The sequence below is a fragment of the Euleptes europaea genome, chromosome 1 (genome assembly GCF_029931775.1).
Source record: "Euleptes europaea isolate rEulEur1 chromosome 1, rEulEur1.hap1, whole genome shotgun sequence".
NCBI classification, from domain to species: Eukaryota; Metazoa; Chordata; class Lepidosauria; order Squamata; family Sphaerodactylidae; genus Euleptes; species Euleptes europaea.
The window spans coordinates 30920905-31201370 of record NC_079312.1 but is presented as its reverse complement, the minus strand read 5'-3'; the positions used below and the strand labels follow the sequence as shown (position 1 = coordinate 31201370).

The 280466-nt window shown below is 46.3% G+C and overlaps 8 protein-coding genes and 1 non-coding gene across 14 annotated transcripts; 3 read left to right on the top strand and 6 right to left on the bottom strand.

Annotated features, from left to right (window-relative positions):
* The first annotated feature begins 7944 nt into the window (after window positions 1-7944).
* On the top strand, window positions 7945-15385 carry WDR6 (WD repeat domain 6). Its single transcript, XM_056864147.1, has 6 exons — window positions 7945-8044; window positions 10028-12479; window positions 12997-13092; window positions 13836-13952; window positions 14120-14238; window positions 14931-15385. Exons 1-6 carry the CDS (start codon window positions 7978-7980, stop codon window positions 15383-15385), a joined length of 3306 nt encoding a protein of 1101 aa, XP_056720125.1. The 5' UTR covers window positions 7945-7977.
* An 8073-nt stretch (window positions 15386-23458) lies between these two features.
* On the bottom strand, window positions 23459-39803 carry DALRD3 (DALR anticodon binding domain containing 3). The gene is made up of 13 exons (XM_056863047.1): window positions 39579-39803; window positions 35609-35907; window positions 32307-32584; window positions 31665-31723; window positions 31254-31376; window positions 30362-30435; window positions 29753-29811; window positions 29360-29442; window positions 27952-28075; window positions 26585-26643; window positions 25959-26072; window positions 24946-25014; window positions 23459-23578 (listed from the first exon to the last, which is right to left on the bottom strand). The coding sequence occupies exons 1-13, from the start codon at window positions 39765-39767 to the stop codon at window positions 23459-23461; spliced, it is 1650 nt and encodes a 549-aa protein (XP_056719025.1). The 5' UTR covers window positions 39768-39803.
* Window positions 39804-80841: 41038 nt separating this feature from the next.
* NDUFAF3 (NADH:ubiquinone oxidoreductase complex assembly factor 3) lies at window positions 80842-86120 on the top strand. Its single transcript, XM_056858802.1, has 4 exons — window positions 80842-81033; window positions 82597-82663; window positions 84418-84518; window positions 86000-86120. The coding sequence occupies exons 1-4, from the start codon at window positions 80884-80886 to the stop codon at window positions 86108-86110; spliced, it is 429 nt and encodes a 142-aa protein (XP_056714780.1). The 5' UTR covers window positions 80842-80883; the 3' UTR covers window positions 86111-86120.
* Window positions 86121-89092: 2972 nt separating this feature from the next.
* On the bottom strand, window positions 89093-118401 carry IMPDH2 (inosine monophosphate dehydrogenase 2). Of its 3 annotated transcripts, none has more exons than XR_008933715.1 (15): window positions 118304-118401; window positions 109779-109827; window positions 109348-109449; window positions 106673-106747; window positions 105554-105760; window positions 103556-103643; window positions 101602-101801; window positions 100502-100592; window positions 99105-99200; window positions 98563-98634; window positions 93999-94142; window positions 92819-92963; window positions 92327-92470; window positions 91174-91300; window positions 89093-89218 (listed from the first exon to the last, which is right to left on the bottom strand). XR_008933715.1 is itself a non-coding variant. In XM_056858780.1 (15 exons), exons 1-15 carry the CDS (start codon window positions 118399-118401, stop codon window positions 89197-89199), a joined length of 1617 nt encoding a protein of 538 aa, XP_056714758.1. In that variant the 3' UTR covers window positions 89093-89196. The 3 variants fall into 3 exon arrangements, 2 of the variants coding, with proteins under 2 accessions (XP_056714758.1, XP_056714769.1); XM_056858780.1 differs by having other exon boundaries at window positions 91174-91257; XM_056858791.1 differs by lacking the exon at window positions 98563-98634 and having other exon boundaries at window positions 91174-91257.
* On the top strand, window positions 109922-109993 carry TRNAT-GGU (transfer RNA threonine (anticodon GGU)). Its single transcript has one exon. It is a non-coding gene; the product is annotated as a tRNA-Thr (tRNA).
* A 5427-nt stretch (window positions 118402-123828) lies between the features above and the next one.
* QRICH1 (glutamine rich 1) lies at window positions 123829-154527 on the bottom strand. Of its 3 annotated transcripts, none has more exons than XM_056855877.1 (10): window positions 154489-154527; window positions 145969-146301; window positions 139896-140915; window positions 133868-134045; window positions 133274-133428; window positions 132142-132256; window positions 131254-131362; window positions 130045-130196; window positions 128118-128208; window positions 123829-124276 (listed from the first exon to the last, which is right to left on the bottom strand). In XM_056855877.1, exons 2-10 carry the CDS (start codon window positions 146278-146280, stop codon window positions 124084-124086), a joined length of 2325 nt encoding a protein of 774 aa, XP_056711855.1. In that variant the 5' UTR covers window positions 146281-146301; window positions 154489-154527; the 3' UTR covers window positions 123829-124083. The 3 variants fall into 3 exon arrangements, with proteins under 3 accessions (XP_056711855.1, XP_056711837.1, XP_056711845.1); XM_056855859.1 differs by having other exon boundaries at window positions 154405-154506; XM_056855867.1 differs by lacking the exon at window positions 154489-154527 and adding an exon at window positions 154052-154110.
* An 11686-nt stretch (window positions 154528-166213) lies between these two features.
* On the bottom strand, window positions 166214-201093 carry QARS1 (glutaminyl-tRNA synthetase 1). Its single transcript, XM_056853627.1, has 24 exons — window positions 200971-201093; window positions 197771-197918; window positions 196920-197029; window positions 195330-195405; window positions 193194-193258; window positions 190838-190891; window positions 187772-187832; window positions 185433-185504; window positions 183865-183950; window positions 182304-182390; window positions 180579-180678; window positions 180176-180254; window positions 179591-179699; window positions 178500-178630; window positions 176618-176710; window positions 176092-176229; window positions 175877-175964; window positions 174677-174823; window positions 174476-174580; window positions 172818-172910; window positions 168429-168556; window positions 167295-167361; window positions 166764-166889; window positions 166214-166282 (listed from the first exon to the last, which is right to left on the bottom strand). Exons 1-24 carry the CDS (start codon window positions 201091-201093, stop codon window positions 166232-166234), a joined length of 2337 nt encoding a protein of 778 aa, XP_056709605.1. The 3' UTR covers window positions 166214-166231.
* A 23543-nt stretch (window positions 201094-224636) lies between these two features.
* Window positions 224637-235510, bottom strand: LOC130474945 (epidermal differentiation-specific protein-like). The gene is made up of 3 exons (XM_056846639.1): window positions 235481-235510; window positions 225015-225737; window positions 224637-224915 (listed from the first exon to the last, which is right to left on the bottom strand). The coding sequence occupies exons 1-3, from the start codon at window positions 235508-235510 to the stop codon at window positions 224637-224639; spliced, it is 1032 nt and encodes a 343-aa protein (XP_056702617.1).
* Window positions 235511-241335: 5825 nt separating this feature from the next.
* Window positions 241336-254063, bottom strand: LOC130487571 (serine/threonine-protein kinase pim-3-like). 2 transcript variants are annotated; one of them, XM_056861041.1, is made up of 6 exons: window positions 253979-254063; window positions 247984-248084; window positions 245225-245275; window positions 244468-244834; window positions 242598-242774; window positions 241336-241499 (listed from the first exon to the last, which is right to left on the bottom strand). In XM_056861041.1, the coding sequence occupies exons 1-6, from the start codon at window positions 254061-254063 to the stop codon at window positions 241336-241338; spliced, it is 945 nt and encodes a 314-aa protein (XP_056717019.1). The 2 variants fall into 2 exon arrangements, with proteins under 2 accessions (XP_056717019.1, XP_056717025.1); XM_056861047.1 differs by lacking the exon at window positions 253979-254063 and adding an exon at window positions 248533-248614.
* Between the last annotated feature and the right edge of the window lie 26403 nt (window positions 254064-280466).

Sequence of the window (280466 nt, the reverse complement as noted above, 5' to 3'; positions counted from 1 at the left end):
AGTGGACAGGAATCTAGTTAACATGTAGTTTATCAGGAAGCAGATTTGTTTTGACACCAGAGTCATCTGTTTTTTAAATGGTGGGTGTTTAGTCTTGTTGAGCAAATGGAAGGTTTCCCTCTGCTCTTTTTCCACGTGATATATTTCCCCTTGACCCCCTGAAGCTTCTGACTTGGGCCATTTATGCATGGGAGGTTTTGCCTTGGATTTGCCACTCTCTAAATGCACATTTTCCCCATCCAAATTCTCAAAACTCAAAAATAAGCCCCCATGCAGAGTTTTGAGAATTCGAATGGGGAAAATGTGCATCTAGAGAGCAGCAAATCCAAGGCAAAACCTCCCATGCATAAATGGCCTTAGAGGAAGCAGCTTTATGTTGGCATTTTTTGTGGTGGGCATTTGTTGTTCCCGCCAGGGGCAGCCGTTGTGTCCACAGCTCTCCCAGAGGATGCTGAGTGGTAAGAGGTTTCCTGGCCACAGGGAGTTGTGGTGGGACTCTTAAAGGAAGAAAGAGGCTGTTAGTGTGAAATGTTGATTGTCATGTATTGAGTCAGTTTGTCTTAGCTGTTGAACTCCCATTCCAAGGAATGACTATTGACCATGTGTCCCTGGTATGGGGTTCTTGACTAATTGCCTTAGCAGTGGCCTGTACAATTTGTGACTCACCAAAGCAAACACAGTCTGGCAGCCATATAGTGTGATACGGCAAGAGCTATACACACACACACCCTGCATAGGGCTGCCACCCTCCAGGTGGAGTCTGGAGGTCTCCTGAAATTACAACTGATCTCCAGACTGCAGAGATTGGTTCTCCTGGAGAAAATGGTTGCTTTGGAGGGTGGACTTTGTGGCATTATATCCTGCTGAGGTCCCTCTCCTCCCCAAACACCCTCCCCAGGATCCACCCCCCCCCAATCTCCAGGAATTTCCCAAACCAGAGTTGGAAAAACAAAGGTACATCAAGACCCTCACAAATTGCATGCAGCTTGGTGAGTCACAAGAAGTTCAGGCCTGCCTTAGTGTTAGCAGTGTGCTTTATAATAAGGGTCCAAAAAGTTTGCAAGGCTTCTTGGCACTGCACATCTCTCCCAGATGAGGAGACCTCTGGCACCTTCTTTTAAACAAGTCACGCCAGCCTGAACAATTTCAGTGCAACTTATTTTCGTCTATACATGCTTAAGATTGCAGCCTTACTGCAGCCTTGCTGCATTTTGTTTCCATCTGGGGAAAAAAACCCTCCAGTACACCCTCTTCTAATAGGATATTGTAGAAGTCAGCGGTCTGTTCCTTGAATCTTTTTTGCTCTTTCAGGTGTGCCCTTGATTCAGGAAATGCCACTACTTCATAGTGCTGCTTAGTAACAGGAATCTAGAGTTGGCCTAAAGCTCATGTCCCATTTTGTATATCTCCAGTGCAAGGAGGTGTAATCCCTGATAGAACCCCTATTGGACTATCCATTCTGAAGTAGGACCTTGCAGTCTTGTTTTTGGGCGTTTGTTTGTCTGTGTTCTGGAGGGGTTGCTCTTCCCTACCTCTGTGGTATTTCTACTAGCAAAGTCTAGTATCGAAGAATGTAGGATTTCTGTTTGGTTTCCAGAAGTCATCGGTTGGGGCTGTCTATCCACCGGGAAAATATAATGTCACTTTATTGATTAAGATCATGATCCATAAAAGCAAGTACCTCTCATCCAGAAACTGGAGAGTGCTCCAGGTAATTGCATGGCCAGTGGCTGCATGGTGTTTGGCTCCCAAAAATGCTTATGGGAGAGAAGGCAGCAGTGTGCTCTGTGGATCATGTTCTTAATTGGCCCTCAAAGGCCTACTGCGTCTATTCAAGCTTGAACCTCTTGTGAATTTGGGCTAGTTTGAGTGACTTGATGTTGCCAGTTGTATGTAAAGGTAACTGGCCAGAGTTGGATTTTGTATTTCTGCGTGTTCCCTACACTGGTGTGATTTCCAATTATTTATTTTTCTTATTTAATATTTATTTAATTTATTGTGTCCCATGCATAGATATCAGGTTGTCTGTCCTGCAAATAAAGGTTTTGAAACTATTCTGTTCTCCATTGGATTTCATTGAGTTGCCTGTTCCTCAAGCATGAGACCTATGGTTTCTCACTTCTATTGGGAGTATCATTTATTTGTAGCTGTTGCTGTTCTCTACTGGAGTAACAAAAAAAAATTAAGTGCTTGACTTGCAGATGAGTATTGCCGGTAACACCCTAGTTTTGCACACATCCTATTTCCTTTTGGGGTTTAAGTAATAAAAACAGAGATGAGATTTGAGTCATGTTTATTTGATATTTGGTGCTATTACTCCTAACCCACTAAAACTGAAAACGTGACAAAATTGCATTTAGTTTCCCACACACACACACACACACACACACACACAAATAGGATGTAAATTTAATTTAGCCTATGGTCTAACTTTTCAAGCACATACTCAGTTTGTAGGCCTTGAATCAGTTTATGCAATTTGGAGCTAAAACCACTAAGCTAAAGCGGGGCTATAAATATTACATATACTACAGAAATTTACAGATTAAGAAATCCTGCCTACTCTGCCTCTGTAAATTGAGTACTATACCTTTGTTTGGATTCCACAAATCCGTTTTTTGATACAACTTCACATAACAAGGAATTTGCATGCCTTCTTAAACATACAAAAAACTCCCAGTTATCACCAATTTAATAAATAACTATCAAGATTTCATAGCCTCAAATTTGCTTTTGAGGCCTGCCACCCAATTCTCTGTAGTTCCCTTCACAATCCCTGCTACTTCTAACTTTTCATAAGGTGCTGTAATAACTAAATCAAAATACTACACTATACAACATGAATACAGGACTCATTCCAATACCCTCTGGTATGGTGTGCTTGAATTTGCTTCAATGTGAGCCTTTCCAGGAGTGTAACAAGCAGTGTTTATAGGGATCCTGTAGTCTAAAGACATATTTATCGTTGCCTGAGATGGCAAACATAAAATGTAAATATTTTCAATGCTTCACAGTTTGGGGAACTTAATTGTTATACTGTCAGCCTTCGTGAGCCCAATTAGTAACTATAGGCTCTTGTATATTGGTGAGATGGACTGGAAACATGAAAAGATAAGGGTGCCCTGTGCAAGCACCAGGTCATTCCTGACCCATGGGGTGACATCACATCCCGACGTTTCCTAGGCAGACTGTGTTTACCCCAGCAAGCTGGGTAATCATTTTTCCAACCTCGGAAGGATGGAAGGCTGAGTCAACCTTGAGCCGGCTACTTGACACCAACTTCAGTTGGGATTGAACTCAGGCCGTGAGCAGAGCTTGGACTGCAGTACTGCAGCTTACCACTCTGTGCCACAGGGCTCCTGGAAACATGAACTGAGGCAATATTTGAAAATCAGGCAAGGTGTTAGTTGGTTTCCAGTTCCCTGTTTCCAGTTGTTGGTTCTTTATTCTACAATCCAGTCAGTAACACTGATAGTTAAACTATAGCCTATAGCTACTAATTTGGCTCAGTAACACTGATAGCTAAATATCTCTGCACCCCATAATACCCACCATAACCCATACATCCCCAGGCTCCAGTGACTCAGCACCTGCAAGATGCCACACAGTGGTCACAGCCTGTGTTTTTTGTGCAAGGGGCTCCCTAGTGTTGTGCCCCCAGGAATCCCTTAGGTTTGCTTTACTGACAACTGTAGAGGAAGTAGGTCACAGTCCCAAAATAAGCTTTGGACCACCTCAGTTCACACATCTCCAGACTCCCCAGCTCTTGCTGAAGGTGCCTGGCACCTTGTAGGATATTAATTACCAAGATCTTAGCCCTGAGCGGTGGCTCAGTGGCAGAGCATCTGCTTGGCATGCAGAAGGTCTTAGGTTCAATCCCCGGCATCTCCAGTTAAAGGGACTAGGCAAGTAGATGAGACTCTGGAGAGCTACTGCTGGTCTGAGTAAACACTGACTGATGGACCAAGGGTCTGATTCAGTAGAAGGCAGCCTCGTGTGTGTTCATGTGTTTATACTGGAATTGAGATACAGACCAACACTTGAAAGAAATGAAGAGGAATATGCTTTTTAAACAAGAAATGTGTGAATTAACAGAAAGAGAACCAAGTTAAATCAGGTAAATAAAAATAGAGGTGCTACAGAAAGGAAATAAATGTATATGTGAAGTACAAACACAGTTTAAACCCTTTCTCTAACAAACTACCTGCTACTAAGGGAGAAAATAAAAGAGGGAATCGAAGCCATGTGAGCCTGCTTCCTGAAGATGATGGGGCAGCTCTGGGGAAAGCAATTGACCAGACTGGAGAAGTACAGCAGAACCGGGTAGAAAAGTAGAGATGCCAACCATACAGTTGGGATAAGAGGCTGGGATCCAAAACTCGCTACAAATCGGATGGACTGAGGAATAACTTTTTATACATTTTTTTGCGAAGATTGAGGAGGGATAAGGGTGTTGGCACTGGAATGGGGGAGTGATTAACAGTGCATTCCTAAGGAGAGTTACTCCAGTCTAAGACCATTCATTTCAATGGGCTTAGACTGGAGTAACTCCTTAAAAATGCACTGTAAAAAGTCCAACTCTCTGGAGATGAGCTAATTTGAAAAGGTTTTTTTGTGTGTGTCTATTATAGAGGGGGAGTTTTCTTCTTTTGCATTAAAGGTAAAAAGTATCAAGAAGTGTTCCTTTAGGGAGACTGAGGGATTAGATAGGCAAGTACTGATGGCTGAGTATTTTACTTGGTGGAGTAGGGGGAGAAATCTTCCTGTCCAGCCCTATATAAGAAGGAAATAGCTCGTCGTCTTGATTATCTGGGTCGTTCTTTAAATCCAAATTACCAGGCAGGGGACCCCTTAGGTCCTTGCAACTACAACCGAAACATACTGAACTAGAACTAAGCAAGGCCTTTCGAACACAGGCCTTCAGGGGAGAAATAGAAACTAGTTTGCAAGGGCTCACTTAAAGGCCATATACATACACGTACATCACAGTGCCTAGTTAGTTTCTATCCCACCCTTCTTCCAAGCAGCTGAGAATGACTGGCCCACGGTCAGCCAGGGTCTCCCTGGCCACCACAATGTACCGCTTTCTCCTAATATGATTGCTTGGTGCATCAAGATTGGGAGGGGTCTGGAGACCAAGTCTTATGAGGAAAGGTTGAAGTAGCTGGGTATTGTCGAAGGCTTTCACGGTCAGAGTTCATTGGTTCTTGTAGGTTATCCGGGCTGTGTAACCGTGGTCTTGGTATTTTCTTTCCTGACGTTTCGCCAGCAGCTGCGGCCGGCATCTTCAGAGGAGGAACACTGAAGGACAGTGTTAAAGTGTGTAGGAAGAGTAATATATAGTCAGAAAGGGGTTGGGTTTGAGCTGAATCATTGTCCTGCAATGGAGACACTGTCCTTCAGTGTTACTCCTCTGAAGATGCCTGCCATAGCTGGCTATGTTTAGCCTAAAGAGAAGACTGAGAGGGGATATGATAACCATGTTCAAGTACTTGAAGGGCTGTCACTTGGAGGAGGGTGCCGAGTTGTTTTCTGTTGCCCCAGAAGGTTGGACCAGAACCAACGGGTTGAAATTAAATCAAACGTTAGGAATAATTTTCTAACAGTTAGAGCGGTTCCTCAGTGGAACAGGCTTCCTCGGGAGGTGGTGAGCTCTCCTTCCCTGGAGGTTTTTAAGAAGAGGTTAGATGGCCATCTGTCAGGCAGCAATGCTGATTCTGTGACCTTAAGCAGATGATGACAGGGAGGGCATCTTGGCCATCTTCTGGGTATGGAATAGGGGGTTACTGGGAGTGTGTGGGAGGGAGGTAGTCGTGAAATCCTTGCATTGTGCAGGGGGCTGGACTAGATGACCCTGGAGGTCCCTTCCGATGCTACGATTCTCTAAACTGGTGAGCCGCCGAAAAGAAGGCGGCCTGTGCATCACGGCGACGCAAAAGGCGTCGCTGTGCCTTTAAAAGAGCGGCTTCCTCGCCGAGACTCCCCGGGCTGCAAATAAGCCCGCCCCTAGCAACCGCGGGCCAACGGCTGCGTGGGTGGTGGGAGGGCGGGCGCTCACGTGTCTCGCGGAGCTCCCTGATTGGTCGGTGGGCGGGTCGGCGCGCGTGGGTGAGGTAGGCTGCTTGTTCTCATCGCGGCTAAAGCGAAGCCGCCCTTTGGCTCGCGGCGCCCCCCCCTCCCCTCCCCCCCCCGGCGTTTCCAGCCCCGGAGTCTTTTCCCGCCAACAGCGGCCTGTCCTCGGTCTGACCCGCCCGCTTCCAGGGCTGCAATTGAGCCCCTCTGCAGCACTCGCCTCTATGTTATACTGCTCCAAAAGCAAGCAAGGAGGTCTCCTCTCCCGCCCCTGTCGCAGGGACCCCTTTGCCGTCCATGCACACAAGGAATACTGAATGAATGAATGCACACAAGGAATACTCCTTCGTATACTGAATGAACTGTGCACGGAAGGACTAAGAGCTTGGAAAACTCTCATATGAAATGGAATTATACCGGATTTCCATTGCACCACGTCTTGCCTCCGTTGCCTGATTGTTGCAATTTATATGTATGGGCTAGCAACGAACTGAGCAATTTTGCCTATACTTACCATTGCGTAACGCTTTTTGCACCGTAAAACTGGGTCTCTATTAAACCTCCAGGTACTAGCAGGAGATCTCCTGCTATTACAACCGATTTCCAGCCAACAGAAATCAGTTCCCCTGGAGAAAATGGCTGCTTTGGCCATTGGACTCTAGGGCATTGAAGCCCCTCCCCAAACTCCGCCCTCCTCAGGCTCCACCCCAAAAATCTCCCGCCAGAGGCGAAGGGGAACCTGGCAACCCTACCCATCATGCTAAAAGGTGGAGTGTTAAGTGGAGTGTTAAGTTCTTGTCATGCTAAAATGTGGAGTGTTAAGTTCTTGTCCTCTGTGCACATACCCCTCTGCAATAGGCCTAGTAAAGTAACGGTGCTATGTAAGTAGTCGTAATATAGGATAACATTAGCTCTGAGTCAAGAAATCTTACACTGGAATAAATTGCTACTCTCCAGTAACAGAGGACTTCAAGTTTAAGTCCTAATTTAGGACAGTATTGGGGTTAGTGGTAGGGCTCATGTTTTGTTCCAGTCTAGGGTTGCCAACCTCTAGGTGGTGACCAGAGATCTATTACAACTGATCTCCAGGGGACAGAAAACAGTTCCCCTGGAGAAAATGGCCACTTTGGCAATTGGACTCTATGGCATTGAAGTCCCTCCCCTCTCCAAGCCTTGCCCTCCTCAGGCTCCACCCCCCTCCTAAATCTCCAGGTATTTCCCAACCCAGAGCTGACAACCCTTTTCCAGTCCCAGATGTCTCCAGTTAAAGGTCAGTCGGTTCTGGGAAGGACCTTTCATTGCTAACCTGGGGATCCCCTGTCAGCCACAGCTGGATGGATCAATGGTCTGACTGAGGGAATACTGTCTTATTCCTTCACGCACTTTTTACTCTGCTAGTTTACATAGCAAATTATTTGAAACAACAAATGCCACTGCTTACGTTCATGCCCATCAGTCATGCACCATGTGAGATGGGACAGTGTTACCTCCACCACCTCGGGGACCCCTTCCCTCCCAGTTCATACATTAATCAATTGTGTAATTCACACACACAGAGACCAGTCCCTTGATCATTTTGATGAGGTATGCTTTGATTCACGAAAGCTTCTACCCTGAAAATTGTGTTCATCTTTAAAGTTGCTACTGGACTCAAATTTTGTTCTATTAGTACAGACCATCATGGCTACTCGCCTGAAATGTAATCGTTTTGGTTGCCCTTTTCTGCACCTTTTCAAACTCAAAATACAGCTGTGACATAGATTTGTACAAGATCATTATGACACTCACTGTTTTGAGTGGATGCACCTCCGGAGCATATCTTACAGTTTCACTTCTTTCTGAACAGATGTCGTCTTCACCTTAGAGGAAGAATCGGCAAGGGACCTCGCCTCTCATCCTGCAACAATGGAAACGGAATTGCTGTTGGCTCCTATCACTGCTCTAGAGATTGTAGAAGATCATCTGGTAGCAGGTGGGTGTCTTGTGCGCTAGTGTGGCTCTATAGCTTCTAAAGGACGATGGCTCAGAATCTCCCCAGAGATTTTTGCCAGTGAATGTTGAAAACGATATGCCAGTTATCAAACCCTGACCCTGAAGTATTGGATATGGCCAAGCAATTGGGGTTAATGTATTTATTCACTTGTATTTATTCAGATATTTCTGTACTGCTTTTCTTTGCTTCAGAGCCTCCATTTCTGCCCTGCTGAATAGCCTGGCACAACAGAAACGGTGGCAAAGAAAGCTGGCTTAGCACAGCAGGACCGCGGTGCCATTCTAAGCGGAGTTTACTCCCTTCTAAGCTCATATACTTATGCACTCGGAAGGGTGTAAAACTGCTTGGGATGGCACTTAAGGCAGGGAAAGAGCAAACTGGAGAATCCCATCAGACCTATTTATTTATTTAACACATTTTTATGCTGCCTTTCCATCCAATCAGGGTCCATAAGGCAGCAAGCATAAAAAATAAACATTTAAACAATTTAAAATACAGTTTAAATTATAAAATAATTCCATTAAAACACAAAAACAAACACGTCTAGGAGTGCCAGTATTGGGAATATGCCGGATGAAACAAAAAAGTCTTCACCTGCTGACAAAAGACACTAATAGAGGAGACAGGTGAATCTCTCTTGGGAGAGAGTGCCAAAGTTTTGGTGCCATGACCGAGAACTAGTTGGGTTGCCACCCATCTAGTTTCAGATGTCAGGGGCAACCGACGCAGGGTCCTCCAAAGGTGACAAGAGTGTACAAGCAGGTTCATATAGGAGGTGGTCCTTAAGTTATGTTGGTTCCAGGCCATACAGGGTTTTAAAGATCTGGTTGCTCTAGGACTAACCAGATTGTGTGTTTGGAAAGTGCCGTCAAGTCGCAGCCGACTTATGGCAACCCCTTATGGGGTTTTCAAAGCAAGAGACATTTAGAGGTGTTTTGCACAGCAACCCTGATATTCCTTGGTGATCTCCCATCCAAATACTAACCAGGGCTGACCCTGCTTAGCTTCTGAGATCTGAAGAGGCTGCCTTCCCACCCACTGACCAGATTATCACTGGGGAAATCATAGAGATGGTTGGAATTAGAGAATTAATTGGAAGACTGTTCTGGTTTCAGTCAGGAGCAGTTATGGGTGCATTCCTGGGAGACAGTTGCCAAGGGCCTATGGTATGACATGTGAAGCTGCCTTATAATGAGAGAGGCGCTGTTGGTTCATCTAACCCAGAATGGTCCACTCTGAGTGGCAGAAGCTCTCCAAGTTCTGACATGCCAATGATTGAATCTGGGGCCTTGCAACGCCATCGTAGCTTGGCCACTGAGCTATGAGTCCTCCTTGTGAACTCCCTGCCCTGATCCATACAATTGCACGAAGCTGCCTTTATAAGCATCTAGCCCAGCACTGCTCACTCAGGCTTCTGTCTGCTCTCCTAGGTTTCTGGCAGAAAGGCTAGAAGGTGTGCATCAGAAGTACCATCAGAGAGGTATAGTGGTTAGGAGCAGTGGACCCTAATCTAGAGAACCGGGTTTGTTTCCCCACTCCTCCACATGAAGCCTGCTGGGTGACCTTGGGCTAGTCACAGTCCTCTCCAACTCTCTCAGCCCCACCTGCCTCACAAGGAGTCTGTTGTGGGGAGGGGAAGGGAAGGAGTTTGTAAGCCAGTTTGAGTCTCCCTTAACTGGTAGAGGAAAGCATGGTATGAAAACCAACTCTTCTTCCAGGCTGATCCTGCATTAAGCAGGGGGTTGGATTAGATGGCCTGTATGGCCCCTTCCAACTCTGTGATTCTGTGATTCTTCAGCGCCACCTCGGGCCTTTGTACTGGGAACAGACATCACACAAGGAGACCCTGGGCTGGGCTGGAGATTGGCTATGATATTTGTTATGGTGGGCACTATTGAAATCAGAGTGTGGCACTCTGAGCTCATTTCGGCGTGGTAATTTTGACCTCTTGTGCTCTTCCAGGTGAAGGACCCAACATAGCCATCTACACTTTGGAGCCTGGCGCCATCCGGTCTCCAAGATGCTGCAAACAGGTCCTTCAGAACTATAACATCCACGGTATCCAAGCGCAGCAGAAGCTGGCTCCGGGAGTAGATGATGCCACCACCCTGGCTGTCTTCGGGGGCAAAGGCCTTGTAATCATGAAGTTCAGCCTCCAGAATAGCACAATAAAATTAGCTGAGCTCTTTCCTTTTTGTGAGCTGCATGATTGGATCTGGGACCTGCAATGGTTGGAAGGTAGCCCTGAGACCCCCAGCTGTGCAGCTCTGGCTCTGGGCCATAACTCTGTGGCTCTGTATGACTGTGTCAGCCAACGGATACTCCGAGAAGTGCACTGCCAAGAGAAATGCATCCTCTACTCTGCCCGTTTGGTCGGGAGCAGGTGGGACAGTGTGGTGATGGTGGCCGGCACCGTCTTCAATCAGCTGGTGATCTGGTGTGCGGCTGACCCGGTGGATGACACAGGGAGGGTAAGGCCCCGCAGCAGGATCAGCGGGCACCACGGCGTCATCTTCAGCATCTGCTACTCGGAATGCAAAAGCATCTTGGCCTCAGCTTCAGACGATAGGAGCCTGCGGCTGTGGGGCGTCGGCAACCTCCGATCCCCTCCAGATCATGTCCCGTGCCTGCTGGTATGCTATGGGCACCAGTCCAGGGTGTGGTCGGTCCGGCTGCTGAATGACTATATCATCAGCATAGGAGAAGACTCGGCTTGTCTCGTGTGGAACTACCAGGGCGAGATTGTCCAGAGCTTCAAAGGACACAGAGGCCGAGGCCTGCGCGCAGTGGCCATGGATGAGGCATGGGGCTGTGTCTTCACAGGCGGGGCTGATTCTGGCATTCGGTGCTGGCACTTCAAAGGGCCAAGGACTGGTGGGAGCAGCCTCTCGCAACTCAATTTCCTGTCACCTGAAAGAAAAGGATCACCCAGAGCAGTAAAACTGGTGGACACCGGCCGTCTCCTCGTAATGACCGATGCTGGGGCCATATACTCTTACGACTTGACCTCTAAAGCCTGGGCGTTGATCCTGGAGGATTCTGCCTATCGGTCCTATAGCCTCCTGGAGGTGTCTGAGGTTGCCGGGGGAGATATTCTGTGTGCCATGGGCAGTATTTCAGGGCAGGTCAAAATATTCCCTCTCCGCAACCCTGCGCAAGGCAAGGACCTAAATCTGTTTGAGGGGAAAGTGCACAGCCTGAGCTGGTCCTCGCGCCCTGGCCAGGATCTCAGCACTTGCAATCTCTTTGCGTCTGGCTTGGCTGGCGTTCTGCTGTGGCTGGAGGTCTCTTGCCCTCCACTGGATGCCGTGACTGTGGCGGTAAAGCAGTGCTTCCTCCTGCCACCTTGCAAGCGGCGATGGCACATGTGCACCGCTTTCCTTCCCTGTGGAGATTTTCTGCTGTGTGGTGACCGCCGGGGCTCTCTCATGCTGTTCGCTTGCAGGACCCCTTTGGACTTGGAACAAGAGAAAGCATGTGGGAGAAGAGATGTAGGTGACTCAGATTCAGCGACGGTCTGTAACGGGCTAGGGCTGGACTTTCCCATTAGAGGAGAGGGGCCACTTGCCGAAGGCCCTGTTTCTCTGATCTTTGGCCTTCACGGGAAGACCGGCGTGACCTCTGTAGCCTGCCACAGCGGCTTCATCTACAGCACAGGCCGCGACGGCTGCTACCGGCAACTCCAGGTTCTGGGCCATCAGCTCCACGTGCTGAGGAAGCAGAAGCCGTGCAAAGGCCTGGAGTGGCTGGAAGGGCTGCGTTTCAGCTCCGATGGCAGCATGTGGGTCCTTGGCTTCCACGCTGCCCACTTTGTTCTCTGGCATACCAACAGCAACGAGACGCTGATGAGCATCCCCTGCGGGGGAGGCCACCGCTCCTGGAGCTACATCCGCTGCCGCTCTGCCGAGACCTTTGCATACGTCAAATCTGGGGACGTGGTGGTCTACCAAAGCAGAGATGTGCCCAGTGGGCGGCGGGTCCTCAAAGAATCCCTGCACGGGCGAGAGCTCACCTGCGTGTGCCACGTTGGAACTTTGGAAACATCCCAGCAGGAGCCGGTGAGCATCTTTGCCACCGGCAGTGAGGACAACATGGTGAATATTCTAGCTTTCGGAGCACAGTTTCGCACGCTGACCCAGCTCACGGTGATCGGGGACCATATCGCGAGTGTGAGGGCTCTGGCCGTGGCGGAGGGCAGCGCCGTTCAGCAGGAGACAGGGAGCATCTCCTCCGTCCTTTTTTCGGCAGGGAGCCGGGCCCAGATTGAGTGTTACCGTTTGCAGTTCAGCCCTGACCCTGATTCCAGCAGCGGTGTGTTGTGCCAGCTGGTCCACGTGGCATCCCATCGGTTGGACGAGCAGTGGGATCGCATGAAGAATAGGCACAAGTTGATCAAGATGGACCCAGAGACCAGGTAGCAGTAATGGCCTGTATCTGTAGACCATTATCTTGGGTTGAAAAAACATACAACTAGTCCCGGAAGGCCATAAACAGAATACACATGAACACACAAGAAGCTGCCTTCTACTGAATCAGACCCTTGGTCCATCAAAGTCAGTATTGTCTACTCAGACCGGCAGCAGCTCTCCAGGGTCTCAGGCAGAGATCTTTCACATCACCTCCTTGCCTAGTCCTTTTAACTGGAGATGCCGAGGATTGAGCCTAGGACCTTCTGCATGCCAAGCAGAGGCTCTACCACTGAGCCATGGCCCCTCCCCAATGCAGAACCTTCTCTGATATCAGGGCTGAGCTACCCCCCCCCCGATGTGTGCACACACAGACACACGTTTTGTTTGTTTGTTCATAGTGAGATTTATATCCTGCCTTATCCCAGCCAAAGCCAGGCTCAGAGCTGGTTACAAGCATAAAACACATATACATTGTATAAATACATTAAAATACTCTCTCTCCCCCCCCCCTTCCCTCTCCAGGTACATGTCTGTTGCAGTGTTGGCAGGTCCTGAGGATGCAGAGCTGCCTGGTCCTTTACTCTTTCTAGCTGCTGCCTGCAGTGATGGATCTGTCCGGTAAGAAGGGGCACTGAGCTCTACCTCTTAGGGCCCCAGAAGGGTTGCCATAGACTTTCCCTACCTGCCAGAATAAAATCCAGAGAGGACAGATGATGGGAGGAAAAGAAGCAGGAGAATCATAGAGTTGGAAGGGGCCATACAGGCCATCTAGTCCAACCCCCCGCTTAATGTAGGATCAGCCTAGAGCATCCCTGACAAGTGCTTGTCCAGCCTCTGCTTAAAGACTGCCAGTGAGGGGGAGCCCACCCACCCCATGGCAGCTGATTCCATTGCTGAACTACTCTTACTATAAAAAATGCTTTTCCTAATATCCTGCCTGTACCTTTCTGCCCGTAATTTAAACCCATTATTGTGAGTCCTATCCTCTACTGCCAACAGGAATAGCTCCCTGCTCTAAGTGGCAGCCCTTCAAATACTTAAAGAGAGCAATCATCTCCCCCCCTCAACCTCCTCTTCTCCAGACTAAACAGATACTGTCCAGAGCGACCAGATGCTGTCTGTGGGGTAGCTGCTTCTATTTTCCCATATTGGAGAAGGGAACCTGAGCAGCAGAGACCCAGCATGTAACTTCAGCCAGTACACTTCTGTGCATCTGAGGAAGTGAGCTCTGGGACTCATGAATGCTTTTTGCCGAAATAAATTTTGTTAGTCTTTAAGGTTAGACTTTAAGGTGCTTTAAGCCATTCTGTGCCCTTGGTATCAACTATCTCCTGTTCTTGTTTGCATGTCTGTCTGTGTAGACTCTTCTTGCTGCTTGAACATGCCCATAAATTGTGGCTTGTGGCCGAGTCCTTTCACCATCAGCGGTGTGTCCTGAAAGTCCAAGTGTTTACATGCAACACAGCTGACAGAGGAAGGTGAGGATGGAGCAGCTGCATTCTCCCGGGGGCGCTTCTCATCTCATTCGTCTCTCGTGACCAGTATACTCTTGGGCCTGCATAAATGAAACCCCGAAGTTTGGGATGGGCCTGTCTGACCTTAGTTCCCTAGAAAGCTAAACTTTGCAATGCATTTTATTTTGCAGAAGACACTTCTTGGTCAGCGCTGCCACTGACGGGGGCATTGCATTTTGGGATATCACAGCTACCATCGATGGTGCCACGGAAGCTGTAAAGGCAGAAGTCAGAGAGATGAAACTTCTGGGTAGGTGATTGTATTGACCGTCCTGTTTGTGAACACTTGTGGTTTATGATGAGGACATGTGATGCTGCCCTTATACTGAATCAGAACCTCAGCACATCAAGGTCATTATTGCCTGCTCTGACTGGCAGCTGCTCTCCAGGTTCTCAGGTGGAGGTCTTTCGCATCACCTGATCCCTGATCCTTATAAGGGGGGATGATGGGCCTTGAACCTGGCACCTTCTGCATGCTAAGCAGATGCTCTGCCACTGAGTCATGGATCCAGAAGAAGAAGAAGAAGAAACGTTGGTTTTTATACCCTGCTTTTCCTAATGAAAGGAGTCTCAAAACAACTTAGAATCTCCTTCCCTTCCTCTCCCCACAACAGACACCTTGTGAGGTAGGTGGGACAGAGAGTTCAGAGAGAACCATGACTAGCCCAAAGTCACTGAGCAGCCTGCAGGTGAAGGAGTGGGGAATCTAATCAGGTTCTCCTGATTAGAGTCCGCCGCTCATGTGGAGGAACGGGAAATCAAACCCGGTTCTCCAGATTAGAGTCCACCGCTCTCAACCAAGACACCACGCCGACTCTCACCCCTTCCCGTACATGCTTGCCGTACATGCCCTCTTGCAGGGGCATCATGAGAACTCTGGCCAGCATTGTGTTCCCCTGCAGCCTTGTACTGTATTGTGACAGAACCTCTGTGTTTTTCCAGCTCTGGGGACTCTGGTCTTTACCATCCAGGCTCACAGCTGTGGTGTGAATAGTCTCCACGTCCAGGAAACAGTGAGCAGCCGTTTCCTCGTGGCCAGCGGCAGCGATGACGGTTCCATCCACGTCTGCGTTATCGAAGTGAATGCCGAAAGCTTGGTCTACCAGGGAACCGTGGGTGGGGATGGCGTCCGTGTCCTCAGAAAGTTCTCGAGGCTCTGTGCTCACGCGGCTCACGTGACGGGAGTCCGACTGCTACACCCTGACTACCTCCTTTCTGTTTCTGTGGACCAGCGCCTGACCCTGTGGCGCCTCGGTGAGGACAGCCTGTCTTTTGTGCGCAGCAAGTTTTGCCACGTAGCTGATGTGGCCGCTCTAGAGTGTTGGAACAGTGGGCGACACAGCTGGCACAGCGTGGTATGTGGGCAGGGCCTGGAGGTTCTCCGGTGCGAGGTGTGAACAAAAGCCTGTTGGGAATGATGTCAGGTGCATAAATAAAGCTTTTGTATTGGGGGGGGGGAAACATGAAGTGAGCACATAATTGCCTTCTTCTGGGGTAGACTGGTCAAATTTCTGGAAAATGAAGACCACATAAGCATTTTAGGAAATCAGTAGAAGAGTTGGTTTTTATATGCCGAGTTTCTCTACCACTTAAGGCAGAATCAAACCGGCTTACAATCACCTTCCCTTCCCCTCCCCACAACAGGCACCCTGTGAGGTAGGTGGGGCTGAGAGAGTGTGACTAGCCCAAGGTCACCCAGCTGGCTTCGTGTGGAGGAGTGGGGAAACCAACCCGGTTCACCAGATTAGCCTCCGCCATTCATGTGGCGGAGTGGGGAATCAAACCCGGTTCTCTAGATTAGAGTCCACCGCTCTTAATCACTACACCACGCTGGCTCTCAGTAACAACCAATATTTTTCTTGATGAAAGGAAGTGTGCTAAGTGCAGACATCTAGGTTTCTGAATTTTAAGCCCTGTGGTCTAGTCATTGTGGTGGTCATTTTTCAAAAACTGCTATGGAAGGTGACGCTGCTTGGGAGGGACTGGAGCAATCAGCTGCTCCTTAATTTTAAAAAGCCTGCAGATTTAGGTTGCCTAATTATGCCTAATTCCACTGTCTTGGAAACAATCTGCTCCATGACTCAATGTTCTGTATAACTGGGATCTTTGTACAGGAGAACATTATTGATCCTTTCGGTTCATCTCACGGGGATGGATAGAAATGGTGGAAATTCTCCTCCACTACAGCAACAATGTCCAGGATAATGAGACTTTTATGTCCACTCACTTGCTTTCTTGATACTTTTCTGCATGCCTTGCTGCATTAAGGTTTGGTATGCCTATGCATTTTCTGAAACGGTTTCACAAGTTGAAGTCCTACACTCACAGAAACTATGTGGTGATCAAGATGAGAGTGTGTGTGTCCCCCCCAATGTATTTCACAATATAGAAGCCTAAAGCAGTTACCCTGCAAGTGCTGGATTTGAGGAATTGCTGTGAGCAAAACCCACAGAATTATAGGCCCTCCTCCAAGTGCGAAGAAATTTCCTGCTCAGCAAGCTTCTTCCCACCTACCCTCAATAATTCAGCACTTGAGCCCTGGACAGGCTGGAGTTACTGGCTCCCCTGCAGCCCCATGCATATTTGATGGCCCCAAATGCAGTAACGGGGAGGTCACAGCATGGCCCTTTTGTGTCAAGGTTCAGTGCGCAGGTGCATCAGTCATGCACTGCCGATGCCCGATGGCCTGTTATGTCCTTTGGCTCCCGAGTGAGCTGCTGAACTCACCGTGAACCACAGCAAAGTTGTTCTGAGTTGAATGGATCATGGGATACACCTGGTGGCACTTACAACAGAAGGATGACGAGCGAGTAGCCGGGTTTGGGCACTCCTCCGATAGGCACTCACCTTCAGCCTGGCCTGTTCTGCAACTATGCTCAGGAGCTGCTAAGCGCCTCTCGGATGCCACAGACGAACTTGGGGGGTGCCGCAACCGGATCAGCTCAAAGATGCCATTCCAGCCACATGGCACCCCCAAAAGCCAGGCAGAGACAAACGGTCCCAGGAGGGGCCCAGCAAAAGGAATCCCTGGAAGCAACCGGCCTGCTTCCTTCAGCGGCTGGCGTCCTGGTCCGAGGCTCAGCCCTGCCCACAGCAAGCGTCACCACTCACCCGGGCTGTGCCATGAGGATGAGCGTGACCCCTACCTTCAGGAAGAGCCGGCCCCACGCAAAGAACAAGGAAGATCCTACCAGAGGCTGGCTGGAGAAGGTATGGAGACCAGTAATGTACAAGACACAGCATAGGGGGAGATGTTCATGGGCAATTCTAGAGCAGTGGTTGGAAATCAGGTGTTGGAATGGCTGGAATTTTAGGATGGCGCTGGTGGCAAGTTCCTCAACAAGGTTGTCCTTTATCAAGCCTGTGACTTCCTTGCCCCTGCTCTGTTCAGGTTCTGAGGCTGGGCATGGAACCTCCTCAAGGCTTTAAGCAAGGGGAATGGCAAGGTCGGCCCCATAGCTAGCCCTGCACAGGGCAAGGGAAGGTGCCCAGATACCTCCCCAGCTGGCTCACTGCTGCAGTGTTGCTCATTAGCTTCCAGGAGAGTGGGGGAGACACACCAGAAGACCCTTGAGGACAAGACCAGAAGACCCTTGAGGACTGGCTGGATTGCACGAGAGAATCCCCAGTTCCACTTAGCAATGTTGCTGAAGGATATGGGTGGAACTGGGTTAAGCCATATACGATTCCCCCAAAGCAAAGTCAGTAGGGTTGCCAGGTCCCTCTTCGCCACTGGCGGGAGGTTTTCGGGGCAGAGCCTGAGGAGGAAGGGGTTTGGGGAGGGACTTCAGTGCCATAGAGTCCAACTGCCAAAGTGGCCGTTTTCTCCAGGTGAACTGATCTCTGTCGGCTGGAGATCAGTTGTAAGAGTGGGAGATCTCCAGCTAATACCCTAATAACCCTTAAAGTAATGCATTTTACCTAACATTCTGTGCTGTACCAATGTGTACCACCAATGGGCTAGAATAGGCTACCAGAGTTTGGAGACGGTGGTTCTTATATATTACTTTGTTTCCTTCCTGCCCTAACATACTGAAAAGTGATAAGTGTGCACGTCATGCCTTCCATGTACACATATCACACACACCCATTTACCGCAGGCTATTTTTACATTTCCTACTTTTGTTGAACTCCCCTCCCTCAAACCCATCTACATTTCCCCCATATCCAGGTAGGAGCTGCAGTCAAGGACCAGGACAAAACTGTCACCAAGACTCCTTTGACCCCAAGGCAGAACAGGATGGCTCTCCCTCAGCTTCCCAAAGGAGGAGGCAAAGGCACCGGTGAGCAGAGCCACAGCAAACTCTTTCCTTGCTGGTATTTGGGAGCTGCTAGTGCAGGGGAAATGTTGAATTGACAATAAAAAAAGGCTGGGGGTGGTGTGGACTTTGCTCCCATCGGAGCCAGCAGCGAATCCGTCTTTCCCATGTAACTCCCAAATACAGCCAGAGTTGGGCTGTGGTTAGACTATCAGAGGAGGGTCTTGGAGATCCATGCATAAGTGTCGTTCCCCCCCCCTCACCCGCTGCCCAAAAACCTACTGAGTAACTTTAGACCAGAAGAAGAAGAGTTGGTTTTTATATGCTGACTTTCTCTACCACTTAAGGAAGGATCAAACCGGCTTACAATCCCCTTCCCTTCCCCTCCCCACAACAGACAACCTGTGAGGTAGGTGGGGCTGAGAGTGTGACTAGCCCAAGGTCACCCATCTGGCTTCGTGTGTAGGAGTGGGGAAACCAACCCGGTTCACCAGATTAGCCTCCGCCGCTCATGTGGAGGAGTGGGGAATCAAACCCGGTTCTCCAGATCAGAGTCCACCGCTCCAAACCACTGCTCTTAACCACTACATGACGCTGACTATCTCAGCCTAACCTACTTCACAGGGTGGTTGTGAAGATCAAAAGGAGGCGGGAGAACGATATATGCTTCCCTGAGCTCCTCAGAAGAAGGGCAAGATAAAAATGTATGTATGTACGTATAGGTTTTTACCCTGCCCTCAATCCCCGGCCAAAGCCGGGCTCAGGGTGGCACAGGGCATAAAAGTTAATACATTAAATACAATAGAATACAGTAAAATCATATTAATAAAAAAAAGTTAAACATTTTAATAGCCCCATGAATGTCTAGCAAAATCAGCATAAGGTGAAATGAAAGTGGCTCTCAATTTGAGCATGGGGCAGTCAGAGCCCTGCGAGGTAATCAGAGCCTTCTAGTACATAGGGTTGCTAGATCCCTCTTCGCCACTGGCAGGAGGTTTTTGGGGCAGAGCCTGAGGAGGGCAGGGTTTGGGGAGGGACTTCAATGCCATAGAGTCCAATTGCCATAGCAGCCCTTTTCTCCAGGGGAACCGATCTCTATCAGCTGGAGATCAGTTGTAATAGCAGGAGATCTCCAGCCACCACCTGGAGGTTGGCAACCCTACCCATGCATGGTAGGTAACAAAGTAGATGGGGAGGTAGGGAGGCCAGCACTGATGGAAAACCGTAGCTGTCCTCAACTACAGGCCTGGTGGAGTAACTCTTATTTTACAGGCCCTGTACCACACAAATCGGAAGAGTTCTAGCCTCCAGCTCCTGCCAGCGCCATTCGTTCCCGTCCTTTGGCTGGCCTTGCTAACACTTGCTCTGCTCCCTTTTCTCCTCCAGAGAAGCCAGTCCAGAAGACACCAACGTATCTCCCTGCCTGTCTCTCCCAAGCCACAGGGGCACTGCCTCCAAGCAATGACCTCCTGGCCCCGTGGACTGGGGCCTCCCAGTCCGAGGCCTCCTTCCAAACCCTCTTTGCACCTGTGGTGTCCATCTTGCATAGCGTCCCTTGCTCAGCGGGAGGCCCTCCTGCCTTCTGTGGCTTTTTCCCAGACCTTGGAGGGAAGGGCCCGGCTGAGGAAGGGGAGCAGAGGCAGAGAGCCAAGCCGCACCAAGGCAGCAGGTCTAAGCAGAAGGGGTGGAGCAGGGGCTCGCCCAGGCGCTCCAGGAGCAAGTTGCAAGGGACGAGGCTGCCGGCGGTGCCCAGCATCACCGCCCTCGACTTCAGCCGCAACTTCACCTTCTCCTTCTTCGAGTTGCCACCCTACCAGGGCCACCAGCACAGGGTGCAGCGCCAGCAGCTCCTCAGCCTCTTCATGAAAGAGCTGCAATAAGAGCACTTTTGGCAACAGCCATGGAAAGAGGAGCGGCGACCCCAGGGCTGCCTTTGGAGCGGCTCGCGGGCAGCGCAGGAGGCCAAGCTGAACTTGTCCACAAGCTCCAGAGAATGCTCTTCCATGCTATGGAAACACCGCACACCGCCACATGGGCACAGCAGCGTAGAAAGAACAGACAGGGCGCGGATTTATTATATGCACATGGACTTATATACACATCCATCACCTCCGTTACTCCCTCCTCTAGAACCAAATTACATGAAATCCTGGGAAATCTCAGAACTGAAATAGAAGAAGAAGAACCAATGAACTCTGACCGTGAAAGCCTTCGACAATATTTAGAAGAAGAAGAGTTGGTTTTTATATGCCGACTTTCTCTACCACTTAAGGGAGACTCAAACTGGCTTAAAATCACCTTCCCTTCCCCTCCCCCAACAGACACCCTGTGAGGTAGGTGGGGGCTGAGGGAGCTCTAAGAGAGCTGTGACTAGCCCAAGGTCACCCAGCTGGCTTTGTGTGGAGGAGTGGGGATACCAACCCCTGTTCACCAGATTAGTGTCCGCCGCTCATGTGGAGGAGTGGGGAATCAAACCCGGTTCTCCAGTTCAGAGTCCACCGCTCCAAACCACAGCTCTTAACCACTATACCATGCTGGTAAGTTGCAGCCACCAACATTGGATCAAGGCAGAAGAGGGGTGGGGGTTAGGCCTCCCTCTTGCCAACCACCACCAATACCAGTTTGTTAGCACTACCTTTTTAACAGTTGACGACCAGGAGGGAAGGGCCCTGCTTTAAGCAGAAAAAACTGCACACATTTGTGTGTGTGTGTGTGTGTGTGGTAAAATCCTTTGTCCCCATCACCATGGCCCCCAATCCAAATAAGTGGGGGCAGTTGCAATATACTTTTAAAAACAGCTGGTTGGTAAATCGTTAACCACTCCTACCTTTTGAGTAAGCTCTACAAAAATGTAAAAGACACTTGTGGGGGCTGAGGCGAGTCACCAAAATGTTTTCAACCTATTTGTTCGGGGCTTGTCTTAACAGCCAAGACTTTTGGAGAACAGTCATATATGCTATTGAATCAATTAGACTTTATACCGTATTCACTCAAAAGGACGATGACACTGAATGTAAGATGTCCCTATTAAACATGTCATGCACAAAATACATTATTTGACATAACTGTAACTTGTACACAAATGTAAGACAACCCCCTTACCTTTTTTTGGGGGGGGGGGGAGATGGCCTACCTGTGGAAAAAACCCTACTCCAATAACAGTGCAATCCTAGCCCAATTTAAACCCTTCTAAACCCATTTGACTTCAGTGGATTTAGGAGGCTGTACCACTGCTTACGATTGTACTGTAAGTGTACTAGGAGGCTTTTTGAATACCTCTTTAAACAAGAAACCTCACCAATTGGTCTGCATTTTGCTAATGACCACAAAGATTCAGCTTGCTTCCCGGTGGGGTTCTTCAGCTCTTCTTCATACAACAGACCACCTTAGTGCAGAAATTTCTAAAGACACCAACTAGTGCAAGTTAAGGTGGGCAGGACCAGACATTCCCCCTCTCTCAATGTTCTTAAATCTTGATTTAACCTTAGTATGTGGTGTTTGATTCATTTACCGTGATATATACCGTAAGTATATTTTTTTGTTATTAGTAAGCAAGAGGTTTATGTATTACAAAGTCTTTTACTATGTAACGATTTATACTTTTGATCGTGTGCACTTCTAATTTCACTATAAAAAATAAAAACCCACCAGGCGGTTCCTGTCGTGGAGTTTGGTTCTTAGCAGCAGCTCAGGTAGGATGAGAACCGTCTGGCAAAGCAGCAATTAGTGCCTTGTTTAGCCACACTGGTGACTTGGCCTTAGCCCCTTCTCCTCCCCATCCCTTACTATAGCCTACAAACAACCTGCCTTCTCACACGAAGGCAGTGCTTGTGGAATATGATTAACCAAAATGATTAGGGGACTAGAGCAACTGTCCTATGGGGAGTGGTTTGGACGCTTAGGGCTGTTTAGTTTGGAAAGAAGGCGGCTAAGGGGAGACATGATAGAGGTCTATAAAATTATGCGTGGTTTGGAGAGAGTGGACAGGGAGAAGTTTTTCTCCCTCTCCCATAATGCTAGAACACAGGGTCATCTGCTAAAGCTGGAGGGTGAGAGATTCAAAACAGATAAAAGGAAGTATTTTTTCACACAACGCATAGTTAAATTGTGGAACTCCCTGCCCCAGGATGTGGTGATAGCTGCCAGCTTGGAGGGCTTTAAGAGGGGAGTGGACATGTTCATGGAGGAGAGGGGTATTCATGGCTGTTAGTTGGAATGGATGCTGGTCATGCTGCATACCTGTTCTCTCTAGTATCAGAGCAGCATGCCTATTATTTTGGGTGCAGTGGAACACGGGCAGGATGGTGCTGCTGCAGTCGTCTTGTTTGTGGCTTCCTAGAGGCACCTGGTTGGCCACTGGTGAACAGACTGCTGGACTTGATGGGCCTTGGTCTGATCCAGCAGGGCCTTTCTTTTGTTCTTATGAATAGTCACCGCCGCTCCAACCCACCAGGCACTGCCTTTAGGAAAACTGAAGGCAAGAATTGCATTTTATTTGCAATCTCTTACCTCCACAGCTGATACCAACATTCTTTGAAAAGAGACAATTAACAGGACTGCAAGGGGGTTCAAGCTATTTAAGAACATAATTTAATTTTTTAAAAAATATGGTAGGTAGGTAGGTAAAAATTATTCTGTGAGGCCAAAGGCCATAACAATATATAACAAAAACAACAAAGGCCATAACAATATATATCAAAAACAACTGTAAACTGGGTTTACAACAGTAAACCCATCTTTACATCCATCAGCTGAGGACTCTTAGCTTGCTTGAACATGACCTCCAGGCCATTTTTTCCTACTCCGTGAGGGATCAGAGCCAAGTGATTCCTTGAGTAGGGCACTCACCCCCTCTTTTTCTGTTTCCAGGTGGTTTAGCCCTTTATGTTTCCAGCTAGCAGGTGGCAACATATTGGCACCGAAACGAATTTCAGCAGCTCTCCCTCAACTTCAGAAATATGCGAGGAGTCATTGCGCTTGTTCGAGATCTTTCCGTCAACAGTGGGGAGGGGAAAACGCTTTGAATCCAAACTGTAAGGCTGCATTTCTACCAGCTGGCCTTCAAATAGAACAATACGCTCCCCCCGCTCCCCCCATACACACACACACACACCCCGACCATGTGAATGTAATCCTCCAATTCCTTTTCACAATGGAGCTGCTGCACGCAGGGGGCCTGTGAGGACCTCAGCAGATATGAATCCAGCTTGCTCAGATCTGGTTAAGAGGAGGTAGGTGGAGGGTCATCAGGGCACTGTGGAACACTTCTCTGACTGCTCTCATAAGCTGCAACCGGGAAAACATCTGGATGAACAAGTGGGGACGTGGCTCCTGGTGGAAGAAAAAAAAAACTAGCAGATGTGGCTTTGTGGATGGCAGGGAATGTTAGTAAATATTTACTCCATTTATAGTACTCCTTTCTTCCTGAAATTCTTCCAAGTTTCCCCTTTCTCATCTTCCCATGGAGCCCCTCCCCACCCCCCCACCCCACACTTTTCTGCCCCACAGAGGACATGGAATAGTTTCAGTGTTGGGAAAAACTTACTAATGGTTCTGTGCTATGAAGGATTTCCCAAAATTGGACAGGTGCAATCGCATCAAATCTTTGGACTATGAAATGGGTGTTTTATGCTTTCACCTCACAAAAAGGGGCGGCTCTTGGTGGCCCAGGCTAGCCTGATCTCATCCGATCTTGGAAGTTAAGCAGGATCGACCCTGGCTTAGTACCTGGGATGGGAGACCAGCAAGGAAGTCCAGGGTTGCCACGCAGAGGCAAGCAATTGGCAAACCACCCCTGAACATCTCTTGCCTTGAAAACTCCACGAGCCATCCCCAGAGGTCTGCTGCAACTTTCCACCACCATGAGTTGACCCCTATGGAATCTGGCTCAGGAGGAAGAACCTTTTACTTTTGTCAAGTATTTGGAAATATTAATCTCGTTAAAAAGAAGTTTCCATCTCTCTCAAATGCAGATAGCAACTCTAGAAGAAGCAGGACTGGAAGCTGAAGCCAGGGAAGCAATCTGCCCACCCCCATCCACATTTACATACCAATTGCCTAATATAAGGTAGAGTTTCCACCTATACTGTATATGGTTCATCTTTTAGCACAGGGGTGGGGAACCTTTTTCCGCCATGGCCATTTGGATATTTATAACATCATTCATGGGCCATACAAAATTATCAACTAAAAAATTAGTTTCTTGGGCGGTCCTAGCAGCTCCATAGCTAACGACTCTTCTGCAAGGGGAGAAAATGTTCCTTTTCTCGGCAAAGCAAACTCACATCTGCCTTGAATAGAGGCTATTGCTGTTCGCAGGAGGGGGCGGATCACCAGTCTTAGATCCTTCTGAGCTAGAGATCTGCCAGGACCCATGAAGGGCCAGACCAAATGATTTCGTGGGCCTTAAACGGCCCCCGGGCCTGACGTTCCCCACCCACCCCTTTAGCATGAAGAATTAATAGATCACTGAAGCCAGCATCCAGCCTCTACCTGCCCCAAAGGAGTGGCCTAATACCAAATCCAGTGTATTTCAGAACCAGTCTTCAGCCTATTACAGGTTTCTCTGACTCACAAGAAGTCCACCTTCTTGAATCTATACATGTGGTGAGCTAAACCGACGCAGAGTGGACTCAAAATTCTTTTGAATTCCTTGCAAGGCCTTGTGTATCCCTGCTTACTGAGCCCAGGACACTTACCCCCAGTATGTGCACCCGGTTGTAGTATGAGCTGAAATCCATGCTCAGTTGGATCAGGAACTTGCAAACCTAAAACACAGAGCCAAGCAAATTTATGTTCGCTGAATACAAACTCTTTGAAAGAGGAGACGGTGCAGTAAATAACAAACAAACACAGCATAGTTCCCTGCGGGAACCTGCATTCCACAACCCACGTATTTCTAAAGACATTCTACCGATTTCAGGTGAACTTGTGCTTAGGACTGTAAAGGTTTATGCCAGGGGGGCCCTGAGAGAGTCTTGCCCATTTAACCAGTATCACACAAGTCAGAGGGGGATGGTGCAGAAGAGCTTCCCCTACTCAGAGCTTGAACTCCACAAATTCAGGGGCAAGAATGTTAATTTAATTGCTGATGAACTGCTTAATTCTAGTAGCTCTGCAGGATTCTTCTACTGCCCCTGGAGGCGTATCAGAGTGGAATGGTTCCACAGAAAAATTTACTCTGAACTAACGAAATGTTAATATCTAGAATCTTGTCTTCAGAAAAAAAAAAGGAAAAAAAACCCACCCAAATTGTGAGGCTAGGCTGTGCAATAGCTGATCCGAGGTGGCATTTTTTGCATGCAGCTAGATTCAGAACAAAATCTGAGTCCAAGTAGCACCTTAGAGATCAACAAAATTTCCCAGAGTATAAGCTTATTCCCTGGGTAATTTCCTTGGTCTTTAAAGCACTACCGGACTCAAGTCGTGTTCTATTACACAGGCTACCGCCCTGAAACTGTCCATTAGATTCAGGTTCACTGTGAATGTTTGAAGAGTCTGAGCTCCAGCTCTGAACAGAATGGTCAGTCCTCATGAGATTATGGGGGCCCCTTCTGCAATATACCTCCCCGTTTTCCAAAGCACAGCACTTTTCATGCCCAGCCCAATTTTCTAGGAATGAGCTCTGCAAAGGAGACAGATGCCCACACAAACATAAACTTGAAAGCTACACCGTCTCATCCACCCTCCAAGGCCTGGAAAGTCAGCTCACCGCCTCAGTGCTGGCTGTGATCCTGATCCCACTGCTGGAGATGGGGAGTTGTATCACTTGGCTCAAGACCTCCTGGAAGGGCAGGATGCTGTTGAACAACAAGAGCCATTCACCCTGTGGGGGGGAGAGGAAGGGGAGAATAAGCAGAAGCCCCTGTGTAAGTCCAAGGAGACCAATCTTTGTCCCACCTGCCCCCCAACATGAAATAACAGAACGTAAGAAAAGCCCTGCTGGATCAGACCAAGGCCCATCAGGTTCAGCAGTCCGTTCACAAAGTGGCCAACCAGGTGCCTCTAGGAAGCCCACAGCACCTGCTATACCTGGGACCTTCCACATGCAAAGCAGATGTTCTAATACCGAGCCACGGTTCCTTCTCTGATGATCTGGATTGCATGGACTCATTTGTGCAACTCTAGTGTCTGATACCTGTCCTTCAGCAAGGAACTGGGTGAAATAACCCTCTAGCCCTTCTTACACATTTTATCCCATGTTGGAATGCCCAGAACTCAACCCAATTGCCAAATTGTACTTTCACTTCTGACACATCTGATAACCCCAGCTGGTCCTCCACAGGTGTAGCCCTCCAAAGTCTAGGTTTTGTACTCCTTTTCCTCTTGGTTGCTCACCTCTTCTCTGAGGGAGGAGTAGTCCAGCTCCGAAGGAAGGGGAAAAGCTGGGTACACACCTGAAATTGAAGGGGAGAGGTTTTCCATATTAAACGAATCAGCCAAACCAGGAACATTTCATGTAATGATCCCACAAGTCATCCAAAAGTAGGTACACCAGGGGAAGGTTTTCTGCACCAAATCTGGTCTTTAAAGCAAACTAAACAAATTAATGTGTCACTGGCAACCAAGATCAATTTAATTCATGCCATAGTATTCCTTATTACTATGTATGGGTATGAAAGCTGATAGGAAGAAAGTCGCTTCCTTTGAAATGTGGTGTTGGAGGACAGTGCTACGGATACCATGGACTGCCAAGAAAAAAAATATCAGTGGGTCAAATGAAGCCTGAACTGACCCTAGAAGCTAAAATAACTAAACTGAGGATATTGCACTTTGGTCACATTATGAGAAGACAAGAGTCACTGGAAAAGACAATCATGCTAGGAAAAGTTGAAGGCAGCAGGAAAAGAGGAAGACCCAACATGAAATGGATTGACTCAATAAAGAAAGCCACCACCCTCAATTTGCAAGACCTGAGCAAGGCTGTTAAGGATAGGACATTTTGGAGGACATTGATTCATAGGGTCGCCATGAGTCAGAAGCTACTTGTCGGCACTTCACACACACACAAGCACATTAAACCTAAATGCTGAATAGCCCAAGCTTGTCAGAGGGTGGAAGCTAAGCAAGACCAGCCATGGTTAGAATTTGAATGGGAGACCACTAAGGATGACCAGGGTTGCAGAGGCAGGCAGCAGCAAACCATCTCCACTCATCTCTTAACTTGAAAATCCCATGACAGGTCACCATACGTCAGCTGCGACTTGGCAATACTTTTTTATTATTATTATTTCTAAATGTTCACATTTTTTCATAAATGTACTGGAAGTGCGAAGGTTGGAGTTTTGCAGTATTCAGGGTTCTTAAGCAAAAAATGGGATGGGGGAAAGCCAGGGAAGCCTGATATTTTTCAAGGGAGCCGAGAGCCACAGAGAAGGACATTCTGTATGAAGGGACATCCAATCGAATCATCATCCAAACCCTTGATTGGTTTCTGAGCTTCTTGCAAAAGCCTGCTCTATCTGCCATGAGGGATACAGAAAAGAAAAGGCCAGAATGCTCAGGAATCTGCGTCTGGCAAGAGGTCTGGATCCAACATCTCTTGGAACACCATTACCAAGCCATGTCTCTTCACCTCTTGGATGAGACAGCCTGGCTGCAGCTCTGCTCCCAGCCTCACTGGGGCACAGTCCAGTCTCTAAGCAGCACAGTGAGTCAGGGCCAATGGAGCGGGTCTGGCCAGGCAGCACGGAAAGGGCTCTCACCTCGCTCCGCTTCCCGCCGGTACATTTCAAACAGTGTGGCCAGACGAGCACAATTGTACATGACGAAGGCGCCGCTCTTGGTCCCTTTGGTGGAGATGCTGGCCTCCTCCAAATCCAAGAGAATCTGAGGGTGTGGAACGAACTCTTGTCAGGGCAGGAGCAGGCAGGAAAAGTCAGGCCCGGCCTTCTTCCCAAGGTGGGCCCAGGCCCCTTTTTGCTTACTTTCTCCTGCACATTGCCCAGAGGTTCCTCTCTGAGGAATGAAATTGAGGAAAGCACCAGGCCGGACTGCCCAGAAACTATGGCCTTCTTGAGACCAACACAAACTTCTGGAAGAGGAGCTCTGACCATCAACTTACACAAATCTACCCATTCATTGCCAGCTGCTCTCTCTTTAAAAACGTTAGAGGGGCCATGCTGGATGAGACCAAGGCCCATCAAGTCCAGCAGACTGCTCAGACAGTGTCCAACCAGGTGCCTCTAGGAAGCCCACAACCAAGACAGCTGCAGCAGCATCCTGCCTGCATTCCACAGCACCTAATATAATAGGCCTGCTCCTCTGATCCTGGAGAGAATAGGTATATGCATCATGACTAGTATCCATTTTAACTAGTAGCCATGAATAGCCCTCTCCTCCATGAACATGTCCACTACCCTCTTAAAGCCTTCCAAGTTGACAACCATCACCACATCCTGGGGGCAGGGAGTTCCACAATGTAACTCTTTGCAGTCCAGACACCTGCAGCGACGTGGCCCACTTCACCCTTCCTAGACCATTCGGTGTTTTTACATTTCTGAGCCTGACAGGGGCCCTGGCTGTTTATCTTGGGTTGGTGTGATTTGATTTTGAGAATCTGTATGAGATGTCTTTTGAACTATGCCTATTAAAGGTTAATGAATGAACATTTCTCAGAATCCATCGATCCCTCTTCAACCTCAGGATGCCGGTATCTGTCCACACCTGTACGCCCACCAGCCCCGATGAGGCTTTGCCTTGTATGCAGGCTGACGTGGCCAGCTACCATGACTTAGATCATGCTTCATGTTAACTCCGGATCTCACTTTATTTATCATTCACGTTTCAGTCTCCTCTGGTTAAGGAGTAGCTGAAGCCGTGCATATGACCACCCCATAATCTACGTATCCTGCAATCCAACTCCCTCCCCAAATTCCACCATCAGAAGATATCTGCATAACATATACTCTGGCACCCTCCCCTCGTGGTGAATATGTTAGCGCGAGCAGTGTGGTCCAGTACAAGCATAAAGCCGCCTCAATCCGAGAAAGATGGCTGACATTTTGAATTGTACTCTACTCAGGTGATGTCACCTGTGACCTCCATAAGGAGAATGTCTCCTCCTTAGCAACGGCCAATGAGATGCAACCTCAGAAGGAGCCCTCTGTTTACCTTGTTCCAATGAGCTGTGCTCAGCATCTCAAATCGGATGGCGGCTGATGTCAAGACACCAATGGTTTCTGTCCAGGCCTCATCTGCAGGAAGAACCCAGAAGGAAAGACCCACATAAATTTTTAACAAGGAGTTCAATGAAGCCAGCGCTAAGAACCTTGTACTCTTCAGTGAAGGGGCCATGATGGTCTGGGAAATACCTGTCCCACCGTGCCAAACAGGAAGACTCAAAGGAGGCTCAAAAGGCCACCTTCTAAGCCCAAACACAGATTTTGTTCTCCTATCACCAAAACAGGTTGGCAGACAGGAACAGCCCACTGCTGAAGCATCTATACCACCTACAAAAATTCTACAAAAAGGAGCCAAATTATAAACCAGAGGAAGAGACATTACCCTGGGAGAGGTCTCCGTACTTCAGCACAGAAGCCTCGTACATCTGAGAGTGCCTCAGCCTGGCAAGAGAAACAAAAGCATTAATAAAAAGAAAGGGAGGCTGAAGCCGCTTAGAAGAGAGAGCAAGCCAACTTGTGTGTGTTCTGCACAATACTGGTGCTAACGAGAGCACTAGGAGCAGAAGGGGGAGATGGGACCCCCATCCACAACCTAGGAAAAAAAACAACACTGCCTGCTCACTGCAGCTAAGCCCACCTTTCCATTTCTCAGGGCATTCTCAGTTAAGCGAATCCTGGGACCCAGATCCCTGGAGCCCCACTGCACACAAAGGGGGACGGAAGCACTGCTGTTTTCACCCAAGCCAGGACCGAGTTCCTGCACAGCATCTCAACCAGGCGGCACTGCCTATCAAGTGGCCGGTTAGGGCAGCCATAGGAAATCCCTTCCATTGCAGTCAGATGACCTGCGGCCCCCGAGAGGAAGTGCAGGCAAGAGCGGACTATCGTCAACTGGCCCAGAATCTTGCAGGAGAATCAAAAAGGGTCCCTTCTTATCATCGTTTTAACAGTGCACAGCGATCTTCCGCAAGGAGGAAGAGCAGCCACTCACTGGAAGTACTGAAGAACGCTCACAGGAGAGGCAGCAGCAGCAGGGACTTTCACTGGCCCACAGACAAGGTGTTTCTATGGAACAAAGTAGACAGGAGGTCAAGTCAGCTGAAGCCGCTGTCTAAATGGCTATCTGCTTGGAAGGAATGAAAAATTACCGGCTACAAGCCGGCCTGTTTAGACTTTTGTCCATGAAAACAATTATAACCCCCCTTTACATGTATTTTACAGAATCATGATGCAGATTTGTCTTTTCGACTAATGCCGATCCTTCTGTGAAAGAGGGCATGGAGGGTAAATGGGTGGGGAGAAAGAAGTGATAAGGGAGCAGCCTGACATATGTGGAATAGGAACTGTACAGGGAGGAACAGAATCAGGATACTGAAGTCCCCTCATCCCTAACTACAATTAAAGTTCATTCTCGTCAGCCCCTAGATGGAATTTGCTAAGTCTTCATTGGGCAACCTCCTCGTTTTTACACTTTTTCTTCACAGCTGTGAAAACCAGAAACTAATTTTTAGTTCTCAGGGTACCGTATCCTGCACAAGGCTATTCTTTTCTGTGCTTTTTGGGGTACATTCAATACATGGTTGTGTGACTCCAGCAAAAAGCTCTCCAACTCTGGTCTTTCTCAATTACAAACACTGAGTTTTCTTTGCACCAAGGGCTTTAGGGATGCATGCTACTTCCCTTACCCTTCTGCTTGCAACATCTAGTAGGGCTTGCAGACAAGTGTGGGCAAAAGCAGCCAACAGAATGCAAGGGAAGATTAGGACTGATTACAGGAGGAAGGAAATTTGTCCCTTCGGTCCTGAAGGCAACCCACCACAACAGGAAAAGCTTTACACACACCCAGCGTTTACATCACCCCAGTCTGAAGGGCAGCTCCTTACCTGGAGGGCAGGAGGGGCTTGTGGAGCTACCAGCCTCCACAGCAGGTCCACCTTCTGCTGCTGGAATGCCTCCTCATGGCTCACCACATGCACAACGCCGTAGCAGCTCCCTGGAGCAAGCGCCTGCAGGACAGCAGCAGATCGCATTCGACCCAGGCCAAGGGGAGAATCCACTGCAGCCCCATAAGAACATGCAGCCCCATAAGCCCCATGCTGGACCCAGACCAAGGCCCATCAAGTCCAGCAGTCTGTTCACACAGTGGCCAACCAGGTGCCTCTAGGAAGCCCACAAGCAAGACGGCTGCAGCACCACCGTCCTGCCTGTGTTTCACGGCACCTAATATAATAGGCATACTCCTCTAATCCTGGAGAGATCAGAGAGAGCCCCAAGGCGGCCAACTCTCGACTCACCGCGCACTGAGAGGTCACGCTTTGCAGCTCAGCCACGTGGAGCAGCTTCTCCTCCGTCACTGCAATGGAGGAAGAGAATATGTCAAGGAAGTTCGTGGTGTATGCTTCTGAAGCGGCAAGGCTCTTTCTTCCCCAGGGGCTCCCCTTGCCAAGATTTGAAGCAGCCAACTGGAGCTGAGACTCAAAACAGGTCCAGCCAGAAGCACGCACTCCTTGGCGAGTCATTTGATCCCAACCCTTTTTTCCATATCTATAAAAAGTGAGTGTTCATGGTGAGTCATTTGATCCCAACACTTTTTTCCATATCTATAAAAAGTGAGTGTTCGTGGTGACCTACTTTGCGAGACCATAAGGAGAGATTAGGGTTGCCCAACCTCTAGGTAGTGGCTGGAGATCTCCCACTATTACAACTGATCTCCAGGGGATAGAAATCAGTTCCCCTGGAGAAAACTGCAGCTTTTGGCAATTAAACTCTATGGCATTGAAGTCCTTCCCCTCTCCAAACCCTGCCTTCCTCAGGCTCCGCTCCCCAAAATCTCCAGGTATTTCCCAACCCGAAGCTGGCAACCCTAGGACAGATACAGAAATATCACAGTTGGCGTTAGTGGGTAAAACAAGAGATGGTTCTTAAGGGATACCTACCGAGGAATACATCCAGGTTCGGGTCATATCCTTCCAGGCTCTCCTGCTGCTGCTGCTGGTTCCCCAAGAACCCTCTCAAGTGCAGTTTGCACACGACTCCCTCCTGGTCCGTCTCGGCAAACGTGGCATGAGGGCACTGGCGAAGGGCATCCTTCATGGCGAGAACATCCTCAGAGGTGGGGGACATTTCCAAACCCGAGGGCCACTCAATCTGCAGCTGGCGCAGGAACCTCTGGGTTTCCTCGTCAGCCAAAAAGGGGGCCAGACGTACATCCACCCTACAGGCACACAATCGTGCAGCGTTAGTGACTAATTCAAGGATCAGCGTGACTCTGTTAATTAATGGCACAGGTCTGGATGGCCCACAGTTCAATGGCAGAGCCTATACTTTGCAGGCATCAGGTCCCAACCGTTCAACCACAGGTGCCTCTAGTTAAAAGGATCTCAGGAAGCAGGATTGAGGGCAAGGGCTGCGGCGAAGTGGCAGACCATCTGCTTGGCACACAGAAGGTCCCAGGTTCAATCCCCGGCATATCCAGTTAAAGGGACCAGGTAGGTAGGCGATGTGAAAGACCCCTGCCTGAGACCCTGGAGAGCCGCTGCCGGTCTGAGTAGACAATACTGACATTGATGGACCAAGGGTCTGATTCCGTAGAAGGCAGCTTCATGAGTGTTCATGAGACTTGATCTACGCACGCAGCAACAAAATGCTAAGGGCTGGCAGAATGGACCGTACCACTTCAGACTGCAGTTGAGGGCTTGCATTTTTCAAAGTTCCCTTACATTAATCATTCCTTGAATCTAGCCAACTAGAAAAATGCGCAAAAGGAGAACTTTTCTCCCTGGTTTACTACTTTTTTTAAAATTTGCAAAGCATTTTTATGTGGAGACACGTAGATGGAGAAGAAGATGGGACTCCCTCCACGACGGCCCATCCTTTCACCTCAGAATTCTGCCACCTCATTTGGCTACATATGTAAAACAAGCTTGAGTGCAACAGGTCTAGACAGCCACTGACAACTGCACTAGGGTGCTAGATTAATAGTAGAAGAGTTTTTATACCCTGCTTTTCTCTACCTTAAGGATTCTCAAAGCAGCTTACAATCAACATTCCCCCCCATACACACACACACCTCGTGAGATAGGTGGGGCTGAGAGTTTGGAGAGAACTGTGACTGGCTCAAGGTCACCCAGCAGGCTTCCTGTGGAAGAGCGGGGAATCGAACCCGGTTCTCCAGATTAGAGTCAGCCACTTTTAGCCACTACACCACACTGGTGTAGTATCGGGTCTAGTATTGGGTCTGGCTCCATTCAAAGCAGCTGCATGTATGTATATGCAGACCTAGGATCACACCACAGCTTCACCAGGACAGGCCTCCATGTCTCTACCAAATTTTTTTAGTACATCATTTGAAATCTTCCTTTGGTAATAAAATTAGGAATTTAGTACCATGTGAAGAATTCAGTATCCTGAAATTCTATGCTTTCTGTGTCTTTAAAAAAAGCAAATTTCTAGTCCTTAAGGTTACACTGGCAGGATTAATAGTGCAGAGATCAATGCCAGTTAAAATCGCAAAAGTAGGGGGCAAAGAGGGAAATTGACAAGTCGGAATTCCATCAGATAATGGGCTTTGAAGGGGAAAATAGGGCTATAGTTTCTATAAATTCTGTCCTGAATTAAATATATTACCTGAACATTATGGAGTTACACTTATGCCTTAGATTCTTTACCCTACCTTCAAGTCAGACTGACCCCATGCCTTTCTCACTATTTCTTATCTCCTGTAAGAGACAGTCAGTCTGCATTCCTTTTCCTTGTTTGGTATGCACGCCCCTTCCCCTACATTTTGTTCTTTTTTGTCTAAAGGTTTCAGCTCTTATGTGCTGAACACGTTTCACTTAAAGTTACGCATAACAGTATTCACAGAATGTACTTAAGAGAAAACTGTACAGATAAGCAAGCTCAGGGAGCCAACTAGCAGGATACACTGATCGGCTGCTGTAAACGGCTGTAATTTGATGAGACTTTACTGTATGAATTCTATTTGTTATATGGGAATGGACTTGATGATGTAAAATTGCCTATCTATGCTTGGTTCAAACAAAGAACGGCATTAGCATCTTGGACTCTTAACAGATACTCTCCTTGATCATGATCAATCTTAGACAATAAAGAGCATGCTTCTACTCTTTAGTCTGTTTGGTCATTTCGGCTGAACCCTAAATTGAGTTTCCCCATCAGTATTCAGTGCTTTTCATGGCTTGCTGTTCCCCTCGACTAGCAGAAACAGAATACGCTTTATGCGAAAGGAAGACATGACTGTGCACTTGCTGAATATGAGTGACTTGGCCAAGGGTGCAGAATTTAGGTCTAGGGAACACATCCAACATCGAAGTGGGTGCTCCGAAGAAGTCCTGCTGCCTAATCACTGGACAGCCAAGCCCCCAGCCCCTGTGCTTTTTGCAAAGACCCTGCCCTCACAGTCCCAACTGCTCCTCTGCAACCATAATGGCCAGGATAATTTGCTTTCCTAAGAACAAGCAAGAGTGTGGCAGAAGCCACTAGAAGCAGTGAGAATATGCCTTACCAGTGTGAGAGCCAGTGTGGTGTAGTGGTTAAGAGCGGTGGTTTGGAGAGGTGAACTCTAATCTAGAGAACCTGGTTTGATTCTCCACTCCTCCAGATGAGCAGCGAATGCTAATCTGGCAAACTGGGTTGATATCCCCACTTCTACACCTTGGGCTAGTCACAGCTCTCTTAGAGCTCTCTCAGCCCCACCTACCTCACAGGGTGTCTGTTGTGGGGAGAGGAAGGGAAGGTGACTGTAAGCCAGTTTAATTCTTCCTTAACTGGTAGAGAAAGTCAGCATATAAAAGCCAAACTTCTTCTACCATACCCACAATACATGAACAGCCTTGAGCAAGGAGAGGTTAGGTCAAGTGTTTTAAACAGATAACAAAGCCACGTGGCACAGAGTGGTAAGCTGCAGTACTGCAGTCAAAGTTCTGCTCACAACCTGAGTTTGATCCCAACAGAAGTCGGTTTCAGGTAGCCGGCTCAAGGGTGACTGAACCTTCCATCTTTCCGAGGTCATTAAAATTAGTATCCAGCTTACTGGGGGTAAAGTGTAGACGACTGGGGAAAGCAATGGCAAACCTCCCCATAAACATAGTCTGCCTAGTAAATGGTGTGATGTGACATCACACCATGGGTCAGTAATGACCCGACGCTTGCACAGGGGACTACCATTACCTTTATGCACATTTCATGTTTCATGATAAGAGCAGCTCCACCAACTAACCCTTGAGCTTGGAGGATGCCGGACAGGTGGTCGGTGACCAGGATGGCTCTCAGATGACTCAGGCTGAACGAGTTCAGGCCCTTGCACCCGTGCAGGGGCACGCAGTTGAGCACAATGCTGTGCCCGGGGGTTATTGGCAGAGGTTTGGCATATAAAGGGATGGCTTTCAGGATCTCCGCAAAGACAGCAGGTCTGTCCAGCTGCACTGTCAATCCCGTCGAGCCTTTTTGGCAGCTCTGGATGGGTGGCACACCTGAACATTTTAGCAATGACACACTCCCGGCGATACCATCAAGAACCTGGTACAGAACAAGACAGAAATGAACAATCAGTTCTGGCTGGCTGAAAGCTGATCTCTATGTAAGTGCCAATAAAGGGCTAAGCTACATAATACATTTGCTTACAAGTTGTCTCAGGTTCACTGCTGTGATCAAAGTCGCATAGCTCCAAAATGTCTCTTTAAAAGCCTCAGAAAGCTGATTTTGGTGAAGATGGGTGGCATGGATTGAAGAAGGTGCTCCTTCTCCCCCCACCCCCACAACCTTTTCTCAGAGCCTAAAGAACCCCTAATGGGCACTTATTCACATAATTTTGTAGCTGCATGTGCAGTAGTCTGATCAAAGTTACACATATTAACATGTGTTGCAATAATGTCAATAAAAAATACTCTTCTCTCCCCACTGGTGGTGGAAAGTCCTGTCAAGTCGCAGCCGACTTACAGCAACCCCTCAGGGTTTTCAAGGCAAGAGACAGTCAGAGGTGTTTTGCCATTGCCTGGCTCTTCCTAGCAAACCTGGTATTCCTTGGTGGTCTCCCATCCAAGTACTAACCATGGTCGACCCTGCTTAGCTTCCAAGATTTGATGAGATCGGGCTAGCCTGGACCACCCAGGCCAGGGCTCTCTCCCTGCTCCTAGTGCTAAATTAACAAAGCAAAGCTAGGAAGACTATATTGGTTTAGAATATGTGCATGTCACTGTTTTGCAGGCCTGCTCAAAGCAGCTCACCAAGTAAAAACAAATACAAGCATTTTTCTTACCTGGTATGTACATTATTTATTAATGCATTTTTATTGCACCCTTCCTCCAAGGAGCTCAGGGTAGCATGCAGAAAGGTCTCTTCTCTGCCGTTTTATCCTCACAAGAACCCTGTGAGGTAGGTTATGCTGAAAGAGTGACTGGCCCACGGTCATCGAGGGAGCTTCACAATGGAATGGGGATTTGATACTCTTATAACTACTGCTCCACATTGGCATTGTATAAACATGTCATATATGATACGTCTTTCATTTCCTAGCACTTTTACCCATTTGGAAAATAAACATCCCACTTTTCTATTTAAAATACCAAAGGCAGCTTTGGGTGCCATCCCTTGTATTTTGTACCCGTGTGCATCACTGCCAGCATCTGCCAGCTGCCACTTCGTGCATCTGACATGATGCTCAACCCCATCAATACATTTAAGGTACCACACAGAACACTTGTTGTTTTGATACACAAAACACTACCTCAAGCCTCTAGAAACTATTCCAGAGCAGCAGCCATGTTAGTCTGCTGCAGCAAGAACAAACAGCAATCCAGTGACACTTTAAAGACTAATTCAAGCATAATACTTTGCAGACTAGAACCCTTTAGATCAGAGGTTCCCAAACTGTGCCCCATGGAGCACTTGGTACTCCGCGAAACATCTCCAAGTGCTCCATGAAGAGATTACAAAGAAAAATACTACTGTCATTCTGTCTGCAGTAGTAGAAAAGAGCAAGAGTCCAGTAGCACCTTAAAGACTAACAAAAATATTTTCTGGCAGGGTATGAGCTTTCGTGAGCCACAGCTCACTTCTTCAGATACTGTAATTCTGAATAGTATCTAGGTGCTAGGTGAAAATTAGTGCTCTGTGACGAATTCCTCTCCTGAAAAGTGGTCCATGACTCAAAACGTTTGGGAACCTCTGCTCTAGATTGCTTCTGAAGAAATGCTAGTTTGGAGTCCTGTAGCACCTTAGAGACCAACCAGATTTTCAGGGTATAAGAGTCAAAGATTTTTGTCAGATACGGAAGAAGCAGGCTGTAGTCCACAGGAGTTTATGTTCGAAGAAAAACTGGTGACCCTATAGGGGGCTATAAACTCTTGTTTATAGTTCCTTTGAAAACTGCCAGTAGAAAGGCCATCGAAGACAGAGAACATCACCAGCTGGCTGCTTGGGGTTGCAGATATGATAGTACAGCTTCCCCCAACACTCAGCTGACTCTCGCATAACTATTAATAGCTCCAGATGGTTAGCCAGTGTATTACCCTGTTGCAACTAAATAAACAGGGAGCCAAATGAAACCTTGAAGACTAACAACAGCTACAGCATAAGCTTTCATAAATCAGTTCCCTTCACCACATGCACAACTAAATTCTACGAGTCTAGATCAAATCAAGCCTGAACCCTCCCTAGAAGCTAAAATGACCAAACTGAGGCTTTTGTATGTTGGCCGCATTATGAGAAGGCAAGACTCACTGGCAAAGACAATAACGCTAGGAAAAGCAAGTGTACTACGGTATTATGTGCCATCTATGGTTTTGTCAGAAATTGTTTGGTATGTTTTTTATTGTTTAATTGTTTTATTGATATATTTACATTGAATGTTGATTTTATGGGGTTTTTTATCAGCTCTGAGCCTGGTCTTGGCCGGGGAGGGCAGGCTATACATTAAAATAAATAAATGAATAAAATAAAAACTGAAGGCAACAGGAAAAGAGGAATACAGAACATGAGACAGGGCACTCAGTTTGCAAGACCTGAGCAAGAATATTGTCGAAGGCTTTCACGGTCAGAGTTCATTGGTTCTTGTAGGTTATCCGGGCTGTGTAACCGTGGTCTTGGAATTTTCTTTCCTGACGTTTCGCCAGCAACTGTGGCAGGCATCTTCAGAGTAGTAACACTGAAGGACAGTGTCTCTCAGTGAGAGACACTGTCCTTCAGTGTTACTCCTCTGAAGATGCCGGCCACAGTTGCTGGCGAAACGTCAGGAAAGAAAATTCCAAGACCACGGTTACACAGCCCGGATAACCTACAAGAACCACTGAGCAAGAATGTTAACAATATGACATTTTGGAGGTCATTAATTCATGTGTGTAAAGTGCCGTCAAGTCACAGCCGACATATGGCAACCCCTTATGGGGTTTTCAAGGCAAGACTAACAGAGGTGGTTTGCCAGTGCCTTCCTCTGCACAGCAACCCTGGTATTCCTTGGTGGTCTCCCATCCAAATACTAACCAGGGCTGACCCAGCCTAGCTTCTGAGATCTGACGAGATCAGGCTAGCCTGGGCCATCCAGGTGAGGGCACATTAATTCATAGGGTCATCCTAAATCAGAAGCAACTTCACACATGTGATGTGAACAACACACATGGCCCTCAATTGGGGAGGGACCGTGGCTCAGTGGGAGAGCATCTGCTTGGCATGCAGAAGGTCCCAGGTTCAATCCCTGGCATCTCCAGTTAAAAGGATCGGGTAGTAGGTGATGTGAAAGACCCTTTTCTGTCTGAGACCCTGGAGAGCAGCTGCTGGTCTGAGTAGACAGTACTGACTTGATGGACCAAGGGTCTGATTCAGGATAAGGCAGTTTCACGTGTTCATGAGTTTTATTTAAGACTTAGTTAAGTTTTCCAGAAGGCCCGAGCATTTTAAATTTTCGTTTTTAATGTTTTAATACATTTTATTTTATGTGTTCTATCTGTGTCGTAAGCCACCTTGAGCTCTGCAAGGAAGAGTTGGTCTGAGTAGACAGTACTGATGGTGGACTGTACCGATGGTGGACAGTACTTTGATGGACTGATGGTCTGATTCAGTGTAAGGCAGCCTCATGGGTTCAAATGACACACAGTCATTCAAATCCTGCGCCCTAAAAGAGCCAGCAATACATAGGCACGCGCGCCCCGCCTCTTACGGCCACGCCCCCTTCCCCAATCCGGTCGCGCGCCTACCTGTCCATCCGCGAACACCGCCCGCAGGGCAGCCTGGGGGGCCAGGAAGTCGCGGCTACGCAAGTTCCGGCTGCTGCTCTCCTTGAACCACACTGCGCCGCGGGCCCCGTCCCCGACCTTTCCTGCCAGGACACCGTTGAGAGCGCTCAGGGTCTTCGACACCGACAGCCGGCCGTCGGCCGTCTCCATGGCGACGGCGCTGGACCCGCACACTCCGGAACTCTCTGCCGAGAGTGGGAAGGAGACGTCATTTCCGCTTAGAATCTCGCTGGATGTGACGTTCGGAATCGTAGAGGCTTCTTGCCTCTGTGCCGCCGAACCGCTGGCGGCCATCTTGGGAGTGGCCCATTTGCCTTGTGAGGCGAGGCTTCGCAACGGCAAACCGTTGCTGTGATGTCTCTTGCCTTGGAACACCCTCTCGCCATAAGCTGGCTGCGAGTCGAGGGCCCCTGGCACAGCTGAGAGTGCAAATCAGTAGCACGCCTACTCGGTTTTGGTTCATGATGCAATAGAGGCGAATGATAATGAAAATTGGCTTTCCGCGTTTAAGAGCATAAGCCCTGCTGGGTCAGGCCAAGGCCCATCAAATCCAGCAGTCTGTTCCCACAGTGGCCAACCAGGGGCCTCCAGGAAGCCCACAACACAAGACGTCTGCAGCAGCACCATCCTGCCTGTGTCCCACCGCACCTAAGGCATGCTCCTCTGATCCTGGGGAGGTATTTCTGGATGCAAATAGCTGTGATGGTCCCCGCAAAATACAAAAGCCAAGGAATACATTTTATCACGATTCACAACAACGCACAATTACACAAAACACTGTGCAAGCATTTCAGCATTTTTCCTCAGCCGGAGGGGAGGGATGTCTTTTTGTCTATATCTGAACAAATATGATTCGATATTAGCAGCGCTTTGTTCCAATCTGCCTGGCGTTACACAAAAGGAGACCAATGGCCCTGAGATCATGGTCTTTCTTCTCTCTGACCCTTGTTTTTTAAGATCCATTCTGGTGAAGCGTTCCAGAGAACTTGAAAGTCTCCTTGCTGTATTGTGTTACTTTGGTTAGTCTTAATAACAGGTATTATATAGTTTTTAAAGTTTAAATTGTTTGAGGGGTATTTTTAAACATTATTTTCCATTTTAAAATAGATTTCCCCCTAGGCATTTATTTTCTGGTTTCCTGCATCATTTATGCATTAATATCCTAGTTCACAGTTCTGCGTTGGGAAATACCTGGAGGATGGAGCCTGAAGAGGGTGGGGTTTAAGGGGATTTCAGTGCAGTATAATACCATAGACTACACCTTCCAAAGAGGCCATTTTTTCCAGGTAAACTGATCTCTGTCGCCTGTAGTTCACTTGTAATCCTAGGCGATCTCTAGTTACCACCTGGAGGTTGGCAACGCTAATCCTACACAGACTTATTCCAACCTAAACCCACTGGTTTAAACGAGCTTGGACTGGAGTAATTTTGTATAGGAGTGTACTGTTAATATTTCAATTTTACAATTCTACTCAGAAATATGTCCTATGGATTTCAGTGGGATTAACTCCAAAGTACACATATTGTGGTCTTAACTACCCTAAGAGCAGTACAATAATTTCAAAGAATTCACCAAAAGCTTTGTTGTTGATTTGCGTTTTCTTTTACAACACAGGTTGGCGTTTTCTTTTACAAAAAAACTTTAAAATGAACCAGAAATGAAATGCCCCCAAACAAGGCTTGTTGCCCAGGGCAAAGGAAATGCAAACAAAACACAGGCAAGGGCTGCGGCTCAGTGGAAGAGCATCTGCTTGGCATGCAGAAGGTCCCAGGTTCAATCCCCAGCATCTCCATTTAAAAGGACTAGGCAGGTAGGTGATGTGAAAGACCCCTGATTCAGTAGAAGGCAGCTTCATGTGTTCAAAATCTTGTGTGGCCATTTTGTTGTATGGGCAGTGTTTTCTGTAGACTCTAGATCACAGAACAAGTTTGGTGCTCCTGACGTCTAATGCCAGTGGGTTAGGCAACAAGCTGTTTCTGGAAAGACTGAGATTCTTACTTTTAATAGCCTCGTATCTTAGACCAGTGGCGTCCAGATGTTTCACTAACTGATTCACCAAGAGTATTCTGTCTTGGCTTGCCATCTAACTGCCTGGCCCAGTAGTCAGTCACTTCCTTATCACTTAGCAAATCATCTGCGTTGTTTCCTGCTAAACTCCTGAAGATCTACCCACAAGAAACGTAGAGTTAGTATTTGGTAGTCTCAGGGTTGTAGTTGGAACAGGAATTAGTATCTGGGAAGAACAGAGTACCACACCAATGAGAGGTCTTCTGGCACAGCAGCAACACAGCACTGATGTTGCTGCTTCCTGAGTGTGCAGTTGTGAAAACAGGCAGCTCAGCCCAGAGTCATGGGACAGCTGTGGATGAAACTGATGCATAACTGCTCCAGCTGGGGGGGGGAATGTGTTGTGAGGGCAAAGTAGCCCTCAAATTCTATATTGTCATCAATATACAGCTAAAAAACATAAGCAGCATTATGGTTTTTAGCCAAAAGTAGTAACTGGGGAGTTAGGAGCCCTGTGGTGCAGAGTGGTAAGCTGCAGTAGAGCAGTCCAAGCTCTGCTCATGACCTGAGTTCAATCCTGACGGAAGTCGGTTTCAGGTAGCCGGATCAAGGGTGACTCAGCCTTCCGTCCTTCTGAGGTCGGTAAAATGAGGACTCAGCTTGCCTGTAAACAAAGTCTGCCTAGTAAACGTCGGGATGTGACGTCACCCCATGGGTCAGGAATGACCTGGTGCTTGCACAGGGGACCTTTACTTTTAGTAACTGAGGAAAGGGCACAGACCCCCTGGCCCGACTCTTCAGTGGAGGTTGTACAGTATCAGCTTAACTATTTCAATATCCAAAGTTTTCACTTTGCTGCAGAGCTGTCCAGCAAGGATGGTTCCAAGGGTAGCAGGAGTTCCTCCAAAGTATTTCCAGCTACTCTGTTGCTTGCCCAGCTATCCATCATACCTCAATAAGGTCCTATAGCACATGCAGGCAACCTATGGATCTTTCAAAAAGGAAATGAAAATTTTAAGGTATATTGGAGGAGGATTTGGAATGCTAAAATATCCAGTAAGTGAAGGGAATGGCAGCCAAAGATTTATCTGGGACCGAAGGGCTTCTTAGAGATGTTTTGTCTAAAGGGAAATGATAGAGGTTGATAGTAATATAAGAGTGAACCATTTGCAGATTTATCCTACGAGAGCCAGCTTGGTTTAGTGGTTAAGAGCGGTGGACTCTAATATGGAGAACTGGATTTGATTCCCCACCCCTCCACATAAAGCCTACTGGGTGACCTAGGGCTAGTCACAGTTCTCTTTGAGCTCTCTCAGTCCCACCTACCTCAAGGTGCCTGTTGTTGGGGGGGGGTGATTGTAAGCCGCTTTGAAACTACTTATGGTAGAGAAAAAGCAAGTATTAAAAAAAAATCTTCAGTGTGCTACCACAAGTGCACAGGGTGTCTCTTATCAGACTTTGTGTGTGCCACTTCCTCATAAAGTTTCAGTTACGCAAATGGGGTTTCTTATAGTGGCTCTTTGCTGATTTCTTGCTCAGCGTTGATGTAGTTTGGCTCTTTAATTGTTCTACAGCATGGATTAAGTTTACAAAGCTTGAATATAGTTAAAAGAAATTTACAGTTCAATCCTAAATAGAGTCACACCCATATGACTCCACTGGAAGCCTTAGTAGTATGTTATCATTTAAGATTGCACTGTTAATTCCTTGATGCCAAACTGAAGTCACAGCTGCCTCAAACCCTCCACCAGGCCTGGTCAACCTTCTTTCTGCTTCAGCCTGACCAGGAACAGGGCTAGGCAAATCAATCCTTGTGCACTATGAGCCAGCGTGGTGTAGTGGTTAAGAGCACTGGCTTGGAACGGTGGATTCTGATCTGGAGAACCGGGTTTGATTCCCCACTCCTCCACATGAGTGGCGGGTGCTAATCTGGTGAACCGGAATTGTTTCCCCACTCCTACACAGGAAGCCAGCTTGGTGACCTTGGGCTAGTCACAGCTCTCTCAGCCCCACCTACCTCACAGGGTGTTTGTTGTGGGGAAGGGGTGATTGTAAGCTGATTTGATTCTTAAGTGGGAGAGAAAGTCAGCATATAAAAACCAACTCTTCAACCAACTTTTTAAATATAATGTGTGACTGATGTGCTGCAAGTGGATGAGTAGTCTCATAACTTTACATTACTTGTGGGGGGGGGGACTATGAGACAAATGACCAATTATGGACTAGGTGGTCAGGGCTATTGAAAGAAAAAAATGGTGGTAAGATGAGATTTTTAAAAAATTACCGTAAATAAAGTCCATGTGCGGACAGCATCAAGCCTCAGCTGTTTATATGATAATTGCATTGGAGCACAGTACAGAGTTGTGGCTACAGATATAGCTGAGTCATCATGGTGGAATAATTACTGCCACAAATCATAGCCAAGAACCATGACCCGCAGAGCAGCTCTGCGCTTCTGAACCCAGCATCCTTTTCTGAAGACAGCACCAACTTGTGCTGGGTTTCAGGAGAACATAACAAATCAAGGAATTATAATGGAGTCAGGCTGGGCACACTCTTGTATGCTCGCGCATGCCCAATAGCTTTAAATGGCAGACAAGTCTTGGGGAACCTCCTAACTGCAAAGGCATTTAGTACTACCCGTTTATTGAGAACATTCAGCTCTTGTTGCTGGGTTTCTGTTTTGAAGATAATGTATTTTTATAGCATTCAGTGTGCAACATGTTATAACTGGGCAAACAGGACCCTTTTGTCTAGAAAGCACAATCAGTTGCTTTTGTGTTGTGATTGCCATGTAGTTCAGGATAACACCAGTCACTGGTATCATTTAGTTACTGTCCTTGCACACAATTCCTTGTCATTCCCCCACGCCAACATCAGTTTGTAAACTCCTATATCACAGCTCAACAAATCCCAGGCACCATGGTGCCTCAAAATTTCATTGTGGCACCTAGAATGTTCAGCAATATTTTTCAGTAAGTGCTTATTGGTAATTCTCAGCAGCTTATTTAGATGAAGGATAGAGGTTAGCTTTTCTGTTGTGATAATGACCAGGATCACCCCATACTTATCTATATGCTACAACACTTGGAATAGCTTTTAAAAAACCTGTGAAGAGTTTAGAATTAGGCTTTGTGGTAGCAATAATTAGAGAGTATGGTCATTAAAATATAAACTTCTAAAGGCTGGAAAATAAGCCTGGCTCCTAAAATGTTGCGGGGTGGCTCATGAGTTTGTCAAGGAAATTTGTTAAAGACTGTTCTACATTGTTTAAATAAACTTTGATTTTTTTTTTTAAGTTAATCGCTTCAGTGATTATGCACATCTTCACTCTAAATCCCACCCCAGTGCTGGACCACACAGCAAGCAAGCAAGAAAAGCACCGTGAGCTTTCCCTACTAGACAGACCATCTTCCTGTCTATTACATCTCACCATCATAAATCAATCGGCAACATTCCTTTAGCCTTCAAATTTTTACTTTATGTATCACTTGCACACTCAAGAGTAACGTCATGAAATGGACAATTAAGCCGAATGTTAGAAAAATAATTTTCCACATGTTCACTCTGTATATGCTCCCAGCACTATGTGACACACAAATTTTTCTAATCTGGATTCAGAAAGGGAGTACAAAATGTGGTTGGAACAGTGTGTTTGTGTGGTGCATGCTGTACCAAATATTGTCAAGTGGATGCTAGCTGCAGATGTGACAGGGATGATTTGGAACATGATAGTCCACATGCTGATTAAAGCAAAATCTTCTTTCTCAGTCATAGTATATCAGCCACACTGGGAAAGGAAGATTAGATTAAGAAAACTAGTTTGATCTGAACAGCTATCTTCCTTGGTTCTTGTAGGCTATCCGGGCTGTGTGACCGTGGTCTTGGTGTCTTGCTATCTTCCTGTTTTTTGTTTTTCTTTTCTCTCACTGGGCTGGAGCAGGGTGTATCATGTGTGTATGGAATCACCTTGTTTTTGTTACCTTGCATGCAACATGAATTTTCACAAATAGTCACGGATAAGTGAGAACCAGCAAGGACTTGCAGGAGACATCTCATATCCCTCCCCCCCACTATTTCCTCTTTCTCTTCCCTGAAAGCCCCTATAGCCTCTCCCCTACTCCTGCTTCCTTCTCTGCTTCCCACCCAACACCCACCTTACATTTATCTGCCCCTTTGTCTGGAGCTTTCCCTGTCCCCATCCCCACCCCCAGCAGACTCTACCTTGGAAAACTGTGGCCCAGTTGTATGGTGCCGGCCACTGGGAACCCTGCAGTAATTGTGGGGGGGGGGCACTTCACTTTCCCTTCTATCCTCTTCCTGTACTGTTTCCTCTTTCCCTCCTCCTGGCAACCCACATATAGTCTCCCCTTCCACTCCCTTCATTTTCTCCTTCTCAGCCATTCACCAACCTACTTTTTGTCAGCCTTCCCATCTTCAACTATAGTTCTTATTTATTTACTTCATTTATACCACACCTTTCTCCACAGTGGGGAACAAAGCAGCTTATGTTATTCTCTCCTCCTCCTTTTTAGCCTCACAACAACTCTGTGAGGTAGGTCAGGCTGAAAGTATGTGACTGGCACCAAATCACCAAGTGGGCTTCCACGGCAAGATTGGGATTCAAACCCGAGTCTCCCAACCTTACTCTGCTACACCACACTGGCTCTCAAAGGGGGGCTGCTTTTGAAGTGTAGCAAGCAGCCAGGCGTTGGCAAGTCAAGCAAATCAGGTGGTATCAAGTCACCCAGAGGTTACAGCCAGGCCTAGGGTTGCCAACGTCCAGGTGGGACGTGGGATCTCACAGAATTACAATTGAACTTCAGATGACAGCTATCTGTCCCCCTGGAGAAAATGGCTGCTTTGGAGGGTGGACTGTACGGCATTATATCTGGCTGAGGCCTCTTCCCTCCCCAAACCCTGCCCTCCTCAGACTGCACCACAAAATCTCCAGGAATATCCCAAGCTGAAACTGGCAACCATAGCCAGGCCTGACCCCAATGAGTTCTTATTAAAAGGCCAAAACAACCCTGGAAAGGGCCCTGCCTCCTCCCCCAGCCTTTTACTGAGGAAAATCAAGCCCAGAATGCTTTGGTTGTTGCCTAACAATGTCCACTGTGAGGCTTCCATTTCTTAAAGCTACAGGTGTTCCTTTTATCATTTTGGGTTCTTTAGTCCTCCAATTTTATATTATTTTTAGATTTCAGATTTTTCTGCAAGCATGGAGCATTTTTCAACTTTGTAGAAAGACATGTCTTGCCCGTTCACAGCTCCAGTCACTGGATTTAAGTTCCCTCAGATTTGGCCGACTTCACTATTACAATGTAGATGTGCCTTGGAAGCTCATTTATTTCCGTGGCCTTACAGATGAGAGTGAATAACTGACATTTACAATTAACAAGGAAAACATTACCACCACCACCCAAAAAAACCCTGCAAAAGAGTTAGAGTCCTTTGTCCACATTCTGGATTGGGACAAGATGGCCACGATCCATAGGAGCATAAGTGGATCCCTGGGAGCCTCAGAAGCTATGCTGGGAGCAAGTAGAAAGGTCTGGGAGCCAGTCTACATTACAGATCTTTAGACTCAATTCCCTATTTTATATGGTATACTCCATAAAATGCCAGTGTCTGGCAGATCCTTAGAAAGGTTTCTGACCAATCCCCATGGACAGGATTATGTAGCATAGATAACAGAGAAGGGCATGGCCTTGCGTCCCCCATGGCCGCGTGTATTCCATAATTTCCTATAAATATACAAAGCGACAGAATTCAGCATCTTGAGAAAGGAATCTTCTAGCTTAGGAGACTGCCCAAAACCAGAGTCACAGGACTCTCAGCAATTTCAGTCCCTAATTTCTCCTCTTCATACTCAACAGAAACAGAAAACATTATTCCAACTCAGGTAAATTGTGCCTACTTTGCATAGTGTAAACAAAGCAAAACTTTTAGCTTTTCTGCAGAATTTGATTTTTTATTTTTATATAGCTCAAGAGTACACACAAACAGCATCTTCAGTTTGTTTCCCATTCTCATTTCACCCTGCTTCCCACTTCTGCCAGCAGACACAAACCAGAGCCAAAAGAGCAGCACTCTTCACCACCCACAGCCAAAAGGTGATCTGAGTATTCCTGCTCACGCCAGACCAACTACTGACTGTCAGCAGTGGCAAGAGAAGATTCCCTATGGTGGCTTCAGTATTCCCATGGAAATGAGGTATTCAGGTCCAAACTGGGAAGGGTGGCTGGAAAAACTGCTTCAGGCTTGGCTTCTAGGATACAGGAAGGGGCTGTGCCTCAGTGGTAGAACATCTGCTTGGCATGCAGAAGGTCCCAGGTTCAATCCCCAGCACCTCCAGTTAAAAGGCTCCAGGCGAACCAAACCAGCCCTGAGAGGTTGAGCAGAAATGACAAGCCCTACGGGGCGTTGGGGAGCCGTTGCGCTGTGAAATTGCTGATGAAGCCCCTAGAGGCGAAAACGCGTAAAACAATCCGGAAGGCGTTCCTTGTTTTCCTTTCTGGCTGAGAAGACTACAGAAAAAAACGAACTCTATTTTGTCCTTAGCCTTGTTGGCTTAATGAAAGAAACATACATGTAATTTTTGTAAATTGTTGAATATTATTGTAACATATTTGTGATAAGCTTTTAAAGCTCATTGAGACATATTTTGTATGTTTATATTTTCAGGTTCCTCGTCTTATCACTGTCTGGGTGGTGTTCACTTTATCACTTTGTTTTTGTTTAGTATTTAGATAATATAACTTTTGCAATTTGAATATATAGAGCTGTGTGCTGTTTTTTTCTGACAAGTACCTGGAGGTTGGCAACCCTAACCAAGGATCTTATAAGGCCATGCCATGTGTTCATAATCCTGGGACAGTGGTATGGACAAAGTTTACAGAATTCCTATCTTTTTTTTAGTCCAAGTGCTTCATCTTGCATTACATTTTAAAAAGAAACATCTATAGCCTCCGAGATGTAGACTGGGATCTATACCCTAACATACCACTCAGCAAAGTATGACCCCTTCCTTCAGCTTAAAGAGCCTTCCTCTGGTGAAAGAGCCACTGAGTTTGAGGAAGGCGTTGAAATTTGCTGAGTGGGCGGGGGGGGGGGTAGTTAGGACCCTTATCACAGCTGATATTACAAGAGAACGTTCTAGGACTAACTGAAATTCCCCCAAACTGAGAGTTTCAATCAGGAGCAAAAACAAAGCTCTGTCCCAACAGGAGGCCTGCAAAATATATGAAGCTGCTTTATGCCAAGTCAAACTATTGGTGCCTCTAGGCCAGTACTGACTGTTCTCCATTGACAATGGCTCTCTAGGAAAAAGGCATGTAGAATAGCCACTGATGGACCTATCAGCCACGATGGCTAAATGGGATTATCTGGATAGGCTTTGGTCACTGTGCTCTGCTTGTAGGCCTTCTGGGAGGCAGCTGGCTGGGCACTGTAGGAAACAGGACACTGGCCTAGATAGACGATCAATTTGATGCTGTTATTTCATTCTTATCCCACTCTTCCTCCATGGGGCTCAGAGCAGCAAAACCCCCCCCCCATTTTACACAGTAGGGTAGGTCAGGCTGAGGCCCAGGTCACTCAGTGCCTATGTGAATTTGAACCCAGGTCTCCCTGTCTTAAAGGTAAAGGTCTCCTGTGCAAGCACCGGGTCATTCCTGACCCATGGGGTGACGTCACATCCCAACGTTTACTAGGCAGACTTTATGGGGTGGTTTGCCAGTGCCTTTCCCAGTCGTCTTCCCTTTACCCCCAGAGAGCTGGGTACTAATTTTACCGACCTTGGAAGGATGGAAGGCTGAGTCAACCTTGAGCCGGCTACCTGAAACCGACTTCCGTCGGGATCGAACTCAGGTCGTGAGTAAAGCTTGGGACTGCAGTACTGCAGCTTACCACCCTGCACCACGGGGCTCCTCTCTCTGTCTTAGCCTGACCCTTTAACCATTATACCACACTGACACAACGGTAAAGCTTTTGTATCAGCCCTTTGCATCTTCTGCTAAAAAGTATCTCAGGTAAGCCAAGCAGGGAAAGGTCTTTGCCTGGAACCAGAGAGAGCGCCTTTCAGTCAGAGTGATTAGGCTACGGTCTACATTGGCCTAAAGCCCCTTCGTACCATTTGCAGGCTTCTGTTTGTGACCCAGACAACAAGGAGCCTTTTCCCCAGCTAGATACCATCTGGCATTTCTTCATCAATTATAAAAAATATAATGTGGCCCGAGAAAAATGGATTACTAAATAGATTCAGAAATGGAGGCTTATTGAAAAAACAAGAACTTGTAGTTACACATTTAGTAGACACTGACCCAAACGTGACTTTGGCAGTTGGAAAATTGATGTCTATGGAATTAAATGATATTCCTAAATTTTAAACTGTACAATTTTGTATTGTACAATCTAAAAATTTTAATGATGTTTTATTAAAACTGTAAATGTAATTCATATATTTGAGCTTGTATATTTAATTATTATGTTATTTAATAGTGTACCTTTCCCCTATGCTCACAACTGATTGGTCCATGAGCATTAAATAAACGAACTTGGAGCATCTTTCCCACTTCTTGTTTTCGCATCCCCTTTATCTGTAAGAAAACACTGGATTTCCCCAGCTCCAGCCTCTTCAGAAAGTATTTTACTTTTTTAATGCATATTTTCCTTCACTAAACAATAATTCCGGTCACAAAATAATTGCCATTTTTGCCTGCAAACCAATCACAGTAAGAAAGAACTGGATACATTTATTGTACGTTATAAGTGTTTTATTGATGGCTATTTTATGTATTTTAATTTCAGGTCTTTATTGTCCTACCACGTTAAGTCATGTAATTTGCAATTTTCTTCCCAGTCCAAGTGTTAACTTCTCCCATATATATTTCAACTTCTTCCATAGATTTCTACTTCATGTTACGCAGTGGCAACTTTTATACAGAATGATTCTAGGAAAACTTACTGAGGGCAAGTCTAGCGTGGACAAAATTCGCCCCGGCTGCCTCTATTTCTGGTTTATTTCCCAGGAACCCTTGAGGCTTGGTTATCCCTCCTCAAGAGTTTCATAACAGAACTATTCTGCAGTACGGCAGGCCATGAAATGAGAGAATGAGGTAAAGTTAGGAACAGGCTCTTCATACAGCATGCAACTTTTCTCCATTATTAACTACGGAAACAGGCTATTCGTCATCCAAAAACTGCAAAGCAGCTGTATTTCATGGGCCCCTCAGGATCCACGAAAGAGCTTGGGACAGACACGACATCCCCGTGGCTGTCTGGCTGCTCGCTCAGCGGGAGTGATCGTGTCATTCCAAAGCAATTTCTTTTTATTTCTTTTTAATCCCCCCCAGGCGCATAGGATGGATGTTTTGAGGCCTAGGTGCATCTGCACATGCTTACCTTTTCATGCTCACCTGCCTTGTTTTTGTGACCTTAAGCTTCTAGCAGTTTTAGGAAAGATGTGCATGCCTATGTTTACTGCCAAAGGCATCTTCTGCAGTGTAGCATGATCAAGTCCTGGAGGTTTTTAAGAAGAGGTTAGATGGCCATCTGTCAGCAATGCTGATTCTGTGACCTTAGGCAGATGATGAGAGGGAGGGCATCTTGGCCATCTTCTGGTCACTAGGGGTGTGGAGGGGGGAGGTAGTTGTGAATTTCCTGCATTGTGCAGGGGGTTGGCCTTGATGGCCCTGGTGGTCCCTTCCAACTCTATGATTCTAAGTCCATGACCCTAAGGGGAAAGAGCAAATGCTTTGCATTCATGAGGTTCAGGTTCATCACCAGTTTATGGAGTTGTCACAATACGGTTGCCAGCTCCGGGCTGAAAAATACCTGGAGATTTTGGGGGTGGAGTCTGAGGAGGGCAGGGTTTGGAGAGGGGAGGGACTTCATTGCCATATAGTCCAATTACCAAAGCGGCCATTCTTTCCAGGGGAACTGATCTTTGTCTCCAGGAGATCAGTTGTAATAGCAGGAGGTGTCCAGCCACCACCTGGAGGTTGGCAACTCTATGTTACAGAGGACTAGGAAGGACCACTGATTGAGAGCCCCAGAAGAGCTATTCACAGTACTGGGTTAAATATATTAACAGTCAGCAACTATAAGGCAGTTCGTTGAATCTCTGTGCACTCTTAGAGGCAGCTTTAGAAGTAAAATATACTGGAAAAGGGAGTTCATGGCCTATAATCTCATCACTGATCAGAAGTAGTACTGGTCTAGTCACAGCTCCCCCTAAAAACAATACACCTAGAATGTAGCCTGTACACAGACTGCAAGGTAACCTCTCAGAAAGTAGCTGATTCTATAAGGCAATGACTCAACAGACTAGGGTTACCAGGCCCCTCTTCGCCACCAGCAGGAGGTTTTTGGGGCAGAGCCTGAGGAGGGTGGGGTTTGGGGAGGAGAGAGACTTCACTGTCATAGAGTCCAATGGCCAAAGCAGCCATTTTCTCCAGGTGAACCGATCTTTATCGGCAGATCAGTTGTAATAGCAGATCTCCAGCTAGTACCTGGAGGTTGGCAACCCTGCAAAAGGGTCTGATCCACATTCCAGTCATTCTCATTTCTTGACTGGGAGGGACTTTGAGTTGAAGACAGCAACAAACTTCCCTATTGGTTATTACAGATAGAGGCTAGCTCAACAGGGATGGGGAGAGACTTGGAAAAGTTTTCAAAGCCACTCACAGAAACAGAAAAAAAGATCAATATCACAAAAAACCTGAACTCTGGTGTTCAGCAGAAGAGCAACATTGGCTGTTATTGTCAATGTGCGCAGAGTGGCGTCTGTATGAAATCATCAGCATTGGAAAGTGAAAATTAGTTCTATTTTAGCTTAACTTTAGCCACACACAACACACACATTGTGGGCATGAGCTGGGGAGCTGCTATTGGTCCGAATCCCCTAGCAGATGACACGTGAAGTTGCCTTATACCGAGTCAGACCACAGATCCAGCAAAGTCAGTATTGTCTATGCCTGGCGGCAGTTCTGCAGGTTCTCAGGCAGAAATCTTCCCCATCTCCTAGCATCTGAACCTTTTAACTGGAGAAGCCGGGGATTGAACCAGGGACCCTCTGCATGCAAAGCCACTAAGCCACAGGTTTACCTAGGGTTGCCAGGTCCCTCTTCGCCACTGGCAGGATGTTTTTGGGGCAGAGCCTGAGGAGGGCGGGGTTTGGGGAGGGACTTCAATGCCATAGAGTCCAATTGCCAAAGCGGCCATTTTCTCCAGGTGAACTGATCTCTTTCGGCTGGAGATCAGTTGTAATAGCAGATCTCCAGCTAGTACTTGGACATACAGGACATTGTTTTGTATGTATTAGAATATAATTCTGTATATAGTTGTATTATTGTAGCACTTAACACGTTTGCACATTGTTATACATTCTTGGTTCTGTGCTAATTTCCAAACCTTTAGGTATGAGTACAGAGGTATTTATTTCCAGTACCTGGAGGTTGGCAAGCCTAGATTTAGCCCATCTACTCTGCACCTCTGCCCACCACCTGACATCTTCGCTGTGAGTAGGCAGCTATGCAAAACAGTGGTCCTGTAGAGGTGGCAAGTAGTACATTTCTCCTTCTTTAGGTCTCTCTCTCCTGTGTCATTTTATGGACACACAGGCACGTCTTGAGGGCGCAGCCCCTTCCTGGCACTTGGTCTGCTCAAGCTGAACTACCGCCTCTACCATACCTCTGCCACCCTCAGTAGAGGAGGAAACTCATGCGCGCCTGACACGATTGGATTCTTGCGGCCCGGCTTGCAGACGGTCTTATCCGCTTTGTGGCCGGCAGCTGCTGCAAGCCCCAGCTCTGGCGGTTTCTCCTCAGGAAATCAGCCTCTATCTTTAGAGAGCAGGAGGAACATGAAGAAACCAGAGAAGACATCCCACTGAACGGCCAACATGTCACACAGTTCCAGTGGTGCCCACAGGATGCTTCCTCTGGTATATCGTGTCCCACCCATTCCCTCTAAGGGCCAAACATATAGTATTAGGAGAGCACTCCCCTTTATGGGTACATTTTTAAAAATCTGGTAACGACCTTACTGGACCAGACCAAAGGTCTCTGTAGTAAAGGACTGTCTCCAAAACAGGCCAGATAGCTACCAAGAAGAAATTAACCATAAGAACATGATGGAGATATCCAAGAGGGAATGAAACACTGAAGAAAAGGAACTTCCCTGTTTATTCGAAAAAGAAAAAAAGGAGAAGGAGAACAAGAGTTGGCTTTTATATGCTGACTTTCTCTAACTTTTAAGGAGAATCAAACCGACCCACAATCTCCTTCCCTTCCTCCCCCACAACAGACTCTTTGTGAGGTAGGTGAGGCTGAGAGAGTTCAGAGAAAACTGTGACTAGCCCAAGGTCACTCAGCTGGCTTCATGTGTGGGAGTGGGGAAACCAACTCAGTTCACCAGATTAGAGTCCGCCGCTCATGTGGAGGAGTGGGGAATCAAACTCGGTTCTCCAGATTAGAATCCGCTGTCCTTAACCACTACACCACACTGGCTCTCTATTGTTCTAGTGAACAATAATTGATAAACGTAACTATTACAAGTTTGACAAACTCTCTGAAAACCCCATATATGTTGGAGGAAATCACAACACCCCTCAGCAATTAATTGCATCCACTGACTGTACATTACACAAAGAAAATTATGTGAACAGCCAGTGTGGTGTAGTGGTTAGAATATTAGATGAGGATCTGGGAGAACCAGGGTTAGACCCTTACTCTGCCATGTAAGCTTGCTAGGTAACCTTGGGCAAGTCACTTTCTTTCAGCCTAACCTGTAGAAGAAGAAGAGTTGGTTTTTATATGCTGACTTTCTCTACCACTTAAGAAAGAATCAAACCGGTTTACAATCACCTTCCCTTCCCCTCCCCACAACATGCACCCTGTGAGGTAGGTGGGGCTGAGAAAGCTCTAACAGAGCTGTGACTAGCCCAAGGTCACCCAGCTGGCATCATGTGTAGGAGTGGGGAAGCCAACCCAGTTCACCAGATTAGCGTCCGCCATTCATGTGGAGGAGTGGGGAAATCAAACCTGGTTCTCCAGATTAGAGTCCGCCGCTCCAAACCACCGCTCTTAACCACAGCACCACACTGGCTGTCTCACAGGGTTATTGAGAAGATAAAAAAATGAAGACAGGGAGAATGATGTAAGCTGCTTTGGGTCTCCACTGGGGAGAAAAGTGGGATATAAACAACGAATTGAATAAAGCAGCAAGGAGCCCTCATTTTCAGGACATTTCTTCTATTACTACCTGGCTGATTTCCAGAATATTTTTATTTGCTACCTGGCGATTATGTTTATTTAATTCCTTCGTTTATACCCCATTTTCCTCCTCAATGGAAACCTAAAGTGACTTACACTGTCCTTTTCTCCTCCATTTTATCCTCAAAACAGCCCTATAAGGTAGGTTAAGCTGAGAGTGTATGACCGGCCCAAGGTCACTTAGCAAGCTTCCATGATCCTCATCTTGTCACTCTAACCACTATACCACACTGGCTCAGCCGCAATGGCTAGCAGCTTTAGGAAATCCCTCCCTCCATCATGATCCTTTGGCAGAATAGTTGTCTAGTGTAGCATATGAAGAATAGAAGAAGAGTTGGTTTTTATGTGCTGACTTTCTCTACCACTTAAGGGAGACTCAAACTGGCTTACAATCACCTTCCCTTTCCCTCCCCACAACAGACACCCTGTGAGGTAAGTGAGGCTGAGAGAGCTGTGACTTGCCCAAGGTCACCTAGCTGGCTTTGTGTGTAGGAGTGGGGAAACAAATCCAGTTCTCCAGATTAGCCTCCGTCGCTCATGGGGAGGAGTGGGGAATCAAACCCGGTTTTCCAGATCAGAGTCCACTGCTCCAAACCACCGCTGTTAACCACTACACCACGCTGGCTCTTGGTTGCCATTTTTTAAAAGAGCAAGTTTCTAGGTCTCATAGAGCAGACTATCATGTTGATACCTTCTACCAAAATCTATTCCCCTAGCTCCCCAACTCCCTCCCTGTGCCTTAAGCCAGAGAAGAGCAGCGGACAACATCCAGGAGAGCAGTGCAGGAGAGCAGGAAACGAAATCCAAGCGCAGCTGGAATGCTCATTAAAGAACAGCTGCTTTTGGGATTCCGTTGCCTGCTATCTCGCCATCACAGAAGCGGGTCCGAAGCCAAGGTGGGGACAAAGCCTAACTACAGAGGTGGGTTTCGTCCTTGGAGAGAGCAAGTTGTGCATCGTTAACATGATGTGTGACAGTGAGGAACTTGCCAGCATGAGTGTGTGAGGTCAGTCCCAAAACGGTGAGACCTTCGCACAGCAGAGTAGAGTAAGGATGCTCAGGCCCTGTAGAAAGAGAAAGCCCAGCCACAGTTAATAAATCCTTCTGCAGATCCCTCCTCAGCAGAGAACAACCTCCCAGCAAAAGGCACATTTCCCCCTAGAAGCTCCAAGGTGTTCGAGTTGCTGAATTGACACCCTGCATTACCTGCAAAGATGTACTTATTTGGACAGAATGTAAAGCACTGAACAGGCTGATAAGTGAGACCGGGGACATTTTTTAAATGATGCTCAGGTAGGCATGTGTAGCAGCCACTCACCTGGAAGCTGTGTTTATTCCTCCCAGGCAATTCATGCAGCACATCTCCCGGGAAGGAGCAAGAGATAACAGAGGTGTGGGGGGGGGGGGAGCAGCCCCAAGTAACACTTCTTGTTGACCCCCCCTTCAAACCCACACCTCTGTCTGGTGCCCTTCATTTATGCCGGTGTTTTGTGCTATAGCTTTAGATTATGTTTTAGATTGTGTTGCTTTTACTATTAAATGTGGTAATGAATCATGCTGAAAGTCAATTTGGGCTAGAAAGGCAGGATAAAATATTTTAATAAATCACATATCCTGGTGCTTGGGTTGTAATGGCTCAACTGGGGCTCCCCTCACCCACTTGCCAACATCCCCTTTTCCTCCCCATACCCACTCCTACCCAAGAGCTGGAGCAGCCGATGCCTCCTCAGGTATCAAAAGACAACCTGGAAAACTGCGTGCCCAACGGGGCTTCCCAAGCTGAGTTGCTGTGCTGCCTTTTAAGATGCCCAAGGAAAGGAGCATTAGCTGCTGGGGTGGGAGGAGGCAGAAGTTTGCGACAAGTGGCAAGATAGTTGTGGGGGCTGCCACCCCCATCCCCCAAATCCACTACTTGACAACAACACCTCACTTTGCCTCATTATAGAGCTGGCCTTGTGGTTTGGCACTTCGCTTACTAGCATCACACTTACTTTGCAAGTCTACTTCAGCTGTAAAGGATTAGCAGCATCCTCGTGAACCGAAAAGCTTCTGACTGGAAAGGCAAGAAGAAATCCCCTCAATCTACAAAGGCTGCTGATGGCAGCCAGTGTGGTGTAGTGGTTAAGAGTGGTGGTTTGGAGCAGTGGGCTCTGATCTAGAGTACCTGGTTCAATTCCCCGCTCCTCCACATGAGTGGTGGACTCTAATCTGGTGAACTGGGTTGGTTCCCCCACTCCTACACACGAAGCCAGCTGGGTGACCTTGGGCTAGTAACAGTTCTATTAAGAGCTCTCTGAGCCCCACCTACCTCACAGGGTGTCTGTCGTGGGGAGAGGAAGGGAAGGTAAGCCGGTTTGATTTTGCCTTAAGTGGTAGAGAAAGTCGGCATATGAAATCCAACTCTTCTTCTTCTTCCATACGGACAAATGGAAGACAGCCTTTTGTGAACACAAGCTACATTCCAATTGCTATAGGTTCCCCCTTTGAATTACAGAAGCGGGAAATGTTTAAAGGTCAACTTGTGACAACAGATTGGCTGGCAACTCTCTGCCCGATAAACATGGAACGGTTTGCTCCACTGCCACCAGTCATGGGCAGCTGTCCCCCGCACCTCCTTTCACGGTCCTTGGAGCTCCCAGGAGACAAGGAGCGGAGAGGGTCTTAATCTTCCTGTTGCCTGTTGCCACCCAACTCCTCCCAACTATTATGCCCATGGGGCGCAGCCAGGCTGAAACCTCAGCCAACCAGGAGGTGGATCCGACAGGGTCAAATTTCAAATCTTTTATTGCGATTCAACTTCCTCGTAACCCTTTCCTTTGCAGAGCAGATGTAGGCATTGTATTAATCAGAGAACAGGGAGAAGAAAGAAACACCACAGGGTGAGACTCACAGGGGCAGGTGTTGGGGGGGGGGATCTCCTTTAGGAGCAGTTTTTTATGAGGATTTTAAAAAACCTAATCTGTTCTTGAAAGAGAAGGGCAGGTAACAGTTTAAAAAAGACACACCCATACACTACGTATGTATAAAACAGCAAAATAAGATCAGTCATTAAAATAACACCACAATATTTTCCCCTTAAACTGCTATACAACAGACCTAGCCTAGAATCATAGAGTTGGAAGGGACCACCAGGGTCATCAAGTCCAACCCCCTGCACAATGCAGCAAATTCACAAATACCCCCCCACACCCCTAGTGACCAGAAGATGGCCAAGATGCCCCCCTCTCATCATCTGCCTGTTCTACCTATGGATGCAGTTGCTTATACAAAAAATGAGTACTAACCTTTGTTCGTACTAAACTGAAGCTATCGTATTTTGGTCACATTATGAGAAGGCAAGTCACTAGAGAAGACAGTCATGCTAGGAAAAGTGGAGGGCAGCAGGAAAAGAGGAAGACCCAACAAGAGATGGATTGACGCAATCAAGGAAGCCACAGCCCTCGATTTGCAAGACCTGAGCAAGGCTGTCAAAGATAGGACATTTTGGAGGACTTTGATTCATAGGGTCGCCATGAGTGGGAAGCGACTTGACGGCACTTAACACACACAACCTTTGTCAGGTTGTATCCCTCCAAGAGTTATTCCCCTCAAGAGTGGTTTCCTTTCTCTGCTCTTTATACCCTAGCAAACATTTGAAAGCAGAGCTGCACCTAAGGATGAATTTCCCAAATGTGGGTCGGGTAGTTTATGATAAGCCTTCCTTCCCCTAACACCTTTTGCTACCCTGCTGGGGGAAAGCACATAAACAACATTCAGAGAGGGGGCTGAGGAGAAACATTAACAGAATCCCACTTTCCTATCATTGCCTGCAGTGCTTCTTGCCCCCATATTAACAGTAAGCGGCAAACATGGCCACAGTGTCTTCCTGAGGTAAAGCAACAAATATTTATAATTTCCATATACAGTAACTGCTTTCTGACTAGAACGGAGGCTAGGCTCACCATCCATTCTTACTCCTTCCGAAGAGATAAATAAGTCTGAATGGGCCAGGGGCCAAAGGGCAACCCCAAATATTCATTTAAATAGCCATTGGTCAGAAGGAAATTGTTCCTCCCTGTTGGATGAGCTAAGAACATAAGAAACGCCATGCTGGATCAGACCAAGGTCCATCACATCCACCAGTCTGTTCACACAATGTACAACCAGGCCCTTCAATTTTTACTATATGCCACCTTGAGCCAAGAGGGAAAGAGAGGTATAGATATTTTAATAAGTATAAGTCACAATGCTCCGCTAAGAACGGAAGTCAAAACTGACAGAATTCCCCTTTTGGCCCACCTGGCAGGGTCATAGAATTAGTCCAACCCCCAGCCTAGAGCATCCCTGACAAGTTTGTCCAGCCTCTGGTCAAGAATTTATACCTAGCGATCCTGTGCTCCCAGTCCTGGGCTCTGCCTGCCCACTTCCTTTTTTGCTCATGGGGTGTTCCTTTCTGTAATTCCTTGTCTCTCCTGCCCCTTTTAGTCAAGACATCTTCCCCAAGCCTACCACTCCCTTCAGCTTTATGCTGCTGCTCTGTACCTTTCCTTCAGCGGCTTTCCTGGCCCCAACTTTCTTATCACCCAGGATCTCTTTCCCAGTCCCCACAAAGCAACTCTTTTCCTTTGGGTCGATGTGTGGTTTTGAATACTAGCCAGTGTGGGCACCTTTCTCTTGTTCCAGCAGCTTTGTTGCTAGAGAATCTAGAACTTTCATGCATAGTCCAGTCTAGCTCAGGCAGTGTCAAAGGTCTCACTGTCACAAGCCCCATACAATATTGACAAGCTTACGGGCCTTAGCAGTGGCTTTCATGTTGACAGGAGGGCCACAAATACTTATTGCTTTTTTTTAAGGCAATGCAGTCATGGTAAGTGTCCCCATTTACCCCAACACTACCCAGGTCACAGGGAAATTCCCTATAGTGCCAAGACCTGGAGACTTACCAGGCTCACAATCAAAGGTGCTTTCACACATGCTGAATAATGCACTTTCAAACCTCTTTCAATGTACTTTGAAGCTGGATTTTTCAGTGTGAAACAGCAAAATCTGCTTGCAAACAATCGTTAAAATGTATTGAAAGTGCATTATTCAGCATGTGTGAAAGAGCTATTGGGCCAAAAACAGGGTAGAAGACAACAGAGTACAGCTTCATTACCAAGTAAAGATTTAGAAGCACTATGTGGATCCTGTAGCAATGTTGGCGAATCCCTATCAGGAAAGGTTTAGAGACTGTCCCATAGCCTGTCCATTCTTTTTTTTTTGGGGGGGGGGAGGAACTGAAGAGGTTATCATACCCCTGGGGTACACAACATACAGCCTATGGGCCACACATAACCTGGCAGATTAATGTCGTAGGGGGGCAAAAGAAATCAGATCAAGAAGAAAAAGTAGTTGGTTTTTATATGCTGACTTTCTCTACCACTTAAGGGAGAATCAAACCGACTTACTATCACCTTCCCTTCCCCTTCCCACAACAGACCCCCAGTGAGGTAGGTGGGGTTGAGAGAGCTCTTAATAGAACTGTGACTAGCCCAAGATCACCCAGCTGGCTTCATGTGTAGGAATGGGGAAACAAATCCAGTTCACCAGATTAGCCTCCGCTGCTCATGTGTAAGAGTGGGGAATCAAACTTGGTTCTCCAGATCAGAGTCCACCACTCCACTCTCATCTGAGGGTTCTTATCCCTCCCCTTCCAGCAAGCCTCTTGCGGCATCTCTTACTCTGCTCAGCATGTATCCCTGCTATGTGCTCTAAGGTACCCCCCACTCCCGTTGGCAAAATCTGAAGCAGGAAGCTTTCAGCTTGGGCAGCCATCCCTCTTGCATACCAAGGTTGCCTGTGTTCATGGAAATACACAGGTCAGTCCCTTGTACAGCAGCTGCACACTGATGCTCAGCCAAGTTGCATGATATGCACCACAGATATGTGCACTTGATGGGTTGGTGCCTCTGCAGCTTTAGGAGAGACGTTATCAGTCACACCTCACCCTTTCTAAGAGGCATGTGTACTATGCTTCCTACTGTGTGGGAACTGTGGCTTGTGTTGAGTGCAGAGGTAGCTAATAACATAGAGGTTTCAAACTTATGTTCACTTACTTGGGAGTAATTACCACTGAGCTCCATGACACTTATTTCCCAAAAATGCACACAGGATTGACCTGTAAACTGTGGAAGAGTCAAAGAACAAAAGACAGTCCCTAAGCCCCCACCCACCCAAAACTGACCACCCACACAGAATTTCCCTTTCAGAAGGAGCTCCTACACAATTTCTATAAACCCTCACAAGATCAAAAAACAACTTGGGGGATTTTGCACGAATTTTTAAAAATAGAGAGAGAAGAGAGGAAGTATGTCTATTTCCTCTTTTTAAAAGAAGATTTCATGCCAGATCTCTGAAGTGCTTTGTGAGAGAAATAACTATGCCCATCCCTATCTGGATCATGACCAGAAAGTCCAATTTGTAGCCCCTGCACATAAACCCACAGCTCCACCATCATTTTGATGCATTTGTATAATTTTGACATGCATGAATCTCACACTTTGCCTGTGAATTCTGACTCAAGGGGTCAAATTCAGCCCATAAACTGAAGCTTGCATCAAAACTTGATGGCTTTACTCTAGGTCTTAAATGGCAACTAGACACACAGAAATATGAAGAGTTGGCCGCCCTGAGGTTGGTAGATGTTCACAGATGTCCAGCATCATCAAGAATAAATGTTTCTAGGATCAGAACGGCCTGCTGAAGGGAGAGGAACATGGGAAAGATCCAAAATCTTTGTATTCCGCCCCCACCCCATTCTATAAGTGTCCACTTGGAAGCTGGACCCAATGTGTTCAACCTCTAGAAGAGTATGTCACATTTTGCAGCCTTAACAGATAAAGCTAAACTTCCCAATTTTGTCTTTTGCGCCTTAACCAGCAGGTGTTCAGCAAGTTAAGTTAAATACGAGAACACAGCCTCTTATGGAGAAAACCACAAAAGGTTGATCTGTCTGATTGCTATATGGCTTATAAAAACAAAGCCTCCACCCACAAAAGTGGGACATTTTCATGTCTGAAAGGGGAACAAAGTATAGAAGGGATGTGCAGAAGGGGGGGAAACCTCTTCAGAAGGGTTTGCCCCTTCAGCTCCAGCAGAAACTCCCAGAGCGATCCAGCTAATAATTCCACAAGTGGGAGCATGTAACAATATTTCCTTGCCTCATTAATCCTCCAATGAAGAAAGCTGTCAGGAAGAAAGTAGAATCCTTTGAAATGTGGTGTTGGAAGAGAGTGTTATGGATACTGTGGACCGCCCCCCCAAAAAACACAAATCAGTGGGTTCTAGATCAAATCAAGTCTGAACTGTCCCTAGAAGCTAAAATGACTAAACTGAGGCTGTTGTAACTTTGGTCACATTATGAGACGACAAGAGTCACTGGAAAAGACAGTCATGCTAGGAAAAGTGGAAGGCAGCAGGAAAAGAGGAAGACCCAACAAGAGATGGATTGACTCTATAAAGGAAGCCACGGCCCTCAGTTTGCAAGACCTGAGCATGGCTGTTAACAATAGGTCGTTTTGGAGGACATTGATGCATAGGGTCGCCATGAGTCGGAAGAGACTTGACGGCACTTAACATACACATTAATCTTCTCTCCAAATCTACTGCTATTGTTATACCCATTTTACAGTCCCCCTCCCAGAAGTCCACCAAAGAGGGAAGATTTCGTTTCAAGCAGAGGACCAGATCTTACTTTTTGTTCTCTCTCCCCCCTAACCTCAGGCAGGAATGAAAAAGGAAGTGTTTTTTGGTATGGAGAAGCGAAAACTGGAGGGCGGCCACACCGACTTCCATGTTTGTTCTTTGCAAATACCAAAAGCCTTGAGGCCGCTTCGCCTGTCCTAGACACTTTACTAGATGGAGGACGCTTTACTAGGCAGATCGAGGTGCTTGTAGAAAAGCTGCACCTGTCGCATTTTTGGAGGACACTTTACTAGGCAGATCAAGGTGTTTGTAGAAAAGCTGCACCTGTCGCATTTTTGGAGGACACTTTACTAGGCAGATCAAGGTGTTTGTAGAAAAGCTGCACCTGTCGCATTTTTGCCTATCAGCGTCAAAAGCGTAAGCGATCTGGTCGAAAGAGAGGGAGTCCTTTCGCAAGAGGCGCGGTACATACCACTTGGCTTCCCTGCGGTCCACCGAGTTCGCTTCTTCCCTCCACAAGCGGCCTCCAGCGCCCCCAGCCGCTCCCCTGTATCCCCCCCCCCAATATCAGCCCCCTTTCCATTGATGACCTGCTTGCGTTCTGGTTTGCTAGACTGCCGCTACTCCAAGGGGCGCTCCCTGGGCGCTCCCCCCCGGCGGCTCAGTCGACCCAGAAGCGGCAGCGACGCGCCCTGCCAGTTCCCAGCCCTCGCCAGCCTGCGCCCCCCTGCCAGCCCTCCCGTGCCGCTTTATCCTGAGAGGGCCAGTGCATTTCCCCCTTCCTTCCCCTGCGGGGAAGACCCCCTCGGCCAATCAAGGCCTGGGGCAGGCTGGAATTCCCCCCCCTCCTCCTCCTCCTCCTCCTCCTCCGCTTTCCACCCCCAAACTTCTCCTTTTCTCAGCAGCGGCTGCTGCTCTTTGCCGCCCAGCCAGTTTCGCTTTTGCTATGGGCGAAAACGCACGGGCGCTGGAGCCTCCTTTCTTCCCTGTTCCAGCCAGGATTCAGCCAGGATCGAACGCACGAACGTTCGAAGAACGTTCAGCCAGGATCGAACGCACGAACGTTCTTCCCAGCCAGGATTCAGCCAGGATCGAACGCAAGAACGTTCGAAGAACGTTCGAAGAACGTTCGTGCGTTCGATCCTGGCTGAATCCTGGCTGGAACAGGGAAGAACGTTCGTGCGTTCGATCCTGGCTGAATCCTGTCTGGAACCGGGAAAAAGGAGGCTCAAGCGACCGTGCGTTTTCGCCCTATGACTGCGGCCGGAGCTAGGCCCGCCTGAGAAAGGCCCTTGATGCACGGGAGGTCTTGCCTCCTTGGGTTTGCCACTCTGTAGATGCGCATTTTCCCCACCTGACTTCTCAAAACTCGGCATGGGAGGGCTTTTTTTTTTTTAGTTTGGAGAACTCGGGTGGCGAAAATGTGCATCTACGGAGCGGCAAATCCTTTGTTTATATATATAATTTTTATTTTTCTTCATTTAATATATCCATAAAAACAATATAGTAATAATAATAATAAAAGAGAAAACAAATAGTATTCTAAATATTGTCGAAGGCTTTCATGGTCAGAGTTCATTGGTTCTTGTCGGTTATCCGGGCTGTGTGACCGGGGTCTTGGTATTTTCTTTCCTGACGTTTTGCCAGCAGCTGTGGCAGGCATCTTCAGAGTCACTGTCCTTCAGTGTTACTCCTCTGAAGATGCCTGCCACAGCTGCTGGCGAAACGTCAGGAAAGAAAATACCAAGACCACGGTCACACAGCCCGGATAACCTACAAGAACCAAATAGTATTCTAATTTAACAATCAAATGACTTACCCCTCTCCCTCTTCCGTCTGAAATTAAACTGTATAATCTTTTGCTAATGGGACTAATCCCAATATTATTTTAGTTAATCTGTTCTTGTCGTTTCCAACATGATGAAATCAATACCTAATATAAAAATTAATACAAAGTATGAATAAGGGATTAGATCAATGAGTATCCTTTAAATGGTCCCATTAAAAATAATTTTCACAGTACATTCTCCAAGCCTCCCGCTCCCCCAAAAATTGTTCATTATCATTCTGATTTATCAAAGCTGTAAGCTTCGCCATCTCAGTCAATTCCAGCATACGGAGCGGCAAATCCAAGACGAAACCTCCCGTGCATAAATGGCCAACGTCAGTTTGCAAACCCGCCCAGATCTGGGACTTTTCTTTGCCCGGTGCAGCGCACCGGCTGCAGCAGGTTGGGCCCAGGTGCTGGGATTTGTGTTCTCACTCTACTCAACAAGTATTTGGGGCCTTATGAGAGGGAGGGCTCCTTGGCCATCTTCTAGGCATGAAGTAGGGGTCACTGGGGTGTGTGGGGAGGGAGGGAGTTATGAATTTCCTGCATTGTGCAGGCAGTTGGACTAGATGACCCTATGATTCTATGACCAGACCCCGGAGGCAAGACGGATTAGACTGAAGGGGAGGGCAGCGAGCCAGGCAGAGGAAGTCTTTGCAGCTGCTCACTGGTTTTGTGCCTACAGCCTCATACAGTAAAGTCCAATCAGTCACTGGCTATTATTGGCAAGAGGAGTACTATCAGTTTGGTGTTGGTATACAGCGCTCTCACTCTCTCCCCTTTCCATCAAAGTCCAGGAAGTGGGTGAAAACAGCGTTGTAACTTACCACAACATATAAAGAAGAAGAGTTGGTTTTTATACCCTGCTTTTCTCTACCCTTAAGGAGTCTCAAAGCAGCTTACGATCTCCTTCCTTTCCTCTCCCTACAACAGACACCTTGTGAGGGAGGTGCGGCTGAGAGAGTTCGGAGAGAACTGCTACTGGCCCAAGGTCACCCAGCAGGCATCATGTGGAGGAGTGGGGAAACAAACCTGGTTCTCCAGATTAGGCTCTGCTGCTCTTAACCACTACACCACGCTGGCTCTCCACTTTTTCAAATACATGGTCTTCTGGTGTATTTCTAGGTTCAGTTCAAGATGCAGTGTCTGACTTTTAAGGCCCTGAACAGTTTGGGTCAAAACTCTACCAGCATCAACCTGCTTGAGATTGATGGATGGACTCTTCCCAAGGGAACCTAGGTTATTCAAGGTTAGCTTGGTGGGGACCTGTAGGAGGGTGTTGTCAGCAGTTAAATAAGGTTAAGGTCCCCTGTGCAAGCACCGGGTCATTCTTGACCCATGGGCTGATGTCACATCCCGACGTTTACTAGGCAGACTTTTGTTTACTGGGTGGTTTGCAAGTACCTTCCCCAGTCACGTTCCCTTTACCCCCAGCAAGCTGGGTGCTCATTTTACCGACCTCGGAAGGATGGAAGGCTGAGTCAACCTGGAGCCGGCTACCTGAAACCAACTTCCGTTGGGATCGAACGCAGGTCTTGAGCAGAGCTTGGATTGCAGTACTGCAGCTTACCACTCTGCGCCACAGGGCTCATTTGTCAGCAGTTACCCCTAGTTTATTGCCGGTTTGACAACAACATCTCTTCAGGCCTTCCAGAGAAGACCAAAGACATTTGTATTCTGAGAGCAACTTTTGAATTATGCTTCATGGTTAATTCTTGCTCTTCAATTCTTAGTACATTTGGCTGTTGCTTTTAGCATTTGAGTTGGTTTTGTGTTTTAAAGATATTTTATTGTGGCAGTATTGCTTTTCTGTATTGTTGACTGCTCTGGTCGTCCATAGTGGGCAGAGAGGTAGTTTTATAAATTAACCAAATAAATAAAGCGCTGCCCTGAAGTAACATCTGTGCAAACCAATCAGTAGCCTATCACCGTACAGGTGTGGTTTGTATCCTATCTTTCATAATACATGTAGAATTTGCCTAGACCTTTGTTATTTGACTCTGTCCAGTGTGCTCCGGAAGGATTATTGGGTGCCCTAACTTTAGATGACCTCTTCCCACATCTGTCCATGATGGAGTGTTGGCCTCATGTGGGAGAGGGCTGTGTTGTAAGGGCTCTGCTTTGGGAGGTGCTATCTGTAGTGTGGGGGTGGTTGTGAGGATAAAATTAAGACAAAAAAATCTATTAGATACCTAAGCTCCGTGGAGGAAGGGTGAGATAAAAACATAATAGCAATGCAGTGATACAGGATAGATTTTCATTAAGATGCTAGCATTATTTCCTGCACACCACACTATGCCCCTACCCATAAGATCGTGTGCCTAAATTCATTACATTGACACAAGCACAGGGGGTGCAGGAAGTCAGAATCTTAAATATACTATTGCAAGACTACCCATACCAGCATAAGGATACTTAGGCAGAAATCCTAAGAACTCTATCCTGGGGATAAGCTCCACCTGTTTAGTATTTGGTTGGGCAAACTCCAAGGAATACCAGGGTTGTGACGCTGAGTCTGTCCAACCCTATGATTAATATTTGAAGAGTGCTGTGTTAAGATTTTTAGACTGTTGACTCCAGCACACGGAGGCCACTTTCAGATGCAAAAACCTTTGACCGAGCACCAACAGTTTGAGACCAAAATTGAGATCAAGTCAGGCTGCTGCTTTAGGCCCAATGGGACAACAGTCTCTGCCCCATTTTAGGTCAGAGTGCCTTCTGGCTGCCTTGGCTTTGGCCCAGATCCTAGTTTTCCAGTTCCCTGTCCCCCTGTTTGCATCGCATTGCTATATGATCCACGTTTCAAACAATGGCCTCTTATTCCGCAAGCCCCTGTGCGAATGGATGCCCCTTGTTTCAGACATCACAGCTGCAAAGAATCAGAGTGGGCACAAACCTTACTGTACGCTGCGTCCCCCAATGGTAAACAAATCCCCACCATAAAACAAATCCCCACCCCACCCCACACACATGCTGAATGCCACACAATAAATGCCAAAGAAAATAGCAGGGAGGAGGGGAGCTTTTCTTAATTGCAGCTCTCGGCTTTAGGTGAGGAGGGTTCAGCCACAGAGGTGTACACGAGAAAGAGACAAGGCGGTGACCGAGAGGCGCCAAAGCGGCTTCAAGCACACCGTGCGTCCCAGATGGCTTCAAACGATGCCAAGTGGGGGAACAGAAGGGCTCTACCTGCCCCCCTGCCCCATTAACGCAGCGGACGAGGAGGGAACCCTAGCCCCTCACGGAGCAGCTTAGCAGGTTTGGGTTTCAGGCGGTGGCTCTGATCCAGCATGCAGGTGTGCTGGCCGCCTCCCCCACCTGAGGGTCCCTGCAGCCAACGGGCAAAAATTGTGTGTAGCACTGCGTTGTTTCTCAAGTTGTACCCTTTACACAACGCTCTGAGAGGGACTAAGGGCCCTGATTCTTGCCAGGACGCCCTAAAAATCGCCTGTATGTGTGTGTGTGTTTTAGGAAAATCAGTTGCCTACTGGAAGGTAAAGTCTTCCAAGTTCCTTTGTTTGCTTCAGAGGCAGATAAAATGAACAAAGATTTTATGGGTCTAAATTGATGTGTTTTTAAAAAACTTTTGGGGGGGCTGTTTATTTATCTTAACTTTTATTTGTATCTTAATATTGCCATAAGGTTGACATCTCTTTCAAGTGATTTTGGCCATGGCGTCATCCCCCCAAAGTTCTGTTATAACAGCCCTTATTACCTTTATAAAAATAGATAAAGGTAAAGGTGCAAGCGCCCTGACCTGGATGGCCCAGGCTAGCCTGATCTCGTCAGATCTCAGAAGCTAAGCAGGGTCAGCCCTGGTTAGTATTTGGATGGGAGACCACCAAGGAATACCAGGGTTGCCGTGCAGAGGAAGGCACTGGCAAACCACCTCTGTTAGTCTCTTGCCATGAAAACCCCAAAAGGGGTCACCATAAGTTGGCTGCGAATTGACGGCACTTTACACACACACGAAGGTGCACGCACCGGGTCATTACGGACCCATGGGGTGACGTCACAGCCCGACGTTTCCTAGGCAGACTATGTTTTACAGGGTGGTTTGCCATTCCCTTCCCCAGTCCCCCAGTCGTCTACACTTTACCGACCTCGGAAAGATGGAAGGCTGAGTCGACCTTGAGCCAGCTACCTGAAACGAACTTCCGTTGGGAGCGAACTCAGGTCGTGAGCAGAGCTTTTGACTGCAGTACTGCAGCTTACTACTCTGCACCACGGGGCTCTTATATTTATAAAAATACCTCCTGAGAAAAATACCTCCTAATTCTGTTTTAGACAGTCTTGCAGAATGACAGAAATGTGGGAGCCTCCCGACCTCAGGCAGGACGTTCCACAAGGCGAGGGCCTCAACAGAGCATGTACATGTGCCGAGGGGCTGTTGATTTCGCCCCATAAGGCCCTGCTCGGATGAGCAAACCTGTCATGGTGGAGCACGGAAAGAGAGGCGATCCAGTAGATAAGAGGTCCCGAGGCCATGAATAACAGGCATTTTACTGTCAGAAGCTGGCAGATCAATCCTTTCCCCTTCTGCGTGTGCAAAACAGGAACTGCACACCTACTACCATCTTGCACAGATATAATACAGCCAGTTTCTTCACTGTACTTCAACAGCCAACCACAAGCTGTAGTTTACCCACATATGCATATGCTCCCATCTAGCTGCATGGCACAAAGCCAAATATATGTAGAGAAATAGACAAAAACGGCTTTATGTCCCAAGACCTATATGCCTTGCCTCTCCTGATACAAGCTTTCTTTGGTACCCTTTGTGTTCTCCAGGGTAGGCCCTGCTCTGAGACCTTTCACTGTGCGACATTTTGAAAATCAATCACAAAAAGCCAAGCTTTTACTGTTATGGCCCTGCGGCTTTGGCACCATTTGCCTAGGAGAGGTCCTGAGTTGCTGTTCCTTCATTCAAAAGGGGTGTAAAACCTGTTTAATCTGGAAGGCATTTGGCAGATCAGATTCATGCTGTTTGCTACTCTTGTTTTAATAGCTAAATTTTTAAATTATTGTTTTGATGGGGGTTTATGTAAGCTGTCCTGAGCTGTGGAAAGTGCTGTACAAATAATCTAAATAGATAAATAAAATTACAATGGTGTTGGTGTGCCCAGATTTACTGACATAGATAACCATCTTCAAGTACTTGAAGGGCTGTCATATAGAGGATGGTGCTGAGTTGTTTTCTGTTGCCCTGGAAGGTCGGACCAGAACCAACAGGTTGAAATTAGATCAAAAGAGTTTCTGTCTACACATTAGGAAGGACTTTCTAACAGAGCAGTTCCTCAGTGAAACAGGCTTCCTCGGGAGGTGGTGAGCTCTCCTCCCCTGGAGGTTTTTAAGCAGAGGCTAGATGGCCATCTGTCAGCAATGCTGATTATATGAACTTAGGCAGATGATGAGAGGGAGGGCATCTTGGCCATCTTCTGGGCATGGAGTATGGGTGACTGGTGTGTGTAGGGGAGGTAGTTGTGAATTTCCTGCATTGTGCAGGTGGTTGGACTAGATGACCCTGGTGTTCCCTTCCAACTCTATGATTCTAGGACACCCTATCTATCAATCATCTCTTGATTGGAACAAGATGTGCTGTTGATATGGTGCATGGTACACAAAGAAGACATGAGTGTTTAAAGCACACCACTGACCTGAGCATAGCCTTCTGGTCTGGCAACTTCCCCGCTGCCCCCGGATTTTCCAAAAGAGTTATACCAAACTCAAGAGACAACACCAGGTAAACACATGCTATAGCAGGAGATACGCAGCTCACATATCAAGCTATGTGGCTCGAAGCCACATCACTTTGCTGAACCATTTATAGGACTTTTGAATGTACAAAGAGTGTTGATGAAGATCACTGATGATGAGGCACAAAACACTGAGACCACACTCCCAAGCCGGAGATCACAAGCAGCTGTGAGGAAAATGACCTTCCTGGTCTCAAGATGATGTCAAATACATTTACAAAGCATATTAATTGGTACCGCCCCCGATTAATTTGCTCTAGGCAGCAGAACGCAGTGGTGAGGGGCGGTGACTCAACGGTAGAGCATCTGCTTTGCATGCAAAATGTTCCAGGTTCAACCCCTGGCATTTCCAGTTAAAAGAACCAAGCAGAAGGTAGCATGAAAGACCTCTGCCTGAGGGCCACACTAGACGTGATGGCATCCTAGTGGCTGCCATGAGGAAACTACCATTTTAAAATGCCTCTCCCAGCGGGCTCAGACACTCTTGGACGCAAACACAGATACACAGAGAGAGGCCCTGCGGCTGTTTTGGCACTTGAAATGCGTATATGGGGCGGCGGCGGGGGGGGGGGGCTCATGGTATTTTCAAATGACTAAAATGGCGGCAATATTCTCATGGCAGCTTTAACGATGCTGTCACCAGTTTGGCCCTGAGAGTCTGGAGAGCTGCTGCCAGTCTGAGTAGCTGATACTGACCTCAATAGACCAATGGTCAAGAGTCTAAGGCAGCTCCTGTCAACTGGAGGGATGGGGTCCCAGTTTCCTCTGCATCACATGAAAACAATACTAATCTTGCTCACTCCACACAGAGTCATTATGATGTAGCGGTTAGTATCAAACAAGGAAGGATCTGGAAGTGTGTGTGTGTGTCGAGTGCCGTCAAGTCGCTTCCGACTCATGGCGACCCTATGAATCAATGTCCTCCAAAACATCCTATCCTTAACAGCCTTGCTCAGATCTTGCAAATTGAGGACCATGGCTTCCTTTATAGAGTCATGCTTCTCACATTCCATGTCCCTGTTATAGGCATTGAACAGCTTCGGACTTTCCTTTTGCATCCATTCACGTCAACCACTGAATGTCCTTTCAGCTTTAGTCCAATCCCGTCATTAAGAACAGCCGCTACTCGTACTTGTCCTCTGCTCTTCCCAGTAGCTAATTGAGTGCCATCTGACCTGGGGGTCTCATCTTGCAGCACTAAATCTTTTTTTCATTTTGGATTGTCTCACTACAGGGTTTTCAAGGTTGGTCAGACAGGAGTTTAAATCCCCAGGTTGCCATGAAGTTCACCGAGTGACCTTGAGCGGGTCACACTTTCAGTCTAGTGAGTCTTGACCTTGGGCAGGTCTTGATCTTGATCTGACAGTCTAACCTGCCTCAGAGAGTTGTTTTGAGTGTAAAAGGGGGAAGGAAGAACCACATATGCTGCCCGGAGCTTGTGAGAGGGAAAGCTTGATTAAAATGTACTAGATAGTTAGTACATCTGATATTTTTAGTATTACACATGCACTTTGGGCTAATGGCTACAAGTACACACATACACACACAGAGCTTGCTTTACCCTGACGTTAACAAAGACTTAAGCTTGTGGCTTCACAAAGGTGAGGCTGCCCATCTGCCACTAGACAGGGTGGGGCCTGTCAGCGTCTCACCCTGCTTCCAATTAACACACAGGTGGTGTGTGTGGAAATACCCCAAATGTCCCCAAGGACCGGTGTTTTCCAGACATTTTGGCTCATGTTTGGGGTAGGGGGACAGGTGTCAGTTGGTATGAGGGGAGGTGCCTGTTATCAGCATGGGAGGGGGGAGCCTGAAACCTAACACTGTGCTCTGGCGGAGACAAGAACGAGCGCTGTCCCCAAGAACTGATTCCTCCTTAATGTATGTTGTCTCGATCCTTTTCTCTCCTCAGTTCAGGACACACACACACACACACAGCCAGGCTCCCTGTCTTATTGAATACTGCGGGGATGTTAATAGGCTCATATGATGATGAATATTAGGGAATATTAGGCAACTTCGAGACCTGTGGTCCAAATCCAAACAGCAAAGGCTGCCCATGTGGTCCCAAGTTAGTCCTTAGTGGCTCAGTGGTAGAGCATCTGCTTGGCATGCAGAAGGTCCCCGGTTCAATCCCTGGCATCTCCAGTTAAAGGGACTAGGCAAGCAGATGTTGTTTAAGACCTCTGCCTGAGACCCCCGAGAGCCGCTGCTGGTCTTAGACAATACTGACTTAGATGGACCAAGGGTCTGATTCAGTGTAAGGCAGCTTCATGTGTTCAAAACCTATCCCACCCCCAACAAACTATTATGAATTTCGGGTAACTTTCTCCAAAGCTGAGACAGGGCAGATTGCTTTTAAAAGCTGCAGATCTCAAATGGTGGGCCTGCTTTAGATCCACGCTTACCTCTTTTTGGATAGGTGTTCAGACTTCCAAATTCAGAAGCAACCATTTCTTCCTGTTTTTCCAGAAAAAAGCCAGCTGTGTATTGTGCTGATTGGCTGGCCCTTTTGGCAGTCACAAAACCACTCTTGTTCGAAGCCGAGTTTCAAGTTAAAAAGAACCAAAATGATTGGCTTTGAAAATAATACTAATGAAGGTATCTAATAAAAATGTCAGGAGATAAACGTACTGGGAGCCTAAAAAAGCAAATAGGAGAAGTAGCCAGGTCATCCTGTACGGTGCCTCATATTCCCACCTTTTCACAGGTGCTACGTTTATCTGTTTATTTTGAAATCGATTCCATTTTATATTCTTATAGCAAATATACTTTAATCATTTGTAATAACGTTTCTTTTATGTTTAAGAAAGCAGACTGTGCCTGAAATCTCACCGACACGCTAAGGCATGCCAAAGGCGTACTCAAAAGGGGAACTAAGGTAGTTGGAAGCTACCTTATGCCTGTCAAAGACATGCCTGTCAAATTTTACACATTTGCTTTGGAAAAGACTAATAATAAAACCGGTGTAAGTACTGCCAACATAATGTATTTATTTAATTCATTCATACCCCGCCTTTCTCCCCAATAGGTATCCAAAAACAGCTTGCATTGTTCTCCTTCCCTCCATTTTATCCTCACAACAACCCTGTGAGACAGGTGAGGCTGAGAGAGTGTGACTGGCTCAAGGTTATTTCTCCTTTTAACTGTGAACTAGTTGTACATTATGTAAACAGGAGCCCTGCTGACTATTGAGAATTCTGAAAACTACCCTAGAAACCTCAAAGTGTGAGTTAGACTTCAGAGTGCTTGTGAAAATTTGTTAGGGTTAACCCCTAGCAAAATAGTGGCACATTCATGGCTATCCATCTTAATGCCTTGGAATGGGAAACAGGATGATTTAGTTCAAAGAAGAATCAACTGGAACGACCAGCCTCCTCCATGTAGACAAGCTTGAGAAAAGGGTAAACTTTCATAATACTAGAACGGGGGTCATCTGCTGAAGCTGGAGGGTGAGAGATTAAAAACTGATAAAAGCATTTCTTCACACAACGCATAGTTAAACTGTGGAACTCCCTGCCCCAGGATGTGGTGATGTCTGTCAACTTGGAAGGCTTTAAGAGGGTAGTGGACATGTTCATGGAGGAGAGGGGTATCCATGGCTACTAGTCAAAATGGATACTAGTCATGATGCACATCTATTCTCTCCAGGATCAGAGGAACATGCCTAATACATTAAGTGCTGTGGAACACAGGCAGGATGGTGCTGCTGCAGCCGTCTTGTTTGGGGGCTTCCTAGAGGCACCTGGTTGGCCGCTGTGTGAACAGACTGCTGGATTTGATGGGCCTTGGTCTGATCCAGCATGGCTTTTCTTATGTTCACCATCATGGGATGGACAACTTGAACTCCCGGCCTAAAGCATCTCTGAGAGACATTCGAGAACCTCAAAAGAAGGATATTGCATCATTGACCAGGCCAGCACCCAGCTACAACCTAAAGCCCCTGTTCCATTCAAGAGAATGAAGCAACAGGTCAGAGGGAGGCAACCCCTGGCCTACACGTGAGGACAGCAACCTACCAGACCATACTGCTTCACAGCTGGGGCCAAGAAACCAAGGCACTGGCACAACTGCTGGCCCCCCAGGGAAGGAGAAGTCAACAGGCTTGGCTTACGCCTTCAATCACCTGAGTCCCGCACAGCACTAGCCAAATCCAGGGTGAATCCCTGACACGGCTTGGTGGCATCATTGCAGTTGACTTGCTCCAAGAGTGCTTATTTATTTGTTTGTGATGCATCCCGCCGTCAATCCCCAGCCAAGGCCGGGCTCAGGGCGGGTAACAACAAATCAACATGTAAGTAAAAACTCAGGGAGATTTTTTCCCCCAGAGGGGTAGGGCCTAGTGTTTAAAAGATCAAAAGCAGTACTTTGAGACTTGATCCCAGAATAGGGTTGCCAACCTCCAGGTGGTGGCTGGAGATCTCCCGCTGTTACAACTGATCTCTAGGCGACAGAGATCAGTTCGCCTGGAGAAAATGGCTGCTTTGGAAGGTGGACTCTATGGCATTATACCCCACTGAAATCCCTTCCCCTCCCCAAACCCTGCCCTCTCCAGGCTCCTCCCCCCAAATCTCCAAGTATTTCTCAACCTGGAGCTGGCAACCCTATCCCAGAAACAAATGCTTGAAATGCAGCCCATGGAAACCGCTGTACAAATTTGCAACATATTAGTAAAAGGAGGCTGTTCGCGACTGCAGCGATTTCCAATGAAACCCCCTCTCGAGGAGAGCTGGGACAATACGGTAAAAGCAACCGGTTTATAAGACTTTCAGCGCAATCCTGTGGAGTCCCCTGTCAATTTTAGCGGCCTCCATGCAGCATAGATTCAACCAGACACCCACACACTTTTTGTATGGGGGAACTGAGCCACATTTTAAGATTAAAAAAATAGGGAAGTCCAAGAGGATTGGGAACTTATGTGAAATGCATTGGATGCAGTGTTAACTAAAGAAACAGAAAGGGGAGGGAACCTCAACAGTGAAGAGTATAAGGATTTTTATTTGCTGTCCAAGTGACTAAGCTTCATATTAGGGGAAAATGGGCATGCAACCTGGACACAATACACTGGGCAACTAGCAGACGAGACACTCCACATTTGATGCACATTAAGCAGGCAAATGCTAATTGAGTCAAATAATACAGCTTCCCTTTTTTCCTCAACCCGACCATCCCTATGTAATAAAAAAGGAAGTATTGGCCCCCACCCCTCCTGTTTCTACCACTTTCCTCATGTTCTCCATGCTCTTTCTATTCCTTCTTCTGCCTCTGCTGTACTGAGGCCTCGCTGCTTCTATTTGTTCTATTTGTTTCTTCCTCCTCTCTGTCTACTGCCAAAGATTGATTCTCTCTTTTCAAATGCCTTGCTGGGGTCCTGCGTCTTTTTCCCTGGTAGGGAGCTCACATGCATTTAAAAACATCACAGACACACCCACTATTAGGACCATCCACAATATCAGCATGTGAGCTTTTTAAGACACTTCAGTTAAGACAAAAGAGGAAGATGTTGGATCAGGGCACAGCAGGAAAGGCCCCCTCTACAATTGTAGTCATAAAATAAAATATGGGAAACCAAGTCCTATGAGGAAAGGTTGAAGGAGTGGGTATGTTTAGCCTGAAGAGAAGACTGAGAAGTGATGTGATAACCATGTACAAGTACTTGAGGGGCTGTCATATAGAGGATGGTGCCCAGTTGTTTTCTGTTGCCCAAGGCCGGACCAGAACCAACGGGTTGAAATTAAATCAAGAGTTTCCGTCTGGACATTAGGAAGAATTTTCTAACAGTTAGAGCGGTTCCTCAGTGGAACAGGCTTCCTCGGGAGGTGGTAAGCTCTCCTTCCCTGAAGGTTTTAAAGAAGATATTAGATGGCCATTGTCAGGCAGCAATGCTGATTCTGTGACGTTAGGCAGATGATGAGAGGGAGGCATCTTGGCCATCTTCTGGTCTCTGGGTGTGTGTGGGGGGGAGGTAGTTGTGAATTTCCTGCATTGTGTAGGGGGTTGGATTTGATGACCCTGGTGGTCCCTTCCAACTATGATTCTATAATATATGTTCTCCTGCCAAAGGGTGTGGCCCTTCCCAGCATGCCCCAATACAACTTTTCTCCCCCCTCTTTTTCACCAGCCAGAAAGCTCGCAACTTGTGTTGTGTTTTGGTTTGTCCTAGTAAAAAAACAAATCACACAAATGTTGCTTTTCATCAGCAACACTTGTCTGTAGATTAATAGAGCTACTTGCAGTGTTATGCTTTTTAAAACTATGCTGACACAAAGGAAAGCAACAGCTGATTTATTTTTGTTTTATTTTTTTTATTTTTATATAATGGGGTACAGAAAGAAGAAAAAGGGGAGAAAGGGGAAATGGAAAGATATGTCCATATCTGTGTCCGAGCTACAACACATACACATTTCTTCATCAATTATGCTAAGACTACAGGTTTCTAATACTGAGCATTGATTTAACAATCTTCATATTTACATACTAAAAAACTTTTTGGAGCACGCGAGCAACGATCATATAATCGCTGCTTCAATATAATACACATTTCTTTGTCAATTGAACTAAAATTACAGGTTTCTATTGCTAATTACTAATTTACCAATCTTCATATTTAGGCACCAAAGAACCAAAAAAAAAATGGGGCACATAAATAATGATCATATAATGGCTGCCATTTTGTCTTCAAACCAACAGCTGGTTTATTATTCCCCTCCCCAGTATAGTAACGTGGGAAACAGAGCACTTTGCTCCATTGCCTTCCGTGCAGCTATTTAAATCACGGTAGCCCTGGCATGAACAAAAGGCGAGCATCCAAAACTTGACTAGACGGAAGCAAAGGATTACTCCATCGAAGAATAACGCTGCCTCCCCAAGGTTGCAAGTAAAGGCGTTTTTCTCCCCCAGTCTTGGGTCTTTTATGCACGGCTACCCGAAACCCAACCAGAACCTTCGCGAACAGGCGGCGTTGTGGTGTCTTGGGAAGTTTTGCCGCTCTCTAGACGCGCATTTCCCCCGTCCGAATTCTCAAAATTCAACAATAAGCCCCCCATGCAAAGTTTTGAGAATTCGGATGGGGGAAAAATGCGCATCTAGAGAGGCAAAACCTCCCATGCACACGTTCCCGGCTCCCCCACTGGCAATTTCCACTGAGGCTCCAACCGGATTTCCCTGCCTAGCTCAAGAAAACGTAGGGTGATGGGTCACTGTTTAAGGTGGGTGGAGGGGTGAGAGGGTATCTCTTTGCTTTTTATATTTGTAACTATGAATGTATTAATTAACATATATAGATACTTTTGTATTTTTCTAATGTTAATTTTCTTTATTATTATTATTATATTATTTTTAATTGTCTTTGTTTTTTTGTTTTATGTGTTATGTAATAAAAATTAATAAAAAATTTTTAAAAAAGAAAACTTAGGCCAACTAAAAGCCACTCCGCGCAGCTGCCAGTTCCGAGTGCCTGCTGCTCTCTCTCACAACCTCCAGGCTCCAGCTCTACCACCAGTAAGTAAGAAACGCAGCAAGCCATGACTTTTTTCATTATTATTATTATTATTATTCGTCTTTGTTTTTTTTGTTTTATGTGTTATGTAATAAAAATTAATAAAAATTTTAAAAAAGAAAAAGAAAACTTAGGCCAACTAAAAGCCACTCCGCGCAGCTGCCAGTTCCAAGTGCCTGCTGCTCTCTCTCACAACCTCCAGGCTCCAGCTCTACCACCAGTAAGCAAGAAACGCAGCAAGCCACGACTTTTTTCATTATTATTATTATTAATTATTATTATTATTATTCGTCTTTGTTTTTTTGTTTTATGTGTTAATGTAATAAAAATTAATAAAAATTTTAAAAAAGAAAACTTAGGCCAACTAAAAGCCACTCCGCGCAGCTGCCAGTTCCAAGTGCCTGCTGCTCTCTCTCACAACCTCCAGTCTCCAGCTCTACCACCAGTAAGCAAGAAACGAAGCAAGCCACGACTTTTTTTCATTATTATTTATTATTATTATTATTCGTCTTTGTTTTTTTGTTTTATGTGTTAATGTAATAAAAATTAATAAAAATTTTAAAAAAGAAAACTTAGGCCAACTAAAAGCCACTCCGCGCGGCTGCCAGTTCCGAGTGCCTGCTGCTCTCTCTCGCAGCCGCATTCACAACCTCCAGGCTCCAGCTCTACCACCAGTAAGCAAGACACGCAGCAAGCCACGACTTTCCCACAATCCCGCCCAAGCGCTGCGCGCGCCCGCCGAGACCATTCAAACAGCCGCCAATCAAGAGCGCCAAAAAAAAAAAAACACCCACCCACCCAAGAAGCCAGTTAGCCAATCGTCTACCAGAGCCGTCTAGCCTCCCGCCTTCCTTCTCGTAGGAAGAAATGGATCCTGGGAGATGTAGTCTTGTGCTTTCACGGGGTTACACTGCCTCCATCTAGCGGTAGCCGTCGAAAGAAACCGGAAAGCGGGCCGGGAAGAGGCGTGATCGACCGGAAGGGCAGCGGGGTGAGAAGGGCGGCGCGCGGTTGCTGCTGGTTGGGATCCCGTCCCTTTGGTCGTCTCCACATGGCTGGGGCGTTGAGGCTGGTTAGCCCGCTTCTGGGCTGGAGGTTTGCTGCTGCAGCGAGGCCTCTTTACTCCAGCGGGTAGGTACAAAGCCCGGAGGGCTCTGTCTCCAATGGGGAGACCTTGGAGTAGGTGGTAGGAGAGAGCAAAGAGGATCATGGTATTTAAAAAGCGTCCATTGTTGTGTGTGTGTGCGCTAAGTGCCGTCAAGTCGCTCCGACTCATGGCGACCCTATGAATGAAAGTCCTCCAAAATGTCATAAGAACATAAGAAAGGCCCTGCTGGATCAGGCCAAGGCCCATCAAGTCCAGCAGTCTGTTCACACAGTGGCCAACCAGGTGCCTCTAGGAAGGCCACAAACAAGACGACTGCAGCAGCACCATCCTGCCTGTGTTCCACCACACCCAAAATAATAGGCATGCTCCTCTGATACTAGAGAGAATAGGTATCCATGCTAACTAACAGCTATGAATAGCTCTCTCCTCCATGAACAGGCCCACTCCCCTCTTAAAGCCTTCCAAGTTGGCAGCCATCACCACATCCTGGGGCAGGGAGTTCCACAATTTAACTATGCGTTGTGTGAAGAAAGACTTCCATTTATCTGTTTTGAATCTGTCACCCTCCAGCTTTAGCAGATGACCCCATGTTCTAGTATTATGGGAGAGGCCTGTCCACTCTCTCCAAACCATGCATAATTTTATGTCCTATCTTTGACAACCTTGCTCAGGTCTTGCAAACTGAGGGCCGTGGCTTCCTTTACAGAGTCAATCCATCTCTTGTTGGGTCTTCCTTTTTTCCTGCTGCCCTCGACCTTTCCTAGCATGATTGTCTTTTCCAGTGACTCTTGTCTTCTCATAATGTGACCAAAATACAATAACTTCAGTTTAGTCATTTTAGCTTTGTCCATTGAGCTTACCGTAGTCCATTGTTGTTCTCTTCTTTTCCCACTGTGGAGGGAGATGACAGTAGATTTGTTTAGGGCTGGCACACCCCTCCACCCACCTCCAGTCAGGGCTTCTGCCCCTTAAATAGCTTCATGTCAGACTGAAGTTCAATGGCCCAGATTCATCTCATCGCTGCATCTTTATTTCATTAATCGATTTTTAAAAACCCCAACCTTGTTTCCAGGCAACTCAGAAGTCATGATTCTGTTCTCCTCCCATTCGTCCTCACAACAACCCTGTGAGGTAGGCAGAGCTGAACGAGAATGGCTCATCCGAGGTTGCATGATAGGGATTTGAATATTTATTTATTTCTGTTTGATTTGATTTTTGCCCCACCCTTTCCTGACAAAAGTCAGGCTCAGGCCAGCTAACAACAAGCCATATTCGTCTCCCCGGACTTAGTCTAAGAGAAGTTACTAGAACAAATCAGTGCTCAGAAACTGATTTCTGAAGCCATCTTTAGATGCAAGACTCTGCTCCTGACCAAGATGTTATGTGTGTGTGGTGGTGTGGGGGAGGAATCCCACCCTGGAACATGTGCTATAATGATGAAAAGTGCCCCCTGAGTATGTGCAGAGTGTATTTCAATAGCACTGAGCATCCAGAGTCATTTCCTACACATCTGAGGTTAGGAGGCCAGGTTTTCAGATCAAAAGATTCAATGCCTGGCAGGCATGAGCCCCACACCATTTAATCCTGGAGCAATTTCAAATACTGGGTTGCTTTAGTATGGTTACTTGGTGAGAAACATGCACATGTTTGGGGGTAATCTTTTAATGTATTGCTTTTTATTTATGACATTGGAATGTGGAATGGCATAGTATAGCCTTCAGATTTCACATCTATTTCTGCTTCCTGTTTATCATTAATTATTATTATAATTAAGGCCCGTACCCTCCAGAGCCACTGTTAATTGCCGCCTGCTAAAGATCAGTTGACATGGATTTGTTAACACTGCTTAATCCCCTTGTTGCATGCTGAAAAGGAAAAAGCTGAGGTATTGGGTATTAACCCCGCCACACCATTTCCTTTTTTATATCTACTTTACAGTTGAAGAGGGAATCCTTTTATTTTTATTGGTATTTTCAATTACATCATCCTACCAAATTCCTGATATTAAGGCAAAGTGGTGGTGGGTGATCTTATGGTAACTACAATCTTATCTGCGGTATCTTCTCCCCACTCCTGTTGACAGGCAGCCTCAGCGGGGTCACCGCCTCACGCCTTCTGACGATGAGATGTACCAGAAGACGACCATCCATCGCTTGGAAAGAGAATCCCAAGATATCATGTTTATTGAAGGATACACTGGCTGGGGCTTCACCATCAATGGAGACAAGGTGGTAGGGCCTTGCGCTGTCTTGCCACGAGCCATCCTCCAGTGGAACGTGAGTATATAGAGTTCTGGCCCCTTGAGTGATCTTGCACTTAGGATCCTGAGTCCAAAGCTTGGCTTGTACATGAAGTGGCAGAGGCCATTTATGCTTGGTAATTAGCAGCGCTTTCCAGGCTGAAGTGCCCTGCAGCTTTTTTTTTAGTTTTTCATGCTGAACCATCATTCAGGAAGTGACTGCGAAGCTGGTGCATACCTGCTTCGCATTTCTTAAGAGCCCCTTTTAACGCGGCCTTTTGTGTTTGCTTCGCCCCCACTGCGAAGAATCCCCTCAAGGAAGCATGCAAAATTCACAGCCGTGCATTAGCTATGCAAACGGAGGTTGCTAATGGAAGGAACAAAGGAGCAGGCAAGTGGGGGGTGGAATTTCTCCTTTTGCGTCAGGATCGTGAATAAGCATTTTAAAGGTCACATTTAAAAAAACAGCTTTGAGTGAGCATAAAAATTGACCCTGTATAAAAGGCCAGAATGTTCTAGGGTGGATCGTGCCGCTTCAGACTGCAGGTGGATGATCATATTTTGGAATGCTCACCCGTGTTAAGAACTCCATGAAAACCGGAAAAACAGTACAATAAAAAAGAGGGGGGACTTTGATCTTAGCTGTGCTGGTTTTGCATTTGAATAGACTTCTTAATGTGAGGGGAACAGTCAAAGCCCGGATCTGCCACTGGTTGTCCAAAACAGTGCTGTTCATTCTTCTCCCATTGCCCTGCATATGAGAACCAGCCCCGAAGTTGGTGTGCTCTGTATCCTGCCCTAGTCTTGACTGGAGAAGTGGCAGGCACTTTGCTGGTAAATGTCCTCCCTTTCTGTGTCCCAAGTCATGGTTTGCTATGCAGGTGGCTAAGGCTGAGGGAAAGAAGCAAGGCCTTGTGAGATGCGGCAAGGAGATGGCAGCAGATATGTCTACAGCCTGTTTTCTTGAAAAAGTACACCTTTTGAGCTGGGCTGTTGCCACGGGTGACAGAGATAGAGGAGGGTAGCCATTGCCTGGCTTTAAACGAGGCTCCGGCCTGTTTATTAGCTGTGGCTGAGAAAGTGGCTGCCTAAACAGTGGCCGTTAGCACTTAGTAATTTTTATTTATTTGTTTTGGGAACTTAGAAGCAGATGAGTTGCCTGCTGCTTTTATCTGAAGAAGTGAGCTGTGTCTCACGAAAGCTCGTACCCTGCCAGAAATTATGTTAGTGCTTAAGGTGCTACTGGACTCTTGCTCTTTTCTACTGCTACAGACTAACATGGCTACCCATCGTGCTGCTTTTAGACGCGTTCATTGTAAAAATGTGCTCCAAAGCATGCAGATTTTTAAAACATCTAATAGCAGCATAAGATAATATAAAAAGCATTCTTCAAACAGCACTCTCAAGCTTTATGCTGCCGTAGAATTGTTCCCTGCAGTTGTTTGGTTATTGACTGGACAGGTATTGGCTGGGGGTGCTTTAGGCAATAGGCTGTCTTGTCTCAAGGCCAAGGGGTAGGACTACGTGAATCATTGAGCTTTTCACAGCCCTCCCTTTGGTTTTTTGTGGTCCCCTGAACAGCCTCCTCCATTTTTTCTAGGTTGGCACACACCAAGACATCACAGCAGAGAGTCTTGCGCTGTTCCGCCTGCTGGAACCCAGGATAGGTAAAGTGTGCATATCCCAGATGGACTTCCTTCCATTATGGCACACCCCATTATGGGTATGGCATGAAAGCTTCCTTTGCTGCATGTGCTAGGAATAGATGAGGTATTCCAGTATCTGACCAGGTCTAATCCAAGTATTGATCTAGATGTTGCCTAAAAATTAATGCTGTTGAAAATGTGTGCATGGAAGCTTTCATTAAAAAAAAAAGTCCTCCCCCTCCGCACCTTCTTTGCTGTGGCCTGTTCGTGTGAATCTGGTGTTGGTGATCGCATTCTGCACTGCTGGGCATCCTTTGTTTTTCTTTACTTCACAAGATAGTTAAGGCAGAAGGCAATGTTCATTCTTTGGATGTTGTCACGTAGCTTGATCTTAATGGCTACGTGGCATCCTCGTGTGTCTTGTGGATAAAGAAAAACATGGTGCCCAGCAGGGAATATGATGGCTGCTGAAAAGTGGGTTTAACACTTCATCTGAGTTTATGCACCCCCTCCAAAGTACAGCTTGTGAAACAGGTAGCAAAGTTGGCACTTCAGCTTCACTAACCCCTTCTGGCCCAGTGCTGTCACAGGATGATCTATGACTTAGTGGAGAAACATGTGGTTCACCACTATCTCCTTGTAATACAGTGGTCTTCCATGATTTTCCACTACAGGAGGGAAGAGATTGACAGTGCAATCTTAACTCCGCTTTCCTGAAAATAAACCCCATTGAACAGACCTAAGTAGTATTCTGAGTAGACCTGCTTAGGATTTCTCTCTTAGATTGGAAATGTTGTGGGCACACGAGCTGAAGCCCAGATCCCTGACGACTGCACCCCTCTGGCTTTCAGTGCTATCCAGTACTTTACATGTTTTCCTTTTTTTATGAACACTGAGATTTACAGGATGAATTCCACCCCCAGTACCATCCTTGCAAATAAATCTACGAAAGGGTATTAACCAACAAACACATTTATCTGCCTGCCTGCACATACCCAGACTAGTTACGTGTTGCCTTAAAAAAACAAAAAACCCTTTCATGAATTCTTTGGCTGGTTACAAGTTCAATCCAGGTTCAATCCCGGGCATCTCCAGTTAAAGGGACTAGGCAAGTAGATGATGTGAAAGACCTCTGCCTGAGACCCTGGAGAGCCGCTGCCGGTCTGAGTAGACAATACTGACTTTGATGGACCCAGGGTCTGATTCAGTATAAGGCAGCTTTATGTGTTTATGTATGCATATGTGGTTGCCTGGAGGCATTTTTTACTCATCACAAATGATTGTGGATGGTGTAAATAGCTTGGCCATCGTTGTGTGGAGTGACCGTGGAAAATACATAACTTTGGCAGTAGGGTGAGTCGGACATGAGATGGCGGACAGGATTCATAACCAACTGGTCAGAGTCAGATCAGGGTAGGGCTTTGGCTCAGTGGCAGAGCATCTGCTTGGCATGCAGAAGGTCCCAGGTTCAATCCCTGGAATCTCCAGTTAAAGGGACTAGGCAGGTAGGTGATGTGGAATACCCCTGCCTGGGACCCTGGAGTGCTGCTGCCGGTCTGAGTAGACAATACTGACTTTGATGGACCCGAGGGTCTGATTCAGTGTAAGGCAGCTTCATGTGTTCATGTGAGCCACACCAGTGTTTGTAATGTTGCCGAGGCCATTGGCCAAGAACTTCAGTCTTTAAAGGGTTCACCTGGTACAGAGCATGTTGACCACGGAGGTTAAGCGGGAGTGATGTATTCTGATCGGCTTCCTTTCTCGGCCACCCGCAGAAATTGTGGTGCTGGGGACAGGAGATAAGGTGGAGCGGCTGGATCCTGCCGTCCTGAGGTTGATGCGGCAATGCGGGATTGCTGTAGAAGTCCAGGACACGGTAAGGGGTGTGGGGAACTGCGACATGGGGTGGGCTCTACCCTCTGTTGTAGGACTGAGTGCGCTGGGGTTTCACAAGGACTGTTTGAAGCCTCTTTATACAGAAGCTGTGATGGAAACCAACGTGGTATAGGCCAGTCTCGTCAGATCTTAGAAGCTAAGCGGGGTCGGTACTTGGATGGGAGACCATCAGTGAAGGCTCTGCAGAGGAAGGCAATGGCAAGCCACTCTGCTTCTTTTTGTTTATATAGATATAATTTTTATTCATTTTTTTTGAGGGGGGACAGAAAAAGAAAGTGGAAAGACAGATAGGGAAATTTTACAGTTCATTTTTTGTCTGTGCCCAGCTTAATCCTTCTACATAGCCTTACCCGAGTATATCTCTACAAATAGATACCAAATGTAACAAATGATTCAAGCCCCTTAATACTTCGTTTCTGTTATACTTCCATCAAAATCTGCTAAAAAAACTATTATAACTAATCTTCAGCTAGTAACTAATAATTGATTCTATACTTCCGTTATAAAAAAATTAACTATTTATCAGAGATATGTTCTCAAAAATATAGTAATCAAATCTGTTTGATATTGTTCAACCCTCTCGTTGACAAAGCCACCTCTGCTTTTCACTTGCCTTGAAAGCCCCTTGCTGGGGTCGCCGTATGTTGGCTGTAACTTGAAGGCACTTTACACACCTACACATATAGAAGCTGTGGGATCTCATTAAGACTTCAGTTGCATGTTAGGCTTAAGGTTTCTAGCCCTCATGGTTGTGAGAAGAAGAGTTGGTTTTTATACCCCGATTTTCTCTACCTTTGTGGAATCTCAAATCGGCTTACAATCCCCTTCCCTTCCCCACAACAGACACCTTGTGAGGTAGGTGGGGCTGAGAGAGCTCGGAGAGAACTGTGATTAGCCCAAGGTCACCCAGCAGGCTTCATGTGGAGGAGTGGGGGAACCAACCCGGTTCACCAGATTAAAATCCACCACTTTTAACCACTACACCACACTGGGAGAAAATGTGTGTGTGTGTGGGGGGGGGGACAGCTTTTGGCGATGTCTGCTAACAACATGCGCACTGAAACACATGCAGCACTTACAGTATTTGGGCCAGGTACAATTCCAGAGGAACTTGGCTGAATCCTCTTTCCCACATTTGGATTTCTGGCTGTCAGAAGTCTGGTTTGGGTTTTTTCTTCAAGGAGCACATAAAAGAAGGTGTGTGTGGGGGGTGTTAAGCGTGTATTGGTGCCCTGGCAGCAGGAATAATCAGCTTTTCCAAAGCTGTCAGTAAGCTTTTCACTCCACCGCAGTTGTTTTGGAAACAGAAAGGTGAAGCGAAATAAATTCATGCTTCAAGTTTGCATACTGGAGTCCTTCAGCAGCACTTGCTCAGATGTGCTCACTCTCTGCTACCATTGTGGCTTGCCTTGGCCCAGCTTTCTTCCCGGGCCTCATTCATTTGCTTGCTTCCTTTCACAGCCCAACGCCTGCGCAACCTTCAACTTCTTGACAAGCGAGCGGCGGGTGGCAGCTGCCGGCCTGATCCCACCTCCCGGTATCAGACGGCCCAGTGATGTGGTGGCTGGCTGAGACTCTTTGGAGAGGACCGTGGGGAAGAAGAGACTCTGGCAGGACAGAGGAAAGGGGTTCCTTACCCTTCTGGTTTTCTGCCTTCTCTGTGTTAGGCAGGAGGGAAACTGGAGAGGGCAGGTGATTCCAGGCAGGAACAGGAAGTAAGAATTTGATCCTGCCTACCCTGACCACAGGAAAGGAATTACCCATCTCTACAGATGCTCTCCCATTCAGTGAGAACTTTGCCACACATTTCTCCAGCCTTGAGTGGTGTGTAACATTAGTATTGGAGCATGAAGTATATAGGCCATAGTGAAGAAGATGCTGAATAAACTTGAAGCCACATAACGAATCCTTCCAATTTTATTTTTTTGCTTCCATTTTTATAAAAGCCAGGAGCCAATTGTCAAACCACTTGTAAAAAGCTTCATCTGTTATCTTTCCTGGAGGTTGAAAAATTCGCTGAGAGAGAAGAAACCAGCAACTTAAATTAGACTGCTTCTTTCTGGATCTGATCAACCCAATAACTGTTTGCTTTATGAAACACTTGGCTTGGATACCTCCTAGAATTTCTGCAGGCACAAAGAGGGGAGTGTTTTTTTTGCAGATTCTGCCCCTCCCCCCAGTTATTCTTGAAACAGCATTTCAGGAGGGGTTTTAGGGAATTGGTGAAAATCCCCTCTTTGTCCCTCTGGAAATTTTAGCTTGAATCCAAGCTTTTATCCTCATCTAGGGAAAAGTCACATTTCTATTCCACCTCCTCCAAGGATGTGTATCCTAGGCACAGAGCAGGGGTTACTGGGGGAGCAGGGGAGAGGTAGTTGTGAATTTCCTGTGTTGTGCAGGGGGTTGGACTAGATGACCCTTGAGGTACCTTCCAGCTCTATATTTCCATAGCCCATAAGTAGTTACATTGACTTCTAGCTCAACTGATTTCTAATATTCCCTATAGTGAAAATGTGGTGGATAGGTTTTGCTTGCACTGAGGGAAATTTCACATAACAACAAACACTGGAGCCTCACCATGCCAGACGTTTAGAAGTGTATTAGGGAAATCCTTGCATTTCCAAACATCTGTGCCATGCATTCTATATAGGTATTTAAAAAAATGTCTTCTCTTAAAAACACACACAAAGCAACCTCATCTAATGGCTGAATCAGAAAGGCACTTAAGAAAACAAAATTGAGCAGGAAGGTACTGGGAATCATCTCTACAAACCCTTGTTTCTCCAATAGTAGACCTGTACCCTTTTGGGAGCACCTCTGCTCACTTGCCTTCGCTTGAATTTGCTTCATGGGTGTTCTTGACAGTCACGAGAAAGATGCACCAGGAAGGTTTCGGGTTTGCTAAATGAGGAGAATGTTCCCTTATATGGTGCGCATATATAACTCTAGCTGGCAGCTGTTTTTGTGTGAAGTAAATTTATTTTTAAACAGGTTAATGGGATGGACATCTGCTGTTCTCTGGCTTTTGACGGTCTCTCACCTTTTGAGAAAGAAAAGGGACTTCTGAGGTACTCTTATTTGTACTGTTGTTCAGAATTACGAGTATTCTGAGAGTTCGGAGTCCAAGTCTCTTCTTTAAGACTGGTGATTTTCTTTTCTCCCAAGGAGCTAAGGTCAAAAGTGCTAGCTTGTCATAGACACCAGCAACATAACATAAGAGCGCTAGAACAAAAACTGTACATTTGGAGGAAAAGAGCTGAACAGAAAAGAGAGCCACAGATAGATAAGGATAAAAAATTAAAGGATTTTAGCTAAACTCTTTTAAACTTAATGTAACCCTTTTACTCTGGCAGATATGTCCTCACATTTTGGTAATTAAATAATCTAAACGTGCCTACCTTGGTCTCACATTTTATTAATGTGAGAATAAGTGTTTGTGACTAAACATAGTTCTACTGGATTTTAGAAGTACTACAATAAGAGCACGAGGAGTATGTTCACCTCTATACCTAGGTCTAAACTTGCCGCAATCCCTCCCAATGTATTTTGATTTTCTGACAATCCTGTGATACAGATGATTGTGTTGGCTAGACTGAATGCCATTTCATCAGGGGAGTTAATGGGTTGTTTAATTAGGGTACCGCATTGTGAGAGAGTATGTCAAAGTGGTTCTGGCCAGATAGACACTCTTCAGCATTCCTTATTTAGCTGCGACCTGCTCAACGAAGCTAGAGACAGATGGAATCTGTCTGAATTCGATAATTTGAGGGTTCTTTTAGCAGGGGTGGATTTTAATACTACATTGGCAGTTGCCAAGTTTCCCCCCCAGTCAATCAGGATTTTAAAAATACTAAATTTCTTATGGGTTATCTAGATAGTTCTTATTCTTTTCAGGGCTGTTCAGGGCTGAATTGGCCATATGAACAGTTATCATTAAAGTAAACTAAACAGTTCTCCTTCTAGCTGTGAGGTTTAATAGATACACTTAATATAACTAGGCCCCACAGAAGAGCTATATAGGGTTGGTATGTAGGATCATTGTTTACAAACTACTGGGGGGAGGAATATATACAAGTGTATAAGAGGGTAAGCTTACAAATTAATAGGTGGATAATTCATAGAATCATAAGAGTTGGAAGGGACCACCAGGACTATCCAGTCCAATCCCCCACACCCCAAGTGACCCATACTTCATGCCCAGAAGATGGCCAAGGTGCCCTCCCTCTCATGATCTGCCTAAGGTCATAATTGTATGCACCCAGGAAGAGGCTTCTTAGCATGTGGTTGGAGAGCACGTGTTCTTAGCCAGTCAGCTCTTGGAAGCTGCTATGAGCAAAGACAGACCAAATCCCTGTGCGTTTCATCAGGAAGAAGGCAGGAAATGCTCCCTCTCCTCTGTTTTATTGTAAAAACACATGTCAACATCCACACAGGGCCCTTCTCAAGAGCCTCATTCATGTGACAGCACTTCCTCTGGAATAGGCCAATCCATTCTCTTCAGCCTTGGTCAAAGTAGCTGATGAACCGAAAAGGGGGAGCCGCAAGCAGCCGCAGCCCCTCTAGCAAAATGGCACTTCCATGAAGGGAGAAGTTCATGAGAAAGGCAGCACAGGCACCCACAGGGCAAAAAGGCCGTGGAAAGGCGAAGGGGACCTTCATCAGAAAAGGCGCTTTTCATATCTAGGCAAAGAAAGGAATGTCAAGTTATGAGGTAATTTGGGGGGCTGGGAGAAGCAGAAGTATAACTTGCGGCTAAATGTTGGCAGCTTACACCCTCCCACCACCAACAGAAAACCATGGGCAAAGCAGCATCCTTCAACAGAAGGGTACATCGCCTCAGAAGCACCACAGAAAAATATGGTAAAACAACTTTTTTTAGTGTGTGTGTAGGAAAAGGTTAACCCATGTTGAGAGAGTAACCAACAGCGTTAGACAAGGGTGGCGTCTATCGTTCCCACCCCCACGCCACTGCCTCAGCAGCCATTTTAAAGTAGGGAAACCTGCAAGCAGCTAGTTTATTTACATAAAAGCACAAGAAACTGTCCCCAAATTGGTTCTTGTAGGTTATCCGGGCTGTGTAACCATGGTCTTGGTATTTTCTTTCCTGACGTTTCGCCAGCAGCTGTGGCAGGCATCTTCAGAGGAGTAACCCTGAAGGACAGTGTCTCTCAGTGTCAAGTGTGTAGGAAGAGTAATATATAGTCAGAAAGGGGTTGGGTTTGAGCTGAATCATTGTCCTGCAAAAAGTATCAAAGGTAATGTGCTAATCATTGTCCTGTAAGTATCAAGATAATGTGCTAATGAGGGTGCGGTATGTTAATATGGAACCATTGTATCCTGAAGTGATCTGTTAATGTGTGAAATCCAAAGCTAATCTGCATGGCTATTGTGGACTGTAGTCTTTGTTAGTCTGGAGGCTTTCAGGACAGGAAGCCAAGCCTTATTCATTCTTAAACTCTCTCCTTTTCTGTTAAAGTTGTGCTGATGAGAGAGTTTAAGAATGAATAAGGCTTGACTTCCTGTCCTGAAAGCCTCCAGACTAACAAAGACTACAGTCCACAATAGCCATGCAGATTAGCTTTGGATTTCACACATTAACAGATCACTTCAGGATACAATGGTTCCATATTAACATACTGCACCCTCATTAGCACATTATCTTGATACTTACAGGACAATGATTAGCACATTACCTTTGATACTTTTTGCAGGACAATGATTCAGCTCAAACCCAACCCCTTTCTGACTATATATTACTGTTCCTACACACTTGACACTTAGAGACACTGTCCTTCAGGGTTACTCCTCTGAAGATGCCTGCCACAGCTGCTGGCGAAATGTCAGGAAAGAAAATACCAAGACCATGGTTACACAGCCCGGATAACCTACAAGAACCAATGAACTCTGACCGTGAAAGCCTTCGACAATATTTTGTCCCCAAATTGTTAAGCAGTGCAACTCAATCCTGTGCATGCTTGCTCAGAAGCAATCCCACAGAGTTCAAGTCTGTGTCAAGTCCCAGCTGCGCCTTGAAGACTTTTGTGACTGCGGGCTCGATTATAGTTTCATCTCACTTAAATCACATCCTGGCCCTCTTCCCCTGACACAGCGGTACTGAGGGATGAGCAGCAAGCCAAGTCTTGGAAAACACTCAGAACAGTTCAAAGGTACCACAGAAATTACTCTGGGGAAAAATAGCTAAACACACAATAAGGATACAGCACAGAAGAGCAGAGTGTGCTACCTCTGTTCTCTCCACTTGGACCTCCAAGTAGCTTCAAGGTACCCTTTCAGCCACTTGAGTGCAGAGGAGAATATAGCCTGGTGCAATTCTTCCCTGCTTCAGAAAGTAGTAACAAGGACAAAAAGTGGAAGAACTCGGCCCGGCTGCACTTGCTCGTAATATCTGGAGCCGCTCTGAAGCTCCTTCCTGAACCTGAGAGATAAGCCTGTGTCAGCCTCGTTCATACTGACCACACTTGTTGGTCCTGCACCGCAACACACTTGCAGGCAGGAGAGCCACAGGCCACTCTACAAGCCAGCACGCTGGTGACATGACGAGGGCAACGTGTCGAGTTTTCCTGCCTGCTGGGAGGGACTATGCAGCTGTGGCAAACGCTGCCCACAGGACTTACGAGTGGAGACCGTGAACCCCTCCTTCCATTTGGGCAGACGTTGTTCTCTTTTCAAATTTCAGCTCTCCTGAATACATCATGGCCCTGGTGATGAAAGACAGGAACAGACTGAGACAACATTTTCGACCTACTACAGAGAGTGTCAGATTTGGATTACTCTGGACAGGAATTTCAGCATTCCAGAAAATTCCAGGCAGGCAACTTTTGCAGTAAGGAAATAGTATTGTAAGCTGTATGGCTGAAATTGCCCTGACCTGGATGGTCCAGGCTAGCCTGATCTCATCAGATCTCAGACGCTAAGGATGATCGGCCCTGGTTAGTATTTGGATGGGAGACCACCAAGGAATATCAGGGTTGCTATGAAGAAGAAGGCAATGGCAAACCACCTATGTAGGTCTCTTGCCTTGAAAACCCTACCGGATCACAGGAGAATATAGCCTGGTGCAATTCTCTCTGCTGTGACATCAGCTGTGTCTTGAGGGCACTTTACACAAACACGACTGAAGTTAATTGATGTTTTCTATTTATACAGAATATAGCATTATTTGTGTGTGTATAGAGAGAAGTCTGTATCAGACCCATCAATAATGTGCTCCCAGTTTGCCACACACGGACCAATCATGGCGGTTGGTAGGAGTGGTGAAAGTTATTCTGGATAAAAGTCTTAGTGGCCTGAATGCAGCTCTCAGGCCTTATGATATTTAACCTTGCCCCGGAGTACCCCGTAGTGATAACTTGCCAATTTGGGGTAGCCCAACCAATCTCCTTTGGGCTGAAACTGGAAGTAAGGTCTCAGCCAGTATATTTACAAGTGCCATTATTCCATTATGCTTGCATGGCTAATGCACATAGAAGTCCTAATACTTATTTAGACTAAATCCTGCTTATTTCCGCAATGGGGACCCAAAGCAATTTCCAACATCGTTCTTCCCTCCACCATTTTATGCTCACAACTACTATCCTGTGCGGTAAGTTAGGCTGAGAGTAAACAGCGAAAGATCAGCTGGTGAGTTTCTAGGGCAGAGTGGGGACTGGAATTTGCCCCCCCCCCCAATCCTAGTCTGACACTGTAAACACTACACCACTCTCAATATGATCCTAAGGTACTCTGGGGAAAGGAAGAAGAAGAGAACAAACCTATCAATTTTCTCACCTAACTTGGGTGACGCTCTTGGCACCGATATCTTGGCAGGCATGCTGGATGCCAGCAATCAGGTATGGCACGAACTTGTGGATGGAGCCCTTGTCCTGCACGGCACCAGAAACCCCCTGTGCCACTTTAATCTTATCTGTCTCGCTGGATAAATCACAGAGGAAAACAAAGTCTCATAAGAATTTGCACCAACAGGCTTCACTCTGCCCGACAACGGTTCTCAAAATGTTAACAGACAAATCCATAGATTAAAAGAGGGGTTTAAGATTTTCCTCCCTCCCAAGCTAGGCCGTCATACACCTGCCCAAATACTGGGGTCTTTTCCCACTGCTTCCACAATTTATTTAAAAGAAGGCTGTGACAAAAGCCCTAGCTGCTTGACATGTCAGGGTTATAGAGGCTGCTCCCTCAATCTTCACACGTTTATCTCGCGTGTACAAATCCAGCTTTGCATTCTCCAGCGGCTCTTATACAAAGCCGAACCCTTCTCACCTGAAGTATCGGTTCTGACTACCGAGGTTCTTGTCCATGGCATCAAGCGATCCCATGCCCCGGTATTTCTTCAGTCGGATCCCATCAGAGAAGAAATACTCCCCTGGGGCCTCTGTGGTGGCAGCCAGAAGGGAGCCCATCATCACTGCACCCAAACAAAGACAACCATGTGAGGTGTTGTGGGAAGGAAAGAGAAGACAGAATGGGGGGCTTGGCAGATAGTCAGAGCTAGGCTAAGGGCCCTGAGGGAGCAGAGGCTGTTTTTACTGCTGATTTTGAATCAAGTAGACTTGTCCTGTGTCCTTGAAGATGGCAGCAGTACAGCCAAAGGGCCACATAAGTCATCACATGATTAACAGTTCGTTGTTCTTAAATATGTTTAGGAAGAGACATTCTGAGGTGTTCTGGTAGCAGTTTCTCTACAGAGAAACAGAAATTTGCAAAACAGTAGAAGTTCTCTTCTCCCACAACATCTGTAGGCATTTGTGCAAAAGCTACACGGCAGCTACTTCCCTCAGCTTCAAAATCAGAAAGCCGGTTGTATCAAGAGCAAGACTAATGCTGATTTCCCTCTCAACTTTGTGGGGAGGAATTCCAAGATCAGAAGAACTTAGGACATTGTAAATGCTGAGGAGAACAAGTGTGGAAGTATTCATTCACCCTTATTTATAGATATGTTTCTAAAATCTTGTCTGTATAAGTCAGATTCCGCAGATCCACATACAGGGATGCAAACGCCAGGGTTTCCCACAGCAGATGTTCTCTTGGTGAAGAAGAAGAGTTGGATTTTATATGCTGACTTTCTCTACCTTTTAAGGAGAATCAAACCAGCTTACAATCTCCTTCCCTTCCTCTCCTCACCACAGACACCTTGTGAGGTAGGTGGGGCTGAGAGAGTTCGGAGAGAACTGTGACTAGCCCAAGGTCACCCAGATGGCTTCACGTGTAGGAGTGGGGAAACCAACCCAGTTCACCAGATTAGAGTCCACAACTACAGCATGCTGGATTGTTCCAGTTTCTTTAGTGAGCCACTGCCTCCTGCAGGACAGGATGTTCCCTAGCACTGAAAGGGCACAGCACCTTTGGAAGCAGAGCCCCCTCCCCAAAAGCTGGAAGTTCTCTCTAGGGGTTATCATTTGCCTGAGAGCAAAGAACAAGTCATTTGAAATTAGCATCTCACCTGTGGAAGCGCCAAGCGCCAGGGCCTTGGCGATGTGGCCGACATTCTGGATGCCGCCGTCTGCAATCACCGGCACGCCAAACCTCCGGGCGTACTCAGACACTTTGTACACTGCTGTGGCCTGAGGCCTCCCACACGCCAAGACTAAACACCCCAGAGACAAAGATAGAGAGAAGGAACAAAAGCGGTCAGTGTTGGCCCCACTGGTTCAAAGTGGGCCTCATAAAAGATTCCTTCCCCACCTCTAAACTCGTAAGACCAGAAGGTGTAAGGCCTTTTTTTTTAGCTACTCTCTTAAGCAGAAGAAACCCACAGTGCATCTGGCAGGCACATGAGGTGCTCCAGTGACTCCGGGTGGCTTCTCACATGGCTCAGAAGGCCCACACAACCGACAACACCCATGCAAACTACTTGTTGATCAATCTTAGGGGCTACTGACCTGGACTGCATGCGGCATCTAGCCAGCCAGAATTCTCTCTAGAGAAACTTCGAGCGTAACATTTGTGCATGGCATGAGGACACAAAAACCTGAATGGGAGTTCTCATCAAGCCACCAAACCTCCTGACACACAGGATGACTTAAATATAAGGCAATTTTAACCACCACACCCTCAACGGAATCCCATTTCCAGTTGAAGACGGGACAGGAAACAGGCACAGGATGTGAAGAAATGCAAAAGAAAGGACCCTTCAAGCTCATGGTCATGTGTCAACAAGGACTGTTTTGTGCCAATAATTTGTCCTGGGGTTGCTCGTGGTTTCCATCCATGTACTAATTTGATGTGCAGGCTAGAATTGAGGCACGCGGCACAGCCAAGATCATGCACAAACTCTGCAAAGTGTGCCCCTCAAATGGGATACTCTCCCCCCACCACCACCCCCTTTCACAATTCACTTAAGGCCTTTGCTCCATCACGGTTAGTACAGTGTACCAGATGAGACCATGACCATGCAAGATTAGTCACTCAGAGAGTGCAAGCTTCCTGTTGAATGCAGGTTTCAGACTCGCTATCCACACTGCCAAAGCTAACTCAGTGCTTCATCAGGAAACAGGAGCCCAAGAAACAGTTTTCGTACCAGCTCAGCTGTGATTTTTGCTCTCCTTCCCACTCCTAGGGCATAAGCAGCCCATGGTGCAGAAGTGTTTGGCTTATTCTAGGAAAAGTTATGTTCCAGTGTCACTGAAATCAACTGCATTGAACTGGAACTCGGCCAGCCAATAAATGGGCCTCCAGTGAGAAGGTAAAAACCAGGTTAGCGCTAAAGAGATGGTCTCGCTTTTGCAGAGGCAACGTCAAGGCTGCCAAACATTACGAACAGATTTTCCACAGTAAGAGCCCAGAGAGCCAAACACACACACACACACACCCAGAGGTCCTGAACTTGGAACCAGTTATGTGGGTGACCATGATGCAAAACACACAACTATATTTTGGAGACCAGCCCTTCATGAATCAGCGTGTTGATTCCTGGGAGGAAGAGACAGTCCTACTATCCCAAGTCCCCAACGCTGAGCCTCACACAAAGAGGATTTGGCTCCCAAAGCAGGGTTTGAATCTCCACTGTGGTAATTCGGTACAGCACTGCTTTCGATTTCCAGAGTAATAAGAGATACAAAACAGGTAAAATCCAGTCTCTTCCTGGGCCAACTTATCCTCCTCATCATCATCTCAAAGCCTGTACTCCTCCTTTAAGAGAGATGCCTGGGAACACATTCAAGGAATCTTAATAAATATACAAGACTATGGACGAGTGAGAGGTTGCTGGGGCATAACACCACTGCTGGTGACTAGGCTGAACCACTAGCCACAATAAGAGCTTCTCACTAACTATACTGGCTGGCCATGGTTCTCCAGGGTCTCAGGAAGAAATGCCCACTCCCCAGCACAGCTTCCCACTATCCTTTAACTGGAAATGCCAGGACACCCCCCATTAAAACACATGCTCTACTTGTGAGGGTCTTGGTGGTGGTGGTGGAAAGTGCCGTCAAGTCTCAGCCGACTTATGGCGACTCTGAGTTTTCAAGGCAAGAGACTTTCAGTGGTGGTTTGCCATCGCCTACATCTGTGTGGGCTGAGAGAGAACTGTGACTGGCCCTCACCCAGCAGGCTTTATGTGGAGCGAGGAATCAAACTGATTCCTCCAGATTAGAGTCCGCTGCTCTTAACTACTACACCACGCTGGTTCCAGGTGAGCGTCTTGTCCTACACATATTTAGGGATTACGCCATCAGATGAATCTGCAAACTTTTAGGTTTCACACAGCTTTTGCTCTGGCAGCACAGAAGGTTAGCCAGTGCTCAGGTTGGTTATTAATATACTGTAAATATTTTTTTTATTGGTTTCAGATAAGCACTGGCCTAAATCACTAAGCAGTGGGGTTTGAGATGCATTTGGAATTTCGTTAAATCAGACCTAGCTTTTCCTTACCCATCCAGTTTATTCATGGTGTAGTGGATGACTCTAATCTGGAAAACTGGGTTTGATTCCTCGCTCCTCCACGTGAGCAGCGGACTCTAATCTGGAGAACTGGGTTTACTTCCCCATTCCTCCACATGAAGCGTGCTGGGAGACCTTGGGCTAGTCACAGTTCTCCCAAAACTATCTCAGCCCCACAAGGTGTGGGTAGAGGCAGGGAAGGCAATTGTAAGCTGGTTTGGTCCTCCTTAGAAGGCAGAGAAAGTCGGCATATAAAAACCAACTCTTCTTCTTTGTATCCCTTGAGAATATGCAGTATTTATTATTAAGGGATGTTCCCTTTTTAAAAGAGGTACAGCATAGTGGGAATGGAATCGAGGCTTTGAAGGACAAGCACAATGGAAGGAAGGGAGGAAGTTCCTATCAAAGACTTCTTTTCATTTGGGTTATTTCCCAAATATTAGCAGATTCTTTGACGATAGCCATCTGGTGCTGGAAAATCCCCAGTGGATTTCGAAAGAGCAACGTGGGTTTGATGGGGGCTAATGGGGAGCCCTTATCAAGAATGTAAGCAGCCACTATAGTGAAGATCAGTGTCACAAAGTGTGTGTCTTCCTCAATGGGGTGTTCCAGCTGGGCTAATATAACACCATGGATAAGGCAAAGACAAGAGTTGCCAGGCTGACCTTAGAGAGCAAGACATACGGAGTAGGTAAGATTATTTTTAAGTATATAGACGAATCAGTTTCATCCTGTAGTGACTGCAAATCTCTAGAAAGAACGTCAAAAAGACAGGCCAGGAAATAAAGCCTACACTCTTGTTGACAACAGTGTGTGAGATTCAAAGCTAGGACACACGTGCATGGAAAAGAATCGATTATGCAGCTGGGAAGCTCTGCTTGCTTGTCTGAATCCGGGAAAATAAGCCAAAACAGAGACCTTGAATTACAGGAATAGCACAAACTGTATTCTGTTCCTTGAAAAGCAAAATACTTTCTCACCAGACTGCTCTCAGGGGGGGGGGGACCCCATAGTTTTACCTTAAAAAGCAAACTTCATAACAAATCTTGCTCTATAAGTGAGAATTAGCCAAGGGGGCCAATCATCCGGAAACAGCAAGGAAGGTTTTCGTAGGCTAGTGACTTGCTATCCGTGTTTCTTACTGGGCACAAATGGGAGAGCAGTGATCCTCATGAGAAAAAGTGGGCTATCACTTCCTTCAGAAAACCTGTTTTCAAAAAGGAACATCATCAACTATCTTCCATATGCCATAAGGGCAGAACCAGCTGAAGCTCCCTTCCCTTGTGTAGTGTGGCGATTTCAGCAGGGTATTTATGCCCCTAACAGGGGAAAAAATAGCGTTGGAGGATGGTGATGTTCAAATATTTAAAAGGATGTCTAAACAGAAATGGATAACCTAATTTACTCAAGATGAGGGTTTTATTACATGACACTTGATATAGGTTTAGAAGAAAATCTTCCTACCACTAGAACTTCAGGAGTGAAACAAGGCCCTTACATAAGGATGAAACCGTTTCCCTGCAGCTTTATAAGGAGAAATAGCCAGGCAGGATCAGACTATTCTGCATGGAGCTGGACTGCCTAGTAAGAAACATGCAAGAAATCCCTTCCAGTGCTAGAAATGTGTGCCTGATGAAGAGAGCTTGCAGTCTTCCAACTAACAGGTCAACCCAATTAAGGCCCCCCCTCTCAAAGGCAGCACTTTACCTATTTTGTATATCGAATTAGAATGTAACTTCATCTGGCATTAAGTGATTCTGATTCACAGCTCCCTTCTCAAATGTAAGTAAATTGTGGTGATTTTGCCCATAGGAAGGAAAAGTAAATGGGCAAAACAAGCTTAAAAAAAAAATTCAAGTTGCAGATTTAAGGAAGGAAGGGAAAAAGCTTCAACTGGTACCAAAAAGGACCAAATTAGCACCCTGCTTTAGGAAAGACACAGAATCAGAAAGCTTCTCAGTTTTTAACAACCAGTATCCAAAGCCACAAAACCCCAAGTGCGTCTTAACAACTAGATTACTCTCCAAACAAGCCGGGGCGGAGGGGAGGGAGGAGCAATGGGCAGCCAATCAGAGCCTTGCTCCAAGACAGAATTAAGGGGAGGGGAAGGGGTGGCAATGACTTACTATAGGTGCCAGTGACTGTGGAAGGGCATTTGGGGCTGTGGGACTTTAGGTCTGGAGGGATCTTTGGAGCAGCTAAACAAGACAAAAACATACAGTTTAGAGGTAAGAGGGCAAGACCCAGAGGGCACCCCGGACGGTGACGCAATGCCAGCATGCAGCTTGGCACCGTGCAGCCGGGTTGTGCTCCACTCACTGCAAAAGGGGCCGCGCCGGATGACCCTTCTCTCCAAGGGCAAGCGACCCTGGGCTGGCAGCCCAACGTCTCTCTCTCCTCCCTGTTCCAATGTTGACTCAACACATAACCAAGCCAGCACCTGCTTGGAACCTAGTGCCACTGCTGCCCTGATCACTCGAGGGCCGCAGCTCTTCAACTGTTATATAATCGGCATGACAAAAAAAGTCTAAATGCCCATCCCAGTGACTCAGCAGGCTGGGATCTAGACCCCCTCCCGCTACAAGCTCAGGACCAGAACTCTCTCTTCAGGCTAAAGGTCAGGTTCAGCAAAACGGGCTTGTGAACAACACACCATGTTTTCCTCTACCTTCTTGAGTGATGCAGATGGACCCGCTGCCCATGCCAACTCTCAAGGCATCCACCCCGGCGTCGATCAGGTTCTTCGCCTGAGCTGCTGTCACCACTAGGGAAAGAAAGGGGGAGAGACATATTTTTAACAGGGGGCAGGAAGTGGGCCTCCATTCAGCGTGGCCCCATCACAGGACTCTAAACTTGCAACTAGAAGAAGAGTTGGTTTTTATATGCCGACTTTCTCTACCACTTAAGGAAGAATCAAACTGGCTTACAATCACCTTCCCTTCCCCTCCCCACAACAGACACCCTATGAGGTAGGTGGGGCTGAGAGAGCTCTTAATAGAACTGTAACTAGCCTGAGGTCACCCATCTGGCTTCATGTGTAGGAGCGGGGGAACAAATCCAGTTCACCAGATTAGCCTCTGCCGCTCATGTGGAGGAATGGGGAATCGAACCCGGTTCTCTAGATCAGAGTCCACTGCTCCAAACCACCACTCTTAACCACTACACCATGCTTGCTCAACCCTTCCAAAGGACGGGAACGACGGTGACTAAAGTCCAGCTGTCAGACAGCAAAGTGAGGGGCTGCTGTTGGAAACTCGGGTTCCAATTTCAGCTCTGGTAGACTCTTGGTGGGTGACCTTGGCCAAGTCACTTTCAGGCTTATTTCAACACAACAACAACAACAAAAACCCCTACACCAATCTAACAAATAAGATGAGGACAGAAAGCATTCCCCGTTACCAAAATTGCTTTAACATCACCAAAAGAACAATCACAACTAGTTAGGACACATGTCGCTTGTCTGGCCTCTGCGAAGTCCTTTGTCACAAAAAGTATCTGGTAAAATTGCAACACTGACTTCCTGTTTTCTATCTGTGCCACACTAGTCTGCTAAGGGGTATGTGTGTGTGTGCCAATTGTTATTTTGGAATCTCTTCAGGCCCTAAGATTCTGTGAATAAACTGTGCTTTTCAAAAATAGATAAAAACTGTTAATGGGTCTTGTCAACGTAAAAGGGGGGAAAACCCTTAATTATCATGGTTTATATCCTTCAGATGATAACTGCTTTCCCAGAACTGATAACCCCAAAAGGTTTCCTTCTTTAGACCTTATACCCGACAAGAGCCCCTTAAATACTCAATGGAACACTGTGCTCTACAGAAGACATTCAGGACAGATTATCACAACACTGACAACAGAACTTTTGAGGTCCCACTATTAAACTGAGCTCCGGGTAGCCTATACATGAGTCTTGCAGTAAACTGGTCATGGGGCTTCACCAGCTAACACACTTCAACCTCATAAGGTACTGAATAAAACGCCACACTGAAAGCATATCAAATCTCTACAACCCAAGGAACAGAATCCCATTTAAATCGTTAGGTTAGTAATAAACATTGTCTTTACCATTGCCTCCAATGACCTGAAGCTCAGGGTATTTCTCTTTGATATATTTGATCATGTTGATTTGGAAAATGGAGTTCCCTTGGGAGGAATCCTAAAAGAGTGAAAGAGTCCAAATCCATGTTAAAAATGGTAAAAGGTTAAGGTCTCCTGTGCAAGCACCAGGTCATTACTGACCCATGGGGTGACGTCACATCCCGATGTTTCCTAGGCAGACTGTGTTTACGGGGTGGTTTGCCAGTGCCTTCCCCAGTAATCTTCCCTTTACCCCCAGCAAGCTGGGTACTCATTTTACCGACCTCGGAAGGATGGAAGGCTGAGTCAACCTTGAGCCGGCTACCTGAAACCAACTTCCGTCGGGATCGAACTCAGGTCGTGAGCAGAGCTTGGACTGCAGTAATCCAGCTTTACCACTCTGCGCCACGGGGCTCATAAATCCATGTTACTAGACAGTTTTTTTTTCTTTTCTTCCATCACAGCAAAAGACCCATCAGTTAAACTTCTTTATCCAAGAGACAGCACATCTTCAACAAACACTTCATGAACTTTTCTCTGTTGGCACCAACTAATAATTAATTTGAACAAAACTACATAAAATGCGCTCTCTAAATTAATCCCCCTAAATTAATTCTGTTTCTGTAACCTGAATAGGACCAGCCTAACAAAGAGGTCTGGAAGCCTGGCCTTCAATAGATTTTTCAACATATTATACAAGAGGCCTACAGCTTTATGTACATCTGAGTTTTTATCCCTTCTACCATGAGTGTGCTGCCTTCACACTGAATTCATGGGGCTCATTTAGTTTAATGCTATCCTGTTCGTTGTACTAGTGCAAATAAAGCTTGAAACTTTGCACTATTTAAACATTTTTACATTGCCATCCAACCCAAGTACCTTACTATCATAAAAGTTGCATAGAAGCAAAGCAGACTCTGCAAGAAAAATCAATAGCATTCAACAATTCTACAGAACAAGAAGGTTTGAAAGTCAATTTCTATAGCTATCGAAGTAGCAACAAATGTAGGAGATGCAAACTCCAGGTTCAAGCTAGCTAGGTAGTTCTCCCCAAAGCACTCTACTGCACACCCATCCCCGATACTCACCAACACAACAACATCCACACCAGCTTGCCCAAGGAGGTCGAGACGGTATTTATCATCTTCGTGGGTCCCAATGGCAGCCCCACAGAGCAGCTGCTTCTTGGCATCTTTGGATGCCAGGGGATAGTCCCGGTTTTTCTTCAGATCCGTGCGAGCAATTATAGCCACCAACTCATCCCGTTCATTAACAATGGGCAACTTGCCTAGTAATAAACAGAGGCGTGCTGAGAGTTATAGCCAACTCACAACAGTGTGTGTTCCCCTCTCATTTTACAGATAGGGGGACTGAAACACACCGTGACTTGACCAAATGCAAGTCCAAGGCTATGTAAATAGATCACAATTGTCAGTAGCAGTAGAAAAGAGCAAGAGTCCAGTAGCACCTTAAAGAGTAACAAAATTTCTGGCAGGGTATGAGCTTTCCTGAGCCACAGCTCACTTCTTCATACAGATGATGATGAAGTAGGTGGGGTTGAGAGAGTGTGACTAGCCCAAGGTCACCCAGTTGGCTTCGTGTGTAGGAGTGGGGAAACCAACCCAGTTCACCAGATTAGCGTCCACTGCTCATGTGGAGGAGTGGGGGAATCAAACCCGGTTCTCCAGATCAGAGTCCACCACTCCAAACCACCACTCTTAACCACTACACCACGCTGGCTCTCATGTGAGTCCATCTATCCTTAAGTAGAGAAGAGTGAATTCACATAGTTTGTGGCTATGTAAGGATTGGAGCCCAGAAGCCCAAGTCTAAAGTTCAGAACACAGGACTACAATATCATTCAGATTTCTTTTACCCTAGAACACTGGTTCCCAACCAGGGGTCCGTGGGAACTAAATTAAGGTCCGTGAAACAAAGTTATAAACCCATAATAAATTAATATTTTCAATTAAAAGTTCTCTATTATAAAATATATATTCAAATAATTCTAAGTTTAATGTTTAACTAACAGTTATGATTAAAGTTTATTTTCAAATTCTCAGAATTTTTATTTTGAACCTTGGGGTCCCTGCACCGAACAAAAAAGTCCTAGTGGTCCCTGGTCAAAAAAAGGTTGGGAACCACTGCCCTAGAGGGACAATAATTTGTACTCATACGCATTATTTTTTTTAAAAAAAGCTTCAAACCAACAAAACTGGAAGTTGCCGACAAGGCAGCCCCTTTACACTCAAGTTCTCAGAATCCGTGGCCCCAAGGACAGGGAGTGTCGTCACAACCAGTACATCAAGAAAGGAACTCTGTGCCTATGTGCTACACTAAGTTACGGATAGGGGCACAGTATGCCAAGTCAGAATACTACACAGCTATTCTCACCTACACATAGGAGGGGAACTGGGGGAAATATGGCTGCCGGCTGTTTTAAGATCTCAGCCAAGCTTTTGTTTCGCTCTGGTCGCAGGTACTTAAAAAGCCAAGGGGTCACCAAAAGCAGGAGCCCTTTGGCAAGATTCAAAGGGCTCTTGGCTCGCAGCCTGTTACCCTGACGGGCCACCCCAGTGGATCTCAGAACCAGCCTTTAAGTGTGCCAGCGTGGTGCAGTGGTTAAGAGTGGCGGACTCTGATCTGGAGAACCGGGTTTGATTCCCCCACTCCTCCGCATGATCGGCGGACTCTAATCTGGAAAACCGGGTTTGATTCCCCACTCCTCCACATGCAGCCTGCTGGGTGACCTTGTGCTAGTCACAGTTCTCTCAGAGCTCTCTCAGCCCCACCTACCTCATAAGGTACCTGTTGTGGGGGGGGGAGAGGGTAAGCCACTTTGAGACTCCTTTCAGAGAAAAGCGGTGTATAAAAGCCAACTCTTCTTCTTTTGTGTGTATGTGGGGGGTTTCCCTGTGTGTTTAATTATATGGTATACATTTTTTCCAAATTAACTGTTTAAATTGCGTTGATATTTTTGCAAGCCACGTTGGGATCCCATGGAGGAGAAAAGGAGGGCAAGAAATGCCCCATAAGAGATACCTTTTTTACTCCTCTGCAGAATTTCATTGGCTTCTTTTAACGTAACCCCTGCAGGTGCTACAACAAGGTCTTCTCGCTTGGTCATGATCTAGGAAGAAGAATGAAAATGTTAAAAGTATGGGATTGTTTCCACTTGGGCCAAATCAAGCAGTAATGTCCAAGAGACAGAGAAATTCTGAACAGGTGTGTCCGATTGCGAAAACAGCTGCAAGGGACTCTCTTAGCTAGCACCACTGAATTTCATCTATCATTCGGGCAATGTTGAAGGTGTCTCAATCAGAAGAGCTACCAGAATCCAAAATCCCTTTGGGGGGGCACCATCATGGCCTCCAAGTGTCACAAGCAATGCAACTTGAATAAACAGTCTGCTGTACTGTTTCAGTCTGCAGGTGAGGAGCTCCCATGATGAAGTAGTCCTTCACTAAGAAAGACCCCTGCACACAGAAAACTAGCATATCAGGGAGCAAGCTAGGCCAGAATGGTCCCTGACAACTGGGAACAAGCCATGGCTCATTGGTAGAGCACCTGCTTGGCATGCAGAAGGTGCCAGGTTTGACTTCCACATGCAACAGAATAAACAATCTGGGGATAGTAACAATAGGAGGGAAACAAAGATGGTGAGGGGTCTGGAGACCAAGTCCTATGAGGAAAGGTTGAAGGAGCTGGGTATGTTTATCCTAAAGAGGAGAAGACTGAGAGGTGATATGATAACCATCTTCAATTACTTGAAGGGCTGTCATATAGAAGAGGGTGCCGAGTTGTTTTCTGTTGCCCCAGAAGGTTGGACCAGAACCAACGGGTTGAAATTAAATCAAAACAGTTTCCGTCTAGACATTAGGAAGAATTTTCTAACAGAGCGGTTACACAGTGGAACAGGCTTCCTCAGGAGGTGGTAAGTGCTCCTTCCCTAGAGGTTTTTATGCAGAGGCTAGATGGCCATCTGTCAGCAATTCTGATTCTACGACCTTAGGCAGATCATGAGAGGGAGGGCACCTTGGCCATCTTCTGGGTATGGAGTAGGGGTCACTGGGTGTGTGTGGGGGAGGTAGTTTGGAATTTCCTGCAATGTGCAGGGGGTTGACTATATGACCCTAGTGGTCCCTTCCAACTCTATGATTCTATGTTTCAGTACGATCTGGATTCAGATGAGGATTAACGAAGTGTTAAGCACCGAGACAGAGAATCCAGCCTCGCTTAGTCTCATCTAAATACTTTTGCAAGTATCTCTCTCTCACACACACACTCCTCCTCAGGGGTGGGGAATTAGAGATGATTTAAGACCACACTTGGGATGTGCACCTCATGCCAGGTTTTGCCAGCCCAGCTTAAAAATAGCCCAGGAGAGCCGAGCAGGCGCTCCGACACTGCAGAATGCTGCAGCAATGAAACCTGACGCCCAGATACAGAGGCAACATTAAGGCCAACCTCAGGTGGCTTCGGATAGCCAATCTCTTCCTATTGCACTAAGAGGAGAAAGCCAAGAGCTGTGCTCCAGCACTGCAAGATGTCACGTGCTCATTTTTTCAGCCAACACACAAAAAATACTGCAGAGACCTTCTTCCAACTGTTCCAGCACAAGCTCTGGATTTCCCCCGCTTTGCCCATCTGAAAAGTTAGGACCTCCACTGACCTCAAATCAAATTTATTAATACAGTCAACTGACCAATCACATGCCAACACATCAAAAGTTCCAGACTCAATAGTTTTGCACCGCAGAATCACAGACTGTCCATACAAATAAAGGTGTAAGATCAATAAAAAACCCTGATTAAAATTACCACCTTAAAATTGATAAAATTGCAAAAAATTCTAACCATCATTCTCTAATAAAGTTCTGCGTATTTTAATAGAAACAGTGCAGAACTTGGTAGTTTGGAGCGTAAGCTGAGGGTCTTCTCCTAATAGGAGCTTCTTTGCCAAAAGCTCAACTGACTCATCAGGGAATTTACCAAGCAGGGGGAAAATAAGCTTTGATCTAACTTTGTGGCCTCCACTGACCTCGCTGAGAGGCAAGTCGTGCTCTTCTTCCTTCAGGAAGTCGATGTCTCGGGATGAGATGATCCCCACGAGCCGGCTGCCCATCTTCCCGTTGTCCGTGATGGGGATGCCGCAGAACCCGTGTCTGGCTTTCGCTTCGAAAACATCTCGGACCCGATCTTTGGGGCTCAGCACTACTGGGTCTGTGATAAATCCCTGTTCATATTTCTGGACCAAAGCACATTCAGGAAAGAAGAACAGAAAGAGTTGTTTGGAAAACCAGAAAAAAGGGGGTAGGAGTGGGCAGATGGCCAAGAAGCACTTCTCCCAAGCTATGGAGCCTCCAGAACTGCAGCAGTGTAAGACTGGGGCTTTCAAACATGGTTAAGAACTTAGCCACAAAGCAGCGTCCTGGACTCCAAATTTCAGTGCACAGTACAGTGGCAAGGAAAAGAGAGGAAGCCAAAGCTGCACAGCTTGTCAGCTAGTAGAGGCAGAAGAACCCTGCCTGAATGTACTGTAGCTACGGATATTAGCCACCAAGACAGAACCATCTCAACACATCCTAACAAAAATAGCTTTAGGGATTCTAAGCAGAAAACCCCCAGTCTTCATACCCTGGTTAGCATTAGCCATGGTTAAGGTGTAACTATTAACCATAATTAGGGCTGGGGGGGAGAAGACTCCTGCATGGGAGGGTCTTGGGATGAAGTAGGATGCAATCTCACAGTCTGCCTCTAATCTTTTACTTATGGTTAACGGACAGACGACTGTTATGTCTATTCAAGCCCCACACCGGGTTGGATCCGGTGCAAACTTCTGCCTTGTGTTATAGGTCTTGTTCAAGCAGAAGTGCAAGAAAAGGACCTTGGCAGCTACTTGACCCAAGTCAAACTTATTGCATCCTCCCTTGCATTTCCACAAGATCTTGCACATCCAATTTCTGAGCACTATAATACATAGGGAGCAAAGTGTTAGGTGTCGCACAAGATCTTGTGCGAGTGGAACTGCGCGAACACCATTTCTGTTTCGCTTGTGCATTGCTGGATCCAAGCCACTGTTTATACTTATGACTTTGCCACCCTGACCCTTCTCCCTAACAATACTTGCTAAGACATTACTCAAAATGTTGACCCGTACCTTGACTTTTCGTACTTCGTTGGCCTGGAATTCTGGGGTGCAGTTATGGTGGATGAATCCAATCCCACCTGTGAGCTGACAATATACAATAGGAAAATATGAACTGTTAAACTTCTTTTCTGCTATCATCCAAGGAACAAAGAGAGGACCGGCAGGAGCAGAGGCTCACAAGCTGGAGCAGTTTTTCGTACGAAATGGATCCACCTTAAGGAAGGACACAGCTAAGGGTGGATAGGGTAGGACTGAAAAGGTCCACTGACTAGTAAAGACGGAACAAAAGCAGTGTTGGAAGAGGCTAGAATTACTTCAGCTAACATTCCTCTATTAGCTAATAGCGCTAAGCTTTGTACAGAACACGTGAACAAGGCAACACAGCGACAGCATGGACCAATACCTCTGAAGAATATGCGAAGGATCAGCTTTTAGCTGCTGTTTGCTCCAACTGGAATCCCTCAGCATAGGCAGTTTATGAAGAAATCAGGGAAGAAAATCGCATTTCTTTATAAGTCCGCAGTGTACACCAAGACACTCCATCACATTAGAAGACCTCTCATTCTAAATGACATTTCAAATTCTCCACTCTGACATACAGTTCCCATGAGTCCAGCTCCCAGCCGAACCTACTTCCTGGGGTGGTTCTGAGGTTAAAATGCAGAAACGAACGAACGCCTTTACTGGCATTGGAGTAAAACATTCAAAACAATTACAGTAAAACCATAATATACAGGTACATCTAACCCCCATCGGTTCTGCAATAAAATCAATTTAAAAGGCTAAATGGATTACTTGATTTCGCAGTCCTAAGCTGGCCTTATTTAATACATAGGTGTTCACGTACTTTGATTGCAGACTGTAAGAACCTTGCCACCAATTCAATTTTTTTGGGGGTTCTGTACGGTTATAAGACGAGACACTTTGATTTTGGCGAGTAACCATTCCCTGTCCGCAAAAATTGGGTCTATGAATTGGGATCGACCCCTAGCATACACTGAACAGTTAAGTAGGACATAGAGGACTGATTCTATTACGCCCTCCCCGCAAGGACAGACCCTGTCCGAATATGGGACATTCGTTCGTTCGTTCAAATGCAGAAGGATGAAACCACTCATGGTGCATCAAGGTCCTCATAAAAAAGACAGGCTAAAAATGTACTAGATCACCAGACACTGAATGAACAGAGCAAAACAGTCTGGGAAGGGGAGGTCCATATGAGGCCCAGGGAGCGTGACAGAAGGAATAGCAACAGGAGTGGGAAGCAAAAAGGGAGGCTGACAGAAGGGAAACCGGCACAGTGAGTGGGAAGCGTGACAAAGAGGACAGTATGCGAGGAGATCCAGTCAGGAGCAGCAAGCCAAACAACTTTAAATAGGGCCAGAAGCTTATTTCTTCAAGCAAGAAGTCTGAACGACGAAATGGATTCCAGATTCATCTAGTCCTACCAACTAGCAGAGTATCCTGCCCAGGTTTCAACAAACCATAACTGTCTTAATCCAGATCTCCTGTGAGGCCACCAGGACAGGAGATTCTATATTATCATTGATAAGAATAGAATGAGACAGAGACCCCCTATCCAAGCATACACACACAGAAGAGCCCATGGAGTTTCCTACATTCCTTTCCATTACTGCAGCCCCGGCCGACCCCTGAAAAAGCTATTCCCAGTGTCTCACAACCCATGGGGAGGAACAGCCCTAATGTTGGGTGGGGGAGCAAGGAGGAAGAGGAAGAAGAGTTGGTTTTTATATGCCGACTTTCTCTACCACATGAAGAATCAAACAGGCTTACAATCACCTTCCCTTCTCCACAACAGACACCTTGTGAGGTAGGTGGGGCTGAGAGAACTCTAGGAGAGCTGTGACTAGCCCAAGGTCACCCAGCTGGTTTCATGTGGAGGAGTGGGGAAACCAACCCAGTTCACCAGATTAGCGTCAGCCGCTCATGTGGAGGAGTGGGGAATCAAACCCGGTTCTCCAGATTAGAGTCCACCGCTCCTAACCAATGCTCTTAACCCCTACACCACGCTGTAAGGACAAGGGAATGAAAACACCACTTTCCCTCCGTGCAGATGCACTGGAGGGGCTGCAAATCTCATCCCCTTGCCCCTCCTCACTCCAGCCCCTCCCCAATTTATGCAACTATTTCTCTGCACAGGTCCCACAGCTCTAGGAGTTATCTTTGTATGGGTCAGAAGGGACTGCAAGGACAAAGAAGAATGCAGGAAAATTCCACATTCTATGCCCAGATGGGCTGGGGACTGACCAGCAGAGCTTTACTCTGCTGACACGGCACTGAATTGAAAGGGTTATTAATGCAATCATGATGTAGTGATTAAAAGCGGTGGACTCTAATCTGGAGAACCAGGTTTGATTCCCCGCTCCTCCACATGCAGCCTGCTGGGTGACCTTGGGCTAGTCACAGTTCTCTCAGCTTCACCTACCTCACAAGGTGCCTGTTGTGGGGGAGGGGGAAGGAATTTGTAAGCCAGTTTGAGACTCCTTTTGGCAGAGAAAAGCACAGTATAAAAACCTACTCTTCTTCTTGTAAACATGATTCAACTACGAAAAATGAGATGGCCCTGATTTCTGCAGGTACATAGCTAGGATGCAAAGATGGTTCCCAACCCTCCAATGGGATGAATCCCCAGCACCACCCCGCTTCTGGGCCAGATCACTTACCGCCATCGCAATGGCCATGCTAGCCTCTGTTACGGTGTCCATAGGGGAGGATACCAATGGAGTCTTCAAAGTTATCTTCTTGGTCAGGGCAGAAGTCAGGTCCTTAAAACAAACACAGAGTTTGAGCTGCAGCAGCATTTCACCTCATTTATTTCCAAGAATACTGCCATTGTATTCCCATGATCTTAGCAACCATGGGATTCAGATTTTAGTTTTTCACCACGAAAGCCGAGATTCTTAGAATTCCAGGGCTTCTCAGCTGTGCACAAGAGCCTCATAGAGGTGAGTTGGAACTATAAAACACTGAAAGTTGCTCAGTGAGTACTATAAAGAGGGGCAAGCAGAAAGGAATCTTCTTGCAGGGAAGGAAGTGTGTTTTTTGCCATGAGGTTATTTCTTTTACATATTATAAAAATTAGCCTCATACTCACCACTTGGTCTGCAGTGAAGTCTATGTAGCCAGGGAGTATAAGGAAGTCACTGAACAAAGGAGAAAGGAGAAAGAATGTGTCACTGCACATTTAAATACCGAGCTTTGCAAGCTAAAAATACTACATCGCGCATCTTATGGATCGGGGCTGTGGCTCAGTGGTAGGGCATCTGCTTGGTATGCAGAAGGTCCCAGGTTCGATCCCTGGCGTCTCCAGTTAAAGGGCCTAGGCAGGTAGGTGATGTGAAAGACCTCTGCCTGAGACCCTGGAGCGCCACTGCAGGTCTGAGTAGACAATACTGACTTTGATGAACCAAGGGTCTGATTGAGTATAAGGCAGTTTCATGTGTTCATGTGTGTTCATGTGATCCTCACAGCACTCTTGCAAGATAAGTCAATATTATTTCCATGTGAGCCTAAGAACTGACAGAGAGTCTGTACGGTATAGTGGTCAGACTGTTGGCCTAGGATCTGGGAGACCCAGGTTCAAATCCCCAAACAGAAACTTGCTGGGTAACTTTGGGGCAGTCGATTTCTCTCTAACCTACCTGAGGATTGTTGTTGCAAGGATAAAATGGAGAAGGGGAGAATGTTGCAAGATGCTTTGGGTCCCCGATGAGCAGAAAAGCAAGTTGCAAATAAATAAATAGGCAAGCCCAGTGGCACAGAGTTGCAAGCTGCAGAACTGCAGTCCAAAGCTCTGCTCACGACCTGAGTCTGATCCAGACAGAGGTCAGTTTCAGGTAGCCAGCTGAAGGTTGACTCAGCCTTCCCTCCTTCCGAGGTCAGTAAAATGAGTACCCACCTTTTGGGGGGTAAAGTGTAAACGACACGGGAAGGCAATGCCAAACCACCTGGTAAACATAGCCTGCCTAGTAAACGTTGTGATGTGACACCATGGGTCAGTAATGACCCAATGCTTGCACAGGAGACTACCTTCACCTTTAAATAAATGAATGGTATCTGCTGAAGGGCTGAGACATCTGAAAGACAAACCTTCTGGATTAATCTAATTACTGGCTCCATCAGCTCTCATCCAAACAGTGTTCAATCTGGAAACATGTCCTTAATACCAGAGAAAAAGCCATAATTCCTACATTCCCTCTATGAAATATTCAGGAGCTGGTATGCAAAGACAGCGTAACCAGAGAACATAAATTTGCAGGCATCATAAAAAAAGCAATAGAAGATTGAAAGTATACCCAATACCTAGGCTCCACATGTATGCCCCAGAATTCAAAAATTAGATGAGATACTTTGCAGGGCACCTAATCCAGCCCTGATGCAGGGCTTAGCAACAAATTAGGTTTTCCCTGAGGGTTGCTCTGGGGTTCAGTGGAGAGGTGCGCTCTGAATTTCCACGCTTCTAAGGTGTGGATATGAGCCCCGTGGCGCAGAGTGTTAAGCTGCAGTACTGCAGTCCAATCTCTGTTCATGACCTGAGTTCGATCCCGACAGAAGTTGGTTTCAGGTAGCTGGCTCAAGGTTGACTCAGCCGTCCATCCTTCCGAGGTCGGTCAAATGAGTACCCAGCTTGCTGGGGGTAAAGGGAAGATGACTGGGGAAGGCACTGGCAAACCACCCCGTAAACAAAGTCTGCCTAGGAAACGTTGGGATGTGATGTCACCCCATGGGTCAGGAATGACCCGGTGCTTGCACAGGGGACTACCTTTACCTTTTTAAGGTGCGCATAGGCCCAAATTGGATCAGGACCATGGCATGCAGAGAAAGGGGGCTTACACGCACATCTGCCCCCACACTATTTTCTCAACCTGAAACAGCCCAGGGAATGCTACTTGCCCATTGTGGAAACGTAACATGTAGCTCTTCAGTATGTATACAACCCGCACCAGAGCAAACAGCACCCCCTTGGAGCTGTTTCAGATTGGAAAAATGGCATGGGGCAGGGGAGGTCTTTCCATGGCACTGACACAGACTGGGCTCTTGACCCCTTATGGGGTTTTCATGGCAAGAGACTAATAGACGTGGTTTGCCAGTGCCTGCCTCTGCACAGCAACCCTGGTATTCCTTGGTGGTCTCCCATCCAAATGCTAACCAGGGCTGACCCTGCTTAGCTTCTGAGACCTGGCGAGTTCAGACTATACCATGCCGCCTTCCCTTCATAGGCCCTAGTTCAGTTGGTTTTTATTTGTTTGTTTTTAAAAAGGATCAGTCAAATTCATGGAGAAGACCATCAATTACTATTCACTGCAATGACTAAGCAGCACTCCCATGTTCAGAGGCAGCAACCCTCTGAATCCCAGTGCTGAAACGCAACAACAGCAGGTGTGATTGTAGACTTTCTGGCCACTGTGTGAAAGAGGATACAGGTCTGATACAGGACAGTCGCTCTTACGTCCCTTTAAAAGCATCTCAGGTAACAGGGCTGGAGAAATCTCTGCCCTGGGTTCTTAGGAAAGTCAGAGTAGACATTAGCAGGCTTGACAGACCTAAGGACAAGAACGAAATCTGTGTAACACCTTTTATTGTGTGTGTGTGTTAAGTGCCGTCAAGTCGCTTCCGACTCACGGCGACCCTATGAATCAATGTCCTGCAAAATGTCATATCTTTGACAGCCTTGCTCAGGTCTTGCAACACCTTTTATTAGGACCAACCAAATGGACACAAACCACAGACTCAGTAAAAGGCAACTTCATTTACAAGCATGTATAAATTTTAAAACCAGGCACCTCTGATTTTTGATTGAACATTGAACACCACCCAGTCTCTAAACCATATACCTGTCCAGTTTTTTTTGTTTTTGGAAAACCTCCCAGGAAGGGCAGTTGTCAATTTGTTCCATAGGAAGTGTTCATTGATGTTTAACCAAAACCCTGTGCTTACTTTGGATACCTTCCAGAATAACCAGCCACGACCTTCCCTTCTCAACCAGTTATTCCTTACTCTACAGCTATTAGCCATGTTAGATAAACGGAGAGAAGATCCACAAATATCAGGCACTTTGGGATGAATCATGTTGGAAACAGAATGTTCAACAAGAGGGACCCCTTGGTGCGAGCACAACAGCAAAGCTCTTATGTTCCTTCCTGAGGCAAGCGTCACGTTATCAAACACCGTGTTTTAATTTACTTTTATCTTTAGGTGTGTGTTTCAAAATACCATGACCCTATCTGGAACATCAAAATAGGATAGGTTAAAAATTAAACAGCTTCCGGCAGCTCAATCCAACATGTGTGTTTGTTAATTGCCATCAAGTCGCTTCCGACTCATGGCGACCCTATGAATCAGTCCTCCAAAATGTCCTATCTTTAACAGTCTTGCTCATGTCTTGCAAATTGAGGGCTGTGGCTTCCTTTATAGAGTCAATACAACTCTTGTTAGCTTCTAAGATGTGTTGTGCCCTAGCACCAGCATTCAGGCTTGATTTGATCTATAATCCACTGATTTGTTTTTTTGGCAGTCCACGGTATCCGTAACACTCTCCTCCAACACCACATGTCAAAGGAATATACTTTCTTCCTATTAGCTTTCTTCAATGTCCAGCTTTCACACCCATACATAGTAATAGGGAATACGATGGCATGAATTAACTTGATCTTGGTTGCCAATGACACATCCTTACACTTAAGAATCTTTTCTAGCTCCTTCATGACTGCCCTTCCCAGTCTCAATCTGCTTCTGATTTCTTGGCTGCAGTCTCAAAAAGTCCTCTCAAAAAGTGAACTTGAGGTACACATTTTTAAAGAGATTGCTGAAACATAGGAAGAGTCCATTCTTTTTCCAACATCGGCCAACTAGATGACACTGGAAAACCTCTCAGCATATAAACAGCCCCTCCCACCCCCACACAGCAAGAATGTAAGATGAGCCCTGCTAGAGCAAACCAGTGGTTCATCTAGTTCAGAATCCTATTTCACAAAGCTGCCAACTAGTTTCCCTGGAAGGCCAACAAAACAGGGCATAGAGGCCAAGGTTTCCCCCCGGGTATTGTGTCCTAGCACCGGTATTCAGAGTTTTACTGCTGCTAAATATGGAGGTTTACTTTAGTCAACATGGCTAGTAGCCAATGATGGCCCTGTCTTCCAAGAATCCGTCCCAGTTTCTGGCTCTACATGGACTTGCCTTAGAAGAAAACCCAGAAACTTCTATTCATTCAGAACATGGCTGCTAGAATTCTCACTCACGCCTGCTGCAGGCATCATGTAACATTAATCTTGTCCTGATTAGGTGTTTAGGTGGCCATATTGTTTCCAGACCCAGGTCAGAGCACTGGTAACTAACTTTTACAGAGCAATCCTATGCAATTTACTCCAGCCTAAGCCCACTGAAATGAATCGGCTCAGACTAGAGCAACTCTCCTTAGGATTGCACTGTTAAAGTCTTAACAAACTTAGAGCCAGGGTCCTTGAAGGACCTCCTCCACTCAGGTAAATGTATTTGTGGTTCGGGTTGCCCTTCTCCAAATGCCAGCTGTATATGAGACTGGACTTTTTTAGCATTGGCCCCCAAACTGTGGTATTCTCTATCCCTTCAGGCCCCCTCTCTCCAGACCAGTAAAGACTTTGTGTGTGTGTTTATGCCAGAAAGTTCTTAGTATTTTTTCTCCTCAGAGATCGATGTTTAAGTCTGCACTACTGGCAGTACTCACCACTGATTTTACCACTGTGGATTGTTATTGGCACTTCTTATTGGTTTTAAGGGTTTTTTAATTATAAATTATTGCTGTTTCAGCAGTGTCTTAAGGTGGCTGCTTTTTTAGTTCATTATTTATTAACATTATGGTTTAAAAGCCTTATTGTTTGTTTTTGCTGGTATTCAGAGCTATGATGATTCTGAACATAATTTTTTCACTTTACTAATAATCTTCAAGACTTTTTTTACCATCCGTCTGATTTAATCCCAATTCCCTAACTCCTGCTGAAGCATTTGAAAACTCAGTTCACCTCCCACACTTTCTCCTTGCAAAAGAAAAAAAATACTGTTTACTTTGTCCTCATAACCTGTATTTGTAGATCTCTTCTAAAAAATTGCTTATTTATAAAGAAAGGCAACCCCCCCCAAAAAAAAGTTCACAAGCATGTTTGAAATCCCTGAAAGGCAGAATCCAGCTTTTAGGAGGCCACTCTTGACTAGACTGAAGAAACAACATTTCACACATCTGGAGCCTCAGAATCTTCTCCTGTCACAACAGTATTATAAAAATGGCCTTGTTAGTTATTAGGTAGTGACCTGGCTCAAATGTTAATACACTCTGGCTACATTCAGATACCCCATCAAGCCGACTTTAAGCCAGTTTGCTGCTAAACCTGCACTCGCATCTTGCCCTCCCCCCCTTGCACAGGACAAGTAAAATTAACTAGTTTTTCCAACATACAAATGCAGGTACATGGGTTAATCTCTACAAACCAGAAATCTAAACCAGGATTTCATTCAGGTTTAAAATTCCAATTTATAGAGAACAAACTAACTCCAGCTAACCTGCGTGCCTGCATTCTATATCATGGGCAACCAGAATTACTTATAAGCCAGGATTTTTTTCATCGCACCCCTCACGAGAAGGAATGACTGAGGATCACAGTAAATAGCAGGGCTCTTGCACACTTCAAGCTAAAGCCTGCTTGACTTGACATCTGAACTTAGCCTTCAAAATCAACCCCGTGGGCAAAATTCATGATGAGATATGATGCTGTCAGGGGAGAGTTTGCTGTTGTAAGTGCCAAACACTCCTTTTCTTCCAATTTATATTTTATTGCACGCATCGCTAAGTAGAAGGCAAAGTTCCTTCTCAAGGAAGTTATTTCTCAGCAGCAAAGTTTGTTTCCAACAGCTTATTTATAAGCAGCTTCCCTCTCAGGAGGGGGGTGGGTGTTGATAAAGAAAGAGTCAGCTCTCTGGTGTAAAAACTATTTCCAGAGCATGGCTCAAACTGCACATCGCCAGCATGCCTCCTGGAGGAGGAGCTTATGAAGTGTATACAAATGAATTTCACAACGCTCCTCTCCCCTCTTGAGATCATTTGCGATTACATGAATCTCCATTTGCAGACAGAGTGGCGGGGGGGGGGGTGAATCAGACATAAGGCAGACATAGCTAACCCCTATCTAAAGACGTGATGTATTCTAACAAGAACAGCATGAATCACAGAGAAGTACATACTCTACCGCTTACAGGTTCTTATGCGAAACTACATGCCCTTTTGCAAAAAAAAAAAGAAAGAAAGAAAACTATGCCTGAACATGCTCAAACTGGCCACGTGGAGTGACAGGTGGCTTCAGCGTACCCTGGGTCTGGTCTTCGTACAGATCAGTGTAATCAAAAAGATTATGTCAAATGGAGTCCTGCCTCTACAGTTGTCATCACTAGCAGAGATAATCTGGATGACCCAAAAGGGAGTTTGTGAAATGATCTCAGCTTGACAGATCAAAACTTAAGACAAAGGCCCTAAAAAGCTCTGCCAGGTTGGTTACGGGCTCTTGGGGGAGATTGCTTATCAGCGTGGCGTAGTGGATAAGAGTGGTGGACTGTAATCTGGAGAATTGGGTTTGATTCCCCACTCCTCCACATTAGCAGTGGACTCTAATCTGGCGAACTGGGTTGGTTTCCTCACCCCTACACATGAAGCCTTCTGAGGGCTAGTCACAGTTCTCTCCGAACTCTCTCAGCCCCACCTACCTCACAAAGTGTCTGCTGTGGGGAGAGGAAGGGGAGGTGATTGTAAGCTGGTTTGAGACTCCTTCAAAGGTAGAGAAAACCAGGGTATAAAAACCAACTCTTCTTCCTCAAGTACCCAAGGAGAGATTATACAGAGAGAAAAGACAAAGCTCTGTAGAGCAGAAAGGGTTCTGATTAAGGGAATCATTTGGATCAGGACGATACGTAGCCCATAGAGCACCATGATACAGTAGTCCAAGAGATTTATCACCCCATAGCCTTCCGGGAGAGCTTCAGTTCACCCAGTGAAGTAAAGGGGATGTGCACTTCAGTATGGGGAAAGGGCTACTCTACAGAGTTTTACAAAAACTCTTCAAGGGGGGGAGAGGGGGAAAAGCACCTGTTCCAATGTTGGAACAGGTATATGTTTGGCAAAGGTAAGACCTTCCTGCACTTTAAGTTAAGGAGTCAGCTCAACAAGGCCTCCTCCTAAGATTTTGGGTGAGGAGCCTAGCCTCTGTGCAGAATGGATGGCATTTTTACTCATTGTCGTAAAGGCTGGGTTCACACTCGCCAACAGAAAGAGGTGGGAAATAAGTTTCAAAATGTTTCTAAAGATGATGGCTTCCCTGTATTTAGAAAGTTTCTCAGCAGGGAGTGGGCTAGGTAAGAATGGTTCTCCCTTATATATCACCTTTTAATTTGAGTTTTCAATTACAGTGTCTCTGACACATGGTCTCAAGAGGTATAGTCAATTTTCTCCTCCATGGCATTCTGTCACCTCATTGTGCAACGTGTGTAGACCAGACTACCCTCATAACCTCACAGTACGAATCGACGTCACTTTACCGGACCTGGGATGAATCCCTGTATTGGGGAGCCTCCATACATGCAGCAGAAAGAGCCCGGAGAACGGACAGCACCACTTCAAACAGCAGGTGGGGCACACCATTTTGGAACACCCCAGATACATAAAAGTGTCCTACTAATAAAAAAACTACCATGGGGGGGGGTTTCGCCCAGTTTTTGGGCTGCTAGAGCAGTTTTTAAAGTCTACTTCAGGGGTGTCCAATCTTTTGGCTTCCCTGGGCCACACTGAAAGAAGAATCGTCTTGGGCCGCACATAAAATACACTAACGACAGCTGATTCACAATGTTTTAAGTAAGTTTACGATTTTGTGTTTGGCCGCATTCATAGCCGTCCTGGGCCGCAGTTTGGACAAGCCTGGCTCTACTTGCAGCCTGGGGTGGTTCAGCTCATTCCACCTTAATTGTCCTACCCCATCCTTCTGAAGGAAATGGGAGTTTTTCTTCAGAATGATCCTGAGTCTGATTAAGGACTAAACAAAGTGAGTTTATTCAGAAACCACAAACTTGGTAAACGGCTGAGAGACAGGCTTATTTCTAACGAGGGCCCATAACTAACAGGGCCACATGCGGCCTGTTGCTCCTCTCTTTCATTGCAACTAGAAGGAAGAGGAGGGAGAAGGATCACAACCTTTCTATCTTTCTCACACTTTCTATCTATCTCACACTTTCTATCCATCTCACACAACTCTCACACTGGCTGCCCCCTGCTGCTCTTCCTTTCTTTAATCAATCTTTGTGCACTAGACATTGTATTTCCAACACCTTCTGCTGCATGCGCAAAGCAAACCTAACCTTGACACCTTTAGGCTGATAGTAATAAAATTACAAAGATTTTTTTTTTTAATTATATGGGTGTTTCTGAAGAAGACAAGCGGGAATACGAACATACACACGACGTGGGGTGGTTTTTTTTTTTAAAGGTACAGCACCTATACAATGTCCTGCTAACGGTCCGTTGCTGCCCTCCCAATCCGGCACCGCGCGGACGAGGAGGAGGAGGGGCAGCCAAACCGCCGCCCGAACTACCCGCGCCGGTCTCCTTACTTGTAGGTGAGCCCGTCTCCGCAGTTGAGCATCTGCTGCGCCGTCAGCCCGTCGTCTGGCACGTAGCCGGTGCCGCCACTGATCAGGTAATCGGCCATGGCGGCGGAGCGCCCGAACCTCGCCCGGCCCCCGCAGCAGGAGAGAAAAGAGCGCGCGCGACGCTCCCTCTCGCCGCGTGACCCTCTCGCGCTCTCTTTCGCGCGCGCGCGCGCTCGCCGCAGCACGCCGGGCTGCCTCAGCCGGCTGGCGCGCGGGGGAGGAGAGAAAAGAGGAAGCGCGCCAAGCGAGCGCTCCGGGAGGAGCCAGGGGGCGGGACCGCCGGACGAAGCCCCGCCTCCTGCCTTGGCTAGGCAGCGCCCTCCCGACCTCGCGTCTTCATGAAAACGGTGGGGAAACCCTCTGCCACGGATAGGTTGGACTTCCGGTTTAAAAACCGGAAATCCGCCATGATTCGCCTAGGCCAGGGCGCTTCTGAGCGGAGTCGCGCTGCCCGCGCTCTGCAGTTGAGGACTTCGATACTGAGGAACTCTGATACTGAGCATGCGCACGAGCCGCAGGCTAGGCTTCTCTGTGTGTGTGTGTGTTCAGGGCCGTCAAGTCGCTTCCGATTCATGGCGACCCTATGAATGAAGGTCCTCCAAAATGTCCTGTCTTTGACACTGAGAGACCCTGTCCTTCAGTGTTACTCCTCTGAAGATGCCGGCCACAGCTGCTGGCGAAACGTCAGGAAAGAAAATACCAAGACCACGGTTACACAGCCCGGATAACCTACAAGAACCATTGAACTCTGGCCGTGAAAGCCTTCGAGAATATTTTGACAGCCTTGTTCAGGTCTTGCAAATTGAAGGCTGTGGCTTCCTTTATTGAGTCCATCCATCTCTTGTTGGGTCTTCCTCTTTTCCTGCTGCCTCTACCCCCGCCCCCAACCCTGTAAAAGACAGTCATGCTAGGAAAAGTTGGAGGCAGCAGGAAAAGAGGAAGACCCAACAAGAGATGGATTGACTCAATAAAGGAAGCCACGGCCTTCAATTTGCAGGATCTGAACAAGGCTGTCAAAGATAGGACGTTTTTGGAGGACATTCATTTATAGGGTCGCCATGAGCCGGAAGCGACTTGACGGCACTTAACACACACACACTCAAAACCCTAGAACTGCCTGGCGGGATGAGACTGAAGAGGCTTTGCCGAAAAACTAGATTTAGATGTAGATTTGAAGGGGAGGCGGCTTGGCGCAGATGTCCCGGGAAGCACGCTCCTCTTCAAGCTGATGGGGAAAGCTGCCCTGGAGCGGGAAATGCACCACGTTTCCTGCGACAGAATTGCCAGGGAGGGATGGTTTATGGGCGTTGGGCATTGCTGGATGTTCCCTCTTCCCTACCCCGCCCCTGGAGTTTTGAGACTGGGTCATAGTTTAGGATAGTTCAGGCTAGCCTGATCTCGTCACATCCCAGAAGCTGAACAAGGTCGACTTTGCAAGTACTTTGATGGGAGACCGCCAAGGAATTCCAGGGTTGTTGTAAAGGTTGTTGACAAACTACCTCTGACGTCTCTTGCCTTGAAAACCGCACCAGGGGTCGCCATAAGTTAGATGTGACTTGGGGGGGGGGGGTTAGGACTGGTGGTGGAAAGTGACATTAAGTTAAAACCGATTTATGGCGACCCTGTAAGGTTTTAGACACGAGACATTCAGAAGTGGTTTGCCACTGCATGCCTGTGTTAGCAACCCTGGACTTCCTTGGTGGTCTCCCAACCAAGTACTAACCAGGGCCAGCCTTGCTTAGCTTCTGAGATCTGACAAGATCAGGCTAGCCTGGGTCAGGTCAGAGCAACTTAGGACTATGGAGGGAGAAAACATGCTTAGCATACACATTCCTCAGTGCAGTTGTAGCATGAAGGATAAGGCCCTGTTTAAATCACTTCATATTTTAGATACTTGCAGCAGACCATTTCGTACAGTGATATTTTGTTTTTTCAGACATTTCTATGTCATAAAATTTATGTAGGAAAACCTTGTGAATTATAGTTTTAGAGGGTAGCCATTTTGTTCTGCAGTAAAAGCATTTCCCCTCTGCTCAAGCTGATCACAATATGGATGGTACCTTTGCATCCTTTACAATATCCCTCCCACCTTCTGACTAGATTTAAAAGGACTCAAATCTCCATTTCTACTTGTGTCTGACGAAGGGAGTTTGACTCTCAAAAGCTTATACCCTGAAACTCTTGTTGGTCTCTAAGGTGGTACAGGACTCAAATCTACCTGTGAATTGTAGTTCAGCAATTCATGGAAAAAAGGCAATGTTAATATTTAAGTACAAACTTCAGCAGTATTCAGATCTAGGATCTGACCTACTTATAAAGGAGGTAAGAACAGATGAGGAAAGGCCTAATTGGATATCTTATGGCAGGTTACTGTTCCATGTTAAGAAAAAGTATTTCCTGTGATGCATTACATGTGAAAGAGGAACCTTCATTTGTTTTTATTAAAATATCCCATTTTGTACAGCCACACTGGCAAATGTGCAAGTTATACCAGATGAGGGGTCCCCTACGTGGTGCCTGCCAAGTAGTTTTAGGAAGTGGGTAGGGCAAAGTGGGGCTTTTGCCCAGCAAGGCTTTTGACTGGCTACTGGAGGTTTGATTGGCTGTGCAGATGTTTTAAAATGTTGGACTGTGTGATTGACTGTAAGCAGTAACAGCCATTTTACTGCACGCTCCCCCTCCTGCAGCAGCCGTTTTATGCCTACACCCACCATGCTGTCTCAATTCCATAAGTGCCCTCAGGCTCTAAAAGGTTGGAGGCTCCTGCCCTAGACCCAGCATTATTCCTGGAACAGTTGCAAAAAAAAAAAAAAACTTTCTTCCATCTTCATTTAGCCCAGGAGGTGGCTCCCTTACTCTGGCTTGGACAATCTGGCCACCTGAACCCATGCCACAGTAACCTCAAGGCTGGACTATTGTAATACACTGTACAGGTATCTGACTTTAAAGGTGCAACCTTTTTTCTATCAGAGCTAGGGGGAGCATGTGTATCACACCAATACTGCAGTTTCTCCATTGAATACTGGTAACTACAAATCCATCCATGGCCTTGGACTCATGTACCTGCTGGACTGCCTCTCCCACTGTGATCCACCACGAGCTTCGCTCACTTAATGAAAGCCTTCCAAGACTGCCATTCTCCAAATGGGTAAAATCAGCAATAGCCCATGAGTGCATCCTCTTGTGGCACCCATCTTGTAGAACAGCCTGAGGAGATCATTAAGGCCCCCCACACACTATCATTTTGCAGAACATGCAAAGCAGAAGTGTTCAGAAAGGCAATTTTACAAAGGGACAGAACAGCAGTAGAGCTCAGGAGAACGCTTTCATAAGGAATAGGATGGCAGTCTATTGCAACATTTATTGCATGTATCACCTCACTTTTAATGCAGGCATCTTCCTTTGTAATCCACTCTGCATTACATCATTCTGTAGACATTTTTTGTTTGCATTGTTTACTGGACGTCTTGTGCTGTCTCATTGTATTGTTTTTTATATTTTGTAGTTCACCTTGAGTCTCATCAAGAAAGGTGGGCTATAAATTAATAAATACTTCCCCTTTGTTATTTCAGGGGCTAGAGTTGGCACGAATACATAGCAGCAGCATGAGGGTAATTATCTATTATTTGACTACCCCCCACATACAATATATTTCCAAGAAAAAATATTTTCATTGTGTCTGAGGCAGGAGAGCAAATACCATTAGTATTCTCTTGCTGCCTCATAGGTCTGTTCCACTGTCTAACACATTCTTTAGCTTAAGAAGAGTGTTGTTGTTTTTTTGAACTGGCTGTTCTTTCTGGATCTTATAGGCATTCTTTTCTCATGAAAAGCTCCTCTTCTCAAATATAGCAGGTAGTTTGCAGGTTACAAATGTCCTTGAGAGATGTGACTGCCCTCTACTGCAACCTAACTGTAACTGCAGCCTTCATATACAGTTTGGAAAAGCAGCATAAGCAGCAGGTATGAAATGGCAGAGACCTTTTACCCAAGTCAGCTCCCCCAAATCAAACTTCACCATCTTCAACCACAGTACTGATTTTTAAAGCACTATTTAGGTTAGGGCAATTTATATTAGGGTCTCATCCTAATAATTGGTCAAAAAATTGATACAAAACCAAACCTTCCAGCAGAATGGCGTTTTCAGATACTGAGATACCAGTTCCAAAAGCATGGTGATGATTCAGTTTGAGACAGCGGACACTATTACTGGACTGATTCCAAGAGTCTGGTGATCAGAACAGGAGGCAGTAAGTGAGGAGTGAAGACAGGATCAGTAGTTCAATCATTATAGCAGTGAAAGCAACAAGAAAAGTTCTTGCCCTAAGGGCTCTATGCAGGTGGAGAACAGGTTAGGGAACAGGCCAGCAGATGACTCTCACAAGCAAGCTGTCCCTGTAAGTGAGCTTGGCATGATGTGCACCTGTCTCCAACTCACTCTGACAACTTGAGATTAAAACCAGGTTATCCACAGTCATGCATAATGCCAAATCTTGGCAGGTGAAGCCAGGAATGGGCCATGCTCACTTGTACATCTGCACCAGAACGGATAAGATGAAGTGACTGTTGACTTAAAAGCTGCTACTCTGGAAAAAATTTATTGGTCTCCTGCTGGACTTGAATTTTGTTCTACTATTACAGACTAACACGGCTACTTACCTGAAACTCTCTGCACCACAGGCTTTCAAGAGGTTAGGTGCCTAAGGAAAATAAGGTTTTCCCCTTTCCTCAGTACTTATTATCACCATTCTTTGCTCATTTATTCGAAAATAGCGGAGAGCATATCGGGTATGAGAGTCCCAGACAGACAGATATAACCCAACAATAACATTTCCTGCATGAGCCTCACTGAAATGAAAAGAGCACATTTTTGACCATAGGTGCCCTAGTCAAATGGGCTTGTGACCAATGAGCTTCAATAATCACTGTGAGCTTCAATGTGACCAATGAGCTTCAATAATCACTGTGACGCCCTCCATATTTTATCAACAGCCCTTCTATCTCACATATTCCCCCCCAATAAAGACACATTCAAATAGTATGTTGAAAAGACGTGCTCGTCATTCTTAATAAACAACTAGCGTAAGAATACATAAGAGAAACAGGGTGGTATCTTTATATGATACACAAGTGTATGTTACAAGAATTCCATCAGGCACAGAAGCCTCAAAGTTTTAAGGCCTCAACATCAGGCCAAAAAAGTGTGGTAGTTTGTACTTAACATCTAAAAATGTCACTTAAGGTCTTAATAGAAACTGATTTTTTTCTTCTTCTTATAAATCATAATTGCAGTCCACTCTCCTCTCCCCTCCGGGACGTGTCAGTGTCTGAGCGCAAGGAAACTGCAACCTGCCCCTTTGTAGGTTAGGCAGATATTTACCGTTTCCTGTTCTTTCCAGGTGCATGAGCTCCAAGACAAAACTGCCCAGCCAGGCCAAGTCTCTCAGTTAGGTTCCTCCCCTCTCATTTCATAAGATCCCCCAAAACTCAACCTACGGCAACTTACAGCTCCCAGAGAAAGAACGCAGCCTCAGTTTGTCCAAAAGGCTTATGCAGTTGGGTCAGATACACGATGGGGGAGGGTTTCTCTGTTTAAACAGAAGAAGCCTAAAAGGGCTTCATAACTACACCAATTAAAAAAAAAACTTAGGCATCTCCTTTAGTGTAAAAGGCTGTACAGTTTATCCTGGCCTCGTCGCCCCCCCACCCGCCCCTCCCTCTTTCTGAACTGGCAAGGATGCTTAGTGCATGGTGCTGACATTTGCCACAGCGATAGCTTCCTGAATCTCTCGTATCACCAGAATCCGGGTAAGCATCTGCTCCATTTGCTCTCTGCTGATTGGCTGGACAGAATACCAGATAGGGCTGTTGGGAGCCACCACCGGCTCAGGGGTCAAATAGAATGTGTCGTTCCGGCCTTTCACACTCTGGGGGCTGTGGAGGAGAAACACAAAGGAGGTAAAGAAGTTAATCTGATCACTGCTTCAAGGCTTTTCTTATTTCTATTCCCTCTTTCTCCCAAATCATTAACACAAAACATTAAAATTCCAATAATTCCCCTACTAAAATATTTAAATAAAACAGAACAACCCACACTTCAGCATGATAACCCTGTAACTCAATGCTTTATACACCCAGCATTAAATTTTCCACTGGCTATCCAAGCCCCTAAGAAAAGGTCTGCAGAAACAATTTACACAGAGAATGATTAAAATGTGGAATTTGCTTCCGAAGGTTGGAGTGATGGCCACAGGCATAGACAGCTTTAAACACGAATTAGACAGATTAATGGAGGAGAGGTCTATCAGTGAATACAGGCCATGGTGACTGAAGGGAGCCTCCACTTTCAGAGGCAGTCAACCTCTGAATCCCAGTGCCAGGAGTCAACGTAAGGGGAAGGCCTCTATGCCCTGTTGTTGGCCCTCCAGAGAAACTGGTTGGCCACTGTGTGAAACAGGATGCTGGACTATATGGACCACTGGTCTGATCCAGCAGGCTTTCCTTATGTTCTTAATACGGCATTACACAGTTTCTTTTAAATTAATAAAAGTAGAAGCCCCTCTCACCATCTCCTTGCAGGCTACTCCACAACATAGGCTGCTATGGAAAATGCTCAGCAGTAGGTGACTTAACCTAACTACATGACAGAACAAAGCTGCCATAAGGGATTATATTAGGAGAAGTGGTCATGCAGGTAGGACGGTCCTGGGCCACAAAGGGCTTTAAAAGGTAATAACCAGCACTTTAGATTGAATCTAGCCACCAGTGAGCATTTTAAAGATAGGTGATACCATGTACACAACACTTGGCTCCAGTTAATAGTCGGGCCAGTGCATTTTGAACTAGCAGAAATTCCCAATTGTCTTCAGTGCCGACCCAAGTGCATTACACTAGTCCAGCCTTGGGTTTACTGTAGCATTGATCAGTGTAGCCAGGTTAGCATAGTCGGGTCAGCAGAGTCCAAATACTCCCTCCTTCTTTTTTCCAGTTCATAGGATTCAGTTCAAGATGATAAAAAAGCATTTTTGCTGTATGATTCACATGCTTCTCCAGCAGGTGTATATTGCAAAAGTCATAATTATACAAATGTGCAACAAGCATGTTTGAATTTTTGACTTAACATATGGAACATAGTTAGAGCTGCAATATTATTAACAGAGGGGATGCTCCAGGGTAAGAAGAAGAAGCCATGCAGTGCACAGAAGCTGTCTCCTGAACAATGAAGCTTCCCGCAGATGTTGCCTATACATCTTCCAAAGCATCTCAAACATTAATGCTTACACAAAAAGTCTGTTTGAATCTTAAAGAACTCGTTATGAACACCAAATCATCGAGAACTGAATACTAAATTCAATAAGTTTTAATATAAATAACAAAAATGCTGAATTTGCTTTTCCATCTTGTAAAGGTTTCATTTGCCTTTCAACCACAAATGCTGTGAATTTCGCATGGCACCTCCGACTCTGAGCCCATCACAGATATGTTCAGCTTTCACTGAGCAACTCACGCAGCTGCCTGTTGGTCAGAAGCTGATTCACAGCTGATTGGGAGGGATCAACTGGTAGTTGGCTATTGATCTCCCCACGACCTCCTGTCCTCTGTCCTTGTTGTGATAGGACACAGCAAAGCTTTGGGGTGGGGGAATCAGATGCTAACTCACACCTGATGGGGCATCAGCTGGGGAAAGGTTTTTGATCAACCCTCTCCTCCCCAGATAAATCACTACACAGTTAAGCTGAAGATCAGAAGCTGACTGTGGCAAAACAAAGAGGAAAAATCTTTTATCTTCTGTCTCCTCCAAGTTGGTGGTTGGGAACAGAAGAAAAGCTTCAGATCTTCCAATTGCAAAAGGCAGATAAGACAAAATGTTTCCTTTCCTTTTCATCACAGACCAAGACAAGAAGCAATTCATTTCTTTTCTCCCACTCCAGACTGAGACCTTGGGCTGGGAGAAGGGGAATCATTTGGGGTTCTAATCACCCCACCCCCAAAGTTGCTGCATATTAACAAATCTGAGAGGTGAAGCTTCCAGGGTGGGAATTAAGAATGTGACCTGCAGCTGATCAGCTGGGAGTCAGTTACTGATCCCCCCTCAAAAAAAATCCCTCATTGTTGGGTACTGAGAAGAATTTCCCCACCAGATCAGAAGCTGACTCCCTGCTGATCCCGCATCACCTGGAAGTCAGCTTCTGATAGCAGCAAATCGCCTGTTCCTGAAAACAGATGGCAAACAGCCATCGACTGATGGACTGATTGCCGCTAGCAAACAGTCTTTGAGCTTAACTGGCAGGTGTTTGTTTGAACATCCCTGCTTCTGTCTGTGCAAGCAGTCCAAACAACATTTAGGTATTAGCCACTCATGCAGCTAAAACAAAGTGTGAGCCGGTCACCAACAGCTCCTGTCACTGCACCCACACTTTTTTGCAATCATCACAAAATTTTACTTGCACATTATATCTGGCCTCGTTCATCCCGTTTGTGACACCTTGTAAAGATGTTAAATGGCAAAGTAAGATACAAAGTGGCATCACTAGAGAGAGTGTGATGGGGGGGGGGGGGAGAAACCAAAACAATGGGAGGCTTCTTGTACAAATGGATTTAATTACTGTCATGCCTCCATCAGATGTGCTACTTGACACACCTGCAGGCTGAAAGCACTGGAGAAAGAATACCGTATATACTCGCGTATAAGCCGAGTTTTTCAGCCCAAAAAAAGGGCTGAAAAAGCCGAACTCGGCTTATACGCGGGTCAATACGGTAGAGGGGGGAGGAGGAAGGAGGGAGGAGGGAGGGGGGAACTTACCTCCATCACCGCCGCCGCCGGGCCCAGCCGCCTTCCTCTGGCCGGGAGGGGCCTTCCTGTGCAGGCAGGAGGCCCCCGCCGGCCGCGCCGCCGCAGCCGCGCGCCTGGCCGCCTTTCTCTGGCCGGGAGGGGCCTGCCTGTGCAGGCAGGAGGCCCCCGCCGGCCGCGCCGCCGCGGCAGCGCGCCTGGCCGCCTTTCTCTGGCCGGGAGGGGCCTGCCTGCGCAGGCAGGAGGCCCCCGCCGGCCGCGCCACCGCCGGCCACGTGCCTGGGCGCCTTCCTCCGGCCGGGAGGGGCCTCCTGCCAGCCCAGGAAGGCCGCGCCGCCGCCGCCGATTCGCCGCCTCTTCAGGTAAGTAGGGGGTTCAGGGGCTCTTCCCCCTCCCCCCCTTGAATGGCACTGGGGGTGGGGTGGGGTGGGGCGGGAGGGCCTGGGAGGCCGGCGGGAGGGCGACCTGGGGCAGGGGCCCTGCGCTCTAAAATGGCGGCCGCCATTTTAGTGCGCAGCATTGCCGGTAAAGGGAATTTCTTATTGACCCTCGGCTTATACGCGGGTCAATAAGAAATTCCCTTTTCTGGCCTCAAATTTGGGGGGTCGGCTTATACTCGGGTCGGCTTATACCCGAGTATATACGGTAGTTCAGTTATGGGGTTATTTTGATGAAAGCAGAGTAATTGCTGATAACAGCGGATTGCTAGATGACTAGAGCATAAAGTGTGGCAAGACTACTTCCTATTGGGTGAACAATCCTAAACAGAAATAAGTCTCATGTTATTCATGGGGCTCACTCACAAGAAAGGACTGCAGCCTCTGTTCTCACCACACAAGCCCAGGACTCCAAGGGACAACAGGTTGATCGCTGACCATAAGATACAGATTAGAAAAAAAAAACCCAGCACAAATGCAGACAAACTAGGAACATTCAGCCAGCTATACTTCTGTGGCTCTGGCCAACAGTGGCAGGAATGCTTACCATTTGAAGAGGTAGAAATCATAGAGCTTTATAGGACACCTCAAAGGGTTCTCGGGGTTCTCAGACTGCTCTGCATACATGTCATCTGTAACTGTGAATCAATCCCAACAGCAAACATAAGAGTTGGTTATAGTACAGCAGTTGCTTTATAACTTAATCAGAAACCGTTAAAAGTGTTGAATACATATGTGAAGAACTGTATGTGAAAAACAATGTAGGCTTTTCTAATACTATACTATATGTACTATACTTTATTTCACTGTTCTCTAGTTTTGTAATCCACGGTTACTGCATTGTACATTTATGCTGGCCTTATCTTCTAAATCAACCTAGAGTCTCAACAAGAAAGGCAGACTATAAATGAAGTAAATCAATAAATACATCAATGGGTTTCTTGCTGCACATGAACAACCGCTACATGACTCTAAAGGAGAAACTTTCCTTTTCAACTTGTGCTTTTGTTTTGTTTATTCCATTTGCAGCCAAGTGCAAACCTTCTCAGTCTTCCACCCTGTTTTCAGCAAGAAGGCAGAAATCTTAGTTAATAAAAATCCAGACAAATCCAACAATGGTTGGAGGATAAGGCTTCATCATGTTTGCCCAAATCCATACATAGGAAGAGGCCACAAATGCCTCTTTTAACAGACAGGAAGGTACTTCAGCAACTGTGCGCCTGAGGGCAGTTTAATTTAAAGACTGCAAAACTTAAAATCAGAGGTGTTCTATGACAAAGGCAACACAGGAGATACCACTTCAGCACCACCTCTAACATAATGGGTTAGATTCTAACTACTGTCAGCAGAAGGCCTAGATGTTTGGGGGTGTTCCATTCCAACCCCCAGAATTCCAGGGATCATGAAACCAGCATGCAGGGCTGGGGGAAGCTGCAGTGGGGAAGGGGAGAATCATCCGTTCTAAACCTTTTGTCAGTCGTGAAAGAGGCAGGTAGGGCTCCCTCACCACCACGGCCCATCAACCCACATGACTATTAACCCACACCAGTCCTGCAACTCACAGAATCTAGTTTACCAGGGATCAAAAAGGACTGCTAAGTGGAGGGGGAACACAGCAAAGATCCACATTCCTTCTACAAGTGGTAATTAGTACCTATAAGCATTGGGCTGGATGCTATCGAATACATGTAATAAGTGCCCCGTTTTCCCATTTCATGGATATGTCGATGTTTTAATTAAACCTACCACTACAAGCTCCTAATGTCATCTAAACAAATACCAGGAGCTAACACAACAAAGTCCACGTAAAAATATTTTTGTCTTCAGAAAATGGAGGGGGCAGCACTATTAATAAAGCCCCAATGTGAGACTAGAAGGTACTTGAAAATTGACAGTGTTCATAAGGAAGAAGGGACTCTAAGAAACACTGGGTGCCAGTCACAAAGGGTACGACTGGTGATCATCACCAACCCCTGAAATTGTGTCAGCAGCTCCACATGTTGCTAGGTACATGCCCATCTGTTTTGCTTCCTGACTGGAAGTATACACACCATAGAGCTAGGAGTTATGTTCATCTTGCTCACTCAGGTATTTGGACCAGATGTAACAGCTATCTGAAAAATGATACTGGATGGTCCTATGTTATTCCAATAAGGAAGGGGGGGATATCTAGCTAACAAACTACCTCTATTTCTTGTGTTTTATAGCTTGGTCAGAATTATTGTCTTTTATATTTGGAATAACTGTACTTTATGGTGTGTATTTTAATAATTTATACCACTGAGGAAGACCTGTTGGCCAAAAAGCATCTGGACACTTGTATGATTTACAATGTATTAAAGCTTTGTCATTTTTTCTATGTAACCCATTGTTATCCGGTCTATTATTAGATTTTTCTGTCAACCTTATGAGCACTGCAAACCAACACGAGCTGCCATTTCAAGCAAGATGACTCTTTTTTTGTTAGTTTCTACCTTTCTGTCCTGCCTGGTGTATGCCAAGAGCCTTCAGATACCGGATACTTGTACTCTTATCCTTGGGGTTGGAAGGATTCTTCTTAGTCTGCCTCAAGACCTTTGAGAAGGCCAGCTTCATATGCTGGTCTACTGTTTTCAACAGGAAGTATCTGAGCAGCAAGAAGGGGAAGAAAACACACACATACACACTTGACAGTTAAAGAGGCATATTAAAACCTTCTGGGTTTTTTTCTAACAAAGGGAAATGACCTGAGCTAAAACAAGGCTCATCACCATCCAAGACTTGAGAGTGCTTATTTTAATGAGCTGTTTATTCAGTAGATGAAGATTGCTGTGGCACTTTACAGACGACATAGCTTGTTCAGCAAAAGCTTTCATAGGCAACAGCTCAGTTTAGATGGGCAAGATGTGAACTGAAAGCATAATTAGACAAATGAATGGACAGACATGTCTACCAATGGCTATTTGCCTCAACAGCTAAATAGGACCTCCATGTTCTGAGTACTCAAGGAGGGAAGGAGAAGAGGGCTCACCATCACGTGCTACTCATGAGCTTCCAGACACAGGAAGAGCCAATTCTAGGCACAGAATGCTGGATTAACTAACAGCGGATGTAGTGTTGGACTAGGATCTGCGAGACCAAGGTTCAAATCCCCACTGTGCAACTCTTGCTGGCCGACCTTGGGCCAGATACACCCTCAACCTAACCCATTCCACAGGGTACTTGTGAGCATTAAAATGGAGGAGAGGAGAACAACATACACTGCTTTGGGTACCCCATCAGGGAGAAAGCTGGAGTATAAATGAAGTGGGGGGAAAATATGTAAATAAAATAATGACTAGCACTTCTATCATACTTTGAAGAGCTCAAATGGCTTCACATAAATTACCTTAGAAATACCTGCTACTATTATATCAGTGTTAATGCCCCAAACTGCTGACTGAGGATTAATGCCAAGAGCAAGCAAACTGACCAAGGCCACCTTCCAAACCTATGGAAGAGGTGATATCTGGGGACTTTCTGGTTCACAGGTCCCACAGCAACTACACAACACCAGCTCTCTACTTGTGTTTCAGCCTAATTGAACGAGGATATTTCTGTTGACAGATTGTGTTGCGTACACGAACACACACAGAGTTCACTATCCACTTCATTTCAAGTTACTGCAGAAGTTCCAGCGAGGAAACGTTTCAATCAGTACATACTTTGTGTTAAAGAACATCAGCGTAGTCAGCAAGGTGGCAGGGGAATGGGCTCCCAACTGCTTGCACTCCCACAACATCTCTTCTGTCACGTGACTGGGAAGAACATAGCCTGCGAAGACCAGAAGACAGTGCTGACAAATATGGAAACCAAGAAGCATTTCCAACCAACCACCCCTAGATTTCTTAGAAGACAGGAAAGCAGACTGAATTGTCTCCCAGTTGTACAGGAGTCTGCTCAGTGACACAATAATCCATAATCCAAGTCATCGTAACGATCAGAGCTCAAATTTTAGCCAACAGCATCAAATCTAACCATGAATACATCTGCTAAATATTTATTATGTAATTGCTTTCAAATTATCTGCGTTATCCTTTACAACAACACTGCTAACATTATTCTCGTGCAGAGGGGCTAATAATGCCTTGCCAAATGAACTCATAGTTCATCTTAGATTTGAACTTCTTTGGATCATAATATTGTGGTTAAGAACATGAGTTATCACACGATAAAGGAAGAATACAACTCTGTTCTAGGGGAGAACTGATGCCAAAAGAAATTAGTTTGATATAATGGAGTGAATAATGTGACCCTATACGCAACTCCACCCACACTGAACAAATGCAAGCCTGTACTTTGTTATAAATTAGCATAACTAGGAAGGGGCAATATGGAGTTGCTCAGCTGTAGCTTTTGATATTTGTGCCCGCTGCAGAAAGGCAAGAGCAATCCGAGTCTGCAAGTATGATTCAAAACTCAGTATCTCCTTTTAAAGTAAGCCTGCCCAGTTAAAGAACATTCTTCAGTAAATGCCTTCTAGAGGACTTTCTAACTGCAGCAGTTTTCAAGCAGTAGGCACCGAAGCTGGTCTGTTGATTGAAGACTCTTACCAAGAGGAGTAAGCCGAGGCTGCACATCCTTGAGAACTTCATGTAACCACTCAGTGAAGCGTATGTAATACAGATCAGAGAAAATGTCATCGACTCGCCCATTTTCAAATAGATACTACAAGAAACAGAAATGCAACTAAGATGAGATAAACTCTTTTTAAGGCACTTTCTCACTCTGGTATCATTTGTACTTTAAAATGAAACACAAAGGCTGTAAGAGTGGCACTTAACACAAGGGTGTCAGAAAAACTGCATCCTCTGGTATGGTGATAGAGTGGCCACATATATACAAATAAGCATTTCAAATTAAATCACTCTCAGTGTAGACCTCCCTTTCTCTGTCAGATAATACCTTTTAGGGGGGCCATCAATTCAAAGCTGACTTATGGTGACCGCGAAGGATTTTCAAGGCAAGAGATGAACAGAGAATGGTTGCCATTGCCTGCCTCTGCGTTGTGCCCCTGGGGAGGGTCTGCGGCTCAGTGGTAGAGCATCTGCTCATCATTCAGAAGGTCCCAGGTCCAATCCCCGGTATCTCCAGTTAAAGGGACCAGGCAAGTAGGCGATGTAAAAGACCTCTGCCTGAGACCCTAGAGAGCCGCTGCCAGTCAGAGTAGACAATACTGACTTTGATGGACCAAGGGTCTGATTCAGTAGAAGGCAGCTTCATGTGTTCATGTGTTATTCTTTGGTGGTCTCCCATCCAAATACTAACTAGGGCCAATCCTGCTTAGTTTCCCAGATCTGACGAGATTGGGCCAGCCTGGGGCTATCCAGGTCAAGACAGGTAATACACTAAGAGGTACAAAACACACTCAACGGTTCAGTTTCTACTCAAAAGTTTAGCGGTCCACCTTCCACTGAAGTGCAACTGCAAGTAATAGGTTCCTTTCCTCACAGCATCAAATTAAGACTTCCATGTACTTTTAAGATTAATGAAATAAACGGACTAACTTCTAATAATAATACACTCAACATGACAAAATTTATATACTGTCCTTTAAAAGAAATCACAACAGCATCACAGAAAAGGGCTGCCCTGCCAGACGTGTGCAAGAATCTTTCAGATGATAGCATCTGTTGCTACAACTCCACCCAGCTCAATGGTCTGCAAAAAAAAAAGCTTCCATACTTTTTGAATGCACAGGAAGATATAGTACAGAACATCTGGATCATATGGCTGGCCTTCACTGTTGCGAGCTTCACGAGTCATTAAGCACAACCCATAATTCAATTCAGCTACAGCCGAAGATATAAGATCCTCCTGAAATCTCAACAGCTGGCGTCCTGCAAACCAAGGCACGAAAGATCACTAATTAGCATTTTTCGGCAGATCTGTTTTTCTCAGACTTGATCAGTCATTCCCACCCTTCTAATAATCTTTCCTGTAAACCTGCCCTGCCACTCTCAAATAAGATTCTTTCCAGCACCTGGTATCACTCAGCTTACCCTAAAATATTCCAAGATGCTCTTAAAACCATGTCTCTGTGCAAAGGAATGAGAAAAAAAAAAATCCCAGAGCAGAAAACTGGGTGAATAGGCAGGTTCTGCATGTAAACACAATGCTACACCATTGTACTGTCTTAACAGGCATTTTCAAACTAAATAATACCCCCAAAGCTATTCCTGGCCCTCGGGGTTCAGTAGCCAAAAAGAATTCAAAGCAGCAGAACAAAGATCCTTTTTGTCTGATACAAAGAAGAGTGTTGCTGCACACAATACTCACTGCCGATAGGTGCAAGCCTGTTCTGCGACTCTTTCTCCAGCTCCGCATTTTTAGTCTGTGCCCAGTTCTTCCACACTTCCAGTCCCTCCTCTGGCTTGAGAGAGTGCGGAAGCAGGAGTTCAGGTGAAGGCTGCGGTTGCGACTGCTGCTCAACTTCAGCAACCTGAACAGTTTGAGCCTGTTGAAGAAAGCCACTTCTAATTATATAAATGCTAGCAGAAATATTTAAACATCTTGCGTTGTTTCGTAGTCTTAACAATGTCATCCTCCAGAACTAGCACACCATTTCACACTATTAAACAGTTGATAAAGGCTGGGTGTTTCCACACAGTAATTCTAATGCTTGAAAAGCCACCCATGTGGATTTGCCGCATCTGCAATGAAACTTAACGCCATGTGTGTGCACCATTTCTCACATTCACTGTAAGCAAGTCTCCTGAAGTTAAACTGAAAGGACACCTTTCTAGATATGAAATTCACTTATGTACCAACAATGCTTGTGTGCGAGTGAGTGTCACACAGGACAATTTCTCAAAATGCAAAAGCTACCTGCTAAGGCTACATGTAGCCCCATTAAACATAATCTCCTCCTTTCCACAAGTGAATCTACTAAGGGTCTTCATCCACATAACCAATTGGATGTGAGGAAGTAACTATAGCTTTGTAAGATGCACAGAGGATATTCTTGGGTTCAACTATTACTTCATGAATCTACTCTGGCCAAAAACTTAGTCTGTTTGCAACAAAAAATGCCACCAACCACCATGGGTATCCAATACTTAGAAATAGCAACGATGAAAAGATTGCCCTCTGCTGGGAGAAACGTGACCGTAGCTTTAGAAAACGCAATTGTTTAGCAAATGCCTGTTCTTCAGGTCACTGTGCCTTCAGTTTGCCAGCAGCTCAAGGGCAACCTTTCCAACAAACAGCTTCCATACAAAAAATCCTTGTGCCTAAGTGTAGCACACTGTAAAGGTGCCCCTGCCAATCACAATGATCTGACTTTCAATACCAAACCAGGTAGTAAACCAGTTAGCAGTTGTTAACTCTAACATATCATCCAAAGGAAGGATGTTAAAATAACCGAGGCTCTGGGTACATTTAGAAGGCTATTCCATTTACTGGCAATAACTGAGAACGAAATAAAATAAAATTGCAAGAAAAATGTTACCTTCTTGTTACTTATAACACAAGGTTACCTCACTGACTAAGCCTTACCAAACCCATCAGCAGTGAATAAAGCTAGTTTAACAGCTTTTTAATACAGATTACCTCCTTCAGATATCCCCACTTGCAGAACCAATGTACTATGTGCCTGGGAATGCATACATTTCAGAAAACATGGAAACCTAGGTGCATTTGAGGAAGAATATGGATGAAAGTAGTATATCAAAGAGGCTTACAATATGCTTTGAGGTCTAACATATTTATTACAACAGCATTAACGATGAAAGCACACAAATTAAGGGGCTGTGGCATACTGGCATAGCTGCACCTTCCTATCCCCACCTCCTTTTTGGGAATGAAGCACCCTCCTATGATTGCTTGAGGTGGGCTACTTCACTCAGCAGCAAGATGTTTCCCTTTTCAGCACTGGGAGGGGGAAGGGAAGCGAGCAGGAAAACAAGTAGGTAAGAAAGTTTTGACTACAAGGTGCCCTCAGGCAGGTTACCACAGGTCGCTTCATTCCTGAACAAGTTGAGGAAGCAATGGAAAATAAGGGGTTCTGGACTGGTGGGAAAGCGAGTGTTTTGCATGCAGGATGTTCCAACTCCAACCCCTGGCATCTCAGGTAGCTGGTGTCAGACAAAGGCTCTGGTCTGCTTGAGAGGTTGAAGAGCAGCTGCCAGACACAGAAGTCTATATTGAGCAAGATGGGCCAATGTAAAGCAGCTTCATGAGTTCAAAACTCAATCTGCTGATACTCTACAGCTACACATACATTAGAGAGAGCTCAAAGCACACTCATCTCTGTGATCCTCTTTACACACATGTCTATAACGCTAAAACTGAAAGCTATGCTCCACTCCAGCTTTCCAGGATCCTCCTCTTCCTTCCCTTTCCCATGTTCATATAATCTGTTTTAACATACTAATGGTTGATTTCACATGAGGTTTTTTCCTGTTTAAACTCTGAGATCGACAACTTTGAGATTATGATGTCTTTTTTTGAGATTATGATTAAGTGCATACAGAAGATGTTATAAACCTTTAAAACAAGCCCTACCAAGAAAAAAATGGTTATCTTGATGGTAAGACAACCTCAACCCCAACACCAAAGGTTATCAAGTTGCATGATCTTTTAGTAGAGCACAGTTATAGTATTCAAGGGTTCATCTGAGCATACAGATTTCATTAGACATTTTGGTTTAGTAAAAATTTTCCTAACCTGGATGGGTAACACCACTGTAAGGAAGCATTCTGGAAGGTGTTAATAAAAGGCCAAAAGACTGACTGTGCAAACTTACACAAGAATGCATGAGGAACTATTTCCTTCTGTAGTTACAAACTTGTGTCAGCTGAAATTACCTTTTGCTGAAACCTTCACAGTGGACCACTTCAGACCTGGCATTACCTATGCAAGCTGAACAGTACATTTAATAGCTTTCTCCAAGTGCAACCAGACTCACAAGAAGGAAGCACCCATCAGTGTATTGCTGACCCCTTCAATTTAACAGTTAGAATGGCAGTGAAAAGATTTTCTTCATTGGAGAGTGAAATGACAATAAAAACCAAGTAGTAACACTTGTGAGATCATTCCTTAGATGACGGCAAGTAGCGAAGAGGACTTTAATCAGGCTTGCAAACAGTCAATCATGTTTGACAAGTAAAACTGCCCTACAGGCAGACATGGAGGCTTTTGTAAACCGGAAAGCAGAGACTTTCTTCTTCCAGGCCAATGCATCACAAAGACATTTCACAGGTATGTTTGGACAGACCGACTAGTAACTGTTGTGGAATTATTTGCACAGCCAGTTTTCATCGGAGAGAAGCAGATTTCTCCAGCTTTGTCCCAATTAGGATTCATTTCACAGTAATCTAGGGGTTTTGCTTATGATCAAAAGAGCTTATGATCATTCTGCTTATGATCAAAAGAGTCATCCCAAGATTACCAGTATGAAGCAGTGCTAATTCCAAAACTTAACGTTTTCGTATTTTCTATAGAACAGAAGAGCACGCCTACACACTTCAGTACCACAGAATATATTTTTTAAACAGAAATTCTTCAAAACTTACACTTTGTGCGCTGAAAAATTATAAAAAAACGTTTGTTGAGGTATCCTAGGATCTCTGAATCTGAAGTCACATATGTGCACATTCATGGGACTTTCAAGAAAAAACATTCCCCAGTAACTAGAATTTATGTGGACAACTGAGGATACACTAAATGTTCCAAAAAGTGTCCCAAGACTGCTCATCAGATCTCCGAAAGACTGGATTCTGATCTGATGAGGCAGAACAAAGATTCAATAACAAAATCCACTGTAATTGGATATTGCAATCATCCCTAAATCTTCCTTGGAGATATCAATGACCATGACTGTTTCATGGGTAAGGTTTCAACTTATACACATCCGGTCTGCAGGAGAATTCTAAAACAAGCCCACTGATTCCAGCAGCATTAGCACACTATAATAGCCACTTAGCAGCTGCTGCATTATGGGGGGAAACTGTGCCTTCATTCTACACAGGAATTAAAATTATAGGGGGTTTGCATATAATGTAAGACCAGACGGAATAGGCACATAGTTGCCAAACTATTGACTTGAGGAAGTCAGGAGCTATAGGCAAGGAAATGTGCCACCTCTATAGACACACAGGTTCCTTAAGTACTTCCACTGCTACTTCATTTGGCAGGAGAGACAGCGCTAACTAACACCCTGCAATCACCCCATTATTCTCAAAACAAGCAATCCCTCAATCCTCAGAATTTGGCAAATGAGCCCGTTTCAATGCAGAAAACTAAACATGTTGCCCTGGCGGAGGTAATACAACACTTGCAACCATATTAAATTCTGAAAGGCCTGCGAGGCAGTGCTCTTTTGACTTTTCCATACAGATTTTGCATTGCGTCATTTGAGAAAAGTGCTTGTTCACAAGGCCCAGAGGGTAACAGTTCTGCAGATCACCTGCTCTATATTTAAATAACCCTGGGCCACAGGAACTTAATTTGTATGCTGGCAGCCACTACTGCCATCACTACCATACTAGATGTCAATTTACAAGGTAACCAATTTAATTAAACCTGAGTGTTCCTAATGCACAAGATGCCCAACAGGAACGTTTAAAGAAAAGAGGAAATCATTTAGACATTACAATGGGTTTCTCCCCAACCCCAGTTTTCCATGAATGGGGAAACCCCTGCAACTATAGTAAAATCTGGGTCTTCAGTTCCCTCAATTTTGCCAGTGTTTGACAACTCTGACTTTATTCCATACCATCTGGAGCCTCTATTTTCAACTGAATTGTAAGTAACTCAAACAGATTACTCTAGCAACCATGGCCACAGCACTCTCTGTATAAAAACAGAATTTTTAAAAATTGCCTTTCCTTTAGCCCAGTCTCTTGTTTTTCCTACTTTTTTTCCTTTTCTTTTCTGCTAAGTCTCTAGAATGAGCCATTTTTTTAGAGAACAATCCAAAGCTGCTCAGAATCCTATCCACATCTATTCCCAACATACTCCCAGGAAAAGCATTCTTAGGACTGTGCTGTTAGTAGCCCAACGCAAGATATTAAAATTAATTCTCACCTCTATATCAAAGTTGTATATAATCTTTGGTGTACAAAGTCAGTTCTCTAATACAAATGCTCTTGGCAACAGAAAGGGCAGAAGGCATGCAGGAAGTAGTTTCGCTATAGGCAAAGGTGACAAATACAGGCTCCAGTAACGCAAAAACAAGAAAATATGTAATCTTCGGTCTGCTATGAAACATCACAACATCAAAACCCTCCTCCAGTCCTACTGGCTGGTAAACTCAAAGGTCAGGGAAACAAACCCTTTAAGACAGGGGTGACAGATACGGCCCTTGAGAGCTCTTATCCAGCCGGAGAGCCAGCTGAGGCAGCCACTCCTGCCAGCCAAGGCAGCTCCCCCCACATACACTCTTGATTTGGGCTGGCAAGGCATGGCTCACCCCGCCCAAGTGACGTTTACATCACATCCAGCCCCTCGTGACAAATGAGCCCAACACCCCTGCTTTTCACACAAGGCCAACTATGAATTCCCTCTCAGAAGATCAGACTTATTTTTGTTTGCTTTGTAGCTATCACAGGTTTGCCACAATGCAAGTGATTTGTCCAAGAGACCCAACTAAATTTCACATATTAAAAACTGTGTTTAAAATCATAGGATTTTTTTAAATGGACTGAATCCAATAAGTATGAACAAAATGACTTGATTTCTTCTGCAGCCCTCCTGAGAATCAAAATATCCTCAGAAACAGAGTGGGATGCTGTAGCAGGAACAGTGAAGCCAGCAGAAATATGCTTCCCTGTGCAATCCAAGATATTATTTAATTCCCCACTTTTCATCTATTCATGACTTGAAAACTGAAGACTGGAACAAGAAATCTATACCAATCCTCATTTTTTCCTGATAGTAACATCCTGGAAAGGACTATTTGCCTTCTGTAACTGTGTACAGAGTTTAAACCAATAGAGTAAGGGTTCTTGGTGCATCTCCAGTTTAACATTTTCTGAAACATAAAAGATATTCTAGCTCTCATGGGGAAGGCAACATGTTTCTCATAACATGCAGGGCAGTTCCTACAGAAGGCTATACTGCTACAAGATCAGTGTGGTTACACTCAAAGATAACCCCACCCTAATACTTCTACAACATCACAGGTTGTTTATCAAAAGACTAAAGATTCTGCAATCTGGGTATTAGTAGGCAAATGGAGTAATTTTACACAAGGGCGCTCTGGCAAGAGTTGTAATAGTGTCTTCTGCACACATATAGCAATTGTCGCTCCCCAAATTCTCAACACTCCACAGCACATTTTCCCCACTGAAATCAGTTTACTTACAGCGCAGGTGACTTGCAGCTGTTGCTGCTGTTGCTGCTGCCCCTGCTCTTGCGGTGTGGGCTGTTGCTGCTGCGGGTCCCATATATGCACCGTTTGAGCCGTATTCTGGTACGTCCCCGCTACAGCTTGCACTGCCACCGGAATGTGGATGTTGCCATTCATAAACTGTGCTGGGAAAAGGGAGTTAGCGAGGGTTTGCACCACTTCCTCATGAGAGTTTTTCACTACTGACGTGCCTCCCACCATCTTATCCTTGTCGTCTTCCAGCTTCACAGTGGCCAGAGCCGTCGGGGAGCCACTGACATGGACGGCATTGTAGGCCTCCTGGGGGATGGCAATGTGGGTTATGTTCTGCTGCTGCAGGTCACCACGCGGTTGTGCAGAGTAAACAGGGATGGTCCAAGTCTCTCCAGTAGGGCTCGTTATGGTCCCAGTAGCACTGTACAGGTGAGCACTATCCACCGTTAACAAGTCCGGCCTTAAGGATACGTAACTCTGCTGCTGGCCCTGGGGAATGGCCAGGACTGTGGCGACCGGCTGCCCGGAAATAGCGTACGAGACGGTAATAGGCATATCCACTTTGCGCTTCTTCACCGGCTGGAGGACACTGGCCGTGCTGATCCTTCGCTCGCCTTCCCGTGGCGAGCCCTGCTGGGACGGCGGAGGGGAAAGCGCCCCAACGGTCTGGATCTGGATCTGCTGGCCTCCGGCGATAGCCTGCCCTGCTACCAGCTGTGCCTGGATCTGCTGGTGCTGTATGTGCTCCTCCTGGATTTCCGCACCCTGGATCTGCTGAGCAGTCTGCACGTGCTGCACCTGGATCTGAGCCGCCTGCAGCTGGGAAGGGCTGGGGCTCTGCAGTGCTTGACCCTGTATTGTCTGGGAAGCCTGCTGCTGTGCCTGGCCTTGGATCTGCACCTGGACCTGTATGGGCTGCTCCGAAGCTTGGTGAACGGTGAGTTGGGGAGAAAGCTGTTGGGTGGAGACTTGCTGTGGGGACTGCTGAACCTGAACTTGAACCTGCAAGAACAAGGGCTTGAAAGTTATTCTGGTACATAAATACCTCTACCCCAATGCCTTGATTAGGCCAAGGAATTCATATCAATTAGAACCTCTCAAGAGAAACATGCTCCGTCCCAAGCAACCAACTACAAGAACACAGAGGCAATACAGATTTGCTAGTGTCTTTACTGTGGGTGTGTGCGCTGGGGGGAGGGGGAGACGCACTTACCACATCTTTCCCGAGAAACTGACAAATTATAACCAATAGTAGAAGTGGGTTAAGGTGAACGAACTCCATATCTTCTCATGCAAATACAGTACATGACAAAGAGGTTTTTAGACATAACACACGTCTTAGATGTCAGTTATAAAGCTTACAAAATGCAGCAGGAACTTCTGACTTACTCCTGAATTATTTCCAAAATGTGGTGTGAGATGAAAATGTTCTTTAAATGTTTAGAAACTGTATCAAAGCTATCAAGTATAGTAAATGTGGAAATTAATCCAGTAAACGAATGTTTAAAAAGTATGTTTGCTTTATTTGGGTCATAGATCTCAAACAGGCAGGTTTGGGGATTATCAATTCAAAATTCAAGATTTCCTTATAGACCCATTAATTGCCATTAATTCTAAACAGGTTCTATAGTTAACACATACATCAAATTGTAAGAGCTGATATGGATTTAAAAATTATATTCCCAACACAGGTAAGATTTTTCAAGTGACTCCCTAAGGCATCTGGACAACAACTAACTTGTTTTATCCTCACTCTTTACTAGCCTCATCCAAACCAAGAAGAGGCAGTTGAAGCAACATACCAACGAGATTACAATCACAAGGTAAACCTCCATCATATACACGAAAATCAATAACACAGGGGCCTAAACAAATATTACTTTGCAGATATACACAGAATGCAGGGTAAAACAGAAAAGTTGACAAATCACAGACCTCCAGTTCTTGATATTATCAAAAGTATTGGGAAGGATGACTTAGGGCAGCTTCAGGCATATTTTATTACCACAACATCAAGGAGACTTGGAGGTACGAATGAACCAAAGAACAAATGGAAGTTCATCATCTCCCTAAACACAATGTCTTTCAATAGAGTCCACAAATCCAGCTGCAAGACCACAAGGTTGAGCAACCATGTAAAAAACAAAGGTATGTATGTGTGTGTATAAAACCGGCACAAATAAATGATGAAGGTCTTCTACAGCTGTTGCATAGGTGAGCTTTCCAACGCAAACAATTTCTCAGGGCTGTGCTTTCTAAGGTGCCAAAGGCCTATTGTGCTTTATATTAAGACAGTTTGCTTCCTGTACTAAGGAAAAGGCTCTATACTGTTTGATTACATTGGTGCTTTTGCCCAGCATGCTTCCTGTGCAAACTTACATACAAGTAGAACTGGGGAGGTAGAGGTGGTGAAACTGGTTTATTCTGAATCAAGTGCCAACTGCCAACGGAAGACTACCAGCACGTATCATATACCAATTTTTGATTTTGTCCTCTGCTTTTGTAATTGTTTACTGAAAACGAGGAAACGCACCTTTCCCAGCACTCTGAGGATTAGTCTAAATCCCTCAGAGATACGAATAAGAAAATAGCTTTCTTTACTATTTAATAAGACAGTGGGATCAAACTGACCCAGAGAAGAAAAACAGATGAATTTTTTTTACAACTCTCCGCTCCATGTTTTCCTCAACGTTGATGAGATCACAACTGCCTGTTATGTTTCACTGCCCACCACACTTGCAATTTTCTTTAACTGCAACACAGACTGGCAGTGTTAGGGATAACTTTTACCAGAATAGCACTGAATGAGAAACTGAAAAGAGCATATAGGTGAAAGAAACAAAATACTGTATTTTTAATTTTCTTTACTGCTGCTCTGTTCCTGTACTGCTACAGCTAAATGAAGAGTAATTTTTTCTTTGTACCTGGTGATGCTCACTTTTTAAAAATTTATTTTCATGAGTTATTTGGGGTCCATTTCACCCCTATGCCAGGCTAGTGAAGTACACTTTTTATTCGTTGCACCATGTTTAAGTCTATTGAATTGGTATTTCTTAGTCCAATATGGATATCAACATGCAACCCTCACAAGAAAGTGTTCCAACAACCCACAAGAATTCTGAAAGCCTTTTGAAAAAGTGTGAAGACTGAGCAAGATGCAACACAAGATATGTGGATTGCCTCTTGATTTAAAAAAACCATCAACCCCCACAGCTTTTCTCCCTCAACCAGAAGAGAAATGTGGATTACATAACCTACAAGAACCAATGGATTACATTTGTGTGGAAATCCTGTGCCTCAAGGGAAAGGGACTGACCAATGACCTCTGAGATACCTTCAAGATGAACAGTGATGAAAGAGTTGGTATAAAGAACTGTTCTACTCCTTCAGAACTTGGTTTCTTCCAAGTTCTCACCATTTTGCACCTATACAAGGGGTTAAGACTGTTTTAATGAGAGTGCTGCAGATAGATTAAAATCCTAGATTAATATCTGATCTCCCATATACCAAGATTGCTGTTACAGATGTTTGTTGAAAAGTGACAGCAACCTCCAGAGAAAGCACAATTTCAGCAACAAATCTTCAGTGCACACTTGCAAATAAATGTTTATGCCTAGGCATTGTTGCACTTAAAAAAAATGTCAAGGGCACCCAAGTTTGCTGGACAGCATTTTTCTAAAACAAATAAAGCCCTTTGAAGCAGGTTAAATGAAAGTATTATCTTAACTCAGCTTGGGCAGCAAGAAACAGCCAAGTATTTTTGAATCAAATTCAATTTTGTAAAGAAAAGAAAATCAGGGCTAGCAGACACACAAGTCTGAGAGGCAGACATGGCATGTCTGCAATAGGTTTCCGGTGCTCTGCTTCACTTGCTAAAAGGAAGCTTATGGAACATAGAATAGGACTTCCTCAGGGGCAGCCTCCTGATCATGGAAATACAACCCCATGATGCTTGTCACATTGCTTCACTCTGAACGTCAGGAGATATTGTCGAAGGCTTTCACGGTCAGAGTTCATTGGTTCTTGTGGGTTATCCGAGCTGTGTAACCGTGGTCTTGGTATTTTCTTTCCTGACGTTTCGCCAGCAGCTGTGGCAGGCATCTTCAGAGGAGTAACACTGAAGGACAGTGTTACTTCAAGACAATATGGCCACAAAATGTGCATTTGCTTCAAAGTAATGGAATAAAACAAGGACCAAATTCCTCCCTAGAAGAAGTTTACTTGGTAAATCAAGGCTAGCTTAAACTACATTGGAAAACATCCCCTTTTCCACTGAAAGGGCAAATCAAGTATTTAAAAGTCAGCATCACGATTTTTAATACGCTTAATTCCTTCTGCTGGGTGAGGAGTCTCCAGTTACTCAGTTACATATTGCAGATATGGTAGATATAGCAACTGGAAGTCCCGCTCGTAGAAACTGGCCTATGGAGAGCTGTCTTATGGCAGCAGGAGTTCCAGCACCAGCACTGGCAAAACTCCTGGCACAATCTCCTCCACTAGCAACATTTTAAATTAAGATCCTGTCCCAGACAGGGAAGTTACACCTTCTGCAACACCTTAAATCAGCGGCGGGGCTGGTGTCAGGAGCATCATTTATTTACATATCATCCCAAACAGTCGCCAGTGACTAGCTTTGTACCCCCATGACCAGGGCAGGGGCAGGCATAGCTCACTGTCATCAAAGAATTGTCTTGCTAGCCAATCTCCTTGCACACCATGAAAATACAGGAAGGGAAAGGTGAGATTGGCAAGGTAGGACCCGCTATATTGTTTTAATATTTTTCTACAGTGTATTATACTATTATATGTCTGAACCTCTCATAGTAATGCTTTAGAAAGTTTCCAAGCCATGAGAATAAACCTGCCACTTTTTCCAAAAAACTGGCTGGTACACACTGGCAACAAAACGTCAACAAATGCCTAGGTGCTTCTTCTGTGACACAATAATTAGGTATGTGACAATGAGCTTAAGAACTAGAACATAAAACTCGGATATGAACACTAAGAGACACAAATATGAGGAGTTATCCTAAGACATTTGCTTAAAACTAAGATCACACTCAGAATGGGGATTATTGTCACATAAAGACAAAGTTCAAAAAAAAAGTTGAGAAGCTGTGTGCGAATGCACTCCCAATTCCACAAAGGGAGAGGAATATGCCTGAAAACTCAGGACACCATTGACTCTAAAGATGGACTGAACAGTGAATACTGGGGGGGGGGGGGGGGTACATTTCAGCCGGTACTGCCATTTTTCTGATAATCCTTTCTGCATTTCAAACTATACAATAGTGCTCCAGCTGCCATATAGAGGATGGTGCTTAGTTGTTTTCTGTTGCTCCAGAAGGTCGGACCAGAACCAACGGGTTGAAATTAGATCAAAAGAGTTTCAGTCTAGACATTAGAAAGAATTTCTAACAGTTAGAGTGGTTCCTCAGTGGAACAGGCTTCCTCGGGAGGCGGTAAAAGGTTAGATGGCCATCTGTCAGCAATACTGATTCTATGACCTTAGGCAGATCATGAGAGGAAGGGACTCTTGGCCATCTTCTGGGCATGGAGTAGGGGTCACTGGGTGTGTGTGGGGGGAGGTAGTTGTGATTCCTGCATTGTGCAGGGGGTTGGACTAGAATCAAAGCTTCTTAAACTGTGGGTCGCTACCCCATATGGGGTAGCATAACTGAATGGGGGGTCGCAAAAAATTTGGCAACCGTCAATGGTAAAGTTATATGTATATCAAATAATTGTTTTAAAATAAATATGATTTATTATCAGTAAATGTTTGATTTGTATTCCCATTTTATATACCTATATACCTGGGGTCACGTAAAAATTTCTCGGTCGAAAAGGGGTTGCAAGTGGAAAAAGTTTAAGAAGCCCTGGACTAGTTGACCCTGGTGGTCCCTTCCAACTCTTATGATTCTAGAATTAGCATGCTGCTCTTCGCTGGGATCCACTAGTACACTTTTGGATATAGAATTAGTATAATAGGGTTCTGTGGGGTATCAGGAAAGAAACACAATCTATCCCATTCATTATAGTCATAAGCATTTATTACCTGAACTTGCTGAGGCTGCTGCACCTGTATTTGCTGTTCTTGCTGGGTCTGCTGCTGGACACTTGTCGTGACAGGACAAGCAAGTTCAAGCAAAGATCCAGCCACCTCTGTGCTATCTGTATATATACAGTTGCCACCCTGCTGGTATACCATCGTGGTGGTAGCAGCCGTCTGCTGAAACTCCTGTAGGGCTTCAGGACCCTTTGAAGCGAGGGAGTCCAGAAACTCCTTCATCCTATGCTGAGGGATTGATCGCGCTTTCACACGGATGTATTCTTCAAAGGAGATGGCGTTCTCCAAGGAATTATTCATATTGCAAGGTCCTCAGGATTCCTTAGAGAGAGAAAATAAGCACTTATTAGCCTCCCTGGTAGTTATTGCTACAAACATATTAAGCCACTTGCTTACAGGGGGATTTTAACACCTCAGATGCCATTATAAATCAGGCTGGCACAATTCTTCAGCTCATCTTATGCAGTTGCTTAATACCGCCAGCTAGCCTGTTGAAAAAGTTATGCATTAACAGACATGTGCTGCTATCTGTTAAACTTCCCTAAACTACAAAGCACTGTCGCTTGCATGATTTTCCAGAACAAACTTCAATTCAAGCTCCACTCACAAGACAAATCAAGTGATCAAAACATGCATTATCATCTGATATATGGAATCCTACAGAGTAGTAGCAGCAGCCCAGAATCCTGAAATACTATATAGTCTTTCCCCACAATCCTTCTAAAGCAATTTTGCGGTATTACTTTTCAAATGGAATGACATTCATCTCCCCCATGTATGCAGAACACCCCCCCAAAACATCCATAATAGTACACTTGGAGAGGCTGTGGCTGAAAAACAAATTTCCATTTGCAACAAGAACAAACTGAAGTCCTTGGGCTTCACACGTTTCCTTCTCCTAGCATACAGCACCAGAATGGCAAACTGTAATTTGTCGCAATACCCAACCAGATGCTTTAACAAACTGAACTTTATTAAAGCTGAGGAAACATCACACATCCACTTGATCATGCCATGTGATTTCAGCCATTAACAGTGAACTGGAGCTTGATTAGATCAGGAAGCTTTGCACCAAGCTCTGTACCCAAAGGGAGACGTGAGAAGTGTGCATGAACACAGCAGAAACTGTTCATACCCAATCGGAGTTTAAATGCAATTTGCCACAATGTTTGAATGCTGCGTAAGGCTTGAAATTCCAGCTACTATGGAAATCAATGGACAATGTCTTGGGCCCGCAGATAACAGGGTTGCACTGCACAAAATGGTTTTACCAACCCACTTGGATAAATGATTAGGGACTGTGGTTTATACTGCTTTGTAGAGCTTATCGTAGGCAGGATCGTATTTATGTAAATTCTGCACCACTTAATGTGTCAAGTGAATACTTACGCTACGCTTCAGTTCTTCTGACTTTTAAAATCCTAACGCATTGGTTACTGAATGTCCCTTTTTATTGTACTGGCTCACTAGGTGTAATAAACCTTGAGTCCCTGTGAGAAAGGCGGGCTATAATTAACGTAAGTAAGTAAATAAAATTTGCCTTTTTAAAAAAATACATCAAGCAGGTATGTCAGGCCCCATCTGTAAATCACCCGGAGCAACATATTTGCTGCCACCCTGTGACAGCTCCTGTACTTCTCCCAGTAATGGCTGCAACTTCTACCCCAATTGTTATAATGGAGGCTTCTAGGTACAAAAGCACCACATTACTCATGTATTCTTCAAATTTGGACCATCGTTTTTTACCCGAAATTGCTGACGGGGGAAGAAAACATTAATAAAAAACAGCCTTAAGTTGAATTCAAGAATCAGTATGCTGGCAAAGGAAGATCACGATTCAAGACTGGTATTAGCAGACACAAAAATGCCCGGTCTATCTTTGGATCAACTACCTTTGGCACTAGGAGTCACTTTAAGTGAGTATGCAACAAAAGCATAATTGCCAGTTTCTCCTGTGATCAAGTCTCCTGGACTAAGATCACATCAAATTTAGTAATGTATTCAATGAAAGAGGTGTTAATTTTGCTAAACCATCCTGTAATGCTCCGAGAGAGCAACTTAATAAGAGTTTTCCTTCTGCAAACAGTGTCAATTGGTTGGTTTGGAGCAGAGGTCTCCAACAAGGTGCCTGATGGCGCCATGGTGCCCACTGACTCTTTTTCTGGAGCCCACAAAGTGTTTTTAGGGAGTGGGTAGGGCCAGGTAGGGCTTTTGCCCAGCAAGGCTTTTAGTTGGCTGTGCAGATTTTTTAAAAACATTGCTTTGGCGGCAGCAGCTACCACAGCACAAAGATCTACACTGTGTTACTGAAGTTAATCTGTGCCAATCTTTTTCTTGCTGGCTCCACCTTCCTGTGGCAGCCATTTTGTTGCTGCGCCCACCATGCTGTGTCAGAATTCCACATGTGTCTGCAGGTTCAAAAAGGATGGGGACCCCTGGTTTCCAGTAAGACCTCTGAAAAATGCTATTTGTCTCTATATTCTCTCTGAGAAGGGTTGTTTGTAAAAACAAGGTGGCGTTAGACTAGTAGCAGCTGCCTGTTCTGCTCCTGATTTTGTTTTATCCAGTTTGTTTTAGTTTATATAAGTTACTTTTAATTCATGGTCGCTGTACCCCCATTGTTAGGATGCATCCCATAGTTACCTTATATGTAGCAGTAATTTCCAGCACGGTACGTAACTATGGGATCTGTTTAAAACAGGCAGAAGAGTCAGGTTACCAAGGGCGGTATGTAATCCGGCAGGAGATGGCAGCAGCTGAAGGACCATCTCTCTTCATACAAATCCACATCCCAATTATACTCCCCAGATCTGTTTCTCTTTACCATCTTTCTGCCCCGGAAGGTACACTCATCTTCTGCCACAGCCCACACTTTCTCATTTATTCCAGCCACCTTGTGGAATGTGCTACCAAGGAGATTAGGAGGACACTACTTTGCAGGTGTTCAGGAGAAAATGTAAGACCAGTCTGTCTGTTAAGGCCTTTACTGGGGCATGAGCTAAGACCTGGTATCATTCAGTAGGGTATTTTGTTTCTTTTAAAAATAAGAGCCAATAAAATGTATTAAGTTATTGTTAACCACCCAAGATAGGGGAAAGACAGCAAATTAACCTTTTTTTAATAAATAAAAACTGCACTGCTCTATGTAATGCACAAATGAACACATGAAGCTGTCTTATAGTGAATCACGCCATCAGTCCACCAAGGTCAGTACTGTCTACTCAGACTGGCATCTCAGGCAGAGGTCTATCACATCACCTACTACCTGGTCCTTTCAGCTGGAGATGGCACGGATTGAACCTGGAACCTTCTGCCCGCAAAACAGATGGTCTACCACTGAGCCATGACCCCTTCCCCTCAATATCACAAAACGCTCCAACAGAACTATACAATTATATTTCATGCATATGAAGCCCAATGGCTAGGGGAATTGTTGCAAACATGTGATGCCTGTATGTTGCCAAATGCATATGGACCCAAAAAACAAGGGAGCCATGCCAAGCATTTTCTTCAAAACATAAAATGTCATTGTATGCAATCATTTACAGTTTACTTACTCTAAGACTGGTGCATGTGATAGAAATATGTAAATAGTTAACAAGTAAAATCTGCTCAATTTAAGAAACAATTAATGTGAAACATCTCTCTTATCTTAGCTTCTGAGGTTTTCAAACTGAAATGTTCAACACAAAAAAGAATTATTACTTTTCCAATGAAGTTTCCGGTTAGCCGAAATATTCTGTCTAGCTCGCTGTGCACAGGAGAACTAATGATGCTATTCCCTTTGCTACTGACCCAGTAAACACAATTTCCCAAGAGCAGGGGAGATTTAATCTAACATCTTTGACACACCAAAAGCTGAAGGGATGCATTTAGCAATGCTTGCTAAAAATCAGCCAAAGCAGCTTCTATAAAGCACAATTTTACTGTCATAGAGGTAATAATTCTCAAATTAGTAGTAAGCTTCGCAATAGAAGGGAAAGTCTACTCTAAACCCTAAATGTGTTTATTGTTAAATCCCACTTATACATAATCAAGTGGTAAAAGATCTATTCAGATTCTGGAGCTTCACTGCTTTCAAAATCAGTGCCTTTTGGAAATAAGAGTCCTTTTACCCTCTCTCTGCCTTTGCACACTGACACAAATATTTGAGTTACAATTTGCTTAGTCACTTCATAAGGTATGGTGCTATGATGGGAAATCGAAAGCTCAAAAACCCACACAGGCTGCTAAAAAACTAACCGTTCCAATCAGAAAGAACACTAGTAAATACAGGAAGCTCAATTTTCATTACAATAAAGAATTGGTAAGATTCCAGATATTTATCTTCTGTCTGTGAGCCTGAAAGATAACTGGAGAAATGTGGATTATCCTCACTATAATAGGAACCTTGTAAATAAACTTGTTTGAAATATTTATTAAAACATTTATATCCCGCCTCTCCTTACGGTTCAAGGCAGGTCCAAATTTTTACACCAAACTAGCAAGCTTAAAATAATTGTTTAATTGGGAAGTAGAAATAAGTACTATATAGAGGTAGGGATTTTTGGCTTTTCATCTAGTGCTGTCTAGCACCTACACTAACAGCTTTAAGGAGCAAAAAAACATACAAGTAGTAAATGTGCAGATAAGTAGAACTGATATGGTAAATTCAAATGAACAAAAATGGAAGAAGTTTGGTCACATTTTAACATCACTGACAAAAATCTAGGTAGGCTCACTACAGTCCTTAAGTTGTCACTGAGACCTTTCCAGTTCTACACAGGAATTAGTCCACCCATCACATCTCCCTGCAAAGAGGTAAGAAAATATGGACTACTTTGCTGGTGGGACTCATCTTTCCCCAGGCCAGGGCTGAGACAAAAAAAAATGAAAACTGGGGGTGTGGGGTGAGCATGAGCATTGAGATAGATCCTACAGGGAAATGTAAGGTTGAATCTACTCCATACACCTGCTATCAGCACCACCAAATCAATATAAATCAGACAGCAGCTACTTCTATTAATTCTAAAGAGTCACATATCAACTGGACAAACACTTTAGGATTGACTGACAGAAATTACCTGAAGAGCTGCAGTCTCCTTCCATTGGCATCTTGATACTCTTGAGTATCTACAAGCAATAGTTTATAACCTATTACTGCAAGGGGCTACATCATATGGTATTTCAGGCCCTCATACCTTTGAAACACTGGAAAAGACAGTAATGCCAGGAAAAGCTGAAGGCAACAGGAAAAGAGGAAGACCCAACATGAGACGGATTGACTCTATAAAGGAGCCATGGCCCTCAATTTGCAAGACCTGAGCAAGGCTGTCAAGGATAGGACTTCTGGAGGACGTGGATACATAGGGGCACCATGAGTTGGAAGCGAATTCACTGCACTTAACACACACAAACATACCTTTTACACTAGTACTAAATCTAATAACAAAGTAGCTGTCCCATGTGCCTGTCAAAGCAGCAGCAAAACCAGGCCATCCAAAGACAAGGAAATCTCTACATACTCAGGGAACTCCCAGATACACAGAAAAACATGACTTTGCAAAGCAATAGAAAAAACATAAATGGACTGATCAGAACATAAAATCCTTGGGAGGAGGGTGCTCCGACTACTGAGAGCTGTTGAGTATTAGTTAAGAAGGAGAGATGAGGAGAGGATCTTAGTCTCTGAGTAGTACTAGAATGCTGGGTTGTTGTTTTTTCAGATTATTCCCCATTTCTCACTGCCATCCTGCTTGGCTCAACTGACAGCACTATTAAATTATGATACCTGCAAACTGATTCGAAGTTCCCTTTTTAAATTAATTGCCATTTGAGTGCTGAAGGACACCCTACCTTCCTCGACCCTCTATGCAATGCCAAATGATTTGTAAACAAAAAGGACTTCTGCTTCCCTCCCACCATGTGTTTTGGTTGCTATCACTGCTACACCGGAAAGGAGAAAGTTAGACAAGCATAATATGTTCACCAAATACCTTACACAGGTGGAATCTAAAATAAGTTGGTAATTTTTTTTCCCTGAAGGAGGGAGAGAGAAAAAAAAAGATTGGTATGGAAGTATGCACGCTTCTGAAGTTCACAGAGTCTTAAAATAGCAGCAGTTCTTCTGGAGCTTGTACGGTGCCCAAATGATCTGTGAAAAGGTATTTTACTACCCTGGTATCTTCCACACTAGGAGCAATCTCTTGCTGTTTTAACTTTAACCACCACCAATGGAAGAGTAGGTATTCTAAAGTCTAGTGCCATAGCAAGGATAACATTCACAAGTTGTTCACCTATTCTGTTGTGAACTATTGCTACAGGCAGCATCTAACAATACTTCACTTATGTATATTTCTGATGTTAATGTCAATAACCATTGGATATATCAAAGACAAGCAACTATACTAACATACAGACACACATCATAGCATTATAAGCTTTCCGTGACTTTACATCCAAAAAATTGTGAACAATTTGTGAACAATTTTTCCTTGCTAAAGAAATTTCTTCCCCTTATCTGCAAATACATTAGGAAGAATAGGATAAACTGATTTGGCAGACATTTCAGAAAACCTAGGCATTTAAATTTGCAGCCTGAGGACAATCTAGACTCACCATTCACAATTGTGCATGCATTTCTTATATGTCTTGAATTCTCAGACCTGTGTTCTGGAGAAAACAGAAGAAAGCCTTCCACCCCATTTTTATACACATTTATACACAGAGAAGGCAACACCATCACATAATGCCACTACATCCCTTTAAATGGCTAAATGTTTTTTCTGAACAAGTACTATAAAGTATCCATGACAATAAGTCCTTCCTTATAGAACTGTGCTGAATTTGAACTTTGTAAAAGCTACTGGTTCTTGTAGGTTATCCGGGCTGTGTAACCGTGGTCTTGGAATTTTCTTTCCTGACGTTTCGCCAGCAACTGTGGCAGGCATCTTCAGAGTAGTAACACTGAAGGACAGTGTCTCTGTATCAGTGTTACTACTCTGAAGATGCCTGCCACAGTTGCTGGCGAAACGTCAGGAAAGAAAATTCCAAGACCACGGTTACACAGCCCGGATAACCTACAAGAACCAATGAACTCTGACCGTGAAAGCCTTCGACAATATTTTGTAAAAGCTACATTTTTTTTTTTAAAGAGTTCACAAGCACTAATGTATGTGGAGCTTGGAACAAGGTAGCAATTTAAAACTAACTGACAGGTCACGGGCATTGCTGCCTTCTATTAATACCATTTTTGTAGTGAACCACCCAAGGCAGGTAACAGTTCCATTGCCTGCCCCACCAGCTTGAGCAAACAGGCACTGTGGTAGTGTACATCCCCTTACAAGTATGCAACCCCAAGGAAAACAAACAGAAACGTTAAAAGAAAGAGCTCAGCAATTAGACCCGCAGACCCCGAAACCCAGAAAAAGGCTTCAGTATGTCATTATAACCAGCTCTATGACATAGCACAATTAAAAAGAGGAAAATGGTTTCAACCTATAGACAGCTGTTAGAAGGTACACTGATATAACTCCCCCCCCCCAAAAAAAGGGTAAAATCCAAACTGTGTGCAGGTGAATGACAAAAAAAAAGTTATTTATTTGTGAGGAATAATTCATACAGCCTACCTGGCCCATTTCAGGTATCTCAAAACACTGCTAGTTCAGTGCAGAACGTCTGGCTAATTACACGCACTTGACAAATAAATGAATACCATTGGTTCTAGGGATAAGGAAAGCCCGCAAAGCAAAGGCCCCGCCTAGGCCTGCCCTAGCCTTCAATATTGCAGCCTCCTGGCCAAGGTGGGGAGGAACATCCTCCTCGCCCAAAGCTAGCCTAAACGGTTCAGGAGTGAGGAGAGCGGCCGCGGCCGGCGCAGCTCACCCCGCCTCCCTGGGGACTCTGCAGCATCAGGGCCCGCTGGCCTCATCCTGGAACCTCGCCGGCTGCTGCTGCTGCTGCCGCCTCCCGAGTCGGCGCCTTCCAGCGGCGCGCGCGCGGGCGCGAGAGAGCGACTATGTTCGAACGCGGCGCGGGCTCGCGCTCGTTCGAGAGGTCCCCGCGCGGCAAAGGCGGCGGGGGCGCGCCCCGCCTAGAATCCTCGGGGTGGGCGAGGCGGGGCCGAGCACAGGGAACGAAGCAGGCCGCAAGCGTGCACGCGAAAGCGGAGGGAGGGAGGGAGGGAGGGAGGGAGGGGGGGCGGGGAGTCCAGAACCCGCTTCAATAATCATCCCTCTCGCGTGCGCGCGCCTCCGCCCTACCAGAGCACAGGCCGGGCTGGCGGGGGCGCGCCTCCGCCCCGCTACCCCTCCCCTCCTTCTCCTCTCCTCCCCCCCCACCACCACAAGTCTGAGACCGCGCCTCCCTCCGGGGTGCTGCAGCCCCCTCCCCCAGTTCCCACGAGCGCCGCTTGGACGCCCGCGGATTAGCACAGCTCCGCCTCACCCCGGCCCCTCCGCCGCCTCGCGCCGTCGCCACCTCAGGCCCCGTGTCTTTTTTCCCCTCACAGCTCCCTGGGCGCCATCTTACATTCAACCCGTCGCGACCAATCAGTGCCCGAGCTCGCGCTCGCGACAGCACCGCCTCTAAGCCGCGCGAGAGCCGCGCGCCGGGCCACGCCCCGCGCCTTAAAGCGGACCAGCGCCCGAGAAGGAGGGGGGAGGGAGGAAGGAGGGACCGGCGGCGGGGGAGAGGGATGAGCAGGGGCGCCTGTGAGGTGGGAAGAAAATGCTGCTGCTGCTGCTATTGGACTCTACTGCCTATGGGGAAAAGGCGGCAGCTCTCCCAGCAAGCCTGCCACCCACTGCATAAAGTCCTCCTAGGCTCATTTTCTCTTCTCCAAATCCAAAATATGGGACTCTTCTGCACCTGGGCTGTACACTTCCCAAGAGTACACCAATATCGCCAGTTATACTGATACCATGGGAGTCGAATGAGGACTGGCGTCAAATACCATACAGATCTCTTTCACCATGTGGGTTTTGCATAGCTTCTTGTAGCTATCCAAAATCTCAAAGGGCCACACCACATAAAAGCCTTGTGATTCAGGCCTTCCCGTCAGGACACTTTGGGGACAAAGTGAGATCTCGTTTTCTAGGTACCGGAAGAGGTATCACAGGATTTTTTTTAAAAAAAAATGTTAAATCTCAGGACATTAACAGTTGCAATCCTGCACAGAGTTATTCCAGGCTAAACTCACTGAAATCAGTGGGGTTAGATTGGAGTAATTCTATAGGATTGCCTTGTATATCTCAGCTCTAACTAATAGATCATGAAAACAAACAGGATAGGTCATTAGAAAACTCCCCTCAGAACCCACAGCAGGCCAACCAATAAATATGTTTTATTATCAATTCAGATGATCATCTAAACTTTTGATGGCCATCCCTCTTTAGCAGGATTACCCCACAATTACAGAGGTTCATCCTAAATCCACTATATGTAATGAAGGACATTATGGAGTTTCACAGCAGAAATAGGATTCCTCCCACCCTCTTCATTGCCCTATTCTACAGACTGAAGAACAGCCTATAGTACTGTCTCTTCGGTCTTTGTTTCTTGGAGACCTCCACTATCAGAATGTTTGGTAGAGCAAGACATTATTATACTGCAACGAACAGCTCACAGATTCTTAATCCTAGGTCACAGATAATGCAACTTTCTGACATTATGTGTTAGGGGAGCCATCAACAACTAACAGTGATGGTTTCCCAATGTCATATCTACCACTGCTATGCATCACATATTAGCACACATATAGAATACCATAAATCACTGGATTGGAGAGAAATGTAACACTCACACACTGTCTCTGTGAGCAGCAGACTGTACGCACCATTAAGATTTGCAGTGCAATCTCCTGATTTTGTTCACATAAATTTCAGGCCTGGAGTGTAGACAATGCAATCCTCCACCTGAACAAAGTATCTAATTGGAGGTTAGTGGCTTGCATAGAGCTATTTCCCAATATGAAATTTTATACATGAAGGGTTACGGTAACGGTAAACTAAAATATTTCAAAGAAACAAGGACAAGAGGGAGCCATTGCAAAAGTTAAAAGAAGTAAAGCACTGTAAACAGGAAATAAAAGCAACCCAACCATAGTCATGAAAGAAGGTCTATTCAGAGGCTGCAGAACTATGCCTATTTATGAGGAATGTCCCCTAATTTCCTATTGGGCCAGCCACATAAATGACAAAGCTTAGAACAGAACAGGAAGACCGATTCTCCTTTGTCTAGGGCATCATACAGAGCTTTCCAAACTGCAAGATGCTTCACAATATTGGGAGGTAACAACTGCCCTATACCACACTGCTGAACTAGAACCTTTAGCCGCCCTTGAGTGGATTATGGATATAAAGAGTTTAAGGAATGGGGCAAGCATGGCATGTCAAAGCAAGCTCACAGTTATGAAACGTAAAGCTCCATCTTACTGTCCATAGCTGAGGAAACAGGAGCTCAAACTCTTTCCCAGGCTTTATCCCATGAGAGTTATAAGAGGAACATTTCTTAACAGTACAAAGTTTCCTTAATTGTGTTTAAGGCAATTATACATTTGAGTTATAGGCAAGTGACTGACATCCAGGTCATTTAAATTAAAGAACATAAGAAAATTTGACTGATTTCTGTTTTCATTCAACAGTCTATCCAATGCAAAAGGATTAGGAGAGGCAAAAAAGCCTGAACACTAGTACATAAAAAATGCATCTACAACAAAACCCCACAGCACAAAAGATAAATCTGAAAGCACATTCATCAGGGTTCCTCTCCCTTTTGTCTTGCACACAGAAACGTTATTTCTGACATCAGGGAAACAAAGCACTGCAGATAACAAACTTACCCCAAGGTAACTCTCAAAATGGTCTCACAGGACTCATTTGAGCAGCAGAAACTGCTGGGATGTAGCCTTTCTGGGTGGAAATACCCCCTATTGACTGTAAATCCTATTTCTTTTATGTAAAAATCCATGGAACTTAGTTGTGGGTTCAGCAGACTAAGAAGATACTATTATGGAGCAGCTCCAATTCTGCCTGAGGCTGGATGCTTTAATTCAATGCAGCTGTACAGAAACACAAATGAACTATGTTCCCCAAAAAACTGCCCACAGGAAAGCAACCCCCGCTATTAGAAACTTACTCTTTCCCCCGAAACCTGTAATCCAAACACACAACTTCAGCAAAAAAACACAAAACACCTCTCCTTCTTGGAATATCACAAACTCATAAAACAAGCCACCCCAGCTGGCTTACTTCACTGACTATACAAAACAGATCTTAAATCAGCACAGATAAATGAAAATGGAGATTAGGCTTGACCTCTCCCCCCACCCTTTTAAGAAAAGGAACTAGATTCAATTGACTAAAATACCTCTCTCAGTGTCTGGCAGTATGGCAGATATTCAATGTCCCTCCTTCCTAACTATGTAGGAAAGAGTATGAAAGCAGCAAGGCCTTGAGATGCTTTTTGGCAAATGGGGAATCTGGGGAACCACCTTCCAGAGCCAAGCCCATCAGATTATTTCCCTTTGTCAAAAGTTGCCGCCTTCCGGCTTAGTTGAAAACACTGCAGCTCAGGGCCTTTGTGATGGTCAAAAGGCGATGGGTGTAGGGCCTGGACTCCTCCTGCTGTGTGTGTGTTCAGTGCCACCTCACTGTACCACCTCTCAGATCCAAATCCTTATCTATCCGCAGCCAGAGGAACCACAGCCTGCCTTACAAGGTCCAGCGTGCAATTAAGTTGCGCAGCGAATAGCACTACTAACAACAACGACGAGTTGTTCAACATGACTTGCTCAACAGGGACAGACCCCCACCTGCGATTTGGCACTCAGGCTTTTATTAGATGCCGTTCTGTCTTGTGTCCCCCCCACATCAAGATCAGACCTTTTGCGCTGGGGAAAGCCATGCCTCTCCTTAGCCCTTGGGGGTCTTCCCCCTTGGCCGGTGCACACACCCAGGGGCAGAGCCTAGCAGCGCATCCCCCAGCGGGGGCCTTTCCCTCGCTCCCATCACTCAGGAGCATCACCCCAAACACAGACCACCGACCGTCCCCGGAGACCAACCCTGCTGCTGCTGCCTGCGGAGGAAAAGCGCAGGCTGCTTTAATATCTCCATGTGCTTGCTGACAGCCTCCCACTCCGCAGCCCCAACAACCGCTCCTTAAGGTGGCCCGGGGCGGCCATCCGCCGGTGCCGCTCCCGCCGCCCTCGCTGCAGCCAACGCGGCCGCCCCAGCACCGGCCTGCTTGCTCCCCCCCAACCGAGCCATCGGCTGCCCCCACCCCAGGGTAGCTCGCCCTGCATCCGCTGGGGAGGTGGGGGGCGGGCGCCCGGGGGACCCCCGCCGCGCTTCTCCCAGCCACTCTTTGCAGAGCCACCTTAAAAAGGGCCCGGAGTCCCTAACTTTGCGACGAGACCTTGGTGTGTTTGTACACAGCGGAAAATGTGCAGGGCTTTAAAGGTGCCGTGACCCACCCACCCCCATTGCAGCCTTGCTGGGGGGGGGGGTGGAAGCAGCGGCGGACGCGAGCAGGGCGAAGATGCCTCGGCAGGGTGGCGCCGCTTCCCAGGGCAAAGGATGCAGCCGGCTGCAGCCGTGCCCACGCATGCACCATGGAGTGGCCGGTGGGGGGTTTTTGGCTGCTCCCACCTGGGGCATCGCTGTCTGTTCCGGGGTGAGGGGCAAGCACTCTCTGGAGACGAGATAGGGGAGAGAGGCGCTTTGGGGCTCCAGATGTCTGCAGGCGAAGAAGTAATGGGGCAAATCGGGTGCGCCCACACGTTTTTTTTTTGTTTCTTTTTATACACGTTTCAAATATATATTTCTTTTTCTACATACATTGTATAACGTGTTCTTTTCTTATTCCCTTCCATCCCACCCATCCCCCTCCCTAACCCCACTCCTTATAATTTCTAGTCTCTTAACCCCAGCCACGGGCACAAAGTCTGGATCTTCCACCGAATGCCTTTTCTTCCTTCCATTGATACCCACTCTAAATAGGTCTTCCATCTACTCGTGATTTCCCTGTTCTTATCTTCCCATGAAGTCTTCTGACGCATCATCTCCACGATATCCGACTGTATAAATTCAAACAGATAGTTGTGCCACACACGTTTTATACCGGGGAGAGGGGCCGTGGTTCAGTGGTAGAGCCTCTGCTTTGCATGCAGAAAGTCCCAGGTTCAATCCCTGGCATCTCCACTTAAAGGGACTAAGCAACTAGGTGATGTGAATAGACCTCTACCTGAGACCCTGGAGAGCCGCTGCCGATACTGACTTTAATGGACCAAGGGTCTGATTCAGTAGAAGGCAGCTTCAAATATTCCTACCGATTTTTTTCGAGGGTTCCCCCCCCCCCTCTTTTCTTTTTGCAGGCTTTGGGATAAAACCGTTTTGTCCTTGGGAGTAGAGCTGGAGCCTCTGACTATACAGACAATTGCACATCTTTGCCTCCTCACAGGCTAGAACGTCAGCACCTGTTTTGGAGTCTGCGGGTAGTTTCAGCGTGCTCTTTGCCGCTGACAAGATGCGCACAAGATTACCCGCCTCCACATCCCTAGAGCACCAAAGCTGAGATTCTGCAAAGCAGCTTTTCTCCCAGGGCCCCAACCACCTATACGTTGCCTCGTGTTTTGCCTGAAGAACATTCCCATCAAATTCTAATTTATGACATTTGTGTAACATATATTTTATTCCTCTGATCGCACCAGATATGCTGTGCAGAGTTCCATTGCAAGTGCTCATAGCCATCCCTTTCGGAAGTGAGATGACCTCTAGAACAATGGTTTCCAAAACCCTTTGACTTCTGGGAAATGTGTTTCCAGTTCACCTTATCTTTGGAGGAACCCCAACATACCTACAAGTCCCTGGGTGGGCATGTTCTGAGGGGAGGGGGAAGGAGGGAATGGCTCAGTGGCACAGCATCTGCTTTGCATGCACAGATCCAATCCCTGACGTCTTTAGTCAAAAGGATGAGGTAGCGGGTGATGCGAAAGGCCTTAACCCGAGGCTACCGGCCAGAGGAGACAATACTGACTTTGATAGGCCAATGGTCTGACTCAGTATAAACAGCATCCTAAATATACTGCACACCAGTGTTCCACCAAGAGCCATTAAAGGAGATCCAAATCACATTTGTGTGAATAAGAAAGTCAATTTTTTGCAGACCAAATAAGGCATGCAAATGATTGTCCTGATTAAATACATTTTTTCCTTTGTTTTTAATGCATGGTCAATTGCTGTATTTAAATTTCGCACTTCTGGGTTTTCATATAGAGCTCCTGGCCAGAGTGAACCTGGAACAGAAAGGGGAATGATACTCAACCTGACCAGTCCAAAATGGAAAATTGTTTTCCCCCCTTTGCTTGGGGGGGGGGGGACAAAATACTCCAGTAGTCAAGAAGTGACCCCAGTTAGTTTTATATGTGGATTCTATTCATGCAGCTTTATCCCACCCTCCATTTTATAAAATCATAGAGTTGGAAGGGGCCATTAAGGCCAGCCCCTCCCCTAGAGCATCCCTGACAAGTGTTCATCCAACCTCTGCTTGAAGACTGCCAGAGAGGGGGAGCTCACCACCTCTCTAGACAGCAGATTCTGCTGCTCAGTGCAAAAATATTTTCCTAATATCCAGCTGGTACCTTTCCGCCCCTAATTTAAACCCATTATTGCGAGTCCTGTCCTCTGCTGCCATTTTGTATCCAAGTGGTAAATTAGGCTGAATGAGCCACCAAAAATCACCCAGGATGCTTCATGGGAAAATGGGGATTTGAACCTGAGTCTCTTGGGCCAGCCTAATAGTGTCCCCAATGCTACACTGCATGTGTTTCAGCATCTGGGGCTGAATAAGAAGATAAAAGAGGGATACCAAAATGAGAATATCCCACTCAACACCATCTCATGTTATATTTACCCTATGTGGACATTATCTCCAGTATAACAGGTGAGCAATTCTCATAGAGGCTTTGGCTGTGTCAGCCATCTGGCAACTTGTAGCCTACTGGGTTTTCTGGCACGCCTCTCTTGATTTATCAGCCCAATAGGGGTACATCAGTGCTAAAGTGAATTTGATAGGCTGTCCCTGAGAATTGGTCTGAAATCAAGGAGTGGGAATCCAAGGTTCAACAAGGAGAGCGGGATTTTGAACAAATCTCCAAAACAATACGTAAAGAAGTAGGAAGATTCGAGAAAGACCGTGTGAGAGATTTCAAAACTGTTATAATCAAGTATTTGGAATCGTTAGTACAAACACAACAGCAGCTCATAAAATATTGGGAGGCATTCCTACCAGAAGCCAAAGCCATCGCCTAGCAAGGAGACCGTTTCTCGTATGAAGACTCTCCGGGTGTCCGTCCCAACCGAGCTAAACTCCACAGTGAAATCACTATAAAATCATCCAAATAAACCACTATATATTTTATGAATTAACATGTGGCTTTTTTATATACCACGGCATTTTCTCAGCAGCTGCATGTCCTGCCTCTCTTGTGGCATGACGTTCTGCAATACTTGCTGAATTGAACACTATCGTGTCTTAATATTTGCACTCGAAGGTGCGATGCGAGCCCAGAAGGTTATTTTTGTTCTTTCCGGTATATGTTTGTTCTGTCGACCTGATCTTTATGAAGCAATTTGCATTTTGAGATCTATGAATTGTGATGACTTACATTTGCACAGCTCATACAATATGCAGCTTTTGTTGTGTGTGCAGCTGTTACCCTACACACACTGCCAGTATCAGAAGAGCATGCCCGTTATATTAGGTGCTGGGGAACGCAGGCAGGATAATGCTGCTGCTGTCTTGTTTGTGGGCTTCCTAGAGGCACCTAGTTGGCCACTGTGTGAACACATGAAGCTGCCTTATACTGAATCAGACCCTTGGTCCATCAAAGTCAGTATTGCCTACTCAGACTGGCAGTGGCTCTCCAGGGTCTCAAGCAGAGATCTTTCACATCACCTACTTGCCTAATCCCTTTAACTGGAGATGCTGGGGATGGAACCTGGGACCTTCTGCATGCCAAACAGATGCTCTACCACTGAGCCCTGGCTCACAGACTGCCGGACTTGATGGACCTTGGTCTGATCCACCATGGCTTTTCTTACGTACAAAAGACATGTTTCTTTTTAAAGAAAATCCCCAAGTTATGCCTATCACCTCAGCTATTATCTGCCAGGATTCGTCTCTTGCATTTCTCCATTGCTTTTACCCCACTACACGTAGTATCATCCATCCCATAGTGTGCACCCATCATTTGTAACTTAATGCAGTTGTTCATAGGCCACAGATTCAGCTGTAGGAGTGTTGACGTGTGCAGTCCCATTATTTATCTTAAGCAAAACCAAGTTTCTAGCCTTCATGATTGCAAAGAAAGGGCTGGGGGGGGGGCACATTGTTGGAACCAGGGATTCTCTGGTATGCAGAAAAGGCATCCTTTGCCTCTCCTGCCAAAGCTCCCTGTACTTTGAGCCTCTAACCACTGGCAATGCATTTTTAGAACCTTTCTTTTGGCAACAATAAGGAATGCTGCTCTGGAAAGCCTAATTACAGGGTGGGGTAATTACATTTCATTAAGGCTTGTTTTTTGTTTTAAGGTAAAAGCTGTGCCTGCTTGCCCTCATGTGTTCCTAAATATTTTAAAAATATCTGGAAATGCAGTCCGTTAAAAATAGCCCAAGGCGGCTAGGTTCAGGCATTAGGCTGCCTGCAGCTGAGTGAGGTAAAGCGCACACATCAAATGAATCTTTTTTGAAGGAACAAATGGTCACTATCAACAGTGGCAGGCTCTTCAGAGCCAGCGTAGTGTAGGGGTTAAGAGCAGTGGTTTGGAGCGGTGGCGTCTGATCTGGAGAACCGGGTTCGATTCCCCACTCCTCCACATAAGCAGCGGAGGCTAATCTGGTGAACTGGATTTGTTTCCCCACTCCTACACACGAAGCCAGCTGGGTGACCTTGGGCTAGTCACAGCTCTCTTAAAGCTCTCTCAGCCCCACCTACCTCACAGGATGTCTGTTGTGGGGAGTTGAAGGGAAGGTGACTGTAAGCCCGTTTGAGTCTCCCTTAAGTGGTAGAGCAAGTCGGCATATAAAAGACAACTCTTCTTCAAATCCATGGCTGACAGCTGCATGCTAAGGCCTAAGAGCTCTGGGTCCTAGGTCTTATTTGATTGGGGGGTTGGATAAATTTATGCCATTATGAAGGAACACATTCTGTGCCTAATGCTTCCAAGAAAAATAGGCCCAGCCAAACACATAATTGGGGGGTGAGTAAGAGAAGAGGCTGTGGAGGTTTGTACCAGCAAGAAACGAGTGACAGCATATTAATTACATTTGAGAGTACAGGCTGGAACTAAGACAGCCTGGAGAAGTGGTTAAAATGTCAGGCTAGGATCTGGGAGATACCCAGGTTCGAATCCCCACTCTGCCATGGAAGCTGGCTGGGTGACCTTCAGCCAATCACATAGCCTCACAGCGCCAGCATGGTGTAGCAGTTAAGAGCAGTGATTTGGAGCGGTGGACTCTAATCTGGAGAACCGGGTTTGATTCCCTACTCCTACTCCACATGAGTGGCGGAGGCTAATCTGGTTCCTGATCTGCACCTGGCTGACCGATCGTACCCAAAGAGTGCTAGTTAATGGTTTCTTATTCACTTGGAGAGAAGTGACTAGTGGAGTTCCTCAGGGATCTGTGCTAGGCCCTGTGTTGTTCAACATCTTTATAAATGATTTGGATGAAGGAATAGAGGGGATGCTTATTAAATTTGCAGATGATACTAAATTGGGAGGGGTAGCAAATACGGTAGAAGACAGAGCCAAGATGCAGGATGATCTTGACAGGCTGGAGAAATGGGCTAGAACTAATAAAATGCACTTCAACAAAGAAACGTAAAGTTCTGCATTTAGGTAGGAAAAATCAAATGCATAATTATAGGATGGGGAGACTTGTTTGAGCAGTAGTGTGTGTGAAAAGGATCTTGGAGTCTTAGTAGACCAAACACTGAACATGAGTCAGCAGTGTGATGCTGTAACCAAAAAGGCAAACGCAGCCTTGGGCTGCATCAACAGAAGTATAGTGTCCAGATTACGCGAAGTGATGGTATCGCTTTACTCTACTCTGGTTAGACCTCAGCTAGAGTACTGTGTTCAGTTTTGGGCACCACAATTTAAGAAAGATGTAGACAAGCTGGAACGTGTCCAGAGAAGGGCAACAAAGATGGTGAGGGGTCTGGAGACCAAGTCCTATGAGGAAAGGTTGAAGGAGCTGGGTATGTTTAGCCTGAAGAGAAGACTGAGAGGGGATATGATAACCATGTTCAAGTACTTGAAGGGCTGTCATATAGAGGAGGGTGCCGAGTTGTTTTCTGTTGCTCAAGAAGGTCGGACCAGAACCAACAGGTTGAAATTAAATCAGAAGAGTTTCCGTCGGGACATTAGGAAGAATTTTCTAACAGTTAGAGCGGTTCCTCAGTGGAACAGGCTTCCTTGGGAGGTGGTAAGCTCTCCTTCCCTGGAGGTTTTTAAGAAGTGGTTAGATGGCCATCTGTCAGCAATGCTGATTCTGTGACCTTAGGCAGATGAGAGGGAGGGCATCTTGGCCATCTTCTGATCACTAGGGGTGTGGAGGGGGGAGGTAGTTGTGAATTTCCTGCATTGTGCAGGGGGTTGGACTTGATGGCCCTGGTGGTCCCTTCCAACTCTATGATTCTATGGTGAACTGGATTTGTTTCCCCATTCCTCCACACGAAGCCAGCTGGGTGACCTTGGGCCAGTCACAGCTCTCTTCGAGCTCTCTCAGCTCCACCCACCTCACAAGGTGTCTGTTGTGGGGAAGGTAAAGGTGATTGTAAGCCGGTTTGAGTCTCCCTTAAGTGGTAGAGAAAATCGGCATATAAAAACCAACTCCTCCTTCACAGAGCTGTCATGATGAAAAATGGAGATGATGTAAGCCACTTTGGACCCCATTGGAGAGAATGGGTATACATGAAGGGGAAAAACCCTCTTTTTAGCAGGAGGTAGCCCTAAAAATACACACAGGGGAAGGACCAACAGGAAAGGGGAAACCCAGTTCCTGTCTTACACTGGTTCTATGCCCCTCACAGATTGTAACTTCCTTTTATCCATTTGCCATTAGAAGAAGAGTTGCTTTTTACATGCTGATTTTCTCTACCTTTTAAGCAGAATCAAACCGGCTTACAATCTTCTTCCCTTCCTTTCCCCACAACAAACAACCTGTGAGGTAGGTGAGGCTGAGAGAACTCTAAGAGAGCTGTGGCTAGTCCAAAGTCACCCAGCAGGCTTCAAGTGGAGGAGTAGAGAATCAAACCCAGTTCTCCAGATTAAGAGTCCGCTGCTCTTGTGGAGCAGTGGGGAAATCAAACCCAGTTGTCCAGGTTAGAGTCCACCACTCTTAACCACGACACTACGCTGGCTCATTACTGTGTCTTCCACAAACCAGGTGCCCATTTGGGTACCTCAGCATACATTACAGATATTGTAGCAAACCACGATGCCAGCCAAACTCTAGCCAAGGTTTTTCAAAATCTGCTCACAGATGCCATTCCTGAGTTCTTCAGATATTCTCCCCCATATATTTTGGCAATATTAGATGCTTCTGAAAACCTAGGGGGTTCCATTGGCTTCACTGAGGCCTAAGCGACCCCTTGGCTTCACAGAGGCCTAACCGTGGCAGCCCTTCATGCATGAATTTTGTTATATGTGCACTGGGGACCAACCCTTGGCTATTAGATATCATAATATTCTCCTGTTTGTGGATCCTGGGGGTGCTATTTTCCTGTCCAGGGCAGTTTCGATAGAAATCAGTACTCAGTGACTTGCAATAAACTTGACATACCAAGAAAGGAAAGGGGTACATGGAGAAGAATCCCCAGGTCTGTCTCTCAGAAAAGTATGAAGATTCTTTGAAACTACTATTTAAAAGCTAAAGAGTGACTACCTGTTTTACAGTTTATGGAAAGATTCTAGACTACCAATTTTGCTTTGGTCCATAAACTGATGGCCGTTGCTCTTGTAAGTCAATTACACACAACAGCATGAGTGAAAGAAGTATCTCCAAAGCTCCCATCACCAACATTACGCAAAACATGAAGGTTCCTCTTTATTGACAGGATAGGTCTGTATCCCATGTGTGCGTTAAGGCAACTGTGGCACTGGAGCAGACTGCGGTGGTGATGGTGGACACCCATCTCCTCCCAGCCATGCAGAGGGGAAGCAATTCCTGGGCAATCTTGTACATCGCTAGGAGCCACCCGGGAAGCTTCATCACGCCTTTCCTGGATCCTCCTTCAGGGTCACTGTCTGGTTAAACACAAGCTGTGCGGAAAGAGAAGAAGAAGAAGGAGTTGGTTTTTATATGCCGACTTTCTCTACCACTTAAGGCAGAATCAAACCGGCTTACAATCACCTTCCCTTCCCCTCCCCACAACAGACAACCTGTGAGGTAGGTGAGGCTCAGAGAACTGTGACTGGCCCAAGGTCACCCAGCAGGCTTCAGGTGCGGGAGTGGAGAAACAAATCCAGTTCACCAGATTAGCCTCCACCACTCATGTGGAGGAGTGGGGAATCAAACCTGGTTCTCCAGATCAGACTCTCAATGCTCCAAACCACTGCTCTTAACCACTACACCATGCTGGCAAGCAGTTGAAAGGAGTGCCTTTTGCTATCCAGTCCCCCCTCCCCATGTTAAGAGGGTGGTCCATCCCTCTAATTTGTCTTCAAAAAAAAAAAAAAAAAAGGAAAAAAGGGAAAAAACAAAACAATCCCCTCTAGGATCTTGCATCTTTCTACAGCTGACCTTCGTATCGGTACTGTCCGGATCCAATGAGAAATAGCCAAGCCGTTCAAACTGGAATTTGTCAAAGGGCTTAGCCTCGCCCACGGACCTGTCTACCAGGGCTTCTTCAATCACACAAAGGGAGTTCTGGAATGGAAGGGAAAAAAGACGACATGATCCTAGAACCACCCTTCCCGGATCCAAACACTGAAAACTCTTCTCCACCCATACAGAATGGCATGTAGCTGCATCACAAATTCCCCTACTCTTATAGCATGTGTATGTTTATAGTGAACCCCCTTCACCAACACTTGCACAGACTATGCCTGAAAAGCAATATTTAGTATGCAGAAATCCTCATCCTGATCATACTTTCCTTCCCACAGAATGCATCCAAGTTAGATGCCAGTAAACCGTCAGGCACCCAGCAAAGAGCCCCACTTTTCTGTTCTGGTAAGAAGTGCTTTTCAAAGCACGCCTCTCTCTCCCGTTCACACTAGTCCACCTCCCCCTCCGCTTGGCATGAAGTGCTGATCTGGGCCCAAAACTCACAGGATTGACGTCACTCAGGAAGCCCCCCGGCACCTCTGTGGGATCTTCAGGATTCTTGTGCAGGAACCTACAAGCCAAAATGTTTCATTCAGATTTATGATTTGGTTGGCCTGCTGAAATGGATGATGAGAACATTCTGCTGGACAGACTGGCCATCTCTATGCCTCAAGTGTGGTTGGGCTCAGGATCTTCCCCATCATCTATGCAAGTAGCTCAGCCTGTCACTGGCTTGATTTTATATCTGGTGTGTTGTCATGCCACTACATAAGGCCCAAGCGTGGAATAAGCTGAGCACAGGTACTCCCATTCCACAAAAGGTCCAGCATGTGTTCACTATATTCTTCTTTCAAGCAAGTAGAGGGACAAGAGCCTTTCCTGCAGGAGACACAATTGCTCTGCATTCTGCAATCAGCTATTCAGGAGACAGAATGGGGACACCGGGCTTCAGACTGGAAGGTAAACTTTGTGTATGCCACTATGGATCTGTTCTGTCAAGGTTTCTGATAGGGTGTCATTTCAGGAAAGAAGAAGAGGAGGAAGAAGAGGAGGAAGAAGAAGAGTTGGTTTTTATATGCTGGCCTTCTCTACCACTTAAGGGAGACTCAAACCGGCTTATAATCACCTTCCCTTCCCCTCCCCACAACAGACACCTTGTGAGGTAGGTGGGGCTGAGAGTGGGACTCGCCCAAGGTCACCCAGCTGGCTTCATGTGTAAGAATGGGGAAACAAATCCAGTTCACCAGAGTCGTGTCCGCCGCTCATGTGGAGGAGTGGGGAATCAAACCCAGTTCGCCAAATCAGAGTCCACCACTCCAAGCCACTGCTCTTAACCACTACGCACTGGCTAGATTTTGCCATGCTGTATCATAGTAAGCTCAAGATGGCATGGGAGATGGGTTCTACTCCAGCTTCTTTATTACTGTCAGCTTTCTCTCGCTCTCTCTCCGTTTGCAATAAGGTGTGGAGGGGAGAGAAAGAGAAGAGGTAAGGAATTGGTGTCAAGGAAAAGACAGGATGGGGACCAAACCAAGCCACAGAATTACAGACAGACAAAGATCCAGTTTGCTACGCCCTCCTCACCCCCCCTCCCTGAACTGGTATGCTCAGAACCACGCCCAACACCCTAATACTCACAGTCGCTCATATTGTCGAACCTCGCACACCAGAGGGTCCGACACCCAGTGGATAAAGGCTTTGGGCTTCTCTGCCACCTCCGACTTCATGCAGGTCACCTCTAGCTCTTGCACATGTCCGCTGGTGTCCTAGGCACAGAAGGGGTGGTCAGCTCCATGGACCCCTCTGCTCTTTCTGCCATCACATTTCTACCATGCTTTAGGCCTTTAGGTATGAGGGTCTCTCTCCCCACCTGCTCATTTCAATGTAAGGGCAAGATCTCTCTTATTTATTAATGAAAGGAGGACGACTTCCTGTCCTTTCACCGATAAACTCTTGGCAAGAAGTCAAAAGTCTCTGTTCTTTAATCTTCCTCAAAGATAAATTCTTGGCAATCATAAACAGTGGCAGACCTACATTTTTGGGACCCTAAAGCTTGAACTGTTATGGGGGCCCTTTCGCAACCAGTAACAAGGTCTGGGTAACCGCTTTTATCTTCTTTAATGGGGTTGTTCTATGGCAGATGTATTGGTTCATTCTCCAATGGCGAGGCAGAAAGTCATCAGAGGGGGCTCGTTAGGATAAAGAGGTAAAAATCAGATTTTTGGTGTTAAAATGCACATGCGATCTGAGTGTAGCGTGAATAGAGAATTCCGATTTATTTTATGGTTCCGATTGGCTCTAGCCTAAGGGCTGACCTATAGAACTATTAAGCCGTGTACCAACGAAGGATTCGAGAATCCAGCTGTCAAAATGTAGGCTATGAATAGATTCTGGTGAGCTCAGCGAGCCCATACAGCTGGGGGTTCGGGCACTGCAAGCCCCCGAGAACATTTTGAAATTTGACAGGGACATTTTGAGGCCATATGAAATGGTTATTAGAGCATATTAAGTACTTCAACCCGCTGGCTTATGATTCTATCACTAAAATAGCCTTATTTTAATAACAAACACTTAAAAAAAACTCCCATCGATTTTGTTGAAACATTCACTCATTAAAAAAAATGTTGCTTCAGGGCCCCTCCGGGATTAGGGGCCCTGAAGCTCAAGCTTCATTAATTTCATAGTAGATCTGCCACTGTAAACAATCATAAAATTTTATTTGTATGATGATAATGTATTGAGGCATTCTACTATATATAAGCAAGAGAGTTATTCTGAGGAAGACTATTTCAAAATGGGGAGACAGCCCGTCGTCGTCACTGCCAAGAATTTACCTGTCAGGAAGATTACAGAACAAGGACTTTTGACTTCTTGCCAAGAGTTTATCTGAGAAAGTGATTTTATCTCAAAGAAGGTTTATGCCAAGGGCCATTTGGATGTTTATAACATCATTCGCGGGCCATACAACATTATCATCTTAAAAATTAGCCAACCAATAAGTTTCTCCAAGGACCAAGTGGGAAAGGGTTAACACAGTTTCTTGGGCGGTCCTAGCAGCTCCATAGCTAATGACTCTTCTGCAAGGGGGAAAGAAGGTTCCTTTTCTCAGCAAAACAAACTCACATCCGCCTTGAATAGAGGCTATTCCTGTCCGTGTTAGGGGGTGGATCACCAGTCTTAGATCCTTCTGAGCTAGAGATCTGCCAGGACCCACGAAGGGCCAGACCAAATGATTTTGTGGGCCTTAAATGGCCCCGGGCCTGATGTCCCCCACCCCTGCCCTACAGCCACATACTTTTCACTTTGTCTACATTTTTGGTGTGGCTTAGCTACTGGATTTTTGTCAATCACATAAACGCAGGCCAGTCATGATTAATATCGCACCTAGCCACTTCAGGTATTCCAAGCAGATATCAGGCATGACTTCCTGATCTTGTAACCCCTTTGCCACAATAAAGGTAAACAGCTCTGAGAATATAACACCCAATTGGCATGAAACCCACCTCTGCTCTAAGAAGAGCAATTGGAAGGCATAAACAAAGGCTCCCAACTTTATTTTGAGTAAACTCCATCCCTTTTGAGTCCAACAGGCCCATGATCACATGAACATGCCCCTATACCAAATCAGGCCTATCAAGGTCAGCGGTCTACCATGATTGGCAGCAGCAGTCTCAGGTCAAGGTCTTTCACATGACCTAATTCTTTTAGGTGGAGATGCCGGGGACTGAACCTGGGACCCTCTGTGTGCAAGGCAGATGCTCTGCCACTGAGCCACAACCCCCTTCCCCAACCTCCCGTAAGAAACTTGAAATAGAGCCTCAAATAGGTGTTTTAAGGGCCGGGGCAGTGAAACCACCACCTTCAGTCTAGTGAAATGTTGGACGGCCTGCACTGATCTTGTAGCTTTCAGTTTAGTCGCTGGAATCGAATTTTACCAGGTGCCTTTTTGAGCAAAGCTGCCTCCCAGGTAAGTAGAACTGTATACTTGGCTGAGGGGCTGATTGTCCAGCCATTAATTATGATGCTCAGCCTGGGATTCCCAAAATGGCTGCTTTGGCCTTTGGATAGGTTACATACAGCTACTCTTTTCTTCAGGCCCTCTCAAAATTCAGGCATCTTAGGCCAATCGATGCAGTCTTACTTTTCACACACACACATTGCTGTCCTATGATAGCGTATTTGGTTTCCAAAACATGATACTGCGGAAAGAAAGGTGGGTGGTTGCCGCAGCTGGGGAAACTCACAACATGTTAAATTGAATCAGAAAAAGACAGCCCCCACATATGCCTCTTTTGTAGGGAATTAAATGGGTTTTCTGTCCTTCTGCCAATTCTGATTGTTAACGTTATTTCATTATATAATTTTGTTGATCAGTAAGAACCTATCTGTATCCAAAGTCTGAAATTTGTCCTACAGGCTGACCTTATCAAAGGCTGCCAGGTGAGATCAATCAACACCGCTTCATATAGCTACTTCCTACCAATCTCATGCATTTGCTTATCAGGTGGTTCAAAAGAAAGCACTGATCTGTGACTGATCATCTCCCATGCCCAGTTCCAGCTTGGTGGTAGAAAACCAGGTTATCAGTATGAGTATACGACTGCAAAGCTCTCTCTTTGTACAAACGTGCAGGAAACCAGCGAGATTTATTTCAATCACATTTTCATCCTGTTCTTCCTTGCCAAGGAGCTCAAGGCAGTGTACCTGATTCACCTTTCCCCCAAAGTTATGCTCACAATGACCCTTTCAAGGAGGTAAGGCTGAGAGACAGAGGCTAGCACCAAGGACACCCAGTGAACATCATGGCTGAGGTGGGGATTTGAACTCAGGTCTCTCAGGTCCACGTCCAGCACTCTAACCATTATGCCACACTTGCTTGCCGTTCTCACTTCCTCCGCCCTAAACTCCAGCATGTCCCCCTTATCTTGGGGGGGAGGGGAAGGAGGGCTCAGTCTTGGCTTTTGCAAGCAAGAGAATCCCAATTTCTGAGATCTGTGGAGGAGGGTCAAGGAGTAAGATTTTACTCCTTCCTCATGGAGATATCCCCTCCCCAAAAACCCTACTGTGTCACTGGCAACCAAGATTAAGTTAATTCATGCCATCGTATTCCCTATTACTATGTATGGGTGTGAAAGCTGGACAATGAAGAAAGCTGACAGGAAGAAAGTAGATTCCTTTGAAATGTGGTGTTGGAGGAGAGCGTTACGGATACCGTGGACTACCAAAAAAACCAATCTGTGGGTTATGGATCAAGTCAAGCCTGAACTGACCCTAGAAGCTTAAATGACTGAACTGAGGCTATCGTACTTTGGTTACATTATGAGAAGACGAGAGTCACTGGAAAAGACAATCATGCTAGGAAAAGTTGAGGGCAGCAGGAAAAGAGGAAAACCCAAAAAGAGATGGATTGACTCTATAAAGGAAGCCACGGCCCTCTGTTTGCAAAACCTGAGCAAGGCTGTTAAAGATAGGACGTTTTGGAGGACACTGATTCATAGGGCCGCCATAAGTCGGAAGCAACTTGACAGCACTTAACACACACACAAAACCCCTACTCACATACACTGTGTGGGTACAGAATTGGGAGAAAGATCTGTTAGAGTCAGGATAGTGTTTTCCACACAGCTACAAGCTTTGCTGTTAGTATCATATGAACACACATGAGCCTAAGAATCTGCCTTATCCTGAGTCAGACTTCTGGTCTATCAAGGTCAGTATTGTTTACTCTGACCAGCAGCAGCTCTCCAGGGTCTCAGGTAGAGAAAGGTCTTTCACATCACCTTACTGCCAGATTCTTTTAACTTGCGATGCAGGGGATCGAACTTGGGACCTTCTGCACGTAAAGCAGATGCTCTCCCACCGAGCCACAGCCTCTCGTTGCTGGATTAGTACAAGAACTGATTTAACACTGGGCACCACCCTTGAGGCTTTCCTTGCAGGAGCAGCACTTGGAAGTCAGCCGGACTCTTTGGCGGGGACAAGAAGACGGAGGGAGAGGCTGGGAGGACGTGCCACGGCAACACTCACCTTAATGATATTCTGGACAGCAATGACGTAGCCGGTGTGCCTCAACCCCACCGGTTGGCTGGGCGCCAGGCGCTTGTAGCCTTTATCTGGCACCTGACACAGAAGAGATACTCATGTCAATGGAGTCCAAAAGGAGGGAAGCAATTTACTTAAAAGGTTAGCAAAAAAACCAAAATCTGCCCTCATGCAAACATAAAGAGACATCACATCCAGTTGTCAGCTGTGTGGGAGCCAAACTCATTCTCTCCCCCGACGCCAGCTCTGCAGAGTATCTCCCCATATGCAGGTTTCTGGGCCAGGGGAAGTCCTCACAATATATCCCTGGCTCTGGGCAGAGCAAGGACACCCTTCACAGTCACCTGAAGCTCCCTTATGCTGAGTCACACCACTGGCAGCAGCTGTCAAACATCTCAGGCAGAGAAAGGTCTTACTCAGCACCTTCTGCACAACAGCCTCTACCTAGGGATGCCAGGAAAGGAACCTGGCACTTTACAGACAGCGTCACACGAGGAGGTCCCTATGGCAAACTCAAATGCGTGACGAGTGACAGGAGTGAAGCCCACCCTCAGGAGGTGGGCACGTTAAATCTGCAGCGTAGGCAAAGCAGACAATGGAAGGGCTGCACGCAATTCAAAACCTTACCAAAAAAAGGAATTAAATGGGGGCTGCAAGTGAAGGATAACTGGTTGGATCCAGCAATCCACAGGTGCAAGAGTCACGGCCCCTTTCCCATGTTCCCCTCTCCTTCCCAGCGGTCTTTTTCAACCCCAGGACAAGTTTATTCCCTTGGTTGAAGGACCCACAAGGACCGACAGCCACACAGACTGGGAGGCCACAGTGGGGGGGGGGGAGGAAATGAAATCGTCCTCCCTGCTTCTTCCGTCAGTGTTGCTCCATGACTAAGGGTAGACCACTAACCCTACTCCCATAGTAAGCTTTTAATTTAAACATGGAACTATCCACAAGTCTTCTTTATAATTATCATAGAGAACATGGACCTAAGTTTGGCTGGAAAAGGATCTCTTTTTTAATAAACCGGACATTCAGGTTTGTCCTCTGCATTATAGAAGCCTTCACTGATTAGGGCCAATGACATGGAAGGGCTCAGCCATCCAGCGCACTTGTCTCCCACCACTTCCTCCAAGGTGAGGGTTGCCAACCTCCAGGTACTAGCTGGAGTTCTCCTGCTATTACAACTGATCTCCAGCCGATAGAGATCAGCTCCCCTGGAGAAAATGGCCGCTTTGGCAATTGGACCCTATGACATTGAAGTCCCTCCCCTCCCCAAGCCCCGCCCTCCTCAGGTTCTGCCCCCAAAGGCTCCCGCTGGTAGTGAAGAGTTACCTGGCAACCCTATCCAAGGTACTTAGGTTCTCCACTCTTCCATTTTATCTTCACAATAATGCTGCAGGGTAGGCTGGGGGGGAGGAGGGTCAGCCTGGCCCAAGGTAACTCTATCAGCTTTATGGCTAAGTGGGGATTTGACCCCGGTTCTTCCCAGCCCTATTCTGACAGCCTGAACACTACAACTTTGATCTAAACAGGCTAGCAATAGCAAACATGAGAAAGCAACAGCTGACCAATAGCCAAGTTCCCTGCGCTTTCCCAACCCCTATCAGCTTCCCTCGGACAGCACGGTTTCTTCCGATCAGGCTCACCTCCCGGAAGTCGCTTCGCTCAATGTAGACTGTGGACTGGAAAGGGACTTTGTGGAAGCCTTTGGTCTCATCTGCAGGGAAATTGGGGGCTTGGACGTCCAGGGTCTGGAAGGAAGGCAAGAGCATCAAGCGTGTACCCAGCTTCCAGGAGAGCTCTCTAGGTGGGGCGCTATTCCCCCCCCCCAGAGACCACAGACTTACTTGGTGCGGTGCAGGAAAATTGGTGATGGTGACGCGGAGGGGCTCCAGGACAGCCATGACCCGAGGGGCTTGTTCATTCAGCACCTCCCGCACGCAGGCTTCCAGCATGTGGGGCTCCATGGTACACTGGGCAACCGTCACGCCCACCTGTCGGGAGTCCACCAAGCCACAGGGCAGTGCCACGCTTTCTCTCGCCAAGGGCCAATACCCAGCGGGACAACTGAGACAGGCACCCAAGGCTTAAAGCAGATTTTTCAGGGTGGTCAATTGCTTCCTTTCCTTTGCCCTGGACCCAGAGGGGCGACCTGCTTCACTTTTCTAGAGGAATGGACAATCGCCAGGCAGCCACAAGGTGCTCCCCTGGTCTATGGTCACATGAAACACATGAAATTACCGTATACTGATTCAGACCTTTGGCCCATCAAAGTCAGTATTGTCTACGGGCAGTAGCCCCCCAGAGTCTCAGGCCGAGACTTTCAAATCACCTACTGCATGCTCCTTTTAACTACAGATGTCAGGGACCTTCTGCATGCCCCAGGGACTTGGGACCTTCTGCATGCAACGCAGAGGCTCTACCACTGAGCCACGCCCACCTCCTCCAGTCAGGTGGTTCTAAAGCACAATTCCATCCATTCTTGCATAGTGGCAAAGAACACCCCCCCACACTCACAAAAAAAAACAGCAAACACACTTCATGACCTGCCTTGCTTTTCATATAGTCACCTCCACAACCAAGAAGAAGAGTTTGGTTTTTATATGATGACTTTCTCTACCTTTTAAGGAGAATCAGACTGACAATCGCCTTCCCTTCCTCTGCCCACAACAGACACCCTGTGAAGTAGGTGGGGCTGAGCAGTGCTGAAGTTCTACGACCCACAAAAAATATGAAACCAGGCCTGATTCTGATTCTATCACACTGCACTGAACACATGAAGCTGCCTTCTACTGCATCAGACCTTTGGTCCATCAAAGCCCGTATTGTTTACTCAGACTGGCAGTGGCTCTCCAGGGTCTCAGGCAGAGGTCTTTCATGTCACCTACTCGCCTAGTCCCTTTAACTGAAGATGCCGGGGATTGAACCTGGGACCTTCTGCATGCCGAGCAGATGCTCTACCAGTGAGCCACGGCCCCTCCCCGTGCATTTAGGCATCCAACCATTCCACCGGCTGAGCCACACCAACCCCCAAGAGGCGTCCTCACCTTAGCACAGAAGTTATTGATGGCCTCTGCTGGAAAGCCTCGGCGACGGAGAGCTGTCAGTGTAAAGAGCCGTGGATCGTCCCAGTCCCTGGAAGTGCAATACCAGCCCCGATGAACAGGGTGCCGCAGAGAGAGCCACCCTTGGTTTCCAGCCCCTCCCCACTCCCTACCTGAAATCCCCCCCTCGAAGGTATACAGCCCAGCCCGCCCCTCACCTGACAGCGCCCGCTTCCACCAGGCGAATGATCTTCCTCTTGGAGACCACTGTGTAGAGGAGATTGAGGCGTCCATACTCCCACTGCACAGGGCAATAAACATCCAGCGCATTGCACAGCCAGTAATACGAGGAGCGCCTGTCAGGAGAGAGAGGACGGCGTCGTTTACCAGAGTTGCGCAGCAGAGGAGCTGCCGAGGTCAGTCACAGCCTGATGTACAGTTTGCACAGTCTATTTTGCTCATATGACTTTAGCTTCTCAAAAAACAAAGGTCGGGATTTGGGGCCAGGGAGAAAAAAAAGTGAAATGAATGAAGACCAAAGGACAGAGAGAACTGGGTTTCCCCTCCCTTAAACAGGGCTAGAAACTTGACTTTCATTCAGTATGAAAGCCAGAATTATCAGGATGCTGAATTCTACATAGCAGATTCTGTGCTTGCTGGTTTATGCTTTTAAGCCCCTTCCCCACACCGAGGGGGGGGGGCGCGTTCAGGCCAGTCCCACTGGGTTAGAAGCCTTAATCTCACCTTGCCTGGAACTCTTTGGTGCACAGCGAATGTGTGATGTCCTCCAGGGAGTCACAGAGGCAGTGTGTGTAGTCGTAGGTGGGATAGATGCACCTGCAGAGCAAGAGACAGTCAAGGGTTCAGATCGCCAGAACCAGAAGTGGTCTCACTTCAGCCACCACTTCCATATGTAGCCCTTTCTCTGGCATTTCTATCTATTGAATCCATCCCTGAAAATGCTCTTTAATTTATTTTGCCATCAAGTCACAGCTTATTTATGGTGACCCCATAGGCTTTTCAAGGCAAGAGAGGAGCAGAGGTAGTTTGCCATTTCCTGCCTCTGCATAGCAAGACCCTCAACTTATTTGGTGTTCCTCATCCAAGTACTAACTGGGGCTGACCCTGCCTAGCTTCTAAGAAAAAGAAGAAGAGTTGGTTTTTATATGCCGACTTTCTCTACCATTTAAGGGAGACTCAAACTGGCTTACAATCACCTTCCCTTCCCCACAACAGACACCCTGTGAGGTAGGTGTGGCTGAGAGAGCTCTAAGAGAGCTGTAACTTGCCCAAGATCACCCAGCTGGCTTTGTGTGTAGGAACGGGGAAACAAATCCAGTTCACCAGATTAGCCTCCGCCGTTCATGTGGAGGAGTGGGGAATCAAACCTGGTTCTCCAGATCAAAGTCCACCACTCCAAACCACTGCTCTTAACCACTACACCATGCTGGCTCACGAGATCAGGCTGGCTCACGAGATCAGGCTAGGCTATCCAGGTCAGGGCCTTGGATTTTCTAGACGCCTACAGTTCCACTGTGATGGGTATGCACTTGCACATATGCATGCACACATTTTAACAGTTCTTAGATGCACAGTCTTTGGACTCTAGAAATGGAAAGACTCCCTATGGCAACACCACCGCACTGCATACATATTGCATGGCGGCATATGGACTTGGATCTGGGTGTCTCTGGTCCGAGTCACTAACCGCGCCACCACGCTGGCTGTTCAGAGGCAATCTCACCACAAATGAAGAAAAGGCCCAAGAGATAGAGTGCGAGAAAGTCATATTCTGGAGGCCATCATAAGTTTCTGGTACACACATAACAGATTGAAATTAAGCACTAATTGGGGAGGGGCTGTGGCTCAGTGGTAAGCATCAACTTGGCATGCAGAAGGTCCCAGGTTCAATCCCTGGCATCTCCAGTTAAAGGGACCAAGCGAGTGGGTGATGCGAAAAACCCCTGCCTGAGACCCTGGAAAGCCACTGTCGGTCAGAGTAGACAATACTGACTTTGATGGACCAAGGGTCTAATTCAGTATAAGGCAGCTTCATGTGTTCATTATAACAAATGCACATACCACACACAGAACATGGTCAAAAACCCTTTACAGACATATCCTGTTTTATTGCACTTTGCTTTATTACGCTTCACAGATATTGCGTTTTTGAGCAAGTCTATCAGTGCCATTTTTCCAACACGTGCTTACTTTGCATCTCTGAGTCACATTTTGGTAATTCTCACAATATTTCTAACTTTGCCATTATTATTACAGTACACTGGGGTTTTTTTTATACATAATGCTATTGAACACTTAATACACTACAGAATAGTGTAAACGTAACTTTTATATGCACTGTGTGTGTGTTAAGTGCCGTCAAGTCACTTCCGACTCATGCCAACCCTATGCACTGGGAAACCCAAAAATTTGTATGACTTGCTTTATTGCGATATTTGCTTTATTGCAGTGATCTGGAACCGAACCCACAATATCTCTGAGGTCTGCTTGTACTTCCTTTTGGGACTAGTGGGGTAGTTTTTTGGGGGTGGAGTTGCCCTGTGGCCAAGCTTAATCCCCTCCACTATGCTTGGAATGGCAGCAGACACCCCCACCCAGCACGTACCACTTATCTCCACTGCGGTGGTGGGGGGTATACTTGATGCGGTAAGCCACGGGGTCCATCTTTCCATCCTCCATCACCAGTTTCATGCGCAGCGTGGCCTCACCCTCTCCAAACTTCCCTTTGCGCATGTCCTACAGGGACAGAAGACATACAAACATGAGAACATAAGAAAAGCCATGCTGGATCACACCAAGGCCCATCAAGCCCAGCAACATGATCACACAGTGGCCAACCAGGTGGTGATTCAGACAAAGTCTGAATAAGTCAGGGTGAAAACTGGGGGGTGGGGGCCATGCTTGCCGCTACTGCAACCGTTTTTTCACCAGTAAGAAGAAGAGTTGGTTTTCATATGCTGACTTTCTCTACCACTTAAGGAAGAGTTAAAGTGGCTTACTATCATCTTCCCCTCCCCACAACAGACACCCAGTGAGGTAGATGGGGCTGAGAGAGTGTGGCCAGCCCAGGGTCACCCAGCTGGTTTCACGTGTAGGAGTGGGGAAACCAACCCGGTTCACCAGATTAGTATCCACTGCTCATGTGGAGGAGTGGGGAATCAAACCCAGTTCTCCAGGTTAGAGTCCACCTCTCCAAACCACCGCTCTTAACCACTACATCACAAGCAGGTACAGGCACAGGTGTACATCTTCTGTACAGCATTAAAAGGGAGGAAAAATTCCAAATTCATATCTATGGAAACCAAGTTTCAGAATAAATTACATTTTATTTATTCAGCCCCATGAAATCCTATATTTTAAGGTTCAGTTACTTCAAAGATTTAGGTGCTTTGGGCCAAGAACAGGAGACAGTAGTCCTGAAGGGGGGAAGTATACAAGGCAATCATGAACATCTCCCCTGATAGCTAGAAGCCAACCCCTGCACAGTTTTCTGACCCTTCATCAGCTCTTGTAAATGGAACGATGGGGGCTAGAAACTTGACATTTGAAAGAACTAAAGCTAAGAAGCCAAGGACACTAAAATTCCACATATGGAGATGCACAGCTCTGACTGTGAGGAGCAAATGCTGGAGTTTTGGAATTGAATTCCAGTTCCCACTGGAACTGCCTAAGGATGCTGACTTTCAAGAGTCATACCTCAAAGAGCAGAAGCGACTCTTCTATTGGCCTGTCCCTCCATGGAGAAGGGGGTGGGTTATGTCCTTTGATTTCTTCCACCTTCTGGTGGCACACGTAAGCATGGCCCCTGGGAAGTGAAAGGAGATGCCAGTCACAAAGTCAAAAGGACACGCTGCTAGACATGGAGGAATGCAAACTTTGTAATGCACAGATGTGTCCATAATCCCCCCCCCCCCGAAACACCGCACAAGTTTAACATAGGAGAAGAAGAAGAGTTGGTTTTTATATGCCAGCTTTCTCTACCACTTAAGGAAGAATCAAACCGGCTTACAATCACCTTTTCTTCCCCTCCCCACAACACCCCCCCCTTTGAGGTTACCCAGCTGGTTTTGTGTGTAGGCGTGGGGAAACAAATCCAGTTCATCAGATGAGCCTCCGCTGCTCATGTGGAGGAGTGGGGAATCAAACCCGGTTCTCTAGATCAGAGTCCACCGCTCCAAACCACCACTCTTAACCACTACACCCCGCTGGCTCTCACTCTAGGAAAGTGCAAAACAAAAAAAGGACGGGAACTATTCCCACATCTCTGATATAACTCCTCACCTCCGGATGAGATCCACAGCCCAAGCATACAACTGGTCGAAGTAATCTGAGGCGTGCGTCACCGCGTGGGGGGTGTACCCTGAGGGAAACAACACCAGAGCCTGAGAGGAGGGCTCCTCCCCACTACAGAATCCAGTCCCATGGCTACAGCAGCCTCAACCCACCCCCCACTCAAGCTCCCCTGAACAAGCTGCTGCTGCTACCACCACTGGGGGATTTATATCAACACACAAGACATTAACACGTATGGCAGGGCCCATCTTGACCCTTCTTCTTCACACCAAACAGCGCAACAGGCCATCCCTGTGCAGCAGCCTTTCCTCTCCCACAGTGTGGGCCCAGCCAGCAGCACCGTTCTAACGCCCACCCGTATCTCCACCTCCTGACCGCTAAACGTGCATACCTAACCACTCCACTATGTCCCGGATGGCTGTAAAATACTTCTCCTCCTCCTTTTCAGGGTTCGTGTCGTCGTAGCGCAAGAAGCAGATTCCACCATTGGCCTAAGGGACCGGGGGGGGGGGGGGATTAAGCAGCACAGTTATCCCACTTGCCAGCTCCATAAGAAACCTCCTGGCTCCTCCCAACAAGAAGGAAGAAAATTAAACAAAGAGAGGCAGCTCCAGAAAGGTGGTTGGGGGAGTACAAGAACATTTATGTATATGCCTCGGAGGGTGGTGGAGTCCCCATCTTTGGAGGTCTTTAAGCAGGGGCTGGATGGCTATCTGTCGGGAGTGCTTTGATTGTGGGATCCTGCATGGCAGGGGGAGGGTTGGGGTCACTGGGGATGTGGGGGGAGATAGTTGTTAATTTCCTGCATTGTGCAGGGGGTTGCACTAGATAACCCTGGTGGTCCCTTCCAACTCTATGATTCTATGATTCTATTTACTCCAGTATGATCTTTCCCGAGTCAGAGCTCACTTGCTCACAACCAAGGGAAAGACGTAAAATCATATTTAAGATGATTTATTGATTTACATATATTGCCCATCTTCAAAGGCACCGTATATTAACATATATAAGCATAAACATTAGTGAATATAAAATGCTGAAATGAGATGTCTGCCTTTGGATCAGGGCAATACATTTCTTTCAGCATAGAGAACCACCCGGGATTGTGGAACGACTCACAGGGCAATCCTGCTCAGATTTAATCTAGTCCAAGTCCACTGGTTTCAGTGGATTTAGACTTGAGTAGCTCTGCATAGGATTGCACTGTTAAAGTGTGCTGTAACAACCAATTGGTCTTTAACACCTACCAATCAGAAGCCAGTCATTTGAATCACAACAGGTATTGGAGTTAGATGATGAAGGAACTTGACGTTCACCAAGTCAGACCACTGGAACATTTAAACCAGAGGCCTGCTGACACCCTAAAGACTAACAACCTTTATTCCAGTATGAGCTGTTGTGAGTCAGAGCTCACTTCCTCAGATACAATGGAAAGGGGAAAAAACCATTCTCCTCATTGTTACACAGAAAATTACAGAAGAGGAAGGAAAAGACGGAGGAATTGAGCAAGGGGAGGCCTGGTATCAAATCAGGTGATTTTCTCTGTTGGGGACTTGTACAGCTTGGGTAGTTACAACAGATCATGAGAGAGGCCAGAGAATCTAGCCTCTCTCACACGAAGTGAAGATAAAAAGTGAAGTAGGGCAAATAGCAGACTAATTGAAGGAGAGGCAGTATGAAGTATCTTTAGGCTTTAATTCTCTACAATATCTAGCAAAGCAGAATAATTGAGGAAGAGGCAGAATGGAATATTTAGGCTGGAATTCTCTACTATATCTAGCAAAGGCTCTGAGGCAGAGAAAGGTTTTTCCCACCACCTGCTGCCTGAGGTCCTTTTTGAATAGGAGATGCCATGGATCGAACCTGGGACAATTCACATGCAAGGCATTTGCTTGGCCACTGAGGTATAACCCACCCACAATTGTCAAGGCAGGTCCAAGGAATGGGCTGGTCATATTAACTGCAACCCCAGGCCTAACAGTGCGTTGCTTGCGGCTGTATCATTATGGAAGCCTGCTGGTCCCTCACAATTGTTCTTGCCCCACCCCCAAATCCAACAAGAATCTGAACACACAGAAGGATGTCAGGGGAATGGGAAGATACCCCAGTCTCTCACCTTGGCAAAGCCAAAGTTGAAATTGATGGCTTTTGCATGGCCGATGTGCAGGATGCCATTGGGTTCCGGTGGGAAGCGCGTGCGCACCTAGGGCGGAATACATTTCAGCCATGTTAATCAAGGCACTCTGGGACACAACCTTTCTGACTAAAATGATGGCACTTCAAATCTAATCCCACCCAAACGCCAGCGAATGTTCACCACAGTGCAGTGGTCTTCAACCTTTCTAGATGTAGCACCCAATTTCAACCCCCAAGAGGCAGCATAGGACCTAGTAAACGGCAGGCATGTAACAGGAAGTCACATGACAGGAAGAGGGGAAGCCAGAGTTATGACCTCACTGGTGTGAAGATGAGGATCATGGGCAGTAAACAGAATTGGGAACAGGAAAAACAATACAAGTGCCAGAAGGTGTACAATGGTGAAGAAGGATCACAGTTACGGAGGAATCCTCTCCACACCTTCCTGCTGCTTTCTCTCAGTACCTTCGCATGGAGAGGGAAGAGGCCTAGAACTCTTGCTCTCTACACATCCACACCACCAGCAGGTCCTTCTGATAAGCAGCAAACAAAATATAATTGGTCTATAAGGGCTCTGTGACCCACAGGTAGAAGATGACTGACCAAGTACTTTGCTAAGTTATAGTTGTAGCAGAATGTCTTCATTTGAGGTGCTGTGGAACACAGGCAGAATGCTGCTGCTGCTGCAGCAGTCTTCTTTGTGGGCTTCCTAGAGGCACCTGGTTGGCCACTGTGTGAACAGGCTGCTGGACTTGATGGGCCTTGGTCTGATCCAGCATGGCATTTTTTATGCTCTTATATGGTGATGGCTGCCAGCTTGGAAGGCTTTAAGAGGGGAATGGACAAAGATCAGAGGAGAACGCCTGTTATATTAGGTGCTGTGGAACACAGGCAGGATAATGCTGCTGCAGTCGTCTTGTTTGGGGGCTTCCTAGAGGCACCTGGTTGGCTACTGTGTGAACAGACTGCTGGACTTGATGGACGTTGGTCTGATCCAGCATGGCCTTTCTTGTGAACATAGTGGTCACACAGTGGCCAACGAGGTGCCTCTAGAAGTCCCTCAGTTCTATACCTGCTGGTGCCACACACGTCCCCTCTTCCCTGGAAATGGCAATCAATCTCACGAAAGCTGCCATTTTTCTGTCCCAAGTGGGCAACAGATATCACAGAGAAGACTTGGTTTTTATACCCCCTTTTTCTCTACCTTCAGGAGTCTCAAAGCAGCTTACAATCACCTTCCCCTCCCCACAACAGGCACCTTGTGAGGAAGATGGAGCTGAGAGTTCTGAGAGAACTGTGACTAGCCCAAAGTCACCCAGCAGACTTCATGAGAAGCGAGGCGTCAAACTCGGTTCTCCAGATTAGAGTCTGCCGTTCATGTGGAGATGCAGGGAATTGAACCTGGTTCTCCAGATTAGAGTCCGCCGCTTTACCACTACACCACGCTGGCTCTCTTGCTGGCCTAAGGAAGTCATAGCTGCTGTTGCAAAACCTTTTCCAGCAAAGAGGAAAGGAAAGAGTCCCCACCTCAGTGCACCTACCTGTCCACCTGTAGTCTCCAAATGCCGCTTCAGCAGACTCATGGTGTTGGGCGTGACAACGTAGCCTTCTGTCCTGTAGTTCTCACCTGAAGAGGGAAGGAACAAGTCAGGGCACAGCAGTGGGATATGGCTTAACAGCTGTAAGCTTTCCACATTAAAAAAAATCTGAGTTGGATATATTGGGAAGTTACCCCAGATATGCTTTGGGGAACAGCTGTTGGTATTGTGATAGAAAACAAGCATATTTTATACACATGTAGTGGAAATGTGAGAGAGCTATATCATTTTGGTCTGAAATAGTGAAATGCTTAGCTGTTGGAATGGAGATGGGTATCCCATGTAAACCTGTTAAACCTGGTACCTAATCTAACTAAAGACCAACTTTGTATGGGGTTACCTATGGGGTTACCTACGATAACTGCTGCTAGAATGGCCTTTGCCAGACATTGGAAACAAAAATCGACTCCAAAGATAGAGGAACGGCTGGTTAAAGTTAAAGAAATATATGTTTTAATTAAGCTAACAACATTTCAGAAAAATAGAGATACAATAAGTTTAGATGAGTTATGGTCACAAACTACAAATAAAATAGAGAATTTTATAAATAAGGGCGAGAAAGTGGAATGCGTTGTGCTTAGTCAGGATGGAATGATGAATATCAAGACAAAGAAATAAGCTGTGACATAGGAATCCTGTAGTTATTTTATTGTGTATATAGATATATTGTATTTTAAATCATGAAGATTGTCTTTCTTTTCTGCTTCTTTTAGTTGCTGTAATTGTATATTGTTATTTTTGTTCTCCAATAATTTTTTTTTAAAAAAGATATGCTTTGGGGAGTGCAAAGCCTGAATGACAACTTGGATAACTATGTCCAAACAAGCAGGTTTAATAACTAGTCACCTTTATTTTTTCTGTGCAAAAGTGTGTGAGGAGTAAGCAAAGCACGACAGGGGCTTTGGACGTCTACCCACACATACCTTTGACAAAGCCATGAGATACACAGCGCCATCTGGCGATCACAGGAGCAAACACAATGTGCCAAGATGGGGAGAGGCCATGGCTCAGTGGTAGAGCATCTGCTTGGCATGCAGACGGTCCCAGGTTCAATCCCTGGCATCTCCAGTCAAAGGGACTAGGAAAGTAGGTGATGTGAAAGACCCCTGCCTGAGACCCTGGAGAGCTGCTGCCGGTCTGAGTGGACAATGCTTACTTTGATGGACCAGGGGTCTGATTCAGTATAAAGCAGCTTCATATGTTCAAGATGCTCAGCTGCAAACTGCCAAGTGACAGCCAGCCATCTAGGGCCAAATGCAAGATCCCGAATCAGCCAAAACTGGGACATCCAAAACCCTCCCGTGTTCTTTCGTCGTGACATTTTGTGCAAACAGCTGTTTGGCACAGCTGGAGAGCATTCCTATTGGTGCCCATCAACCTTTCATCTGCATCAGTGCCTCAACTCCTGGAACATCGAGTGAATTCCCTAGTGACTCCACAAAGAAATGAAGCCAAAATCCCCCACCTGCACCCGGCCACTGCCGAGCGTGACAGCCTGTGGGGCAGCTTACCTGGCTTATGGAATTTGAGCGCTTCGCCCCGCAGCTGTTCCATGAGGGATTTTGTCTCCTGGTGCACTTCACCTGTAGAGGAAGCAGTCAGGGTAAGACTCCACCTGGGCTGAAGCCAGAGTTTCAAGGGTCAGACCTGCCACAGTGTCCACGTTCATGAACTTTCTTCGTTTATACCCCAGTATTCTCCCCATGGGGACCCAAAGGGGCTGTTTAGCTTGGAAAGAAGGCAGTTAAGGGGAGATATGATAGAGGTCTATAAAATTATGCATGGTGTGGAGAGAGTGGACAGGGAGAAGCTTTTCTCCCTCTCACATAATACTATAATGTGGGGTCATCTGCCGAAGCCGGAGGGTTAAAGTATCAAAACTGATAAAAGGAAGTATGTCTTTACACAATGCATTGTGGAACTCCCTGCCCCAGGATGTGGTGATGGCTGCCAACTTGGAAGGCTTGAATAGGGGAGTGGAGATGTTCATGGAGGAGAGGGCTATTCATGGCTACTAGTAAAAATGGATACTAGTCATGATGCATACCTATTCTCTCCAGTCTCAGAGGAGCATGCCTATTACATTAGGTGCTTTGGAATACAGGCAGGATAATGCTTCTGCAGCCGTCTTGCTTGTGGGTTTCCTAGAGGCACCTGGTTGGCCACTGTGTGAACAGACTGCTGGACTTGATGGACCTTAGTATGATCCAGCACGGCCTTTCTTATGTTCCCCTTCTCCATGTTATCCTCACACAACCCCCTTGAGATAAGTTAGGCTGAGAGAGTGACTGGGCAGGGTCACCCAACCAGCTTCCACGGTAGAGTGGGGATTCAAACATGCTTCTCCCGGATCCTGTTCTCCAACGCTCTAACTGCTACACCACACTTGTTGTGCTTCTCCCCCAGCATTGGTATTCAGAGTTGCTGCGTCTGGATAGGGAGGTTCCATTTAGTCGTCATATCAAGTACCAACTGATGGGTCCTTCTTCCATGAGTGTGCTGATCCCCTCTTAAAGCCAGCTGAACTGGTGAATTCCACCAGCCAATCACTCTTTGGGTGAATAAATAATTCCATCTGTCTGTCCTGCATTTATTGCCCATCAGCTTCACTGAGTGCCCCCAACTTTCAGTCTTACAGGTTGAGTATCCCTTAACCAGACTGCTTGGGACCAGAGGTGGTCTGTATTTCGGTTCTTTCCATATTTTGGAAAATTTGCATAGACCGTACATAATGTTATATCTTGGGGACGGGACCCAAGTCTCAACATGAAATACATTTATGTTTTATGTATACTTTAAACACATCGCCTGAATGTAATTTTAAGAAATATTTGTAATAATTTTGTGTATACTGTACCATCAGAAAGCAAACTAGCTGAGGGCCTTTGACTAATGCCTGCATGCCAGCTCAAAAAGTCTGGGTTTCAGGTCAGTCCGGATAGCAGATGTCCGGATAAGGGATATTCAACCTGTACAAGGGAAGACAGGTGATCTCCTCTTCTCTACCAGGCACAGGTTCGGCTCCTTACCAAAGCATCACGAGTTTATATTTCCCCCAACATTTTTGTCTTTTCTGCCCTCCTCTTGTTTTCTTCCCCTCCCACCATCAAAACTTAAACTGTATGACACTTGGGGCAGGGACCTGTCTTGTTGCTTTTGTGACATTTGCATTGTTTATTGAATGTCCCATCGGTCAATTGTATTTACTCATTCGGTGTAATCCACTCTGAGTGCGAATGAGAAAGGCGGATTATAAAGGACATAAATAAATAAGAGTGTCTCTGTCCTTCTTCCCAGCTGTACACACCCAAGCTGAAGCCATCTACAGCAGGGGTGTCAAACTAATTCGGTCCGAGGGCTGGATATGACATAAATGTCACTTGGTCGGGCCAGGCCATGCCAGCCCAGATCGGGACTGTGGGGGGTGGGTGGCTGCCTTGGCTTGCTCGCAGGCCGGATAAGAGCTCTCAAGGGGCCAGATCCGGCCCGCGGGCCGAATCTTTGACACCCCTGATCTACAGCGACATTGCACAATGAGAGTTATTCCACTTGGGAGCACTAGAGGGCACCCTATGCTCAATTTGACTGAGCTCTGAGGAAAAGACCTGGTAGGCGAGAGGAATTTTCCAGGGCAGCGAAGGCATCACGTGTGCAAGCTCTGCAAGATCTGGGGATAACAGATTGCTGCCAAAGTCCTACTCCCCCTCCCTGCCAGCTCGGGGTGTCCTCTGTCACTGTGGACAGGAGGCTCAGGAAAGGGAGCAGGGTGCTGGGAGGCAGCAGAAGAGGACCAGGTAGACCACGGAGGGCTACGGAGCCTCCTAGGGGGGCAGGCACACCATGGCCTTACCATTTTCCACCATGACAGCTTTCCCCTTCTTCTCTGGCTCAGCAGCACGGGGCTTCAGGACCTGGCCAAACAACAAGAAATAGACAGTACATTTAACTTTATATGGCCTCAGGGCTTCAACAGCAGCCTGGCAGGAAGAAAAGGAGAGAATGAACCATTTCCTGGCATGGAGATAAGTGGTAAGGAAAGGAGCCGTGGCTTGACTCACAGACCACCTTCTTGGCTTGCAGAAGGTCCCAGGATCAATCCCTGGCATCTCCAGTTAAAAAGGATAATAGAATCAAAGAGTTGGAAGGGGCCATACAGGACATCTATTCCAACCCCCTTCTCAACGCAAGATCAGCCTAGAGCATCCCTGACAAGTGTTTGTCCAGCTTCTGCTTAAAGACTGCCAGCGAGGGGGAGCTCACCACCTCCCTAGGTAGCTGATTCCAGTGTCAAACAACTTTTACTGTAAAAAACTTTCCCCTCATATCCAGCCAGTACCTTTTCACCTGCAATTTAAACCCATTTCTGCAAGTCCTATCCTCTGCTGCCAACAGCAACAGCTCCCTGCCCTCCTCTAGATGACAGCCCTTCAAATGCTTAAAGAGAGCAATCACGTCCCCCCTCAACCTCCTCTTCTCCAGACTAAACATTCCCAACTCCCTCAGCCTTTCCCCATAGGGCTTCGTCGCTTGATTCTGTCCACATCCTTTTTGAAGGGAGGCCTCCAGAACTGCACACAATACTCCAGGTGCGGCCTGACCAATGCCGTGTACATTAGAACTATGACATCTTGAGATTTGGATGTTATGCCTCTGTTAATACACCCCAAGACCACATTAGCTTTTTTTGTCGCTGCATCACACTGGCTGCTCATAAGTAAGTATAAGTAATGGGAAAGACCTCTGCCTGAGACCCTGGAAAGCTACTGCCAGTCAGAGCAGACAACACTGACCTTGATGGACTAACACTCTGACTCAGAATAAGGCTACTCTAGTGTTCAAAGCATAGAAATAAGTCCAGACAAAACAAGATGGCAGTTGGCATTCTGGATTAGAGAGCATGGCTTCCAGACAAACTTGAGCCATCAACACTCCCATTTTACAACCGTTTGATTCCATAACCAGCTACCACCCTAACAGGGGACATATGCCTTACAGGCTCCCCCATGGCTACTTTAATCTAGGCTTTGGCCTTCTTCAGTGCTACACTGTTAGGAGCACCACAAGTAGGGTTGCCAACCTCCAGGTACTAGCTGTAGATCTCCTGCTATTGCAACTGATCTCCAGCCGACAGAGATCAGTTCCCCTGGAGAAAATGGCCACTTTGGCAATTGGACTCTATGGCCTAGTTAGTTCCTCCCCTCCCCAAACCCTGCCCTTCTCAGGCTCCACCCCAAAAACCTCCTGCCGGTGGCAAAGAGGGACCTGGCAACTCTAGCCACAGCGCTTCCCTAAGGGAGAACTCCCTGGCCCTCGTGACTATTGTGTTTCAAGGCAGGCCTCCCCCAGCACGGGCAATACAATTCCCCCCTCCCTCTCAGCCTCCTCCCACCCAAATAGCAAGGGACTGCAGAAGATTGTGGATACCTCCCCCCCCCCAACACACATACACGTTTAATACTCCTCATGCCGTCAGATGCCACGATGTCACCCTGAGTCTAAGCACTGTCTACTGACCCCTACTGGCCAGCCTAGGACCAGCAGATATGAAGCACAGAAGAAAATAGCACATCAGAGGGGAAAGAAGACTCATTTGAATTGAGTAGATTTCCGGCGGGGGGCGCAGGGGGAGGACAGCAACAAGATCAAGAATGACGGTGAAAACTAGAACTTATTTTTTTTTGCTCTGCTGGATGTCAGTTTGGACTTTTAAAAAACATATTTAGAAGTGAACTCCCTTTGTTATCTTGGGGTAATTGTTCCTGCAAATATATCAGAATTTGGCTAATTAAAAAGGAATTCCATTAATAATTAACACAGCAGAGTGGATGAATAGGAGAGGGAGGGGGAGGGAATCAGTAAGCTGCAACGATTCAAGGCAGAGATTCTCAGCCTTTGTCCTAGAAAGCCAAGTGTTCAGGTCGCGGTATAATTCCTCATTTTCCAAGCTTAGGACACGCGGATGGAAAAAAATCAAGTATTTGCATTAGTGTTTGTCCCATTGCCAGAATTCGGAGGGCAGAAAGAAATGGGACAGGATCATGACAACTCAGGCATACAGCCTGCTGAAAGGCCCCTGATATGTCCGCCAAACAGCCACACACCTGTTCGCACACCTGATCCCACACAGGGCCAATTTTCCTCTGAGGCCTTGACTGCTGGCACCAGCAGTGTAGGAGAAGGTGGCAAGTATGGCTTACGCCCACCAGGTACTTGCACAGCCGAGACAAACCCTCAAGCTGATAGCAGGGCAGACGGGAAGGTATGTTTCAGCTCTCGGGCCAAAGAGGTGGCTTACCTCTGGTCTAAGGTACTGGGGTGGGAAAGAGGGAAGGACCAGACTTCAACCCCTCCCCCAAATCTGCAGGAATTTCCCAACCCAGAGCTGACAACCCTAGTTAGGACGACTCATGCACTGCCAGCCTGGAAAGTGCAGTTATTTGGGCAAGTATGTCTAAACTTCTGGAAAAGACAACCATGCTAGGAAAAGTGGAAGGCAGCAGGAAAAGAGGAAGACCCAACAAGAGATGGATCGACTCAATAAAGGAAGCCACAGCCCTCAATTTGCAAGATCTGAGCAAGGCTGTCAAAGATAGGACATTTTGGAGGACTTTCATTCATAGGGTCGCCATGAGTCGGAAGAGACTTGACGGCACTTAACACACACACAAACTTCTGCCACAGGGTTCTGTTTTTATGACATTCTTTGCCACTGTCTTTACAGTTGTTACTTTCCATTGTTACTATATATTGGCTTTGTGATCCACCTTGGACCCCTCTCGGAGAAAAGCGGGTAAGAAATACTCTAAAAATAAATAAATGCCTAACAAGTCCCTGGGCAAAAAGGAACATAAGCCACCCTGAGCACCAACAAACTTCTAGGTAGGAAAAGGTTGAGGAGGTGGTAGCCTAGGCTTACCTTGGGTTTCCTCTCCAGGTCCGCTTCTGTTTTTGGGCCCAGCAAGTGGAGCACCTGCAGGAGACATTAAGGACACACAACTCGCCAAGCACACACAACTCGCCCAGCGGTCTTAGGCAAGCTACTCTCTCGAGCACTCCAACCTAAACAGGGAGGTAGTGGTTCAGGAACGCCGGAGGACAGCGCAGCCGCGCTGCCTCCAGAGCAGCTTGCTGCCAAATGCAGCAAGCAAAAAAAAAGTTTTTTTTGAAGAAAACCCCATGGAACTCTCCATAACGCAGTGCTTGCAAAAAAGGGCATTCCTGGGCTGAAGGGGCTTAGAGAATAGACTAAAGTCAGCTCCGCCCCCAGGAACGCCCCCTTTGACGCTAGCGCGAACGTCTACATTGGAAAAACGCTGCTGGCAAGGTTGTGCCAGCAGCCGAGCATGGTGTGGAGTAGTGATTAGAGTCTGGTTTCCCAAGTTTGGGTAGAAAGAAAATATACCGTTTTGGCCTATTGGGCCTTCATCAGTGGTTAATTCATGTTAAGCCTGCACACATTTACAGAAATAAATAAATAAATAAATAAATACATATACAAACAGTTCAAATCAAACCAGGCATGTGTATAGGTTGTAAAATCTATTACCAATTACTCAAACATCTGGTCTGAATGATAACTGCACACATCGGATATAAGAGACATATACAAACCAGTATTACAACCTGAACCATTCAGTCCAGATGTTTGAGTAATTGGTAATAGATTTTACAACCTATACACATGCCTGGTTTGATTTGAACTGTTTGTATATGTATTTACTCATTTATTTCTGTAAATGTGTGCAGGCTTAACATGAGTTTTAATTAACCACTGATGAAGGTCCAATAGGCCAAAACGCATTTGGTATGTGGTTACAGATATCAACCCTAGGAAATGCCATTGTGCTATTGTAATGTTTAAAAAAAAATTTTTTTTAAATAATTTTATTTATATAATTGAAGGGGTACAGGAAAAAAAAAGGAAGGGATTGAATATTATAAGTATAAAAACAATACAATAATAAAAAATAAGCTCGATTGTATATTAAGAGACATTCTCTATACTAAAAAAACTGTTACATAGTGTCATTCTGTTATTACTTGTATTAGTATTCTATTGTATTAGAGTCTAAGATTACATTACTATTGTGTATAACAAATTGAATATTACATAACCGTCATGTTACATTCAATTAACTAGAATTCATATAGGTGTAGAATGACATCCACTTATCATGAAATTGCTCTGTAGATTCAGTAGATTTTGAATTAATCTTGAAAGTCATCTTAGCCATGCTAGCATATTCCAATAGTTTTTCTTTCCAGTCTTCCATTTCGGGTATGTGGGTTTGTTTCCAGGTTCTTGCAAGAACCGTTCTAGCTGCAGTAGTAGCATATTTAAGAACGTCCTGAAATTTCGCAGGTAAATTCAGTGGCACTATACTGAGTAGATAGAATTTGGGGTCAAAAGTTAGCTTAATATTTAACATTAACTGAATTTCTTGATGAATTCTTTTCCAATATGTTTGTATCTTTGAGCATGTCCACCAGACATGAAAATAAGAACCATCAGTATCTTACTGATGTTTTTTAAAAAACTGATGTTTAAAAAAAAATTTAACCTTTACACCTGTGTGTGTGTGTGTGGCACCCGACTCATGGGGTTTTAAAGGCAAGAGACTAACAGAGGGGGTTTGCCAGTGCCTTCCTCTGTATAGCAACCCTGGACTTCCTTGGTGGTCTCCCATTCAAATACTAACCAGGGCTGACCCTGCTTAGCTTCTTAGATCTGACAAGATCAGGACATCCAGGTCAGGGCAACCTTTACAAATAAATTATATTTTCAGTATTTATATATATTTATATATTTTTTCTTTCTACCCAACCTTGGGTACCCAGCTTCTGTTTTTAGGTTGGGTTTTATTCCCCTCTTTTTTCTTCCAGTAGTGATTAGACTGTCAGACAAGGATCTGGGAGACCCAAGTTCAAATGCCTACTCTGACAGGGAAGCTTGCTGGGTGGCTGCGGGCCAGTCATACCCTTTCAGCCTAACTTGACTTAAAAGGGTTGTTAGGAAGGTAAAATGAAGGAAAATGAGAGTGATGTCAGTGGCTTTGGGGAGAAAAGGTAAAGCAAAGGAAATAAATAAATATGGCTCATGGGGTTACCTGGGAAGGGGAGAATACTCAAGTGCAGAGTCTACCCTGCCCTGTGAGTACTGAGCCGGGGGAAGTACATGTCCCCTGTCTTTAAAAGGCAGACCCTGTTAATCCAGTCCAGCCAGACCTCAGCCAGCCCTCTCCAGCCTCCCCACTCAGATTGCCCGAACATACCTGCAGGTCCACTTCGTTTTTAATTATTTTGCCATCTGCCCATTTCAGTTTGCTCCGGGCCTCCCCTGCAAGGAAAACAGAGCTGCTTGGACCAATTCAATTCAATTCATATACAAAAGGATTAATGTTGATTAAAAAGATAAAATATAGCAATATATCTTTCCATAAAACACTAATTAGAAAAATGTTTACAATAAAATTGTAATATTTGCTTATTATTACCCATTCAGCGATATATTCTGCTTCCCTTACCAGAATTAGACGAAGTACTCTATGCTTAATACATAACCTTGCATATGTGGTGACTTGATAAGTTATCTCATTATTCCTATCTGAAAGTATTTTCATTGGTTGGATGGATCTTTGTCTAGTTGGAAGGCCAGCCATAATGGGAAGTATCAATTCTTGCCGAATTGGATTGTAAATCCTGCAATCAAATATCACATGTTCTGTTGTCTCTACACTACCATCCTGGCAGGTGCACATACGTTCCTGAAAAGGGAAGGGCTGCTTGGACCATCTTCATCAGATGTGTCTGACTAATCCTTGGGAAGAGGTGGAGGAGGTGTGAAGCACTACGTCTGCCCCCCCCCAGGCCACCCCATCTGCCTATGCTATAGGTGTTCTTTACTTCCACAGGGAGAAACACATGCTCCTGAAGCCTGATGAAAACAGCGTAAGAGACTGGGGAGGGGAGAGAAGAAGCAGGAGCTAGTCCTGGCTAGGCTCTAGAATGTTAGTTAAGAAACTGTTGAAGGGATTGAAAATAGCCAGTTTGACCTTAGCCCAGGCAACCAACATGTGGTTCTTCAATCAGCTAAGCACCAGCTCATGCAGCAGCGACAGCAAGTGTGCTATACAGCAGAGTCTGCAGGGGGAATTGTGATTACTGCACTAAGAGGGCAAGCCCCGCAAGTGCATGGAACAGGGGCTTTCAACATGGTGCCCGTGGGCACTTACGGTGCCCACCAAAAGAAGAGTGGGTTTTTATACCCTGATTTTCTCTACCACTTAAGGAAGAATCAAACCGGCTTACAATCACCTTCCCTTCCCCTCCCCACAACAGACACCCTGTGAGGTAGGTGGGGCTGAGAGAGTTCGGAGAGAGCCATGACTAGCCCAAGGTCACCCAGCAGGCTGCATGTGGAGGAGTGGGGAATCAAACCCGGTTCTCCAGATTAGCGTTTACCACTCTTAACCACTACACCACGATGGCTCTCTTTTTCTTTTACTTTTTCTGGCACCAGCCAATTGGTTTTAGGAAGGGCTTTTGCCCAGCAAGGATTTTGATTGACTATTGGAGATTTGACTGGCTGTGCAGATTTTTTAAAATGTTGCTTTGGCAGCAGCTGCCACCACAGCACAAAGATCTGCATTGCGTTACTGAAGCAGTGGGAATCATTTTGTAGCTGGTTCCACCTCGTTGGCAGCCATTTTGTGGCAGCCATTTTGTTCCTGCGCCCACCGTGCCGTGTCAGAATTCCAAATGTGCCCCCAGGTCAAAAAGCTTGAGGACCCATGGACTGGAAGATGCCCTTGGAGGGGTTATCGGCTCAGTAAGGAAGAGCTGCGCAGAACGAAGGTCCCTGAGAGCCAGAGAGTCAGGGCATCAGACTAAGATCTGAGAGACGTGGATTCAATTCCTTGCTCTTGGGCCAGTCGCTCCCTCCCTCTCTCAGCCTAGCCTACCTAGGAACATAAGGAACATAAGAAAGGCCAAGTTGGATCAGACCAAGGCCCATCAAGTCCAGCAGTCTGTTCACACAGTGACCAACCAGGGGCCTCTAGAAAGCCCACAAGCAAGAGGGACCCTTCCTCTTTTCTATACCAGGAGAACCCTGTACACTACAATGAGCTCCTTTGATAACTAACAGGTGTGGAAAAATGTGACAGATAGGGCAGGATAAGCGAAGGGGCCAGAGTCCCTCCAGGGAGCCTCACAAGGTTGTTGTTGTGAGGATAAAAAGGAGGAAGGGAGAATGATGCTTTGGTCCCTGTTGGAGGGGCGGGGGGAGCTGCGCAAGGCTGGCTTACCAAAAGAATACAGCAGTACCACTAATCAGGAGATATTTCACTAGAAACACACCCTTGAGGTCCCCACCCTCCATCACAACATCCCAAGCGTACGAGACTCACCCATCAACAGCCCCATGCTAAAGCGGTAGCGTTCGGAAAGCAGCTGGGCTTTGTGTTTGTTAATGGCCATTTCCACCTAAAATCAGAGAGGTGGAAAAATTCTGACTTTAAAAAAAAGGAGCTGGGGGAGTGTAAAGCGACTTCCCGGCAAGGATCACAATGAGAGCCCCAAGCCAGAGAAATCCAAGCAAGAGAGCTGTACATGCAACATGGCTTTCCTTTTTTTTGATGCCAAATTGTAGCACCCAAACCACAGCAGGTTGCAGTTTAAAAATCCCCATTCAGACTGAAAATACTGCAGGATACGTATCATAGAATCATACAGCTGGAAGGTACCTCCAGGGTCATCTAGTCCAACCCCCTGCACAATGCAGGAAATTCACAACTACCTCCCCCACAAATCCCCAGCAACCCCTACTCCATGCCCAGAAGATGGCAATCTGTGACTCAGTGGTAGCGCATCTCCTTGGCATGCAGAAGGTCCCCGGTTCAGTCATTGGCATCTCCTGTTGAAAGGGATTGGCAAGTAGGTGATGTGGAGGACCTCTGCCTGAGGGCTGCTGCCGGTCTGAATAGACAATACTGACTTTGATGGACCAAGGGTATAAGGCAGCTTCATGTGTTCATGTGCTTCCTGACCCCAAAATGGTGATCGGCATTACCCTGGGCATGTAAGAAGGGGCCACGGGAGCCGAACACTGACAAAACCCTTCCTGCCCTCCCTCTCCTGATCTGCCTAAGTTCAAAGAATCAGCATTGCTGCCAGATGGCCATCTATGTGTGTGAAGTGCCGTCAAGTCACAGACTACTTATGGCGACCCCTTTTGGGGTTTTCATGGCAAGAGACTAACAGAAATGGTTTGCCAGTGCCTTCCTCTGCACAGCAACCCTGGTATTCCTTGGTGGTCTCCCATCCAAATACTAACCAGGGCTGACCCTGCTTAGCTTCTGAGATCTGACGAGATCAGGCTAGCCTGGGCCATCCAGGTCAGGGCAGATGACCATCTAGCCAATGCTTAAAAACCTCCAAAGAAGGAGAGCCCACCATCTCCCGAGGAAGCCTGTTCCACAAAGGAACCACTCTTAACTGTCAGGAAGTTCGTATGTAGAACATTGGGGGCTGTGTAGGAAGTGACATACAAAGCTCACACTGTCCCTAGATGTCCTTATGGGCCCCCTGTGCCAAGACGAAGGAAATCTTTGGCCAAGACACTTTGCTCAGTGGGCAAAGGAACAGCAACAGCACATAAACAGTACACAGAAATTCAATGAGGATTGCTTTCCACGAATAGCTCAGTTTTGTACTGCAGGATTCTGGGACCTCCAATCATGAGATTCAGGTTCAACAACTGACTTCAAAATGCACCTGTGTCAAGAGGTTAGCAATATCTCACTGAGAAGGACCAAATTGTGACCCCCCCATAACTTTCCAAGTTTAAGCAGAGACACCTCTGCACCCCTTGATCACTACCTCACCTGCCTTAACACAAAGTCACACAGCGTGTGGTGCGCAGAGGCACAAGCAGCTCAGAGACCCTTCGCCCTGCTCCAAGCAGGCACGGAGCACTCATTCCCGGCATTCATACTCACTGCCTCCTCGATCTGCTCAGGTGTCACAGTCACGCCGATGCCACACTGCCTCTCAAAGTTTGCGGCATCAACGGGAGCCATCGGGTGGCTTTTAACGTACTCCAGAGCGGCTGCAGGCACAAGACAAGACACAGATTGTTTAAATAGAAGGAAGGACACCGGGGGGGGGGGGGTTGCTTTATGCAATCCCTAACTGGACTCACCCTGACCTGGATAGGCCAGGCTAGCCCGATCTCACCATGAAAGAACCCTTCCTCAGTGGACACGAACACCCTGCCACACAATCTCAAATGTCTCTTGCTCCCCCTAATATTATGCCTGGCCCAGTTTCTGAATCCCAACTATGTTCTACCAGCAAGGCATGGGAGCATCTTTGTCGGACAGGATTTTCTACTATCATAACTACTGCTTCTGCCTACTTGGGTGGGTCCCCCTATATCCTTCAGAGCTCCCAACGGCAGGGCCCAAACTTCAAGGGGCACTGTGACCCATTTGCAAGCCTAAGAACATAAGAAAGGCCCTGCCGGATCAGACCAAGCCCAATCAAGTCCAGCAGTCTGTTCACACAGTGGCCAACCAGGTGCCTCTAGGAAGCCCACAAACACGGGGCTGGCTCTTCTCACAACAACAGGGCCAGCCAGGAATGAAACCTTAACAGAAGGGGAATACCCATCAGCCAATGGATCACATCTAGAGAACCACGTTGTTTCCAGGCCTCAGACAAATCAGCGCCTGACTGTGCATTTAGCACAAGGATGCAGGTTAAGGCAGAGCTGCAGTTACAAAGATGACAAAGAGGAGAGCATCTGTGCTGCAGCCAGTGTCCCCACCGCCGCCACCACTCGCCATACCATTGAGCTGTAGATCGGTAACAATCTTCTTGTTAGCTATGTATCCCACAAGGAAGCCAAGGTGTTTGGGGTCCTTAATCCGAGAAGCCACGTTATATAACAGAGTGCCAACAGTCTTGTCGAGAGCCGGGCCGAGAATTCCTTGAGCCTAGAAAGTTGGGGAGGAGGAAGCAGAAATGTTGAAGGCCGGCCTGAAGTTGTACCAAAGTTTATAATCTGATTCTCTTACACTACAAGTGTACTGCACATCTGAGTGTGTGTGAGCGCCTTAATTTGCACATGTGCACATAACAGAGGGGAAAGAGAGGAACATGTCTTAGATCATGAGGACTTTGGAAAGTGAAATCTGGTTACTACAACCTGGAGCCTTCCCTGCCTCATCCTTATACCACTGTAAGTTACTTAGTAACTTACTAAGTAACTTACTTCTATGTACTAAGTAACTTACTTCTTACATTACATGTGTTCTGCACATGAGTGTGTGTGAGCACATGCATTTGCACATGTGCACATAACAGTGGAAAGAGGGACATGTCTTAGATCATGAGGACTTTGGAAAGTGAAAACTGGTTCCTACAACGTGGACCCTTCCCTGCCGCGTTCTTATACCACAGTAAGTTACTTAGTAGCTGAAAAACCGGTCAGATCAGCCTCCTTCTGTCCCTCCCCAATTTAAATCTGAAGTCTTGCAAACAGCTCTCCTTGCCCTACAGGATCCCAACGAAACGGCACGGTTCTGATCATACAACACTGGATGCAGTTTGTCAGGAATAGCTACAGTTTGCCTGCATTTCGAAAATGGTGGCGCAACATACAATTACCTGCCTGCCAGGGCACTAAAACGTTTCATTTGCCATAGATCAGGCTGCAGTTGTTTACAATTCGTAAGGCTCCTTTACATCTCTTTGCCAACTATATGCATTTGGAGAACGGTAAGTGAAAAGGTCCTCTTCTCTGAACAAACACCCTGCTTTTAAAAGGAAAAGCCCCATTTCCTCCCCACCTCCTGCCAAAACAACAAGCTTATCCCATCCAAGGAAAATAGGAACTAAGAAGGATGCCAGCCAACAGCACCCTGCTATTCTGTTTGTTCTCAAAGCATTTTGCTCTGCTCGGCCATTCCGGATTAATTGCAAGAGGGCTGTCTTTAGTATACCCCCGTAGAACACTGTGTCCTGTAAATGCCAGTCTGCTGGTGGTCCCTGGCCCTAGGAGTGTGTGGCTGTCCTCGACAAGGGCCAGGGCTTTTTCAGCCTTGGCTCCAGCCTGGTGGAATTCTCTCCCTAATAACATCAGGGCCCTAATAACATCAGAGCCACAGGGCCTGCAAGATGGAGTTATTCCAAAAGGCCTATGGTTTTTAGAACACACGAAGCTGCCTTCTACTGAATCAGACTCTTGGTCCATCAAAGTCTACTCAGACCAGCAGAGGCTCTCCAGGGTCTCAGGCTGAGGTCTTTCACATCACCTACTCATCTAGTCCCTTTAACTGGAGATGCCGGGGACTGAACCTGGGACCTTCTGCATGCCAAGCAGATGCTCTACCACTGAGCCATGGCCCCCCTCCCATCTTTCACTGGTTCCCCCCCCCCATACAACTGCTCTGAAACTGGTTTGCTGATGATATGCCATCAATATGTTAATTTACTGCTATTGTTTTTAATATTTTTTAATTATGAGATTGAACATTTTTCTCTTTCTAGGGTGATTAATCTGTTGTAACCCACCCTGAGCCCAGCCTTGGCTGGGAATTAGAGGGCAGGCTAGAAATCGAAAAAAATAAAATAAAACTGTTGCATATCTGAAAAATGCCTGGGCGAAGGAACCTATTATTGTGGCCTCTTTTGCCATTAGCATCCTAGCTGTGGCAGTGCCCTTGGTCAGCCCCTACACTAAGTACAGCGGCATGATCTACGAAGCTATGCCGTGCACATATCCAGTGCCAGTTCAGGATGATGGCAACATGCGCAATATTCCCTCCCACCCTTGTGACAAGGAAGGCTCAGGCCTTCGAGTGGCTGAAGGACTTCTGAGACCTTCAAAAGGCTTCCTGAGCTACAACTGAAGGGTCCACCAACCCAACTGGCCACATGTAGACTACATGCTACATTCTTGTAGATGCATAACATTTCCAGTGTAATAAAAATGCTGTTAAGTTTTTTTTTTAAAAAAGGTGTTTTACTCGGCTCTCGCTTGCACTTTCGCTTTCAGATTCTCAGGACTGTGAAAAACAGAAGTTTCCAGTCCAGAACAGCAGGGCTGATTTTGTTTCAAAAGCAGATATTTCCACAGATATATTAGTTTGAACAGGCTGGATTCTAGGGCTTGCTTGTGGGAATGCAACTTTGAAATGTTTTAATGTGGTGGAGACTGGTGATCCAACTCTGTTGTTTCAGTGGGCTTTTGGAGACTCAGGTGATTAGTTGCTTCTTTGCTCCATCCATTTCTCACTTGGCAGTGTGTTGCTTTCCTTATAGGAAAGGTACTCCAACACCTTAGTCTTCTTGGTTGCCCTCTTCTGCTGTTCTCCTGTATCGTTAAGATGCAGCAACCAGATTCATATGCAGTATTCTAAATAAGGACACACCATAGCTCGATGAAAGGGCAATACAGTATTGGCCATTTATACAACCCCTTTCCTAACAATCCCTAGCATGGCGCCTGCTTTTTTCACCATCACCACCCACCGAGTCAAAATTTTCATTCTACTATCTGCTACAACTACCATAAGATCTCTTTCCTTCTCATACTCACCCAGTTCAAACTCTATCAACGTATATTTAAAGTTAGGATTTCATTGTAAGAGATATTTAACCAAGCTACTTAAAGCATAATTAAAGTGACACAGGCCTCTCAGAACAGCATGGGAACACACATGCATTCCTGTAAATTTATGGCGCCCAGCAATTAAGTGCACAGCCTTCTACATTGGAAAACAAAACCTCTCCATTTTAAAGAAAGGTGACAGAGCAGCTAAAACCACGCTGGGCGAAATGTTACGTAGCAAACTATCCGGAAGCATGTTCTGTGGCAGGACTGCCCGCGTTTTATTTCCCTGGCAGGGCTCCTCAGCCTCCTACGGGCACGAAGAAACCCAACACCTGCAAGCGAGGGGGAGAGGCTGCATCTGTTGGTTTCCTGCCTGCCCTGTGGCTCATTTCTAAGGCGCCGGGGGAAGGGGAGAAAAAAGAGGGGGCGACCTGCACGACGGCCTCGCGAAGCAACGCGGTGAGCGCCTCGTTCCGCAGGGTCTCGCGCGCCTTGCTCTCACTCAGGCCGAGGCCGAGGAGCAGGCGCAACGGCTCCGCTCCGCCCGCCGCCATGCCGCCGAGAGTCCCTTTACTTCCGCCCGCGGTGGGCTATTGGCTTCACCGCTCTCCAGGGCACCCAATCGGTATGCGGAGCGCTGAGACGTCAAGGGGCAGAAGCCAATAAGAGGCGCCACGTTCTTCGTCTGGCCAATGGGAGGAGTTTGTAGAAAGGCAGGCCGCGCGAGGCAGACGGGGGAGGAGGAAAGGGGTGGGGTTTCTGCGTGGCTCCTGGTGGCGGTATTGACAGCCGATAGGAATAGGGGCGCGCTCTCGTTTCGGGCGGGGATTTCAATTATTGACGCTTCACAGCGGGTCGCCGCGTTAGTCTGTCTGCAGTAGTAGAAAAGGGCCAGAGCCCAGCAGCACCTTAAAGACTAACAAGATGCAAACAGACTAACGCGGCGGCCCACTGTGAATTATCTTCGTGGAAGGCACCACATTTAGCCGTACAGAATGGAAATCCATCAACCTTGTGAAGAAACTTGCACAGGAGCAGACAGACATCCTTTTTCTCACCAAATGCACAAGACTCAACATCGTACCTAAGGGACTAAAATATTTTTGTTAGTCTTTAAGGTGCTACTGGACTCTTGCCTACTGCAAACAGACTAACACGGCGACCCACTGTGAAGAATATTTTCTGGCAGGGTGGGAGCTTTCTTGAGCTCACTTCTTCAGATACAGCTTAGAATGTGAATCCATCTGTCTTTTTAAGTAGAGGAGAGTGAATTCAGACAAGCATGTGTCATTCTGGCCTTCTCAGTCATCTTTCTCACCATATCAGCAGGATATTGTAAGTATGATGTTGAGTCTTGTGCATTTGATGAGAAAAAGGATGTCTGTCTGCACCTGTGCAAGTTTCTTCACAAGGTTGATGGATTTCCATTCTGTACGGCTAAATGTGGTGCCTTCCATGAAGATAATTCACAGTGGGTCGCCGTGTTAGTCTGTCTGCAGTAGTAGAAAAGGGCCAGAGTCCAGTAGCACCTTAAAGACTAACAAAAACATTTTCTGGCAGGGTATGAGCTTTCTGAAGAAGTGAGCTGTGGCTCCCGAAAGCTCCTACCCTGCCAGAAAATATTTTTGTTAGTCTTTAAGGTGCTACTGGACTCTTGCTCTTTTCTACAAGTATTTACGCTGTTAGAGTTTGGAAAGCGCGCTGTCTGCGTGGAATTGAGGGGTTTAACAGGCTGCAATTTGGTTGAGGGTGGAAGGAGTGGATCGACACCGGGTCTGAATGTGGCACCTTAAAGACAAATGACATTCTGTTTCAACAGAAACTTCCATGGACTAGAGCTCACTTCTTCAGATGCAGTTTGAATCCAGATTGCATCTGAAGAGCTGGGCTAAAGTGAGAGTTGCTAACTCCAGGCTTGGAAATTCCTGGAGATGGAAATATTGTCAAAGGCTTTCACTGTCAGAGTTCATTGGTTCTTGTAGGTTATCCGGGCTGTGTGACCGTGGTCTTGGTATTTTATTTCCTGACGTTTCGCCAGCAGCTGTGGCAGGCATCTTCAGACGAGTAACACTGAAGGACAGTGTTAAAGTGTGTAGGAAGAGTAATATATAGTCAGAAAGGGGTTGGTTTTGAGCTGAATCATTGTCCTGCAATGGAGACACTGTCCTTCAGTGTTACTCCTCTGAAGATGCCTGCCACAGCTGCTGGCGAAACGTCAGGAAAGAAAATACCAAGACCACGGTCACACAGCCCGGATAATCTACAAGAACTAATTTGGAGATGGAGTTTGCGAAGGGGCCTCAGTGGGACATAATGCTGTAGAGACCACCCTCCAAAGCAGCCATGTTCTCCAGGGGAACTTACCCATTAGTCTGGAGTCAATTTTGTGATTTTATAGTTGTTCCTCGCCTTGAGCCTGGTTTCGGCAGGGGAGGGAGGGCTAGAAATATAATTATAAATAATAATAATTATTATTATTATTCCAGGAGATCTCCAGAAGGTGGCAACCCTAGCACCAGGTTAGCGAGTGTGCTTTAAAGCAGAGTAACAAAGACGGGTGACATAGCAGAGAAAGTGTCAGCCCTAGCTCTGGTCCACAAAAGTTTATACTGGAATAAAATTTTATTTGTCCTTTAATGCACCTTTGAAGTCACCTCTGACTAGGGTTGCCAGCTCCGGGTTGGGAAATACCTAGAGATTTTTTGGGCAGAGTCTGAGGAGGGCAGGGTTTGGGGAGGGGGGCTTCAATGCTATAGAGTTCAATTGCCAAAGCAACCATTTTCTGATCTGTATTGGCTGGAGATCCGTTGTAATAGCAGGAGATCTCCAGCTAGTACCTGGAAGTTGGCAACCCTAGCTCTGACTCACAAAAGTTTATACTGGAATAAATGTTGGTAGTCTTTCAGGTGCCAGTGGATTTCTGTTTTGTGAGGGTATAGCAAGACTTCTGTTCCTTTTTGGTGCAACACAATAGCAAAGCTATCCCTATGGATCTGAGCGTATTGTTTACTTTTACTCTTGACTGGATCTCATCTTCACTCGCGTTCTGCATTGCAATGACATACCCCTTGTCTTGGGAAACTGGTCTTTCTGCCTTCTATTGGTAATGACTTTCCTCCTGCCCTTTTCCTGTTTTTAGGTATGGATATAACTCACTCTGCCAACCCAATGTCACATTTCATGCATCTGATGAAGTGAGCTCTGAGTAATGAAAACTTAGATGAAATTTGTTGATCTTTGGACTACTGCCAATCAAAAGTCTAATGCAGTACCTCGAGATATTTAGGCTTTTGAAAATGGACTGTGATTCTGGATTAAAGTATTCTGGAGTCTACAAACAAGACACCTTCTCAATGGTATCTGAAGAAGTGAGCTGTGACTTATGAAAGCTCATACCCTGCCAGAAATGTTGTTAATCTTTACGGTGCTACTGGACTATTGCTCTTTTCTGCTGCTACAGACAAACATGGTTGGCCATCGTGATCTAGCTTCTCAATGGAATATGTTCTGCAAACTGGGAAGTGTAATATTTACTTAGGTAGAAAGTGTATATTTTATTTAAACCAAAAGTCAGATTTCTGCTTTTGTAGGAAAGTGTTTTAACATCTGAGAAAATATTGCATGCTCTCCCCCAAGGTGCTTTCCACATGGAGACAGGCTAGGGTAGCACATGGGCAATAAGGCTTCCTTCCACATGGCTGGTTTCCCTTCTGTTTCTCTGCCTCAGCCCCCAGCAGTGGACAATCCATTCCCCCTGTGCCACCAGGGCTTTTTCAGTTTGTTTTAAAACATCAACACATAAATATCATTACATCAACATAATGCTACAACCTGTGTATTATTTTATGTGAATTTCCAGCTTCAATTTTTTAAAAAGTCTCTAACCCCTTTCATTGCAAATATAAGGGGAAAGGCATATCTCTGCAATGGAAGGGGCTAGACGTAAGAATGGCAGGTGGTGCCCCAGCATCCCCGGGAGCTTCAGGGGTGGGACAAGGGGCAGGAATGACATGGGGCTACATTAAGGTTGCCAACCTCCAGGTACTTTTGAATTCCATCTGGTAAGTATCAAATAAGTCCTTTAAAGTAATTATCTTAGTCTTTTCTCAAAACAGATGCTGCAAGATGAACAGTCAAGGAGAATACGATCGTTTCGGAGCACAAGGGCTCAGTTCTTCATCAGTTCTTCAAAAGATGCAATGTATGCAATCCTATATCAACATCCATGATATCAGGTTTCAAAGAATAACCTTTTCCAGGATAAAGTGCATAATACTTCCCCAGAGGGGTAAGATGCTGAGTTCCTTCCACTCCTGGTAAGGACTCAAGTGGCGCCCCCAAAATCTCCCGCCGGTTGCGAAGAGGGACCTGGCAACCCTACCTGGAGAAAACTGCTTTGGCAATTGGACGCTGTGTCATTGAAGTCCCTCCCCTCTCCAAACCCTGGCCTCCTCAGGCTCCACCCCCAAAATCTCCAGGTATTTCCCAACCTGGAACTGGCAACCGTAGAAATAACCCATGTGGAAATGGTCCTTCTGTGTTCCAAGGGCAGCTCAACTGAGTTTCGCTTCCTTTGGAGGACAAAGGGCTGGAGGTTAATGACGTCTTTGCACTACCTGCTTTATTTACAAAATATACAAATATAGCCCAAGCGGAGGCACAAAGACATTCCTACAAGGCAGAAGATCTGCTACCTCACATGAGAATCAGAGGGAGAGAGGAAGGGAGAGAGCTCCATGCATTGCCCCAGGTACTTTACCTTTTGCCAATTCACAACTCCTGTCCCCCACCTCCAATTTTGCTCTTTCTGCTCGGCTAGAATGTTGTCACATCTCCAAGTTCTGATGGGTATCTCATTCATAAACACAGAGCGATTAGGTAACCATTTCCTAAGAATTTCCTCCCTTTTCTTAACCATGCTAAGCAATTATCTTAACAAAAGAACAATGCATCCTTTGCAATTATATGAGCTTCTTGTAAAAAATAAAAGAAGAAGCTACATCAGCTTTATGATCTTTCAACTTGGAAATAACCACGTTAACCAAAGATAAGAATTACTTGTGTAAGGATTGGGTTGGTGAGGTATATATTACCGATATATCTAATCGATCTAAAGGTGTTGCGCTGTTGATACAAAAGTGTGTTGCTTTTTAGGTCGAGCAAGTGATTACAGATCCAAATGGCTGCTTTATTATTTTGGTAGTGAAAAGCTGATTCTGTTATTGTTATGATTAATGTGTAATTTGTAGGGAGCCAGCGTGGTATAGTGGTTAAAAGCGGCAGACTCCAATCTGGAAAACCAGGTTCGATTTCCCACTCCTCCACATGAAGCCTGATGGGTAACCTTGGGTCAGTCACAGTTCTCTCTGAATTCTCTCAGCCCATGCAGAGGCCAGCAATGGGAAACCACCTCTGAATGTCTCTTGCCTTGAAAACCCTACGGGATCGCCATAAGTCAGCTGCCAGTTGACAGCACTTTCTACCACCATCTTAAGTTAGAACCATAGAACCATAGAGTTGGAAGGGCCCACCAGAGTCATTTAGTCCAACTCCCTGCACAATGCAGGAAATTCCAAACTACCTCCCCCTGAATAAGTCTCAATATGTTGAGACTTATTCAGCAAAAAATTATGTTTAGGCTGTTAATAATAGGACATTTTGGATGGGATAAGCTTGTTGTTTTGGCAGGAGGTGAGGTCATTAATTTATAGGGTCTCCATAAGTTAGAAGGTTGCCTTTATATTTCATAAGGCAAGCACTAATGAAACAATATATTTTAATAGAATTTTTAGTTCAAACAAAAAACATAACAAATATAACCACATGCACACAACATTACAATATCATATTCATATGTGTGGCTCCTTATCTAAAAAATATCTAGAACAAGATCTTTATTTGCATCCCAATGAGCAAAAATACTGTATTCTATTCTAATGAAATATATTAAAAAGCTTAACTTTAGAAAAAGAGGTGATACTGAGACACAAGAGGAATAATGCCCACTGTTGAGACAGATTATTGAAGTAACTGTGACAGAATCTGTGTGTTTCATTAGATGTTAGACATTTTATCAGCTGTTGGTTTTTGTATTTTTAATGGGAGGTTTCCATTTTTGCTTCTCAAAAGGCCAAGAGTGCAAACCTGACACCAGTTCCATTCTAAATCTGCATAACTGTTTAGCACTTCACACAGGATGCTTCCAAGACAAGGCATTAAGATAATGGTCCCACTTCCTTTACACACACACACACACAGACATCCAGCCTGAAGAACATCTGTGGATAACTGAAAAATTTGCACACTGTTTTCTGTCATTTTAAATGCTAATAAAAATTATTACTTCTTCTTAGTTTGGATTTTGCTTTAGGCAAATGTGGCTCCCTGCAAGTACAGTCTGCCTTGTAGCATCATCCAGTAAGTAGGGTTGCCAACTCCAGGTAGTAGCGGGAGATCTCCTGTAATTATAATTGATCTCCAACGATAGAGATCAGATCACCTGGAGAAAATGGCTGCTTTGGCAATTGGACTCTATGGCATTTAAGTCCCTCCCCAAACCCCACCCTCCTCAGGCTCTGCCCCAAAAACCTCCCACCGGTGACAAAGAGGGACCTGGCAACCCTACCAGTAAGTCGGTTATTTTATATATATATATATATATATAAATTATATTATATATAATTTATTTTTTCTTAAACAAACAAACAAACATAAAATCATACATCCATTCCATTCACACAGTTTATACTCCTTCGGGGAGTCTGTTTCACCTTATATCTCAAAAATCTCCTACTTTATCATTTAAATTTACAATAAATTTCTTCTAGTTATAACAATTTATACATTCTAAAGCTTGTTTCTCACAATCTATCCCTTTTGTTGAACATAATCCAAGTAGTCTTTCCATTTTCGTTGAAATTAATCAGTTGTCTTCTCTTTCAATAGGCTGGTCAGTCTGGCCATCACCACGAATTCATCCATTTTCTGTTGCCACCTTTCTACATCAGGAATGTCCTCCTGTTTCCAGAATGTTGCCAGTACTAATCTGGCCGCTGTTGTCATGTAACCAAATAATTCTTCCAAGTTTCTATCCAAATTGCTGGGTTCAAGTCCTAATAGCATAATCTCTGGATACAGCGGGAAACTTATTTTTAAATTTTTCTGCATTTCTTGATGTATCTGTATCCAAAACTTCTTGACTTTCTTACATGTCCACCACATATGAAAGTATGTTCCATCTGCATTTTTGCATTTCCAACACCGGCTGTCATATGACATCCATTTTTTTAATGTCCATAGGTGTAATATACCATCTAAAAAATTGTTTGTACCAATTTTCACGTAAGTTGTTACTGGCCGTGAATTTAATAGATTTAGTCCAGAGTCTTTCCTATTGTTGAAAAGTTATCTTCTTTTTAAGATTTTCCATCCATTTTACCATGCAAACCTTGACTTGTTCTTGTTCTGTTTCATTTTTGAGTAACAGTTTATAGATTTTTCCCAAGATGTGATCTGATTCTTTACTAATTAGGTCTTCAAATTCTGTATTCTTTCTTATCCCATTTTGTAAAAAGCAATCCTGTCGTATTTTCATGATCATTTGATTGTAAGTCAGCCAATCAATTTTTCTATTCATCTTGATCTCATTCCATGTTTTTATATCTCCTTGTTCATTCATCATATCTTGGTATCGCATCATGTCTGTTCTCTTCTTCTCTCCCTTAGTCAGATATGCATCTGTGGGGGACATCATCCGTGGAGGTGACGGGCTTAGTCTGTTTCTATTTCTAAGCCATATCTTCATTAATCCATATTTTACAACATGTTTCTCTGCAAAAATGTCTTTACTCTTAGCTTTCCACAAATAATAATGAAATCCTTTAGTCCACATGCCCTTCTCAATATTCAAAGTTGTTTGTTCTGGGTTTTTTATCCAATCTTCTATCCATGCTAGTCTGGCCGCTTGGAAGTAAAGTTTGATGTTTGGTAAAGCAAGCCCGCCTCTTTTTTTCTCATCTTGCATAATTCTAAAGTTAATTCTTGGTTTTTTCCCCGCCCATACAAATTTATTGATCTTTCTCTGCCATTCTTTTAGTGTTTTGTCTTCAATTTGAATTGGGAGCATTTGAAAAAGGAATATTAATTTTGGTAGTAAATTCATCTTAACAGCTGCAATTCTTCCCATCCAAGATAAATTGAGTTTAGTCCATCTTTTTAAATCTTGCTGTATTGTCAACCAGATTTTAAGGTAATTATCTTTTATTAATGTAGATTTTTTTCCAGTGACATATATTCCAAGATATCTAACTGGCTCTTCTGTTATTTCACATCTTGTAAGAGTTTTTATAATTTGCTTGACTTCTTTACTAAGATTCTCCAAAATTATCTTCGTCTTATGTTTGTTTATTCTGTTTATTCTTGAACTCTCTTCTTTTCTGTTAAAGTTGTGCTGATGTTTATGAATTTCAATAAACATCAGCACAACTTTAACAGAAAAGAAGAGAGTTTAAGAATGAATAAGGCTTGGCTTCCTGTCCTGAAAACCTCCAGACTAACAAAGACTACAGTCCACAATAGCCATGCAGATTAGCTTTGGATTCGATCACTTCAGGATACAATGGTTCTACATTAACATACCACACCCTCATTAGCACATTATCATGATTCTTACAGGACAATGGTTAGCACATTACCTTCAATACTTTACAGGACCATGATTCAGCTCAAACCCAACCCCCTTCTGACTATATATTGCTCTTCCTACACACTTGACACTGAGAGACACTGTCCTTCAGTGTTACTCCTCTGAAGATGCCGGCCACAGCTGTGGGCGAAACGTCAGGAAAGAAAATACCAAGACCACGGTCACACAACCCGGATAACCTACAAGAACCGATGAACTCTGACCGTGAAAGCCTTCGACAATACCTACCAGTAAGGGTTATGCAGTCTGATGGCCGGAGGTAGTTTGACAGGGCAGGTGGCTGGGGTCTTGTCAGCCATTTTGGTTGACAACATAGTTTCATGTCGATAAACAGTTGGAGAGAGATTTTGATATATCAAGCAAGCAAAAGAAAGAAAGAATGAAATTTTAGGGTTTAAATTGGTTTTCTTCATGACTCCTGTGTTTCAGTTCTCTATCCATTGCAGGGCTGTCCTTCTCTTTCTAGCCCAGGGAAGGTGATCCAAAAACGTATGCTTCAAATGCTTCAGGTAAAACAGCTTGCTTTTTCCTTTGCAGTTAACTTCAAAATTCCTTGCCAAATGCTGTGTGTATGTGGGTCTTTATTTGTCTCATTCTCAAGGCATCCTCTCACTCCTTCAGCCATTTACAGTGCAACTCTAAGCAGAGTTATATCCTTCTAAGGCCATTGACTTCAATGAGCTTAATTGTGTTTAGGATTGCACCCTCAGTGTCTTAGAGTTGTCAGCAACCTGGAGGAAAAAATATCCTGATCCCTTAATAGGCTATTGTTTACCAAGTGATATGATGAAAGGCTTCAATTGCCCATTTCCACATATTACCGGTAAGCCTGTATTCAAAGGACATAGGGTTGCCAACCTCCAGGAGGTAGCTGGAAATCTCCTGCTATTACATCTGATCTCCAGACAACAGAGATCCATTCACCTGGAGAAAATGGCCGCTTTGGCAATTGGACTCTATGGCATTAGAAGTCTCTCCCCTCTCCAAACTCCACCCTCTGCAGGCTTCACCCCCCAAAATCTCCAGGTATTTCCCAACCCAGAGCTGGCAACCCTAGGGCAGGACCCACCCCCCCAGTTGTTGGCAACTACTCCGTGTGTAGGGTTGTGGTTTTTAATATTTTTTCCAAATCTTTTTCTTCATATTTTGATGTGCATATTCTTTTAAAAATACTCAACAGAGATGCCCAGCTATCAAGAGAACATCTCCTAACAATTAACACCCATAGAAGAAACATCATCCAAAGGAAAAGTCACCCAGCAGTACAACAGCATGAATAAGGAAAAACCCAAAAGTTGTTTCCATACTTTTTATTAGGGCCAACTAAAATACTACAAAATAGTGTGAAAGCTTTGCAGAGCAATCCTAAGCAGAGTTGACTCCTATTGACTTCAATGGGATAATTGTTTAAGAATAGGGTTGCCAAATGGGCCTGGTGAAAAATGGCCTGTTTCTATAAAGGAATCTTAATATATGGGAATGGGAGCTGAAGCTAGACGCATAGATAAATCATAGAATCATAGGGAGCTGAAGCTTACTGTAAAAAAATGTTTCCTAATATCCAGGCAGTATCTTTCCGCCCACAATTTAAACCCATTATTGCGAGTCCTATCCACTGCTGCCAACAGGAACAGCTCCCTGCCCTCCTCTAAATGACAGCCCTTCAAATACTTAAAGAGAGCAATCATACTCAACCACTCAACCTCCTCCAGAGGAAACATTCCCAACTCCTTCAGACTTTCCTAATAGGGATTGGTCTTCAGGCCCCTGATCATCCTCTTCGCTCTCCTCTGTACCCGCTCGATTCTGGCAAATATCATCCTATTAAGACTCTGTTAAAGGGAAAGGCATGTTTTCTCCAGGACTGCACTGTTACAGTTCTCTAGAACTCTTAATCAAGAGGAATATATATTTGTAAAGGGATATGTCATGTGATGTTTTCCACACCAGGATGGGAACACCTCCGCTCTGCAGTTCTTTTTGGGCTATTATATAGATTTAATTAGATCAGGCGGGGTTGGCTGTAACTGGATTAATGTTGCACCAAAGCCTTCTTGGCAGAAGAAGGGGAGAAATGGCAGCCCATCACTTGAGAATATAAAAGCTGGTAGTTAATCAAATTCACTCTAACATCAACGAACAGTACATTTGCAAATTGTGATCCACCAGGGTGAAGACACGTAGTATTGTAAACCTCCAAGTTTTGCTGCAGAGCGAAGATGCTCCAGTTCAATCAGGGATTGCAGAAACTGAGAGATGGCAATGGAAAACTCCAAATTATAGCTGATGAGCTGCAATCAGTTTTCTGGGTCACAAGTTGCAAAAGCCTTTGTGGAGGGGAAAAGGGAGACAGAACACTTTTAACGGACACACCAAAGAGAAAAGAGGATGGGTCACCTTGCAAGAAATACGAGACCAAACAGTAGGCCAAGGATGCCTGTGGTGTGATGATATAAAAACAGCTATCTGTATTTTTTTAATACAGTTCCCAAGATAATGTTAAAAAATGCACTGATATGTGTTAAATCGCATAAGGATTTCATATCAGTAAGTGACTGAGTCTGCATGAGGAAGACGCTTGCTGACCTAAGAAGATTTAGTGAGGATCATTAATGCTGAATTCTACATTGGGTCTATAACAATTATCCTTCAGATGGGATCATTGCTCAGATTTAAGGTACTTATAGTGCCTTCTTAAGCAGAGTTATATCCTCCTTAGGCAGAGTTATATCCCATTGGCTTCAATGAGCTTAGAAGGGGTGTAACTATATACAATGGAACTGTTAAGTAAGCTATAGGCCCACATCCCATTGGAATACTGAGCAAAGGATGTAGATCTAAAATAGTAATGGGGTATACACATACCGGATCAGCTTTCTGCATTCTTTCCTGTAGCAGAGCAAGAAAACAAACATGCAAACGGGAGCTGTGCAAACTGCACATTTAGTTCTTCCTACCAGGTATCATGACTGGGCACAGATAGGGCAATGATAGTGCTGATTGGTTGCTCAGGAAGGGAAGGGAAGGGAAGCTAGATTTAGTCTCTGCTGTCCTCCCAGAGTAGATAGGTCAAAAACGCATGGTCCCTTAACCCACTTTATTCCCCGTTTCAGCCAGGATCAAATTTACCCGGTCTGGGGGGGAAACTGTACGCATTACCTTGAAAAGCAGGGATGAAACTGTGCCAATCGATCCTTGTAAAGAGATCCATGCCATAGAGTCCAATCGCCAAAGCGGACATTTTCTCCAGGGGAACTGATCTCTATCGGCTGAAGATCAGTTGTAAAAGCAGGAGATCTCCAGCTAGTACCTGGCGGATGGCAACCCTACTTGGCGCTGAGCAACATATGAACTTTATATCTTCATGTAGGCTTGCCAACAGACTTAGAGAAAAATGTCCTGTTCCTTTAGTAAAGAAAGGTTTTGTGAATGGAAATAAGCAGCGGACACATTTCATGGCATGGAAGAAAATAATCACCTGGTAAATAGTATCCATACTATAGGAGGCTGAAGTTGGTTCCCACTTCGTTCCCAGATCCTTATTCGCTGGGAACCATCTTCAGCCTCCTCCATATTATCTAGTAGAATTGCCAGACTGCAGCCGGCACTGATGGCAATTCTGGTGAAAACTGGAAGAAATGTCATTAGATGCTCTAGCATTTACAAAAAACTCTATGGTTTTACCACAGAGCTTTCGCAAATGCAGAGTTTCCACTATATCACTTCCTGTTTTTATTAGAAACAATGTCAGCATACTGTGAGCAATGCGTACTCATTACCCTCCCCCCATTTCCTCCTGCCAACTCCTGAGGTGCCAGCAGGCAAATAGCCAGGATGCCGGGAGATCTCCCATTATAGCGAGAAGCCTGACTTCCTTGATTAAAGAGGCAGGATGGTTTATTCTCCAGGCAGTTGGAAACTCTGTCACAAGGTTATAAGTAATGTCTTACGCTGAAGCAGACCCATTTTTTGTCCAGTACAACTCTGGACTGAAACTTGGCGTGAAAATAGGTGTGGAGACTCAAATTTATAGCTATCTACCCCTGAAAGCATGAGCCCCGTGGCGCAGAGTGGTAAAAGCTGCAATACTGCAGTCAAAAGCTCTGCTCACGACCTGAGTTCGATCCCGACGAGGTCGGTTTCAGGTAGCCGGCTCAAGGTTGACTCAGCCTTCCATCCTTCCGAGGTCAGTCAAATGAGTACCCAGCTTGCTGGGAGTAAAGGGAAGATGACTGGGGAAGGCACTGGCAAACCACCCCGTAAACAAAGTCTGCCTAGGAAACGTCAGGATGTGATGTCACCCCATGGGTCAGGAATGACCCGGTGCTTGCACAGGGGATCTTTACCTTATACAACAGTCTTGATTCCAACAGTCTTAGATTGGAGCAACTCTGAATAGGATTGCACTGTTACTATGGTGTAAGCTTTTGTTAATTCCTCTGGATTTAGGCCAATACTATCTATTTTGCTGGTCTATGTCCATTTGGGGTCTCCGCCAGAGGTTTTCCTAGCTCTCCTCCTTCAGAACTAAATTCTATTGAGCTATGTCTGCTCTCCTAAAAATGACATCAAACTGAAAGACTTGGTGGCAGGAAATTAGGAACACATAATCCTGTGTGTGTTTACTCAGAAGCACTGTGGCTTACTCCAAAGTAAGTGTAAATATAATTGTAGTCAAAAGATCTCATAATTACTTACCTATGTCTCCTCAAAACAGAGCTATTTTATACAGAATCATACTATCTAATCCAGTAATCTATCTTGACTAGCAATAGCTTTCCAGTATTGCAGTCAGAGGTTTTTCCCAGCTTTGTCACCAACAGGTGTCAAAAACTGAACCCGGGACCTTTCACCTACAAAGCTTGTGCTGTACTTATGGTGACTTCATTTACATTCAAATAGTCTAGTGGACTAGAGCAACTGCCCTATGAGGAGCGGTTAAAATGCTTAGGGCTGTTTAGCTTGGAAAGAAGGCGGCTAAGGGGAGACATTATAGAAGTCTATAAAATTATGCATGAGAGAGTGGACGGGGAGAAGCTTTTCTCCCTCTCTCATAATACTAGAATGCGGGGTCATCTGCTGAAGCTGGAGGGTGAGAGATTCAAAACAGATAAAAGGAAGTATTTTTTCACACAACACATAGTTAAATTGTGGAACTCCCTGTCCCAAAATGTGGTGATGGCTGCCAACTTGGAAGGCTTTAAGAGGGGAGTGGACATGTTCATGGAGGAGAGGGGTATTCATGCTCACTAGTTAAAATGGATACTAGTCATGATGCATGCCTATTCTCTCCAGGATCAGAGGAGCATGCCTGCTATATTGGGTGCGGTAGAACATGGGCAGGATGGTGCTGCTGCAGTCGTCTTGTTTGTGGGCTTCCTAGAGGCACCTGGTTGGCCACTGTGTGAACAGACTGCTGGACTTGATGGGCCTTGGTCTGATCCAGCAGGGTTTTTCTTATGTTCTTATGAGCTGGTGACTAGTGACTGAGCTGGTGATTGAGCAATAACTAGCTTGTTTCTCCCACAAACATATGATGACCTTAACTAGTGGACAGCACAGTGGGCTATCCAGAGAGAAAGTTCCCCTTATCAAGAATCCTCCTGCACACATCTCTCTTTACCGTGAGGTCTTCCTGATTCATTTCAGTTGGAGGAGGAACATGGTGTAGTGTTTAACAGCGGTGGTCTCTAATCTGGAGGTCCGGGTTTGATTCCCCACTCTTCCACATGAGCGGCAGACGCTAATCTGGTGAACTGGATTGGTTTCCCCGCTCCTACCCATGAAGCCTGCTGGGTGACCTTGGGCTAGTCACAGCTCTCTCCGAACTCTCTCAGCCTCACAAGGTGCCTGTTGTGGGGAGAGGAAGGGAAGGAGACCGTAAACCAGTTTGAGTCTCCTTAAAAGGTAGAGAAAATCGGCATATAAAAACCAACTCTTCTTCTTCGCATAATTATTCCTTTGGACACACAGATTTGGGACCTCCACTGAAGTTAATTCAGAAGTCCTTTCAAGTGTGGGATCAGACAGAGGCTATCAGAGGTCTTGCACCTGTAAACATTCCCTTTGTCAGGGCAAATGTTTGTAGCAGTCAGAGATTCCCTAACAGTGGGTTGTACAGTGACAGGCAGGATTTTCTTTTTCCTCACCTTCTGGAACATTTAACTAGGTAAAAGTTTGCAAATATTTCTAGTCTCTCGCATCAAGGACTGACAACACAGTGAATCACCAAACAGTGACCTGATGAGTTCCAAAGGGCAGAAAAGGGCTAAGCCAGGAACTTGTAGAATTCCATCAGCAATATCAACAATCCCCAACAACAACATTATTCTCCCCCCCCCCCAACTGCCCCTCGCTTAGTGGATGAACTCACTGGAGATCAGGAGCTGATCTTCACTTCTTTTGCCTGAGTCAACATGGGACCCTTTCCTCTGTTTGGCAGCTAAAGCGCTATGTGATCATTTTCAAGTACATTAAACTCTCCATGATGCAATCACAAAGCAACGCCGGAAAGGACAGAGCTTACTACCTGCTTGATGCCAGGAAGGTGGAAGGAGAGGGGGAAAACAGTGGTGGGGGGTCTCAGGAGCAGTTTAAATGCTTTTAGTCTTGCCTAGGGGTGCCAACTTCCAGGTACTAGCTGGGGGTCTCCTGCTATTATAACAGATCTCCAGCTGATAGAGATCAGTTCACCTGGAGAAAATGGCTGCTTTGGGAATTGGACTCCATAGCAATGAAGTCTCTCCCCTCCCCAAACCCCACCCTCCTCAGGCTCCATCCCAAAAACCTCCCACTGGTAGCGAAGAGGGACCTGGCAACCCTGGGGGAACTGTTGCCTGGAAATCAGGTGTAATTCCAGGAGATATCTGGGTGCTACAGTAACCTGGAGGATGGTAACCTTACTACTAAGTTTTGACCTTTCTTGATTGCCATTGTGTAGGCCAGGCAGCTCCTGTTCAGCAGCAGCAGATAAAAGGCGCACATCTGGTCTGGCAAGGAATCTATCTGGCTTAATTTTATTCCACCTTTCCTCTAGTGACAGGTGTTACTGCATGCTAAAGGCACTACATTGTACTAAATGTGATTGGTCAGTGCAAACAGCATACATGGTGGTATTTAAGGAACAAATACTTGTGTCAGCCAATCATGTTCAAAACAGTGTGCTGACATCATTTACAACTAGCCATGTGGTACTATGATTGTGAGAGAAGCCATTTTGGTTTTTAAAAAAATCCCAACCTATGTTTCAGTTTTACATTGTTCTACAAATTATCATATTTCTAGCCTGAGTACTGACTCCTAATGGCGTAATTGCCCTAAAGTGTCTGTGTGGTATTTATTGTTAGGGTTGTCAGCTCTGGGTTGGGAAATACCTGGAGATTTTGGGAGTGGAGCCTAGGAGGGTGGGGTTTGGAGAGGGGAAAAACTTCATTTCCATAGAGTCCAATTACCAAAGCGGCCATTTTCTCCAGGGGAACTGATCTATGTCACCTGGAGATCAGTTGTAATAGCAGGAGCTCTCCAGCAACCACCTGGAGGTTGGCAACCCTATTTATTGTATACATTACCATGGGACCATCTGTTACCCCTCTGATATTTGTGTGTATTGGTTTAGTCTCATGGGGTGGAGATCCTGCTCCTCAGTTCTGTTTGATAGTTAGAAGGCTACGCTGATTGCTGTTGGAGGTGACCACATCAAACTCAAAAGGGGAAATTCTGGGATGTTGCATAGTAGGCCCTAAAGATGCTGAACTGACCTTCCATACAACCAAACATGATGATCCTCTGAGTACTCATAAGGGATGTGATCTTTATAAAGCAGTTATGAGGCAACATTTCTCTATCCCCACTGCTGAGGTCGTCAGGAGGAGCTTGGCAGGGAAGAAATGGTTTATCATCCCCAATGAAAAAGTTGGCTACTGGCAAGTAAAACTAGATAAAGAATCTGCAGAAGCGCGCACCTTTAACACCCCAGAAGGAAGATATAATTTTCACAGACTTCCTTTTGGCATCTGGTTAGTAAGCAAAGTATTTCAACAACAACAATCACAAATGCTTTGGTGGCGTCACAGGGTGTCCACATCATTGCAAATGATATGATCGCTGCAGCACTGAACACAATGACATCTTAAAACAGGGGTGGGGAACCTTTTTTCTGCCAAGGTCCATTTGCATATTTATAACATCGTTCGGGGGGCATACTGGGCATAGAACTCCTGGTGGTGGTGGGGAGAAGCTAGGGTTGCCAGGTCCTCTTCACCACTGGCGGGAGGTTTTGGGGGTGGAGCCTGAGGAGGGCGGGGTTTGGGGAGGAAGACTGCATAGCCATAGAGCCCAATGGCCAAAGTGGCCATTTTCTCCAGGGGAACTGATCTCTATTGGCTGGAGATCAGTTGTAATAGCAGGAGGTCTCCAGTCACCACCTGGAGGTTGGCAACCATAGGGGAGGCTATGCAGAGAAGGCTTGCAGGGTGCCTCTGCTCCCCCAGGTCTTCCCCCTCCTCCCAGGTGGGAGGGCAGCCAGCAGTGGGCCCAGGCAACCAAGGTGCCAGGGGGGCGCAGCTTGCAGCCTGTGGTCGATCTGCAGGGAAGGAAAGAAGGAAGGAAGAAAGGAAGAAAATAAAGAAAGAAGGAAAGAAGGAAAGGAAGGGAAGAAAGAAGGAAAGAAAGAAGGAAGCAAGGAAAGAAGGAAAGAAAGAAGGAAAGAAGGAATGAGCAAGACTCAGTTAAAAACAGAGAGGAAAGAACTCCTCAAACAGGGGCTTGGAGGGTCTGGTTAAGAGTGTCAGATTAGCCAGGATTTTTATCTGGCTTTTTCCCCCCAGGTGGGGTGGCTAGTCTTAGTGGAGAAAGCCTATTTTTAGGTAATTTTAAAAATGCATCCTGGTAAAAGCCAGAAGCACCAAATCTACCTGGGCAGTTTCTAAGAGCCAGGTATCACGAGGTGAAAGGGGAAACCTTCATCTTTGAAGCAACCTGCGTTTTGGTAACCAGGTCCAGCAAAACCCCACAACCTGAGGTACACTTTCTGAGGAAAGGAAGCAAGAATCTCTCCTCAGGGTTTATTTACTTCAGTTGGGCCCAGTTACAAAGTGTTCAATCTTGCGGAAGGAAGGTTGTAACTGCAGTGGAGAATCACTGTACCCTCGTAAGCGGAAACTTCCCACCCTTAACAACACTCTGAATACCTTGTTGCTTTAGTGGTTCCCAACCTTTTTTTGACCAGGGACCACTAGGACTTTTTTGTTTGGTGCAGGGACCCCAAGGTTCAAAAGAAAAATTCTGAGAATTTGAAAATAAACTTTAATCATAACTGTTAGTTAAATATTAAACTTAGAATAATATTTGAATATATATATTTTATAATAGAGAACTTTTAATTGAAAATATTAATTTATTATGGGTTTATAACTTTGTTTCGCGGACCTTAATTTAGTTCTCGTGGACCCCTGGCGGTCCGCGGACCCCCGGTTGGGAACCAGTGTGTTAAATAAAGCATGTTGTACCTTCACATGTATTTTATCTCTCCAGTTGAATACATAGAAAAAGGAGAACTAAATTCACCTGAAAATTACATACAATATCATTATAAGAATGTAGGAAAACCTGTGGGAGAAACGCTACCAACACTTCACCATAAACTTGAGTCACCCGTTCTCATGAATGTGGGTGGTTGGTGATTCAAAATAAAGGAAGGCTAGTGACGGGGAGCTGTTTTAGAAGGGTTCCAGGCAGCTACAAAGGGATCTTGAAGTGTTTCATTACAACACAATCCTAAACATTAAAAAGCCTTGAGCTTAGAGAATAGTCTCAGAGCTTCATCCTACTCAGCCTCCTCCTATAACTGTTATAGGTGTAAAGTTTAATAGGGACAAGATCCAGTTCTTGGTGCAGTGTCAAGTACATAGACCATGTTTTTACCAAAGATGGTGTTAGGCCTGGTGAAGAAAAAGTAGAGGCTATCAATAGGGTTGTCTATTGGCACCTGGAGATCTCCCGCTATTACAGTTGATCTCCTGGGGACCAACATCAGTCCACCTGGAGAAAATGGCTCACTTTGGAAGTTGGACTTTATGGCACTATACCTAGGGTTGCCAACTGCCAGGTAGTAGCAGGAGATGTCCCGCTAATTCAACCGATCTCCAGCCGATAGAGATCAGATCACCTGGAGAAAAATGGCCGCTTTGGCAATTGAACTCTATGGCATTGAAGTCCCTCCCCTCCCCAAACCCCGCCCTCCTCAGGCTCCGCCCCCAAAATCTCCTGCCAGTGGTGAAGAGGGACCTGGCAACCCTGACTATACCCCATTGAAGTCCCTCCCCTCCCCAAACCCCACCCTTTCTAGGCTCCACCCCCAAAAGTCTCCCGCCGGTGGCAAAGAGGGACCTGGCAACCCTAAGGTATGCAGACTAGGAGTGGGTGGGGTGGTCAGGTGGCCCTGCTCAGGGCAAAGACTATGGGGTAGGTTAGGTATGGTAAAGGCAAACCTCAACAGTTAATTAAGTGCTAGTAACCTCTGGCTTCACATCTTTGTAACATTTGAATGGTGCTGAGTGAATATCCTGAAGAAGAGGAATGAGATGTATTTATTGTATGCATTACAATGGAACAGCCTCTGCTATGTGAACCTATCAGCAGGAACCTGAGAGAGTACCTCTATTCCCAACTTGCAAGATGTCCATCTTCCCCCCACTCCCCCCGACAATGCCTTTGGGCCTTTAATACAACCATGACAAGCATTCAACCGAAACAGCTTTTCTCATCATGCTGAGGAAAACATCACAAAAGTTCAATTCCAGCCTTCGCCCAGCTAAATAGTCTCAGGAATATTGAGTTGAGCGATGAAGGTGGCTTGAATTAAGACTTTTTAAAAAGCTGACAAGCGGGAATCAGGGCTGATAGGAGAAGGGATGGCATTCATATAGGCAGGGCCCTGAGAAAAAGCCAATTTCAACATAGGGCAAGACAGACATTTAGCTGACAAGATAGGTCTGGAAATGCTGGGTGTTGACGACTGAAGGTACTGACTTGAACCTGTCTGGTTTTGCCTCTTGAGAATACACCCAGAACTTGTGCCCAAGAATTGCCAAACGGTACATGGGGTCCAACATTTCTGTCCCAGATTAATTGATTGTGGTTCTTGCTATAGAGTTGGAGCAACAAGCAAGGCAACGGGTTCCAGGATTCTTTAAGAATAACTATTTATGTTACTGCAGCTTAAAAAAGCTTCCACCATTTCACCAATGAGGAAAGGGAATTAGAGACAAGCTGCATCTCACCCACAAGATGTCACTTCTAAAGACTCAGAGGAAGCTGAAATATATCAACTTACACTAGTGGGTTTTTTAAAAATCACAGCGATTCCTCTTCAAAATGCTAAAAATATGAATAAAAGGGAAACCATTATTTCCCAGAGACAAGTATCAGAAAAACAGGCAGAATTAGAACATATTATTTTGCATATTGTATTTTCTTTGCATGTCCACTGACAAATGACCGTAATAAATTAAATATAATGGACTTTTCTGCATTTTTGTGTGTGGCCCCATACTGCTTCAGTTTGTCCCCTGATTTCCACATTTACTTTTGTGCTTTTGGTTTTTTCTTGTGTGTTTTTTTCTTCCGGTTTCCCCCCCCTGGTTCTTTTGAGACCATTTTTACTCCCAATCATTTTCTGGAAGAAGATTATGAGTTGCCTTTTTCCTTGTACCTAATGTTTCTGCGATTTTCTTTGTCCCACCCACTCACATCCACCTCCAGCCTATTTTTCAATGATTGGACTGTTGCCATAATCAACTCTCTCCCTCTCCTCCCTCTCTGAAGATGAGTGGTTTATTTTTTGATAAAAATGTTAGAAATGATAGGTTCTCTGAATTCCCAGCTTTCATTTTAAAGGTCTCTGACACCTTCCCTTGCAGAGATATACATTTTTCCTTCTGTCTTCACAAGGGAAGAGGCTGGATCCAGACTTGCTTTGATAATCACTATTTTAGTGCTTTTTTAATGCTGCCATGATATCAATATACAGAAACAAACCAGCAGTCTTATGAAGCCTTAAAGTGTATTAATATGCATATAAAACATAAGATAGAAAAATGATATTATAATTCATATCATATTCTTGGGAGCATACATTGTTGCCCCATGATATCAATATAAGCATGCACAAAAAAATAAAAAGAGAAGATCGTGAGAGGGAGGGCATCTTGGCCATCTTCTGGGCATGGAGTAGGGGTCACTGGGGGTGTGGGTGGGGAGGTAGTTGTGAATTACCTGTATTGTGCAGGGGGTTGGACTAAATGACCCTGGTGACCCCTTCCAACTCTTTGATTCTATGAGTGCTGTGACATCACCAACCACACCGTCACCCTTGAAAATCCTGATTTTCTAAGGCACGTGAAGAAGAAACTAAATTGACTCCACAATTGTAAAAATGCCAAAGGATGACAAACATGTGGAAGAACTGTGCCCAAACACATTCCAAAGCTTATAGATCAACTGCCAAGAAAATTAGGCGTAAGTCAAGCATGGGAAAGCCTTTTATGCAGCTGTACCTTTCTGTATATGTTGACTTTCATGTTAATTTTTTGCAGGCAGTTATTGTCTTTTCAATCTGGATACATTTAATGACTCATTTGAATATGGGTTTGAGTTCCTCTGTGAAATCAAGAGGGCTAGAAACTCTTCAAACAACCAACAATGACAAACTGAGACACTCCCCATTTCAGCAATCCTTTGCTGTCACACTGTATCCCATTTCCTTCTCAGTTCTTGTAGCAACCTTCCATTTGGCTAAGCTGCATAAATAACATCTGAGTTTTGGCTCAGAAGTATGGGAGATTTGCACAATCAATTCAAGAGTAATCGGGTGTGGGGACTTCATAATACTACAGTAGAAAGCTCAGTGGGAGCTGGTTGTATGTTTATGCTATAGTGGCAACTAGGAATCCAGTATAATTAGAACAGCAGCTTTCACATCTTTGCATATATTAGCACTATATGTCTTTCCCATGAGATCAGAATGCAGGTTTTTTAAAAAACAACAATAACTCCACAGCTGAGATCAAGGCAACAGCTTTAATGAAAAACCACAGTTGAATTAATGAGCAAGCAAAATAAGAATCTGATGATCATATTGTTAAAAAAAACCAAGAACTCTGGTTTTGTGTTATATGTAAACTGAAGGAACTACTACTCCCATTTAAAATCCACAGATGGACTCATCACGTGAATAACACAGACTGCAGAGTACCATCTGTATAATAATAATAATAATATAGTGTGTGTGTGTAAAGTGCCTTCAAGTCGCAGCCGACTTATGGCGACCCCTTTTGGGGTTTTCATGGCAAGAGACTAACCGAGGTAATTTGCCAGTGCCTTCCTCTGCACAGCAACCCTGGTATTCCTTGGTGGTCTCCCATCCAAATACTAACCAGGGCTAACCCTGCTTAGCTTCCGAGATCTGACGAGATCAGGCTAGCCTGAGCCATCCAGGTCAGGGCAATAATATAATATAATAATAATATGTAAATAATAATATATTGCCTCTAACTCTTGAAGGTTACATGTTCTGTGCTAGAGAGGCCTTGCAGATTAGCCAAAGTTGATTCCAATTGGCTGACAAAACCTCTTCAAAGTGGGATCCTCAGACGTAAGAAACTGTCACAAAAGTTCACAAAGAGTTGAGGTGGGGCCAAGGCTCAGTGGTACTTTGCATGTTGAAGGTCCCAGGACCCAGGTTCAATCTTGGCATCCTTTCCCTTAGACCCTGGAGAGTTGCTGCCAATCAGAGTAAGTAATACTGACCAAGATGTACCAAGGGTCTGACTCAGTATAAGGCAGCTTCATAAGTTAATGACTTGTAGTAAAAAAAAGTTTTCAGTTTGTTTCGTTTTTAAATTTGTCTATATTCAATTGGCAGATGGCTCTGGGCAGTAGTTTTCTGTCTTATGTACAATGGCATACTTGTATGAACCATTTAAATTTGATTTTGCTACAGGTCATGTTGGCAGGGGACAGCTGAATTGCTCCTGCTCCTGATGCACATTAACTTGGCATATGTTTCATGTCTCTTTAGCATATGTAATGTTCATTCAAGTCCCACTACTAGAATAGGCTAGAAAATACAACATTAAACTCTACTCTTCCCCGCATTGCTATGATTGGAGATACCAGCCCCAGCGGGCAACTTAATCTTGGGACATACTATTGCTCACCTGCCCAAAACTCTGAGGTTGATGGGAAAATAAGTAGGTAGGAAGTTGTAATAATGGGTGACATCAACTACCCTAACAACTGACATAAAGAAGGGGAATGCTCTGGTTGTGACAAATAAAACAATCTAGTTACCATAAATGATTGTTCCTTGGAACATCACAAGCTTAGAGAGAAATGAGTGTGCACAGGATTGCATTGTCATTCGTGCAACCAACTAGAGGGAGATGATCTGAGTGGTGCTCAGGACCTGGTGTGAGCCAGCTGGGCCTGATGTTCAACCAGTTGGGAACTCTAACTACAACACTATCTAACCACATCTACATTTATGCCAGTGGAAAGTTGTTCCAAGTACAATGTGGCCACATGCGATTCCAGAAGCATAATCTTCCAAAAATGAGATGATTGGTCAAGTTAAAAGAAAAAGCATAATATCTCTTCAGGATGGCTGAAAGATAAATCTGCAGCTACTAAGCTGATATACAATGTGTGCCACATATTACAAGTTGGACCATCAGCACTAACAGAATTCCAGGGTAGTGAACCAGCAAAGTCAAGAAATCCATAAAAGCTAAGGAGGTTATTTTTGTGCAGTGGCAAAAAAAAAAAAAAAATTAGTTGATGGTAAGGCACGTGAAACAAAAATTTGATTGTATTGCTGAAAATATTAAGACAAAAACAATTTATTTAAATATATCAGAAGCAGAAAATCAGCGAGGGAGGCAGTTAAGAGTGTTGGATGGCAAAGGCATGATAGGATTGCTAAAATAAGACAGGGAGATATAATAAAGCTCACTATTAAAAAGGCAGCTGACTTAATCCTCTCCCAAATTGGATCACTCTATGACCATCTCTTGCTAGGCAAGCATAACGTAGGAAGCAAAGCTGAGGATAAGGCAAAAAAAAAGAAACCTCATTCTCAGTTTTACCATTGATCTAGTGAGAATGGTACATCAGTGACAGAAACCATGAGTTTTTCCCATAAAAACCTCTATTTTCACTATCAACTAATAATTAATACCATTCAATATTAACTCCTGTCTATAACCTACACATACACACGCAATGCAGAAACCATCACCATGACTAAGGACAACTTGGTATACTTTCCTAGACCATCTGAAAGTAGCCATCTCCCTCAGGTTCTTCTCACCAAAACAACTTTTTCAGGTGTGTGGCTTATGAGCTTTGTCCTGGCCGTGTTGGGTCAGGCCTAGCACGGAAATGCACTTCTATAGGTTTGTGGGAGTATTTGGCTTGACCATGCTTCCCCTCAGTCACAGGTGTCAGCTTGGCTTGGGAAGTCACCTCTTCTGTGGAGATGGGCTTCATGACGTATCTGGTGCTAATGGTGCGGCCTGACACACACTTGTACTCTGCCAGCTCTTTCTTTTCTTTCCCATTCTGAACGATGGTGAGCTCCACTGGGACTGAGGTGGCGGTCTCTTTCTTGACCACCTGAATGGAAAGCTTGGTGCATGGAGGAATTTTGGCAGGCAGCATGACGTCTACCTTTTCATTGGTAGTGGTGGACTCATGCTTCCCTTTCTCTACTACCAAGACGTTGGAAGCCCCAACGGTGACTTGGAAACTGAAGCCAAGTTTTAGAGTTGTGGTATTGCTGAAGTGGAAGCTCTGGAGGGTTGTGGCAGTGTATTCCCGACTGGTGTTGGCAGTGAACGCTTGGTCATATTTGGTGCAGTTGGTTCCCACAATCTCATCTATCAGGACATCTTGCTCGTCCTCCACCTTCTTCTGGTCCCACAACAGCTTTGCAGTGATGATGGGATGTCCAGGCTGCAAGGGCTGCAGGTGGGACACACTGTCATCAAAATTAATCTCTGTTTTATAGTCACAAATGCGCTCTCCGGGCCAGGCGATGTGATACCATCCACCTCGGTTTGGGTTCTTGTACAACAGCCAGACACCCTTCTGTACAACATGGGAGGACACACGATCATTAAAGTAGCCATAGGCAAGGTTGGTTTCTTCCGTCACTACCTTGCTCTCGCCCTCATAGTTAGGGAGTTCATATAGAGTGATCTGAGGATCAGAGAGATCATAATGAACCAGTCGGAGGGATGAGAAGTGGTTGTTCTTGTTAACCTCTCCGTAATTGCCTTCTTCAAATGCAAAACCGTCTCCCTCAAACTTGGGGACTTTGTAGGCGACCCAGGGCTGCCCAATGACCTTGAGGGAAGAGATGCAGTCACCAAAATCCAGATCGTGCAGGTCGGGGACGTCACCGGTGAACTCTTTGCTGAGCCCCTCAAAATTGGGCTTGTCATACACAATTATTGTGAGAGATCCCCCTCTCTGAGTTTGCTTCTCCAAATCAGTTGCTCAGACGTTGATACAGAAACAATAGATTTATTGAAGCCTTCAGGAGATGAGACAGGCACAGGTAGAAAGTTGCAAGTGAGGGGCTATACGGGTTTACAGAATATATTGACTCCAGGGCACTGGGGCACTGGGGTTCACACTTATTGTTATGGGAAGTTACAAGCTTGGCATAATACAAAACATCAGACGGATCCCAGGAAGTCTGGTGCGGCTATCACACTTCCAAGGCCGCACCGGCCTGAGGGAGTACTGGCAGGAAGAACAGCGGGGGGGAAGATACATGGGCCATCAGGCCTGGCGCCTGAGACCAGAAGGTGTGAACTGCTTTTACGAGTTCACTGATAACACCGCAGGTGATGGAAAGCAGAGACACAAAGACAGAGACCCTCACATTCTGCCCCCCTTAAGGCCCCCCTCCGAGAGGACGAGGCTTATCGGGATAAGCGAGGTGGAATTCTCGGACCAAGCGAGGAGCTGCCATGTGGGGTGCGGCCACCCATTCGTCATGAGCGGAGCCAAGGTTTTTCCAGCGAACAAAGTAAAACAGTTTCCCTTTCTTCCATTTGGAATCTAAAACCTTGGATATTTCCAAATGGGTATCCCCTCCTACTACGGTAGGAATCTCATGAGCGGGAGGGGGGTGGAACTGGGGAGCTGCTACATAAGGTTTGAGGAGGCTTATATGGAAGACTGGATGAACTCCCTTGAGAGTCTTAGGGAGACTCAGTTCCACGGTAACCTCGTTGATTACTCTGGTAATGGGGAAAGGTCCTACATAACGGTCGCTCAGTTTTTTGCAGGGGCGAAGAGAGCGGAGGTTTTTGGTGGACAGATAGACTTGCTCCCCCACCTTGAGTTCCCATCCCGGAGACCGGTGTTTGTCTGCTTGTTCCTTGTACTTGCTTTTTGCCCTTTCCAGATTTTTGAGCAACCATGGCCAGGTGGATTTAACCACCTGAATCCACTCCTGAAGATCAGGGGTAGACTGGAGCTCTGGCGAGACGGGGGCAGAACCGAAAGGGCCAAAATCCGTCCCGTATATAACTTGGAAGGGACTAAAGCCGGTAGAGGAATGAGGCGCATTGTTGTACGCATATTCGGCAAATGGCAGCAGGTCGACCCAGTCGTCCTGGTGGAAATTTACATAGCAACGCAAATAACATTCTACTACCGCATTTACTCGTTCCGTTTGACCATCCGTTTGGGGGTGATAGGCGGAAGAAAGGCCCTGTTCCTCCACTCCCATTAACTTTAGGAAAGCCCGCCAGAATTTGGCAACAAACTGGACCCCCCGGTCGGAGAGGACCTTCCTCGGGATCGAGTGTAGCCTGAGGACGTGCGTGATGAACAGTTTAGCTAAGCCCTGGGCTGAAGGAAGACCTGCACATGGAACGAAATGAACCTGTTTGGAAAAGAGGTCTGTGATAACCCAGAGAACCGTTTTCCCCCGACTTGGAGGTAGGTCGGTGATAAAATCCATGGCGATGACTTCCCAGGGACGGGAGGGGTTCTCAAGCGGTTTGAGAAGCCCCGGGGGTTTTCCCATCCGTTTCTTGGCTGTGGCGCAGGTGGGGCAGCTGCGCACATACAACTCTACATCAGATCTCATACCGGGCCACCAGAATTGCCTTCGAACCAGGTGAAGCGTTTTTATGAAACCAAAATGACCCGCTAGCCTGGCCCCATGTACAAGTCCCAATACTTCTTTGCGAAGGGAAGATGGGACATATAGTTTCCCCCCTTGCACCCACCAAGTGTTGGTTCGTTCCAAGCCAGTGGGGAGGAGATGGTGCTCCTCCTCCTGTAAGGAGGCGTCCCGGAGTCGCTGTTGGAATGCTTCCGGGATACCTTTGAGCGTAGGGGGGGTCTCCGGTTGGCGGGCTTGGGATCGGGTGGTGACGGCCAAGCCAGGGACTTCCCCTCGCTGTTCGGGAGTGAACAGGGAGTCGACGGGGCGATCGAAATCGTTGCGATACTGGGGAAGTCGTGACAAAGCATCAGCTAGGGCATTTTCTTTGCCAGGGACATGTTTGAGGGTGAACCGGAATTTTGCAAAAAATTGGGCCCACCGAATTTGTTTGGCATTGAGTTTTCTAGCTCCCTTGAGAGCCTCAAGATTCTTGTGATCTGTGCACACTTCGAACGGCAGCTCGGCCCCCTCTAAGAAGTGTCTCCATATGGTAAGGGCATGTTTGACCGCTGCTGCCTCCTTCTCCCAAATGGCCCAGTTGATTTCGGACTGGGAAAACTTCTTGGAGAAGTAGGCGCATGGCCTCAACCGTCCCCCCTCATCCCTCTGCAATAGGGCCCCGCCCATGGCTACATCCGAGGCATCCACCTGCACCACGAAGGGCTTGGTGCAATCCGGGTGAGCCAAAACGGGTTCGGATGAAAAAAGTAGCTTTAAACGTTCAAAAGCTTGCTGGCACTGGGGAGACCATTGCAGACGGGCTGAGGGGAGTGCGGCGCTAGCCCCCCTGTCCTTGGTACGCAACAGGGCAGTGAGGGGAAGCGCAACTTGGGCAAAGTTGGGAATGAAATTCCGGTAAAAGTTGGCAAACCCCAAAAACTGTTGAAGTTGGCGGCGGGTAGTGGGGGTTTCCCAGTCCCGCACCGCCTGGACCTTGGCGGGGTCCATTTCCAACCCTTGGTGGGAAATCACATACCCCAGAAATGTAATAGAAGGTTGGTGGAATTCACACTTGGACACCTTAGCATACAGTTTGTGCTCCCGCAGCCGCTGGAGCACTTCTCGCACTAGGCGCACATGTTCTTCCATGGTCTCAGAGTAAATAAGAATGTCATCGAGAAATACCACCACCCCCCGAAACAGTAAATCATGCAAAACTTCATTAATTAATTGCATAAAGACACTCGGAGCCCCCGAAAGTCCGAACGGCATGACCAGGTACTCAAACATCCCAAAACAACTGGAAAAGGCCGTTTTGGGTTCGTCTCCTTCTTTGATGCGAATGCGGTGGTAGGCTTCTACCAAGTCCAGTTTGGTGAAGATTCGGCCCTCCTTTAATTGTGCTAGAAGGTCAGGAATAAGAGGGAGGGGGTAAGCATTAGACTGGGTGACTGCGTTCAGTCTGCGAAAGTCAATACACAGTCTTAAATCTCCCGTCTTTTTCTTTACAAAGAAAGCTGGGGCTGAATAAGGAGCCTTGGAGGGGCGTATGAAACCCCTCGCCAGATTGACATCCAGATAGTCTCGCAATACAGTCTTTTCACTAGGGCTCATGGGGTAAACCTTTCCCTTAGACAGTTTGCCTTCCCCTACAATCTCGATGGCACAGTCCGTTTCTCTGTGGGGAGGCAGTTCGTCGCACTCTCTAACATCGAAAACATCAGTAAACTGCGAGTACTCAGAGGGTAATTGAGGAGAGACTGGGGCGGGGGACCCTACCAGTGCGGCGGCTGGAGTTCTGAGTACCCGTTCCTTGTCATGCAACCCACAGGGGTTTTCGGGGAAGGAAAGCACCCGTTTAACCCAATCAATGGAGGGATTGTGTCCCCTTAACCAGTTCATCCCTAACACCACAGGGGTTACAATAGGGGCGATGGTGAAATACAACCGTTCCCAATGTTCCCCCACGGACATAATCACGGCTGCAGTTCTGTGGGTCACAGGGCCCCGTTTAAAGTCACTCCCGTCCATTTGGGAAAAACGGAGGGGTCCCGGAAGCCGCTTGCGCCGGACACCCAACTTCTTGGCAGTTTCCTCATTTATCATGGTGCGGGCACACCCCGAGTCGACCAACGCGGGGACCTCTAACGGGGGACCCCCTTTGGGTAGGGACAGATGAACACGCACAAATACATTGTCCTCTTGGGCGCTTACCATCGGTGGAGCTCCTTGCACAACGATAGGGACGGTCTGCTGCGGAGCCCCCTCTACAGCAGACCGACGGCGTTTTTTGCCGGCTGTTCCCACTCTTCCTCCTCGCTGGAAGAGGGGGACGGGGTGGTGGCTTCCGGGGAGCCGTCCGAATCAAAGACGGTATTTGTAATCCGGGACCCCGATGGGACCGTAGAGTCGGATGCCCCATCCTGGGGGCGCGCGTGGAGAGCGGAGGGTGCGCCGGAGCGCCGGCTCAGTGGTCCACTTCTGCGGCGAGGCTGGCTGTCGGCGGCCGGTTTCGTCGGCTCGGCCTGGGTTTGGCGGGGGGGGGTCGGACGGCCTGAGCGAGAGGGGCATTGCGATGCAAAGTGACCCTTTCCCCCGCAGATCAGGCAGACGCCGGCCTCGAACCGCTTGCGGCGTTCCGCGGCCGAGAGACCCCCGCCACCCCCTTGCCGGAGTTCCCGGCCACGGTCACCTCGGGGCCTGGGGTCTCGCCCAAGCCGTTGCTTGGACAAGTTCAGGAGTTGTTTGCGATTCTCGATGTCAGCAGCATGGCGAACCCAACCTTCCACATCCGGGGGGTTCCCTTGCATGAAGGCCCAATGTTGGAGGTCTGGGTTGAGACCCTCCCTGAAACATTGTACCAAGGTAGCTTCACTCCAGTCCAGAATTCGGCTAGCCAGTGACTGGAACTCACTTGCATACTGCGCCACCGACTTAGTCCCTTGGCGCAGTTGCATCAGGGAGGCTTTAGCCCGCTCACCCAGAGTCGGGTCCTCAAAACGGTTTCGGAGTGCTACCATGAACTCGTCCAGGGTTCGCAGCACTGGCGAGCGGAGTTCATACTGCAACACCATCCAGGCAGCCGCCTCCCCTTGCAGTAAGGAAGCCACGTACTGCACCCGGGACTCCTCAGAAACGAAGGTTCGGCCTTGTTCCCGCATAAAAATGTCTACTTGGACCATAAAAAAGGTCAACTGGTCTCCCGACCCGTCATACGTGACTTTCAGGTCCCGACGGGCCGGGGGGGCAGGGGTTGCGGGCGGAACTACCGGCGCCCCGTCTGGGGGAGCACCGGCTGGAGGTTGCAACTTCAGCGCATCTAGGGTCGTGGCCATCTCACCCATTACGCGTTGCATGATCTCCATCTGCTCCTGCATAGCCCGGCGGTCTTCCTGCCACTGCTTTCGTTCTTCCTCCATGAGGGCCTCTTTGCGGGCCGGGTCCCCTTCGAGTCCCGTGCTGGGGAAGGCCAACCGGCGATCCTTCGCCGCAGTCCGCGAGAGCGACCAGCCCTTGGGAGAGTCCAGCCAATAAGTAAGCCCCCGGGGACGTCCGTCCCGATCTTGGTCGGGGGCGCGACCCTTCGGTTTCTTTGGCTTGGCTCCCTCCTCCTTCGGGTCCGGCTTCTCCGGCTCGTCCGGTTCCTTGGGGGCATCGGGGTTAGGGGTGGTGTCCTCGTCGGCTGACATTCTGTCCAAAGCGGTACAGCTGCAGTCCGAGAGGCAAGGACTTGCAACTTAATGTGAGAGATCCCCCTCTCTGAGTTTGCTTCTCCAAATCAGTTGCTCAGACGTTGATACAGAAACAATAGATTTATTGAAGCCTTCAGGAGATGAGACAGGCACAGGTAGAAAGTTGCAAGTGAGGGGCTATACGGGTTTACAGAATATATTGACTCCAGGGCACTGGGGCACTGGGGTTCACACTTATTGTTATGGGAAGTTACAAGCTTGGCATAATACAAAACATCAGACGGATCCCAGGAAGTCTGGTGCGGCTATCACACTTCCAAGGCCGCACCGGCCTGAGGGAGTACTGGCAGGAAGAACAGCGGGGGGGAAGATACATGGGCCATCAGGCCTGGCGCCTGAGACCAGAAGGTGTGAACTGCTTTTACGAGTTCACTGATAACACCGCAGGTGATGGAAAGCAGAGACACAAAGACAGAGACCCTCACAATTATTTTATTCATGCTGGGCTCTTTGGAAACCATTCCTCCACTGGAGCTGGACAGGCAAATAAATAAATAAATAACAAGAGAGAGACATGAAAAGTTTTCTTTGTCACAACCTAAGCAACTAGAAAGAAGAGTTATAAAGAGTTAATATTAGTTCTACTGTAACTATTCTACTGATCTTGTTAGGCACCTCTACAAGTCCTTCTTCAAGATTTACCTTTTCTTCAAAGCCTATCGCTTTAGCCCTCAGTCCACCTCATCTACAACTGAAACTAAGCCTAAGGATGTGAAGCGAGCGTTTGTCCATGCCCCTCATGTGTCATCTGCCTTTTGCTGTATGTTGCACTACCACAATTTGGAAAGCAAACTCTGTAATTTTATTTTTATGGTATATTTAACTTGGTAAAGCACAATGCGTGCTGATGGGCTGATGATGTAGCATGATGTCATGGCTAGGGTGTCAGGCTAGAATGTGGGAGACACTGGCTTGAATCTCCATTCTGCCATGGAAGCTCACTGCATGATATTGGGCCATAGGGTTGCCAGGTCCCTCTTCGCCACCAGCAGGAGGTTTTGGGGCGGAGCCTGAGGAGGGCGGGGTTTGGGGAGGGGAGGGACTTCAATGCCATAGAGTCCAATTGCCAAGGCTGCCATTTTCTCCAGGGGAACTGATCTCTATTGGCTGGAGATCGGTTGTAATAGCAGGAGATCTCCAGCTAGTACCTGGAGGTTGGCAACCCTATTGAGCCAGTCACCCATGCTTAGCCTAACCTGCCTCACAGGGCTATTATGAGAATAAAGTAGAGGAGGGGGAAATGTTGTATGCTGATTTGTGTCTCTATTGGGGAGAAAAGCAGAGCATAAATGGTGGAAAGTGCTGTCAAGTCACAGCCAACTTACGGTGACCCCTTGTGTGGTTTTCAAGGCCAATCACAAGCAGAGGTGGGTTTGCCATTGCCTGCATCTACATAGCAACCCTGGACTTCATTGGTGGTCTCCCATCCAAGTGCTAACCATGGCTGGTCGAAGCTAGCTTCCAAGATCTGAGGAGATTTGGCTAGCTTGGGCCAGCCAGGCCCAGAATAAAAATAGCTCAAGAACAATTGAGGTGCAGTTGAAAAAACATGAACACGCGAGCATTACAAGGAGGGGAAACACCAGAAGGCACATGCGCTAATGGGGACCTCCCTGCCAACTGGTACTTCCTGACTGTGGTTCTTGCATTTGACCAAGATCGGCATATTAATTCAACCACAAAGTTTTATGTTCTGACTTTTCACTGGTCTTGTCCTTATAGCAGTGGGCCACAGTTTCATTTCGTTTTTTGAAGCGGAGCCCACTTCTAATGTTACTCTGTGCTACTTCCCACTCTCAACATAAAATGCAAGCATCTTACCTGACATCAGTTAATAAGTTTGTATTTTATTTTGTCAGAGGTAGCATTTGTAAATACATCGCATTACAGGGTAACAGGTTGTATTTCATGGCGATTTTTCCACATTATGCAGAGGCATACCTAAATTGTTCATCAAGCTTTCTCATCCTATTCTACACCCTCCCCCCAGTCTCACTCACAACTCACCTGTGAAGGAGTTCTGACCCACAGTTTGAGCCCCCCTGCTTATATAATCAGTTTACCTTTAAAGAGAGGTGTAAGATCACTAAATAGGATTCTTGAATTTCTAATCCTGACTGTAGGACTGCCAGGCCCCTGCTGGCCACCGATGGGGGATGGTGGGAAGTTAGGGTTGCCAGGTCTCTCTTTGCAACTGGCAGGAGGTTTTTGGGGCACAGCCTGAGGAGGGCGGGGTTTGGGGAGGGGAGAGACTTCAGTGCCATAGAGTCCAATTGCCAAAACGGCTATTTTATACAGGTGAACTGATCTCTACTGTCTGGAGTTGTAATAGCAGTAGATCTCCAGCTAGTACCTGGAGGTTGCCAACCCTAGGGGAAGTAGGATTGCCAGATACAGGGGAACTCCTGGAGATTTGGAGATGGAGTTTGGGGAGGACAGGGACCTCAGTGGGGCACAATGCCATAGAGTCCGCCCTCCAAAGCAGCCATTTTCTCCTGGGGAATTGATCTCTGTTGTCTGGAGATGAGCAGTAATTCTGGGGGATCCCCAGGTCCTACCTGGAGGTTGGCATCCCCACCTGGCTGCCAGGTCAGTCAGCTTACTGCATTTAATTTTCACATGCCCAGGAACTTAATAACAATCTAGCATAAAAAGAGCCTTCAGCCGGGAAAAGATGACTAGAAACAAAGGGGTCTAAGTATAAAGAGGCAATAAACTGTGGAAGTCGGTATACATTAATCCCCACCCCCCCAAGACCGGAAATGTAGATCTGCATTGAACATGGGATTCTGCAGTGAATATGAATTATTAGTTGGGAGTTTTCTAAGGCAGGTACTCAACATCCCCCCTCCCATGCAATGGCACATTTTACACTAAACCTGCTTCACCAGAGAAAGTCTGGACCAGCGAGCCAAGGCGTGGGAAGAAGACTGAAACACAAAAAATGCAGAAAATCACCAACTCAGTTGATGATACCTAACCTAAAAAGGAGGGGGACAGAACATAATGAAATATGTAGAGTATAGTTATAACAGCAGACTTAAAGGGGAGACTTCTTGAGCTGCTGCTACTGTGGCGTTTACAAGGAGCTGGGCAGGAAGGCGCTCATTCTGTCCTTTTAGGAATGTGCAGGTAATCAGAAATATCCTCTTGAGAGGAATAAGACTGATAGCTTCCTAGGGTGAGCTCTATAGCATTCCCCGAGTTGGCTTTAGGCAGGCATACACGGGACTGCACAGAAACCATGAATTAAAAGTTGGTTTACCAGCCTCAGCAGAAGCCTGGGGGAACAAGAAACAGTGGGCTCTCTCTTCCTTGCTTCGATGTTTTCTTGGGACTTTTGACTTCCCACTATTAGAAACAAGAATACTGAGTTAGATGCACCCTTGGTATGTTTTAGCACAGGGCGTGCTGTAGCTCTATAGCAGCCCCATAAATTAATATCCCTTTTGAGAGACACAAAGCCATTTCCCCTGTTACGCAACTCTACCTTGGGTAGAAATACCCATTTTTGCTGCTATTCCACAGGTTCGCAAGTTGCAGCTAAACTAGGCTGGCCCAAAGAGCCAGACCTATCTAAACAACCTAAGCTTAAAACCCACCCAAAATGGTGCAGGGATCACTACCTGTATGGATGCAGGGACTGTCACCCAGCCTCAAGCCCTCTTGAATATTTTTTTCCGAATAAACCACAAAGCTGAGTCATATATTCAGGCTATGGAGCCGTAGGGTATCAGACTGTGGGCAACTAAAGGTTATTTGGTTTTTTTCCTGCCTGGGACACGGTGTGAAACTATTAAACACTAAACACTGCTGCAAAAGTACTGAGCAAGTGGTTCGAGGAACTAACGTGAGAGAACATGGGGTCAAATCAGGATCTAAGAACACAGTGAAACATTAATATCCCACCATGTCAACCCCCAACCCCCAGAAAAATAAGACTAACCACATTTGCTCCAACTGCCTTTCCTTACCACCCTCAAATGACGGAGACTTGGGGCATTTGAGGATTAGCACATTTATTGTGATAACAGTTTTTGTGAGGTGAACTAAATTTCTCTCTCTCGTTGTTGTTAAAAGGCCATGCAAATTATGGCTAATTCACACGACCGCAGAGGAGTCACCTGGGGAGTTCTGCGAGTGATTAATGGTTATGCTCAGATCACTCACCTTAACTCGTATTCAGCACACCAACGCTTTCTCAGTGACTCAGTGAATGTGGGATGGATTGCAGACCGGGCACATTTGAGAGCCCTGACACAAAACCACTTCCCTGCCTGACAGATTCTTCACGCTACCTGAGTTCTCAATGGACACAGCAGTTTCATGGTGCGAACAAGCCCTGAGTCATGCCAAGTCATCAGGACTGGTTGCTACCTTTAGGTGGCAAGCGAATATGGTGATGGATATTTAGTCTCAAATAGCTCATCAAGTGATATATATCTATTACTACAAGGGTCACGTGTACAAAGTCCTGCACTGTGAGACAGAACGAACATTAGGCCAGGTTACGGGAAAGTATAAGAAGACTGAAATTAATCTCTTACACCCATTGCCAGTGCTGCTGCAGTGACTGGGGTTGCCAACCTCCAGGTGTAGCCTGGCAATCTCCTGGAATTACAACTGATCTCCAGATGTCAGCAATCAGGTCTCCAGAGAACATAAGAAAAGCCCTGCTGGATCAGACCAAGGTCCATCAAGTCCAGCAGTCTGTTCACACAGTGGCCAACCAGGTGCCTCTAGGAAGGCCACAAACAAGACGACTGCAGCAGCATTGTCCTGCCTGCGTTCCAAAGCACCTAATGTAATAGGCATGCTCCTCTGATCCTGGAGAGAATAGGTATGCCTCATAACTAGTATCCATTTTTACTAGTAGCCATGAATAGCCATCTCCTCCATGAATATGTCCACTCCCCTCTTAAAGCATTCCAAGTTGGCAGCCATCACCACATCCTGGGGCAGGGAGTTCCACAATTTAAAGGGAAACTTCAGAGGGCAGACTCTATGGCATTGTATCCCTGTTTAGCTCCCTCTCTCCTCAGACCTGACCTCCCCAAGCACCACTCACAATTTCCCAACTCAGAGTTGGCAACCCCAGCAGGGATAGACGAGAAAACAACATTCTCTGGGGCCTTGGTTAATCTCAAGATTCATTAAGCCAGGTAAATCATACCTGGGAACCGTGTTGTGCTAGCAGAGGCTTGAGATGAGCCTGTCTATATCCCCCTGTTGCTCCTTCCCCATTTGAAACTAGCTCCCACGATAAAGCTCTCTTTAACCCTGCCCCTTTCCTCCAACCCATCACAATTATTTGGAGAGGGTAAACTGACCACATCCTTTCCCACTTCCAGTGACTTTAAGGCACCTACAGATAACAGGACCCAGGACGGACTCAACGATGTTGCTGACCCAATGGATCCATCGCTCTACAAACTTGTCTGGTTAGAAGCAATGGCCAGGAAGCGCCATTGAAACTTGTCTGGTTAGAAGCACGACTGAGCTGAAAATACACATCTGATGAAGTGAGCCCTCGCTCAAGAAAACTGGAATAAGCTGGGAGCAGCATTATATCAAACGCTATTTTCATTCCAAGCTCATAATTTGGATGGACTCTCAGATTCCTTTGCCTCAAAGCCAGCAGACAGCTGCTTCAAAACCAGTCAACTAATCTCAATAGCAATCCATCTCCACCAGAACAATAGCAGGACCTTCTGATAAGAAGAGACTACGATCACTCCCAACCTCGCTTACATAGACACTGCTTACCTAGAAGACTCGCATCAACACCTTCTCTCGTTTCAGCATAAAGCACCCCAGCAGAAGCGTTTATACTCCCGGTGTTAAAAAAAACACACACCCCTTTTCTGAGGTGCTGGCTTTGATCCTGTCAGGACCTGAGTGCAGAATGACCAGCTTAATCTCCCTCACATGACAATTGATACACATGTACACACCCTCCTGACTTGGGGAGACGGAACCTCTCTCATCCTGGAAGCACGGCATTCATCCCACACATCTCGGCCCACCTCCTTGTGTGACTCCCACAACTCACTAGGGGTAGGCTGGATTTTCAGCATAGCAAAACTACTTCCTCACTTCCACCAGAAGCTGCTTCAATGAGATATTAAGGGGAACCCCGCCTGAAATGCAAGCTTTTGTGCAACCACAGACTCAACAGGTTGAATCAGTCCCAAGCGTTGCATTCAACCAATCTCCGTAGCCGCGCTTCCCTGTTACAACACTCCCAATTATCTCAGCTTCACACCCTTATAAGCTATTCAGTCCTCAGAGTTGCATCCTTCATAAACTCATTGCACTCAATGGGATTGCGCTGTTAATATCCTAGAAGGAAGCAGGTTTTCACGGAAAACCTTTTCAACCTCAGGATAGGAACACAGCAAGTGTTCACTTGCAAACTGTTATCTGGGAGCACATCATTTTACCTGTAAGTTGCATTATCCACAATCCAAGGCTGTTTTAGACTCTGCGCTGAAGACCTTCAAAACCCGTGACCGCATGATGTAATACTGATGCAAACCCACTTCATTTTGCACAAACCAAGCTGGCCCACACACCATGAGGCAACCTTTATCCAGAGTTGAAATTTTTGTAGTGTTCAGGGGCTGACTTTCTAGGAAGGGGCGTCTGCATTTGTTAGAGATTGGTGAGGTAGAAGGAGGACACGACAGAGACAAAAGAAAAAGTATCTACCCCCTTCGCCATGCAGTTACAACCGACAACTGACAGGAAGGGATCTGACTAGCTCCTTTGGAAACAGTTACTCATCTTTTGTTTTGTTTTTTTGCTGTCAAGTCACAGTTGACTTATGGCAACCCCGTAGGGTTTTCAAGGCAAGAGATGTTCAGAATGGTTTGCCATTGCCTGCCTTCACATCGCGACCCTGGTATTTCTTAGAGGCCTCCCATCCAAATATTTGCCAAGGCTGAGGCGGGGAATGTGTGGCTAGCCCCATGGTCACCCAGCATTTCCAAGGCAGAGTGGGGATTTGAACCTGTGTTTCCCAGATTCTAGTTCGACACCTTAACAACTACACCAGGGGTGGGGAACCTTTTTTCCGTTAAGGCCATTTGGACATTTATATCATAATCCTTGGGCCATACAAAATTATCAACTTAAAAATTAGCTGACCAAGCCCCAAGCAGGCAGCTGCCCCAGATGACCCCCCCCCCAAAACAGGCAAGTAGGCAGGCATCCAACCGGTGGCACACTCGCCCACCTGGTGGCACAGGATGGTCTGTTGCACCAGCCGGGCGTAGCTGTCCAGCCGCACGCCGGAGTTGCTCCTGCTCTGCATGGTCAGGGCCAGATTCTACAGCTGGCTTCTGCTACCTCCGCCTGCAGGGATGAAATGAGGACACACTGGCTAAGATCTCCCCCCAACATGTATTCTGGCCCTGCCCCCTTTAACCCCTCCATTGTCGCTACTTCGGCCCCCAACCCTCTTGTAGTACAGAGGTAATACGTTTCTCCATGGCCCGGGTGGGAAAGGGTTAACACAGTTTCTTGGGCGGTCCTAGCAGCTCCATAGCTAACAACTCTTCTGCAAGGGGGAAAGGTTCCTTTTCTTGGCGAAACAAACTCACATCTGCCTTGAATAGAGGCTATTCTTGTCCGCGGAAGGGGGCGGATCACCAGCCTTAGATGCCTCTGAGCTAGAGATCTGCCAAGACCCACAAAGGGCCAGACCAAACGATTTTGCAGGCCTTATACTGCCCCCCTGGACCTGACATTCCTCCACCCCTGCACTACACCATGCTGGCTCTCACCCTTGCTGAACATCAAATTGTAAAGGTACATGAGTAAAGGAACAGCCATAAAGACCATTTTGGGATGCAAGGCACACCACAAAGCCTTCTCCCTTGCCACACCCAATGCAGCTTTTCTCAGTCCCTTTATTGAGGGTTTCAAGCTTCTTTCCATACCCAGGAGGGTGAGGAACCTGCTTTGGGGCCTCTAAGGCACTTGGGTTTTCAAATGCCACACCGGTCTTGGTTTTACCAAGTAGAAAAGAGCAAGAGTCCAGTAACACCTTAAAGACAAAAAAAAATTTTTGGTAGGATATGAGCTTTCATGAGTCACAGATCACTTCCTTCAGCTCACTTGGTTTTACCCAGATAGATAAGAATCCAGTAGCACCTTAGAGATCAAGATTTTCAGGGCATGAGCTTTCAAGAGTCGAAGCTCCCTTTGTCAGCTTTTACCCAGTAATCTCCCTGTGTTCACCTCAGGCTGCTATGGCATGTGGGGGGTTTATACTGAGAGAGCATGGCCAAACACGCTGCTCTGGAAATCCATAGAGCCATGCCAGATATCCCCCACCCCACCCTAGGAACAGGAAAAAAAATACGAAGGAGTTGTGTTTTCTTATAAAAATCTTTTTAATCCCAGAAAGGGTTTTATTGTTGGAGCCTTAAATAGGCACGGCATTGCAAGGTTATACAAATGCACAAGTGTGCACGAGACAGTAAAAAAAAAATCCACAAATCAGATCCTGAACTGCAATATAAATATACTATTCAGTTACATTGCCAAAGAAGGCAGGCTCAGAAATTGATGCTGGGACTTCCCCAAGGCTGGATCCTAGCTCTTAGGGCAACCTTTCCAGTCTGGTATCCTGCCCCATTCCCTGCTGGAGTAAACATGTCTTAAGGAGGCAGTGCCAGAAAGCTCATATTAAGGCACTTGAAGGTTACTCAACTAGGGGGTGGTGAAATGGGGTTTAGTCTCCAGGCCCCATCCCCCCGACTAATTAACTGTCCGTCAGGATCCAATTTTCCATTTCCCCCATAGAATTAGCAAAACAGGAATTCTACAGTGATGGGCTACATAAGACTTCCTTGAGAGCTGTCCTCGCCATTCAAGCTAGAAAAGCTCCAGGAACCTGTCAGAGATTGGGCCCCAGCAGTTATCCTAACGTTTAATGAAAACTGCATTCTCTACCGCCAAAGGATGGTGTTCACAAGGCTATTCTCCCCCCCCCCTTCAAGGCACCAAATTCACATTAAAAGAGCCCCTAATGGTTCTTGATAAGGCTACAGGTTCCCTAAATTCAGGGTCAAGACCACAAGCGCCTGATGTCCCCTCAGTCTATTAAGGGAACTAGTGAGGCCCACAACTTAAAGTCTGCAAGCCAGCCTTTGTGTGACCAAGGGTGGATTATGGAGTTTCAGTACATCCTGGCAGAACACAGCTTCAAACTTCTCCAGGATGAAGAGCTAGGGAAAGTGAAGGAAGCCTGAGTGAAGAAAAATCAAAATTGATATGGCGCAGTCTTTGAAAATCTGCAGCATTCAGCCAGGATTTACAAGAACGCCGTCCCCACTCTAATCACACCATCCAAGTCAAAGTCCTCATTTTTATATATATAAAAAGTTTTGGGCTCTGGATTTTTAATCTTCCAAATATTTGTGTTTCTCTTGCATTTCTGCTACAACGTACCCCCCTCCCCTTACAAAAAAATTCCCTCAGCCTACAAACCAAGGAGAGAGAAACCAGGCCTATCGTTTGGAGCTGGATTCAGACTTGGAATGGCTGGCCAGGAACGGAAAGATGGGGTGGAGGGATCAGAGGTCACAACATCCATGTCACGGGAAACAGGCGCATGACGCTTAGTGTAAGCACAGCAGGAACCAGCCAGGGTTCCCAAAGGAACATCACGCTAAATAAATAGAAGCTGGTGCCTGCAGGGGACATATCACCATATCCATGACACATTGAAACATTCGTCCAGTCCTGCTTCCTCAGGGAAGTTCCAAGCTCCTTCAGCTCCGATATCCATCCCAGAGTGCAGGAGGGGGAAAAAAAAAAGCCAGACAGCCCTGAAAGCCTTTGGGCGCTGCTTGTTTGGTGCCAATCTTCCATGCCTCACCAGCAAACGGGATAGGCCGAGAGTCCTTGTGTAAACGGAGCAGTGCCCATTGGTCTGTTACATTACCATTGGAAAGGCTGTGAGACAGCCCCACTGTCTAGTTAGCGTGGGATTGCAGCCACTGACCTGGGTTTTCGTGAGGCGCCCCCCCTCCCCCAGTGGCAAGGCAGCCATTCAACAGTCAACCCGCCTCTTGCTGAAGGAGAGGAATTTTTGTCCACAGTCCGCCAAGCCACCCCCACCGCTGTCCAGAGGCCCCCACAGTCACAGGCTGGTGCCTGCTTTCGGGACTGTGGACTGCTGCTGCTGCGCTTTGCGCCCGCTGTGCTCCAGGGCGTTGAGGAGCCAGGGGTGCGCCAGGATCTGTTCCAGGGATGGCCGCTTCTCTGGGACCAGCGAGAGGCACCATTCAATCAAGTGACGGCATTCTGTCAAGAAGAAAGAGACAACCACCGTTTGTAAAGCGCTTTTACGGGCGGACAAAACGTTTTGACAAGAATCGCCTCAGCCAGTCTGAGAACGTAAACCACAACTAGGAGGTGACCCAGGATGCCCTCACAGAAGAGTAAGGCCTCCCAGACTATGGTGAGGCTCGTTCGCTTCAGTTAAGTAATGCAAGAAGAGTTCCTAGCCGAGAGTCACATTACTGAACTCATTTGTGAAGTAGGCCGCCCACACGGATGCCAGTGTCCTGTTGCATGTACTTAATGCCAGCAAGTGGCTGCAAATGCTTCCTTGTCCCCATCATAAAGCTCCGGCGTTAATTAACAAATTAAGACTTAAAAAAAAAAGTCTGGTGCATACACCAAAGGGCACCAAACAAAATATGTGCTCAGTTAAGAAGAGTTGGTTTTTATACCCTGCTTTTCTCAACCTTTAAGGAGTCTCAAAGAGGTTTACAATCGCCTTCCCCTCCCCACAACAGACACCTTGTGAGGTAAGTGGGGGGCAGAGAGAGTTCATAGAGAACTGTGACTAGCCCAAGGTCCACCCAGCGGCTTCATGCGTAGGAGTGGGGAAACCAACCTGGTCCTCCAGATTAGAGTCCACCGCTCATGTGGAAGAGTGGGGAATCAAACCCAGTCCACCACTCTTAACCACTACACCACGCTGGCTCTCTGGTTAACACTAATTCTGAAAGGGACCCAGGCCTGTTAGGATAATATCTTTCCTGGGTAAATTGCAGGAAGCCCACAGGGCATACATATGCCCTATAAGCATATGTACTCTGAGGCATCTTGACTTCTCTATTCTCCACTTGTGGCTTAATCTGATCTTCAGAATGGAAATTTTCCATCCCAGATCATATGGCTAATACCCTCAAGAACATTTTGGCCTATGATACTTTCAGCACCAGAGGCTGGCGTTGATCCTTCCACCCCTGCTCTTGGGCCACTGGATACCAGTCCAAAAAAAGGAAGAACTTGGAAAGAAGCAAAGTGCCTGTAAGAAGTCTGAAGCTACTTAAGATTGCTGACTACAACATCTGGCACAGGTCCTCGCATGGCCAAGAGCAACATCCTTACCTGCAGACACCCTGCAATGATAGTGGAGTTTCCCAAGAAGGATCTCTTCGTCTCGTTCAAAAGGGATGTCCCCACACACCATGTCATAGAGAAGTACGCCCAGCGACCACACAGTGGCGGGCAGGCCATGGTACCGGTGGTATTTTATCCATTCAGGAGGGCTGTACACACGGGTACCTACAGGAGCAGAGAAGAGCAGGTGAACCCATGTCTAAAGAGACTCCATCATGCTTTGGAACCAAAGCAACATTCCCTTAGACGTTTCCAGCCAACCATCAAAAGTCTTTGGTTGCACCTTCATCACCCAAAAGAATCAGTAACTACAGCACTAATTGCAAAACCAACATGATGAAATTGCTACATAAATAAACAGCAGTAACACACAACAGTGGAACTGGGGCACAGATTATGTCCAAAAGAGGTTAGGCATTCCACATTTTTGCGCCAGAATCTATGGCCTGAGTCTTACTGAGATGACAGCCTGCTGTTTGGGCTCCACTTCAGACTAGAGATAGCACCTACATGACTGAATGCCTCCAAAGGAACATAAAATTCCCCTGCACAAAGAAAACCAGAGTATCAGGGAGAAGGCTTTCACCTTTCTCCATGACGTGCTAGCTTTCTATCTGCAGAGATTTTTTTTGTAAGCAAGGGAGCAACAGAAGAAGAAGAGTTGGTTTTTTATATGCCAACTTTTTCAACAAAACTGGCTTACAATCACCTTCCCTTCCCCACAACAGACACCCTGTGAGGTAGGTGGGGCTGACAGAGTTCTAAGAACTGTGACTAGCCCAAGGCCACCCAGCTGGCTTCCTGTGCAGGAGTGGGGAATCAAACCTAGTTCTCCAGTTTAGAGTGCACCACTCCAAACCACTGCTCCTAACCACTACACCACGGCTCTGTCATGTGAGCCCCCTCCCAATTTCAGTCTCCAATGATACAGGCCAGGCACAGGATTACCAAGGCAGTGCCAACTAGACCCATGGTCTTTCAGGATGCAGCTTACAAAAAGCACTTCTTTTTTACACATTAGTCAAGTTACTAGTGCCACCACCTGCTTCTGTGTACAAACAGATCGGTTAACAGTTCCTAGTGCCAACTGGAATTTCTCCTCCACATGCACGGTAAAGAGTATGAGCAAAAACAGATGGCTCCAGTGTATCAAGGCATAGCTAACCCACATAAAGCAATCAAGCAAGCGCCCCTCCAGCAAGGACTCTCCAGTTAGGCTCCAAAAGGCCTTCCCTAAAAAACTAGCAATGTGAGTTTCCCACAGTTATAACAGCTCATTTCAGCCCTGAGCCTCGGAAGGGAGAAGGCCACAGATGAAGAGCAGAGACTTATGCCTTTGACGGGGAAGCAGATATTCTGCAGAAAACAAAGCCCACATCAGAAGACAAAGTTAATCCATAGGCCCATAAACACCACTGAGGAGTCACAGAGTCACTTGTTTTTATCTTCTAGGACAGAAAACGGGTTTTGCTTTCCTGACTGAACTAGTTGAGGCCTACACAGGAAAGGAGCCAGAAGGGCGTGAGACAGGTCATGGTCTACCATACCAACTGCCTGTGCTGGCCTTAAAGGGGGGTTCCATCCTTGCAAAGATTTGTGATCCTGGTCTGCTTCAAGGGGCTTGTCTTTGACCAGCCACTCAGTCAAAGTCATACATAGAGCAGGGGTGTCAAACTCAATTGTTACGAGGGCCAGATATGACATAAATGTCACTTGGTCAGGCTGGGCCATGCCTCACCAGCCCAGACTGAGCGTGGGGGGTGGGTGGCTGCCTTGGTTGGCCAGATAAGAGCTCTCAAGGGGCTGGATCTGGCCCTCGAGCCTTATGCTTGACACCCCTGACGTAGACCATACTCACCATCAAAGTCTGTATACGGAGAATCCCGAAGCAAGACGCCAGAGCCAAAGTCTATGAGCTTCAGTTCACCGTGCAGGAGGTCTACCAAGATGTTCTCATCCTTGATGTCCCGGTGCAATACGCCACATACGTGGCAATGGTGCACCGCGTCCACCACCTGCTTGAAATAACTGGCAGCCAAGGTTTCGGGGAGCGGGCCCCGGTCTGTGATGACATCAAAGAGGTCCTGATACACGAGGGGACGCTCCATGACAATGAAGTACGAGTCAGGTTCCTCAAACCAGTCCAGGAGGCGGATAATGCCTCGGCAACCGGTGGACGACACCTTCTTCAGGAGCAGGACTTCAAGCGGGACCAGGGTGCCATTCTGGAAATGGAACAGAGGTGAGACTCATATTAGACAGTCCATTCAAGGGAGCAGAGAAGAAGAGTTGGTTTTTATATGGTGACTTTCTCTACCACTTAAGGAAACCGGCTTACAATACCCTTCCCTTCCCCACAACAGACATCCTGTGAGGTAGGTGGGGCTGAGAGAGTGTGGCTAGCCCAAGGTCACCCAGCTGGCTTCATGTGGAGGAGTGGGGAAACCAACCCAGTTCACCAGATTAGCCTCCACCGCTCATGTGGAGGAGTGGGGAATCAAACCCGGTTCTCCAGATCACAGTCCACCACTCCAAACCACTACACCATGCTGGCTCCCAGAGAGGGGTCGCAACACCCTGAACGCAAGAAACAGAACAGAAGGGTTGAAGCTTACCATATGGTGAAACTGCAAGATTCGTTCCTTGGCAACGTACTTAATGGCCACCTGAAGGCGAGGGAAGAAAGCTATTTAAGAAGCTAGATCTACTGAACTCCAAGTGCAAGCCTGATTATTGCTATAGAACAGGATGGAAGAGCGGACGTTTCCTGCTCACCATAATTGACCTGGGAACTCAAGTCTAGTTTATTAAACGTCTGACCCTAAGGGTAATGTGTCCACTAGGGGGCCCAAACAAAGCGATATCTGGGCTCTGTTCCTTTTTCACTCTTATGCAACCCTTTTTCAAACACTAGGATGGATGCATACAGGGAGCTTACCAACCATGCAGGGTCTTCCCAATATGTGCTGTTACCTTATTGTGTGAACTTGGCAAACGGGCATAGAGCCTTAGTGTGCATGAACACAATATAGAAAAAGCAAAAAGATAACAAACCTCTACAAACACAGAAAAAAAGAGTGCACAAGTACTAGAGGTTTCACAGTTGAAAGTCGGGTGTATTGTGGAGATCCATTAGAAATATGACCCATATGACAGATAAATACTAAAACATATTGTAATGATCCAACATATTCTATCAAATGTCATGTTAATAAAACGTTCAGGGAGTGAAATACACCATAGTGTTCACACAGTTCAAAGAATATTAAAGCAATACAACTTGCAATGAAATATTCAAAGAACACCATGTATCCAAGGAATAAAAAATACAATTCACAAAAATGGCCATATAGTTACAATAATGGGGAAGGGCAATGGCTCAATGTTAGGGCATCTGCTTGGTGTGCAGAAGGTCCCAGGTTCAATTCCTGGCATTTCCAGTTGAAAGGAACAGATAGCTGATGTGAAAGACCTCGGCTGAGACCCTGGAGAGCCAGTCTGAGTAGACAATACTGACCTTGATGGACTGATGCCTAATTCACTGTAAGATAGCTTCATGTGTTCTATAACATTGGCACAACTAATTATACAGGGAATGGCAGCAGAATTCATTTCAATAACCTCTTCTGAAGAAACAAGATCCTTGTATTCTTTTGATATTGGACTTGAGTATGGTAAGAATTAATTTTGGATTTTTTTAGTCTAAAATATTATTCTAGTGGGTTACTCAAAATTGAATACTGTAGGCATAAATATTTGCCCATGTTCGATTATATGGCCACTAGTTTTGTTTGATGAGGCGATGGCATTTTTTTGTGATTGACATTGTTACTGCATGGTTATTTATTTTATTTCCTGGATATGTGAATCGTATTCTTTCAATATTCCACTGCAACATGTATTTCTTGTACATTCTGTGGACCATTATGGAGTATCTCACTCTTTGGATGTTTTATTGACTTAATATTTAGAGGTGATATATTGCTTTCTAACAATGTTTTAACATGTATGTACCATATTGGTAAAGGATTTCCACAATGCATCTATTTTTCATTTTTGAAATCTCTAGTACTTTTGTACTTTATTCTTCTATGCATGAACACAAAACTGGGGGAAATTAAGTGGTCCGTGCATAGCAGAGTTGTGTGAGCATGATAAACACTGCCGGTCAGTGACAGTACGCATTGGGAGAATCTACACACAGTGGATAAAAAGTATATTAAATGAGAATATTATTGAATTAAATGAAATAACCCATCAGTTTTATTATACAAAGATGATACAATCCTTTTTATCTACACCCACATGGTCCCATGATATCTTGATAGCTACACTAGAGAGAAATCATTAAAAGGACCCCCTAACCATAAGGCAGAAGGGGGGAGTGGCAACACAGGAAGCAATATTCCCCCCCCACACACACACACACCACAAAATTGTTCTCCCAAATGTTATGCAGAGCTATGAGTTCAGGACCTTTACAGGGCTTTGGATCCAGAAATTCCTCCGAATGCAGTTAGTTCTCTATTTGAGCGCACAAGGAGTCTCTAAATGCACATTGCCAGCTCTTCTTACAGCTGTTATAAGGGTGTGCATAAACAAAAGTTTCAAGCAGCAAGCAAGAGTCCAGGTTTGGGTTGATGGGTTTTCTTAAGGAATATTTTGATGACTCAGAAACAACAGTGGTAAAGACTCCTTTTAAAGGAACAAACTAGGTCATACCACAAACTGATATCCCTAAATGGGATAATATGAGACATGCTCCGTGACCCATCTGATCTCATTAATACAAGAGATATTTATCAAACGTTCAATTGGGTTGTTGTTAAGCACGCTATGTAACAATTAAGCGACTGGGAAACCCCACTGTGCCCGGTGGAAGCTGAGGGTTCAGCAAACACCTCATCTTTGGGGAAAGGTGAATTAACTGAAGGACAGGAGTCGATTTAAACAAACCTAGCCAGTGAGCAGAGAGAAGGAACAGTAAAAAACACACACATTGCAATTCAAAGTAAAGAAGGGGAGGGGCTGTGGCTCAGTGGTAGAGCCTCTGCTTGGCATGCAGAAGGTCCCAGCTTCAATCCCCAGCGTCTCCAGTTAAAGGGACTAGGTAAGTAGGTGATGCGAAAGACCCCTGCCTGAGACCCTGGAGTAGACAATATTGACTTTGATGGACCCAGGGTCTGGTTCAGTATAAGGCAGCTTCATGTGTTCATACCGGACAATGTATCACTCCATAACCGAGGCCTATTCCAATGCAGCCCGGGATCTTGCAGCGTTACTGCCTAGGCATAGACGGGGGTGCAAGCCCTCAGTGACCCCCGCCCTCCCCGCTCCCCCCCCCCTAAAAAGCCGCCGCCGCTCGCTCGCTCACCGGGAGGGAATCGCTGAGCCGCGTCCCCGCGTACACCGTGCCGAAGCCGCCGCTGCCGATCAAGGCTCCCAGGTGGTAGCGCGACTCCAAGCTCGCCTTCCCTGCAAGCGACAAAGAAAACACACCGGAGGGTCAGCGCAAATAAATAAATAAAAAGGTTCTCAATGGCAATAGTAGAAAAGGGCCAGAGTCCAGTAGCACCTTAAAGACTAACAAAAATATTTTCCGGTAGGGTAGGAGCTTTCGTGAACCACAGCTTACTTCTTCAGATACCTATCTGAAGAAGTGATCTGTGGCTCACGAAAGCTCATACCCTACCGGAAAATATTTTTGTTAGTCTTTAAGGTGCTACTGGACTCTGGCCCTTTTCTACTACTGCAGACAAACACGGCGACCCACTGTGAATTATCAATGGAAATAGTAAGTTTTTAGCCGCGCGCGGAGCGAAGCCCTCCCACCTCCAGGAGAGACGGGCTCCCTCCAACCCATCCCCTTCCATTCACAAAAGACGCCCACAAACAGCCAACACGCCCTCGTGCGTATCTATACCCAAGCGGCAAGGATCCTTCGGGGCCGCCCCCAGCTCCTGCGGCCCTCCGTGGCCAACGGGCTCCTGAGCCACAAGCATGGCCTGCAGGGGAAGCGACCGGATCGCCAGCAGCCGCCAGCCTGCAAACCGAGGCTGGGGGGAAATGATTGTTGCTGCTGGAAGCAGCAGCTGCCACCACGTGCGTCTTGAAATTCCTCCGCTTCGCAAAAATTCCAACTCCACGCCGACGCGGGCCAATCGGGAGGCGAGCCTCGGGACGCTGGCGAAAGGCCCAGCCAATCGGAGGCAGAGAGAAGAGTTCGCTCCCCCCCCCCGCCGGCAGGGCGGGGCTAAACCGCCAGGGGGACGGACGAACAGTCGTCGGGGCTCACGGGACAGGGCCAGCTCAAGAGAGGGCGGGTAGGCGGCGGTTCTTAACGAATCAGGAGCGCAGCGGCGGGTAACGGCAGCCAATCGAGAAGAGGCGCGCGAGAAGCGTTCTTCTGCGCTCCCTACCCCCCCCGCCCGCTTACCACGTGCGATCCGGCATCACCCAGATTCTTTAAAGTTAAGATTTAGGAAGGGGGCGGAGAGAGAGAGAGACGGACTTCTGCTTATTCCGTGCACTATTTTGGGTTCACCTAATTCTTTCCCTTCCGGTGGTTTCTTGTTGTTGTTGTTGCCGCTGCTGCTATTAAAGCCCTCGGTCTCTGCCCTTTTCCGCGAGATTGCTGACTTGCAAGCACCGGCAGCTGTAACGCGGGAGTCGAATGATTTACGGAAGGTGCATTTGTTGCTGACACTCAGGCGAACATGCCGAGGAGAGCCAGCCCAGCGCCTCACCATAATCAGCTCCCTTCCAATTGCATAACAACCTGCCACAGCTGGCCAACTGCCACCAGGCTTCGATATTGCAAAAGCAAACAGCAGCTAGGCATTATTTACCCCACCTTACGCTCAAGTTGCCGTCCCTTATCTACGCCTTGACTTGCATCGAAGGGTTTCCCCCATCACTTTGTCGGTACAACCGACATCTGGTGTATTTTGATAGGACATATTTATTGCGGGGTTTTTGGATTTTGTTGTGGCCCAATCCGCAACCTCTTTGTTTGTATTTAAAGGGTTGGCATTGCCCAATCAGAAGCTCCGGCGAGGGGCCGGACACCCCCTCCAAGCAATTAAGCGCCGCCATTCATTCAGGTATGCTATAAACGAAGACGGAAGCGGTAATTTTGAAAAGCCGCCCACATCATGCCTTTGTCCGGGTTGTTTTGTTTTCGCCCCGCGGTACTGGGAAGCAGTTGCCTTGAGCGGAAAAGCCTCCTGATTCCTCAAGCCAAGCGATGGAAACAAACAAGCGACTCCAAATTCCGAAGAAGCCCAAGCTATATCAACATAGAGATCCCAACTTCCTAAGCTGCCTGCTTTCTCTCTCTCTAGGATCCCTACCTATGTTGGTATTCGCTTCCATTTCAAACGCAGCCCGGGGGGAGCGAGTTTATACCATTGGACAAACCTGTTCTTATAGGGTTGCCAACCTCCAGGTAGTAGCTGGAGATCTCCTGCTATTACAACTGATCTCCAGCCGATAGAGATCAGTTCCCCTAGAAAAAATAGAAAAGGGCAAGAGTCCAGTAGCACCTTAAAGTCTAACAAATATATTTTCTGGTAGGGTATGAGAATATTTTCTACCAGAAAATATTTTTGTTAGTTTTTAAGGTGCTACTGGACTCTTGCCCTTTTCTACTACTGCAGGCAGACTAACACGGCGACCCACTGTGAATGATCTTCCTGGAAAAAATGGCATTGAAGTCCCGCCCCAAACCCCGCCGTCCTCAGGCTCCACCCCCCAAACCTCCCGCCGGTGGCAAAGAGGGACCTGGCAACCCTATGCTCCTAACTCCTCACCTGCATTACCCACACACAGCCTGCAATCCCGAATCTTCAAAGTGGGGCCACCGAAAGCAAGGCGGTCTGTTTGCTATGGAAATGGCCAGCAAGAAGCCGCGCGGGGAATGCAATGCAATGCAATGCAACGCGGCCAAAAACCGACGCCCCAGATCTCCATCTCCCCTGGACTCCCAATGGCCGCAACCACCTTTTCCCAGAAGAGCTCGTCTCAGTTTCACTTTCCCGCGCCGGAGCCTGAAAGCGATAAGCCCAATGGCCGTAAACTGCGTATCTATCGAAGCTCCCCAGCATTGCAAGGCATGCGCCCAAGACAGGGGGCTCCGGCCATAAAACGCCTTGATCAGCAGGCCGCCCACGTCATCGGGGCTGCGGGGGAGGGGGCGGCCCGGGGGAGGGCCTGGGCTGGGGGGGGGGTGGGGATGGGCGCCACATCAGACGCCGAGGGACAGGCTGTCTCCCCCGCCCCTGCAAGAAAACAGAGGGAATTGTTTGCTGTGCCCTGGGGAGGAGACACAGCGGTGCCGGGAAAGGGGGCAGCAGCGCCAACCACGGGAGGGGCCAGCCGCAAGGCCAAAGTGCCGGCCCGCCCGACCAGGGAGGATCCTAGCAAGAGAGGGTCGCCGCCGAAGGGAGGGAGGTGGGTTGAAAGGGGACGAGGTCACCCTCGCGGGGTTGTTGTGCCCCAGCAGCCACAACAGAAGGACGCCTGTGTAGCGCGGTTTTAAGAACATCAGAAAAGGCCCATGCTGGATCAGGCCCAGGCCCGTCGAGTCCGGCAGTCTGTTCGCACAGCGGCCAACCAGGGGCCTCTAGGAAGCCCCCAAACCAGACGACTGCGGCAGCACCATTCTAGAATAAGTGAATGGCCTCTGTACTTTTGCTCACGGTTACATCGTTACATTCCACCTTGTGCTTCTTTGCATCCTTGACCCTGCTGGGTTCTCCCCCCCCCTTCCCCCAGTCCTTTACATAAGATCCTTTACATAAAATATTGACAATTCACTGTTTGTAGCCACAAAAACCTTATGCTGGAATAAAATTTATGGTGCCACAAAGCACCATAAATGTGTTAATAAACAGAGGAATTTTTTTTTTGTATTGGTAGTGGGTTTTTTTTTTTTTAAGTAGTAAATGTAGCCAGGATTTTCAGTGAACTTTCTAAGTCAGTATCAAGGGCACTATACATATAGGTATTTAAACTCTATAAGCTTGCCCTGACCTGGATAGTCCAGGCTAGCCTGGTTTTGTCCGATCTTGGAAGCTAAGCAGGGTCAGCCCTGGTCAGTATTTGGATGGGAGACTATCAAGTCTCCCATCCAAGGATCACCAACCCAGAGGCAGCCAATGCCAGCGTCCCTTGCCTTGAAACCCTCAGGGGGTTGCCATAAGTCAACTTTGACTTGAATGACAATAAATAATCACAAGCATATAAAATAAGCTTCTGGAGGTTCCCTTATGGAAGTGGGATAGACTGAAGGAACACTACAGCATCAATAATTGAGCTACCAAACAAACAATTAAAATCTCATTCCTCCTATGAATTCCCTAGACAGATTTAGATGCAGCTCTCTTCACCTCAATGGGATGTCACCCACAGTGTGAGGAAAATTATACAGACCTATCTTACACGATTGTAAACACTCCTGTGTCTGTTTTTACTTTTTCTGTATTTCGTTAGCTGCCTTTGGTTCCCCCGCCTTCTTCTCCGCCCCTTCCAGTTTGATTATTCCTTCCTGTTTGATTATTGCTAGTGCGCCTCCCTGAATTTTAGAATGTGTACGGTTTTAAATTTTATAATTGCATTTTAAATTGGTTGTTTATTGACATTGGTAGCCATCCTGAGCCTGACTGTAGTCGGGAAAGGGCGGGATAGAAATCTAACAAAAGTAAATAAATAAATGATTGCAGAGGGTTTTCTTCTTGAATGGGGCTTTGAACATTCTGAAACCGGTGATAAATGGTTAGTAGCATTTGATGTAGGGCATTCTTCTTGAGTGAGAAGTCCTGGCAACAGGGGTGGGGGTTAAGAAAGTTTGACACAGGCAGTTGCTAGCGGGCATAGCACTGCCTGTCCATCCCAGTGGCCTATTTATTTATACAGCTGTTGGCACAAATGCTTCCCATTGCCAGTGGGAAGGAGGTTCAAGGCCAGGTACTGAGAGTACACAGTCACCCAGCTCCCCACCCCCACAAAATAATCTGTGTTCAGTTTAGTGGGTCCTTATGAGTCGTTAATTATTGAGTGCTTGAACTTGCTTGAACCCAGTTTAGAACCCTAACCTAGATTGAAAAGAGTCTTGCCAATTGCAAGTTTGGGCAGAGGATTTCATTGTAATAGGCCAGGAACTCCTGCAGAGCCGGTAGCTGCCCATAGAGGTCAGCACCGAGGCGCAACTCTCTTGATCTCTTTAAACTTTGCAACAAGGAATCTGTTGGAAAGATCACAGAGGCCGCAATTCCTAAATGTTGCCCGAGCGAGGTGTCCTCTGCAACCGTCAGGAAAATAGCAATAAGCATAAAATCACACCGGTTTAAGGCTTGGTTTGCGCGCTAACCCTTGTCTTTAGCAAAGCTGGTAAAGAGGGAATCGGTGATTATTATTTTTTTAAACGGATTCCCTACTAAATGTAAGGGCAAAAACGCACGGGAGGTTTTGCCTTGGATTTGCCGCTCTCTAAATGCATTTTCCCCAGCCAAATTCCCAAGAACTCAACAATAAGCCCCCGTGCAGAGTTTTGAGAATTCAGATGGGGAAAATGTGCATCTAGAGAGGGGCAAATCCAAGGCAAAACCTCCCGTGCGTTTTTGCCCTAAGACTCTCTTTTAAGGGGGGGAAACAGGTGGTCGCTCCACCGACCGCCACCACGGAAAAGAAACAACCAGTCTCTCTGTATGACCATTTGTGGCAATATTCTTCGCCTCTATGGTCCTCTACTGCAGGGTCACCAGCGCCGTCAGAAAAGGGGCTCTAGCCTCTGCGGACACAGGTACGCACCGAAATTGAACGGGCTACATATTTAGTTCGTCTCCCTAGGGGACCTTGGGAACTGTAGTCCAGGGAGAGGGCTGGAGAAGAAACGTTTCCCTACAGCAAGGTCCGTAGCACTTTCTGCAGACTACAAGTCCCAGGAGACTTCGGAGGAAGCCCTGACAGTTAAACTGATATAAAAATCAAGATGTGCCCTTTTACGGGTTCTCACAAGCTGCGGTTATCGGGATGGGAGCCATTCAATGGACAGCAGAAATCGAGGGCGATTGATTGGAAACTCCAGACAACACCCCTCCTGTAGTCCTTACTGATGGGGAGGGGAGAGAAAATCTAATAAATAAACGTAATAAAATAAAAGCAAGGATTGTAATAAAAGCAAGGATTTTTTTAAATTTCTTTTGCTTACTCTGGGCATGGAGTAGGGGGTCACTGGGGGAGTGGGGGGGAAGTTGTGAATTTCCTGCGTTGTGCAGGGGGTTGGACTAGATGACCCCTGAGGTCCCTCCCAGCTCCATGCCCTGCGTTCTGCGCTCCCCCTGGGCAAAGAAGTCCCCCGGGGCACTTACCCTGAGCCGGCTCATCTTTGGGGAAGCCGGGGCCGAGCACGCTGTGGTGGATCTTGGGAGGGAAAAGCACCTTCGCCGAGGTCATCTCCGCCGCTGCTTCGGCTCCAACTTTGCAATGCAGGGCGAGGACCGGCTCTGGATCCCCGAGGCTGCAACCCAAAGCCACGGGGTTGGGAAGTTGACACGGCCCCGCCCACCGAGGCCAGGCCACGCCCCGTGCTCTCTGCAGGCTTTTGGACCATGCCCCGTCCCTCTCGGCTTGGCCCGCGGTCTCAAGTTAGCTGCCTCCCTCCCTCCCTCCCTCTTTGCAATATAAAACGGCCCCGGCTCGTTGCTCTAGTTCAGTGACCTCTCTGGCCCGAGGAAGCGGATACTTCAAAAAGTGGCAGCCGGCCAGAGCCCTGAAGGACTTGGACTAAAAGCACTTGGGAGGGGGCACTCCGAAGATCATCAGAAAAGCCAGATCTGATCAAGTTTATTGTATAAGGCCATAGGCCGTTACAATCTAAAACAGTGGTCCGCAACCTTTTTTTGCTCCATTTCCCCCCTTTCACCATTGTCCAGAATATAATTCCCCCCTTCCCAAGATAGTCTAACTCAAAAAAATCAAACTACAGTTTTACAGATTGTATATAATCTACAGGACACCACACTTTGCTGAATAGTGGTCCCAATTCCCACCTCTGGAACGCTAAAATTCCCCCCCCCCGGGGGGGGAATTCCCCCTTGTTGAGAACCCATGATCTAAAACAATAAAACAAGTTAAAATATGCAAAACCAGAACCATTAAAAGAATATGGAAATTAAGAAATTGAAATACGCCCATTCGGCTCTATCCAACTTTACCACCTTTCGTGATTTGCTTCGCCCTGGTTTTCTTGGCCGCCAGGCCAAACAGTACCATTTTTTGGGAAATATAAGGGTCCGTATCTGATAACAAATAGATTAATCTGTCAGCATCAGATGATTATTGTGACGCTGAAAGAATGTTTGCCAGAAACTTGTTCCGGGGTTGTAAGAAAAGCCATGCTGGATCAGACCAAGGCCCATCAAGTCCAGCAGTCTGTTCACACAGTGGCCAACCAGGTGCCTCTAGGAAGTCCACAAACAAGACAACCGCAGCAGCATTATCCTGCCTATGCCCCACATCACATAATGTAATAGGCCTGCTCCTCTGATCCTGGAGATAATAGGTATGCATCATGACTAGTATCCATTTTGACCAGTAGCCATGAATAGCCCTCTCCTCCATGAACATGTCCACTCCCCTCTTAAAGCCTTCCAAGGTGGCAGCCATCGCCACATCCTGGGGCAGGGAGTTCCACAATGTAAATATGCGTTGTGTGAAGAAATACTTCCTTTTATCTGTTTTAAACCGCTCACCTTCCAGTTTCAACAGATGACCCCCACATTCTGGTATTACGAGAGAGGGACAAAAGTTTCTCCCTGTCCACTCTCTCCGTACTATGCATAATTTTATAGACCTCTATCATGTCTCCCCTTAACTTCCTTCTTTCCAAGCTAAACAGCCCTAAGCATTTTAACCGCTCCTCATAGGGCAGTTGCTCTAGTCCCCCTGATCATTTTGGTTGCTCTTTTCTGCACCTTCTGAAGCTCTGCAATATCCTTTTTTAGGTGTGGTGACCAGAACTGTGCACAGTATTCCAAGTGTGGATTAGCTATATCTCTGCTGGAGGACAAAAGGTTAGATTTCCGCACCTACTCCCCGCCGCCACTCTTCCACCGAAGGCATAGTGAGGACTCTCTTTCACCCTCAGGGTTGCGAAAATGGAAACCGAGTAACAATGATTCCAGATTAGTTAAGGAGGAGCATGAACTGTGTAAGAGGTCCCAGACAAAGGGAAACCACCACTGCCTTGTGATGGGAGGCCTACTTTCCCCCACTTATCTAAACACTGCAATCCTAAACAATTGCACCCTGCTAAACCCATTGACTTCCATGGTGTAAATAGCATTGCTCTATGAGAGTGCTTAAATGAGGGTAAGAAAAGCAAGAGTCCAGTAGCACCTTAAAGACTAACAAAATTTTGTCGAAGGTTTTCACGGTCAGAATTCATCAGTTCTTGTAGGCGATCCAGGCTGTGTGACCGTGGTCTTGGTATTTTCTTTCCTGATATTTCGCCAGCAGCTGTGGCAGGTATCTTCAGAGGAGTAACTCCTCTGAAGTTACTCCTCTGGAGTTACTCCTCTGAAGATGCCTGCCACAGCTGCTGGTGAAACATCAGGGAAAAAAATACCAAGACCACGGTCACACAGCCCGGATAAGCTACAAGAACTGATTAACAAAATTTCTGCCAGGGTATGAGTACCTAAATGTGTGTGCCTAAATCAACCCTGCCCATCACCCCCAGCCCAAGAGGCTCAGTCAATAAAATTACAGATCATAGAAAATAGAATGCTAAACATTAAAAGGATGTATGACTCTAGGTATGACGCTGGAGAGCCAACGTGGTGTAGTGGTTAACAGCGGTGGTTTGGAGTTGTGGACTCTAATCTGGAGAAACGGGTTGATTCCCCACTCCTCCACATGAGTGGCGGACGCTAATCTGCTGAACATGGTTGTTTTCCCCTCTCCTCCACATGAAGCCAGCTGGATGGTCTTGGGCTAGTCACAGCTCTCTTAGAGCTCTCTTAGCCTTATCTACCTCACAGGGTGTCTGTTGTGGGGAGGTGAATGGAAGGTGATTGTAAGCCAGTTTGATTCTTCCTTAAGTGGTAGAGAAAGTCGGCATATAAAAACCAACTCTTCTTCTTCTTCTTCTTCTTCGAATAACACTGCCTTTGACACGGTATATTTATTTATATCACCATAACTGTAATGGGTGCTTATATTTCTGAAAAGGCATTTTACACAAACATTTGCAAAATTTCTTTAATATAGTATAGTATTTATTCATTGATAGCAAGTAACAACATACATAGATTAGCATGGGGGCCCTATGCTTGTGGGGGCCCCAGGCAACTGCCCCGCATGCCCATGCATTAAGACGACCCTGCCACCCTGTGCCTTTCTTCAATGTTTGCTTGAGCTCATTCTTAAAGATAGTGTTAAATTAATCTTCCAGATTTCTGAGAACTGAGATAGGACGAAATCAGGGACATCCCTGGAGCGAATCTGAACACACAAAGCTGTGTTTTAGAGAGTCACATCATTGACCTGTCAAAGTCAGCACTATCTACTTTGACTAAACAGTGGCACCCCATGATCTCAGGTCTTCCACATCACCTACTACATGATTATTTTAACTGAAGATGCCCGGGATTGAACTTGGGACCTTCTGCATATGAAGCAGATGTTCTATCACTAGAATTCTATCTAGGCTGTTTTTATACATGACACCAAAAACACATTATGATTTTCCTACATTTGTGATGGGAATGTGATGTCTTCATGGGCTGGGATTGACATTCAGCCCTTGTGGGTCCTTAAATACGAACAAACGTATTACAGCGTGAGCTTGTGTGAGTCAGAGCTCACTTCATAACGTGCACATTTTGGCAGAGAGGTTTGTGCCGAAAGCTACAAACAACAGAAAGGCAACAAGGCAGCTATTTACCAAGAGCGAGGAGTCAAGAGAGGTGAAACCAGGGAAATCCCCAGAGTTTGTTCCCTTCTAGGCATTCCAGACCATAAGTAGGTTATGTAGGTAGATGCTCCAGAGCCACAGGAACCCAGTTTCCCAGGACAAGGTGTACCACATTCCACAGTAAAGCTCAGGTGAAAATAAGATCCGGTCAAATGAGTCAAGGATCCATTCAGAGTGGGTGTGGACCATTCCCAGCTGCCTATGGATTGGCAAAGCAGGATGAATTCGAACAGTGCGCACAAACCTACGAGGAGGAACAATTATTTTGTGAAGCAAACTAATCATCCCTAATCAATCCATGTCTGTTACTATCAAATCTGCGCATGAAATCCAAGTCAGCAATTTCTCCTGGAGTCTGACTCACTTTCAGCTTTTCCTGCTGAAGCCTGGCAATTCTGAAGAGGCCATCTAGTTTGGCTAGTGAAAGGGTTGCTCTGGAGGCAACCGGTGGACAATGACCCTGCAGACAATAATAATAATGTGCTTTACAAGGTTCACAGAAGTCATAAAAACATAAGAAAGGCCCTGCTGGATCAGACCAAGGCCCATCAAGTCCAGCAGTCTGTTCACACAAAGGCCAACCAGGTGCCTCTAGGAAGCCCCCAAACAAGACGACTGCAGCAGCACCATCCTGCCTGTGTTCCACAGCACCTAATATAATAGCCATGCTCCTCTGATCCTGGAGAGAATAGGTATGCATCATGACTACTATCTATTTTTACTAGTAGCCATGGATAGACCTCACCTAGAGTGTTGTGTTCGGTTTTGGGCACTACAATTTAAGAAGGATGTAGACAAACTGGAACATGTCCAGAGGAAGTCAACAAAGATGGTGAGGGGTCTGGAGACCAAGTCCTTTGAGGAAAGGTTGAAGGAGCTGGGTAAGTTTAGCCTGAAGAGAAGACTGAGAGGGGATATGATAACCATCTTCAAGTACTTGAAGGGCTGTCATATGGAGGGTGGTGCCGAGTTGTTTTCTGTTGCCCCAGAAGGTCGTACCAGAAAGTAAATCAAAAGAGTTTCCATCTAGACATTAGGAAGAATTTTCTAACAATTAGAGCAGTTCCTCAGTGGAACAGGCTTCCTCGAGAGGTGTTAAGTGCTCCTTCCCTGGAGGTTTTTAAGCAGAGACTAGATGGCCACCTGTCAGCAATGCTGATTCTATGACCTTAGGCAGTTCATGAGAGGGAGGGCACCTTGGCCATCTTCTTGGCATGGAGTAGGGGTCACTGGGTGTGTGTGGGGGAGGTAGTTGTGAATTTCCTGCATTGTGCAGGGGGTTGGACTAGATGACCCTGGTGGTCCCTTCCAATTTTAAGATTCTATGGATAGCTCTCTCCTCCATGAACATGTCCACTCCCCTCTTAATGCCTTCCAAGTTGGCAGCCATCCACATCCTGGGGCAGGGAGTTCCATAATTTAACTATTTAAGACAATGTGCATGAAATGCTCACAGGCAAAAATGGCACATTATCAGGGATCTACAGCCACTCCTGGCAGCTGATCCTTCCTCCTTACAAGCGTTGAGTGGCAACCCGCTCCTCGCTCTCTCACATGGAAACAACTACTCTCCAGCATCAATGAACCCCTCAGAAGTGCAGGAAGTAGGTCCCACAACAAACCACTGTATCAGCGCTGTCCTTGTATTCACCCAAGGGAAACTACCTCAGGACCCAATAACATTTTAAAAATACATCAAGGACTCATTCATTGGCACGTTCATTGATGTGATGTACGCTCTTGTGCCAGCAATGTCCTTCTGCCATTTACATGGGACAGACCAGACAGTCCCTATGCAAGCGGTGTTGCCAATAGCCCGGAGAAAAAGCATCCTGTCCTTTTAATAGAGGCTTGATGCATTTCTGTGCATTAAACTGCTATTAAAGGAACAGGACATTTCCCCCCCTCCAAGCTCTCGGCAACCCAATACGAAATACATGGGCATTAAACATGAAATTCTCAGAATTGTTGCATATTATTAATATTAAATATCGGACATTAAATATGAAACTCAGAAGTCATTAGGGGAGGTTTTCAACCTCACTAGATATCCCTGTGGTGCAGAGAGGTAAACTGCAGTAGTGCAGTCCAAGCTCTGCTCACAACCTGAGTTCGATCCCGACGGAAGTCGGTTTCAGGTAGCCGGCTCAAGGTTGACTCAGCCTTCCATCCTTCTGAGATCGGTAAAATGAGTACCCGGCTTGCTGGGGATAAAAGGAAGATGACTGGGGAAGGCACTGGCAAACCACCCGGTAAACAAAGTCTGCCTAGGAAACGTCGGGATGTGACATCACCCCCATGGGTCAGGAATGACCTGGTGCTTGCACAGGGGACCTTTACCTTTTTAGATACCTGTTTCTGCATAACAACCCTGGACTTCCAGAGTCTCCCATCCAAATGCTAATCAGGGCCAACCCGGCTTATCTGCGGGGATCTGACAAGATTGGTCTAGCCTGGGCCATCCAGATCAGGGCCTGAGTAGCTTCACACCCTTCTAAACCCACTGAGTTCAACTCCCTTTAGGATTGTGCTGTTGAAGATTTGCCTTACTTCATCAGAAAAGTCTGAAAGGGAGAAGCTGCTGAGTTGGGAGTCACATGCAGATTTGATACTATCAGACTTATGCTGAATGTAGCTCATTACCAAAGCTAATTGGTCCTCCTTTCAGGTTTATGTAGCTGATTCAGCTTAGTCATCCCACCTCGAATGCATCAGTAGTTGAGGAGGGTCCACACCCACTCTGAGCAGATTGCTGTTTTGATGGGATCTCCTTTTCACTTGAGCTCTGCAATGTAGGGTTGTAGGGTTGCCATCCTCCAGGTACTAGCTGGAGATCTATTACACCTGATCTCCAGCCGATAGAGATCAGTTCCCCTGGAGAAAATGGCCATTTTGGCAATTGGACTCTATGGCATTGAAGCCCCTTTCCCAAACCCCGCCCTCCTCAGGCTCTGCCCCAAAACCTCCCGCCGGTGGCAAAGAGGGACCTGGCAACCCTACAGCAATGGCATGGCACACTGCTTGTCCAAGGAAACTGGGCTTCCTGGCCTCTATTTGTGATAACTTCCCCCTCCTGGCCTTCTGCCACTTTCGGATCTAATATTGGGATGTCAGCCTCTGCCAGCTTAATGTAATGCTTTATGCATCTGAGGAAGTAAAGCGCTGGCTCGTGAAAGCTTAGGCTACATTAACAGGGGTTAGTCTTGAAAGTGCCACAAGACTTTTTGTTAGTTTGGCCACGGTGGACTAGCGTGGGTTCTCCTCTGGACTTTAACAAAAGGTGTTTCCATATGCTAACCTTAAACTGGCTTTGTTTGAAATGGGTTCCTTCCGCAAGGTAAATACAAAGCCTGCACCAACCGGAATGGTGCCTTTTCAGCTTTTTGTGCCAATTCTTTCCTGTATAGACTCCCTATTACTATGTATGGGTGTGAAAGCTGGACGTTGAAGAAAGCTGATAGGAAAAAAAGTAGATTCCTTTGAAATGTGATGTTGGAGGAGAGTGTTATGGATACCGTGGACTGCCAAAAAAACAAATCAGTGGGTTATAGATCAAATCAAACCTGAACTGACCCTAGAAGCTAAAATGACTACACTGAGGCTATCGTATTTTGGTCACGTCATGAGACGACAAGAGTCACTGGAAAATACAGTCATGCTAGGAAAAGTTGAGGGCAGCAGGAAAAGAGGAAGACCTCCTAACATGAGATGGATTGACTCAATAAAGGAAGCCATAGCCCTCAATTTGCAAGATCTGAACAAGGCTGTCAAAGATAGGACATTTTGGAGGACTTTGATTCATAGGGTCACTACGAGTTGGAAGCGACTTGACGGCACTTAATACACATGTGTGTGTATGTGTGTGTGTGTAAAGTGCTTTCAAGTTGCAGCCGACTTATGGCGACCCCTTTTTGGGGTTTCCATGGCAAGAGACTAACAGAGGTGGTTTGCCAGTGCCTTCCTCTGCACAGCAACCCTGGTATTCCTTGGTGGTCTCCCATCCAAATACTAACCAGGGCCAACCCTGCTTAGCTTCTGAGATCTGGCTAGCCTGGGCCATCCAGGTCATGGCACTTAATTATCAGATAGGCTCTCTGCCGGCCCCGGATATGTAACAAGATGGTTCCCCTCACGGACAAAATGGAGTTTTTGTGCACTCCGTTCCCCCCCGCCCCCGTTTGCACCTGGTCTCCTGCCCAAGATCTGCACCTCAATGGAGACCCGCCCGAGTAATCGCTGATCTGATACCGGGTCCCGCAAGACAATGCCGGGAGCCGGAAAGATCAGCCAGTTAACGCACGCGTTTATTTCTTGCATGCGTTGTCTGAAATCTTTACCGGTAGTTAACTTCTGTATTGTTTCTTTGTTTCTAAAACCTAATCAACCCCATTGTATTTACCCTATATATGTACCGATATTTCCCCATGACTGTATTCTAGCCTTAAGTTTCTATGATCTGCTGAACTCGCTGACTTTCTGAAATAAAACTTTTAACTCGCTGCACCGTCTGGAGAGAAGTCTTTATTACCAGGAACGCAACGTGCTGCTGAGACCTGACATTAATACACATAGACTGCCATAATTGGCAACACCAAAACTTCTTGTGTCTGATTGTTGTTACTATAGAAAAGGAAATGGAAGAGAAGCTCTTGTGAGGCAAATGAAGATTCTGGCCAATGCATGTTTCACATTTGCATTGCAAACAGAATGAAAACACCCCTTCAAGTAACTTATCTTCTATTGTCTAACCTACATTAAAAACATCCGAGACATGCATACACATATTGCAAAACCCACACACACAATCTCTCTTGTCTCGAAAACACCCTTCACCTTAACACAATTCATATTATATCACTGCATTACGATAGCCGCACTTAGCTTTCCACATGACAGAGTGTCGTATGTTGGTATGTTTAATTTCTAAAAGGGAAAATGCCTGCCCGGCTCTGGAGTCTGCCTAGAAGCCTGCCCCAGAAGTCGTTACGTGACATGTCAGATGTCCAGGGAACTGTTTATGGTTCATCACGATGAAGAAAAGATTCCCTGCCCATCTTAGTACTGTTTAACAATCCTCAGGACTGAGTCCTAACACTGAAAATGGCTGTCAGGCAGAGGCGTCCTGCTTTTGCTATTCATACTCCGCTTGCCTTCACAAGAGCCCTGCAAAGAAGGACAGCGAGCAACACGGGGGTTTGGCCCATGCCATTCAGCAAAAAGCCTTCTTCAGAGCCAGCGTGGTGTAGTGGTTAAGAGTGGCAGTTAGGTGGATGCTAATCTGGTGGACCAGGTTGGTTTCCCCACTTCTACAACATGAAGCCAGCTGGGTGACCTTGGGCTGGTCACAGTTCTCTTAGAGCTCTCTCAGCCCCAGCTACGTCACAGGGTGTCTGTTGTGGGGAGGGGAAGGTGATTGTAAGCTGATTTGATTCTTCCTTAAGTGGTAGAGAAAGCCGGCATATAACAAACAACTCTACTTCTTCTTCCGCGGAATTGTAGATGTCCCACCCAAAGCCCATGCTGAGGCATCTATCTCTTGCAGGCATAGTAAACCTTTCCATATTGGTTGGCGTTTGGGCGAGGAGGACTTTGTAAGGAGGGGGCCGTGGCTCAGTGGTGTAGCCTCTGCTTGGCATGAAGAAGGTCCCTGGTTCAATCCCCGCCATCTCCAGTTAAAGGGACTAGGCAAGTAGGTGATGTGAAAGACCTCTGCCCGAGACCCTGGAGAGCCACTGCTGAGTACACAATACTGACTTCGATGGACCCAGGGTCTGATTCAGGATAAGGCAGCTTCATGTGTTCATGTGAGCGGTGTGTGTTTTCAACCGATCCAGTTTTGTACGACTTCTACATTTACAGGAGCCTTTGAAAGCAACACGGCGACAGTTTATTCCCTCCCCCCATGACACACGCTGGTCTTCACAACGTGTGTGTGTGTAAAATCCTATCCAGCCACAGCCAACTTATGGCAACCTCATAGGGGTTTTCAAGGGAAGTGATTAAGCAGAGGCGGTTTGCCATTGGCTGCCTCTGCAGAGTCTTCTTTGGTGGCCTCCCATCTTAAGTACCAACCCTGCTTCTGAGATCTGACAAGATTGGGCAATACTATACTGTTCCCCATCCCGGTCTCCATAACAGATAATACAATATAGTTAATCATTAGCCTGGTGAATCAGCCCACTGAGGTAATACTCACCTAAAGGCCCTCTTGACACAAAAGTAGCCGGAGCTACTGTTTATCACATGGCAACGGCTGAGGGTTTTCTGGAGGAAACACGCTCCTGCCCCAAAGCAAACTGTCCATTCCCTTTGCTTGTGGAAGCACATTATATTTTTAATAAGTCGCTCTGAGTCCTGCTCCAGCCCTTCAACTGGCTCTGGATACTATTTGCACTGTTGTTGTTTTTAAAAACCAGGGTTAGCTTTTTCTTCCGTGATGGTTACACAAGATGTTGTCTGCTGCACCAGCTGTAGCTGGAGGCACTACAGGGGCTACTAATATTGACTTGATTGATTATTTTTACATTCGGCAGAATCATGATGGTTAATTCTTTCTATTTTTATCCTTCACTTTGTCCAAGATGCACGTGGCTCTTCCCAGTTTGTCCTCACAGCAACTAGGGCTGCCAGGTCCCTCTTTGCCACCGGTGGGAGGTTTTTTGGGGTGGAGCCTGAGGAGGGCAGGGTTTGGGGAGGGGAGGGACTTCAATGTCATAGAGTCCAATTGCCAAAGTGGCCATTTTCTCCAGGTGAGTCGATCTCTATTGGTAGGGCTGCCAGGTCCCTCTGTGCCATCGGTGAGAGGTTTTTGGGGCAGAGCCTGAAGAGGGCGGGATTTGGGGAGGGACTTCAATGCCATAGAGTCCAATTGCCAAAGCGGCCATTTTCTCCAGGGAAAGGATCTCTATCGGCTGGAGATCAGTTGTAATAGAAGGAGATCTCCAGCTACTACCAGGAGGTTGGCAACCCTATCGATTGGCTGGAGATCAGTTGTAATAGTGGGAGATCTCCAGCTAGTACCTGGAGGTTGGAAACCCTAACAGCAACCCCGTGAGGTGGGTTAGGTGAGAGAGACCAAGGTCACCTAGTAAGCTTCATGGCTGAGGGAAGACTTGAATCCAAGTCTTCCTGATCCTAGTAAAACAAGCTAGTCTCTACACTGCACTCACTCTTAGCATGGCATAGTATGGATGAAAATTACCTGGGAAGTCCCTAAATCTCACCTCTGCCATTAACTCACCATATATCCTCAGGCATGTTGCTGTCTCTCAGCCCCCCTCCCGCCGCCATCAGCATTACTGGGTAGCACTAGGGTTGCCAGGTCCCTCTTTGCCACGGGCAAGAGGTTTTGGGGGCGGAGCCTTAGGAGGGCGGGGTTTGGGGAGGGGAGGGACTTCAATGCCATAGACTCCAATTGCCAAAGCAGCCATTTTCTCCAGGCAAACTGATCTCGAAATATCGGCTAGAGTTCAGTTGTACCAGCAGGAGATCTTCAGTCACCACCTGGAGATTGGCAACCCTAGGCTATAGTGGGTTCAGTGGCCAAGCATCTGCTACTACCTAGAGGTGTGGGGGGTGTATGTGAGGATTTGTGGTGGAAAGTGCTGCCAGGTTGCAGCGACTTATAGTGACCACTCATAGGGTTTTCAAGGCAAAAGACGTTCAAAGGTGGTTTGCTGTTGCCTCCCTCGGCGTAGCAACCCTGGGGGTCTCTCATCCAAATACTAACCAGAGCCAACCCTGCTTAGCTTCTGAGATCTGATGAGATTGGGCTAGCGTGTGAACATTACAAGAAGATAATGCGTATGAGTTGTGTTGAACCGTATATGTGTGGGTGTAAAGTGCAGTCAAGTGGCAGACGACTTATGGTACCCTGAAGGGGTTCTCCAGGCAAGAGACTGATAGAGGAGGTTTGCCATTGCCTGCCTCACCTGGACTTCCTTGGTGATCTCCCATCCAAATACTAACCAGGGCTGACCCTGCTTCGCTTCCAAGATGTGACGAGATCGGGTTAGCCTGGGCCACCCAGGTCAGGGCAAACTGTAAACACAGGCACACCTTGGAGATATTGTGGGTTTGGTTCCAGACCACCGCAATAAAGCAAAGCGAGTCACGTGAATGTTTTTTTGTTTGTTTCCTAGTGCATATGAAAGTTATGGTTGCAATCGCCTTCCCTTCCCCTCCCCACAACAGACACCCAGTGAGGTAGGTGGGGCTGAGAGAGCTCTAAGAGAGCTGTGACTGGCCCAAGGTCACCCAGCTGGCTTCATGTGGAGGAGCGGGGAAACCAACCTGGTTCACCAGATCAGCCTCCGCCGCTCATGTGGAGGAGTGGGGAATCAAACCCAGTTCTCCAGATTAGAGTCCACTGCTCCAAACCACCACTTTTAACCACTACACCATGCTGGCTAACACCACACTATGCTTAATATCTGAAAGTATGAGCCTGGACCCAAAGATGATGATGATGATGATGATTTATTCTGCCTTGAAGCCTCTCTGCTTGTGAGCTCCCGATTCGGTGTATCTATCCCTGTCCTTTTTGAAGGAGGCATGTGACAGTTTACTGTGACATTAACTTAGTAAACGGGGGTTCGCTGACACGGCAGAGTCAACAATTCCCTCGTATTTCTAGGAAGACCTGGTGATTGTGTCGGACTCTACCGGAGTGTGTTTTTCCACTCTTTGGCCTGAGGAAAGGAGGGCCGCAGCTCAAGAAGAGTCTCTTTAGAGATCGGACTCATTGGAGAAAGTGTCTGAGGCATACCTATGACTCAATAGTGGGATTCCCAACAGCCTGGAGACTGTCCCTTTAACAGAGGCCCCATTGGGATTGCCAACCTCCAGGTGGTTAGCACGGGTAAAAGGTACACAAATGCACAGAGCCAGCTAGCAAAATGCAAATATTAATAGGTGCTAGAAAAGAGAGACAAACAGTGTGAAGCAAATATTCCTAACAACTGTGACTAAACAATTTACAATATATACCAAATACAAATATATACCAAATCCAAAATATACCTGTTGGATTTATACCTGAGAATAACTTATGCCATTGGAACAAATCATCTTTGAAATATTTAAGAAGAGGACTTTTTTGCCTGTAAAATTACTAATTCCATGTATATATTGTAAATTGTTTAGTCACAGTTGTTAGGAATATTTGCTTCACACTGTTTGTCTCTCTTTTCTAGCACCTATTAATATTTGCATTTTGCTAACTGGCTCTGTGCATTTGTGTACCTTTTACCCGTGCTAATTTCCAAACTGCCAAGGTATAGGCACGGAGGTGTCTTTGTTTTGTTTTTGCTAACCTCCAGGTGGTGGCTGGAGATCTCCTGCTATTACAACTATCTCCAGGAAACAGAGAGATCAGTTCACCTGAAGAATATGGAAGGTGGACTCTGTGGCGTTATATCCCACTGACGTCCCTCCCCTCCCCAAACCCCACCCTCCTTAGGCTCCACCCCTAAAATCTCCAGGTATTTCCCAACCTGGAGCTGGCAACCCTAGGCCCCATGGGATGTTATTTACCAGTTGATGCTATCTACCTCCATGCCAGGAAATGTTTCAGCTGCCCATTTCCACACATGCAGTTTCTATAGAAGGTAGGGTTGCCAGCCTCCAAATACTAGGTGGAGATCTCCTGCTATAACAACTGCTCTCCAGCCGATGGAGATCAGTTCACCTGGAGAAAATGGCTGCTTTGGCAATTGGACTCTATGGCATTGAAGTCCCTCCCTGCCCCAAACCCCGTCCTCCTCAGGCTCCGCCCCAAAAACCTCCTACCAGTGACGAAGAGGGACCTGGCAACCCTAATAAAAAGGAAAGGATATTTTCTCCAGGCCATAGGTATTAATGATTCTGATCCATGTTTGTGATTGTATGGATCACTTTGGCAGTTACTCTAGGTTCTAGATTAAATCAATCTAAATTACAAATCTGAATTACAAATCATGGACTCCAAGGGCAGATCACCCTGTCTCTCTCCAGAGCTTCTCTCTTGCTTCCCTGTGATGCCTTGTGTCAAACTCCTGTATCAAAACAAATTAGGCAGGCCCAGAATTTGCAACATTAAAGAAAACATGCACCTGCTTGCACTCAAGCAAAGAGATAAGCCCAAATTTGTCCCAGGCCTTTATCACCTAATAGCTACTTGTGCAAAAAGTTACACACACTTTTCCTCTGATCATTTTTACGGCGACCTTTCCAAGGTCACACAGCATATCAGTAGCAAAGCCAGAAATAGAACTCAGGTCTCCTGCCTTTCAGATGGGTGACTTTTAACATGGGCCAGAGGTGAAGGAGCCCCGTGGTGCAGAGTGGTAAGCTGCAGTACTGCAGTCAAAAGCTCTGTTCACAACCTGAGTTAGATCCCGATGGAAGTTGGTTTCAGGTAGCCGGCTCAAGGTTGACTCAGCCTTCCATCCTTCCAAGGTCGGTCAAATGAGTACCCAGTTTGCTGGGAGTAAAGGGAAGACGACTGGGGAAGGCACTGGCAAACCACCCCATAAACAAAGTCTGCCTAGTAAATGTCGGGATGTGACGTCACCCCATGGGTCAGGAATGAATTGGCTTGCACAGGGGACCTTTACCTTTAAAGGAGGTGATCTGAAAGATGCTGCCCTTGCTTCAGAAGAATAGCCACGTCAGGCTCAGTTCTCACAAGATCATGAGGGCTCACCCACTTGAATTCTCCTCCATACGAAACAATTCCCTTGCTCATAGAAAATTAGCATGTCAGACAGAAGGCTAGATTAGAATCTAGGTTCTATATGCAGGGAAATTTTGTTTGGAGCATTCAGTCATGTGACTCTTCCACCAGAAACAGGTTTACCTCTCCACTTACTAAATAAAACTGGAGTCCGCTGGCAACGTAAAGACGAAGAAAATGTATTCCAGCATAAACTTTAAAGAGTCAACAATTCACTTCCATAGTTTACATTGGACAAATAGGTTACATCTAGGGTTGGTAACCTGCAGGTACCAGCTAGAGATCTTCTGCTATTACAACTGATCTCCAGCTGATAGAGATCAGTTCACGTGGAGAAAATGGCTGCTTTGGCAATTGGACTCTATGGCTGTGTTGGCGAACCTATGGCACGCGTGCCGCAACCGGCACACCAAGCCCTCTCTGTGGGCACGCGCGGACCCGTTGCGTCTGCCTAGGGCTGTGCCGTGTTGCCGTGGTGAGGGTGGTGCTCCTTCTCCCCAAGTCCATGCTCCCCAAGCCTGCGCTGGCGCCCTCCCTCTCTCTCAGCTGCGGCTGCAGCTCAGCTGTTTGTCGGGGCCCGCCCTCTTCAGTTTGGACCGGGAGGCTGTGGCCAAGCACCTTGCCACACACCCCTCTCAGCTGAGCTGCGGGGGCCCCCGCCCGCCTTCAGTTTGTCTGGGGCCCCACCTGTCTAAAAAAGCATTTAGAAAATTCTACAACATTTGCAGACACTCCTACCAGCCATCAGGAAATCTGCAAGGAATTTTCTAGCATTGTAGCAGCTGCAAAGGTAAATTTCAGTAACAGATTTTTACAGTTCCATAAGATGGAGACAACCCTGTGTTTTCTTACTTCTCCAGATAAAGCCAAATTTGAAGAACTTGATCTTTCCTGCCTACACTGGTTAGATTTAGAAAATCTGGAAATGGAGCCAATAGAATTTCAAGAAAGTTCTATCTGGAAAAATAAATTCTATGACCTGCGTGAAACACTTGAGAAGATAGAAGGGATGCCAAAGGACGGCATAGTTAGTTCTGAAAATGAAATCCTTAAAGTGTTGAATTCTCTGCCAAATAATTTTAAGTCAATGAAAGCACTTGGGATTGCTTTCCTTACTTTGTTTGGATCATCTTATGCTTGTGAGCAGCTGTTTTCAGCTTTGAATTATATCAAATCTGACACCAGAAACAGGCTAACAGATGACCTGAGTGTTGCATGTGTTGCTCTCAAACTTACAAAGTATGAGCCAAGGGTAGACAAATTATCAGCATGCACACAACAGCAAAAACCACATTAATTGTTCAAAAAATGTGACGATGTCCTCAAAGATGTCACAAAAATGGTGAATTACATCATGGCTTGTGCTCTGAATTGTTGACAGTTTCAAGCACTTCTTGAGGAGGTTCAGGCACAGTATAATTGTTTACTTATATACAATAATGTCCGGTGGCTGAGCAGAGGACGAGTCCTGGAGAGATGCATGCCAAATGCAAACTTTTACCTTTCAATAAAAAGTTGTTTGTATCATTGAAAGCTCTGTTATTGTGTTTTTCTTTTAACGCAAAATATGTGAATGTATGAGTTGTTTTTTTCTAAATTAAAACCTCAGTATTCAGGTTAAATTGCCGTATTGGCACTTGGCGATAAATAAGTGGGTTTTGGGTTGCAGTTTGGGCACTCGGTCTCTAAAAGGTTCACCATCACTGCTATGGTATTGAAGTCCCTCCCATCCCTAAATCCCGACCTCCTCAGGCTCCGCCCCCAAAACCATTTGCCGGTGGCGAAGAGGGACCTGGCAACCCTAGTTAGATCCCAGGCAGCAAGCATAGTGGTTAGACTAGGATCTGGTAGATCCAGGTTTGAATCCCCATTCTTCCACGGAATCTTGCTGGGTAACCTTGGACCAATCGGTCTTTCAGCCTAACCTCCCTCACAGAGGTTGCTGTGAGGATAAAACAGAGGATGGGAAAACAATGTTGGAAGCTGCCTCATGTCGCTATTGGTGAGAGCACTGAGTATATTATTTATTTACCTCATTTATAGCCAGTCTTTCTTGGCAATGGGGACCCAAATCATCTTATATCATTCTGCTCTCCTCCATTTTATCCTCACAACAACCCTGCAGGGGAGGTTAGGCTGAGAGTGTGTGAGTGGCCCAAGGTCCCCCGGCTTCCACAGCAGAGTGGGGATTTGAACCTGGGTCTCCTCTATCCTAGTCCAACATTCTAACCACAACACCATGCTGGCTCTCATTCTGAGTATATCTAATTAATGGACACAAATCTGACATTAAAAACCACACTATTCAGAAACCAGTGGGTAAACCTTTTTTTAATCTTCCAGAGCATTCTGATGGCAATCTAAAACTCATTAGTCACCTATGAAAGAAGTCTAAAGGGAGAATCCAATGGGAAACTGCTGAATTAATCTTCCTCAAGAATTTCAACACTAGCTTGTTGCTGGGTCTTAATGAAGACCTGACATTTCTCACCCCCTGTAGGTGCTTCTGCCCTGACCTGGATGGCCCAGGCTAGCCTGATCTCGTCAGATCTCAGAAGCTAAGCAGGGTTGGCCCTGGTTAGTATTTGGATGGGAGACCACTGAGGAATACCAGGGTTGCTGTGCAGAGGAAGGCACTGGCAAACCACCTCTGTTAGTCGCTTGCCATGAAAACCCCAAAGAAGGGGTCGCCATAGGTCGGCTGCGACTTGACGGCACTTTACACACACACATAGGTGCTTCTTAGCACACCTTGCTCCTTACAGATATTAATCAGTTCAGCTATATCTCTATACTTTCCTAATTGTATCTGCATACTGTACACTAGATCTTTTTAATGTTAATCCTCGTTTGCCTGTTGGCCTGTGACCTGGGTATCCTGATCTTGTTAGATCTCAGAAGCTAAGCAGGGTTGGCCATGATCAGCATTTGGATGGGAAACCACCAAGGAAAATCAGGGTAGCAACACAGAGACAGGCGATGGCAAACCACCTCTGTCTCTTGCCTTGGAAACCCTGCCAGGGGGTACCATAAATTGGCTGTGACTCGATGGCAAAAAAACAGTTTGCCTATTGACCATTGAGAGTGTTCCTCATCACTGTTTGCGGACTGATTATACTTTTGATTGGCCGCTGTTTAAAACAGGCCCTTCTTTTTAAAACTGCCCTCCCCTGTCTGTTCCCTGCAGCACTGCCTAACAGATGAATGCTACACGCTTCATCCAAAGAAGTGAACTTTGACTCACAAGAGCTTACTCTGTAATCAGTGTTGTTAGTCTTTAAGGTGTCACTGGACTCTTGGTTTATTTTACTGCTGCAGACTAACGCAGCCACCCATCCGGAATTCTGCTCGCCTGCTGTTTGCAAAGGTCGTACCAAAATGAGACACAGGGGCCAATCTGCGGCATTGAAGGGGCCTTTTCAGAAACGTGGAAGCACCGAGACCGATTTCTTCTACCGTACATTGTTTTCCGTGACTATCCTAAGCAGAGCCACACCAATCTAATTCCCTTTTAGTCACTGATCTTAACTATGCTGATCTTAACTATGCTTATGATGGCACCGCTTGTTTTTTTTTTTTTTAAATATATATATACACTTTGCTATAGTCCTTACCTTGTTAAATCTTTCCACTGTGTTTCCTGATGAAACAGCCTTTTGCATAGGAAAGCTCGCCTCATAACAAAACCAGCCTGTAAAAACGACACTGCGTTTTAAATCTTCCCTTCCCAACAATAAATTTTCTGATACATTACCTTTCGAAGAGTGCAGACTGACTCCAGCGGGCGCTGGAAACAGTTTTTAACGCTAAACTAGGCAGTGGGCCCTAAGAGCACTTTTCAAGTTTCCAGGGCTCTTCATCAGAGAAATGCTTGCTTGGGTGTCGTCTCCTTTGGCACTCTCTGCACAACTGTGAAGACTAATAAGACAATGGAAAGCAAGTGCCAGGCATCTACTGGACATTGGGGAAAACAGAATACTTTAAACCAGGGGTGTCAAACATATACAGCCTGAGGGACAACTCCGGCCATCTGAGAGCTCTTATCCGGCCCAGCCCCGAGGTGTCAATTATCACAGTGTTAATTAAAAGAAAATACTGTAAAAGTGTAATTGTTTTAAGCATATTTTATGCTTTATTTTAAGCATATTTTAAGTAAAAAATAAAGTAAAAAATAATATCATTAATTAGCTTTGCCTGTGTCTTCTATAAAGTTTGCATCTCCGGTCCCTGGTATTACATTTTATGGTACACATGGCCCGGTCCGACCAAGTGACATGTCATAGCTGGCCCTCGGGCCTTGTAACAAATGAGTTCGACACCCCTGCTTTAAACAGTGTTACGATGATGAAGAGGCCTTATAATGGGTTAAAATGCCTTAGCCCCTCCTTTTTTGCCATCAAGTCAGAGCTAACATGGCAACTAGGGTTTCCAGGTCCCTCTTCGCAACCGGCGGGAAATTTTGGGAGCTGAGCCTGAGGAGGGCAGGGTTCGGGGAGGGCAGGGACTTCAATGCCAGTTCAATTGCCAAAGCTGCAATTTTTCTCCAGGTGATCTGATCTCTATCGGCTGGAGATCAGTTGAATTAGCAGGACATCTCCTGCTACTACCTGGCAGTTGGCAACCCTAATAGCAACCCCTCTCAAGGTTTTCAAGGCAAGAGATGTTCAGAGGTGGTTTGCCATTGCCTGCCTCAGCATAATGATCCTGGATTTGCTTGGTGGTCTCCCATCCAAATACTATCCAGGACCAACCCTGCTTAGCTTCTCAGATCGGGCTAGCCTGATCTATCCAGGCCAGGGCATATATATATACCCACTCCAAACCTAGGGAGCCCCGTGGCGCAGTGTGGTAAGCTGCAGTACTGCAGTCCAAGCTCTGCTCACGACCTGAGTTCGATCCCGACGGAAGTTGGTTTCAGGTAGCCGGCTCAAGGTTGACTCAGTCTTCCATCTTTTCGAGGTCGGTAAAATGAGTACCCAGCTTGCTGGGGGTAAAGGGAAGAGGACTGGGGGAAGGCACTGGCAAACCACCCCATAAAACAAAGTCTGCCTAGGAAACGTCGGGATGCGACATCACCCCATGGGTCAGGAATGACCCGGTGCTTGCACAAGAGACCTTTACCTTACCCCAAACCTGCCCTCTTCAGCCTCCACTCCCCAAATCTCCAGGAATTTCCCAACCCAGAGCTGGCAACCGTACTAGTGGGTTACTGCTCTGCTAATAAGACAGCTTAGGGGTCCTTCTTTTCTGCATCGCAGAGTGCTGGGAACTAAGAGCTGATGGGAAAAGCTACAGAGACTATCAGGGCAGTGCTAAGCAGAGCTCTGCCCTTCTAAGTCCACTGAGGACAATGGATTCTTAAAATTCCATCTCTTAGTTTGGATCTAGAAAACTGCATTCTGTAGTGTGCGGCAAGGACACTATTGTGTTCTGGGTGCTATTTTTTCCAGTGAAAAGAAGAGAAAAAGATTTCCTCTTGTAGTGCCATCTCTCTCCACCCCCCACCCCCCACAAGAAACCAGTTAGGCAAATCCACCCTGCTTAGACTCATAGAATCATAAGAGTTGGAAGGGACCACCAGGGTCATCTAGTCCAACCCCCTGCACAATGCAGGAAATTCACAACTATCTCCCCCACACACACCCAGTGCCCAGAAGATGGCCAAGAGTCCCTTCCTCTCATCATCTGCCTAAGGTCACAGAATCAGCATTGCTGACAGATGGCCATCTAACCTCTGCTTAAAAACCTCCAGGGAAGGAGAGCTTACCACCTCCCAAGGAAGCCTCTTCCACTGAGGAACTGCTCTAACTGTTAGAAAATTCTTCCTAATGTCCAGACGGAAACTCTTCTGATTTAATTTTAACCCGTTGGTTCTGGTCCGACCTTCTGGGGCAACAGAAAACAACTCGGCACCATCCTCTATATGACAGCCCTTCAAGTACTTGAAGATGGCATGTTCTGACTGACCAAACCATGCAGTGCAGAGGGCTAGATTTCTTACAGTTCAACAGGCTGATGTCACGGTATACTGGGGAAGCACAAATACGGCAACGGCAGCCTCTGCAGAAAATGCCTATCAGGGAAACTTCTCCCGAGAAGCATTCAGAACTGGAAAGAATGTTTCTTGAGAAGAGACGGAAGGGTCCTGGCTTCCATCTCGGGAGCGGAGACCGTGCCACAATTAGGATGATCAGGAGCACTTGCTGAGTCATACAGATCCATCCTTTAGACTTTGCTTCCTTCCCCCCCCCCCCCCGCCTTGGAGCCCTGCCAGGCCTCATTAAAATGCCTAGCGAGATGCTCCAGTCCAAAGGTTGCTTGTGCAATAGATCAAACCCTGCAAACTCAGATCAAACACTATAGTCAGACTAGATTTCACGGAAAGAAGATGCCTACCTTCTCATGAATATACTGCTGGGGGTGGGTGGGAATGCTGACACAAATGCATTACGCGAGAGGGACTCGGGATGTTCCAGGAAGACAGGTATGTGGGGTGATAGGTTTTCCCACCTTTACCTGCAGCAGAAACAAAGATGCCGTTGCCTAACACTGTTTCTTTAGGCTGCTCAGCGGAGAGAGATCGAGCGAACGTTTGTTCAGGATTCAGTTCTATGTGCAGGGGTAGTTCCAGTGGAGTTCCAGGCATTTCTGCCCGCCCTCTCATTGTGCTGCTGGGGCTTCATAGAATCATAGAGTTGGAAGGGACCACCAGGGTCATCTAGTCTAACCCCCTGTGCAATGCAGGAAATTCTACCTCCCCCCTCCACACCCCCAGTGACCCCTACTCCATGCCCAGAAGGTGGCCAAGATGCCCTCCCTCTCACGATCTGCCTAAGGTCATAGAATCAGCATTGCTGACAGATGGCCATCTGTGTGCGTGTGTGAAGTGCCGTCAAGTCGCAGTCGACTTATGGCGACCCCTTTTGGGGTTTTCATGGCAAGAGATTAACAGAGGTGGTTTGCCAGTGCCTTCCTCTGCACAGCAACCCTGGTATTCCTTGGTGGTCTCCCATCCAAATACTAACCAGGGCTGACCCTGCTTTGCTTCTGAGATTTGATGGGATCAGGCTAGCCTGGGCCATCCAGGTCAGGGCAGATGGCCATCTAGCCTCTGCTTAAAAACCTCCAGGGAAGGAGAGCTCACCACCTCCCGAGGAAGCCTGTTCCACTGAGGAACCGCTCTGTTAGAAAATTCTTCCTAATGTCGGCACCAAGCAGGATTGTACATTCAGAATAAATTATGCAAGTTACGTATCGTGTATACATTAACACCGATTGCAAAATGTGCATACATTAACACAATTATTCCGATTGCAACATATTTCTAAATTAAATGTAGAGTACATTGGCAGGGGCCAAGGCGATAAAGGCTGAGATATTTTGCTTCAGGCCTGGGCTGAGGCGGTACGCACGGGCTTCAGCTTCTTGTGTCTGTTACAAAAAGTAGGTTACCAATAGGCACCAATCAGGCCAAGAAGACAGCAAAGCTGGAAGGAATGGTACTTGCTGTGCTCTCTCTCTCTCTCTCTCTCTCCCTCCCTTTCTTCGTTGCTATTGCAACAATTCCTGTCGCTATTTAAAAATCACCCGAGAGAGAGAGAGAGAGAGAGAGAGAGAGAGAGAGAGAGAGAGAGAGAGAGAGAGAGAGAGAGAGAGAGAGACCTAGTAAATGTATTCAGGATACCAGTTGTACTTATCTATGTACTTCATTTATACCCAAAGGTGCTTTCATCATTCTCCTGCCATCCATTTACCCTCACAAGAATCCTGTGAGTAGGGTTGCAAACCTCCAGGTGGTGGCTGGAGATCTCCTGCTACTACAACTGATCTCCATCCTATAGAGGTAGTTCCCCTGGAAAAATGGCTGCTTTGGCAATTGGACTCCATGGTATTGAAGTCCTTCCCCCCCGAACCCCGCCCTCCTCAGGCTCCACCCCCAAAATCTCCAGGTATTTCTCAACCCGGAGCTGGCAACCCTACTTGTCAGTTAAGTTAGACTGAGAGTGCATGACTGGCCCAAGGTCACCCAGCGAGCTTCCATGGCAGATTGGGGATTTGAACCTGACAGCGCATTCCTAAAAGGAATGCCTGCGCCGGGCTTAGGAGGCAACCCAGTGGCGTTGCCTCCTAAGGAGGTTTCGGCCCAAATTTCAGGAATGGGCTGTGAGTCTCTTAGATCCTAGTCCAACACACTAACCCACTGGACCATGCTGGCTCTCTCAGCTTTAGGCTCCTCTCCCTGGGTTAGAGACGTTCGGTGCATTGTAGTGGCACCCCCGACACCCCCGTGGATTTAGGATTGCACTGGGGCAGGCTGTTTGGGGATAAGATTCTGGACTGTGGGGTGAGGGTGCTCCACGTAATTAAAGGCTGTTCCATGTATAAAGGAGCTCTTTCAAAGTTGAAAAAAGTATACTAGTAAGGAAGGTTTAGCCTTTAGGCAAGGCTTGGATCACATAAAATTAGACCACATGTTCTAACACCGAATTTCTTCAGGCCACAATGCTACACGTGTGTTAAAAGTCTGCTTCCTTCATTAACTTACAGGTGATCTTAGCTTTCAGAGGGGGCTCAGCTTCCTTCTTGCAGCTCAGCTCTTGCAAAGCCAATCTTGATGATCCCAAATGCCAATAATATTGTCAGGAAATGTCTTCTTAGCATTATATGAAACTAATCTGTCCACAGAGGCTATAGCCCCTTTTCTGATGGCGCTGGTGACCCTGCAGTAGAGGTCCATAGAGATGAAGAATATGGTCACAAATGGTCATACGGAGAGACTGCGTGCTTATTTCTTTTCAGTGGTGGGGGCCAGTGGAGCGACCACCTGCTTTTCCCTTTGGCAATGACCCTCTGCCATGGAGGGGTCCCCCCTCCAAAGCAGCCATTCTCTCCAGTGGAACTGATCTCTACAGTCTGGAGATGAACCATCATTCTGGGGGATCCCCAGGTCCCATCTGGAGGCTGGTAACCATACCCTGGTGGGGGGCTGTCATGGGGAGGCTGGCAGTGCCCTGGGGCCACGTCCTGGACTTTTGCCCAAGGCCCCAGAATTACTAAGGTCACCCCTGCTTAGAAGAAGGGCAGAAAGATACACACAGAACAATAAATCAATCTCTCAATATGGGGGTATCTTAGAGTTGCCAGCCTCCAGGTACTAGCTGGAGATCTGCTACTACAACTGATCTCCAGCCGATAGAGATCAGTTCCCCTGGAGAAAATGGCTGCTTTGGCAATTGGACTCTATGGCATTGAAGTCCCTCCCCAAGCCCTGCCCTCCTCTGGCTCTGCCCCCAAAACCTCCTGCCGGTGGCGAAGAGGGACCTGGCAACCCTAGGGTACATAACAGAGGAAGCCATCCGGGCCTTACATTTGGTGCCTGTAACTCAAAGAGGGTCACTGGGCACATCTAGCCCCAGACCTTGGGTGTGGTGTGGAAGTGAAAACCAGCACTGTTAGGTTCCTGGCCACCTCCAGCCTCAGAAACCCACGCAAGGGTGACATTACCGAACGGCTGCTGTGGTAAAATAAGGCGTGCCAAGCCGGCGATTCACGAGCCGATGATGTGAGCTGGGGTGAATGGTAGCGATGAGTATGCTTGCATCTCGCTGCCGGGAAGAGCAGGCTAAAAATAGCCTCCGTGCAGTTGTGCGCAGGTAGCAGAGCCATTTGATGGAAAAGATGAGTCTGCCAATGTTTACATGACAGCCTGAGCGCAGGCGCTGCTGTGCTGTGCTGACAGCTGCTTCCCTGCGCTCCAAATGGGAAAGAATCTGGCCCGAGACATTCCAGTCCCTGCGTGACCATCGGGAGAGTCAGCGGACCAAACTTTTGCGTAAGGGTGGTGCTGCACTGCCCTCTGTGTCTTTTTAATGTAAGGAGCCAACTCGTGCTGCTGGATTAGGCCCAGAGGATGGGAGAGGTGCTGAAAGCAGGGACAAGCGTTCCGTATAGGAAACGTCCTGTCCAAATTTAAATCAGGTGCCTAGAAAACAGACCTTGTACATAAAGAATACGTTCGGCTAATTATACGTGTTAATCTAATTTGCACGTTGACGGGGACTTTATTTTAGCTTTTCTCCCCATTCTGACACAGCATGGTGAGTAGATAGGAAAATAGTAATTTTGCCTTTGGGGTTGAAATCCGCAGGCGAGTTCTTTCAGAAGAGAGTGCTGCAGATATTTGAAAGCACTGAACAGAAGGGACCAAGCTCCCAATTTCTCCACCATGAGGAAGAACGGGGTGGGGGTAGTTCTGGGGAGGGGCCGTAGCTCAGTGGGAGAGCATCTGCTTGGTCCCATGTTCAATCCCTGTTAAAAGGATCAGGAAACGATCGGAAGAACTACCTGTGAACCTGGAGAGCCGCTGCCAGTCTGAGTGGAAAACACTGACCGTGGTGGACCAATAGTCTGGTTCAGTGTAAGACAGTTTCATGTGTGTTTATGAGAGTAAAACAGGAATCCAAGAGATTAATAGAATTTATTTTGTCAGAACTCACCTCATCTGACTCACAGAAGCTTACTCTAAAATAAATTCTCGATGGGTAGCCGTGTTAGTCTGTCAATAGCAGTAGAAAAGAGCAAGAGTCCAGTAGCCCCTTAAAGACTAACAACATTTCTGGCAGGGTATGAGCTTCCGTGAGCCACAGCTCATAGCTCTGAAGAAGTGAGCTGTGGCTCACGAAAATTTTGTTAGTCTTTAAGGGGCTACTGGACTCTTGCTCTTTTCTACTAAAATAAATTCTACTTGTCTTGAAAGTGCCATTGGATACCCTGTTTTATTTTGCTGATGGCTACTCATCTGGAATTCTCATGGATGAGAGAGCACTTAAAAACTGAAAGTGCATTTGTAATATTTGCTTTAATTACAAATAGACAAGCAGAGTAATAAACAGGGGAGAAAGCACCTGACATGACTATACAACAGTTAGATTCAAGTCCAGCAGCACCTTACAAACTTCCCCAGAGAACACCCAGGGTATTCTACCAGAGCTGCTCTTTCTCCTTTCGATAAATGCCAGCTAGAAACTCCTTTCTCTCTCTTTCTTCTCCCTTGGCCTCTTTCTCTGTGTCTTCCAAAACAGTCGTTTCTCTCACAAATAAATATGTCCCCTTTCATCAGCCAAGGGTATGTGTCAATGGGTCACCTCCTTCAAGTTCTGATAGACATGTCCTTCAAAAACACCCAGGAGAGGAACAAAACGTTACAGAAACTTTACAAAAGGCCGAAGAGGGCCAGGACATCTCCTCTACTATGAAAAGAGGAAATGCTAATATGAAATTCTGGACGTTACATAGTTAGGTAAAAGACTAACTGAGAATAGTACACAGAGAACTGTCACCCAAATGCACAGGCTTTCTCAAATATGCCATCGCCAAAAGACAACGGACTCCAAAGATCATTCGGACGATGAATTATGTGGGGAGCTGTATACCAAACTTGGCAGCCCACTCAGTGAACCAGCAAAGTCTTACTGAAAAATAAAGCATTGTTGCTATCAGATAAACATTTTGAAAAGGAGTTTGGAAACCCAAAGCCATGAATTGAAACAGCTCCTGCTGGATCAGGAGTTGACAAGTCAAATAATCAGTGTCTTAGAAACAGGAACTGGAGCAATGCTGTGGCAAAAATACAGTAGGTTGGCTCCAGACTAAACTGGCAATTTCTACCTATTTATTCCACCTTCCTGCTGTAGACCCCACCCCCCTCATATCATTTCTCCAGGTCCCATATCCTCCAGGAGCAGCATTTCATGGAGATCAGTGGACTGCAATGGGAGGGGGAGGCAGGAAAGTCCCACTTCATCTGGATCCAACCCTCTGATATGCTTCTGGAGCCCCTGAGTGCCAATACGCACAAACAGAAGAAACTGACCATGTGCTGCAGGTATCTATTGCTAAAAAAGGGCCGGCAGATGACCCTCTGAAGATCCAGGGACTTTTTCTCCAGACAGAGCTTATGTGTTGAATATAAGCTGCAGTAGACAGCATGGCTGTTTCCCTCGCGGTCACCCCTCCAACATCTTCAGGTCTTTGTGTAGCTTATGCATGCCGTTTCCTGCGTTTTGCCCGCATTTTGCCCGCATTTTCAAAGACCTGTTTTATCTTGAATTTGAAAACGTGGGCAAAATGCTGGGAAATGCAGGAGGAGAGCAAGGCGACCTCTGAC

What these genes read in the sequence shown, in the direction of transcription:
- QARS1 (XM_056853627.1), bottom strand. Translation starts at nt 201,093, where the DNA reads ATGGCGGCGGGCGGAGCGGAGCCGTTGCGCCTGCTCCTCGGCCTCGGC. An exon ending in CACCGCAGTGGAGATAAGTG is followed by an intron (nt 176,711 to 178,499) that starts GTACGTGCTGGG and finishes CTTGCTCTGCAG; the next exon opens with GTGCATCTATCCCACCTACG. An exon ending in ACCAAAGAGTTCCAGGCAAG is followed by an intron (nt 176,230 to 176,617) that starts GTGAGATTAAGG and finishes CTCTCCTGACAG; the next exon opens with GCGCTCCTCGTATTACTGGC.
- DALRD3 (XM_056863047.1), bottom strand. Translation starts at nt 39,767, where the DNA reads ATGGAGACGGCCGACGGCCGGCTGTCGGTGTCGAAGACCCTGAGCGCT. An exon ending in AGCGTTCTTCAGTACTTCCA is followed by an intron (nt 29,812 to 30,361) that starts GTGAGTGGCTGC and finishes TTCTCTTGCCAG; the next exon opens with GCTGAGGCACTCTCAGATGT. An exon ending in TCACAGCCAGCACTGAGGCG is followed by an intron (nt 25,015 to 25,958) that starts GTGAGCTGACTT and finishes TCTGTGTTTTAG; the next exon opens with GTTTGCAAGTTCCTGATCCA.
- LOC130487571 (XM_056861041.1), bottom strand. Translation starts at nt 254,063, where the DNA reads ATGACCTCGGCGAAGGTGCTTTTCCCTCCCAAGATCCACCACAGCGTG. An exon ending in GGCTCAGCGATTCCCTCCCG is followed by an intron (nt 245,276 to 247,983) that starts GTGAGCGAGCGA and finishes CCTCGCCTTCAG; the next exon opens with GTGGCCATTAAGTACGTTGC. An exon ending in TCCGTATACAGACTTTGATG is followed by an intron (nt 242,775 to 244,467) that starts GTGAGTATGGTC and finishes CTGCTCCTGTAG; the next exon opens with GTACCCGTGTGTACAGCCCT.
- WDR6 (XM_056864147.1), top strand. Translation starts at nt 7,978, where the DNA reads ATGGAAACGGAATTGCTGTTGGCTCCTATCACTGCTCTAGAGATTGTA. An exon ending in AGAAGATCATCTGGTAGCAG is followed by an intron (nt 8,045 to 10,027) that starts GTGGGTGTCTTG and finishes GTGCTCTTCCAG; the next exon opens with GTGAAGGACCCAACATAGCC. An exon ending in TGCAGTGATGGATCTGTCCG is followed by an intron (nt 13,093 to 13,835) that starts GTAAGAAGGGGC and finishes CTGTCTGTGTAG; the next exon opens with ACTCTTCTTGCTGCTTGAAC.
- NDUFAF3 (XM_056858802.1), top strand. Translation starts at nt 80,884, where the DNA reads ATGTACCAGAAGACGACCATCCATCGCTTGGAAAGAGAATCCCAAGAT. An exon ending in GAGCCATCCTCCAGTGGAAC is followed by an intron (nt 81,034 to 82,596) that starts GTGAGTATATAG and finishes CATTTTTTCTAG; the next exon opens with GTTGGCACACACCAAGACAT. An exon ending in CCTGCTGGAACCCAGGATAG is followed by an intron (nt 82,664 to 84,417) that starts GTAAAGTGTGCA and finishes GGCCACCCGCAG; the next exon opens with AAATTGTGGTGCTGGGGACA.
- LOC130474945 (XM_056846639.1), bottom strand. Translation starts at nt 235,510, where the DNA reads ATGAAACTGCTGTGTCCATTGAGAACTCAG. An exon ending in TGTGTCCATTGAGAACTCAG is followed by an intron (nt 225,738 to 235,480) that starts GTAGCGTGAAGA and finishes GTGTATGACAAG; the next exon opens with CCCAATTTTGAGGGGCTCAG. An exon ending in TTGGGGCTTCCAACGTCTTG is followed by an intron (nt 224,916 to 225,014) that starts GTAGTAGAGAAA and finishes CTTTCCATTCAG; the next exon opens with GTGGTCAAGAAAGAGACCGC.
- QRICH1 (XM_056855877.1), bottom strand. Translation starts at nt 146,280, where the DNA reads ATGAATAATTCCTTGGAGAACGCCATCTCCTTTGAAGAATACATCCGT. An exon ending in AGCAGCCTCAGCAAGTTCAG is followed by an intron (nt 140,916 to 145,968) that starts GTAATAAATGCT and finishes TTGTTCTTGCAG; the next exon opens with GTTCAAGTTCAGGTTCAGCA. An exon ending in ACACCAGGCAGGACAGAAAG is followed by an intron (nt 128,209 to 130,044) that starts GTAGAAACTAAC and finishes ATTGATTCACAG; the next exon opens with TTACAGATGACATGTATGCA.
- IMPDH2 (XM_056858780.1), bottom strand. Translation starts at nt 118,401, where the DNA reads ATGGCCGATTACCTGATCAGTGGCGGCACCGGCTACGTGCCAGACGAC. An exon ending in GGAGACGGGCTCACCTACAA is followed by an intron (nt 109,828 to 118,303) that starts GTAAGGAGACCG and finishes TCCTTTGTTCAG; the next exon opens with TGACTTCCTTATACTCCCTG. An exon ending in CACAGTCACTGGCACCTATA is followed by an intron (nt 94,143 to 98,562) that starts GTAAGTCATTGC and finishes TGGGGTGTTTAG; the next exon opens with TCTTGGCGTGTGGGAGGCCT.